Source organism: Periplaneta americana, chromosome 11 (assembly GCF_040183065.1).
Source record: "Periplaneta americana isolate PAMFEO1 chromosome 11, P.americana_PAMFEO1_priV1, whole genome shotgun sequence".
Classification (NCBI taxonomy): Eukaryota; Metazoa; Arthropoda; class Insecta; order Blattodea; family Blattidae; genus Periplaneta; species Periplaneta americana.
The window spans coordinates 42,534,373-42,822,730 of NC_091127.1; the positions used below are offsets into that span (position 1 = coordinate 42,534,373).

A 288,358-nucleotide genomic window follows, 5' to 3' on the forward strand; every position below is an offset into this window, starting at 1 on the left:
AATATTAAATTATAAAATATACTGAATATGTTGTAAACTTGCGTTTGCATGAAACAGCTCTCTAACAATAAAGAAGAATGACTTACTTCTTAATTTTCAATCATATATTTGAAATTATGTACTGTATGTTGAAATATGGTGTTAATAAAAATGTAAATAATGTCTAAAATACTTCAAAATGCAACATATTTTGAGTTTTGCATTGGATTGATGTAATATATATTGGTTATAAAAATTCTAACCTTTTATTTCGATACCACATAACTTTCTATATAATCACATTGTTTCTATGAAATTTCTCGGATGTAACATTAATGATAATGATAATGATAAAACATAGCTATTTACGTTTTAAAATAAGTTAAAGTTTCTAGTTTTTAACTTACAGTTACTGTAAGATGCACTTTTTTGACAATTAGACCAGCGATTCTCAACCTATCGTACGCGTACCATTGGTTTTCTGTATATTTTATGGAACACTATTAAATAAATTCAAATAGTAACTGTTTTTAATTAAACACGTCCAAATAAAGCAATCAATTATTGGTACTGGAGCATAGGAACTTTTATAATGACCCTGGGATCGACACTTGACGATTTGCCATTATAAATTTGGTTAGTGGTACAACTGTCCTAGATTAAAAATAGCGGCACTTCATTGAAAAGGGTTGAGAACCGCTGAATTAGATAAATTCGAATTCATTGTATTACATTATAAATCACACAGTACAAATTAAAAATCCAGTTACTTATAGGAATTGCTGGTGTTATTTCTTCAGTGGTAATTAAAACAATGATCATCGGGTTTATAACATCGTTATTTAATTATTAATGAAATTTTGAACATACATAATCGCAGTTAAAAAACCTTGCATCGCATATTTAATTTCTTGCAAAAAAATGTATGGAGCAGAGTTTGGTGAGTTTTATAGTACATGCTTAAGCACTTCCAAAATTTTTATACTACATTCGCATTCCAGCTGCTATTCCAGCGTCATCTATCACAGAGGATTTTTCTTGTGACAGAACTGGTCACCGAGCACGGGTTTAAATAGAATGGGGATGTTCAGTTTTATTCCAGCTTACTGTTTCCCACCCAATCCATCATAGAGGGACAGCGGATCAAATACACAGTGAACAGCTGAAGAATTTGAATGAATACATGGGCTTCTAATTCAGTTCATAGCATATTTAAGCGTCAGATATTAGGAAAATGTTTATTTAATACTATTGGACATTTTTAAATTCTGAAAGTATATACAGGAATAGTGAGAAACGAAACGATAAAATTATAATACATTTCATAATGCCTATTTGAGGAAAGATTAGAGAACGTCGGATTTGCAGTAACAGACAAGCTCCTGGGAAGAAAAATATGAATAAATGAAAGCCTATTTACCCTTTCCTGATATGTGGCAGTTTTGTTATTAATATATTTTTAATTTCTTTTTTTTGGGTAGGGGTAAAATTAATTTTAAAGTAAGAAATCTAATTTAACTTAAATCGCGAATAGGTGTGACCAATTAGAGCGACACGGCATAATGTTTCCATTAAAAGTACTTAAATTGTCAATTGTGTGAGTGACTGCTATTCAAAGATAAATTGGAACTTCATAAAATAACGCCTTTGTAGTACAGGACAACATATTAATTGTTAAATTTTTCACTAACAATTTTTAAGATGGTCATCCATGCAAAGTTATTCTTTAGCGTCTATTCAGTACTGCAAAATTCCATATCTTCGCTTAGAGTGTAAACCTGCTAACAGGAAGGTAATTTTCCTTCTTATTAATTAGCAGGTTTACGAAACGTGAGTCTTAAATACAAATTAGTAACATATTCTGCGTGCGTTCGTACTTTATACAAGCCAAGAAACTTGCTAGACCTAAACTATATGACGTCACTGACTGATCTGTGATTGGTTGTACAGCCAAAGCCAATATACGTTATAATATATAGTCCCGTAAATATTTCATTTTAACTAATGTTTTTACACATATTATGTCAATTCAAATCAGTACAATACATTGATTAACCTTTATGCTAGATTAAAAGAAACCTTAATGTACCTATACATTATTGTATACTTGATCTTTTCTGCTTACCGCGGCGTAGTGATACATTAGTATGATTCTTGGCTTGAATATAGTAACAAACTAAGCGAATATGTAGAAGTTAGCGTTTTTATGGGTAATGTGTAGCGGCGTTCTCTTGTATACATATTAGGTGAAAGTTTCATGAGGTATAATTCCTTGTATTATAGTCGTAAGATTTAATGTTTATGCCTTAATATTATTAATATTATGTTTGACATATTTTGCATTACGTTCTCGTGGTATTCTTTTACAGATCCTTATCTCCATTGTCTAATTATTTATTTAATCAGTGCCTGTTGGATTTTTTTTTTGTATTCGAAGAAGAACAAAATCAAACATTCCTAGCATAGACACATGCTTTCTAAATTATTCTTGTCTCTCTTTTGCATTCAATGTTCATAAATGTACTATTATGTTTATTTTAATATCTGTTTTTCTCATGGTTTACTTCTTTTAGTGTATTAACTGGAGATTGTACAGTCATAGAAGTACCTCATAACTAAGTAAGATGAGGTGGAGTAATTTAATATAACTATCTTTGATGTGAAATTTCATTACAAATTAAACTGCAAGATTTTTTTTTTTTTGTAATTAAGATTTTGGGATTATCTTGACAAAGCGAAAAATGTTTAAAATGAAGTGAGATACGATTCTATTATCGTTTCCGATAATGGTTTTAGTAATTCTCTTATTACTTTTAATTAATATTTTCTTTCGTTCTTGTTTTTTTATCTCTTCTTTCGAGGTTAGGTGAAACATCTGTTTTGATATAGCAATTGACCCATCTGCAAGTCTTACCATCTTCCACTATCTTATCTTCTACATGTTCATATCTGTTCAAATTTTTTTTAGTCTGGAATTTTTTTGCAGTTGTTTATGCTCTTCAATTGCATAACTAATTAGATGAACGTACATTTATGATCTTATAACCTCACTTTCGGAATTTTTTTCGTGTAAAATTTAAATTTCATTTTATGTAAAGCTTGAACTATAATTAAAATATTGATTTATTACTATTTGAGTATTCATATTAAAGTATAGGAATTACAATAGATTTAATAAAATTTAATTTGTTTTAGTGGCCATGGTCCCGTATGTTTCCTATATATTTCCAAACTTGTATTAGGTTAGTAAAAAGTACCAGTATTCTCACGCTATAAAGAGAAATAATGTTAATAATAATAATAATAATAATAATAATAATAATAATGATAATAATAATGTTTTTTTTTCGTTTGTTATTTATTAGAGAATTTTCTGTACCCGAAGAAAGTTACTACTTTAATTAGTAAAATGTATTTTCTCGTAAATACAGGATGAACTGTAAGCAATGTCTTTAATTTCAGCATATTATTCTTGGATATATTTCAAATAAAAAGGTTTAATACAATTTTACTCGTTTTTATTCCTTTTCGAGATAAAATTGTTTCATATGAAATATATCATAGCGTGTTTTGGGAAAGCCGTTGATTTAATTTTCAATATGCCGAGTCACTTTAAGAGAACAGTATATTACGATAATAAATGATTGAAATAATTTTAGTTTTGTCTTTAAAATGTGCAGAAATTTCATTGGAATAAATGTAACCGTTCGTTCTAAAAGACATTCTAAAATTTTAGATACTTTTGTTGGGATCAAATTCCTGCACATTTTATTTATTTATTTATTTTTGCTAATAATTTTAACATAAAATATAATATAAACAGAAAACGCTTTAGCTCACCTCTGAAAGAGTAGAACTCGTACTCAGGGGCGAAATCCTGAATTGAAATTATGAAGTATACAATACAATTTGTCTTATGTCTACTACACAATAAGAATGCATCAATTTAAATTTACATTTTTTCATTATTTATAAAATCCATACATAACTTTTTAAATTCTAATATTAGAAGTATTAGAATTGATAAGATTAGGATATTTAAATATAAATTTGTTATATATTTTTGGGCCTAAATTACTACTACGATTAAATACTGTAGCAGTGTTGCATTTTGGTTCAAATAATCTTAAAGAATTCGTGCCTTTTGTTTCATAACTATGAGAATATAATTCAACAGTATTTCGATTTTTATGTATGAATTTTGTTAATATAATAAATTTGTCTTATTTTAAGAACATTAAAGTCTAAAAAACAATTTTTGAGATGGAAAATCAATAGGTTTATGAAGACATATTTTAATTATTTTCTTCTGTAATAAATAAAGTGGATTAAAATTGGTTTTAAATAAGCTACCCCATCCTATAACTCCATCCTATAATTAAAGGACAAAACTAAAATTCTGTCAATAATTTATTGTCATAATATAATGCTTTCTTTAAATTACTGAGCATATTGGGAATTAAATCAATGGTTTTCCCAAAATACGCTTTGAAACAATTTTTATCTGGAAAAGGAAGCAAAAACGAGGAATATTTATATTACAGTTTTTTGTTTTAAATATCTCAAGGAATAACCGAATAAAATTAATGAATTACATCCTGTCCGTTCTCTGTGCATGCAAATACAATTTTCTTCATTACCATTTGAAATAAGAAGCGTAATGTTACTAGTTTTCAAGTCATTAACATTTTCAAAATATTGTATTACGAGACTGGTGACAATTTGAGTTAAAACTGAATTTTATGTTCTTCCATTTTAGACCTCGCTCGTCGCACAAAATGACAGATGTTCTCCATTACGATCGCAGTAATTAACCGTGATACTGAATAGAATATTTGTGATACAGAGTTCGTCGAAGAGATGAGTATGGGTCATGTTACATTGAGGGGGTTACATTACAGCCTGTATAATCTTGCTTAACGGTGTTGTAAAATGCACCGCTTGATACGTTCATCTGCTTGCTATGCATAGCATTAAATATACAACTCCTCTATGATGTGGGATTTACAAGGTAATTCCACTCAACATGAAAAATCGCTGATGACAACCACTCAGTTACTGTAACTGACGTTACTCTTGCTTTCCGATTCTCAAAATGACGCAATAATTAAAGCACTTGTTGGTATCGTATGGACATACGTTTTTTATTACCTTTTCCTTATTTTAATGACGTTGTAAATGTTAAGGCTGGTTCACAATAAACCGGGAACAGAAACGACAACGAGAACGAGAACGGAAATATTGTTAAAATAAATGTATTTAAATGTGAGCATTCACAATTAACTATTGTGAATGCTCACATTTAAATACACTTATTTTGACATTATTTCCGTTATCGTTCTCGTTGTCGTTTCCGTTCTCGGTTTACTGTGAACTAGCCTTTATACCTCCTTAAGGGAACCAAGTAATGATTAGAGATCAAAAAAACAATTTTTTTATTTTGTGTTTTAAAAAATACAAAACTTGCTTTTTAAAACAATATATGTTGTGGGATGTATCTCTGCAGATAAGCCCTTTAAAATTGGAGGCGCATGTAATTCATAGATCCTTTTTTTTTTTAAATGAAGTTTTGCGTAAGTTTATATTTCTGAAATTTAAGTGCATTTTTCTCTGAAACTACAGAATCAGTTTACATGAAATGTTTACAGTGTTTTCTGCAGCCTCTGTTCTTCGAAGTAGACCTACGGGTTTAAGAATATCACACACATAACACGTGGGGAAAACATATATATTCATTGAAGGAAATTGTAAAAATGTTAATCGAAGTTCAAATTTTTTTCTCTTTCGCTAAGGGTGAAATGTTTAACTAAATTTTGCTTTAGAATTTACAACATATATTACTTGACAACTTAAAAAAAATACAAAGAATATGAGTGAAGATTGTAGCAAGTAATGTGTACCAGAAGACTGAGGTGCATTTAGAAAATTAGGAAAAGAGGTTATCAGTTACTCTTGAATACGAAATTAATAACTTGTCCTTTATACCACTGAATTCAGAATTATTGATTGTATAACCATGCATATGTTTATTACATTCTGAATACTGAAAGCCTAGAAATATTGTACTGAAATTCTTTAATCGCTCAGGTATCACTACCCACGCCCGTTAAGAATTTGAAATATGCACATTGAATTTGAATTTAATAGCTTCCTCTACTTAATCTATAATTTTATTCTTCAAGTTTGTAATAATGTTGTTAATATGTTATTTATAATAATGGTGCTAATACTAGCTAGGATATCAATAAATGTAAATTATTGTTCCTTTCATCTTCAAACGGCAGGTACCGGTATCTCTCTTCTATTACCAGAAATAGATTAAGCGAGTTTCTAGTAACTCATTCACTCATTTAGCCAACTTTTTCTTTCATTTGTTTTAGTTTAGTAGAAGCCTATTACATAATTTGTTTGGACACTTTAGCGTCCATCATATGTCACTCTCCTACTGTCACTTTTTACAAATTTCACATCACATATTTGAGAACAATTTGATCACTGACACTTAATTTTGTTTCTCAGTTTTGAAATTACTGCATGTGTCAGCTATTTATACTAAAACTTTGAAGTTTCTCATGATATTAGTTACGAATATTTTTATGATTTAATAACTGACGAACAAGAGAAATGTTGTTACAAAAACTCGTATCACTTGCAGAAGAGTTCTTTTGTTAGCGTATTGCACTATTCTATCTATAGTGTCTGAAGAGAGCTTGCATTACTACACACGCATTTAGAAAGACTCAAGTTAAAATATTTTACGAGAAATCTGTAAATAAACTTAAATTAGGAGAATATAATGTATGAGGTTACTATATATATATATATATATATATAACTTCCAATTATTTCTTGAAACAACAAAGTGTTGAAAGTGTGATATACAGGGTGGAAGGGGACCGATGCACCAAAATTTAAGAGGGGATTCTACATGTTAAATGTAACAAAACTTTCATTGCACTTTTCCTTCGATGAAGCACCGGTAAGCAGGAAAAAATAGTCTTTTCCCATTGTTTGCAGCGCTCTATAGCGGTAATGGCCCGATAGAAATAAGTAAAAATAATCTAAATAGTTAATATCTCCATTGCTTTTTGCAAATTAAACCGTTTAGCCATGAATTTAAATTGAATAATTGCGAGAATCGTTAAAATAAATCTTGCAACGCAGCACACTGTAACGTGTCACCGATTGAGTACAACAGAAGGAGAGGGGAAAGTAAGGAGTGCAGGCCGTGCTCGATAGAGTTATTGCAGTAGCCGTGATGTTGCCAAATGCTTCTTAGAAATATAACGCTTTCCTCTAAAACGGTGAATGTTAGAGAAAAATCTAATTTAGATTTTCCAAATCTCTCATAATCTATTATCAGTTTCATTTTGGTGCAGAATTTACCAACCACTCTGTATAGCTCTGTGGAATGTGATAAAGGAAAAAAAAATTAACTTAATATTTTTAGTGAATTTTTTATTTTATGTGTAATGCAAGGCATAAAACACTGTATGTTATGATACTTAAATGAAATATGAGTAATATTAAGAATGTGTATGAACGAGTGAACGAAAAAGCCTTTTCTTATGCATAGAGAGAGACATTGAAGTTGGGTGCGAAATGTTATCTTTTGCATACAGACTGATTACCAGAATCCACGGTAAAATACCCAAGATTAACCTTCATTATGTACATAAATGTCAAAAGCATGCAGCTTACTGATGGACTGAAATGCATTTCACTTAGATATTTCATTACATAATGCAACACAACTGTTTTTGGACTTGATGCTGAGGTGACCAGATGTACTGAATTTGCCTAGGACGGTCCATGACTTTAGAATGTAATTATTTGTAAGTATAAAACTAGTCTATAAATACGAGACAATAAACTGCGTAACATTTTATTAAAATTGGAACAAAATATTTAGTTTTAACCTTATATTTGACATAAATTAATTGATAGAAATGTATAATTATCCTCGATTTCTCTTAATTAATTAGATTCGTACATTAAAAGTAGCGAAATAAGATAATACTTTTAGACATTGTATAATTTAAGAAGATACGAATGTTGCATCTTTTCAATACATATGTGTGTTGTGTTGTTATATTTCTATATATAGAATGTTTCCGAAGAGGTGTTACAAACTTTCAGGGATGATGAGGAAGGGCTCATGTATCAATTTGAGATAAGGTACCATGGTCCGGAAATGACTGAGTCGAAAGTTACAAGCAAAAATAGTTGTGTGGAAATAGAATTGTAATTTGGCACCACGTGCCCTCCTTCCCTTAACTTTTGGAACAGTCGTGGAAAAATGGTATGGGCAGGATGTCTCCTACGTGGGTACTAGGCCCGATACAATCTGTGAGCTTGCTACTGTTCCTATTGCCTCATCCGTCTGCTTATTCCGCTCTCGTGTACTCCTCCATTTCACTAGGACTGATCGACTGTACAAATTGCAGTGTCCAGTCGATCAGTCCTAGTGAAATGGAGGAGTACACGAGAGCGGAATAAGCAGACCTGATTTTAGAATACGGATGAGCCAATGGGAACAATAGACAAGCTCACAGATTGTATCGGGAAAAGTACCCACGTAGGAGACATCCGGCCCATACCATTTTTCCACGACTGTTCCAAATGTTAAGGGAAGGAGGGCAAGTGGTGCCAAATTCAATTCCATTTCCACACAACTATTTTTGCTTATAACTTTCGACTCAGTCATTTCCGGACCAGGGTTCCCTATCTCAAACTGATACATGTGCCCTTCGCCATCATCCCTGAAAGTTTGTAATATCACCTTGGAAACACCCTGTATAAAACGATTTTGATGTAAACTTAAACTGTGGAAAAAATATTGATTTCGAGTACCTATTAATGTGTAAAATATTAATAAATGAATTAATTTATTATTAGTAATTTCAAAGGAGGCAAACAAAATTAATTTATTTATGATAACCGGAATAATTTAGCGTTACGTGATCTTTGTTGTTTTTCGGAACTTTAAATGAAAAAAAAATTAAAGCTCTAAGGAATTCCACAGAAAAGATAAAAACAACATAACTTCGAAAAGTTTCTAAAGATTATTTTATGGTCCCATCTACTTAGTAAAGTACGACAACTGAGGTAAGTGCTGTAACTCAAAGGGTTAGTATCAGTCTCAATGTTGTTCATTTTTATACGTATTTACGAGTATGGTTTTATTCACTTCCATAACACATCTCAGCAAATATTTAACACTTACAAATAAATATAAAGCATTTATTTATTGTACAATGATAATAGAAGTTACACTCGCATATGTAACGGTAATTGAAATTTGCAGACCATACGTCTGGTCACCTTCAAATAGTACAAAATGATATCTATATCAACAATAGGTATAACTTAATGCACATAAAAGGTGATGGAATTCGATGAAGGCGGATGATTCTCTACACAGAAGAATGAAAGGCAGGGAAAAGGGGGGGAAGACACTTCATAGGCATATAATGATGAATGAGCGAAGGTTGACTAGAAAAATGTTTAGTATTGTTTCGTCAAATAAAAATTTACTAAAATAAAGTTTTCTATGTCTAAAAAGGTTTAATTAATCTATGTCTAAAGATGTTCATGTTATTTAGAATATGTTTCATTAAATGTTATCTTTGACGTACTTCTCTTTACACTTTTAAATTCCCGGTGCTTTGCAAAAAATTGTTTTATTCTCAATAAGATGTACAAATCTATAGATTTCAATATTTCAGCCCCTAAGCTTGTAATTAAGAAGTACATTTAAATCCACTAAGACATGTTTATTAAAAAGAAAGCTTTACGTGGAAGAAAGCACTAAGTTCTGTTCTTCAAAGAATGTATTAAATTAAATTGTGCACAAGACTTTATACTACAATTATTACTTATCGCGAAGAGCTGTGATTTTCTTCTGAATCCTACGTCTCTCTTTTTTGCCGAAGGCGCTACGAACCTACATTTAATATAAAGTTACTTTTCAGCAATAGGGGCTATTCTTTTCATGCTTTGCTTGATGTGTTCCATTTAAGGCTGTCGCAATTCGCTCGTCTGCTGTTGATTTCTTATCTCTCATGTCAATTTCAACACACCAATTTTTTAATCTTAGGAAGCAATTCGTAATATGTGTGACTGTCTTTATGTGAAAGAGCAATACATTTTTTCTGGAGAAAAATACATTTGGAGCTATTTTATTGTTCTCTCAGATACTACTTATAAATACATTTTATTTAAATTATCTCAACACAATAAATGATCCATTACTTATTATAAATATTCAGATAGTAAAGTTTGGTTCTGTATTCAAGTTAATGCGTTTGGTTTCACAGGGATAATGGTTTCAGTACAAAATTACAATTATTTTAACCAAATAAATTTAAAGTTGTGTTATTTTAAAATTCGACATATGAATTTATTAAACATTTAAGTAATAAAATTAGCAAATTATTAAATGTTGATCTCTTCATAATCACTTTCACGTTATAGTATATTAGAATTTAAATTACGAAGAAGTGACATAAAATGTTCCCCATTTATTTCTCTCTAATAATAAAAGACGTCTTCAGTTTTTCTCAGTAAAAGTATGGTGTACAATAAGTTGCATAAATTTAATTTACTACAATTTTGATTACTATTTATACTGGGATATTTTTAATTATACGAATGAAGAGGATTATAATTTGTCTATAAATATGCTACAGGCTTCGTTACATTTTTTGCTCCTTTAAAACCATTTTTAATGTACATTTGTTCATTAGTTTCTCTTTTCGTTGCCAGGAATACGTAATCACTAGATCTCGGATTTTAGGTTAATGCCTATTTTTGGGTAGGGATAAACTAAAACTAGTTAAATATCTTCACATTTTATATAAAATATGTATGTTTGAAAAAGGTTTTATGGTGCCTAAAATGCTTATTTTGTCCACTGAGATCTATTTTAATGTTTTAGAGCCTAAAATTGTCAATTTCTATTTATGTATGTATAATATTTATAAATTTTCGTGTAGCAGTGAAAGAGAAACTTTTGAATATCATGAAGTGGATATAGTTCAAATATCCTGTATTAGTTTTATTGTAGCAGTGAATACATTTCTGAAAGGTGTCTGATTTTGTTGAGCACTTGAGCAGATAGTGGGAATATAATGAATCGGGAGGATGTGGTTCTGCCTAAAGAAATCATCATGGCAAATATTGCTAGATTTAAATATGCATCCATTGCTTCGATATCACTGGGAAGAATTTTTTTCGCTTATTAAAATGGTTGTGTCTAAGGAAAGACAAATTTTCAGAATAGAAAATTAGAGAAAAACGTTGTTATGTATTGCAGTGCCAATTATGAATAATGTGTTAATTGTAAATTCGTTGGTAAATTATTAAGTTTAATTGAGGACTTAGATACAATAACAGCGTATTTTGAGAAATTGAAACACAAAGTTTTAAATTCGAGTAACTGAACAATAAACCCTAGTGTGACGTTAAATGTTACACAGATTGTTGCTAACAATCAGATAAGGCATTTCTAAAGTTTATTCTTGCATATCTTGCATGATTTCAAGGACATAAGTAATTAAATTTTCTTAACATACGCTGTTATTGCATGGAATGCCCAAATATTATTTAAATACAAGTTTTGACTAATTTATCACATAAACATGAATGCACTGTGATTGGAAAACAGGTTTGTCTGATTCTTTGAATTAATTAATATGATTATGATTCAGTTTAATGTTTTTATTTCTATCTTCACTTTTATGCACTGTTTTCGCACAAGTCTCACTAGTAGGCGGCATTTTGTCCTATTCACGCTGTAGCCGAGGTATCAGTTTTGTTCCGTGCAATAAGAGCGTAGCACATGACAAACATTTCTGTAAGCTCCTGATCTCCAGGAGCTGCGTACGGAATTAAGAAGAAGTTTATCAGAGAGCAGAAGGTTTAAGGATTTTGAAAATGATGCTTATGCAGTAAAAGCTTGAGCAGACTTACGCTGTTATTGTATCCAGGTCCTCAATTGTAATATGAGCACTTATGTGTAAGCAGCCTTAGAGCAATGAGGCCGATGAATTTATGAAAAATTACGAACCGGTACTCATAATTTAAGACTTAAAAATAAAATTTCTACCCGCAATATTTTTTATTGTTTTTGTCACTGTATACCGTAATGTTTAATACTCACTAATTAATTCCATTTTTATAGTTACCGTAGTTTGTATGGATAGAAGTTACATTTTAGCTCCATAAAATAGTATTTTAGCTGGTTGAAATTATATGGCCTATTTTAGGGGCGTAAAAGTTAGTTTTAAGTGCCTTAAAACCCGAGGTGTAGTACTCAGACCAATATATGTCTGAAATGTAGGCCTACATATGATTGAATTGTACACGATTCCATTAGGATTAAAATAAAAATATTTTAAGACTTAGGTGCAGATGTTAATGTTCAAGAAATTTATATACTATGAATATAACAAGAGACGGTAGTCCCTAAATTGTAAGAAAATAGATCTAGATAATGTTTTCTGTGGACTTTGCAATTAGTGGATTATAAAACTGTTACGTTCCCTTGGAATAAATTGCTCATTTCACATAAAGATTCAGATCCGAATACAATTTATTGTAGGTACTTTGCAAAATATGTCCTCACATTATGTAGGCAGTTACGTGCAAATCTGTGAAATTGATATTACATACTGTTTTGGTACTTTCTCCACTTCAAATCTCTCGAGCACATTTTCAGCAAAATACGAAGAGTGGCGACCACTTATCAAATACATCTCCTCATTCAGTAACCAGACTGCATGTAGGAAAAAGATCCATATCAAATAACTTAACGTAATATTTCAAAATCTAGCTACCATATTTAGTTTCTTTAATAATAAGCATATAAATACATTAACATTTACATATTCGTACACATAATTATTTTTATTCTCATAGACCCTAACATTACTTTGCGTTCTTTACTTATGCGTAGTAATATTATGTATTTATATATAGTGCGGAATACTTACAGTATGTTTAATAATAAAAAGCAGGATAAAGGTATACCCGCGGTTCCCTTAGATCGCTAGATATTAGAAAGTACCATCTTGATTTGAAATATTTTTTAAATATTAGAATATGAACAGTTCCTTCCACTCACTGCAAAAGTTAACAGAAAGAAATAAATTGAAATATAGATCAACATATTGTGTCCATAACTTTTGTAGATGTAACACAACGAAATTTCTTTATTATTCTTTGTCGCATTCGTATTTTCTTTTATACACTTCGGAGAGCCGTCCTTTATCACGTTTATTAACTTTTTGTTTGTCTGTGATTCTATAGTATAGATATAACTTCTTCAATTAAGACGAACATCAGTTAGAAACATTTGTCCTTAAAACAGAAAACTTAATTAAGCGAGAAATCGTTGGTCGGTAGTTCTGTACCGTAAATCTACTACATGGAACCCCGTATTTATTTTCATTGCAGAGCAAATTATTTTATTGCCACCACGCATTGAACACGTAATTCTATACTTCGTTCAATAATGTCTGACACGAGATGTAAATATTGCCAGCAGAGAAAGAGAGAAGTATAATTTCTATTCAACTAATGACAGAGGTTCTCATTCCACGCTTGACTTGAAGTTGGGTGGTCTGAAGCGTTCTACCTCCGCCTAACTTCAAATCAAGCGTGGAATGAGAACTCTGCTATTGATTAAATAGCAATATACTTCTCTCGTCCTCTGCCGACAATGTTTACTTCTCCTGTGAAACAATATGGAACGAAGTATAGAATCTAATTCGAAGCACATCAAATACGTCTTCTTGTTCCGTAAGAATTATTTTCTTGGAGACAATTAAAATATTTTTTTTTTTTTCATGTTCCAGATTATTTTATCTAAATGTTTTGTAACTCTCTACAGTATATTTACAAATACGTATTTTAATACTCATTCGGAGGTAAATTTAGGGACCAGTTGTCACGAAATATTATCATTGCTATATTTAGCAGTTTTATATTTCGTGTTTGTTTTAATATAATGTGAAGTTACGACAAAACATATAAAAGTGGTAAACAAGATATTTGTTGATATGTGTGCTACATAATAAAATTAGGAAATCTTTTAACACATCATACGTCAACTGAATTTATTTCTGTGCTGTCTGGTCTATCTCTAGTATGTATTGTGATTGTGATAATATTTCTAAAAATCATTATGGACACATTTTGTTGAAACGTAATCAAAACATCAAACATACATTGATATGCTAACATGATTATTAGTCACACAAAGGGTTACAGAAATATAATTCAGACCTCAATAATAAACATGGTACAAAATAACAAAGTTTGAATGTTATTATTTCAAACGAAATGTGCTGCAGTTCAAAGCCATTAATTAAAGTTAAGGCTGAAATCAACAATCCATAATGAATATGTATTCAGATCAACAATTAACTTCCAAATGGCGTCTGTGTAAAACTTACATTTGCTGTTATAATGATCACCATATGATGAAAAGTTGAATTCGACGTTTTTCTATTACCATTTTTACACTTCTTGTCAATTGTTGATTTTAATACATACATTGAAATAAAACTTATTTTATTGAACGTTTAAATAATTATAATTCCATTATTTTAGTCACCATCCTTATTAAATGAACTCCACGTCTTGCCTTACAAATAAAATACATGGATGCATTTATACATGCATACTTCCATGTATTTTATGAACTAAGTTGGTTATAATAAATTAAGAACTTTTATATGATTTTATTTCGTTTAAAAATGTCCATTTGGGATGGATGCCTGACATCCCAACCTCTCTCAAATTTAGTTGCATCTATCACGGTTTTATACCATTCGCAAGATGTCATTTAATGTTATGTGGTCCAGTGAATTTTGTGGATTTGTTACCTATTTGCAAACTTGTTTGATTTCAAAATACAACGTTCACATACACACAATGTCAAGTAAACGTAATAAATGTGCTTTTCTGTAACATATTTTACAGGAATAAGAGAAAACTTATGTACACGATTTTCAATGGCATTAACCGCTTAAACAGTTGATTATTCTGTTTGAAGACGTTTCAAGACTTTGTATGGAAATCAACTGCTCAAGGCAATACATAACGTAGCGTGAAATAAATAGGAAATTGTGGTAGCTATTTGAAAATTGTTTAACTTGTGAGTATTAAAACTGTAAAATTTAATTTTTCTTAACCATAGTTACCACAGTTTCAAGTAAAAAATTATACAAGGAATAGCCTAAATTAACTTTACAGCATTTGGCATTCATAAAGTAAAATTTGAGTGTATAACAAGCCAACCTGAAGATTAAACTGTTATTTCATTTCCCAATCTTTATAGTACCATAGACAAGTAATATTTATAGATGCAGAATGACATCAGTAAGTTTTTGAGTTTCACAAAAAAAATTGAACTACGTAAGTGAAAATAAATCTTCCTACCGAAAATTAGGAAGAATTGTCTTCAAGACCATCCATGACAAAAGGATTTTGTTGAACTGGGATGCTGTATAAACCTAAAAAGAACACACTGAGATCTCAGTTGCAGGTTCCATGAAAGTCTTTTTGTTTGGAAAATGTTCTTTTTATTATTTAGTGTCAGAATTAATTTTCACTGGCATGGCTTGCAGATTTTGAACTAGCGCTGCATTTGTAAAAGTTACTGTTTCAGGTTCTATTGCAATAACGCTTCAAGTGATAGTGAATAATACTACATTGAATTCGTGAACAGAATTTGGTTGTTTTTCCTCCATACTGATTTATTATATAGTGGGTTTATACAGAACGGATTGCTTCATGAACACTAGCAGTTGCAAATCTGATTTAGGCTTAACCTCTACATACAAAAAAAAGCTTTTGATAAGCACATTTATGTGGCAAATGACAGCTCGAATGGAGATTCAATTTGACATTTTTTCATGATATTTTTAAAAGTAATAGGCTATATGCAAAGAATGAGTATCTTTAGCAACAGGCTATTAAAAAACCGTAGTTTATTTTGCTTATAAAATAGGCACCATTATACCGATAAATTTCTTCTTCTACCGTGATGATCTCTCCTTATTTATTTCAAGATAAATGCTTCTTTCGGATAAATTTAGCAGTTTTCTTAATTTTTTCTTCAGCAGAAAAAACAGGAAGTAGATGTGTTTTCCTGAATCATCATTAGAATGATGTTATTTGTCGCAGTGTGGCCACAGCAATGCTGCAGAGCCATGCGGTAAGCGACAGTGTCATGTTGTCGCTGGAGTTGCAGCCATCTTCGTTACAGCAGTAAATCCTCGTACCCCACGTTTCTGCAAGTACACAAATCACTCTTGCACTAAGAGAAGACGGAAATGAAAGATCGAGTGACTGACAGGAACAATAAAAAAAGACAATGAAGCAATTGAGGAAAACGGAGAAAGAAAAATCTAAAACCTACGCTTGCTTTTCGCGTTCTTGCAAGGGATCTTCGGATTGACCGACTATACGTTTGTTGAGATCAGTTAGTTGACCACTTGTCTGACTGAAGGAATGGAGAGAATTTTGAAGAAGAAAAATGAGGTAAACTGTCCAACCTTAAATCTAAATATACAAAAAATTGTGCAGTAATTTTTCTAGAAGAATTATATACCGGGTGTTTAAAAAGATTGTGCTCAAACTGAAGGAGCTTATAGAGGGATCAAAACGTAACATTTTTCGGATAGGAATATGTGCTCTCCAAAGTAATCCTCAGTCAGTATAAGCTCGTAATTTCAGGATCTATATTACGGATATAATCATACTTTGCACCTTATATTCTGTTGCCACGTTTTAATGGAGGATTTATTTATTTATTTTTTTTTTTAATTGCTCCAGATCTATCTGAGAATGTGCGATTTATCGTGCGTCAGCTGTGTCAATATACTTTGCCGTGGTTGTACGAGACTTTGTAAGACTCGCATATCCCTGGCATTGGATCGGAAGTAGAGGTCCGATTGGATGGCCAGTCCGATCTCCAGGTTTGGTACATGTTGCTTACTTATTTCGGGAGCATATCAAAGGCCTTGTTTACGAGACAACGATGTAAGACTCCAGAGACACTTTTAGCCAGGATATTTGCAGCATCCGATGTGGTTCGGTAGAAGCCTAGGATATTTGGGAGAATGCGCCAAAGTGGTGGCCATTAGTTCGAACAACTTTTTGTGTAATACAAAATTAATTGAATAATTTCAAGGAAAAATTGTTCCGGGGCCGGGTATCGATCCCGGGACCCTTCGCTTAGCGCGCCGTGTCGTGTATAGTTCCTGGGGTAGCTCAGTCGGTAGAGCGTTCGCGCGCTAAGCGAAGGGTCCCGGGATCGATACCCGGCCCCGGAACAATTTTTCCTTGAAATTATTCAAACCTGCTTTACAGGGAGCTACTACCTGAAAGCCAGATTTGTACAAAATTAATTGTTATAGGTCTAAGTTCATGTAATCTTCGCCTACATAAATTTTTGCTAAAAATACTCTTAAGGCCTATTTCATTCGTATATTGTTCATGTTGTATTTCCTGACATTCACAGACTTGTATCTCAAGTCTACTTTCTTGACCATGAGATCCTATTGTAAAATTATTACATTCCAACCCCTCAATAAGCTGCTAGTTTAGCACAATCTTTAGAATCGTTTTATGTACGGCTGCGCATTAAACAGCGCAATGAAATGCTGGGATTTTAGTTTATTTTCAGAAAGTGAGCAACAAGGGTATGAAAACTTTATTGGCACGCAGTCCTTCAACTTATCAACTTCTAACGGAAAGAAATCAATAAACTTTCACAAGTGCTTTTTTGGTACAGGTAACAATCTAGACTGCATCGACTGAGGTCACAGCTTATTGGCCGCCTCTGTCAGTATGGTATTTGTTACTTTTATAGAAGACATGATTCTATCTATCTCTGTTTAGCATTAATGAACACTTTTAAAATGATTAATAATTATAAACCTAAGTATTTAGAGAAGAAAGAATTTGACCTCCATATTCAAATCATGAGTATTATACAAGATGTCTAAAAAATAAACCCACATTTTCTCGAATGTTCATCAATTAAAAAAAGAACAAAAGCAAATGTTCTCAACTTTGAAACTCAGATACTCTGTTCTTGGAATATCAAATAAACATGATTCGTGACTAGGCAGTGTGTTGGTGTATATATATATATATATATATATATATATATATATATATATATATATATATATTAGCTCGATGAGAGCTCTATAGTGTTCTTTTCACTCTGTTGACCCTCTATAGGGCTTTAACTTAATTTGTATTATTTTCATCATTGTTTGTATTTCTTTTTTGTATTTATATGTGCTATCTGGTGGGATGGAAGAGAAGGCCTTAATCCTGTCAGATTAAATAAATATATTATTATTATTATTATTATTATTATTATTATTATATTATATATTTCCATATGTAGATGAAATTATTGGGGATCATCAGTGTGGTTTTAGGCGTAATAGATCAACTATTGATCAGATTTTTTGTATTCGACAGATTTTGGAGAAAAAATGGGAGTATAAGGGTACAGTACGCCAGTTATTCATAGATTTCAAAAAGGCGTATGACTCGATTAAGAGAGAAGTTTTATATGATATTCTTATTGAATTTGGTATTCCCAAGAAACTAGTTCGATTAATTCAAATGTGTCTCAGTGAAACTTACAGCAGAGTCCGCATAGGGCAGTTTCTCTCTGACGCTTTTCCAATTCACTGCGGACTAAAGCAGGGAGATGCACTATCACCTTTAATTTTTAACTTTCCTCTAGAGTATGCCATTAGGAAAGTCTAGGATAACAGAGAGGGTTTGGAATTGAACGGGTTACATCAGCTTCTTGTCTATGCGGATGACGTGAATAAGTTAAGAGAAAATCTACAAACGATTAGGGAAAACGCGAAAATTCTAGTTGAAGCAAGTAAAACGATAGGGTTAAAAGTAAATCCCGAAAAGACTAAGTATATGATTATGTCTCGTGACCAGAATATTGTACGACATAGAACAATAAATATTGGAGATTTATCATTCGAAAAGGTGGAAAAATTCAAATATCTTGGAGCAACGGTAACAAATATATATGGCACGCGGGAGGAAATTAAACGCAGAATAAATATGGGAAATGCCTGTTACTATTCGGTTGAGAAGCTTTTGTCATCCAGTCTGCTGTCAAAAAATTTGAAAGTTAGAATTTATAAAACAGTTATATTACCGGTTGTTCAGTATGGTTGTGAAACTTGGACTCTCATTTTGAGAGAGGAACAGAGATTAAGGATGTTTGAGAATAAGGTCCTTAGAAAAATATTTGGGACTAAGAGGGATGAAGTTACAGGAGAATGGAGAAAGTTACACAACACAGAACTGCACGTATTGTATACTTCACCTGACATAATTAGGAACATAGAATCCAGACGTTTGAGATGGGCAGGACATGTAGCACGTATGGGCGAATCCAGAAATGCATATAGAGTGTTATTTGGGAGGCCGGAGGGAAAAATACCTTTGGGGAGGCCGAGACGTAGATGGGAAGATATTATTAAAATGGATATGAGGAAGGTGGGATATGATGGTAGAAACTGGATTAATCTTGCTCAGAATAGGGACCAATGGCGGGCTTATGTGAGGGCGGCAATGAACCTCGGGGTCCGTTAAAAGCCAGTAAGTAAGTATATTATATATTTATTTTTTATTTATACACACTTTAACATCTCTGGTAATACCGCGTGTTTATTATCTGTGAGTATACTAGTAGGTCGTTTTTACTATTGTTGAGTTCTTGTTTCCTATTGGGTGTTGTCTGTGGCTTGTGTTCGTGTAACTCATTATAGATTTTGATTACTGTTTATGGTATTGGTGATTGAGACGGTGATGATGAATCATGGTATGTAAATCTCCAATCCGGTGATAGTGAAATGATAACAATACAGAGTACAAGATTTTTCAAGAATTTGTTGAAGATGACTTTGTGTGTTATGCGAAAAACATTGTTCTCTAATAAAGCTGCGTTCTGCGTCAATGGTGCTGTAAATCGCCACAACTGTCAAGAATTTCCATAAAAATGGATTACAGAAAAGCGAGAGTTGAATGGCCTCCAAGATTCCCTGACGTCAACCCATTTGAATTTATTTATGGGGTTAGTTGAAGGGGAGGGTCTACCAAACCAATCCAGATGACCTACAAGATTTAAAACGGAAGATCAGTTACGAGATGCAACAGATAAGCGGAACAACGTTGCTGAAAATATACGACAATTTTCAAGATGGGCCAATACATTGTTTGGCAACGAATGTAGGTTTAAATCTTAGAGTATATAGCCTAAATACAGAGTGTCATAAAATAATTATTTTTGCTTTACATTTATGTGCGAAGTTTATCTACTCTAAACAACCCTCATGCACAGTATATTTAATGAAGCTAAAATAAGACTTACAACATTGTAGTGTAAGGAATGTTTCCGCACATTTACTCCCTCTATACAAGACTATTTAAATATTATATCAGTACTCTGAATAGTAAATCAGTGTATGTCGTGAACACGAATAATCACAAATCATTGGATTAAATAAAATGTGTTTAATTTTATAAGGGGCTATACTATGTATAATACAGTACTTATATCAGCGGTGACCAAAACTCGAGCTGCAGTGATTACATGCGACAGACAGCCTATGAAGTAAGGAGACGGAAGAAAGGTACTTGGCATGAAAACTGCAAGCAGTGGTGGTTCTTGTACTAACATCTTGATCAATCCCGCGGATAAAAATCTCAAACTTTGCTGTATCACTGCTGTCATCAAGAGCCAGTGAATAATATACGATTTTTCTTGCTTCTTTTTTAACCATCCTCTTGAATATAATCAGGAATTTTCTAAATTCTTCTCTCGATACTTGGTCGAGAATTTCGTAGTTTTTCAAAATTAAAAACTTCTTATGGACAAGTTATTTAAGCTACTTTAATCATTACGCTTTTGAGAAATTCTGTTCTATTAACTGGCTTTAGAGCACGAGATATTTCAAACCTCATTAGGTAGCTGACTTCCTTACATTTATTTATCTCATTTTACTCTTCCTGGCAATGATTTATGACATGTCACTTCCTAGCGTTTAATAGTTCGTTGGCACATAATATTGAATTAATTTTTCTACAATATTATTATTAAATGAATAACTAAAGATTAAGAAGATTAAAATTGAGATAAAACCTAATAATTTTATTCTTCTAGGGAGATGATCTAAAAATATCAGTATTCATGTACGTACAGAAGAATTATAGAAACACATACTCAGTGGTCAGTAATAATAATAATAATAATAATAATAATACATTATTCAGCGTGGTAATTAATGTTTCTATATACTCTTAATTGAACCGTTGAGCAAAGTAAACATATTACATTTTGTCCGACAGAACAACAAAAAAGTTCTCCTCATTCTTTACGAAACCACCTCTTACTGCTTGTAGAGACACAGTTTGTAGAGCGACATGATACCGCCACTGCTTGCCTTCAGTAGTGAATGAAACACACAGGAATGAACAGGAAACTCCTAGTACCCGTTTGAATGTCTGTGATTACACGATTACGTAAATAATTCCGAGAGTATAGGCGGAGTATAAGAAAGTAGGTCCAACGCCTCCCCACCTCCTCCTTTGTGGGGTGGCTATTAGGTTACGTCCATTTTCGGTTTTTTCCCCTTCAAAATTTTCTAGAATTCCTTCAGCGGAGCAGCGAAACCCTGTGTGAGTCAAGTGGTCAACAGACTTGGAGCTCACATATTCAATTTTTTCAACTTCGAACTCCCTTGCAAGGACTCGTTTTCGCGTGTCTTTAAAACTTCTCTTCCCATTTTCCTCTCAATTAAAATAAAAAAGTAAATAGACAACGAAAATCTTTGATAACAAAATTAAGAGACTTGTCGAAAATAGGCTATAATAACTGATATCACGCATTTTATTACAGTTCAAGAAATAATGATTAAAATTTTGTTGTAATTAAGGGATGGAGAAACTCTCTGTAATTATTTTAAGGAAATAAAGTTGTATCATATTTCTGCACTAATTTAACTTACCCTTCTCTGTGCACTTGTCTATGCATTCCCGAACAGTGCTTCCCTCGCTCACAAATTTCTGAAAAAAAGAGAAAAATGTTTTATAACAACACTTAAGACCTGAAAATATTATAGAGTGATATTCATATCAAAATTTATTTAGGGGTTTAGAAATATTGACTCTAGTAACACGACGAAAAGAAAAGAATAACATTTAACGAAATGATTCTTATACTGTAAAACCAATAGCATTTGTATTCTGGTGTGGTTATATGTCAAGAGTGTAGAATTTCAAATACCGGTATTACATAGTACAAGACTATATAAATAAATTGCGTAAATTTGTGATTATAATTGGAGTTCTGTACAAACACAATACACTGCTTCGTCGATTTAGTAGAATGCGGTTGAGTCTAAAGAAAGCAGCAAACCGGTAGAACGTGGATTGTTGTGAGAGAATCCAAGCCCCCGCAAACCGGAACGCATCATGTGACAAACACTTTACGTATGGGTATTTGTTTTCCCAAATAGTTTGTGGATTTTCTCCCAACATATTCACGTCATCCGTATAGACAAGCAGCTGATGTGACCCTTTCAATTCCAAACCCTTTCTGTTACCCTGGACTTTCCTAATGGCATACTGTAGAGCAAAGTTAAAAAGTAAAGGTGCTAGTGCATTTCTTGCTTTAGCCCGCAGTGAATTGGAAAAACATCCGACAAAAACTGACCTATACGAACTCTGCTGTTAGTTTTACTGAGATACATTTTAATCGAACTAGCTTCTTGGGAATACTAAATTCAATAAGAATATAACATATTAAACACAATTTAATTTGTATTCACTCTCAATTTTAAATTTATTTTTGTCTGTATTGGAATCCCCTCCTGAGCACGAGTCTTACTCATTCAGGAGTGGGCTAGTTTATCTTTTATTGTATTTATTATTTTGTATTCATTTCAAACTTACTAGCAATAAATTAATAAATAAATTAGATAGATAGATAGATAGATAGATAGATAGATAGATAGATAGATAGATAGATAGATAGATAGATAGATAGATAGATAGATAGATAGATAGATAGATAGATAGATAGATAGATAGATAGATAGATAGATAGATAGATAGATAGATAGATAGATAGATAGATAGATAGATAGATAGATAGATAGATAGATAGATAGATAGATAGATAGATAGATAGATAGATAGATAGATAGATAGATAGATAGATAGATAGATAGATAGATAGATAGATAGATAGATAGATAGATAGATAGATAGATAGATAGATAGATAGATAGATAGATAGATAGATAGATAGATAGATAGATAGATAGATAGATAGATAGATAGATAGATAGATAGATAGATAGATAGATAGATAGATAGATAGATAGATAGATAGATAGATAGATCTTATCTTTTAACCGAGCCATATGCCTTTTTGAAATCTATGAATAACTGATGTACTGTACCCTTATACTCCCATTTTTTCCTCCAACATCTGTCGAATACAAAAAATCGGATCTATAATAAATCTATTACGCCTATTATTATTATTATTATTATTATTATTATTATTATTATTATTATTATTATTATTATTATGTCGACCCTCCCAAGTACTAACATTGTAACTCAATTTTTTATGGTTTTGAGTTGTTCTAGTTAATATGGTCTTAAATTGTTTCTTTTCTCCCAGTACTATCATTGTATAGCTCTAAACCTTCCCAATTGTATGTTAAATCTTATTATTACTCTACATTTTTGTATACACTAATTTACACGATCATTTTAAAACTTCATTTTCATCTCCTGAAAAATGTAAAAAATGAGTTACAATGTTAGTACTTGGGAGGGTCGATGTGTTCATGTTATTCGGTTGTCTTAATTGACTTCAGAAATTTGTAGTCAGAAGGTTAGATGTAGGCCACACAATAACAAAGTATTAATGTTGGTTTGTTGCAGAGCAGCCAGACATTACGAGTGGGCGACCCCTGTAGTCGTACCTATCATACCTATGAACTTGACCTGTAGGTAGTTCCCGAAACATTGCAAAATATTAAATTCTAGGCCACGATAGAATAGGCTACTCAAAAGTCTATTTCTGGTTTCGTTTCTTATTATTACAGCTGTGTAGTAAATAGTTAAATATACACCGGCTATTTTAACAATAAGTGAAAAAAAATAATTTGTCATTAAACTAGAAGAATATTTTCATATTATAAAATCCCAGACTTTCGCAGCATCCTTGCATACAACATCGTAGCATGTTGTCAGAAAACACATTTTTATAACCGTGCTGTTCTTTCATAAACAGCCATCCTCCGGCTACCATAGAAGTGGAAGTTACGAGAACTAATCAGAGCCGCATTGTCGGCATGAGGCGATTCGTTATGATGGTAACGTTATTTGCGCATACCAGTGGCGTTCCTTATTATACCGAATAAATTCTCACTATTAGGATTGTTGGAATGCGAAGGAAAAAATTTCATCATGAGTTCCTTCCTATTATAGTCGTAGTCTGTGTTACTATATAAAACTGGAAAATAACCAGCTTTCACTGATAAAACAAGTCTAATTTACTTCTGAGAATTAATTGCCACTAGCTTCGTCTCTGCAGTAGGTTCTCGAATACAGACTACGACTACATCGTAAAAAAAAGTCCGTTCATGAGCAGAAAAGGGCAAAAATGCAACAAAAAGTAGGACGTTTCCTAAAAAATGACCAGTAGACAACAAAGACCTTAAAATAAAAAAATGCAAAATGAAAATAGGCTATATTAGTTCGTGCTGTAGTGAAACGAATTTGTATAGCATCTTGCATTGTCTGTGATGTCTCGGAAAACAGATTATATTTCATCAACTACTCATAAGTAGACAGTGGATGCGGGATGACTTAAGGAAAAGTGAAGTTGTTTCGTATCAGAGTATATGGCATGTGCCGCGCCGTCCGTCTTTTGTGTATCTGGCGAATACAGCAGCGTACAAAACGAAGGAACCCCGATCCGTGCAGTTGTGTTATCCTGCTCAAGTATTTAGTACGCGTTGAATATGTTGTGCTGATCCATTCATAATGCAAAACGTTAAATTCGCTCAGAGATACGAAATGCAATTAAGAAGTATGAGAGTGACATTTTATGTATTAACGAAGACATTATCGTGTGTAATGTATGTAAAATTGAAATAAAAACCAGAACAACTCAGGCAGTATAGAAAAATTGCAACAGTACATCGCACAGGAAATGCGTTGAAATGAAATATGAAGAATCATCATCATCATCATCATCATCATCATTATCATCATTTAGTTGTGCGGGTCTAACGACACGTGCAACATGATGCTCAGTACAAATATTCTTCTAAAGAAATTGGGTGATCCCCATTTTAGAGGTTTTCTTCAGAAATTCTCTCGATACAAAAACTGTTTAAGCGATAGGCGAAGACGATTCACCTTCGACAACTTACGAGAATATATCGTCGTTTATTGCAACGCTGGTAATTGCATCAATGATGACGAGGACTGAACCTTGCGAGGTATGTACTACAATACGTTATTTTTCTTTTCTTTCTGACTGTAGGAGATACAGTAGCATGTTGACGTCGTCTGTTTACGTTTAAAACCTGTTCAGCCAAATGTAACATACAGTAAATGTGCACTTATATTCAACGATAAGTCATCCCACATCCCCTGTCTAATAATCACACATTAATCACATACTGGTTACCTCACGTTCACCCCTAATGAACGTGAGGCCAAAAATCGGCTGGTAGGCCTTCGCAGTTCAAGAGCTATTGTGTCTTGCTGATGATGATTGTATTTTAAGCAAATCAAAACATGGTAACAATTATGAATATTATTATATATCTTCGTGTTTGTTCCAGTTTTAATTAAAAACGTATACAACTTAAATTCCCTTTCGTCTCTATCTTTCCAGTCTCTTACAATCATTCGTAAGCAAGAATTAATTTGTGTATTTAGAGCGGATAAGAAGAGAGGAATAAATATTGTACTTTCTGTGTATAGCTTAAAACGTCCTCAAACTTTATGCATGAAATCTCTAGGTTTCAGCACAGTTATATTATACAACTTTCTCTGTTACAAATATTAATTATGTGTCTGAACTTGGTTACAACTCTTTCTACGGGAAGAGGGAATGACTGTCAGGCTCATGGGTGGAAGATAAAGGGTGCTGTGACATAGACATAATTCTGTGTTTGTCTGTCTGCTGTTGGTTTAGTGTAAGCTTTGGTGTCTTATTCTGGGAAGAGATGTTGCAGGAATGAATGGAACGACTCTTGAACTGAACTCTGTACACTTTGTCAGACAGTGTCTTCAGTAAATTCGTAGATCTCTCCCTCTCCCTCTCTCTGTCCATGTTTTCGAACTCAAATTCTATTGTTTCTATGCATTTAGCCCCAGCGCGCATCTATTGAGGTCAATTCGGTCACCGAGTTGCTAAAAAATTAATTCAAATAATAAAAAAAAAAAGCAATTTGTGAATAAAATTGAGTCTAGCCGAAGAGAGAGACAATGATTTTCATTTTTTTTTTCGAAGATGAGCGTTTTGTTACTTATGTAGAATTGTACATAATTATGATAACAAATTTCATTTAGATGCAAAAAAAAAAAAAAGTAAGAGAATTTAGGTGTTCAAGTTAAATTAATTAATTAAATTAAAATTATCCATTATAATTCTTCACTTATGAAATATAGATTAAAGATTGCATAGTAAACAAGGACAAACGTAGGGGAGAGTTGGATAGTATCGGACATCGGGTAATATCGGACAGTGAGTTTCTTTCATCTACCACACGATGATAGTACCTGATTGACATGGTTACGTTTCTGTGATGTCGCATAGAGAAACTTAAACATGTCATTCAGGTACTACCATATGGTGGTAGATGAAAGAAACGCACTGTCAGATATTACCCGATGTCCGATACTACCCGACTCTCCCCTATGTGGCGAACTATTAGTAGATGCTGAAAGAATACAATTGAAGTTCCACATAGTATTTTTATGCGGTATTCTTTTGCTGTTCCAGTTCGCAGCGATGAATAGCTGCTGGTTACGAGTAATAGATTCAATGGATGGTAATAAAAATGAGTATATGGTATATAATGTACTTTTTTTAGTAAATATTCTTGTTGGTAAGAATAAAAACATTTGAGTATCTTTTCAAAATCCACAGTATCATGGATACTAAGTATGTTATTAGTAACGGACATACCAAGTTTCAACTTTCTAAGTACAATAGTTCTGTAAATATTAATAATTTTATAAAACTTTATATCGTTTGATATAAAATGCTCCATGCACAAAATTGTAAGAAATTGTCAATATTTCTTTTTATTTATATGTTCAGAGAAGGTATATAAATAATGATAAGTATTAATTTATTATGGGAATAATATAGTAATACAGTTATCTTGGATTTAATTTCATACTGTTAAGGGCACAAAATCAAAAACTAACATCGGAATATCAAAATAAAGATAATAAAAATGGAAAAAACCAAATTTTCATTTTTTCTTCAGTTTTGTTCGAAAATTTCACCTCTGCCTCCCCTTAAAATCTGAAAAAAGGTAGAATTTATGAACGATATAATGCCTCATGGAAAAATACATAAAAAGACGTGAATATGTGGATTCAAAAAAACTTAAAAAACATTTAACGCTTCACAAAAGTGAATGTAGGTTGGTTAAACATGTATTTGTTCTTCACAAATAAACATGAATTATAAAAATATGTAACTTATGAATATCAAATTATAAGATTATATTGCATTGTTAATTATAATTATGTACTGTGCGTGTATGTATAACTGGTCTATAATAAAAAATACTATTAACATCCCTGGAATTCTAGAAATGGATAGTAATCCCTATCCAACATCTCGTATTATTTCATTGTTTCCAGTTTTATTAACGTCACTTTTCTGATTCATTTTGTCTTTTTATATTATTAATTTATTTATTCATTCATTCATTCGTTCGTTCATTCATTTGTTTATCCATTATCAAAATTTACATAAACCATTACAGCATGCCAATAGCATGAGATAATCTATAAAAAATTGAACATCACGGTGCGATGTGGTCAAAGAGAATAGATGACACGAGTATATACTAACATTTAAACGATCAAGAAGGCTGTTGAAATGAGTAATTCGCCTTTAACACAAAAGGTGTTTCTTGCATCGCGTCTTTAGAACTTATTGGAGCGTTAGTGATAACGAAGAAGTAAATGCGTTTTTGCAATCCACCAATATTCTGAGTTTAGATTCAGTTGTCTTACAGTATAATTGGAAGATAGTGAAGATCACAGCTGTCTAGCAAACGTAAAAATTCGTATTGCTTTGGCGAAATATTAGTAGAATATTGTCAGCATCCTGCACTACTTATTAAGGGTTAAGAAACCATTATTTGATTTTATCCACCTTCTTATTTTTCCCCCTTTACTCTCCTTCTCATATTTTTTCTCTTCTATTTCTCTGTTTCGATAGCCTACTAGCTTCCTCAGGTATCCTCCGTTCATCCTCTTCGGTTTCTCATCTACACGCCGCTACCTCTACCTACCCCTTTCCATGATCCCCAGTTTAGTCATTCTAGTCGTCTGCCCCTCATCTCCTTTTCTTCTCCTTTACGGTCCCCTCAAATTCTATCCTGCCCTATTCACCTCACCTCCGTGCCATCTTGTATTTCTCCCTTTTTCAGCCTCCTGTTTATAAGCTTTCCTACTATTTATTGTAAATGATGAGGTATGTCTTAGATCACTTTTTTTCTGGACTCAAAATATTAAAATTAAATAAATTTTTAATATGGTAAGTGTGTTAGTATTCGATTAAGTTACACTGCAGTTCAGTGGTTTTTCCTGGCAGGAAGCATATAGAAATGCTAATATAGGTGCTAACGTTGTTAAAAATGGCTTAATTCCAACTTCTTTTCTCTAAATATATCTAAATCAACTTTAGTTACTTTTTCGTTAACAGCTGCCAGTGTTCAAAATTTAAAATTTAGCGATAAATATAGACTAATAATACACAGTGAAAATTGCTTAGATCCCAAAAGTTGTAAATGTCCACCATTGGAAGAAGCCACGTATGTCAAATATCTGGGTATCATTATTGATCAGAATTTAAAATGGCCTCATCACATTACTTATCTTTGTAAGAGGCTTCGTAAAACAATTTATAAATTTGTTAATCTTCGATGCTACTTACCCATTAGAGTTCTACGAAATGTTTATTTGGCCATTATTCAGTCTATCATTCAATCATATAATTGTTTGGGGTGGAAGTACAAAAATTAATCTTAGTCCGTTAAATTTACTACAAAAACGAATAATTAAAATTTGTTTGAAGAAACGTTTCGATTATCCAACTAAATTAATTTATTCTGAATTTAATGTATTTAATATTGAACAAATTTATAAGTATATGCTGTTAAAATTTTATCATAAAAATCGTAATAAGTTTGTATTACAGACACACAATTATGACACAAGGCGAAATATTAATTCAACATTAGTAGAACCTAAATGTCTCACATCTGCTGGTCTAAAGCATAGCATAAATTTTGGCCCTCGGTTGTACAATGCTTTAACTAAATTACACCCAGAACTTCTAACATGTAACCCACTAACATATAACAAGAAAATTAGAAACGTGTTAATATCTTCAATTTGATTAAATAAATTTATAGCCTATGTGTATGAATTAATCAACCTATATTATATTTGTATTCTATAATTTTGAAATATATATTAGTCCTACTTTTCACGTGCGATATTATTCTTCTCTAGTGTTAATATTATATTTTATAATTCCATTGCCGCTGTAATTATATTTTAGTTCCTATTTTATTTTACTTATTTATTATTATTTTATTTTAATATTATACCTGAACTGCGACCGAGCACGATCGCTGCTCATTCGGTCTCAAATTTTGTTAATACTACTGTATCTTCTTTTTATATTGCTTGTATTATTTTATTTCTATTTCTATTGTTTGTTTTGTAATTATACTCTTTATTCTGTATATTTATTCTTTATTCTGATATTTAAATTTAAATTTATTTAAATTTAGTTCCTAATTTTATTTCTCCAATATCTAGAGACTTGATTTAAAATTCAAATCAATACAGTATCATTACTTTCATGAGAACTGCGAATTCCTTTATAGCTCAAGGAATGAGGAAGAGTCTTGAGTGTACGTATATTGTTTGACTTCAATTTATAACACTCGACTTTGGACAACATTATTTCCTATTTTTTTGTTTTGAACAATTTAATGAACAGCCTTTTCCTATATCATTTATCGAAGATTATGATAAAAGGTTATCATGAAGAAAGATGCCAGGGCATAGTGTAAAATTCAACCAGTAAATAAAATTAATAGAGCACAAGAGAAATAGATAGAAGAATGTCACAATATAAGAATAATTAAAAAAATAACAAGACAAGTACATTACTGTGAGAGAATGGAAACATCAACAGACCAATAAAATTTGTAGGCCTAAAGACTATTAATTAAAAAAAATCGAAGTATAATTGAATCGACGAGATGCACTTTTTGGCCTTTTCAAATTGAGATAGCCTTTTGTTCCTTAACACAAGTCCAATATAATGGTATAATGAAAGAAAATATTCCTTCATTTTGACTCTGTTAAAATCATCTGTGAAAGTTACAATGACATGCAGAAGGAAAATATTCCACTAATGTTTTCCTTTCTGCACTATTACCCCTGTATGACATCATCATCCAAAATGCAAAGAAGAACGGACCTATCTTTGAAGTGAGATCTGTGCAAACTCTGCAGATAATAAACTGCAAGTAGTGCTGGTCTTCTATATTCAAAAAGCAAACAAAAAGACTTCAGTATCGAAATGATTCCCAGATTAGTCATCAGTTCATTACAGTCAACTCGTCTACAGGAAAAATCGCAAAGGATTTGGTGATGCGTTTAGATTCATAAATGGACTGCCAGTGATTTTTTAATCTTTACAAAGGTCGTGAGAACGTAATGCTACCAACAACACATGCGTATGTTAATAAAGTTACGATTAACCGGAAGAAACTTGAGGATGTGGCCAAGATAGTTCAGTATATTCCAGAGGAGCACAAGAAGTTCTACAACAAAAAATTGGTGTGGTCTGCAGTTGAAGATACAGAAGATCCTGGCTGACTGTGCTTTGTGAGTGAAAGGAAAGAGGAATGGACAGTTTAAATTTCTTTCTTCTGCAAATGGATATATACACTCAATAATGACAATTAATAATAAACACAGTTAATAAAAATACAATTAATAATAAATTAATAGTAATACTACTAATAATAAATAATAATTAATAATAATAATATTAATAATAATAATAATAATAATAATAATAATAATAATAATAATAATAATAATAACAGGGAGCATCCTAAATTAAATGAAGCACGATCACTTAAAATAACTTAGTTACTTACTGGCTTTTAAGGAACCCGGAGGTTCATAATAATAATAATAATAATAATAATAATAATAATAATAATAATAATAATAATAATAATAATAATAATAACAGGGAGCATCCTAAATTAAATGAAGCACGATCACTTAAAATAACTTACTTACTGGCTTTTAAGGAACCCGAAGGTTCATTGCCGCCCTCACATAAGCCCGCTATTGGTCCCTATCCTGAGCAAGATTAATCCATTCTCTATCATATCCCACCTCCCTCAAATCCACTTTAATATTATCTTCCCATCTACGTCTCGGCCTCCCTAAAGGTCTCTTTCCCTCCGGCCTCCCAACTAACACTCTATATGCATTTCTGGATTCGCCCATACGTGCTACATGCCCTGCCCATCTCAAACGTCTGGATTTAATGTTCCTAATTACGTCAGGTGAAGAATACAATGCGTGCAGTTATGTGTTGTGTAACTTTCTCCATTCTCCTGTAACGTCATCCCTCTGAGCCCCAAATATTTTCCTAAGCACCTTATTCTCAAACACCCTTAACCTATGTTCCTCTCTCAAAGTGAGAGTCCAAGTTTCAAAACCATAAAGAACAACCGGTAATATAACTGTTTTGTAAGTTCTAACTTTCAGATTTTTCGACAGCAGACTGGATGATAAAAGCTTTTCAACCGAATAATAACAGGCATTTCCCATATTTAGTGTGTTTAATTTCCTCCCGAGTATCATTTATATTTGTTACTGTTGCTCCAAGATATTTGAACTTCTCCACCTCTTCAAAAGATAAATTTCTAATTCTTATATTTCCATTTCGTACAATATTCTGGTCACGAGACATAATCATATACTTTGTCTTTTCGGGATTAACTTCCAAACCTATCTCTTTACTTACTTCGAGTAAAATTCCCGTATTTTCCGTAATCGTTTGTGGATTTTCTCCTAACATATTCACGTCATCCGCATAGATAAACAGCTGATGTAACCCATTCAATTCCAAACCCTCTATGTTAAAAATAACATTTAAAGTAAATCTAATTTGTATCTTAACCCTAAGTTCGAACTAAAACTCACGAGTATGATATATTCATACCTGAACAAGTACCTTTCAGCACTACACTCATTTCGCTGTCAACTCACCCACTGCACTGGAACTACGACATATTTCACTGATTCTATCCTGATTTCACTAACACTTCAAAAACATTTCACTGTTCAAATACTTTGCACTGCCACTATAAACTATAAAAATTCACTGACAGAAACATACTTCACACTTCACTGACATAACACACTTCTTCACTGATACAACAATTCAAGTACGGTAACAAAATATCAATTACACCCTTTAAATAGTATGTATAATATACTACCGTATATTAGTAAAGTCCTTAATCCTATATTGAAATACATTTTTGGTCATTGCTAAAGGCTTTAGTAAGTCTGCAGGTAAAGCATTCCAGTCCCTGATAGTACGATTGAGAAAAGAAAACTTCCTAGTGTCCGTCCTCTGCCTTCTTTCCCTCAATTTATATGATAATGAAGTATAAAAATTTGTTTCAAAACATCGTTAAAATGATTTTACTTGATATCGCACTTAAAAATAAAGTATTGACAAATCCATGTTATTTTTCTGTGTAATGTTGAAACACGGAAATTATTATTATTATTATTATTATTATTATTATTATTATTATTATTATTATTATTTTTATTATTATTATTTTTATTTTTATTTTTATTTTTTTCAGTGAGCGATCTTGTTTGTAGACCTGCAATATGACATTATAAATGCCTTAGTGATACTGTTGGTATTTTCATGGAATCCATCTCTCATAACACGGGATACAAATTCATCTCGCTCCCTTACAAGTGCATATTCTTGTTTTGTCGCGGGTGTTGTGTTCAATATTGCGAGGTGGTTAGATGGAACGTCAGTTTTCTGAAATTTTCGCATCAGCTGTTACGTTCGCAATATCGTGGCAGCCATTGCACTGAAATGACACCATATCAAATCATTCCAACCTCTTCAACCGAATCATTCCACAAGAATTGATAGCGCCACTATACAGCGTGTTCAAAAATTGAAGTTCTACGGAAAATTTTATTTTGCATACCAGTCTCTTATCTGTGTACCAGATTTTGATATGAGGGAGTCAGAAGCAAAGGGGTACAAGTGATATTTCTAAGAACATGAGTTGAGTGCTAAAACATTTACATTTTTAGTGGAAAAGGGATACATCTTTTAACCACACCACACACTAAAAATGAAATAAAACTTTCACGGAATTTATGAAATCTTGAGTACTTTCAACCACATTTTCTCACAAATAACTTAAGTGCACTTATACCCCTTTGCTTCTGACCCCCTCATATGTCATTAAATTCGATATTTCTGAATAAACAATTTATGTATATATACTCATGTCACTAGAATTTATTATTATTATTATTATTATTATTATTATTATTATTATTATTATTATTATTATTAGACTTCATATTTTAGGCAAAAACATATTTTAATCCTTAAAAGATAAGTTCATAAAACACGTTTCATATAAAATTATGCCTAAAATTTGTATTTTAATAGCACCTAAAGTGCCTATTTTGAAGACAAAGCCTATTTTGACCTATTAAGTATGTTTTATCTCTAACAGGTCAAAACATCCATTTTTATTTGGAATATTTGAATTTTAATTCCAAATTTGTTCCTGGTTCAGTTGGATATAAAGTACGGGATAAACTAGAGCAAGTTCTGCAGAGAAATGTAGGTCTGAAGGACTGCGTACTGCTTCAGATATCCTAGCAGGGAAGAACACGGATTTACAATGTAACATTCCTGTCCAACTAGTGTCAAAATGGAAATACGCTCCTGTTACTTCAATGGATGTGGAGCGTTCATTTTCAGCATACAAATTTGTGTTGAGTGACAGACGACATTGCTTTTCAGTTGAACATTTAGAAAAAGTATTAGTAATTTATTGTGAAGCTAATTATGGAGATTAACGGACAAGGCTTGGTAAAAATTGATTATATTCGACTTGTTTGTGTACTGAATTTATGTCTAAAACTTATTTTTCACATTTAATTGTTTAGGCTTATGTATAACTAACTTAGATAGATATTTGTTGTTCTTGTACTTTTAGTAGCAGTGGTGGTAACGGTGTATAAGCATTTAAAATTATTAAATTCTAGAAGTGAATTCCTGATGATTTGGAAAATGTTTTTAAAAAGAACATAATTTTTTGTTAGAGCCTATTTTCAGTTCTTTAGAGACTATTTTCTACACTTTTAAGCCTATTTTAGGCACCTAAAATTACATTTTAACGACTTAATAATCCGTACCCTACTTATTATTATTATTATTGGTTCTATTATTATTATTATTATTATTATTATTATTATTATAATTATTATCATCATTATTGTTGTTATTATTCATTTTCACATTTCTGAAAACTGAAGAAATGAAATTAGCCAAAATGAACCACGCTCTTAGGATTGAAGTTAGGAAAATTATGAGGCTGGCCAAGCATCTTGCGAAAGATGTGAACAGTGCGCAAACTGTGCCTCTCTGGTACTTCCAGTCTGGTTTACCAGGAATGAAAGAAATGTACTCAGTGAATTTTTTTGCAACGTTCCCTAAATTACCAATGATAATTCCTGTAATGGTAGCTTAAATATTCCTCATGTATTGTATTTCTATTTAGAGTTTCATATATCTATTTCAGTAGCTTTCAGCTTTCGGCTGTTTTATTGCTCTCAGCGAGAACAATCACATAATAGTACATTATGCAAAGAGCCTATAATGGTAGTGATTAAGACGCGAGTATGTTTGTTTATGAAACGACCGCAAGCGAGTTTCATAATTTTCATACGAGCATCTTAATTACCATTATAGGCAAGTTTCATACGACTTTTTATGCTCGACCATATTTCTGACTTGAAATTATTCATAAGTATTCATGTTATGGTAATGTAAGTGAGGAGCGGAACTGACCTGAATTGTGAGATGTGTGCAGACGCGAAAGTATTGAATTTTTTCCGAGGCACGAATGTCATTGACCTTGATATATTCTAGAGAATAATATGAACATTAGTCTTGATATAACCTGGAAATTGATTTAGAATTGAAAAACGAGATGACAAATTGAATTTATTTGAATATTATTTACAAAAAACGCTAATTATTATAGTAACAGAACATAACCTTCTGCGACAGTATTGGATTTCCAGCCTCCGTGACTTTTCGCTGATTGTCTTTCGATTGCATATCCGAGAATAATCGATACTTGCGGTTTTATAATGGTACAATGGTGATTTCTCATTGGCTGAACAACTGAATTATAATGAATAGGTGTACTTTAATGAGGTGCATTAAAGGGCTACTACCAGATGTATAATTACTACATTTCGGCATGGTCGAGCATAAATAATTTGGCTAAACCGTGTTACCAATCATTATAAAAAGTCTCTTGCGTAACAGTTTTAATCTGATTGAGCTGAAATTTGCACCGATTTATATCACATTACATAAACATTGATCTGGATTTTAATATCATAATTATATTTTATCGTCCATAAAATTTAAACTTTAATTTTCATTAATTAAAGAAACTTGCATTACTATTGTATTTCAACCGATCCAAGTTTCATTTATGTACTAAAACGCGGTGGACGTATAATCGCAGAAAAATTTGAATTATTTTACTTACTACAATTTTCTTTGAAATTTTCGTAAAAGAACTGTGTCGCAAGGAACACTTTATACACGGCAAAATTATGAGAAATAAATAACAGAGAAAGCAGTAAGGGAGGTTTGTATGGGATCTTTAAATACATTGTGCATGCCTATTAAAATGTCTGCTGGAAATTTAAAAAGGATTCAATAGGTAAATTGAAAAAGAATTCTCGAATAAAAATTCATAACACTTTGTCTCTTTTAATGGCAGTGAAATCTTGATCATTTGAAATGAAATATATGAGAAAAGCTATGCTATAGATAGACTGTAAACTTGGTGAAATTATAAAAGAAATGAGGAAATTCTAGATGAATTAAATGTTTTATATAAAATTCAGGAATACAAAAATAATTGATTTGCACATGTCCACATGCCCACCAGAACGTCTAATAAGAATAATGAAATATTATTGATGTAGAGCAATGAGACAAGGATGAATTCTTAGACGGTTATTAGACAATTGAGAATGGAATGGATCAACCAAGGTCCAAATGCATGTTGTGTGATCAGTGGTGTACGCAGAATTTTGTCTAGAGAGAGAAGTCATTATTAAAATTGTTTAAAATTTATATTGACGGTATTTTAAATTTAGTGTATTATTATGGTGATTATTATTATTATTATTATTATTATTATTATTATTATTATTATTATTATTATTATATGTATTTATTCACACTGCAAATGGGTAAATACCTGGTGCCAGTGATAACTAATCACACTCAATAATGACAATTAATAATAAACACAATTAATAAAAATACAATTAATAATAATTAATAATAATTAATACTGATAATGATAATGATAATAATAATAATAATAATAATAATAATAATAATAATAATAATAATAATAATAATAATAATAATAACAGGGAACATCCTAATTTAAATGAAGAACGATCACTTAAAATATCATTTAAAGTAAATCTAATTTATATCTTAACCCTAAGTTCGAACTAAAGCTCACGAGTATGATATGTTCATACATGCACAAGAACCTTTCAGCACTACACTCATTTCGCTGACAACTCACTCACTGCACCGAAACTACGACACATTTCACTAATACTATCCTGATTTCAATAACACTTCAAACAAATTTCACTGTTCAAATACTTTGCAATAGCACTATAAACTATAAAACTTCACTGACACAAACACACTTCACTGACAAAACACACTTCACACTTCACTGATACAACACACTTCTTCGCTGATACAACATTTCAAGTAACAAAATATCAATTACACCCTTCAAATAGTGTGTATAATATACTAGTGTCTATTAGTAAAGTCCTTAAGCCTATTTTTAAATACATTTTTGGTTATTGGTAAAGTCTGTAGTATGATATATTTGTGCCTTTCAGAGCAAAAGTGGTGTAAGTCAAAAATGGGTAATGAAGGTTAAAGTAAACATTCTGTAAAATACAGCGCAAAGTAGCAATTAATATTCACTTTATTTAAACTATTAGTAGTCAGTGGATAGCACGAAGGACATATTAATTGCTACTTTGCTCATTACCCAATTTTGACTTACACCACTTTTGCTCTGGACGGCTCATTTATTGATATTATTCTCTTTTCTAATAGAAGATATTAATGAATATCATTATAAAATCTTTGAAACGTATTTTTTTTCACGGCCATCCAGTGTTTAATAAATTTTGACTTCCGTATGATTTTGTATAATAAAAAATTCTTGTGTTATTTTTACACTTAGACAGTAATCATATGTATGTTTAGTGAACAATTATTTATATAAGTTATGATAGATAAACAATTATGGATAAAAATAGTCAAATCTAAATACGTCATTTTTTAATTTCAAGGGGGGGGGGTTGAAATCCCGTAAACCTCTCCCCCCAGTGTACCCCCCTGTGTGTGAGAATGATTAACGTAACTCTGTCCGTTACGGAAACAGATCAAAATGAAAGTTCATGTTTCTCTTTGAAAACTTTTCTTTAATGTAGACTAAAAAGGGGGGCAAGCGAGCGGAAACACGATATTTCAATGAAAGGTAGAAAGAGCAGATCTCAACACACCTGGGTTTTCTTCTTCAACGAACAATAATTATCAATTAAGTTGTTAGTTATTCATACATAGTGCACAGTTGCAGATGAATTATTCCTCTCTGAATCATTCGTAAAGATATACCCACACATTATATTGCTTCAAAGAAATCGGCTGGGCAGAATATTTTGCAATTATTTGTGTGTTAAAAAAGAAAGTATGGGATCAGCGTGTTTATACGTGAAATAGGAAAACTGTTTGAAAATCAAGTTAAAAGCAGGGATGTTTTGAAACACCTTTCAGACGTGTGAAATTGGAGGCATGCAATTCGAAAGCATGTGAATGCAGTGGAGTGCAAAACCTTTCTACAGATCTGCTAACAAGAAGAGCACAGATGTAAGGAGAAGGTGGGGGAGGGGGGGTAGCGGCGCAGATTGCGTTAGTGGAGTTGTAAAAGCTGCTACTAATCCTGTTTGACATAGACGGAGGTTAGTTGCAGGAACTCTTTGGGAAGTATCAAAACCGTACCGAGCTAATCACAGGACGAATGTACTGCATCTGGCTTTACGGCTCTAAACCCGCAAGCCTTGGATTCGCGCCGGTGCGATGCGGTGCGGCATAACGATTTCATTTACTAGAATATCCCCATTACACGCTCGTATTGTTTAAAGAGTTAGCCCTCGTGGGGTTGTTTACTCTGTTAATTTTAACAATTGACGATGCTCCTTATATTCTTAAACGTAATGCCCAGACTTTGCCCCACTTTTCTGAATTCTAATCCTTTAGATAATGTGCAGTTTTTATCTCTGAGGCTTCATAATAAGATTCTCTATTTTCGTAACACGCAATATCATCCGGGGTATGAAGTTTCTTACAAATGAAGAAATTTTAATTTTAATCTTCCATTGGGTAGTATTCTGAGACCTCAAGAGTATAAAAATTTGCAGTTTTGCGGAAATTGGGAAAAACAACTGCACTGCGTACTTCATTTGTTACAGTGTTCTGTAAAAAAAAGGACTAGTGCCTTTCGTTTTATTACGTGTATCTTCAGCAGCCTACGTAATGGAAATAAGCACGGATTTTATTTCTCATCAAAATTATGTTTTTTTTTTTTTTTTGAGTGGGAATGACGTTACAATCTCAATATATACTCGTATATGAAGAAAGTTAATAAATGCAAAAAAAAAAAAAAAACAAAAACAAAAAAACAAAGGGGGGTACGTGACTTGAAAACGACATTTTATTAAATATAGGTATAATATAAATTGAAGCTTTAGAACTTCAAGTTTCGGAGTTGTGTTCTCCGTCGTCAGCCGTACGGTGAAATGAAGGTATATTAGCTTCATTTTAAATATTTTCACACTGTCATGTTTTATAAATGAAATGTGTTGCAACGCGAATCACAAGATATTGTTGCTGTTATTCGAAAACCTTGAGAGGGGTTTATTTATTTTATTTGGTTATTTTACGACGCTGTATCAACATCTAGGTTATTTAGCATCTGAATGAAATGAAGGTGATAGTGCCGGTGAAATGAATTCGGGATCCAGCACTGAAAATTACCTAGCATTTGCTCGTATTGTGTTGAGGGAAAACCCCGGAAAAAACCTCAACCAGGTAACTTTCCCCGACTGGGATTCGAACCCGGGCCACCTGGTTTCGCGGCCAGACGCGCTGACCGTTACTACACAGGTGTGGACTTACAGGGGTTTATGTGTGTTCTGCCCAAGGGCAGGTCTGCAAACCCAGGATTCTCTAATCTTTTCTATTTTCCACCTTCCTCTTTGTCTTCGCATATGATCCATATATCTTAATGTCGTATATAATCTGATAGCTTCTTTTGCCACGAACTCTTCTCCCGTTCACCATTTTTTCCAGTGCACCCTTCAGTAGGCAGTTTCTTCTCAATTCCTTTTTCTCTTTCTGATTAGTTTCAGCATCATTCTTTCTTCACCCACTCTTTCCAACACAGCTTAATTTCTTATTCTGTCTGTCCATTTCACACGTTCCATTCTTCTCCATATCCACATTTCAAATGCTTCTAGCAGCTTTTCTCCACTTCGTCGTCCTTAACTAAAAATCACATTTTACAATAATAATAATAATAATAATAATAATAATAATAATAATAATTTATTTTAGCTGGCAGAGTTAAGACCGTAAGGCCTTCTCTTCCACTCAACCAGCAAAAAGTATATATACATATGCATGAACTTACAAAGAATTCAACAATTTGATTTAGATGAGAATTACATGTATACAAGAGTTATTTACGAATTAAACAACAAAATACTATGAACTATTAATTAAACACTGAAATAAACTGTGTAGCAGAATTAAGCTAAAATACATAGAATGTTAATATATTAAAAATAATATTAGATAATAGAAAGAGATTATTATGATACAATTTTGAAAATACAGCACTATCAGGATGATGTCTAAAGAAAGAAGTAACATTGTAGTCAGTGATAGTTTAAATCAGTATGATTGGAGTGAAATGCTAATAAGGTTATCTTTTAAGCTGTTTTAAAGGTGTTTATTGTCTTGCAGCCCCTAATACTTTGTGACAAGGAATCCCATTGACGCGAGGTGGATACTGTAAAATATGATGAATAACAAGATGTTCTATGAAGAGGTATACTTAGCGTGCCACAGATAAGTGATCTGGTATTTACGTCGTGGTATATTCTAAACAACATGCACTTAATTATTCACACAAGGACGCAAAGTTGACTTTTCTACGACTAATGGTTTCCAAGTAACATATCTCTAAATGTGGATACTGGCGATACGTGTGACGTTACACTGCTGAGCCACACCACAGCGAATCCATTCTCGCTTTAGTCAATCACATTATAATTATTCATGTCCAAATCGCGAAAAAAATATCGTTCTCTTCATAACAAAGCATTAAGCAGCTTCGAGCTTACACAACGGAAGCCATGAGTGCAGCAGTGTGACGTCAGCAACAGTAGTGGATAAAATTCCTTGGCTTATATATTGAGAACCATTTGATATTTTGAGTTGCGGTTTCCAATGCTGTCATCAGCTTCCTGTTGTCTACAACATATGAAAAAACTTTTTTTGTTCAATGTCCCTATAAATCCAATGACCGCTTAAATCGAGTTTTCGGGCTTAACGGTTGCAAAATATCGATTCTCAATGGTTTATGAACGTTTATAGAAGAATGAATAATACATTTTCTGCAATTACAACATGCAAAACACGCACATTGGAATAATAACATATCTATTAATACAAAACCTCGTGTAGTTAATGTTTGAATATATACGAGTTTTTAGTGCTTTATTCTGTTACCACAAAATCTGGTACATGATCAAAGCGAGTTTTTGGTGCTTTATTCTTTTAACACAAAATCTGGTACATGGTCAAAGCGAGGTTTCTCTAGTTATATTTTGTGAAAGCACCTGCTTACGCTCCATTAATATTTCGTTCTTACTGAAAAATGTTGTTTCCTGGAGTTACGGGGTTTTGGAATAACAGCGAAGATGTCATTTTATTGGTGTGATGTTACGATGGGCATTATTCCAATAGGACTACAGTGTATTCAGTTGAGGTGGCGTGAAGCTTGTTTCATTTTTTATTTACATTATTGCCAGTAGTTAGTACGTTAAAAGTTGTATAAACTTACGTTGATATCTACAGTAATACTACAGAACAGATACATATGTACAGTAGAGGCAAAAAACCCGGACCGACCCTTGTAGCTGATTTCAGAGCCTTGCTCACTCCAGAGCACAATAGACTGACAACTAAGACTTTCGTGGTTCGAATCCTGCCTGGGAAGGAAACATTTTTGTTCCTTATTCAAATTTTTTCCCAATATTTTTCGATTGCTGGTAAAATTCATGTTCTGGGAATAATAAGTTAATTAAGTAGTAAAATATCGCTGCAATCGAAAAGTATTAGGAATAAATTTGAATAAGGAACAAAAAAAAAGTTTCCTTTCCGGGAAGGATTCGAACCACGAAAGTCTTAGTTACCAGTCTATCGTGCTCTGAGTGAACAAGGCTCTGAAATCAGCTGCAAGGGTCGGTCCGATTTTTTTACCACTACTGTACACTCTTATGTCTGGTGCATTTCACCAAGAGCGCGTCGCTATAGTCACCTGTATTCACAAAAAAATTTGCACTTCATAAGGCTCTTAGCATTTTTGCAATTGATTTCAACGTATCCTACATGCCGTTGAAAAACTCCTGCTACCATCACTATTAAACAATTTCCAGTAAGATCGTTTTATAAAGCCTTACATTTAAACAAGGGAGAATGATTTGGAAGGAGTCTGGATCAATGATTACTTTGTGGCCCTCATGTGGCGAATTTTGGCGGTTTCCTTTTAAGGCGAAAGCTACCGTAACTTAAATATAATCATCCTCAATAGGTCATCGAATGGCGGCAGACTCTTTGATAAAATAATAATGAACATTCAAAATACAACCAACAATATGGAGCATAGAGCACAGACTAAAAAGCAGCCAATTCCAGAGACATTCCTTTTTTTGTTCCCAAATAATTAAATAAATAGAAAAAATATATATAAATGAATGGATGCATGAATAAATGAGTAAGTAAATAAATGAATAATTAAATAAGTAAATATGTAAATAATTGAATAAGTAAATAAATAAATAAATAAATAAATAAATAAATGTACGGGTGAATGAATGAATAAATAAATACATAGCTAAATAATTAAATAAATAAATGCATAAATAAGTAAATAAACAAAAAACAGACAAATGAAATAAAAATGTAGAATTAAATTAAATAGAAATAACTAAAACTAAATAAATAAATAAAATGAAAATATAAATAAATAAATATTTTAAAATAAAATATAACATAAAAGTAAATGAATACAATTAATGAACAAATAAATAATGGTAAACAAAGAAATAAATATATGAAATAAATGAGAAAAAAAGTAAATAACTTGGAGACATCAATAAACTCAACGGCTAAGCGCACAGAGTCTTAAGGCTCATTCACAATGAAAATTAAACATAACCTAAGCGTTAACTTAAGAATACAAACGTTACGGTAAAATCAAGAAGTCATACCATCATTCACGATGGGAACGTAAACACAACAGCAAAGATACTTGGTAACCATGGAAACATAACAACGACGCCATTTCCTCATATTCTGTCGTATATTTCAGCGCTCCACGATTGTGTTCTGTTTGCAAATCACGTAAGCATAAGCATGAAAGTTTGGAGCCTGCAAACTTTCATGTTAACATCTTACGGTAATGTTTATGTCAATGCTTATGTGAATCATTGTAGATGATCCCATTTGTTAGCCTGGGCGCAAACTTCTGTGTTTATGTTACGGTTATGTTTAATTTTCATTGTGAATGGGCCTTTAAGGCTGGTTCACAATAAACCGGGAACGGAAACGACAACGAGAACGAGAACGGAAATAATGTTAAAATAAATGTAGGCCTATCCGAATGTGGGCATTCACAGTAGTTAATTGTGAATGCTCACATTTAAATACATTTATTTTAACAATATTTACGTTCTCGTTCACGTTCTCGTTTCCGTTCCCGGTTTATTGTGAACCAACATTTACTATTGCGTAAAAGTTGCGGACGTTGGTTTCAATCCCACAGTGGGAATGGTTATTGTTCATTGTGAATGTAGTGCACTAATTTATGTTCTTAGTGGAGAGCCCACAGCGTGTTGCTCCTACGTCAAGGAAATGAAACTATGTTTCCGCCTAACTTGAAGTTGGTAAGTGGAAAAATCCGAAGGAAGAATAAATAAATAAATAAATAAATAAATAAATAAATAAATAAATAAATAAATAAATAAATAAATAAATAAATAAACAAGTAAGTAAGTACGTAAGTAAGTAAATAAGTTCAAGTTTGCAAGATAGCTACATTTATAACCCGTCTGAAGAATCATTGCAGACGGCAGGTAGAGTAAGCTTGAACATAAACATGCGATCGATACTGCATTACGTCACCCTGTTCTGACGTACTATGCACAGCGCTGCAGTAAAGAAATGCCTCAGTTCAGTTCGTTCAGTCTGCTAGTCGGTATGGGAAGTGTGTGTGTACACAAGAGCGAATGGAAACTCCGCCGAGACACTCGTCACGCGAAGTCTTACACTCGCAAAGCAGAAATATTATATACAATGTGCTAAAATTTTGTAAAGAAGAGAAAAAGAAAGGTCTTATCATTCCATTAACGAACGCTGTGAAAATAACAGCAACGGCGGTGGGGAAGAGTGAAAAAACAAAACATACTATAGCTAAGGAGGTGAAGAAGCAAAGCGCATTGGAGGACAATTTTCAACTCCTGGTGAAAGCCGCCCACATCCAAAGAAAATTGTACTTGATGATTTTGAAAAACTGTGTCATCCGCAGAACTTTTTTGGAGTTTTATGAGAAGAGTAAAGAAATTCCGACTCTACGCAAGCTTCTGAATGCTGTTAAGAAAAAGATACAGTTTAATGATGGAAAAGATACATTCTGGAGGCTGTCAGTTTTGAAACAAATGACCGCACAATCAATAAGCGAAATCAGCAAATAAGTCTGGACAAAATGCTGCCAACCTGTTAAACATATCAAAGACGAATATTGGCTTCGTGACGCGTTAATGGAAGAGGAAGTAGAAAGGGTGGTAATAAATATAGGCACTGTGATTAGTGATGAAGAGTGTAAAGAAGATGAGATGGATTATGATAGGCCAGGTAGGAGCACATACACAGCAGACGAAGGCAGTTCAACTGATAGTGCAGATGAAATTGAGACCTCTGCCACGGGCATACATGTACTTTTGGAATAAAGTATGTTTATATACCGTACATGACAGAAAAAGTAAATTCAACTATGGTATTGGTAATTGTATTTATGTTCATAACAGCTGTTGATGTTTTTATTGTCAGACTGTACCAACATTTCTCCAGCTGACTCGCCACGTATCGAGACTGAGCGGATCGCATTCGCGACACACGAGCGCCCTCATCTGAAAACTGCAATGTTTCATCAGACGGGTTAAACAGTAAAAATGAGGTACTGAACTGGAAACCTAATTCGTATTAAAGAAGAGTAGTAGTTTATGAATTCATATCCTTAAACGGAAGGAAAACAGTAAAATGTATGGGTTTGTATTGTTGTCTCTCATCGTCTAGACTTCGTGCAAATATAAAAAATTCGTAGATAGCATGTTTTGTTTGATAAGGATTGAGCTTTGGCCAAGAGTCAATACAGTGGTATAGCTAATTAGACATCCGATTGAGGGGGGGATCCAAATAGGTGATCTTGTTGCTTTGCCACTTGTTTGATGTGTGGGTGTACTGATTTGAGTGCTGAACCGTGTACAACAAAACCCAATGCAAATTTCAGGTTGCCATGCTAACACTGGTCTTCTCATAACACTGCATTCTACCATCATAAAATTCGTGAGAAGTCGTGCTTTTACGAGTCTCTCCGAAGTTTTACGACGAAATGAATGACCCGTTCACTATTCCAACTCATAAATATAAATTGTTATGCCTTCCTGAATTTTGAAAGACCACCTGTAAAGGCAATTCCGGAGTTTGAAACTGTAACATAGTCCTTGTATTTTTAATTGTGATAGAACTGATTTACTATCAAAATTTTGCAATACTAGGAATGTTTTAATTGGATTTTCCTTTATTACATTTAAACTTTAATTGGCATTGTAATGAACATAAATTTTAATGTAAATTAATTAAAATTCACTAAATTATGTCCCTAAATTACGACGCAGATGAATAACGCATTTCAATGCAGTGACATGTCAATAATAAGTACAAATAAATTTTGCTAGAAAGTGAGTAAATAATTAGAAAGAAAAATGTCGTAAGATTCGGATTATAGCTTAAGATGTATGTGAAAACATCAAACATTAAAACTCAGTATTTTTCCATAACTTACGGCATTGTAGATAATGAATGAATCAACAAATGAGAGGGAAAGGATGAAGATTAAGCTAAAAGGTACAAGACTACGCGACCTTGAAAGGGCTCTTTTATCTCTAAGTCTGCTCACAAAAAATCTGAAAGTTAGAATGTATAAAACAATTATAATACCGGTTCTTCTGTATGGTTGTGAAACTTGAACACTCACTTTGAGAGAGGAACACAGGTTAATGGTGCTTGAGAATAAGGTGCTTAGGAAAATATTTGAGGCTACGAGAGATAAAGTTACAGGAGAATGGAGAAAGTTACACAACTCAGAACTGCATGCATTTTATTCTTCACCTGACATAATTAGGAACATTAAATACAGACGTTTGAGATGGGCAGGGCATGTAGTACGTATGGGCGAATCCAGTAGTGCATGTAAAGTGTTAGTTGGGAGGCCGGAGGGACTAAGACCATTGGGGAGGGCGAGACATAAGTGGGAGGGTAATATAAAATGGATTTGAGGGATGTGGGATATGATAATAGGGAGTGGATTAATCTTGCTCAAGATAGGAACTGGTGGCGGGCTTATGTGAGGGCGACAATGAACCTCCTGGTTCCTTAAAAGCCGTAAGTAAGCAAGTAAGTGATTTCAAATATTGTCATCTGTAATAATGTTTCTAGGCTCTTCCTATACAGAGTGATTCACGAGGAGTTACCGCCACTTACTGAACATATTTTCAAAGATATTTTGAGCAAAAAATGTCTTATAAATATGGGTCCTATTCTCAATATTTTCAGGGTTACACTAATTTGAAGTTGTTTGTAAAATATTATTCTTTAGTTTTAATGGAAAAGAATATATCAGATAAAGAAAAAACTATTCAGGAGTATCATTTCTATAATTAACTAGTATTCTGGAGCTAAAACTGTGTTGTGTATTCCATCGTTGCTTCGTACAGATGTTTTTTTTCTTTGGATTTTTAACTACAAAATTAATATTTTTTTTCTTACGCGTTTATTACAACAATTGTTACAAATCACGCCACTCTTGTAAATTCTTTAAGACTGTATATTAGGATGCAAAATTAAACTGTAAAGAATCAATTTCCTATAGCCTTATGATTTGTAATAATTGCTGATAAGTACGTAAGATTGATGTAATTTTTAGTTGCAAATTGAAAAACATAATCTGTACAAAGCAATTAAGAACACATTTTTAGCTTCAGAACACTAGCCAATTAAAGAAATGATACTTTTGAATAGCTCATTCTCTCTTTGTAATAGTCTTTTACCCTTAATACTAAAGGAAAAAAGATATTTTACTACCAACTTGAAATTAATGTAACAATGAAAATATTAAGATTTAGACACATGTTTATATGACAGTTTTTGCTGACGGTGTCTTCGGAAATAAGCTAAGTGGCGGTAAATCCTCGTGAATCACCTTGTATATACATTTATTTCCTCTAATGACCGAAATGAATTGAGTGAGTGTATGAGCGAGAGAACGAATTAACTGATTATATTTCTATATGTCCGAAACATTCTAAAGAAAGACTTTCATAAAATAAATAAGATTGAAATAATTTAAAATATAATACTCGTATCTAGTAGATATTTTAAGGAAATTTATATTAAAATTCGTTAAATAGGCTATCAGATTTGAAACAGCTTTCCTCATTACTGCTTTCTGAAAATAACATTCTAGTTGCGTCCATTTCACCAATTGCTTCTGTTTAAAGCTTTTAGTCTGATACGTCGATTCTTCAGGAGTAACTTATGGTCCTGCAAGAAATAATGCTCGGAAGATCTCACTTTACACTATAGCATCAATCTTAGGCGTCTGAGACGCGGAAGATGGATGTGCACATCATCACACGTGGAAATGATGCATGCTGGTCGTGTGTTTCTACGTAATACTGCAACAAAACAGTGACGAAATGGAGCTGTACATTCATCAATACTATACCAAAAAAGAGTTATGAAGAATAATGAGAGAAGTAATAGGCGTAAGAAAATATGAAGACTCATGAAGAACAGGGAGATAAGACTTCCATGCAAATATAAAACTATTATGATTATTCTTGTGTGAATATAAAATTATAGGCTATGTCAATAATAATAATAATAATAATAATAATAATAATAATAATAATAATAATAATATATTTATTTATATTTATGTGCTGGACAACAGCCATTGACCAATAAAAATCCAGCACATTGATACAATTAATACAACAAAATGAAGACCATAGGTTACAATTATTAATTTACAAGAATTAATACTATTACATCTTATGGAAAGGAGTTGATTCTTAAAAAAGTATTACCAATTTGCGTAGAAAGATTATGCAGATAATATTAGCAAAGACATTGCTATTGAATGGGTCGAAATCGTCTACATGTATGTTAGCATTCTTAATACATCTGGAGACCGGAGAGAAAGATTTAGAATTTCTAATGTAGAAGAGTTTGTGATGTCTCATGTCCTTCATCGGAATACGAAGGCTGATATTGTTTAATGTCACCTTTAAGGGCCTTACATAAGAATAAGTAATCGAGATCATGACGTGTGGCATACAAGCTTCGAAATTTAAAGTGTTCGCATTTTTTATCATAGTTATACCCGGAGTTATTAGGCAGAAATCTGTAAGAACATAATGATATAAATTTCCTTTGAATATTTTCTAGTTTTGCCGTATCAGTACTTGTAGTTCCAAACTACAGAATAATAATAATAATAATAATAATAATAATAATAATAATAATAATAATAATAATAAAAATAATAATAATAAAGATTATTATAATAATAATAGAACGAAAATGGTAGGAAGAATTGAAGTATCCGAACATAAATAAATAATGAAATGCATAAACGTCACATGTCCATTTGAGTAAATTTTACAGGAGGCACAAAAAGCTGATTATCTGTAGTAATTGCACGAGTGCTGTTTCAGGGCGAGTGAAATTATACGATGAAACCACGATTGCAATTTAATAAGATTATTCAAGGAATGAAGTCGGCCTGGTTGGCAGAGTTGGTCTAGTGCTGGCCTTCTATACCCGAGGTTGCGGGTTCGATCCCGGTCCAGGTCGATGGCATTTAAATGTGCTTAATTGCGACAGGCTCATGTCAGTAGATTTACTGGCATGTAAAAGAACACCTGAGGGACAAAAATTCTGGCACACCGGCGACGCTGATATAACCTCTGCAGTTGCAAGCGTCGTTAAGTAAAACATAACATTTTTTTTAACATTCAAGGAATGAAACTATGTAACTTTCAATGCCGAATTACTTACGTAAATTATAATAATTATTATAAAACATAGCAATAAGACATCGTTTCCTTGTAATGAAGTTCAAAAACAAACTGCTATCTATCACGGCATAATAAATATTATTGTCAACTACTCGGCTGAAAAACGAAACAACAATACTTAACCTCAAAGTAAGATAAGCTGATTATTTCTATGACATTTGCTAGAATTTGTCGTGAATTATATGCAGAGAAAGTAAGGAAGTGATGAGCAGTACGAGATGTCGGCTTTAAATCGTTAAAGGAGTGCTCGGAAACTCATCATGAAAAGAGGGCGTTAAGTTGGTCGCACTGACGCAGTCGGCCTCCATTACTACTCAAGAACAAAAACAAAGCTGCACTCGTCCAGTAACAGCAGCCACCCACTCGTATCTCAGACGGATGACGGATTATCTCTTAAAGCCTTGCTTTTTCTGAACCCACGCATGCGAGATCCGAGGTGCGAGGCCCACAAATCCGGACTACACGAGAGATAGTGAGTGGTTTCTATAGTTTCGAGGTACGCAGATCTCGCATCTAGCAGCTATAGAAACCACTCACTATCTCTCGTGTAGTCCGGATTTATGCATGGCGGGCCTCGCATCTAGCATGTCGCATGCGTCGGTTCAGAAAAACCAAGGCTTAAGATAATCGAGGTTCGATTTCGGACCATGTACAAGAAATCCTGATAGTTTTGGCTGTTTCCTTACATTTTAGAGAATGTACAGCCTTAGACACCCAAAATAACCGACCTCCTGGAGCATGAATTTGTCTAAGTCCACTTCACATGACTAGACAAAGGATGTTTATTTTGCTCCTGAAATATATCTTCGTTATAGATTATTCATAACATTTTACCAAAGGGAGACACATTGAACATCTTTAAGGTAAGGAACTAAACTCTTTGAATTTCTCTTTCCATTGGTACTATTTTTCATGCATTTCAGATTCATAGAACGTAAATTACATATGTTCGAAACCGGAAAGAGAGCCACTGGCGTGGCTCAGTCGATTAAGGCGCTTGCCTGCCGGTCTGAAGTTGTGCTCGGGCGCGGGTTCGATCCCCGCTTGGGCTGATTGCCTGGTTGAGTTCTTTTCCCCAACCGTAAGGTGAATGCCAGGTAATCCATGGCGAATCCTCGGCCTCATCTCGCCAAATACCATCTCGCTATCACCAATCTTATCGACGCTAAATAACCTCGTAGTTGATATAGCGTCGTTAAATAACCAACTAAAGAAAAACCGGAAAGATCTTTTGTAGGAGCGCTGTGTATTACGAAGAGAAAACTGCAATAGTTTCAGTTCCTTTTTCTCTTTCTGATCAGTTTCAGCATCATTCTTTCTTCACCCACTCTTTCGAGCACAGCTTCATTTCTTATTCTGTCTGTCCATTTGACACGCTCCATCCTTCTCCATATCCACATTTCAAATGCTTCTAGTCGCTTCTCTTCACTTCATCGTAATGTCCATGTTCTGCCCCATAAGTGCCACACTCCACACAAAGCACTTCTCTAGTCTCTTCCTTTGTTCTTTTTCCAGAGAGTCCACACCTGTGGAGTAACAGTTAGCGCGTCCGGCCGCGAAACCAGGTGGCCCGGGTTCGATTCCCGGTCGGGAGAAGTTATCTGGTTGAGGTTTTTTCCAGTGTTTTCCCTCAACCCAATATGAGCAAATGCTGGGTAACTTTCGGTGCTGGACCCCGGACTCATTTCACCGGCATTATCACCTTCATCTCATTCAGACGCTAAATAACCTAAGATGTTGATAAAGAGTCGTAAAATAACCTACTAAAATAAAATAAATTTCCAGAGGTCAGCAGAAGATGTTCATTTTTTCTATTAAAAGCTCACTTTGCCATTGCTATCCTTCTTTTGACTTCTTGGCAGGAGCTCATGTTACTGCTTATAGTACACCCCAAATATTTGAAGCTATCACTATGCTCTACTGTCTCATTTAAAAATTTGTAAATTTTAATATCCTTTATTTTGATTTATTTTTTCTGCTTATATTTCTACAATAATTCTACACATCAGTTATAGATTACTTAATTTTCTATAATTTTATTAAAAAGTTTCCATTTTTTTTTCTTTTCTTTCCGTCTTATCTGTTTCATGTGTATAAATAATAATAATAATAATAATAATAATAATAATAATAATAATAAAATGATAATAATAATAATAAAATGATAATAATAATAATAATAATAATAATAATAAAATAATAATAATAATGATAATAATGATATTAATAATAATAGTAGTAATAATAGACTAATAATAATGACAATAATAATAATATAATAATAATAATAATAATAATAATAATAATAATAATAATAATAATAATAATAATAATAATAATAAGCGATACTTGTACTTAATTGTTCACTTAGTTTAATGTTCAAGTAATCTCATGTTTCATGTAACCTGCTATGTGTTTCATGTAGGCCTATAATTTTTTAATATGTTTCAGTAGGAGCGTGCTGTACAATTTAGACCTGTAACTAGCTATAACTGTATTTTTTCACGAATTGGAGACTTCCATTTGCCTTTAGCCTCTCTCTCTCTCTCTCTCTCTCTCTCTCTCTCTCTCTCTCTCCCCACATATACAGGATGTTTCCAAAATACGGGGCATAATTTCAGGTATGTATTTTCCACATGTAAACAATCAAAATAGTTCATTACAACATGTGTCCGGAAATGCTTTATTTCCGAGTTATGGCCTTCACAACATTGAAATTCACGGACCGTTTTTCTTTCCGCAGGTCGTTGCCGTCAAAGGAGACATTAAGAGGGCACTCTGATAGTTCATTCCGAGGCGAAGGTTACATTCAGTGTTATGTAGGCGTTAGACTGTGCGACATGTATTAAAATCAAGAGCTGGCAGATATACACTTCATGTACGGTAAGGCGGACGGCAATGCTGCGCTGGCTCGTCGTTTGTACCAGGAGAGGTACCCACAGCGACAATGTCCAGATCGGAAGACATTTGTACGTCTCCATTACCGTCTGTGCGAGTATGGAAAATTTAACTCTCCTGGTTTGGGAAGGGGACGACCAAGATCTACAACTCCAGAAGTACAGGAGGAGAGTCTGGAGGCTGTGAACATGACTCCTCCTATCAGCACACGAAGGGTAGCGTTGCAAGTCAATGTTCCTCATACGACTGTCTGGAAACTGTTGAAAGAGTATCAATTGTATCCTTATCATTTGCAACGTGCACAGGCCCTGTCACCAGCAGATTACCCTGCACGAGTTAGGTTCTGTCAGTGGTTCTTGCAGCAGTGTGGTGCAAATTCGAACTTTCCTGCCTTAGTATTATTTACAGATGAAGCACAGTTCACACGAGATGGCATAACAAATTTCCACAATCAGCATGTATGGGCGTATGAAAACCCACGTGCAACTGTTCCATCTCATCACCAGGTGCGGTTCTCCCTCAACATGTGGGCCGGTATCATTGGTGATGGATTAGTTGGACCCCATGTACTTGTAAACAGACTTACGGGTCAGGCGTACACAACCTTCCTGGAAAACACTATACCTCATGTTTTAGAAGACACTCCACTGATCAGTCGTCAACACATTCACTGGCGCTCCTGCACACTTGAGTCGTACGGCTCGCCGGTACTTTGATCGAAGGTTTCCTGATCGATGGATAGGTAGAGGTGGCCCAATTGCTTGGCTCACCTGATCTGAATCCTCTCGATTTCTACTTGTGGGGCCATTTAAAATCATTGGTTTATTCGTCTCCGGTGCCTGATTTGGAATCCCTTCGGAATCGAATTGTGGCATGTTCTGAGGACATACGCAATACTCCTGGAGTTTGGGATCGTGTTCACAGGTCAATGAGACATCGATGTCAGGTCTGTATTCAAGCAGGAGGTGGACATTTTGAACATCTTCTGTAATGACAATGACCTGCGGAAAGAAAAACGTTCCGGTGAATTTCAATGTTGTGAAGGCCATAACTCGGAAATGAAGCATTTCCGGACACATGTTGTAATGAACTAATTTGATTGTCTATATGTGGGAAATACATACCTGAAATTATGCTCCGTATTTTTTAAACACCCTGTATATATATATATTCGTTAAGCATTATGATTAACACAATGAGATGAGGCTTAGCATTGCCAATGATGCGTAGTAAAGCAGCAATTTGTTGCTTACCTACCTCTTTTGTAATTCTATTTAGATATTTTTTGAGAAGACTCATTAAGGTAATTGTCAGCATTGTTATCGGAAGGAAGTACTGTACCTTGTTCTTTGTTTCATGTGATATAAAGCTACTTACTTCGTTGTTCTAAGAAATATTTTGTCAACTAACTGTTTACGTACAATTTATTTAGCATTATTTCAATCTATATTTATGTACGACATTATAGAATGGGATGGAACTTAAAAATACAACCATTATCCGTTAATTTTACTACAAAAAATGTATTAAGAATATGTTTGAAAGCAGAAAGATTACTCAACTGAACTGTTATTTAAACATTTCAAAGATTTAAATATTAAACAAATTTATTGTTTTATTTTATTAAAATATTTTCAAAAAAATCTTAATAACTTTGAAATGTATGTACATAAATATAGAACTGAAAATGTGAATTTTCTGCGTTTATTTCAATTTAAATGTAAAACCAATGCAGATTTTTATCATAGCAATGCTCTCCAAATTTGTAATGAAATAAAAATTCCTATTGGATTTATAGTTGGGTTTAAAGATATTTTAACACTTTTTAATTTGTAATTTATTCACTCTCAATTCTATTTTGTGTGTATTGGAATCCACTCCTAACCACGAATCTTACTCATTCAGGAGTGGGCTAGTTTATATTATATTATATTAACTTGTATTTATTTGTAATTTACTAGCATTAAATAAATAAGTTAAATTAAATAAATAGATAAATAAATAAATAAATAAATAAATAAATAAATAAATATTTAATTAGCAGAATGAATAAATAAATAAATAAATAAATAAATAAATAAATAAATAAATAAATAAATAAATAAATAAATAAATAAATAAATAAATAAATAAATAAATAAATAAATAAATAAATAAATAAATAAATAAATATTTAATTAGAAGAATGACTCAATTCTCAGGCCAATCAAAGACAGGTTGTATAAACATAAAGTGCCTATATGAGTTTTTTTCTAAATTGTGTAGGCCTAAGGACTGTAGTTTTTGATAAGTTTTGAAATATTGTTTTACTTTTCCACGTTGAGAAAATTCCGCAAGATACAAAATAAGTAACTTTATAATGCCACCGGGACTAGAGAATTACTTCGCATAACCAAGCTTTCGCCTTCGCCTTCACCTTTACCTTGAACACGTTTTCAGTGTAGTCGCATAATGATAGAGGATTTATGGATGTGGATAAGGAGAGTACATCGAAAATAATACCTCAACTTTGTATTTATCTACCATACAGTTTACTTGGAATGGCTTGGATTAGATTTATGAAGTTGTACAGTTTAAAAAATTGTATAAAATCAGTTATCAATTAAGGAAATTATTATTACAGAGGATATGAAAACGCAGCAATCGTCCTGAGTATTTTTAAATGCACATAAATTTAAAACAAAGCGTCATTTGATTATTAAAAGTTATCCTGAAATTCCTCCCTGACAACGCCTCTGTTGTCGTTACATCTTATGATGTATTCATGTCCCTTGTTTCAGGTCACCCAGTAGTTCAGCGTTTGCAGTTTCACATAGCCAAGTCTGGGCGCAGAAGGAGTGGCGGCATTTCAGAAGTTCGTAAGGCAATTATTTTCATATAAAGAGAGAGAAGAAAATGCATGGATGTACGTTGGGAGAAATATTCTCTGCGAGAAGGGGAGAGCGTCTACTTCATTTGAAGTTAAAATGTCACATATGTCAGGAATTCAGTAGATATTCCACAGGGAACTTGTTTTATTCTCCCGACTATCCAACACATGGCATTCCTCTTGCCTGAGAAAGCTTCTCTTCCAGGAGTTTCCAAGCGAAATAATTTGTTTTGGTTGTGTTACATTAAGGCAAAGGTGTTTTAATTTACAAAGTGCTACGAAATCTTCAGGCTACTGAAGAAATGTTGTTTGCCTCTTAACTTGATAATACTTTATTATTATTATTATTATTATTATTATTATTATTATTATTATTATTATTATTATCATCACTGTTATTATTAGTAATATTATTGTCAGTGTATTATTACTCCAAACTGAAAACTTGTAGGCATATTATTGCGAGAATTTGATTTCTTTAAAAGGAAGTACTTTCGTATTTTTTTTTTAATTTCATAAGCGAAAGAAATATTTATTTTACAGAAATATTTACAGTATGGATTTTATTATTGTCCAAGTAGCTAAATGTTGAAATACGACGTTATATTTTAATTAACAATTTCATTAACTTCATAAATAGAGCACAAAATGAGCAATAAGGAGTCTCTAGATTATGTTTGCAATTTTCGAGCACCACATTAAATGTCAGCTTAATTTATTATAAATTTGGCGCTAAAATAGACTCCAAAAATATAAAAATAGGAAAGGAAGAAGGAATTCCGTTGGACATGATTTCAGCCTCCTTTACGCCACGGCTTTGGCATTTATCTTTACCCTTCATTCTTGTGTCTAATGAATGACGAATGCCTTTTCATTAGATCAGTTCCAGGTTTCCTTTCTACAGTACATTATATGTAACGTCTCTCTAATACAAGGCTTCTGCTCATTCGAATTTCTGATTTTCGAGAGACATAAAAAGGTTTCTTTCTAAGGACAAGAGTGGTTCTCTAGGGGCCACGGCAAGTAAAGTTACCAGATATCATTCCGGAATGACGGAAACAAATTATTCCTTGAATTATTAATGTCCATTGTATTTCAACGGATCCATATATTTCTGTCATATTTTTATTCTGTTTTTTTCTTTCACTCAAACTGCCACTTAAGCACTGCGGGTATATTTTTAAACTGACTTTTTTTTTTCTCAACTTATTCACGAAACTCCCTTGCCAAGTACAAGAGGTAATTACAGCTAAGAATGAAAAAGCAGTAAATTATACATTGCAAAGTAAAGTGTATGAAATGATGTAATGTAGGTTACTGTATGTATTTACTTGATGAATTTTATATAAATAGTAATTTATTGTATAGTGCAACGTCATCATCATCATCCTTCACAAATTAGGCCTCTGTAGACCTGTTTCGGCCCCATCTAGCAGTCTTCTAAAAGGTCTTCCTGGTCTACGATGTCCTCTAGGTTTATACTGCATCATAATTTTTGGGATTCTTGAATTTTCCATTCTTCTTACGTGATCTAGCCAATTGGATTTGTATCTGCTGATTTTTTCTTCTACTGACTCTACTTCTAATTGTTCTAAAATTTCTTCATTCTTTTTTCGGTCTAAAAGAGTATATCTTGCTGTCCTGAAAAATTTCATTTCCGTTGCTTTGATTCTGTTCATGTCTTTTTTCTTTAATGTCCAAACCTCGCTTCCGTATAAAAGGAAGGGTAACGCTAGTGAATTATATATTTTTATTCTTGTAGATTTTTGTACTAATTTAGCTTTTAATGTATTGTTTATTATTCCTAGAATTTGTGGAAATTTGGTAATTTTCTTGTTCACATCTTTTTCATTTTGATAAGATATTTCACAACCCGGATAATTGAAATTTTGCACTTGTTCGAGGCATTGGTTATTGTGTATTATCTTACTTCTGACTGGGTCTTGTCCTAAAAATGCCATTACTTTTGATTTTTGTGGTGAAATTTCCATCCCAAAATCTTTTAATATTTTATTTAATGTATATAATCCTCTTTTTAAATTATTCTCTGAATTGGAAATTATGACTTGATCATTGGCATAGAGTAAGGTATTTAATATTAGAGCACTGGTTATTTTGATTCCTGATGTGTACATTTGGTTCCATTTTAAAATAATTTTATTTATATAAATATTAATAAAGTTGGTGATAGTGGGACAACCTTGTCGAACTCCATTATTAACTAATTTTCTTTCGGGTATACAGTTATTTATTTTGACACTTATTTTGCTGTCTGTGTAGATTTCTATTATATTTTGTAATAGCAAATTTGGAATATTTTTATCTTGCAATATGTTGAATAAATGGTCTCTTCGGACTTTATCAAAAGCTTTCACAAAATCAATAAAAGCTATATGGGTTTCTAAATTAAATTCTCTTCTTTTTTCTAACGATTGTTTGATACTAAATAATGGATCTACACATGATCTTCCTTTTCTAAAGCCATTTTGACACTCCAGAACGAAAGTTTCAGCATGTTTTTTTTTTTTTTAATTTTTAATTTAAAATCCTACCTTAGGGAAAATTACATTACTTTAAAGCCTCAAACAAGCAGTATAAGGATATAGTGTAATGTAATGTGTTTAATATAGTGTTGTGTAAATTATATAATGTATTGTAATGTACTGTGATGTATATATAGGATTGTTCAAAAGTAAGTTACAGTAAATTTTGAAATAGATATAACATTAAAAAAAGTTAACGTATACTCAAAATGGTAACACATTTGTATGTATCGAACAATGGGATTTCTTCATTTATCACACTCATTTGTTTTGGTTAACATGGTAACGGTTGCGATTACCCGACGTTATTTTGACATGCTGCAGAATTTTGTTATATCAAATTTACGAAACCGTGACGTCGAGAACATAATCTTCATGCTGGATGGTACATCTCCCCATATTTATACACCAGTTAAGCGATTGTTACGTAACACGTTTGGTGATCGCATAATAAGCAGACATTTTCCTAACACCTGGCCAGCGCGTTCCCCTTATATCAGTCCAGCAGATTTTTGGCTGTGAGGTTATTTAAAAGACTTATGAAAACGTATGATATATCTTTCACGTGTTAAATTTTATGTTACCTTGTTAACGTGTTTCGTCCTGCTATTGGCCATCATCAGAACTGGTCGTCGCTGGTCCTGGCGCCTTTTGTTTTGTTTCCTGTGGGGGTGTGTTTGTGTAGTGTAATGTGGAGTCAAAGAGTATGTGTGTTCTGAAATTGAGTTGTGTGTCGAGAATTTCATTTTGATGTGTTTTTGTGTGTTTGTATAATTCGTATTGTTCTAGTGTATTTAGTTTCTGGCTTTTTGGTTGGATGTGTAGAATTTCCATGTCTGTGTTGATGTCTCTGTATGTCTGGTTAGTATTTGTGATGTGTTCTGCATATGTGGAAGTGTTTTGTAATTTTGTAATGGCTGTGATGTGTTCTTTGTAACGTGTTTGAAATGATCTGCCTGTCTGTCCTATGTAGTTGCAGTTGTTACATTTGCGTTTGTAATTTAATTTCTTGAATGAGGTTGCAATCTTGTGTGTGTTTTTATTTTCGTATATTAGTGTGATTTTTTTTGTGTTCTTGTGTTTGTGTTGTATTCTTATGTTTTTTGTGATATGTTTTGTCTTTCATATTATGTTGTCTATTATGTTGGGGTGTATCCGTTTTCTTGTGCTATGTATTTGATAATGTTCAGCTCAGCTTTGTAATCATGTTGGTTCATTGGTATGTTGAGTAGTCTGTGTACCATTGTTCGGAATGCAGCTTCTTTGTGTTGTGTTGGGTGATTGGATGTGTTGTGTGTGTTGTTGTTGTAGGTGTTGTTGTTGTTGGTTTTCTGTAGACTCTGAATGTGTGTTTGTTGTCGACTATTGTTATTGCGATGTCTAGAAAATTTATGGATTTGTTGTTTTCAATTTCTAACGTGTAGTGTAGCTTTGGGTGTGTATTGTTTATGTGTTGATGTAGGCTGTATAAAAGACTTAGTTTTTTTAATCAATCTTACTGCTACCGACGAACTAAAATATGTGATTTCGCAACAAATTGAAGATATTCCACCAGATCTATTAGTAAATGCTGTTCACAACATAGGTTAAAGATTGTTGTATGTTGAAAAACAAAGTGGCAGACATACTCAACATTTAAACTTAATCCAATATGAGTCTAAGTGTGTTCTTGTTTTGCGTATATCTTAATTCTTAAAAAGGCTATGGCGACATCAAAATTTAACTTACTTTTGAATAACCTTGTATTCTAATGTAATGCAATGTGTATGTAGTTATTGTTAGTATTGTATGTATAATTTTGTTTTGCGTTATATGTATACACTTACTGTTTGTTTCGCATGCATATTAATGTGCTGTATTTCATGTATCATACTGTATCGTATGCATGTGTGTTCATATGTATAGCCTATGCACTTCACACAACTCAGTCTCTGCACTTTACACAACTCAGTCTCTGCACTTTACACAACTCAGTCTCTGAAATTCACACAACTCAGTCTCTGCACTTTACATAACTCAGTCTCTGCACTTTACACAACTCAGTCTCTGCACTTTACACAACTCAGTCTCTGCACTTCACACAACTTAGTCTCTGCACTTTACACAACTCAGTCTCTGCACTTCACACAACTCAGTCTCTGCACTTTACACAACTCAGTCTCTGCACTTTACACAACTCAGTCTCTGAAATTCACACAACTCAGTCTCTGCACTTCACACAACTCAGTCTCTGCACTTTACACAACTCAGTCTCTGCACTTCACACAACTCAGTCTCTGCACAGTCTCTGCACTTACACAACTCAGTCTCTGCACTTCACACAACTCAGTCTCTGCACTTTACACAACTCAGTCTCTGCACTTTACACAACTCAGTCTCTGCACTTTACACAACTCAGTCTCTGCACTTCACACAACTCAGTCTCTGGAATTCACACAACTCAGTCTCTCCACTTCACATAACTCAGTCTCTGCATTCTACACAACTCAGTCTCTGCATTTTACACAACTCAGTCTCTGCACTTTACATAACTCAGTCTCTGCACTTTACACAACTCAGTCTCTGCACTTTACACAACTCAGTCTCTGCACTTTACACAACTCAGTCTCTGTACTTTGCACAACTCAGTCTCTGTACTTTACACAACTCAGTCTCTGCACTTTACACAACTCAGTCTGTGCACTTTACACAACTCAGTCTCTGCACTTTACACAACTCAGTCTGCTCTTCACACAACTCAGTCTGCTCTTTACAACACAACTCAGTCTCTGCACTTTATACAGCTGAGTGTGTATACTTCATACAATTCAGTGTCTGCACTTCACTCAACTCAGTAACTGCATCAAACTGACTCTCTGCATTTCACTTTCTTAATCTCTCGATATCACTCTTTTTAAGTCAGTCAATTTTTAACATCCATTCGACAGACATCTACCTCTCCATTCACTCTTATCTAGTTTCTATGCCTTTATTCATTCTTTTCAGTATAACATTCATCATTCCACATTAAATAATTACAGTTTATACAGCGTGATTGATTTCAATACTGCGAAATAGATTATAATGTCATCTCATTAGTTTTCTGAGAGTTTCCACATAGCTTTAATTTAAAAAATAATGACCCAAGTCTCTCTCGTGGACTTCAAAAGCGGCATCTCATAAGTCACAAGCCTCGGATTAGGCATCACGGAGGCGACAGAGCTACAATCGATTTCAAACAGTTGCCGCCGCGAACCGAAGTGGCGAACCCCTATCTGGACGGAATTGACAATTCATTCACTTTCTACACCGGGGATGACCAGCACTAAATTGCGTCCCTCTGCACTGCGACCAATACTCGACTACTTTCTCTAAAATATTTTAAAGAATTCGCGTTGAAATATACTGTATACTTGTTAAGGAGTGAGTCGTTCGAAAATTAAGGACCATGAAATAATAATAATAATAATAATAATAATAATAATAATAATAATAATAATAACAATAATAATAATAATAATCTCCTCTCATGGGTATTTAATTACTAAGGATATTAACCATCAATCCACCACTACATATTTTATCCGTATTCTGCAATTTTCGAATATTGTCTACTGTGCTACTAAGGAACGACCCGTGCTGGAAGCAGATATTTACTGTAGGTTTGTTGTCACGAGTTTGTGGTTTAAATATAGTACATGTAGGCCTATCTACTTTCATACATAATGTGCGATTAGCTCACGACTTTCGCTCTCCCGTCTTGGAACGATAATCTCCGAGATTTATAGGCGATCGCGTAATTTATACGTGTTTAATCGTAATTTCTTCATTCTATTACGATGATGACGATGATTATTATTATTATTATTATTATTATTATTATTATTATTATTATTATTATTATTATTATTATTATTTGTATCAGAGAGAAGCTTTATATGATATTCTTATTGAATTTGGTATTCCCAAGAAACTAGTTCGATTAATTAAAATGTGTCTCAGTGACACGTACAGCAGAGTTCGTATAGGTCAGTTTCTGTCAGATGCGTTTCCAATTCACTGTGGGCTAAAGAAAGGAGATGCACTATCACCTTTACTTTTTAACTTCGCTCTACAGTATGCCATTAGGAAAGTCCAGGATAACAGAGAGGGTTTGGAATTGAACGGATTACATCAGCTGCTTGTCTATGCGGATGACGTGAATATGTAGGAGAAAATCCACAAACGATTAGGGAAAACACGGGAATTTTACTGGAAACAAGTAAAGAGATAGGTTTGGAAGTAAACCCCGAAAAGACAAAGTATATGATTATGTCTCGTGACCAGAATATTGTACGAAATGGAAATATAAAAATTGGAGATTTATCTCTTGAAGAGGTGGAGAAGTTCAAATATCTTTGAGCAACAGTAACAAATATAAATGATACTCGGGAGGAAATTAAACACAGAATAAATATGGGAAATGCCTGTTATTATTCGGTTGAGAAACTTTTAATCATCCAGTCTGCTGTCGAAAAATCTGAGAGTTAGAATTTATAAAACAGATATATTACCGGTTGTTCTGTATGGTTGTGAAACTTGGACTCTCACTTTGAGAGAGAAACATAGGTTAAGGGTGTTTGAGAATAAGGTGCTTAGGAAAATATTTGGGGCTAAGAGGGATGAAGTTACAGGAGAATGGAGAAAGTTACACAACAGAGAACTGCACGCATTGTATTCTTCACCTGCCATAATTAGGAACATTAAATCCAGACGTTTGAGATGGGCAGGGCATGTAGCACGTATGGGCAAATCCAGAAATGCATATAGAGTGTTAGTTGGGAGGTGAGAGGGAAAAAGACCTTTAGGGAGGCCGAGACGTAGATGGGAAGATAATATTAAAATGGATTTGAGGGAGGTGGGATATGATGATAGAGAATGGATTAATTTTGCTCAGGATAGGGACCAATGGTGGGCTTATGTGAGGGCGGCAATGAATCTCCGGGTTCGTTAAAAGCCAGTAAGTATTATTTGTATCACTCTGATGGACTTTTATTGGCCAACCGCTGTTGACCAGCACATTAATATAAATGAATGAATGAATAAATGAATGATTGAATACATTAATAAATGAGTGAATGAATGAATAAATAAATAAATAATAAGTAAATAAATAAATAAATAAATAAATAAATAAATAAATAAATAAATAAATAAATAAGTGAATAAGGAAATAAGTAAATTATTATTATTATTATTATTATTATTATTATTATTATTATTATTATTATTATTACTGTTATTATTATTATTATTATTATTATTATTATTATTATTATTATTATTATTTGTATTACTCTGCTGACGTATATTGGAAATGAAAATCAAACCAATATTATGTATCTTTTTAAATAAATATCTTCTTAGTTACTTTATGATAGATGAAACAACTCAGAATCCCGATCAGATTTTCCAGTAACGGGATTTGAGCTCGGGTCTGGGAAATGCAATTTCAGTGTTTTACCATTGAGACGCTTTGCTCAGTCTTTTACTCGTATATCGTTGACATCTATTTTTCTTTTATTTCTATTTATCCTTTTCTATTTCATTAATGTTTCCATTATACTTTCTCTAATTGTAGTACCGGTATTTAGTATTTAAAGTTTCGTTTTATTGAAGTATATTTAATGAAAACATTCTCGTAAAGTCTATTCTCGACTGAAACTACTTTTTCTGTAATTATTTCGGTATTAGAGCATCGTAACATTCCAAAGTATGTCTCTATTATGGTGGATTTCATTGATGCATGCGAATTATTGTTAAAAGAAGCCAACAATACGATAATAAAAGTAGTTTCCTAAGGCAATAAAAAAAACTCGTTAACTAAGAAGAACGCAATGTCTGAGATCAAGGCATGGTTTTGCAGAGGAACAGAAATATTCATCCTGATATTACATATCGATGCACCTACTTGAGAAGCTCCTCTTATTGGAGGCTGGGAGATAATATATAGGTCCGATACTGGAATGATGGCAGCTCTCTCGAGATATCTAGCAAATGTTACAGAAATCCAATTTTCCGTCGCCACCCAAGGTCCCCTCTCCTACAAGCCATTACCTCAGATGCTATGACTGTACAATCTCACAAAATATATCATATTAAATATATTTTACTTAAAATGCAGTATCATATTTTTAATGGTGTCGGATTTCATTTCTTTCCATTGGAAAGGTGTGAGTTTTTATACTATTTTTTACTGAAATTCATGATCTACATATCATCTTACTATAGAATATTTAATGGAGGACTATAAAGTTTTGAGCGCTGTTCTTTTATAAAAATAACAGTAAATAACATTTTAAATAAAACGTAGATTTCGTTCAAAATTTATGAGAAACATTTAGTTCTACTCGTACAGTAACAGTAACACTTCAGGGAATATTTTATGAAAAATCTATAGATAGGATTCTCTCGAAATTAGCTGTCTTATATTACGTTATAGTCCACAAAATTTTCCATACACAAAGCAAGTATAACTTTCTACAAGTTACGATAGATTGTGTAAATTACTGCGGGAATTTATAATAGTTTATTAGCTGTCATCATACAGTGCTATGCCATATTGTTTGCTCTCAGTTTTAGAACAAAATTTATATGTCAGATTTGCGATGTTTTCAGATGGTGGTTTTCACAAGTCAGTGAGTGAGGTGTGAAAAGGAAAAGGCAAAATTAATAATAAGGAAGGGGGAAAAAGCATGGAGAATAGAAAAACCAGAACAAAATAAAGCTAGCAAAGAATTAGTAGCTGTAGGAAAAAAGAAAGGATATAGTATACAAAATATATATAGTAGAAAGCTAGGAAGAATGTAGTAGACGAAGGAAACAAAGATGAATAAAAAGCATAAAGACAACAGAAAATAAATTAGTGAAAGAAGAAGAAAGGAAAGAACACTTCTATGAGAGAGAAGAGAATAATGAATACATATTACGAAGAGAGGAGGAAAGAATGCAGTAGTTAGAGAAAGTACTTCAATAGCTCGAACGGTTTTCGTGTAAATTTAATTTTTAAAAGTCCAAAATTCAAGCCATTGCACGAAGCGAGTGAGTGGTAATGTCTCGACAGAATTCATCTTACGTACGAGCTATTCCATCTCAAATCGACCGAAATATAGAGAAAATTGACCTTACAATTTCTAAATGCAATAAAACTTTTTTTGTACGTAGAGAACTGTGATACAATGCTTTGTGCAAAGTTTGAGGCATCAGAACTTCATAGTGTTTAAATTAAAAATATTTAAATTTATCGTAGTTTCATAAAATTTGCAACTTTAAACTGTTGTAGGTCCGAAACCCTTTCACCCAATGATCAAAATCATGGTTTATTTTGATGCTGAGAAATTAAAGTTTATATTGACATATAAACAGATTTTCTTACTTTTTATGGAAATGGAGAAATTTAGATTTTCCCTCATTAAGACGCCTTTGCCAAGAAAAAAAAAATTTAAAATATATAGTTAGATTCCGCATTGAAAGTACAAATAAACACACATTTTTTACTGATGGCACGTTGATAAGAAAGTATTGAAAATATCAAATAAAGAAAATAAATAGTACGCGCGTGAACTAACCAGCTGACTGTGAGGTGGGAGCTAGCCGAGGTAAGCAATGCCAGAAGACATAAACACGTGATGTGTCGTCTAGCAGAGCGTATTCCGAATCTCACCGGTGAGCAATCCGATGGCATCACGGTGTTCCGAATTCCACCGATGACGTCATTGATGCTCCACCGGTGTCGCACCGGTGCCATCAGCTTGCAGAGGTGGTGGCAGTCTCCATCAGCCGCCATCAGTGAATCTGATTGGTTCTTGTATAGGGCGTGAATTAGCAGAAGAATGACATCGTGCACTGTTGTGTCATGGCGGTGTGTTCTGCTATATTGTTTGTAATGAGCATAACGTAAAAACAATATGTTAATGGCTTATGAGCGAACATGTCAACGGATCAGTTATTACTACTGGTTCAAGAAATAAGTTGTTTATGATCTCTTTTCTTTGAACGAGATGGCAGTACGGAAATTTCGCAAAATTTTGCTAGCGTAGCACAGATAACCACTTACACAGTCGCCATGACAGCCATCGATCCTTCCAGCAGTTTTGTTCCTATTCCTCTGCAGCGTGACGTCATTGTTGTCCACCGGTCCGGTGAGATTCGGAGTACGCTGGCAGTCCTGGATGTGCTAGCTTTATCACAGGTTTTCATAAACACAGGAGTAAAATGACGTCCAACGCTCGCTTATCTTCAGCTCTTGGCCAGTGCGTGCGGTATTGCGCCGTTCAAGTCCAGGCGTGTGAAAATAATTTATTTAATACCCTCGAAACTTATTGCCGTGCCACTAAGCAAACAATGCCGAATCCCTCTTAATACTGAAAGTTTTTTCCTCAATATTTTTTTTACAGTTTTAGAAATTGGCAAAAAGCCTAAAAGTAAGTAAAATCAGATTATCTGTCTCTCTCTGTGTACAATAAAAATAAGGATTACTGCTTAACATAACCTACCAAATATCAGCTTCAAAATAAGCTCTCGTTCAATGTTCCAGAGTTCTGAGCGCTGAAAGAGGCTTGTTTTTACAAAATACGCTAAATTTGTCGCTCAATAATTCGAAAACCGTATGACTTTCGATGGTATATTTTTGCAAATGCACTCTCCTCAGCACCTTGTATAAATAAATAGGGAAAGAATTAGGGTATAAAAATGGAAGTTTTTTGAATGATCGATTTCATATGGAATAGCCCGTACGGAGACTCACCGATTTCGTTGACCTCTTACATCCATATCACGAGTAGAGTGTATTAGCGACGATGTTGCCGGACTGCTCAAACTTCAACTTAATTTTCTAACGAACCGTGCATTTAATCACGAAACGTAATATAGGTTTTCTATTCATTTACGTGTACCCTATAGTCTCTTTCAAGCTGCAAGATTATTTCACGTCCACCTGTATAATTACGAAATAATAATTTTAATATTATAATGGAAACTAAACCGAGGATAGCATATTATCTACGTTACTGCAACGTTTCGGAATATATGGATGTAGATATGAAATATGGTGTGGGGTCTTTTCTGCCCAGAGTTAACAATACATACAGAATGTCCCATTTATCCTGTGCACCTATTATAACTTTTTTGTTTGGATAGGTATTGAAATTTTTGTTTTTGAGAGTTTGAATGTAGAGATTTGGTGCATGTAAGTACATTATGGTACAAGATACATGTGACATCAATTTTTCAAATAGCACTACATACTTTAATCATGTTACATTGATTACTCACATTAAGACGAGTTAAAAAATTTATCACAATGTCGTTCTACCATAACTCTCAAAAACAAAAATTCCAATACTTGTACAAACAAAAAAGTTATAATAGGTGCAGAAGATAAATGGGACACTCTGTATAATCAAATGTTTAGATTTTAGATTAAAGATTCTGCTGCTAAAAACATGATCAGCTTACGTAAATTAACAAATAATAAAAATATATAACGAAATAAAAAGCAGTGTAAGAATTAAGAATGAAATAGTGGAGTAAAAAATGTTGTAGCATATAATAGGAAAAGAGGATAGAATGAAAAACGGAAACTAGAGAAATGGATATTAGCTTGAAGAAACTAAGGGAAGGGAGCGAAAATAGAAGAGCACTTAAGTATGTCAGAGCGTGTGATAAGATGAAAGGATGCTTTACAAAGTTTAGCTGGAAATGGTCCACTTGTTAACAAGGTATTGTTGGTTATGGTAATCCATTTTTCACGGCACGTGAAAGGTCTTCTCCGCGCAGTATCGGAAGCGCAGCCCTCTGCAATATTGTGTGGGCAAGGCCCCTTCATCGTCAACACTACGTACATGATTGATGCGAGCTGTAATTTACAGCGATCGGCTGCTCAATTTTTTTTAATAATAAAAATTGATACGTTGTATTGCTCGACAGCTGCGGGGCCTTCAGTTTGTCCGTGATGAAATAGTATGCTGCAAGTCTTTAGCTATCTCGTGGAAAATATTATTACGTAATTACTCATTGTTGCAACTTCTGCACAACAGCTGACTGTCAGAATAATCTGTTTAGTCGTGACGTGCGAATCTGAAAGGTAGCATAAATCTATTTCTACCCGTTAGCATGTATAATTGCTTTTCGAATTGGATTTCAGCAGGGATTTTTTTTCTCTTGTACGGAGGATGAACCCGAAGGCTTACACTGCAACCTGAGGCTTATTGCAAATACCTTACTATAGTACGTCCGCTCAAATGAGAGCCACTTGGAACGTGCGATTGGACACACTTACCGTAGGGAGCAAGTAGGCACGCGACTCCGAGCAGGTTCCATGTAAACAACGCTGCGTTGCCATATCTCCCTTCTGAAAACTGAAGTGAACCTTCATGTGCGTCTTGTAAATACAGAAATAAAACGCGGACACCTTCTATTCAGAGTCTGTTGAGTCACTATTTAAATCAATTGCACAAGATTCCAAGCTAGCTTCTAAGGAGCGATAATCACTTTCTTTTGTCTTTACATGTTCGATATACTTTACTCAATGCTTTTATTGTTAATGTCATCCATCACAGTTACCATTAAATCGCGTACTTCTTGAACAGCTTTATTTCCAATGCATTTTCTGACCGGACATTTCTTTTCAGTTCCGACTAAACGAATTCTATAGCAATGGTAGGGGGATAGTCGTAGTACAACATGGCCGTATTTTGACGATAGTTCGTCAATTACATACATCTTTTTTCTGTAATGGCTACGTTTTATCTCTTGTAGCAGATGTAACTTTGTTGGGACTGGCGAGGGCAAAGGGATATTATTTTCACGTTTTAATGACATCTATTGTTGATCTAGTGGTAGGTACAGGATTCACAATACGGGAATGGTATGGGGCATTATCCATAATGATGACAGACGGTTCTTCCAGTCGTTTTAGCAAACATTCCTCAAACCATTCTTCAAAGATTTTAGAATTCACAGTCCCACGATAATCAGCCGGGGCATCACACATACTTTGGTGGGTAACGAATAATGCTCCTGGAATGAAACCATTTCTTCCCCTCGCATGTAAAATTACTATTCGTTGTCCTTTATCTGAAGAAAAATTGTCATCACAATAACTTGATCCATCTCACCAACGACACTTTACTCCGTCATGGGTATCGTCTAAGTATACTTCTTCATAACGCAGTTGTCGATAATACTCTATATTCCGTAAATACGAAGAACGCCACATCCATATTCGTAGATTCCTTTGCTGCTGGTTGAGATCCGTGAATTTTTTATTTAAACCCTGTTGAATGTAATAGTTCCATTAAAGTATTTCTTTGATACGGAAACTCATATTGGGTAGCTTGTGTTTTATTACGCATTGGATTGAGAAGTTTGAAACCGAATACTATATGAGCTTGTTCTCGGAGCACCGACTTAGATCTGTCAACAGCGCTGGCGTACCAACAACCAGCCGCGTGCTTCAAGGCTGAAACACCTGACGCCTCCCGCTCAAGGTAGGTGCAAGTGGCTCTCATTTGAGCGGACGTACTATATAATAATACCGGACAGCTATCAGTTCTGCGCGCGAACGACGCTGGTGCTGCTACCTAGGCTGCTACGTGGCGATAATCGCGAAACAAGCTGTAATCAACTGCAATGTATATTGTTGCTGGGCTAGTTAGTAGTTTTATTAATTAGTGCTGTGTTAAAATGTCAGGGTGTATATATGTGCTGTTTATAATTGCTACAATGACAGCATTACAAACTGCTCCAAATCGTACTTTCGATTTCTCAGAGATCACAAAACGTGAGACAACAAAATTCTTTATTAGGCCTAATGCCTTTGTCTCTGTGTTGATAGAACAATAAAAATTAGCTTTTTTATTTAGTCCTAATAAATAAATAGAAGTTAAAATATATTTGAAATTTTAAGGTTTTAGCAAATTAAATTTTATTGTTGTCCACATCCTTTTACTAATTATTACAAGCATCAGATTGCAACCATTTTTATGTTTGCTATTGTCAGCAATGGGTACATAAAGCGTTATTGTAAATTAATTCTTGTCAGAATTAAATTTGTCTCACTAAAGCAAAGAGAAAATATGTAACAATTAATTACGGAAAATATTTTTCATAATATGCAGCATTGATATAAAATAATGTTACATTAAATACTATTCAACATTTCTTAAGTGTCTCGTGTATTATTCCACATTGGTAACTCACGTTTTAAACAATAATCCGATTCCCGCTATGTTAATCTTTGCATTAGTGGACGTAATTCCACGCCGCTCCGCTAGATGTCAAGTCCGCGATATTTCGCACTCACGTCAATGCTGCTAGTATACAGCTGTCGGGTATTATTATAGTAAGGTATTTGCTTATTGTGCTGATATGCCTGATGATAGTATGTGATGTAAAATGAATACAGCAATTTGGCGATAAAGATTTTGAACACCACTCATCAGTGATATCTTACTTATCTGTTAATCTAATTAATATTTTTTTAACTTTCATTTCAGTCATTACAAATTAATTTTATCCGAAAATTAGCGCGAAATTAATGTGAATTTTAGTATCACTTTCAGCACAAAACACCGCCAATTAAAAAAAAATCAATGAGAATTTTTGAAATAATTGTCTGTAGTAATGTCACGAGAGGTCTGAGATTTATTAGGACTATTTCGTGAATAAAATAAAAATATAAATAATATATCCTTAAAATTCGCTCACAAATTGTTAATAATTGTACATTTAGGAATACCAAACCTATTCAGACATTGTGAAGTTGAAGTAGATTGAATATCGATTACTGCAATAAAGTAATTGGATGTCATTCAGTAATGCCAATTAAGAAAAGTGAAATACAGATTTAACAATGTTAATTACATGTACTGCACTTTTCTCTTATTATTATAGCAGAAATACGTTTTCATTATCTGCTGAAATCATAATATAATTTCAACATTTTATAATGTAATTACAAATAACGCGATTAATACATTAATTAAATGAAGAATAGTTGAAAACACAGTTATCAAATCTGAATGAAGGAGTGTAATTTTTTTCAGATAGCCTACAATGGACATGGAATTTGAAGATGAAGATGTGGAAGTAGAATTTCACACTTTATTTAGTACTTCGTCGTTACATTACACACTAAACCGAGAACAAAGAACTATGTAATATTGTGTGGAAATAGCTATATAGCAATGCTTATGTATTCACACTATAGCGAGATATATGGTGCTAAACAGTGAAGTTATCTCTGTATGGATAATTAAAACACGTATTTTATTACGCCATATGGAAGGCAGTTTGATCAGACATCTTGCATATAATATACAAGGTCTTTGAGTTTGATATGGGTTGATGTTACATAAATTTGAACATCTGACTTTCTATTAATTGTTTAATTTCATGCACGCAATATAGATTTTATAGGTTACAATTAGGTTAGTTACCTGTGGGCGCGGGACCAGGTGTCAGCTGTGCCTTATTTCGACAATTACTCTGTGCTACAGGAAAGCATTTTTCATGGATCGACAGACGCATTCTCGCTGTAGTGTGTAACGGGACTGAAGCTGCATCTACACAGTTCAATTTTCCATGCGCGTATGCGTGCAGTCTGGGAAGAATATTGAAATGATCAAGTTTAAAACGTATGTTCAATTAAGATGCATGAAGATTTTGTAACTACATGGTGCACCGTTTTGAACATCGTCTTCACTGCGTAATAGTAATATATGTTACAAGAGCGGTATGTTGACGTTTTCATGGTCGAGGAAAAGATTGAAAAAGCGAAACGTAGTTGAGCTTTTTTAATTTCCGAGAACATGAAAACAAACATACCGCTCGTGTATCGTACATTATTTTGTGCGAAGATCGTTTATTACATACCTGAAAGACGAATTTCTAATTAGTTGCATGTTGGTTTCTGTTTAATGACGGCAACTTCGGAACACCAAAATATCTTTCTTCAACATTGTTGCTATAAAATGTTTGCTGTGTTTACTATACTCCAGCAGGCCGTGATATACGTCTATCTTTTTTTTTCCCCCCAGTCTATAAATGCGAACTTAAAACAAGCGGTAAGGTTATGTAATGATTTATTTTGATTTTAATATTTTAACAATATTATTTATGTAACATATTGCAGTAATAACATCGGCAACTGGAATCTAGTTGATTTTTTCACGGCTTCCTTAATGTTACTTGTATCAGGAATGCAATAAGTTTCGTGGAGTAGTAGACTTTACTTAATTTTTGCAAATATTTAAAAACAATAATTAATATTGCAATTTAGGTGAAATTGCAGTGGTAAGTTTCCAATTTATAATTATTACTATGTTAAACGTCTCTAAAAATAATAGCCTAAAGCAGTAAAATGAATGTCGCGCTTAAGCGGTAAGAAGAGGCATATTGTTATGTGTGTTACGTTGGGAATACTGAATGTGGTATTTCACACTTACTGCGTATTGGTTCTGTGCGGAAAACAAGCAAATACGCACGATCTCGCACAAATATATTAATTAATATTAGCAATCAATCTTACATTCATTGCTTGAATAACGTAAAGTTGATAGAACAGTTTAACCGTGTATATGGATCTTAATGGATTCATGCTCATCAACTTACGGGGAAACAGTTGGCGACACCTACTAAACAAAAGAATGACCATGCGATAAATTGATAGCGATAAATCTAGCTGCAAAAATTATCGCTATGTTTGACTGTGATTGGTTGGAATTCAAAATTTCATTACACTTCATTGGTCGAAAATGAAATAACGTCATATACACGAAATAGTCACCATAAACTCTTTCCTCTTTATATAGGAGATAGGACGCAGGTACCGGGGAATCATTTCAATATACTTTCGCATATTAATAAATAATTTGTTAAAAAGTAGGGTCCTATCATCCTCCAATCAGTCACAGCGCACTGTTTTCCTGTGTTCACATCATGGACGGGCTCTTCGTGAAGGAAGTTGAATTTTTCCGAGCTCCAATACGTAATGTTTTGTGTATTTACAGTGACTGAAACCAAATCTCTCCCGGCAGAAAATTAGTGTCAATTTCGTCGTTATGCACTCCGTTTAATATTATAATCTCAAGTAAATCCGCGTCTCTTTATTACATGATGACCTGTCGTAGTAGTTCTTACTCCACTCTGTATTTGTATAGTTTTAAACTGGAGCGATTGTGTGTGTTATGTGTAGGTAAGCGTATAGAGAGAGAAAATGAAGTTATTCCGCAGAGGTAGGGGCGAAAATAGTGAGTGAATCTACATTTCGTTTTCATCACGCGCTCAATATTGGAACTGACGTCCGCTGCTGCATTGTTTTAAAACGTGCTGTCATATACAGTACAATGAATTGCTTACCGTACTGAAGTAACCGAGTGAGGAGTTGGAATCCTTAGCGACAATCCTGCGGGAGCCATAGCGGCATGCATTGCCACGTGCGTGTCACAAATACCCATGGCTTGCTTACAATATTATTAATCACAATAAAATTACCATCTAATATACAGGGTGAGTAAAAAGTATGGAGCAATGCTTGTAACTTTCTTATTTTTAATTTTATGAAGAAACTATTTATACAAAAGTAGTAGGAATTATTTAATTCTGCAGAAAGTTTAAATACAGTTGCCATGATTAATTATTACTTTCAAGAAAATATAGAAATGAAACAACCATTGTTATTAAATTGTTTTTATTAGCTTTATTCACTTGTTTCTATTTTTTGAACTCAATTCTTAGTCTTTACAGTAGTTCTTGAAATTTTATTTAATACTCGAAAATGATGTGGAACTGCAAGAATATGAAGCAAACGTGATTTATGTTCTTATTTTAAGTTTTGTGCTACTGGGGCTCTCCACGTAATAGGTCTGTTATGAAAATAGAACCATACTACATTTACGAATCAGAATTCTCTTTGAGGTTATGTACAATTATAATGACAACAATGAAAAGTCATAAGTCGTAACCATAAAATTTTGTCTTTCATATTACAAAATAAAGAGAAGAATTCTAAAACATTTTAAAGTTAAAACGCTGATATCTTATACATAAATTTTCTATATACAGAATCAAGGTATAATAAAATACAATTTGGTGTATTGATATAAATTGATTGTTTCTGTTAGCTTTTGTCTGTAATTCTTTAATCCAAAGCCTCCTCAAATTCATGTATTGAAGCATTAAAATTTCCTTTTCTTCAGTACACATACATTGTCATCAAAAGAGGTAATATTTACAAAACAATCTAATATAAAATTGAATGTGGTTATGTATGTGTGTATGTTCTCTATACAAATCTACACGCTTTGACCGATATGTGCCAAAGTTTGCACATTTAACCTTCATAACCAGGAGAAAATCATAGGCTACATTTAAATTGTACAAATGGACGTTAAATTAATTAAAAAATAAGAAATAAAAATAAATACGATTAAACATTCTTGTGTAATACCAAAATGCAATCTTCTATAGTCAATTGAAGACATTATTACAAAAACAGCCATAGTCATTTTTAATGAAATTAAGTTAAGTACATATTTGCTACTATTTCAAATGTTTATAGACTCCAAAAATGACACATGTCAGGTGCAATAGCCACAAGGATAAACACCAGTTGTACGGAAACAGTTGACATGTGTTGTTCTATTTATTTTTATTGTTTTCCTGAAAAATAGCAATTTTGACAAGGGTTGTTTTTGTAATAATGTCTTCAATTGTTTTTTACTATTGTCTTTTGTATTCAACATCGACTTTCACGAGGCCATGGAAATTATAACATGAAATTAAATAACATTGTTGATACACATCATGAAGGCTAAAAGTAGATAATTCGTGCAATAAGTATCTTTACGCAGTCCAGGAGCGTATTATGAATTTCTCGATGGAGTTGTAGATAGGGAGCAGACTGTGTTTTATCCAACTGAATTCTTGAATTCTTTCAAACTACAAGGATTGCTACCACATATTTTACTTAATACTGAATAACCAGAAGTATTATTGCGAAATATTGACCTACCAAAATTATGCACCAACAAGAATTGGTGTGAAGAACTCATGCGAAACGTAATAGAAGTAGCAATATTAACTCGAAAAACGAAAGGAGAAGATGTTTTTATCTCACGTATTGCTATTAAACCCATTCGATTTTAAGCACTGCAATTTCAGTGCGACTAGCATTTGTAATGGCTATATTAAAATGAAGCTCAAGGACAGTCGCTCAAAGTTGCAGACATTGACTTAAAAACTGCGTTTTTCACATCCTCGAAAAACACAATTTTTATACAAAGGAGTGGAAAAAAAAAGATTTTACACATATCAAAAAGCAATTCAATGATATTTCTGTCATGTTGCTAATGTAGTATGGGAATGTACGTAAGGCGGCTGAAAATAACAATGTATTAATTCTAAAATATACGTCTTTCAGAATATTTTTGTTCACGTCCGAAAATATGTTACTGCGAAATTCTGTCTGTATAATCACGTTGGAAATGTAGTATGTTATGCGTTGTGGAAATAACAATCTCTTAATTTATAAAATATCGTTCAGCCTATATGTCTCCCAGAATTTTACTCTTTATGTTAAAGAAATAAGTTATTGCAAGTTTATATTGTACCTGTATTCTGTGTATAAAATAATAATTAATATAATATGTTCGGAATTTATGAGATAATTATAGTTTTCCAAGTCATATTAAAAAAAACTGGGTATGATATAAATGGGTGTACAGCAGTCAAGGGGTAAAAAATCTTCCAATATAAATTAAATTATATATGTACATATTGATTCGATGCTGAAACTGATGAGAAAGAGGGAAAGGAATAATATTTTCGTTGGGTTTTATTTTGTCCATAGTTTGATTTTTCTATTATTTTATTTGTATTTCTGGCGGTGTGGAAGAGAAGGCCTAATGGCCTTAACTACATCAGAATAAATAAATAAATAAAAACAAATAAATATGTAAATTAAAAAAAAAACCGTTGAACGTCAGGCACATGATGACATATTTTCTTTTCGGTGCCTGATTTACAACTGTTTTAAATTGAGTTAGCGCTGGCAGGCATTTCGCTAAGGAGTTCATCAATTCATGTATGTGACGTTAAGTAAAGATTCATATAGCTTAGTAAAGACAATTCGTTTTGGTTGTCTATAGTTAGGTTTCCGAGATTTCGGAAAGTGTAGTAACCATAAATAGAAGCAGAAAGGAAAACCCGTGCAACGCCGGGTGCTTTTAGCTAGTAGTTTATAAATGACAAAAAATATATATAATTTTGTACGTACTGAGACCTGAATAACAAAAAAATGAAGAAATAGTACATGGCGACATTTAAAAATAACAGACTCATTGGCAAACTCTTTATAAATGAAAAGCATAATATTTTAAAACATGTTCAAAATATTCCTTTTTGATACTCTACAGCTTTTGTATCAATAGTTTCTTCATAAAATTAGAAATAAGAAAGTTACAAGCATTGTTCCATACTTTTTACTCTCTCTGTATATTAATCGTTTCATTAAAGCTTACTTTACCAGTTATATCAGATTTAGAAAAACAATAACCTTAAAGACGTAGATAAAATAAACGGAATACAATTTTAAAAAGTCTGAAATCTGTTCCATAAGAAACTCTCATCTGTCGAAGTAAGTTAACAAAAATGGGTGAAGCGTCTACATTGCGGTAACAGCTTTGCAAAATGGCTATTATTTCAACGAATTTATTAATAATAATTTAAGTACTGAAATATTCTTAAATCATAAACTTGACAATAACATTATGCAAAACTATTTGGAACTGAGAACTAATGTAAAGACTTTTACAAAATTTATATTTCTAAATTGTGCTAACTTTCGAATACATCAGCCTCAATTTATGAGACATACGTTATACAATGAGTAAAATCCTGAAATTCGTGGTAAAATGTTCAAGAAGTGTCATTTAGAATCATAAGAATGGTATTATTACGAGAAACAGCATCAAAGTTGAAGGAAGGAAAGGTTGTAGAAAATGAATTCGAAAGTGACTAAAGAGAATAGCTGGAGTTGATTGAAAACCAAGAGAACTTTAGCGATAGACCTGAGTTGGGCTAAAAGTGAGGGGGAGCTGAAATGACTGCAATTACCATAGCGAGTAGACGGTAACGCATTTTCAATCCCTTGTCTCTACGCCTACAGCATGAGTCGACTAACAGACAATTGCTGTACTGCCAGAGTAGAGCAACAAAGACTGGAATCCATCTAATTGAACATGGGAAGGAAACGATGAAAGAGTAATAGAACGGAGAAAAATTCCCTCCGGCGCTTGGATTTGAACCCGGGTTTTTAGCTCTACGTGCTGATGCTTTATCCACTAAGCCACACCGGATACAACCCCGACGTCGGACAGAATTGTCTCTGATTGAGTTCCAACTCTTGGGTTCCCTCTAGTGGCCGCCCTCTGCACTACGTCATAGATGCCTATGAACATAGGACCGAAGTCCACACATGTGCTGAGGTGCACTCGTTATGAGTGACTAGTTGGCCGGGATCCGACGGTGATTTACGCATATCATATATTATTTCGATGTACCGAAGTACATATGATATTTCCATGCAGATATTCTGCGTCATCATACGTCGGATCCCGGCCAACTAGTCACTCATAACGAGTGCACCTCAGCACATGTGTGGACTTCGGTCCTATGTTCATAGACATCTATGACGTAGTGCAGAGGGCGGCCACTAGAGGGAACCCAAGAGTTGGAACTCAATCAGAGACAGTTCTGTCCGACGTCGGGGTTGTATCCGGTGTGGCTTAGTGGATAAAGCATCAGCACGTAGAGCTGAAAACCCGGGTTCAAATCCCGGCGCCGGAGGGAATTTTTCTCCGTTCCATTACTCTTGCATCGTATGATGACGCAGAATATCTGCATGGAAATATCATATGTACTTCGGTACATTGAAATAATATATGGGAAGGAAAGTTTTATTGAATATCAATTTAAAGTCTATATGAAATAGAACAGAACTAGTATAATGTATAATGAAACATTATTATCTGTCCAAGCAAGAACCATACCATTGTATCACTACCCACGTTGTAAAAGGAAAATATCAAGTAGTTAGCCTACACATTAATGTATAGGTTTCTTTTAATCTAGCTTAATGGTTAATTACATTGTCTGATTTGAATTGATATAATATTTGTAAAAACGTTAGTTATAATTAAATATTTATGGGATTATATTTTATGGAATATCTTTGCTTTGGCTTTCAACCAATCGCAGATCAGTCGTATTGTTTTGGCTTGGATAGGCTTTACTATACGTTGGGATTAAAATTCACATTTTGTTACACGGAAAATTGAGTGGTGAACATCATACACAATGGAAAGTCAAATTGTGTGCAATAATGTACTGTAATAATAATAATAATAATAATAATAATAATAATAATAATAATAATGGACCACCTCTGTGGTGTAGGGGTCAGCATGCTGGTCTCTTACGCAGAGGGCCCGGGTTCGATTCCCGGTCGGGTTGAATTTCCTGGTTGAGGTTTTTCAGGGGTTTCCTCAACCGTAAGGTAAATGCCAAGAAATTCGGGCCACAACATCCCTGAAAATCACCGGCCTCATTCATCACCGAAATCATATTCATAACCAATCAGTAATACATATACAGTCGCCATCTAGTTCACAACAATAGAACCAGTCTCAACAATAGTACACAGCGAGTATAAATAACAGCAAGGAATAAAAAATAGTAATGGCTTTTAGTGAACCCGGAGGTTAATTGTCATCCTCACATAAGCCCGCCATCGGTCCCTATCCTGAGCAAGATTAATCCAGGCCCTAGCATAATATCCTACCGCTCTCAAATCCATTTTAATATTATCCTCCCATCTACGTCTCGCCCTCCTCGAAGGTCTTTTTCCCTCTGGCCTCCCAACTAACACACTATAATATAATATGCCCATACGTGCTACATGCTCTGCCCATCTGAAACGTTTGGATTTAATGTTCCTAATTATGTCAGGTGAAGAATACAATGCGTGCAGTTCTGCGTTGTGTAACTTTCCCATTCTCCTGTAACTTCATCCCTCTTGGCCCCTAATATTTGGTAAGCACTTTATTCTCATACACCCTTAAACTCTGTTCCTCTCGCAGTAATAATAATAATAATAATAATAATAATAATAATAATAATAATAGTAATAACAATGAGGATGATTGTTGTTGTTTAGTCAACTGTCCGAAAACAGGTCTGAACCTCACAAGTGATACCAAGAAGACACCACTTATGAGGCGACTAGGCCAGGAGGCCAGTTCGGTGGCCAGTTCCTTTCCCCTCCATTGTATACATCACCAACTAGCTATATATTACACTAGTCAAACTTCAGATGCATACAAACAATTGTTCTTCCTCTGACACATATTGTCAAGTGAGATGTACTGCCTGATAGTAGATATACATATCAGGCAGAACCTCGATCGGGGAATAATTCTGATGATGATGATGATGATGATTATGATGATGATGATGATGATAATAATAATAATAATAATAATAATAATAATAATAACGTAATGATAATAATAACGTAATGATGACAGTGAGGACGGTGCTGGTTTTGGTGGTTGTAATGATGATGATGGTGATTTAGACGAAGAAAATGGCGGTGACGAAGACGGTGTTGACGGTGACGAAGTTGGTGGTGACAGTGACGAAGACGGTGATGACGGTGACAAGTACGTAGTGGTAACGGTGAGGAAGATGATTCTGATAACGGTGACAAGTAGGTGGTGGTGACGGGGTAAATAGGTGATGGCAGCCACCGGCGTGGCTCAGTCGGTTAAGGCGCTTGCCTGCCGGTCTGAAGTTGCGTTCGGGCGCGTTTTCGATCCCACTTGGGCTGATTATCTGGTTGGAGTTTTCCGAGGTTTTCCTCAACCCTAATGTGAATGCAAGGTAATCTATGGCAAATCCTTGGCCTCATCTCGCTAAATATCATATCGCTATCACCAATCTCATCGACGCTAAATAATATAGTAGTTGATACAGCGTCGTTAAATAAGCAATAAAAAATAGGCGGTGGCGACGGGACAAGTAGGTGGTGCTGACGGTGACAAGTACAGTATGTGGTGCTGACGGTAACGAAGACAGGTTGATTGTGGCAGTAATGAAGTGGATGGTGGTGACGATGACGAAGACGGTGATGATATAGTGTTTACGGTGATGAATACGACTAAAACGACTATGAAGACGAATGGGATGATAGTTATGTGTTAGTAATGAACCGTCATGAAAGGCAGACTTATAAAACTCTGAAATAAAGTTTAAATTGTTTTCTTTAATAAATAATTTCAATTTTAAGCGGATTATTTTACTCGACACAGGCAGGGCTGTTTTCTATATTCCACTTCTTAAACCTGAGCGAGTACATAAGAAATTCTTTGAAAGAAACAGCCCTGGGCTTTTATTTCCGTTGCTTTTACCTGCTACTAAGTTAATTTTCTTGCCTGCGTTTCCTTGGTTGAATCCTATTTTCAGTTTTAATTATAAATGTCTTTATCTCAATGCTGCATCCCCAGCGTTTCTCTACGTTTATTCCATCCCTATCCAAGTCCTCCAACTCGCAGGCATTAGAATGAGAATAAACGGACTCGGCTTCTTCGTTCAGCCAACCTATTGTTCGACAATAGCGTCGTAGATTTCTCTTACAGTCCCTTGCTTTGTACCACGATGCTTACGGAGAATTATTTTTCTTGGAATCTTATACATTACTTATATCACTCGATATATTTCATCTGCACTTACATTCAATTCATTTCTATAATACACACCGTGTCCTGCTTAGAGTGATCGAGAAATAAATGATAATTTCAAGTATAAATAGTGGCTTATTAAAATACCTTTTCATATAACTTGATGTAAAAATTTATTTATTTATTTAAATTTAAATATACAGAACAAAGAATATAATAAGAATAATACAAACAAACAAGAGAAATAGAAATAAAATAATACAATCAATATAAAAAAGGAGATACAGTAGTATTAACAAAATCTGAGACCGAATGAGCAGCACTCGTGTTCGGTCGCAGTTCAGATATAATATTAATAGGCCTATAAGAGAATATAAAATAAAATAAAATGGGAAATAAAATTAAAATTACAGTTACAGAAATTATATAATACAATATTAATATAAGAGAAATATAGAAAAACATATAATAATAATAAAATTAAATAAGTAAAATAAAATAGGAACTAAAATATAATTACAGCGGCAATGGAATTATATAATATAATATTAACACTAGAGAAGAATAATATCGCACGTGAAAAGTAGGACTATATATATTTCAAAATTGTATAATAAGAATATAATATAGGTTGATTAATTCATACACATAGGCTATAAATTTATTTAATCAAATTGAAGATATTAACACGTTTCTAATTTTCTTGTTATATGTTAGAGTGTTACATGTTAGAAGTTCTGGGTGTAATTTAGTTAAAGCATTGTACAACCGAGGACCAAAATTAATGCTATGCTTTAGACCAGCAGATGTGAGACATTTAGGTTCTACTAATGTTGAATTAATATTTCGTCTTGTGTCATAATTGTGTGTCTGTAATACAAACTTATTACGATTTTTATGATAAAATTTTAACAGCGTATACTTATAAATTTGTTCAATATTAAATACATTAAATTCAGAATAAATTAATTTAGTTGGATAATCGAAACGTTTCTTCAAATAAATTTTAATTGTTCGTTTTTGTAGTAAATTTAATGGACTAAGATTAATTTTTGTACTTCCACGCCAAACAATTATACCATATTGAATGATAGACTGAATAATGGCCAAATAAACATTTCGTAGAACTCTAATGGGTAAGTAGCATCGAAGATAAACGAATTTATAAATTGTTTTACGAAGCCTCTTACAAAGATAAGTAATGTGATGAGGCCATTTTAAATTCTGGTTAATAATGATACCCAGATATTTGACATACGTGGCTTCTTTCAATGGTGGAAATTTACAACTTTTGGGATCTAAACAATTTTCACTGTGTATTATTAGTCTATATTCGTCGCTAAATTTTAAATCTTGAACACTGGCAGCTGTTAACGAAAAAGGAACTAAAGTTGATTTAGATACAGTATATTTAAAGAAAGGAAGTTGGAATTAAGCCATTTTTAACAATATTAGCGCCTATATTAGGATTTCTATATGCTCCTTGCCAAGACAAACCACTGAAAATAACTACTGTATCATCAGCATATGAAAATATAGATCCATTAACTCTCCGAATTTCGGAGAATGCTCAATGCAACTGGCTGTGTGCGCCTTGAGTTGCTCTGCAGACATCTAAACGGTATTCAACCTCCCGCCAAGTGTTCTGCAGCATTTGTGGAGTCACTAGCGCAGCAGCATTTGTGATGCGTTGCCTTAGTTCCTCCAAAGTGTTAGCTCTGCCTCTTTGGTACATAGCATCCTTCAGAAAGCCCCACAAAAGAAATTCCAAAGGGATCAGATCGGGTGACCTAGGTGGGCAGACAAGGGGTTCTCGTCTTCCAATCCATCTATCAGAGAATTTTTCATCCAAGAACTCACTTACCCGTTGATGGGGTGCGGACCCATCCTGCTGAAAACCCAATTCTGGGGGAAGTTGGCCAACGACAAAGTTCTGCAACATGTTCAGAGACACATTTCCTGTGATTTTAGCCTCTACGTAAAGGAAGGAAATGAAGAAGAATAGTTAAATGACTGGTTCTTCTGCTAGCCATGGCACGCATTGAACTTTCTGTTGTTGTGTCCACATGTTTACGTTAGTGTGTTCTCCTACATAATGGCGTCAGGCTTGCTTTAGTGCCCTAGCAAAAACAAATGAAAGTTACGCATAAACAAACGAAAGTTACGCATAAACAAACGAAAGTTACGCAAGCAGCTGTTTTCAAACTTTGTTGCATAAACTTGGACAGTTTCTCTATCTCGTCAGACGTAAATCACAACGATATCTTTATCCGATTGTAAGTGGTGAGCATTTATTTCTCGATCCCTCTAAGGGGGACACGGTGTAGTTCTCTTTTCATACTACTGTTCCCTGTCAATGATCTCTCGGATGTGCAAAGTATCATATTTTTATTGTTTCGGTTTATTTTTCAATTATGGGTACACAGAACAATGTGATACTCCAAGAAAATAATTTTGAAATTTTCGGATAAGTGCATATTTCAAGTGTAGATAATTCTTACAAAAATAAAGCGACATGTGGCATTCAGTCTGTGTAAAGTTTTTCGTCTTAAACTATGGATGTCCACCGCTGTGGAGTAATAGTTAGCATGACTGACCGTGAAACGAGCAGGTTCAAATCCTGGTTGGGACAAGTTACCTGGTTGAGTTTTTTTTCCGGGGTTTTCCCTCAACTCAATACGAGCAAATGTTGGGTAACTATCAGCGCTGAACCCTGGATTCATTTCACCGGCATTATCACCTTCAACACACTCAGACGCTAGATAACCATAACAGTTGATAAAGCATCGTAAAATAACTTGCTTACAAATGGCTTCTAAGGAACCCGAAGGTTTATTGCCGCCCTCATCTAAGCCCGCCATCGGTCCCTATCCTGTGCAAGATTAATCCAGTCTCTATCATCATATTCCACCTCCCTCATTTTAATATTACCTCCTATCTACTTCTCAGCCTCCCCAAAGGTCTTCCTCTCTCCGGCCTCCCAACTAACACTCTAAAAATATTTCTGGATTCGCCCATACGTGCCACATGCCCATATCAAAGTCTGGATTTAATGTTCCTAATTATGTCAGGTGCAGTTCTGCGTTGTGTAACTTTCTCCATTCTCCTGTAACTTCATTCTTCTTAGCCCCAAATATTTTCCTAAGAACCTTATTCTCAAACACCCTTAATCTCTGTTCCTCCCTCAAAGTGAGAGTCCAAGTTTCAGAATCATACAGAACAACTGGTATTATAACTGTTGTATAAATTCTAACTTTCAGATTTTTCGACAGGAAAGTAGATGACAAAAGCTTCTCAACCGAAATAACAGGCATTTCCCATATTTATTCTGCGTTTAATTCCCTCCCGAGTGTTTCCAAGGAGCTATTGTTGAAGATACATTTCGAGAGCCTGTACTGTTGATTCCAGAGCTCTAGGATCAGCGGTCGTCAGCATAGAGCACCCTGGGGCTAGGGTCTCTTACCCACGGAGAACACAGTGCACCATGGTGCACTCGTAGCTGCTAGCGGGTATGCTCTCTACCTCTTCCTGCTGCACGACGGGACATACGGGACGGCACGCTCACCCTTTGCACATTTGAGCGAGTGCTGACGACCACTACTCTATACCTTTATTTTTCTGCTGTTTATTTTAAGTAGATTGGATTAATAACTTTTTTTTTATTTTTGTAGGTTATTTTACGACGCTTTATCAACAGTTTAGGTTATTTAGCGTCTGAATGAGATGAAGGTGATAATGCCGGTGAAATGAGTCCGGGGTCCAACACCGAAAGTTACCCAGCATTTGCTCATATTGGGTTGAGGGAAAACCCCGGAAAAACCTCTACCAGGTAACTTTCCCCGACCGGTAATCGAACCCGGGTCACCTGGTTTCGCGGCTCCACAGGTGTGGAGGATTAATAACAATTAGTAATCTTACAGTTCAAGTGAATTTTTGACTTAGAAATGTCACAGTTGTTTTGAAACTGGAAAAATGAAGGCCTATAACATCCGTGACATGGAAGGAACAGCTACAAAATATTTACCTACCGCTTATGTTTTTGTGAACCAATTGGATGCCAGGAGATTTGCATAACTTTCCCATGGACACTATGAGAATGAATCTATTTTTGCTTGAGGCAGAGATCTGTGTTTTACACTTTTTGTTAATAAGGTGTAAAGTAAAGGTCCATTCACAATGAAAATTAAACATAACCCTAACATAAACAGAAGTTTGCGCCCAGGCTACCAAATGGGATCATTCAACAATGATTCACATAAGCAATGACATAAACATTACCGTAAGACGTAACATGAAAGTTTGCAAACTCCAAACTTTCATGCTTATGCTTACGTGATTTGCAAACAGAACACAATCGTGGAGCACTGAAGTATACGACAGAATATGAGGAAATGGCGTCGTTGTTATGTTTCCATGGTTACCAAGTATGTTTGCTGTTATATTTATGTTCCCATCGTGAATGATGGTATGACTTCTTGATTTTACCGTAACGTGTATATTCTTAAGTTAACGCTTACGTTATGTTTAATTTTCATTGCGAATGAGCCTTGAGTTCAAAAATCTTGTAACATCCGTAATGGAACAATTTTTTCTTTATTTTCTGTAGTAATAATACATTTTATTCAACAACTATTTTCTGTAAAATGGTACTAATCTTCGAAATTGATTCTAATAATAAAAATTGACGAAAGTGATTTCATTTTCAATATATAGAGTTTGAAAATAGTAAAACTGTAACATCCGTGCAACTGGACTGGCTGAAAGACACAAAATGCCAATTTTGCAGATTCCATATTAACAAATTGTAGCCGCATTGAAGCTATTCATAAACATACGTATAGAATCACCCTTACATTGTTCCAGTAGAAGCAGATTAATAATTGTTTCCATATGAAAGCTTCCGTGGTTTCCAAACTTAACCTATGGTAATTGTGCTGTTTATGCTACATTAATAAAGTTTTTCACACAAAAATATCTGAAACCGCTAACATTCAGACGGATGTATTGACCCCTGATGCGTATGGAGGAAGAATACAATAAAACAAAAGAGGAAAGTTCTCAGTTCATACTCAATTAATCTATAAATTATTAAACTATGACGATTGAAAATCGATCTTGGTGAACAAAGACCGCATTCACAGCGCTATTATTTCCCTCCCGGCTGTAAAGTGATTATAAATCAAAATAACAGTTGTGGACGTTTTCACCGCCTATGTGAGTTATATGGTGTTGCTGGAACTTTCAATCAGTAAGCACATCGCTATTGCTTGTTTTAATCGCACAGTTTAAACAATTTTATAGTCCGATGATCTCGTTTGGCACTGGCCTAGCAGACTGCCTGTTCGTGCATTCCGGTTGATTGGGCATGTTTTGTTCTGGTGTTATTCAGCGATTAGCCACAACGGTTTTAGAGGTGAGCGATTGATAGATTTTTTCATCGCCGTAATTGAAATCACCAGGTTAGAAGCAGGTGTTTAATTTTGAGATTTAATAGTTGGAATATTCGTAAAATTAGATCTACAGAGTGATTTATATAGAACTGACGCATTTCTTTCTTTAATTATTCCGTTGGAAATTCATTCAATGACCCAATTTTAGCACCAAATTAAGCAGAATGTTCTGGAGTTTCGATTCCTTGTCACTAGATGCGCAGATGTTTGTGTTTTATTCCTATTGTTGGCAGCTGTTTTCGACATTTTGTGTCAACGTGAAAATGCAGTACACATTAAATCAACGACTCTTCCTTGTGAAGCAATACTGGATTACGAATTCAATTACAGCTACTCAAAGGGCATACCAGAGAGAATTTGGTGTTCGCAATCCTCCCAAAAGAAACACAATACTGGGACTGGTAAACAAATTGGAAACAACTGGATCTCTGGTGACTGAAAAGGGCAAGCATCGTTCATCTAGGCTTCCCACGGTTGTTGTTGACGTAAGAGCACGACTGGAGCAGTCACCCAAAAAATCATTAAGACGTTTGTCGCAGGAGACAGGGTACACCTACTCAATGTGTCAGAGAGCCTAATGCCATATAGGGTTACGGTTGTTCATCAGCTACAGGAACCAGATAAGGATAAAAGATTGAATTATTGTCGTTGGTTTCAGACGTTCATTGTGCAAAATCCTGCCATATTGTCCATCACATGGTTCACAGATGAAGCATGGTTCCATTTATCCGGTTATGTGACGACCGAATAATTTCCAGGAACCTGTGGCCACCGAGATCTCCAGATTTGACAACGCCGGACTTCTTTCTATGGGGTTACTTAAAAGACAGGGTTTACGCCACACGTCCCCAGACATTGGACGATCTGAAGCACATCATCACACAGGAGATTCAAGCTAACAACAGAGTCCTCCAACGAGTGGCCAGTAACATGGAACGACGTGCTGAGTTGTGCCTTATGCAGGATGGAGGACATTTTCAACATTTGCTATAGAGGTAAATAATCTCCCAAAATTCCTCTATATTTTAGGTATAATAAGTTGTCGCTGGCACAATTCGTTTTGAAACAATTAATGAAACAAATGTGTCAGTTCTATATAAATCACTCTGTATTATTTGTTTATGTAATAAAGTGAATAAGCATTTTAGGGAAATGTACCAGTTAACAATCACTTCTAGGACTATATTACTTTCTAGGTCTATTATTTGTTTATGCAATACATTGAATAAGCATTTTAGGGAAATGTACCAATTAACAAATCACTTGTTTATTACGTTAAAATATTGAAGTTAATAATAATAATTAATTAATTTATTATTAATATTTGTGTGCTGAACAACAGCCAGAGGCCAATTATAGTTCAGCACAATACACAAACAGAAGATATAAAGGTGCAAAAATAAATAATATCTTAAATCAAGAAAAACACACATTGAGAACATGGACAGTAAATACTAATGAACGAAACTATACTTTAAAAGGATCTAAATTGTTCCCTTACAAATTGGCATATTTTATGCATCTACAGAATGGAGAAAGAGATTTTGAATTTCTGTTGTAAAATTTTTTTTGAAATTTTAACCCTTTGTAGGAATATGAAGGCTGGTAGACTCACAATCAATAACACCCTTGATAACTTTGCAAAAAAATTTATAATCATTATTTTGACGTGTAGAATAAAGGCTACAACAGTTGAAATTTTACAGGTATTCTCATAATTAAAGTCAGAGAAATTGGGTATAAATCGAAAAGCACATAAGGAAATAAATTTTCTTTGAATATTTTCCAGTTTCACCGAATCAGTTGAAGTAATGGCATTCCAGGTTACAGATGCATATTCAAGTTTAGATCGAACCAAAGTAAAGTATAGAATTAATAGAGACTCTGGAGTAGAAAACGAATAAGTTATAGACCTTATTAAACCAAGCTCTCTTATTGAATGATTATAAATATATTGAACATGATCGTGAAAATATAATTTAGAATCGAGTAATACACCAAGATCTTTAATAGAATTTTTCTTAATAATACAGACGTTATTAAGAGAATAATTACATTTTATGGAAGTAGTTTTTCGTGAGTACGAAATGACAGAAGTTTTTCTTTCATTAATTTTCATTACATTATCGCCAGACCAAAGTTCAATAGAGTTAATAATAATAATAATAATAATAATAATGACATTCGGGAGCAAATTAACGTAGAATAAATATGAGAAATGCTTGCTGTTATTCGGTTGAGAAGCTTTTTTCATCCATTCTGCTTTAAAGAAACTGATAGTTAGAATTTATAAAACAGTTATATTACCTGCTGTTGTGTATGTTTGTGAACCTTGGACTCCGACTTTGAGAGAGGAACAGAGGTTAAGGGTGTTCGAAAATAAGGTGTTTAGGAATATATTTGGTTCTGACAAGAGGGATGAAATTACAGAAGAATGGAGAAAGTTACATAACGCAGAACTGCACGCATTGTATTCTTCACCTAACATAATTAGGAACATTAAATCCAGACTTTTGTGATGTGTAGGGCATGTAACAAGTGTGGGTGAATTCAGAAATGATTATAGAGTGTTGGTTGGGGAAAAAGACCTTTGGGGAGGCCGAGATGTAGATGGCATTTGAGGGAGGTGGGATATGATGCTAGGGACTGGATTAATCTTGCTCAGGATAGGGACCGATGACGGGCTTATGTGAGGGCGGCATTGAATCTCCGGGTTCTCTAAAAAGTCATTTGTAAGTAAGTAATAGTAATAGGTTAATATAAATAATCAAACATGAATGAAAGAATAAAAGTAATGGAATATTAAGATGTGTTCCATGAAGCTGCATTTGAATGTAGGTTTGTTCCTCCTTATCATTAAATAACCCATCATTAATATCATCATAAAAATTTAGTTGGAAAGTATCGTATTACTATTATTGTTACTATGATGATGGTTATGATGAGGTAGGGATTATTGTAGACCCGTTTCTGCCTCGTCCTATGGTCGTTTAGTGGTCTTCTAATCGTCACCGTTCTCTTGGACTCTAAGTCAACATTAATTTTATAATTCTGTTATCACTGTCTCGAAACATGTAACAAATTGTTATATATATATATATATATATATATATATATTTATATTTATATTTATATTTATATTTATGTTCCTAGTGATTAAGCTACTAATTCTTGTAGTATTTCTTCACTCCTCTTATGATCAAAATGTGTATATGTTGCTGTTTTTCGGGGGGAAAAAAAAGAATTTGCTTTTAATTCTATTATCTTTTTGTCTCCATTCTCCTGTAACTTCATCCCACTTAACCCCAGATATTTTCCTAAGCATCTAGTTCTAGAATACCCTTAAGGATATTGACGACTCCCTTTAAAATTGTACTTCCATTGTTTTTGAGTAAAATTATAGTTGCTTACGATTTTACAGATTTTACAGGGATTTGTACTTTTGGAATAGAGTCGAGAACTAGTACGGTGGTGGGGGGAGGTTCGTAAAATGAAATCTCGCCCAAAAGTGAGTCGCGCCGTCAAGAAGTTTGGGAACCACTGTACTAGACTATAATTGGCGACTAGCACATTAATATAAATAAATAAGTAAATAAATAAATAAATAATATTAAATAAAACAAATATTATTATTATTGTTATTATTATTATTATTATTATTATTATTGTTATTATTATTATTATAAAAAGGTAAAAGGTAAAGGTATCCTCGTAACATGCCATGAAGGCACTTGGGGGGCATGGAGGTAGAGCCCCATGCTTTCCATGACCTCGGCACTAGAATGAGGTGGTGTGGTCGGTACCACGCTCTAACCACCTTTTATCACCGGGAAATACCCGGTACTCAATTTTATAGGAGGCTGACTGAACCTCGGGGCCGTTCTGAAAGTTTGGCAACGAGAAAAAATCCTGTCACCACCTAGGCTCGAACCCCGGACCTTCCAGTCCGTAGATTATTATTATTATTATTATTATTATTATTATTATTATTATTATTATTATTACAAAGTAAAAGGTAAAGGTATCCTCGTAACATGCCACGAAGGCACTTGGGGGGCATGGAGGTAGAGCCCCATGCTTTCCATGACCTCGGCACTAGAATGAGGTGGTATGGTCGGCACCACGCTCTAACCACCTTTTATCACCGGGAAATACCCGGTACTCAATTTTATAGGAGGCTGACTGAAACTCGGGGCCGTTCTGAAAGTTTGGCAACGAGAAAAAATCCTGTCACCACTTGGGATCAAACCCCGGACCTTCCAGTCTGTAGATTATTATTATTATTATTATTGTTATTATTATTATTATTATTATTATTATTATTATTATTATTATTATTATTATTATAACAAGGTAAAAGGTAAAGGTATTCTCGTAATATGCCATGAAGGCACTTGGGGGGCATGGAGGTAGAGCCCCATGCTTTCCATGACCTCGGCACTAGAATGAGGTGGTGTGGTCGGCACCACGCTCTGACCGCCTTTTATCCCTGGGAAATACCCGGTACTCAATTTTATAGGAGGCTGACTGAACCTCGGGGCCGTTCTGAAAGTTTGGCAACGAGAAAAAATCCTGTCACCACCTAGGGTCTAACCCCGGACCTTCCAGTCCGTAGATTATTATTATTATTATTATTATTATTATTATTATTATTATTATTATTATTATAACAAGGTAAAAGGTAAAGGTATCCTCGTGACATGCCATGAAGGCACTTGGGGGGCATGGAGGTAGAGCCCCATGCTTTCCATGACATCGGCACTAGAATGAGGTGGTATGGCCGGCACCACGCTCTAACCACCTTTTATCACCGGAAATACCCGGTACTCAATTTTATAGGAGGCTGACTGAAACTCGGGGCCGTTCTGAAAGTTTGGCAACGAGAAAAAATCCTGTCACCACTTGGGATCAAACCCCGGACCTTCCAGTCCGTAGATTATTATTATTATTATTATTATTATTATTATTATTATTATTATTATTATTATTATTATCGGTCTCACTATCTGTTTACATGTCTATGCAGCAAAGTGCCTCTCTTCAACAGTGGACCTGTCATCCCAGTCCATATCCAACTCCAAAGGGTCACTTTGACGTGTTTATGTAGCGCATACGTATACTCCACGCTCTCCGGGCTGTCGTTCGCTTCTTCTTCAGTTTGTCGGATGTCAATATCGCTTCAGTTGGGTGTGCGACAGACAAATTTTATTCTACAATCGATAGCGTTGGATCCGCCTCTGGGGGTTCTATGTTGTACATTAACTTGCAACGATGTAGTGTATGTTTTTTTAACCAACAGACCGCCCGTGGCTCCCTCTGGATACCATCGCCTGTTTTCAACTATTGGTTATGAAACGATTACTATGTATACGACCGGTGTGCCGCTTCCATTACAGGAAAGCGAAGCGACGTCAAACATGAAAACGCTTTTATTCTTGTGTGAAATCTCATTATTCCCGCAATGGAATTCATAAGCTTCCCTTTTCAAATGTCGATATTAGCATTAGAGCTACTATAAAGGTATTTTATGCTAACAATTCAGGTGATATTGAAAACAGTGTTGGAAGTGCACCACAACATTTAGAGTTTTATTCAAGGTTTACACCGGACATGTTCAGCTAGGGCATTTGTAGCCTTTAAACGAGTTGAAATAGTGACGTAGGATCTCAGATTGGCATGCAGGCTACGTCAATGTTGCAACTCGTTTAAAGGCTAGAAATGCCTGCGCTGAACATGCCTGGTTGATACAGTCGATGGGGGAAGGTTATTGTGATGATGAAGTAATTATGTAATAAGGATGGAAAGGTTAATCGAACTACTGATAGGAATAATGATCCGTAGATCTTTTAAAATGTCCCGAGTATCAAAAGTTGACTTCTTTGACCAGAACTGAGCTGCAAGCCAGCCGTTCTCTTTTAGAAAAATGTGCTCCTGGGTAAGGTACCTACTGGAGAACGAATAATTAAAAATGAAGGAATGTAATATGAAAAATCCGATTTTTTTATTTTGTTTTTATAAGAAAAGTACATTATGCAACGAGCCTATAATGGTAGTAATTAAGACGCGAGTATGTTTATGAAACGAGCGCAAGCGAGTTTCATAATTTTCATACGAGCGTCTTAATTACCATTATAGGCAAGTTTCATACGACTTTTTATGCTCGACCATATTTTTAACTTGAAATTATTCATAAGTATTCATGTTATTCTTATCTGACTGGGGAGCGGAACTGACCTTGTGCAATATCTCGTAAATTGTGAGATGTGCGCAGACGCAAAAGTATTGATTTCTTCCGAGAAACAAATATCATTGACCTTGATATAATCTATAGAGTAAAATAAACATTAATCTTGATATAACCTTGAAATTGATTTAGACATTGAAAAACGAGATGACAAATTGAATTTATTTGAATATTATTTACAATTAATGCTAATTATTATAGTACCAGAACATAACCTTCTGCGACAGTATTGGATTTCCAGCCTCCGTGACGTTTCGCTAGTTGTCTTTCGATTGCATATCCGCGAATAATCGATACTTGCGCTTTCATATTGCTACAATGGTGTTTTCTGATTGGTGGAACACCTGAAATTTAATGAATAGTTGTACTTTAATGAGGTCCATTAACGGGCTGCTACCAGGTGTATAATTACTACATTTCGGCATGGTAGAGCATAAAATATAATACAATACATTTTGGGAGGGTATCTGTAGCAGATATTGGAAGTTTTGAAAACAGTTGAGTAGGAACTAGCATACGTTTCCTACTAACACTACACAATTAACTTCTAGAAACCATTTTATGCCATTGAGCCTACCTCCCTATTCTTCAAAAATAGAAAAACCGCTTATTCTTTTCATAGAGGTAGTGTCAATGCTAGAAATGAAAAACGATCGAGAAAGCAAGACTAACAGCGCCTGCAAAGCCGAAAACCCGCACGACAATGTTGTGTACGTCGCGTCGTTGACGTAAAGACTGCTTGTGAGTGTTTCGTGACGTCGAGATTGATCACTCCCGAAGCCTTGAATCGTCACAGTTGTTTATAACTGACTGAACTTTTATCTACTTTGGCAACTGTTATATATGTATAAACAATCAAGTAGCCTATTTGAAACATCTCCACCTTTCAGTGTACAATAACCCGTTCCCCAGTCTTCATTTAATTACTAGATCCTTATTAAAAGGCTATGAATTTTCTTTTCATATGTTTGAGATCAAGTGTGCAATCTCAAGGAAAAAGATATTAACGTTATGTTTTATGTTTCTTAGAAATGCATATATATTTGACAATTGTTTTTTTATATTTATATAACCATAGGTAATATTATGTAATAGAACCAGAACTTTTTGATAACTAAGATACTGTTCTGTTTTGTCTTTTTATCTCATTTAAACATTTATAATGGTAATTATTTCAATGTTTTATGTTATTCAAAGTTACGAAATCTTTTCACGCCGACCAAATGCTATTTCGAGAATGATGAGCGAGACTCGAAACGCACGAGAATGACGAGACGAGACGAGACGAGACGAAACGAGACTCGAAAGACAAATGCAACGAACATAGCGAGCGAAAGCGGCAGTTAGTTTTGTTCATCTCTAGTCAATACTAAGTGCAGAATGATAAAATCCTTTATCAGAGAAACGTTGAAAGAAGAATTCTATTTTGCAAGCCAGTTGGCTTTGAGAAAAAAAATTATGCTATCTTTAACTCTTGTACGAAGTTTAATAAAAATTTATTACATAGACGAAAAGTTGTTAATTTTCTCTAAATACATCCCTCATAAAGGGGCAGTTCCTCTTATACAAACGTAATCAATTATTTGTACACGAAAATTATTATATACTACCTGTAACTACTGTAAAAAGTTTCATAAAAATCTGTTAGAAAGGAGAGAAGTTATTAATTTTATCCCACTATATTTACGTTTTGAGCTACTGTGAGACGGTCAGAGATGTAAGGCCTGAAAGAGAGAACGTACTTCTGGTGCTGCCTGTACTTCCTCTCCTTAACTTGCAAGAAGAGTAGGAATGTAATACAACCCTAATACTCAAAAGGTGTAACTTTGTTCCATTGTTGTACTGTCTACATCTCTCCCGTGATTCAGACTTGCCCGCAATACAGTCTCAACATTTGAATACTTTAGCTGTGCTTTGTCCGAGATTGTGTGGGGGGGCTGTTTGTTTCGAGTTCAGTATTCCAGTGTTGCGCAGGCGGCAACGATGCAGCTTCAGGACATCTAAAACGAGATTACTAGATTATAAACTTTACTATCTTGTTGTTTTTAATGGATTACTTTATCGTAATTATCATAATTCGGAAGTGTTTAGAAGAAATGTTTATTACTACAGAAATTGACACCGAAACTATCAGCATCAGAATGACACTATTTATTATTATTATTATTATTATTATTATTATTATTATTATTATTATTATTATTATCATCATCATCATCATCATCATGCGGTTTTCGGCGTAATAGATCGACTATTGATCAGATTTTTTGTATTCGACAGATAATGGAGAAAAAAAATGGGACTATGAGGGTACAGTACACCAGTTCTTCATAGATTTCAAAAAGGCATATGACTCGGTTAAGAGGGAAGTATTATATGATATTCTTATTGAATTTGGTATTCCCAAGAAACTAGTTCGATTAATTAAAATGTGTCTCAGTGAAACATACAGCAGAGTCCGTATAGATCAGTTTCTATCCGATCCTTTTCCAATTCACTGCGGGCTAAAGCAGGGAGATGCACTATCACCTTTACTTTTTAACTTCGATCTAGAATATGCCATTAGGAAACTTCAGGATAACAGGCAGGGTTTGGAATTGAACGGGTTACATCAGCTTCTTGTCAATGCAGATGACGTGAATATGTTAGGAGGAATACACAAACGGTTAGGGAAAACACGGAAATTTTACTTGAAGCAAGTAAAGCGATCGGTTTGGAAGTAAATCCCGAAAAGACAAAGTATATGATTATGTCTCGTGACCAGAATATTGTACGAAATGGAAATATAAAAATTGGAGATTTATCCTTCGAAGAGATGGAAAAATTAAAATATCTTGGAGCAACAGTAACAAATATAAATGATACTCGGGAGGAAATTAAATACAGAATAAATATGGGAAATGCGTGTTATTATTCGGTTGAGAAGCTCTTATCATCCAGTCTGCTGTCCAAAAATCTTAAAGTTAGAATTTATAAAACAGTTATATTACCGGTTGTTCTGTATGGTTGTGAAACTTGGGCTCTCACTCTGAGAGAGGAACATAGGTTAAGGGTGTTTGAGAATTAGGAGCTTAGGAAAATATTTGGGGCTAGGCGGGATGAAGTTACAGGAGAATGGAAAAAGTTACACAACACAGAACTGCACGCATTGTATTCTTCACCTGACATAATTAGGAACTTAAAATCCAGACGTTTGAGATGGGCAGGGCATGTAGCACGTATGGGCGAATCCAGAAATGCATATAGGGTGTTAGTTGGGAGACCGGAGGGAAAAAGACCTTTAGGGAGGCCGAGACGTAGATGGGAGGATAATATTAAAATGGATTTGAGGGAGGTGGGGTGTGATGATAGAGACTGGATTAATCTTGCACAGGATAGGGACCAATGACGGGCTTATGTGAGGGCGGCAATGAACCTTCGGGTTCCTTAAAAGCCATTTGTAAGTAAGTAAGTAAATTATTATTATACATTTTGAGACTCGTTAAATGAAACGTCAAACTCCGGAAATAACGGCAGGTATCGTACATTTGAAGTGCGTATAAATGTTACTTAAAAATCGAGTGGCTAGCGAGTTAACAACACTATCAGTAATGTTTCAATCTACGAATCGATCTTTACTCTGACTATTACACTTTTACTACGTCACACTACTTTTGACCAATAAAACTGTACGAAAGGACTTCTTTCAACCAATCATGGTTGCTTATCGCACGATTTTATCGTTTGTTTAATTTTATCGCGTCCCTAGCATTTGTTTAATTTTATCGCGTCCCTAGCATTTGTTTGTTTTTATCACTACCTAGCATTTGTTTCTTTGTTTGCCAACATTTCAAACTGCACTGGTCTGGACGTCAAAAAACAGAAAATTACAAACCACTCCAGTTGATGCACAGCACTTTCAAATATGACTCGCATTGACATTCAAGAACAATAATTAATAAAGATCACTGGTCATAGCTATGCATCTTCCCTGAAACCCTATTTACAAATAAATGAAGAACATCATTCGGAAATCCTGAATAAGTTGAAGGATACACCATGTACATCAACGAGTTCCACTTGTTTTTACGCACACGTCCAATATAATATTAACTGAACCATCAACCACTAAAACATTCAAATTTTAAAATTGTACTTTCAATAATTCTTTTAAAATTATTCATGTTTATTTTTTATTTCATCGTCCTTAATTAAAACGTTTCTTGTTTATTTCATCATTCCTAATTAAAACATTTCTAATACATGTTTATATTATTTAGGTTATTTTATACCTTCTGCTATATGATATTGTTGATAGTCACGTATCAGAGATTGTTTAATATTAAGATTTATTGAAAATCATCTGTCAAGTGACGTTGATTACTGGGATCCGGATGATTGAAGTGGAATGCAAATGTTTTAATAAAAATGAAACTGAATCAACAAAGTCTTCTTGACTAGTAACCGTCCACAGAGTTCAATGAAGTTGGCACAACTGATAAGAAAACAGCTAATCGTAACACACTACTGCTATCTAGCGTAATGTCGAGATGGTACAATAATACATTTGAAGACAGTTGTATTTTCGTAAGTCAATTAATATTTTATTGTATTGGAGTACTTTGTTACTTCTAATCTTTATATACTTTCTTCTAATCGTGTAAAAGTCAATTAAATCCCACTCGAGTTTTGATTTTCTCTAAAATAATCAAAACCTCTAGTGAGATTACTGTTGAAAATAAATAACTTTCATTTTCTGCCACGGGTAAATGTCGTAGGTATTTTGACACAGTCAGTTTAAGCTGCTACTAAAGAAATAAGTGCAAGCGATAATAAATAACTGTTAATTTTGTACTCGATAGCGTAATCATTCTTTCTGCGAACCTGTGGGATCTTGAAGTCTGTACTCTCGTTTCACTTGGCAACGATTTTAACACCTACTGCACATGAATGCGATGGACTGACTTGAATGTCCAGTAAATTAAGCACATCCATTTCGCAGAATCGTGTGGCCTCCCATTTAGGACAGCAAGAAAACATAACCCATGGCTGAACTTCCATAATTTCATCACTTCACTCCATCTACTACCTCGACTGCTCGCTCACTTTTTAATTCTCTGCCTGCCTCTCCATCTCTCTTTCTGATGCTGCTGGTGCTGCTGTATTTATAACTGATGCATTCGGCTTCCCCTTCCCCTCCCTCCCTTACGTCCCTGGGTACCAAACTCTGTTGCCAACCCGTTGGCTTCAAATTGTGAAGTGATGTCACTAATTGATCACCCTGTCACGTGATTAGCCCGCCCTTGTCCGTCCACTCACCCAAATTATTATCGTTTCATGACGTCACAGTAGTTTGGGTTTATTCGTTTGAATCATTATACCGGATGTCTCAAGGGTCCCAGTGGTATAAACAAAGACGTGTGTCCCGAACGGTGCTAGACAGATCAAGTTATAAACATTTTAGGTTTGACTTAGGACAAGTGGAAACAAGGAAAGTTTTGTCGGTATTTGTAAGTTATTTATGACTCTTTTAATAAGGTACACATACCAAATAACACCACCTTAACACTTCAGTCACTTTTGCTCTGGAAATAAATTATGTACCAACACGAAAATTATGAAATAGAAACTGTAATCTTATCTTTACAAAATAGCACAATGAAAATGGATATATTATATACCGAACAAGAATTAGAACTCAAATAGGAAAACTTTGTAAACTGGCGTTATTAGGAACAGGTTATCCAATTAACGCCACCTATTTTCTAGTAACCTATACACTTATAATTGTTAATGAATTATTTTTCCTAAGTAACACAAATTGAACTAAGCGACTAAATTTGAGTTTCTGTTAATAAAAGATACAAAATCACTTAATACTAATGAAAGATTCTTGATCTGAAACTGAAACACCAGATGGATTAGGAAAATATGTTTTCCAGTGACGCCTTACTTAAAAAAAGAGACAATGTGACTCAGTAGAAAGTTATTAAACACAAAAGCATTTACCTTAGTTTAATATGAATGTTTTCCAATAAGTAAAACAAAAAAATTAAGTTATGTAAAATAAAAAAAATAAGAGTTCGATAAGCAATTGAACCAATATCATCACTGCACATTCTGAACATTTGTAAGTTGAAAGCTTAGTGATTTTCCTGACGCTTTCACACTGATGCTGTACTGTCAGCCTTAGTATTAACATAACCTAAAATTTTGTCTGTAGACCTTTAACTCCACATGGCGTTAAAGCGCTACTGAGTACTTGATAACATGACATTCCTGTTTCTCTAACAATTTCAAATTTTATAGATAACAAATACTTTCTATGCATAGAAGAATGTTTAAGGATCACGAAAATATATAGTTTAACATAGTTATTATTTGCTCAACACACAAAATAAAATATTGCCTCTTACCTTGATATAAGAACAGCCATTCACTATCAACACACAACAGGAAAATGATGGAATATAATGTCACTCGTAAATGTCAGCGGACAGCTAGTAACTCATTTCATTACTAGATTGCAAGCGAATGCAGACTACAGTAGTGCACTACCGAAAACTTGTGCCGTTAACAAATTTTAATAGGGTGGCGTTAAAGGTATACATGACGTTATTTGGCTCAGGGACCTTATGCTTTAAATTCACATCAAGGTGTAATAATTTCAGGCTTTCAAGGGACAGTTTTGTATTGAAGAAAAAATACCATTTCCTCCGAAATTCGTTAACAATTGTCCAGTATATACAAACTTGGTAAAATAATCCAAAATAGGCCAATGTGGTGTACGATCCTTCAATGAAAATTACGATCATTTGGAACAAATTGTGCGATCTAATCATGCCGCAGGGTTGGCAACGCTGCGTTGGGTCACTAACTGAGAGAAAACTGTATACGGAAAGATGCACTGGAAGGAATGGTGAACTGGAGAAGAGTTCGTGGCAGAAGAAGATATTATTTGATTAGAGACAGTCAAAATTCTTGAATAAAAGGGGCTAAAATTCTTGGTTAAAAAGAACAAAAATTCTTGAGTGAAAATGAAAATTTCTTGAATAAACCTGAAATTTTCAGCCTGTTTTATTAAATTATTATGTTGCTTAAGATAATTTACAATTATAACTATATATTCAGAGTTTTTACGTTGACAACAATTCTAAGATACTTAACATTATTTAACATTCAAAGTTGTAGGCAGACAACAGTTCTAAGTTTGTCATTGTGAGGTTTCTTCTTCTATTTGTTAGCACACACGAGAACTGTGGAAGAAAAACGTTCACAGTCAACATTAGAAACTAGAACCCATATAGGTTGGAGTGCTCCGTCCACTGTGATCTTCACGTAACGATAGCAAACCTTCTCGCACTGAAAGTCCAGGACTATTTTTAACTATGTCCTTGAGTTCACTGTATGCATGTACTGCTACATCAGGTGATGGATTCTTTATAAGGTAGGCACCAGGTCAAAGAGAGGTTTCAAACTGTTTTCTGTTGCATCAAACCGTTTACGAACCATTTCAACTCACGCCATCTAGCGCCAGCATTCCAAACCTTGTGCATTTTTCAAATAGAACTTTTAAAATTTCCAAATTTAGATAATGTATTGTGAAAAATTGCGTCTTTTCGCGAATAACGACAGAAAATATACTAAATTCGCGAGTCATAGGATTTTCGCGAGTGTTTCGCGAGTTGAAACATGTAATTATATGATATTTTTTATGTGAACCATGTTTTAAGCTATGTTTATTTGGTTTTTAGGATTTTCGCGATTTTGCGAGTCACGAATTTTGACTGTCTCTACAGATGGTAGGCGACTTTAAAATATATGGGTCATATGCAGAGAAAAAGAGGAAGGTAGAAAATAGGAAAGATTGGAGAATGCTGGGTTTGCAGTGGGCAGAATACTATGAATGAATAAATGAATGAATGCTTGCATTCCTTCTATCGATAACGAAAACTTGATAAGTTTGTTCCAAAGTGATGAACTTCTTGAAAGTGAGAAACATCATCGTGACGATTCGTAATCAGAGACTTATTCATATGGGCATTTGATGAATATTATTTCCTTGTACAATCAATGTTTGTATATTTATGAAGTGCCAAGGAATAAATTAATATTGTGGAACTCAGTTTTTGCCCAAAGGGTTGGAGAATAAAGGAAAGACTAGTTTTGGAAGTTACAATTTTAAGTTATTTATTTCGACTTGTATGGGACATACTTATAGGCCTAGTTTTACTGAAACTATTTTTCATGCTCATCGAAAGGAAAACAATACAATTAGAAGTTTGACAACTTTGTAAACTTGGCGATGCTTACAGTGCAAACGAGCTTGTACTCTGAGAACTGTGTAACCTAATTTCGCATACTCAACCATCTGTGGCTTGTGTTAGCATAACTTATCATTGGATTGCAAGGGGCAGGCCGAAATCCCTTGTGATCTGTCGCCTTCATAATTAAATTTCAGACTGCCGCAAATTTTCTCTCGTGTTTTGTTGTGAATTTAAATGCACGTAATGCAAACAACCATTAGTTAAGCAAGTACAATACTGTTTGCACATGAAACCGATTTTGGTAATTACTGACATGATTTTGATAATAAATTTAAGTATCATTTATTTTTAAACATGATAATTTCTTCGAATGGCCACGCCTTTAAAAATCCCAGAATTGAAACCGAAACATTCCGGTCTGTAGCCAGTTCCTTTGCCAAATAAAGTATCGGGCTACCTCATAGCAGTGTACAAGACGAAAAATTTATTAAGAGTCTCTGGGAAGATGGTTGCAAATGTCCTTGTATAAAATCTTTCAATAATACTTCCGGGGCAAAAAATAATTCATAGCGTGAAATCAGTTAGTCCATAGAGAGTTTTCCCACACTACTGGCCCGCTAAACTAGACCTGCAGAACTGTAGCTCCTGAGAGCGACTGCCTTCGTATCCCTTCTACCCCATCCACCTTTTCTACCAGTGCGGTCATGACGTTCTAGTTACGCTCGGCTGCATAAATATTCATTCTTTCGGCGGCAGGCATACAATACGCTATCAAGAATTACAAATGAACAGATAATAAAATACTGAGGAACATACATTTAGAAAGTAAGAGAAAATGAATTAGGGAAATAAAAAAGTTAAAAGGCATGTGAAATAAATTTTAAAATGTATGTGTGCATATAATATAAGAGTCGACCTGGTTGGCGAGTTGGTATAGCGCTGGCCTTCTATGCCCAAGGTTGCGGGTTCGATCCCGGGCCAGGTCGATGGCATTTAAGTGTGCTTAAATGCGACAGGCTCATGTCAGTAAATTTACTGGCATGTAAAAGAACTCCTGCGGGACAAAATTCCGGCACATCCAGCGACGCTGATATAACCTCTGCAGTTGCGAGCGTCGTTAAATAAAACATAACAATTAACAATTATAAAATAAGAAGGTCTACCTATGTATATATCGTCATATTACTAATAAAGCCGATTAAGTCCACTTTTTGTGTAAAATAAGTTAAGTACAGTCCCCGACTTGTCTTTCCGTGCTCTGTATTCTATTAAAATGAAATAAGTCCGAAATATTGCATGCAGACAACAAACCAATTACTGTAATTGAAGAATTTATTATGATTTTTCGTGCATTAATTAAGTTTTAATTCCTGTTTTTAGAAAAACTGGCATTACTGGTCTTAACTGGTTTTACTAGTAATAGGGCGATAAATAAAGTGTACTTTGATAAGTGAGTGATAGCTATATGACCGGATGTCAATGCTGTCATTCAACATTGTAACGCACTCTAAATAAATAAATAACTAACTAAATAAATAAATAAATAAATAAATAAATAAATAAATAAATAAATAAAATAAATATTTAAATAAATATTTAAATAAATAAATAAATGCGCAATACGCGTACTATAGTTTAAAGAGAACTGGAACATGGCAAAATCTAATCCCGTGAAGAAATACTACTTCCAAAGGAAATGGGAATATGATTATTTTGTTGTTGAAAACAAAAGAATTGCTTGTTTACAGTGTCCCATCCAATTTATTTCTACTCGTCATTTCAATATTAAACTACATTTCAACAAAGTCCATATTAAGAATTGTGGAATGCTCGAACTTACGGATAAGTTCATTATTACGAACTGTATATTGATTATTTATTTATATACTGTCAAATTAAGGACATTACTTGTAGTGTTCATTTTGAATTGAAATTAATAGTGACTTTCAAGGTTCATTATTTTAATGCTATAAATTTATGTTTCTATAGGTGATGATAGGAGGAAAGTTTTCGAAAATCTAAAGCAGGTTAGGTGCAAAGAAATCTCAAAGAAACTACCGACAGGAAATCTAGCATAATTGTAAACCTTGAAACGAGATAACGCATTATAAATACAATCATCCCCAATAGAAGTGGAGTGAGTCTGACGTCATATCTCCCCTACTTACGGGTTCTGCAGGCCTGTGCTGTTGTGAAACCAACTAGTCATAAGATTCAGGGATGATTGTGGATATGTAAGTGTTAAGACTTAAAAATTAGTTAAGGGTATTGAATTCATGCGACACCCGGTGCCGAGTGTAAAATGTTAGGAAATTCTCTCATGCATACCTCCTACTACTATAGAAGACCAAAAGGGTGAGTAAGGGTTTTCGGGAGGTGGCGGAACAGGGGCTGAAGTCGGGTGGAAGGGTGTGAGGTTTTTGAGGGAGTGAAGTACGTTATTGGAAAACTAATGAGGTAGCTGTATTTGCTGTCAAAAGGCCAGGCGACTAGACCAACTCGCCCATAATGCTCTGGATTTGGGGGGGGGGGGGCAAGAATTCTGCGGGTTGTGTATAGAAAGTTCTTAGAAGGACCAGATTCACGTGACGTATAATCATAGATTGCTTCGGGTTGCGCAGCAGCCCTTCGTACTGTAGTCTCAGGAAAAGTACAAATATGAGAAAACGAAAAACTTCGTAATTTCCTCTGGGTGCTTAAATTCTTAATATCTCAAAGTACACCATGTATAAAGACTTACTCTTGTTAATATTGAATTTAATCTTGAATCATGGTTTTTTAAACATAGCTAATTAGAAACTCTTTGAAACTAGACTTGTTTCATGTTAAATGTGTTTCCTTGGTTACATAGTTGCGTGCATTGTAGAGTAGGTACACGTTAGCCCAGATTGAGTCGTCACAGCCAAGAAATCAAAATAGTTAGACCTTACTTATGTCATATGATCTTCTTCTTCTTCTTCTTCTTCTTCTTCTTCTTCTTCTTCAGGCTCTACGACTCTCAGATGAAAGTTTTGGCCTTCTCAACAACTTTCTTCCATTCCTTACGGCTTCCAACTATCTTTGTCCAATTTTCCACCTTCATCAACTTCAAATCATTCAGAACATCATCCTCCCATATATTTTTTGGTCTACCCTGCTTTCTGTTAACTATTGGTTTCCATTTGCATATTTGTTTGACCAGTCTGTTATTCTCCATTCTATTTATATGACCAAACCATCCTAATCTTAGCGATTTTATATGATATATTATGTTCCTATTCTTTATCAGCTCATTCAGTTCACTGTTATATTTAATTCTCCATGTACCATCATACATTTTAGTTGGATCAAAAATTTTCCTTAGTATTGCTCGTTCAAAAATCAGCAGTCTATGTTTTATGGAGTTTTTAAGGACCCATGTTTCGCTGGCATAAGTTACTACAGGTCTTATTGTAGTACAGTATAGAGATGGGACGAATATTCTGGAACTGCTACTTTTAAACTGTTACAAAAATGAAACTGTTCCAAACAGATTAAGTTGCTTTCTATACTCTTTGGTTCCACGAAACATCTTGTTCTTTGTAACAGGTTCATAAAACAGTTTCATGCAACATAATGTAAAACGTTACATGCTACGAGCTTTGCTGGCCCTACTTTCGACCTCTGCTTGAAGACGATACATCGATCTCGTAGGCCGCGAAATTGAATTTAACTAATCTCTTTCATTCCCTCCCCATTAACAATATTAATTAATATCGCGAAAATAAATTATAGGGTACAGATAAAGAAATACAGTATTACATAGGCCTAATCATATATTTAGACGTACACTAAAAATTGTTTATACTATTGGAAGTTAAATAATGCGGGAAAACTTCAGTATATGGTTCCCTCACTGACAATTACCTTAAAATAGGTACTAAAAATTGTATTTGTGTTTGTCGAATGTGCCTTGTCATGTCTATGAAAAAGGCACTTTTCTGTGTCAATTTTATTTTGTGTGCACAAGGTTGGAATTTTTTGTGGGTAGAAAAGAAAGAAGGCAATCGTATTCTGAAGCTTATCTAAGATTTGTTTAGAACACAATTACATGCCACTATATTCTGGACTTTTTTGTTTTTTAAAGTGCTATTTATATTGTAAGCATTATAATAATATGCACGCCTAATTTTGCAACACTGTGATAATATTTAATTATACAGTATTATTTGTTGTTTGGTTATTGGTCTTTGTGTTAAAATTCATACAACTTAAGTATGCCTTTCTTTCTTGACATTTAAATCAGGTGACGTTAGGTTTGTTTAGTAGACAGTTACATGCTACTATATAATATTACAAGAATTGTAATAATATGTAGGCCTAGACTTAATTATTGCACATGAACAGTTTAAATCTAAGATATTTCAACACTGTGATACAGGTATTATTTGTTTATTGATCTTTGTGTTAGAATTTATTTAAGTACCTATATCTTTCTTTCTTGATGTTGAATAATCATTGATGTTTAAATCAGATGAGGTTAGGTTTGTTTAGTAGACAACAAGAGGATTAAAAATATTAAATAGTCCTCTGGTAGACAATTACATGCACTATATTCTGGATTTATTTTTTATATACGTATTGAGAAATAAGTATTGTAATAGGCCTAATATGTAATTATTGTACATGGACAGTTTAAACCTAAGTATTTCAAGACTGTGATATGTAATTATACAGATATTATTTGGCGTTTACTGGTCTTTATGTTACAATTTATGTAAGCGTGTCTTTTTATGCTGAATATGTTCAAATCAGGTGAGATTAGATTTGTTTAGTCTAGGGGATTACATGCTACTAGGCTTATATTCTTATGTTAGCAATTTTAACCACAGTATTTGAACAATGTGATACGTAATTACACTGAAAAGTTCACACATTGCAAGTTTCGGAAGGAAGCCGGTAACAGATAAGTATTATTATAAAGAAAAATTATGAGGAATCGGTTACTGTAATTTCAACTTTCAAGCACGTATTTTTGTGCAACATAACCTAGAAGAATTGGAATGGGTGTCGTGAAAATGTAGGCTACAAGTATTGTACCGGTAAGACACATTGAAATTGTCTACGAATTTCAACCAATTATTGTTTATAATTTTCTGAAACGTAAATGTTATGTTAAATAAATCATGCTGTGAAAGTTACACACGAACTTATAAAATGTGATTTGAGATGTACGCCGATGAACAATGAAAACCTCAAAATTTGGGAATTCCTTGCTTCAACATGTTGCAGTTTTCATTAGAATTTCTCAGAAATTTGTTGGGATTTCTTGCCCAATCTGTCGAAACTATAACACGGAACATGGCCGTTTGAAACAGGTACGCTACCTCGATCAGTGAACTGAAATCGATCGCAACAAATCTACAGATGCCTCTTACGAAACTGTTTTTTTTTTGGAACTGTTATCTTAGAACAGTTTCTTTGTCGAAACAGTTTCACTTGGTGTTGCAAAACAAAATAGTTAGACCTTACTTACGGGATATGATCTGTTCATATAATTTCTGTAACTCAAAATCTCATGTCAATGAGATGTCGTAATTACTGTCAGACATAAATTTAAGTATTATTTATTAAATGACACTGTAAATTGGACGGAGTTACGCAGTAAGAGACCAAGCGCCAAAAACCTGTTTCAAGACATTGGCCATTGTAAACAAATCTGGTTTTTTTTATAAAGCATTTTATGCAAGAAGTATTATAACATTCATACTATTATAAAATATAGCACAAATAATACCAAAAAAGGCTAACCGATTTTTAATAAGAGACTAGCAGTTGAATTAACATTTCAAAGCAAAATAAATAAATGAATTTTATGAAATTAACAAATTTTTGCTTATAAATAACAGCAAAATTCAGATATCGCATTCTTGATTTTTTTCCATCAACAGATTTGTGCAAATATCTCTTTTTTAATTATTTAAATTGTCGGCTAGTCTATTATTGCGTAACTCCGTCCAATTAACACTGACTGAAGGAGGAGAAGGTGGAGAAAATAAGAGTGTAAAGAAGAAATTGATCATCGGATTGTCATAGCAAATTGATACAGATTAATAAGTCAATACAGACTGTTGCAAACAACCATTGATTTTTATTTCAGTAAACTCTTCACAAAATGGAAATGATACTCTTGAGTTGGCTAATGTAAGAAACGATCCAAAATTTTAATAGAAGGCAATAGAATGAAGAAGACAGTTCTAACTGCCTTAGAAGCAGTATTTCTTATTTAAGGAAAGTAATTAGGTACAAATTAAACAAGAGTCGATAGAGAGTAGGTACACTTTCAGAACTTTGAAACTTTGTTAGAAATTAAATTTACGTGAAAATGAAAAAAAAAAAATGTTTAATTATAACGTCTAGATGTGACGTATAAAAATGGAGATTTGTGGTACGGAAATTATACTTCGATTGCCATGCAAAAACTTCGGCATACGTCACATTCGATAAACTCAACATTGTAAATGAATTCATTTCTATAATAGGCCTACACAAGAGTAGTCCATACATGACTTACTTTAAAGGGTTTGTTAAAATCCATGGAGGGTTACTATATATAAAACAATAATGTTATTAAGTAACACTTCGAGACCACCGCTAAATAGACGAATGCACAATACATGAGTAACTATAAAAGTGCTACCAGCGTAGCTCAGACGGTAGTGCGTTTACCCTGATGATCCGGAGTTGCGCTCAGGCGTAGTCAATGTGTAAAGAAGAAAACTAGGTAATTTCTTAGAGTGGTTAGTGAGGTTTCTTGTACGTTAGGACACAGTGGTCTATACTAATATATTTTATACACTTTCTCTCTGCAGAGAAAGCAATATTTTTACAGAGGTTTAGCGACAGACCTGTACTGAAGTTGGAGATGAAGTTAAAGATGTGTCTGAGTACGAAATTTTGTTTTCATTAATTTTTATTCGTGAATAAAGGAATATTTTTACAAGTAGTAATTCTATTATATAATACCAGTTTTCTTTCTGTTTAAATTAAGGTGCATTTTTACCGGCGTAGCACTATTGGCTACATATGTTGTTAACAAAAAGGTGAAAAATCATTTGTAAATGTTAACATGTTGATAACAGGAAGTAGTTTTCCGTCAATGAGTGGTAAACATAAAGAAAATATGTTGGAGTTATAATTATGATGACAACATTATTACGCGCCTTTAAACCGATTCAACATTCTTGTGAATCAGTATGATATTTAGCTTCGTTTAAGGCACAAGGTTATGTGAGCTTTTACTCTTGTCTATCGAGAAAGAATAGTTACGAGTATGTAAATTTATACTAATAATAAATCTGTAGCCAAACTTTTTTCTGGTAATATTCGATTTTCCAAAAATAATTGGTGTTAACACGTATAATTAACCATCCTGAAACCGAAAATCGCTTTTTTGAAATTTTTGTTTGTATGTCTGTCTGTCTGTCTGTCTGTCTGTCTGGATGTTTATTACCTTTTCACGCGATAATGGCTGAACCGATTTATATGAAAATTGGAATATAAATTAAGTTCGTTGTAGATTTTAGGCTATATGACATTCAAAATACTTTATTTAAAAGGAGGGTTATAAGGGGGCTTGAATTAAATAAATCGAAATATCTCGCTTATTATTGATTTACATGAAAAATGTTACATAACAAAAGTTCCTTTAAAAATAATTTCCGTTAAGTTTTATTCTATACAAAATTTTGATACGACTTATATTTAATGAGATAAATGAGTTTTAAAATTGCAATAACAACGCCATCTGGGGCGCTGTACTGAAATAAAAACAAATTACTTCGTCTATAAGGGGACTTGGACAACAACAATCGAAAGCTATTAAACATAGCTTAAGAGAATGTTTCTGTGTTTGTATGAAGTAATATCGGAAGCTAATTAATTGTTTAATTATTATTTCACCATTGGAAAGTGTAGTTTCTCTAGATGGACATAATTCTACAAAGTTATTACAGTAACTTCTGAAACATATAGCAAGTAACATAAAGTATACACATTAAAACTAAATGATATGTCAATATTCATTAAACTATGGTTGCATGTAATAACAATTAAGAAGCATGTTAAAGGAATTGTCATTGCTCTCGGGACCAAAATGACAGAATTTTAATTATTTAAATACAATTTAAATTAAGTAACATATTAAACGATTTATCCTTCTATCAAACACGAATGTTCCCTGGATCAAACGTCCAATTTTGATTATGTAATTACTTTATATTTATTTCTAACAGGTGCAGCGGAGCGCACGGGTACGGCTAATAAATAAATAAATAAATAAATAAATAAATAAATAAATAAATAAATAAATAAATAAATAAATAAATAAATAAATAAATAAATAAGTAAATAAGTAAATAAGTAAATAAATAAATAAATGAGTAAATAAATAAATGAGTAAATAAATAAACAGTAGGCGATGTGTGTTAGTTGGGAGAAAAAAACTTTAGGAGCCTGAGATGTAGGGTTTAAAAAGGGCTCGTCAGCTACTATGGCTATTTGCGCCCTTATCTAAGCTTCTTAATATAACAAAGACATAAATAATAGCTATAATAACCAGAGTGCTAAAAGAACTAAAAAGCGTTGTCAGAGTCGAGATGTAGATGGGAGAGTAACATTAAAATGGATTTGAGGGAGATGGGATATGATGATAGAGACTGGATTAATCTTGCACAGGATAGGGACCGATGGCGGGATTGTGTGAGGACGGCAATGAATCTCCAGGTTCCTTAAAAGCCATAAGTGAGGCGATGTATACAATGAATAGGGAAAGGAACTGGCCACCCTACTCCATTATTTCCTGCCCTAGTTGCCTCATAAGTGATGCCATCTTGGTATCACTTAGGACGTTCAGGCCTACCTTCAGTCAGTTGACCAAGAACAACAGTAAGCTAAATGAAAGAAAAACAATGCATATACTCAGGAAAATGTAGTTGCAGAAAAGAGAAGAAAATATAATTATAAAAAAAAAACAAATCATAGAAGAGAAACAAACGAAAGAAAAATTATGAGAAGGGAAAGGAAATGTTAAGACTACAGGAAAATAAATAAAAAAAAGAGAAAGATAGACAAATATAGGAACATGAAATTAGAATTTTTTTACAATTAAAATAAGATTTTTATGTAGTTAAAATAGCGTAGAACGCGAGAGTGAATTTTCATGTCTGAGGCTGGATGTGGTAGCTGCAACAACGTTGCAGACATCGGCAGTTGATAAACAAACTAGGACTTAATATCCGGCTCTCTGAACCAATCACATAATGATTGCATGCTGCGAAGAATGGAATCCCGCATCTGGACCAGTTATTCCCATCTCGGTGTTCGAGTGGTTTGTTAGCTGATGGGCGCCCACTCAGGCCGAGAGAGATTCTCGATGGCGAGGCAAATGCCATTTAGAAGCGAACTTGTGTTTGTCTTACGCGATATCGAAATTATGGTGGACTCATCCATTGTGGTTTGAATTAACTTGGTTTCGGGATGGTTTTGGAAAGGGATCCAGCTTTACGAAATGATAATTGTGTGAGTATATGAGACCCTCTGAGTAGTTCTACGTGATACAACAAATTTGTACCAAACTTTGTAGACATGTAAACTGTAGTGACGGTGACGTAGAGACATTTTAGAAGATATGCTACAACATTTCGTTCATTTTCATTGGCGCCAATATTCAAAATTTCCAAACAATATGCAATTTAAAAAAATTGTCTGCTCATTCTTCCTGGGTTGCCAAAAACACAGATATACATATACATATAAGGTACAACAATAATAATTGATTACAGTAAGAAAATGAGACAAATTTACGTGACATAGAACACGAATTTTAGAAATCATATAAAATATTATGCATAGGCTATACTTTGACAATCACAGACTAAAAAAAAAAAAAAGGAGAAGTATAATATTAGATACAAAAATGGTTTTTCAGGATTGCCACAGACCCTTTAACACTTTCGCTCCCAGCTTAACTTTTAAGCTTCATGTTCTTTTAAAGCCAGGTGCTCTTATGGAATCGTATAAATGCCAATAAGAACTAATGTAGCCTGTAAACTACTGGTTTCTGGTTCATGTTCCCGTCAGTTTTTTAAAACAATCTAAAATCATTTAAAAGCATTCATTCAAAGCATAAATATAGAAAAAGTGATTTTTTCTATCAACAAAACCTTTTGGGTATGAAAGGATTAGTAGTTGAAATGACTATTTCAGGAATGATGTTATGTATTCCAAATTTTTAAAAGTAGTAACAGTAAATTGTGAGATAGTACATCTCGCTCCAGTCATAAATTCATGCCAGTGGCGTACACAGAATTTTGTTACGGAGGGAATCATTATTAAAAATTCTTTACTTTACATTATCGGTATTTTAAATACATGTATTATTATTATTATTATTATTATTATTATTATCATTATTATTATTATCTTAGCCGTGGATAAATGATCTGTTGTAGCAGTTAGTTACCATCCCAGCCGTTGTATAAAAGATCAGTTGTAGCAGTTACCATCCCAGCCGTTGTATAAAAGATCAGTTGTAGCAATTACCATCCCAGCCGTTGTATAAATGATCAGTTGTAGCAGTTACCATCCCAGCCGTTGTGTAAATGATCAGTTGTAGCAGTTACCATCCCAGCCGTTGTATAAATGATCAGTTGTAGCAGTTACCATCTCAGCCGTTGTATAATAGATCTGTTGTAGCAGTTACAATCCCAGCCGTTTTATAAAAGATCTATTGCAGCAGTTACCATCCCAGCCGTTTTATAAAAGATCTGTTGTAGCAGTTACCATCCCAGCCGTTGTATAAATGATCAGTTGTAGCAGTTACCATCTCAGCCGTTGTATAATAGATCTGTTGTAGCAGTTACAATCCCAGCCGTTTTATAAAAGATCTATTGCAGCAGTTACCATCCCAGCCGTTTTATAAAAGATCAGTTGTAGCAGTTACCATCCCAGCCGTTTTATAAAAGATCTGTTATAGCAGTTACCATCCCAGCCTTGTATACAAGATTTGTTGTAGCAGTTACCATCTCAGCCGTTGTATAATAGATCTGTTGTAGCAGTTACCATCCCAGCCGTTGTATAAATGATCTGTTGCAGCAGTTACCATTCCAGCCGTTGGATGAAAGACTTGTGGGTTGATAACCTGCCCGAGAGCTAAGGATTTTATGACTATCGCCAATAAAATAATTACCGGTACCCTCATCTTCAGTAATATCACCACTACCACTATGATTGCCATCGCCATCATAACCATTATCATTATCGCCACTGCCATCACCGCCATCAATATTATTACTACTGCTATTATCACCATCAGTAGTGCAACTGACGCATAATAACCATTATGCGTATACCAAGATCAACACCGCACTAGCATTATATCCATTATCATTATTATCACAAGGATGCCTTTTAACCCCTACACTGTTCAACATCTACTTGTAGGTTTTAGTGAAGAACTGTTTTCAGAACATGTGAGGGGTGATGGTAGGAGGATGATGAATAAAGTGCATAAGATTTGCTTATGATATGGCGTGATTAGCAGAAGAGGATATGATACTAACAAGGGAAGGGTTTCGACTCGAACAGGAATTTCGTATCCTAAATTTGTATACAGGCCCATATTTACATCTCTGTAAAGCTCCCAAAAGCATTCGTTTGTGTAATGTGTGGTTTGTCTGTTAGAGTACTGTACAAGTTGAGGGGAGGGGAGAGCACTGCACAAGTTAAGGTGATGGGTTATCTTACCCGTAAGCCTAGCCTAGCCTAGAAGCTAATGCGAGTGGTAAAATGTCTAAAGTCCATTTAAGAATATTTTTCTCCAACGTTCTGTCTGAAAATATTGCAGCTAATCAAAAATGTACACTGTTGTCTGAGTCATTGAATGCGCACAAGGACACAACCGTAATAAATGAATCATTCCGAGGCTAGGACATAGAATTATGATCATTCCATCTAAGAAAACTAAATATTTCCAGCCTCTGAATATCTATTTCCTTAGACAATACAAAATATATGCTCGGAGGATAACAGATTGCATAAGGACTCTTGCTGGGAATCCAGAACTTAACTTGGGAAATCGAGTGTTTATAATGAAAATGCATTCTGTTATTCATAACCAGTTGTCTGCTCCAGTATACCGCCCTATGCTTCAGTATTCCTGACAGTTAGCTGGTTACGTGAATCCTGAACAAGTCTCGGACTTCAAAAATGTAATTCAGGTAGCATTTGATTTTTCAGCACTGGAGTGTGGTTCAGAAGATTGTTCAGGTGTTGCTTCTGCGTGTTGTGCTTATTGCTCTGCTCCATGCTGTTTCATGCATTTTATAGAGAATCCTCATGTACATTTTTGAAGAAGTATATTGACCAATACCAACCAAACAGAGAGTTACAGAAATGAATGCTTTTACGGACTTCAATACTATTATGAGGTAAGCCTCTGTACAAATTTTTAATCAAAAATTCCTGTTCGAGCCGAAACCCTTTCTTGTAAGAGATATGCTACTGGAGCGAAATGAAAGCTGTGAGCAGTACGTGACGAAGATAAATGCAAACAAGGCAAAGACCATGGCTGTCGGAAAGAAACTAAAGAAGGTAAATTTGCGAATTTAAAATTAATCAGTGGAACCAGTGGACAGATTCAAATACTTGGGGTGTACCACAAGCAGTAACATGAGCTACTGCCAGGAAGTCAAAAGGTTGATAGAAATGGCAAGGAAGCTTTTAATAGAAAAAGGAGCATCTTATGCGGACCTCTGGAAAAAGAACTAAGGAAGAGACTATTGAAGTGCTTTGTGTGCAGTGTAGTATTGTATGGGGCAAAACATGGACATTACGACGAAGTGAAGAGAAGTAACTGGAATCATTTGAAATGTGGATATGGAGAAGAATGGAACGTATGAAATGGACAGACAGAGTAAGAAACGAAATTGTGATAGAATGAGTGGATGAAGAAAGAATAATACTGACATTGATCATGAAGAGAAAAAGAAATTGGCTGGGTCACTGGCTAAGAAGAAACTGTCTACTGAAGGATGCACTGGAAAGAATGGTGGACGGGAGAAAAGTTCGGGACAGAAGAACAATCAGATGATAGACGACATTAAGATATATATGAATCGTGTGCAGAGACTAAAAAGAAAGCGGAAAATAAGGAAGATTGGAGAGATGGGTTTGCGGTGAAATACCTGCCCTCGAACAGAACACAATGTATAAATCATCACCATCATACCATCATCTTAATCATTTTCATTGTCATACAAGGATTAGATGTTTGTGCCTGTTTCGGCTTCTTGTTGACATCATCTTGATTTTTGACGTCCCAGGTTTCTCTGTTCCTTCGCTATACTTGCATTATAACATTTTTCTATCGATATTTCTAATGAATTTACTATGACCGTTGTAGATAAAAATAAATAGTATTAAACACTCTGAACTCACATCCAGTTCTAGAGGAAAGAACTATAAAACTTTATTCCAGAATTAAAAACCGATATTACAGAACAAGTTACGACATCGCTGTTAACAATCAATGCAGTATTAGACCATTTGTAGCGGGCTGGCGGATTTTCTGTTTATTTTTAAGTGTACGCTTCCTGCTGAACACAAATCAGCTAATCCTGACCAGGAAATTACTTCACGTGGATTTCAAACCACAGTGAAAGAGGAAGTGTCGTGATTATCCTGCACTGAAAATGGCGGATAAAATCCCTCTGCTTTATTTTGACATTGCGTTAATTATTCCGTAATATTTCTTCACAATTGATTTGATACAATCCTTCTGTAGTAAGTTCCCGTTGTAAATTATTTTTACACTCCAACATTCCAAACATCAATGGTGGTGATGATAAGGATAGGATTTTTATGCACTGAAATATAGTATAAGTAGACAGTGGATGCGGGATGACTTATCGTTGAATGTAGGTGCACATTTACTATATGTTACATTTTTTTCATTCAGACCATTGGCTCAACAGGTTTTAAACGTAAACAGACGACGTCAACATGCTACTGTATCTCCGTACAGTCAGAAGGAAAAGAAAAATAACGTACTGTAGTACATACCTTGCAAGTTCAGTCCTCATCATCATTGATGCAATTACCAGCGTTGCAGTAAACGACGATATATTCTCGTAAGTTGTCGAAGCTGAATCGTCTTCGCCTATCGCTTAAACAGTTTTTGTATCGAAAGAATTTCTGAAGAAAAACTCTAAAATGGGAATCACTCAATTTCCTTAGAGGAATATTTGCACTGAGCATCATGTTGCACGTGTCGTTTAGACCCGCACAACTAAATGATGATGATGATGATGATAATGATGATGATGATGATGATGATGGTTCCTCAAGATTTAATTTCAACGCAATTTCTGTGCGATGTACTGTTGCAATATTCTCTATAACCTAAGTTGTTTTGGTTTTTATTTCAATTTTACATACATTACACACGATATTGTCTTCGTTAATACGCAAAATGTCACTCTCATACTTCTTAATTGCATTTCGTGTCTCTGAGCGAATTTAACGTTTTGACTTCGACATTATGGATGGATCAGCACTACACTATTCAAATAGTACTAAATACTTGAGCAGGATAACACAACTGCACACATTGCAACGCAATGTGGACCGGGGTTCCTTCGTTATGTACACTGCTGTACTCGCTAGGTACAGGCCAGTTACTTCATGGTGACAGCTCTGGCCTGGCGACGCAGTGGTTTGGGCGAGTTCACTGTTTGTTCGAAGGGGTGTTCATTTTAGTCTTCCCCTGGCTGCCTTATCGGTCACATCTCGGGAGCGTTAGTGTGGGCGTACAGTCGCGCTAAGGACGTACTACACCACCACTGTCTTGTATATTGCAATTTAGTGTGTTTGTTACGTACATTTCATTTAGTTACTTAAATAGTTGTAGTGCTTCTGTTTTGTATTGTTTAGTGAATGAATGAATGAATGTTAGCCATGATGTCCCATGTTGGGCACAGGCCTCCTGTGATGGGATTAGAGTATTTATTGTCTAGATTCACTGCTATGTTCTGTTTGTGAAAATGCTGCCTGTTAGAAGCAAACTGAAAGGTCAGGTATTGCATTCGCAATCGCGAGAATTCATGAGCAACGTGTAGCGCTTTATGAAGATAGCGTCGGAAGAAAAAACGTACCAGTAACAAATGTTGAAAAACTTGTAGCAGAGTTTACCGCTGTCTGAGAGCTGTGTTAGCCAAATAGTAAGGGAGAGTAAAGACATTGATAATGGGCGCCGAAATCAACTGAGGACAACTTTAATGAAGCTGGCATAAGACGAACCAAAGCACGAGTTCTATATTTCACAGAAATAGCGGCCCACACTTAAAATATATATATATATATATATATATATATATATATATATATATATATATATATAATTGAAATTGAAAGACTATCGACCTTCAGGGAGGTATCTCGACTTTAAGGAAAGTTATTTTCAAATTAGGATTTCATTGAAAAAAAAAAAACACAAAATAATCGCCAAATTGTGATGCAGCATCACAACATTAGGGCCAAAAGTTTGCAGTATTTGAGGGAAATAAAGCAGTACAGAGAAGAAGGCCGCCCCATCATTCACATGGATGATGATGATGATGATGATGATGATGATTATGATGATGGGAAAGGTAGCCTAACAGTGAACATTACCGTTATTTCCGCATAAGTATATTTCATTGTTAATTAGTGATTAACTGTTAAATATGATTCGATTGCTGCTCATTGTATTTCCACATTATTGTTTATTAGTGACCATTGTTCCGAACTGCTGTTCATTGTATTTCCACATTAGTTTACTTCTTTAGTGTTTATTATTGTTCCGAACTCCTGCTCATTGTATTTCCATGTTAGTTTACTTGTTTAGTGTTTATTAATGACTATTGTTCCGGAGTATGAAGTGAACACAGTGACAGGAGCTCAAAATTATGCAGACGCCGCATCGTGGCGCGAGAGCAACGTGAGACTTCATTTCTAATATGACTGTATTTCCCTCCCTCCATTCATAAGACGCTCCCTCCGTCTCGGATCGGTCTCCCTCCCACAGTCGAACCTTCTCCTCTCTCGCGTCGACGAGCTGTCACCATAAAGTAACTGGGCTGTACACAAAAGACGAACGACGCGGCACGTGCCATATACTCCGATACGAAACAACTTCACTTTTCCTTAAGTCATCCCGCATCCACTGTCTGGTAATAAGCAGTGCTGAGATTCCTTTAACCTGCTGTAAACGACGTAGAGGAAAGAAAGAGACAGAGAATACCTTTGCGATTCCATTCGGAAGTAGTGGTAGCGTGTATACAGATACAATCTGGTGAAAAATCTTCTAGCAGGACAATGAAACAAAGTTTGCATTTGTACTAAATTTTTCATTATTGCGCAACATTTGCAATTACAGTTTGACATACATAAATAAAATTTACTTACATGCAGTATATGGTTCACTAATGTCTATGAAAATAAATTACATATACGTTCTGATTGTATCAGAAGAGAAAGAGGTGGAGTCGGGTGAAAAATTATGTTGGGTACTTGTACTCCGTGAGGCGGACAGAAGTTCTTCCTGTTGTGTTTTAACATGAATTTTCATAATTGACTAAGTCTTCTTGAATTACAATATGACTGAACGAAATGTAGTTCTTTTTCCGCTCTTATTTCCACATTACACACTTTACAAAATATATTACACCCTATCACACAAAAGTACCCATAACCAAATTCGTTTACCAATATTTGTTGCATGTTGTGTTTTCTTATTTTCTGCATATTTCTGAACAATGTAAGACTACGTTCCGACTAGCACTTGTGCTCGTAACAAATGAAATGTTCATGTACCTGAGTACGGAAAACAAACCTTCACGCTACGACTTCCTTCGATATCATATTCTCGTTGCGAATGTACGCTCGTAACTATATACGTAATACTGCAGCTATAGTCTAGACACCACTAACCTATTTTCAATGTTTTGGTTAAAGGAATCGTAGCACTGGTAATAAGAAAACAGAATCTCAGTACTAGGTTGTGCATAGAAATCCTAGCCGTAAACCGGTATTAAATCCTTGTTTTATTTCCATTTCAGGACATGGAAATAAAGTTTTGATAGCCGTTTTGAGGTCAGACGGTTCTTCTTCAGAGTGGCAGTTGCTCCTGCCTTAGAGAACATTATACAGTACTAAAACAGTAGTAGACAAACCTTCCGTCTCAGTCTAACTTATGTTCGCACACATTTCATGTGGAATTTGGTACTGCATATTAAACAATTTGAATTCGAATTTCAATACAGCCAATCAGAGCAAGATACTGATTGCATATTTCATGGTTGCACAATTATTAGAGCCATCTCTTAGGGAATTATCGGAGTTGTCTAGTGAGGAATTTATTGTTGGTAATGATGATAATAATTCCACAAGAAAGCGATAAATTTATGAGAAAAACCGATATATTATACTATGTATTGAATCAAAATTTCGATACCGATATATCGATATATCGAAACTAAAATATCGGTATTTCGTAAAAACCTATATATCGTTATCATCTCTAATTAACAGTAATGGATTAAGTCCTATCAAAATCTCTTCTAGACAAATAGATTACATGTGTCTTAACTATTTTGTTTATGAATGAACTAAGCTGTCTTGCTATGTGTGGTTAATAAATGCCAGTGTACCAACGCATTTTCGAACACAATAAATCAATATATGCATATCTTTTGAACGACAGTTTAAAAAAGTTGTGAGGAGAAATAGCCTAGCTTTTTGATAAATATGCTATAGGGCAGTTGTCGTCAGCACTCGCTGAAATGTGCAAAGGGCACGCGGTGCTGTCCCGTGTGCACTGTCGTGCAACGGGGAGAGATAGAGAGCATACCCGCTAGCAGCTACGGAGTGCACCTTAGTGCACTGCGTTTTCCGCGGGTAAGAGAGACTAGCCCCAGCATGCTCTGTGCTGACGACCCCTGCTGTAGGGTAAATGTTGGTAACTTGTGATACTAATAATATTATGATAGTTCTTTTTGAGAATTTTTTACAATTTTACTGAGTGAGTGGAGGACCACCACGGCATGGCGCGTCCTCAGGTTGCGGATAGAGGAGACGGCCTCCAGATATGGAGGATAGCTGCGAATATATCGAATAAGCAGTCGTGGACAGCCGATAAGTGGTGGTCCTCCAGCTTGAGGATTGGGCGAAGTGCTAACAACCAATCACCGTAAAAACAGCTTGTTATGAAACCTTACAATAAACCAATCCAGACGTTTGAGATGGGCAGAGCATGTAGCACGTATGGGCGAATCCAGAAATGCATATAGAGTGTTAGTTGGGAGGCCGGAGGGAAAAAGACCTTTGGGGAGGCAGAGACGTAGATGGGAGGAAAATATTAAAATGGATTTGAGGGAGGTGAGATATGATGATAGAGACTGGATTAATCTTGCACAGGATAGGGACCGATGGCGGGCTTATGTGAGGGCGACAATGAACCTTCGGGTTCCTTAAAAGCCGTAAGTAAGTAAGTGAGAAGAGGACCGGTTTTGTACAGAAACTTGTGCACGAACATTCCCTTAATACGTTGACGCAAAAAACCGATCTTCCTCTCGCTCAGTAAGATTGTAAAAGTTTTAAAAAATAACTATAATAATATTATTAGTATCACAATATTACCAAACTTTACGAACGACAAATTATGTATAATCTGCAATAAATTGATTTATTTTTTTGAAGTGTATGAAATTTTTCTAAATGTTTGTATGACTGTTAGTTATTTAGAGAAAATCATTAGAACAGTTTTCACAACTTTTAATTTTTTATTATTTAAGAAATTAAGGAATTCCATAGGAATTTACCACGGGCAGTTTCATTCATAATGAGCACACTATCGTCGTTTGCCTTGTTTGTAACAGCACCTCTCTTTAAAAGAGCGACAGCCAACAGCAACGGTATAGCGATGTTTTCTTTTCCTATAGTTAGGAAATAATTCTCCTGAATTCAAGCTTGTTACGAGGAAGGAAAACCTTTTACTCATCATACTGAATTTCGCATTTTGTTTGCAGAGAGGAATAAGCCATGTCATGTTGACAACTCAGATGTGGTAGAAAACCCACATAACACCAGACCTAAAAACCATCATTGTCTTCCAGCAAACTACATTTCCGGAAGATTAAATGTCAGGTCCAATGAGCTTATAACTAGAAGAGAGAATTCCTCTTTATCCTATAGGGAGACGCAAGAGATCCAAACAAACAGAACAAAAAGAATAATCAAGAGACGACTGACATGAAGCCAGGAGGAGTGAGGAACGTCAAGAACACGGATGTTTCCCTACTAAACGTGTTAATACACTCCAGTCTATGAAATACAGACCGGAAAGAGGCGCTGTAACTCTGCAGATTCAGTCCTTATAAAGAATGTAATATTCTGTGTGTAAACACTGTATTCTCTACCGCGGCACTTACTGTATATTAGAGATGTCGAATCTTGGCCTGAATCAGAATCGATTTTTTTCGAGTCTTGATAAAACACTATAGAAACCGCGTCTGAGGATCAAACTCTAGCGAACTAGTCTTTATCCAGGCCGCTCGGGTTCGATTCCCGGGCTACTCATAATAGAATTTTTTATGAAGAAAGCATATTTACATAAGTTTTTCTCGAAGTACTCTCGTTTCACTCTTATCACTCTATCAACACTAACCAACTTCGTCCCATTTTATCTATGATCTGCAATACTCAAAAACTAGTTGGAGTGAAATCTTGAGTTATTAAATGCTAGCAATGGAATTAACGTAGTGAAAAATTGGCTTGACTCTAATCTCCTGTCCTTATATACTAATAAAACTACCTATATTCCATTTTCTTAACAACGAAATTTTTACCTCCACGTATGAATAATTATCACTTAGTAATACATAATATTATTCATGTAATGAATTAACAAATAATTATTGTAGTTCCCAAATCTAACTCCTTCCACACAAGTCAAATACAGGGACATCATTTTATTTTTACTTCAATTTTTATTGTACCTGAGTTTTTGAATGTACTTCACTCCCACCCCTTCTACTAATGAAGTTCAACCGTCCTTCACACAGATCCAAGACCGCATATACAGTCATAGTAGCCTTACGATCGTAGTAAACAGTACGTTCCAAAAATATGTTCGCGTTTTCCAGTGACGAAAGGGCTTTCAATATTGAATCATTTTCGCACAGGTATTGTCGTCCATTTGCCTAGGTTGTATCCCGGTTTCTCCCACCAGCTCTTATTCGCCAGCTAGTGGCTGGGCTGTCTTAGCTCTTTTCTGAGAACATTAATTTCTGTTAGGAATTTGACGTCTGTGTAATATTATACAACTGTTTAAAATAACTTACATAAAAGGGCCTCGTTAAGTAATTAACTGTCACGTGATTTCCTCCCTTTCTACGAGTCTACGACATAACCACTTGGATGGACAGTACATAGTATGTCTGAGTAATTTTATCTTTTCGGATCGGACAGAAGTGAAGATTGAATTTACAATACGTAAGGTACTCTTTTATAGAGTAGGTACAGAATTATTTCAACATGAGTTACTAGTACGAAGGACGAAACTGATAATTGGGATTAGGTACAATAGTCTATAGTGCGTTAATATGCACATTAGAACTAAAGTCTGTATCGAAATGAACGGCCACCATTTTAAAAAATGTGTTTAAATATCCATATTATGATTATTTTTCAATTCAACTTCATTCTCTATATTGTACGCTAATTTTCTGTAGACAGTATAATATACACTGCATAATGAATACGTCCACATGGACAGTTCCGTTCGTGAGTAAAAACACTCATTGTTAATACTGTATTGTATTTTGATTAAACAAAAACCTAATGAAAATGATCAAACTCAAAAGCGCGATATTTCCTAGTTTACGTAAATGGATGAACTGCTTTTCTTCCCTTCTATACCTAGTAAAGTGATTTGTTTGTATATTACGCCAGTATCATCGACCTCCAGTCGTGGAAGTGGGTAACAAACGGCGTTGATCCAGCGGTATAGCCAGGTTAATATTAAAAATGTTAGTAAAAATAAAGTGATGTCCCTGTAATTATGAATTATTATAGATCAGCATTTACGTTGGGATAAACAAATTGATTTTATGTGTACAAGTATAAGAAAGACAATTTATAAATTCGTAATACTTCGAAATTTTATCACTAAGGAGGCGTTAACACAATCATTAATACAACATAGTATAATAAATTGGGGTGGAGTAGCATCATCTATACTTAATTAATTAATTTCATTACACAGAAGATCAATAAAAATTTGTCTGCCCAGAAATATGGATTACCCAACAAATTTAATTTATAGAGATTTTAAAGTATTAACTATTGAAGAAATTTATAAATATAGTTTACTAACTTACTACCACAGAAATAAAATAAAACATAAATATAAGCGACATGAATATCATACTCGAAGACAAAAGTCTACTTTCCCATAATTGAGCCTAAATGTCATACGAGTGCAGCTCTTAAACATGGTGCTAGACTTTGTAATAAAATTGCAAACCATTTTCCAAATTTGAAACATTTTAAAATTGAAACTTTTAAAAAAGAAATATATAAAATTATTCATGATATATAATATTAACAAATGTGTGCATTTTTTATCTTTTATTTTTGTCGACTATATTCATATTTTTATTGAATATCACTGGTTTCCGTCTGATTGTTAATTTATGTTATACGTGTTTTTTCTCTCTTTTTCTCTTTCTTCTTTTTTTTTTTTTGCTCTTGTGTATTATTTATTGGTTTGAATTAAGTTACTTACTGCATTTAGTAAACTATCCTTGCAAATTTTGTTACCGTACACAAGCCTGGCTCTTACGGTAGTGGCTAGAAATATTTTGTTTTTTAATTTTAATTTTTACTCACTAGCTAGCTAATTAAATAAATAAATTACTGTTTTTCATTGCTGAGTACGAAGGCCTTGGAATTCTGGGCTCTGAGACTTATCAGCAGGCTTAGGATCCGAGAAACTTTAGCAACCAATGTACGCACAACTTGACTATAGAGTTCCTTGAACATAGTAGACAGACATACTGTGAGTATAAACAACGATATCAATGTGCTGCGTTATATTCTACTATTAATAGTGACGGTGGAAAATGAAGCAGGATACATACCTCACAAGTTTTCATGTCCTTCGGCAAGGTTGAAGGCGTTAGCGTTACAATGAGCAACAATATACATACTTGCAACTAGTTCGAAAAAAACTGTTCACTATGAATTGAAAATGCACTGTGATGGCCTGAGTTCGTTTCGTAGGGAGAGACGGAAGAATACTGTAACTCTGATCACGAATCAGAATCGTTCATATTTAAAAAAATGCGAGACACTTTCGGTTTTAATAAAACCAAGGAAATTGTATTGTTTTTCTTATTTACGAACTCGGCAAAGGGAAAAGAACATACTTGAATAATTACAGGATATAGCAGTCTTAAAATTGAACTTTAAACAATAGTAAACCATTGATCTTTCCTACTTCTCACAAGCAAACATTCTCATGGAGGGAGATAAAAAAGTTATTTTGTTTCTTCCACCATGTTAATAATGTCAAAACAAGTGCTTATACAAATTTTGGCTACTTCGAGCGCAATTACGAGGAGCCCCTCCAGGAAGTAACTTTTCCTGGTGCCGTTTATAGAAAGAAAACACATTTCAAGAAAAGATTTATTAGAACAGATACAGCAATTTATTTGAGCTACTTTTTCAATTCGGGTGGGGAATATGTTGAAAAAGTAACTCAACAAAATTGCTCTAGTTTTTCCACGCGACAATTCTCAATATTTTCAGGACAATGGAACAACATATATTACATTCGTTGTAATGCTGAAACAATAACTATTACATTTTGTAGTAACACTGAACAATGCCAATTCGCATTTTGAAGAGGCAAAGCCATTATTTATTTTGAATAATTATATTGTAGTATTTTATAATATTATTCTTTAAATAATTTCAAGGAAAAATTGTTCCGGGGCCGGGTATCGATCCCGGGACCTTTCGCTTAGCGCACGAATGCTCTACTGACTGAGCTCCACCGGAACTATACACGACACCGTCACAATTTTTCCTTTATATGCACACAACTCAAATGGGCTGACAAGACGCCAGAACCCAACTTTGAGTGCACACAAATTCTGTGTGACTTAAATTGTGGTTTCCTGTTAACGTACCTCCAGTAACGAATATATTATCTTAAATTGTGGCTTCCTGTTACCGTACCTCCAGTAACGAATATATTATCTTAAATTGTGGCTTCCTGTTAACGTACCTCCATTAACGAATATATTATCTTAAATTGTGGCTTCCTGTTAACGTACCCCCAGTAACGAATATATTATCTTAAATTGTGGCTTCCTGTTAACGTACTTCCAGCAACGAATATATTATCTTAAATTGTGGCTTCCTGTTAACGTACTTCCAGTAACGAATATATTATCTTAAATTGTGGCTTCCTTTTAACGTACCTCCAGTAACGAATATATTATCTTAAATTGTGGCTTCCTGTTAACGTACCTCCAGTAACGAAAATATTATCTTAAATTGTGGCTTCCTGTTAACGTACTTCCAGTAACGAATATATTATCTTAAATTGTGGCTTCCTTTTAACGTACCTCCAGTAACGAATATATTATCTTAAATTGTGGCTTCCTGTTAACGTACCTCCAGTAACGAAAATATTATCTTAAATTGTGGCTTCCTGTTAACGTACCTCCAATAACGAATATATTATCTTAAATTGTGGCTTCCTGTTAACGTACCTCCAGTAACGAATATATTATCTTAAATTGTGGCTTCCTTTTATCGTACCTCCAGTAACGAATATATTATCTTAAATTGTGGCTTCCTGTTAACGTACCTCCAGTAACGAATATATTATCTTAAATTGTGGCTTCCTGTTAACGTACCTCCAGTAACGAATATATTATCTTAAATTGTGGTTTCCTTTTAACGTACCTCCAGTAACGAATATATTATCTTAAATTGTGGCGTCCTGTTAACGTACCTCCAGTAACGAATATATTATCTTAAATTGTGGCTTCCTGTTAACGTACCTCCAGTAACGAATATATTATCTTAAATTGTGGCTTCCTGTTAACGTACCTCCATTAACGAATATATTATCTTAAATTGTGGCTTCCTGTAAACGTACGTCCAGTAACGAATATATTATCTTAAATTGTGGCTTCCTGTAAACGTACGTCCAGTAACGAATATATTATCTTAAATTGTGGCTTATCTTAAATTTTGGCTTCCTTTTAACGTACCTCCAGTAACGAATATATTAAGTAACATAGAATTTGTTTGCACTCAAATTTGGGTTCTGGCGTCTTGTCAGCCCATTTCAGTTGTGTGGATATAAAGGAAAAATTGTGACGGTGTCGTGTATGGTTCCTGGGGTAGCTCAGTCGGTAGAGCATTCGTGCGCTAATCGAAGGATCCCGGGATCGATACCCGGCTCCGGAACAATTTTTTCTTGAAATTATTCAAACCTGCTTTACCACCTGAAAGCCAGATTTGTATATTATTCTTTAAATTTACGAATACCAGCATTTACGTGTTTAATGGAGATATACGTAATCCGGCAGAATAATCTCCCCGATTTTAATTGACCGCCACACAGATTTCTTCATAGTTGCGCTTGAGTTGCATATATCTTTGAGCAGCACAAGCCATGTCATTTCAGTAACCATCATAGCGTGGACAGGTGAACATCGTGCAGTTTGTTGTTGAGCATTTAAAGAAATGGTGTCTGTGATTGCAACTCTGGGGCAATTTGTACCCATTTTAGAGTAGGTCGACAAGAAAGAATTCCTTGTAAGAAAACCTTACTGATATTGTTGAGAAATGTCAGATAAAAGGTTCAACCTTAAAACAGAAGTCGTGCGGTAGATGTCGGAACGTTCGGGCTCCGGGAAATATCGCAACAGTGAGGCATGCTGTTCCACGAAGTTCAGCCATTAAACATGCTCTAGTATTGGGAATATCTGATCGGAGTGTCAGACGAATCTTACACCTAGACCTCAAGTTCCATCCCTACAAAGTTACTGTGGTTCAGGAACTTCGGCAACGTGACTGGCTCAACCGCCAAGATGCTTGCGAGACCATATTGGAAAATGTTTCAGGCGATACTTTTGAGTTCAGTAATGACTATGCTCATTTTCATTTGTCGGACTGCGCCAACAAACAGAACATTCCATATTGGTCCCCACAAAACCCTCCAGAAATGCATCAGCAACCTCGCCACAGTGAACGTGTTACTGTTTGATGTCCTGTTGCACAATTTGGAATAACAGAGCCATACTTTTTGAGGAAGAAGAACGCACAGTCATTGTTTGAGGAGTGTATAGCTCGTGAGAGCAAGCATTTGGGCGATATTATCTTTAAAACAAAGTGATGTCAAAATGGCAAACATTCTTCTGCAACATGGTAAAATAAAATTTTGAATAGGATCTATGTTGCTATTGCTATTTATGTTTCTAATCGGGAAGATCATTGTGCCGGAGCCTGTATTTATGCTAGTTTTATTAAGATCAACAATGCATAAATTATGTATTCTGTTGGAATTTATAACGGTGTGTCGTCAGTGAGGGGAAGGTTGGTAAAAATGCCCGATGTTTTCAATATATATAATTACATCTCGCTATCACTTCACATTGCAATTTCAGAATAGTTATTCATTGATTATAATTCCTAATTTATTTATAACTACGAAATTAAAAGTAATAAAAAATTTCTCTTACAACTTAATATTGAGAATTTGCTCTCCGTAAGTGGTTTATTCTCTGATTCTAATAAAACTCTGTCATTCTAAATTTTTCAGTTCTTTCAGCGGTTCTCCCAAGCGTAATGAGTGCTTTACAATAAAGCGGAAATGTACGTTAAAATACAGGGACATCATTTTATTTTTACTTGCATTTTTATTGTTCCTGCATTTCTGAATGTATTTCACTCTCACCCCTTCACTAATGCCCTTGCTCCCGTCAAACACACAAACTTACGGCCGCTGTTGCATTCGAAGTCTTCAAGCAGTGAAGTAAACACTGCAGTGTATAGTGTGTTTCATAAATATGATTGCGTTTTCTATAGAAGAAAAAAACCTATATTAATAATATCGCACTAAAAAATTATATTCAAGAAACGATAAATTCAATTTCAGAGAATATGCTTCAAAATGTTTTTAATAATATACGTACTGAATTGAAGCCTGCATTGTAATGAACGGCAACCATTTTCAGCAACTTGTTTAAAAATTCAGATTAGCTTTTTTTGAATTGAGGTGGCTAGAAGCAAAGGAATGCTGGTAGCATTTGTAATAACATGAGTTAAGTGCATCCAGTGTAAGCAAAAGTATCTAAAATTTTAGTGGAAAAGGGATATTTTAATCGCATCACACATTAAAATGTAAATAAAAAAATTTCACCGATTTTACGAAAGCTTAAATATTTAAAACCCATTTTCTCAAAAGTAACTTAAGTGCACTTACAGCCCTTTACTTATGACCCTCTCAATTTAAATGCACTCTATATTGTATGATAACATCAATAATTAATATGCTAAATAAAGTAGACATTACATAACGAACATAGCCGCCTGAAAAGTTGAGTTTTTGAAAAAAAATGTTACTACTCTACTGTATTTTGATAAATTCCGTAAAAGTGATGATCAAACTGAAAATCGTAATATCGTATTTCCCTACAACACTAAATGGATACACTACTTTTCTCTCCTCCTATACCTAGTAAAATGATTTGTAACATCAAACTCCTGTAATGGAAGGGGGCAACAGTGTTTCCGAGTATAGCCAGGTTAATGTTAAAAATGTTGGTAAAAATAAAGTGATGTCCCTGTAGAATCGAGTCTTCCGTATGTGGTCACAGCTGCATTTAACAATAATTCCCAAAGAAAATTAGCGCGGCATGATATTACAAGTTTTCATAAACAAGGATATGGGAATTAATATTACTAGCCAGGATCCTACCAAAGAAAAAGTTTTTAATCGGACTATAAAGTAAACAAAACAACAGGATGCTTAAACGACATTTGGCATAGCAAATATCTCATTTATGAGACTAAAACCCGCATCTACGAAAGTGTTATACAATCAATATTAACTTATGGTTCTGAAACTCGTTGTAAAGCAGGAACTGAAAATTTTTTGGAATCTTCTGAAATGAAGACTCTTAGAAGAATTGTATGGGGAACTAGATTAGACCAAGTCCATAGTCAAGACATTAGAAAACACTTGTAAAATGAAACTAGTAAACGAATGGTTCCAAGAACGAAGGTGAGAATGCGTTAACATTAGAGATGGGAAAAGTTGTTATTTTCTCGTAACAGTTCCAACTGTTCCAGTTCCATGAAAATACTAGGTTCCAAATAACAGTTCCAAAATAACAGTACCACCATACATTATATAGCCTACGCCGAAGTTCGTTCCATAGCACCGGATCGAATCTCTCCTCCAGTGTTTTTCCCTTTGTGGCCTGACTCCATTTTGTTACCATAACAGATAAATGCTGTAGGATCAGAAATTAATTTTTACATTGGAATTTAATGTGAAAACTACCAAAATAAAACACACGAGGTATGAACGAAACTCCTCCAGAGTCAAGTCCCTAAATTCAGTTCTGTCATTCTGTGAAGCGTGTGACACAATTTATTTTTGTTAAAACCCTTTAGTCAAAGCAGTTTATGCAAACATTTGGGTAAAGAAAAAAGGCAAAGTTATAAGTCGAGGGCCATGAGAAAGACCAGAAGTCATACTGACAGTATTGACACCACGAAACCAGTTAAGTTATATTTATGCACGACGCCAGTTCAGGATTAAAAGTTGGTATTGATTTTGTCCCTGAAAATTGTTAAAAGTAGCCAGATCTAGTGACAAAGTCGCCAAATTGATAACACTGCAGAAAGGTTGTCATAATGTAGTTCCATACACGGCCGACTTGATGCTAGCTTCGCTTCATCTTTGAAATACGAAGGGAGCATCAAGTCGGCCGTGTTCCATAACATCGAGTATGTTGTAACATGTAACAGCAAGTATTTTGTATAACAGATACAGTACTACTAGTATGTAATGTAACAGTGTTGGTTCGGAACAGGCCGTTACGTTATTTTATAGTCATGACTCATAATGTAGTTCCATAACATCGAGTATTTTTTGTAACAGCAAGTTATTTTTTGTAACAGCAAGTATTTTTTGTAACAGGAGTATTTAATGTAACAGTGGAAGAGCCACGTACTACTAGTACGTAATGTAACAGTGGTATTTAGGAACATGTACGGACGCTAAATGATCACATACTTCCCTGTATGCCATGTGATGCAGTACGATGTCATAATGAGTCGAAATGTGAATTTATGGAAATGAAATCTTTTCTAATGCTAAATTGAATTCGTAGATCAGGTTTTTTCGAAGCAGTAAATGTATTGTAATTTTAAATTATTTGTAAATTGGTCAAGAAATTGAAATGGATCCCAGTGGTAAATAAAACCTAACCTATTCTTCCTCTTCTGCTTAGCTGAAGGTCACAATAGTGTTCAATTTCTCCAAAAATGCGTAAGTAAAAGCTATAATAATTTCGGCCGTGCTAAAATTCATATTAATAATGTACCGTCATGAAGAATAATAATCTCATTGTAATGAAATATGAAAATTTACCGTTGTACTTTTTTTTTAAACAAAAGAACTTCAATAATATAATCATGTTTCAACAGACTTTAGTTTAATTTCAAGAATTGGTAATGAAACTAAACTGTAAAATATTTGGAAATAAAACATAACCTATATATTTTCATCACCCTTGATAAAATTCACAATGTAGTTACTATAATACAGGCATTATGTTATTTGATAGAATCCTATACTTAATTAACATCAGTTCCAAGATAATGTGTACATTTTTTAAAGACTATCTTCGTATCTTTACTATTTATCTTTTACTTCAGTTTCCAACATTTTTTTCAGTACGACGAAATGATTCCTAATTCTGCTTTCAAACAGTGGCGCTAACTTATATGGGCTCGTGGAATCCGAGCCCACCAATAATTTATCGTGTTGTGAGGTTTATTTAACTTAAGGCTCGTCAAATGTTTGAGCCCACCCACTGTTTTTCAAAAGTTGGCGTCACTGCCTTTCAATAGTACCAAACATGTTCCGTTCTGTGGAACAGGCGTTATCATAATGTAGTTCCAAAGTGAAACGAGTATTTGTAACCGCAAGTATTTCGTACTAGCTCAGAGCAACACTGTTATTTTGGAACATAGTGTTCCAAGGTGCTGTTACTTTTTGGAACAGCTCCAAATAAGGAACGGTTCCAAAATAATTGTTACGTTATTTTTTCCCCACCTCTAGTTAACATTGACCACGGACTTGCACAGCACAGGTTATAAATCGGGGAGTATACCGGGAATCGAGCCCGGATCCACAGGGTTATAAGCAGGTAGCGCATTTTTGTCCCCAAACGTACAGCGGATCGAGTAGTTTCTTCTGGTACATCTATTACGTCACGTCGATGCATAACGTGGCTCGTTAGCCATGGATGCATAAGCAGGGTAGTATCACAATCTACTATATACAGTCACGAAGCTTGAGTTTTAAGGGTACTAGAAACAATAGACTGTGACGGTACTATTTTGCATTGCCTATAATGATGCGATATTAGCGATCCTAGTGGTGAGCAACTATCTAATGTTTCCATATTTATTACGCATTGAGCTTCGCGACTATATATACTAGACTGTGGTAGTGTTGTAAGCAGGTACGCATAGACTATGAATCATAGTACAATACAGGCGCTCCATCGTCAATATCGTATACTCGTATGTAAAACACCAAGTTACGACTACATTGTGGTCTGATTCTAATAGTGAGTAAGGTGCATTTTCATTCAGACTCTTGTGTTAATATTATTTTAATTTCTCAATCTGTGTTATATTATATTTCATTTTGATCTGTATTTTGTATATATTGTGTAAAATAAAAATATTGTTAATTTGTATATTTGGTTTTTGTTGTTATAATTGTGTCACTGTCTTCATGCGATGTAGGAAGAACATTTTCTTAGCTTAAACAAATTTTTACTGACGGTTATGGTAAAAGATATGAATTTCATTATCTCAATATATATTTTTGTTTACCGTAACGGAGTTGATTTTGTTAAATGAATTAATTGTATATATTGCATCTATAGTGTATATGCAGTTAATGTGTATCATGTTTACTATTATGTTCTATAATTATTTTATTATCATTATTATTATTATTATTATTATTATTATTATTATTATTATTATTATTATTATTATTATTATGTACCGAACTAAGTTTTACCTTTCGTAGCATCCTGACATAACCATTTAAGGTTAGAGTTTAAACCCTGAAACTTCAGGATATACTAACCGATAACTTTCCTAACTTGTTTGGGAACGAAAATGTGCTGCTTGATTATAAGTCTAGCGCTCTAGTTATTAGACCGCCGCGCGCCGTGCTGGTTAAATTTCAAACATATATGTACAGTTTCCCTGGAAAAGGATGAGACGATTGAATATTCCTAAGTCTCAGATGTAAGACACTGCGCATGATCGGAGACCAGAGCACCGATACACAAGATAACGAATATTGAGTTACTTAAATTCAGGCTATTTGCTTTGTTACTAGCATCGTTCCGAAATTCACTTCAAAAACGGCAAAAAATATGATATTACGTAAATAAAAGATAAATATATACATAAATCGTGTAGTTAAATCGACAATGGACCTTCATGACTAGATCGACACTCCGCACAGGAAGGAACGCTTGTATGTCGTTTCAATAGCTCAGACGGTAAGACTTCTGCATGTTGTGCAGAAGAGTGCGAGTTCGATTCTTAGTCTACACAAAGATTTTTTTTTTGTCTAAATAACGTTGAAATAGCTAAGTAACGTTGAAATAGAGATTAACAAAGTCCTGAGATTAAGTGTTAATGATCGCAAACAATACAAAATTACAAGTTATAATATTATAAACGTTAATCTAATGAATGCATTTATACACACATAGACAATGTAAATGCTTATATATTAAAAATTAACAATTAAAATGAAATTAAAAAATATATGTAATAATAGACAAACTTTTACAAAGATTTAGAGTCCTTAGGCTAAGTCATTTGTTGAGTAATTATTACAATATTTTATTAATAGCTTTCCCATATGTGTAAGAAATGCACTCGCACAAAACAATTTTTGTTAAAAGTATAGCTTTGGATTATTTCATTCTCACCCCTTCAGTTAATTTTAACTATTTTATCTACGTGTTTGCAATAGTGTTTAATTTAATGTGCATTCAATTTTATTCTTGTTATGATTGAATGAAAAAGCACTGTTGCATTATTGACTAATTACATATATTAATACTAATTATTAAATGCATCTGTTAAGTAAACTATTGCAGTATCTTTTGCAAAATCTTGAATGTTTAAGTTGTCAATAACATTTCTGTACTATATACTGTAATACGTTAAAATAATTTGCAATAGATTTGGGGTCCTCTACTTTATAATCATTGGTTTTAATGAAAAAATATTTTATTTTATAGGATATCTACAAGTTTAAATTTAATAATATTCCGAATAAGTTTAATTGTATTATCTGAATTTTGTACTTTTTTATTCAAATATATTCTATTTCCCTGTTTCATAATTTTTTATAAATTACACTGTACTTCTTGTAGTATTTAAGAACATGAGGATCATTACATTGCAACACATTACATATAGATTCTTCTTTTTAATACATGAGATTTTTAAGTCTCTGCGTTATCTACATGTTTTTACTTTTGAATTTTTTCACAACATAGAGTGGAGAACATCCACTGAAGTGATTATGAAATTAAGTGAAAAATTCAATACATTTACTCTTAATATCAGTACTACCAGTATCATATATGTTTTTCCAAGATTCATTTTGTAGACATATATGTGAATAATCACTAGATACAGCATTTACAATCCTTTCTTAGTTTTTAAATTAATATTTTGAAATTGTTCAGTAACATTGGAAACACTTAGGATTTGTTTCTTATGTTCAGACAAACCATTGATTATAGGTTCTGTCGAATAGGAATTCAGTCTAATTCTGTGTACAAAACATTTATCAATGGCTGTGCTACTTCAGCTTGTATGCTGTGGGAAAATGACTCTGCGACTAAGGTTTCCAGTTTCAAGGAGTGAATTTAATTTACTTTTACGGAAAAGTTCCGAGAGATAATCTATGTTTATGTCACTAAAGATCACAAATTCCATATGAGATTTCTAAAGTCTTTTCTTTACAAATTCAATGTTGGCTATAAATATTAATACATAATCTAAGAAATATGAATGATTGTAGTTATAAGTCTGATTTACATTATAAAAAGCAAGAAGTTACATTCCTCGGCAAGATTCGAACTTTCGATGATGGTTTTGTCGTCCAACGCACAACCACGGACCTATTCAATGCTTATGTTAATAACCTACAATTTAGCTGTAGCAATGTGGTGTCATAACTTGGGGTTTGTTTACCTAATGTAATTAGATTTAATTTGATTAGTTTCGCAACAATTGGACTTCCTGTTATATCCTGTTATTTAGATATTTAATTTAGGGTTGATTTATTAACTCTTACTATGCAAGATGCCTGTTATTTCAATAATTCTATATCACGTTAAATAGTCATTGTCTACACTAAAGTATTATCGCCATCCCTAATTTCTCATCGTAATGGCGAACCGACGTGACATGAGACAGCGAGTTATAGCTCTAGTTGAGGCTGGATATGGTGCTAGATCTGCTGGCCGTTTGGTCGGTGTTCCTGGAAGTACAGCCGCGAGGTGGGTTCATCGTGACTAAAATTTAGGGGAGGTCGAAAATCGCCCTATTCCTGGGCGTTCGCGGATTTCTTCATTGGAAGAGGATGCTCTCTCATTCGAGACAGTTCGACAGGACCCCTTTCTGACTGCTAACGAAATAAGAGCAGCATCTAACTTTCCCGGCTCTTCGCAGACTGTGATCAGCAGGTTGAGGAACCGCGGTATTAGGAGCCTGAGGGCTGCGCTAATGGAAATATTGGGGGAAGCACAAGCTGTCGACCATCTTGCCTTCGCTACCAATTGACTGGATTTCGATTGGAGAAATGTAATTTTCTCCGACGAAACCATCTCGAGTGATTACGAAGGTCCTGTCCGTGTCTATCGTGAGGATGGTCTCCGACATGACCGGCGCTATGTGCACCGACGTGAAAGATCGGGGCGCTTTAGCATATCGTGTTAGGAGTGGATGTCTTACGATGGACCTGGCGTTATAGAACGCATCAATGGCCGGTTTAATGCGTGAACTTTCGAGCACATTCTGGAAAATATATTCCTTCCCTCCGCCCGAGAACGTTTTCCCGAAGGAACATTGCTGTTCCAGCAGGATAACCATCCCGTGCACTATGCTGCAAGCATTCAAAGATGGTTTCAAAGGAGACCCGAGATCGAAATCATTAATTGGCCTCCGAAGTCACCTGATTTGAATGTCATCGAAAATGTATGGGTGGAATTGCCCACCGACGTCCTCGAAATCGAGACGAATTGTGGGATCAAGTTGTTGACACCTGGGAAGATCTCGCCGGGGATCAGAACTTATTCCACAATCTCGTGACATCTATGCCGGATCGACTTAGGGCTGTAATATAAGCTGATAGCATGTGGACAAGATATTAAGTTAACAGGTCTCTTTTTGTTTCTTATTATTTTTGTTTAAGGAAGAATACTTTTAACTACCAAGTAAGATTTATTTTTTTTTTTGACCAGGTTCAGCCCACTTGTAAGACCCAAAAATTGGGCATAAATTATTCCATATTTTTCGACAAATTAAACAGTCGAGGAACTCTGAACAAATTAATTACACCTCAATAAAAAAAAGTTTTACCCGGGAACGAACACGAGACGTTTCGGTTATACAGTGGAACCGACACGCTACTACATGAGCTAACGAGACAAGACAGTGACAGTACCAGTCCAGAATGTAGATCCCTTAGCAGGCATTTGCCATTCGGTACAGTGAAGCAATGATATTTTGTGACTCGAGCTATGTTGTGAAATCCTGGCCTTAAATGGCAGTCTTCTTCGTGATCCTTATTCTGGTCCTGGTCCTTGTTGTGGTCCTTGTAACAATTCTTGTACTATTTGTCATGTTATGTATCGTTACGTCGATATCGAGTGAACCGCGCTGTAGAACTTTAACTTCCGACGACCAAGAACCGTCTCATTCTTTTTCAGGGTAACTGTACATACAGGATGATTTACGACCAATGACCAGCGTTTGAAGAATCAGTTCTATAGATAATTTTGAGCATAAAATGTGATATGAATATGTGTCCGATTATCGACCTTCAAGAAGTTACAGTATAGCTGATTAAATCATTTGAAAGTGTGGCAATGTTTTTGAGCCGCAATAAGTATTATTCACTTAAAATACACAGAAATACTAATTAAAAATACTGTATTAATCACAAAATATACAAACCTCAATTTGGAAGCAGATTTTTCAACTATCCCTCCTTCCACTTTAATGCACTTGGCCACACGGATGTGAATAGCGCTTAGCGTTCCGTACTTCGGCACGGCTGACCCTGATGAACGCAGCTGATATTCACCAGACCTATCTTTCCCTTCTCCCCCGTACTTCACGTCACATCGCAACCCTCCGTTTAGTTTACATTCCAATGTTTGTATTACAATGCAGGCACATGGATAAATATATAATAGGATGCGAAACTTACTGAGTTTCCCGTAACACATGCTAGAGGCGCTAATGTAGAAATTAATCTTTCTGCCATCTGTTGGGAGTAGGCAAACTTATTACATTTAGCAGCGCACCAAGTCGCGAAAATAAAAACTAATTACTCCATGCATTTAGCAGCGCACCTAGTGACGAAAATGTTAAACTGTGCAGAAAGTATTCCCTCCCCCCCCCTCATCGATATTAAAAACTAACCCAATTTAAAATAAAACATTTACATTTTTATTCCTCACAGCATCTTCCACTGAAAATTCTTTCCGGAGCCAATAGGAAGATAAAAGAGACGATCTATTTTACACTACCCAATTAAAATATAACCAGACAGAGACAAAAAATAAAGCAAAAGGTTAGATAATTGAGATTTTATTCTTTGGGCATTTATTATACAGCTCAATTGAAAAGTCTGCAAAAACTACTTAGATAGTTCAATTTATTATATTACTATTACTTTACAATACATTCAACAACACTATCTTTATAATGTCCATAAACATCACTGTTTAACATACACTGCTTATACACACACGTAGTATCACTTTATGTTCACTCATTAGCAAGTTTCTGACTGCCGTCTTGTCTTCTCGAGCAACATCTCGAACGGATAGAGAACTCTAAGTAAGGTACCCAACACGTAGTTCTAATGTTCACCACCTACGACGTTGGGCGCTGATCATCTTATTTGAGCTCTCTGCCGCCAGATAGTGCTGACCGCAGTTTCGCATCCAATTATATATTTATCCATGGCAAGCATTTCCAAAGCCTGATTCACAGTATGACGTTTGGATTTTTACGAATAGCTCTCAAACTAATGGTAATCGGACACATGTTTACATGATATTCCATACTCAAAATGGTCTGTAGGACCTATTCCCAAAGCGCTGATAATTAGTCGTGAATCATCCTGTATAGAAATGCATTACATAACGTTATTCAACTGTAACTTGGGAATTGAGGTTCCTTCTTTACTTTTTTCTTTTAATCTTCATTCACAGTGGAAAAGTAACTAGTTATCAAGGAATATATACGAGTATTTTTTGTGTGAACACATGATTTTAGAAGTGGTGGCGTTAATATAATGCAATTGAGATTATGAAATGGAAAAAAAAGAACGAAAAAGAAAAGTTGCTAGAAGTATAAGTGGCTTCCTTCATCATAAATTCACTAAGACCAGCTAAAGTTGAGCTGCAGGCCTGTTGTCTCGGGTTTGTAAATTATCGCAGCCTAAAATTCATACATTCCTGAATTTAGTCAACCTGCATCCTGGTAGTGGGGATGATGCAGTACAGAGAGAGAGTCGGGACGCTGGAAGCAAACGGATGTTGGCAAATCTGTCCATGCATACAATTGAATGCTACGGAGCGAATACAGCGTTAGCATAATTGGAAGTGCAAAGGTTCCGGGTTGGGAGGGAATGCGAGGGAGTTGTATGGAGGGGTTTGTGAGTGAGTGAGAGAGAAATGAGATCGAAAATCCAATTGTCGTCCCTAGAAAGGTGCAGAGAGCCGTGGTCCGAAAAGGCCGATACACACACTCCAAACTGGTAGGTTTTAAAGTAGGCCATGTCGGGAACAGCTGGGTCTACTTGAGGTCATCTAGGTCTACTGTATGACAGCTTATCAGATTAAGGGCGCTCGTTAGTACCACAGAGAGCTTCGTAGATTTAATTTAGAAGGTCTGATTCGAACGAACAAGTGAATGTGAAACTGGAATCACATTGATGTATCTACAAACACACTTTTCTACGGTTTTATTGGTAAATTATCGTGATTATCTTAAAATATTTAATCTTTTCCTTGCTAATAATGCTTCTGCTTTCACAGAACGATACAGCACATGAATTGCATTGTTGATCTATGAACGAGAGTAATTTTTAATCTGGAATCCATAGTTTTGAATGTTGAAGTAATTCGTCAACATCATCACTACCATCATCGCCACCATTACTATCATAATTACTATCATAATAATCAGTCACCATCATCGATATGATCACAGGCTTTATCATTATAATTACTGGCATTTTCATTATAATTACTGTGATTACCATCATTATAATCACTATCATCATCATTATAATCACTGCCATTATCTTCATTATAATCACTGTCATTATCATCATTACAATCTCTGCCATTATCGTAATTATTATCAATGTTATTAACATTGTAATCAATGCCATTATCATTATTACCACTGCCATTTTCATAATTATAACCACTGCCATTAATCAATACAATCACTGCTAATATCATCATTATTACCACTGCCATTATCATTATAATCACTACCATTATCATATTAATTACTACCATTATCATTATAATGTCTGCCATTATTGTAATTATTATCAATGTTATTAACATTGTAATCAATGCCATTGTCATTATTACCACTGACATTTTCATAATTATAACCACTGCCATTAATCATTACAATCACTGCTAATATCATCATTATTACCACTGCCATTATCATTATAATCACTACCATTATCATATTAATTACTACCATTATCATCATTATAATGTCTGCCATTATCGTAATTATTATCAATGTTATTAACATTGTAATCAATGCCATTGCCATTATTACCACTGACATTTTCATAATTATAACCACTGCCATTAATCAATACAATCACTGCCAATATCATCATTATTACCACTGCCATTATCATTATAATCACTACTATTATCATAATAATTACTACAATTATCATCATTATAATGTCTGCCATTATAGTAATTATTATCAATGTTATTAACATTGTAATCAATGCCATTGTCATTATTACCACTGACATTTTCATAATTATAACCACTGCCATTAATCAATACAATCACTGCCAATATCATCATTATTACCACTGCCATTATCATTATAATCACTACTATTATCATAATAATTACTACCATTATCATCATTATAATGTCTGCCATTATCGTAATTATTATCAATGTTATTAACATTGTAATCAATGCCATTGCCATTATTACCACTGACATTTTCATAATTATAACCACTGCCATTAATCAATACAATCACTGCCAATATCATCATTATTACCACTGCCATTCTCATTATAATCACTACCATTATCATATTAATTACTACCATTATCATCATTATAATGTCTGCCATTATCGTAATTATTATCAATGTTATTAACATTGTAATCAATGCCATTGTCATTATTACCACTGACATTTTCATAATTATAACCACTGCCATTAATCAATACAATCACTGCCAATATCATCATTATTACCACTGCCATTATCATTATAATCACTACTATTATCATAATAATTACTACCACTATCATCATTATAATGTCTGCCATTATAGTAATTATTATCAATGTTATTAACATTGTAATCAATGCCATTGCCATTATTACCACTGACATTTTCATAATTATAACCACTGCCATTAATCAATACAATCACTGCCAATATCATCATTATTACCACTGCCATTATCATTATAATCACTACTATTATCATAATAATTACTACCATTATCATCATTATAATGTCTGCCATTATAGTAATTATTATCAATGTTATTAACATTGTAATCAATGCCATTGTCATTATTACCACTGACATTTTCATAATTATAACCACTGCCATTAATCAATACAATCACTGCCAATATCATCATTATTACCACTGCCATTATCATTATAATCACTACTATTATCATAATAATTACTACAATTATCATCATTATAATGTCTGCCATTATAGTAATTATTATCAATGTTATTAACATTGTAATCAATGCCATTATCATTATTACCACTGACATTTTCATAATTATAACCACTATCATTAATCATTACAATCACTGCCAATATCATCATTATAAACACTGCGATTATCATCATTATTACCACTGCCTTTGTTTTAATCACTGCCACTATCATCACAACAATCACTGCCGTTATCATCATTATAATCACTGCCATGATCATTATTACTATCATTGTCATTATCATTATAATAACTTCCATTATCATCATTCTTACACTGCCATTATCATCATCACATTATCATAAACACACACATCTCTAGTCTTATCATTGCAACTGTTATAATTATTATATTATATTGTATTATATTATGTTATATTATATTGCATTATATTATATTGCTATATAATATAATATAATATAATATAATATAATACTACGTCTATTATCACAAATACTATGAGCAACATCAGAAGCAACACCAAATCCACAACTATTATTACGCCTACCATCATGACGTTTAATATTACCAAGAGTACCAAGTGCAGTCAAAGATTAGGCCTTCCAGATCGAAGTGTATTTGTTACTTTATTAAGTAAAAACAGGAAATAAGAACAAGTTTAATCTTTTGTCGATCTTCATAATTCCTTCCTAAGACGAATTACAGCGCAACGTATTTGGTCGGAAAATTAATTATTTTGTTTCTTTCTGATTAGATTTTAGTACGATGTCATTATATTCATAATTTCAGTTGTTAACGTCATAGGTTTAAATGTTTGAGCTGTGAATTTATTTTCGTTATTTATTGAAACAATTAGTTTTAAATGAAGCGAACTATGGCCTTGTAGAGATTTTGGAGGAGTTCACCTGAGTATGCAGGTGATTAATTGGCAATTAAATTGCCGACACAGAAAATTTGTTATGTAAACTACAGAATTTCCCTTCAACTAATGAGTTATTATACATAAATGATGAAAGGATATATGACTACAAAAAATTAAAAGCCCTGCACAAGACATAACATCAGTTTAGTTCAGCATGTTTGTCTATTTTCTAATACTGCATTATTCCATAATTATATTAAGGATTCCTTCTCATAACAGTTACATAAGGATAATTGATGGCCTCACGTTCTCGCGGCAACAATGGATGTCGTCATCAATCACCGTTGCTTAGTAACAAACGCTTTGTTTTTAACTTCATAACGGCCAGGACTTCAGTTCAGAAATTCAATTACATGTGACAGGATCATTAATTTAAGTTTGTGTGGGGATGCAAATATGTGAAACACAAGTTAAAATATAAAGCATGCATGCAGCACAGAAACGCCCAACCCGAATGAAAGGCTCTGCGCTTAAGTTTTTGGGAGATGCTGTGAATTTTTAATCATATAGAGAATTTTTTCATGATACTACAGTCTAGTATATACAGTCACTAAGCTCAATACATAGGGAATATGCATGTGTAGATAGTTGCTAACCACTAGGATCGTTACTATCACAGACAATGCAAAATAGTACCGGCACAGTCTATTGTTCCTAGTACCCTCAACAACTCAAGCTTCGTGACCGTATACAGGCTAATAGACTCTGATGATACATTTGTCTATAGGCTACAGCGTGTTTCCGAGGTGATGTTACAAACTTTCAGGGATTATGGCGAAGGGCACAATCAATTTGAGATAAGGAACCCTGGTCCGGAAATGACCGAGTCGAAAGTTACAAGCAAAAATATCTTTGTGGAAATGAAATAATTTTATTCCTCTGTACACCTTATTTATGTGTAATTATTTGCGCAAACGTTTCTGCTGACAAGAAAATATTGCAAGAAATGAAGATTAACCTACGTATGGAATGTACCGATTCAGCTATTTCAGGCTCATAACTTACAGTATGTCGACATTTGCTCACCTATTTGAAATAATAAGTTATTATACAGAGTGTTTAAAAAATACGGGGCATAATTTCAGGTATATATTTCCCACATGTAGAAAATCAAAATAGTTCATTACAACATGTGTCCGGAAATGCTTCATTTCCGAGTTATGGCCTTCACAACATTGAAATTCACCGGAACGTTTTTCTTTCCACAGGTCGTTGTCATTACAGAAGATGTTCAAAATGTTCACCTCCTGCTTGAATACAGACCTCACATCGATGTCTCATTCACCTGCGAACACGATCCCAAACTTCAGGAGTATTGCGTATGTCCTCAGAACATGCCACAATTCGATTCCGAAGGGATTCCAAATCAGGCACCGGAGGCGAATAAACCAATGATTTTAAATGGCCCCACAAGTAGAAATCGAGAGGGTTCAGATCAGGTGAGCGTGGAGGCCAAGCAATTGGGCCACCTCTACCTATCCATCGATCAGGAAAGCTTCGATCCAAGAACCGGCGAGCCGTACAACTGAAATGTGCAGGAGCGCCATCATGCAAGAAGTGAATGTGTTGACGATTGATCAGTGGAGTGTCTTCTAAAACATGAGGAATAGTGTTTTCCAGGAAGTTTGTGTACGCCTGCTCCGTAAGTCTGTTTACAAGTACATGGGGTCCAACTAATCGATCACCAATGATACCGGCCCACATGTTGAGGGAGAACCGCACCTGGTGATGAGATGGAACAGTTGCACTTGGGTTTTCATACGCCCATACATGCTGATTGTGGAAATTTGTTATGCCATCTCGTGTGAACTGTGCTTCATCTGTAAATAATACTAAGGCAGGAAAGTTCGGATTTACACCACACTGCTGCAAGAACCACTAACAGAACCTAACTCGATGGCCACCGGCGTGGCTCAGTCGGTTAAGGCGCTTGCCTGCCGGTCTGAAGTTGCGTTCGGGCGCGGGTTCGATCCCCGCTTGGGCTGATTACCTGGTTGGGTTTTTTCCGAGGTTTTCCCCATCCGTAATGTGAATGCAAGGTAATCTATGGCGAATCCTCGGCCTCATCTCACCAAATATCATCTCAATATCACCAATCTCATCGACGCTAAATAACCTAGTAGTTGATACAGTGTTGTTAAATAACCAACTAAAAAACCTAACTCGTGCAGGGTAATCTGCTGGTGACAGGGCCTGTACACGTTGCAAATGATAAGGATACAATAGATACTCTTTCAACAGTCTCCAGACAGTCGTATGAGGAACATTGACTTGCAACGCTATCCTTCGTGTGCTGATAGAAGGAGTCATGTTCACACCTTCCAGAATCTCCTCCTGTACTTCTGGAGTTGTAGATCTTGGTCGTCCCCTTCCCAAACCAGGAGAGTTAAATTTTCCATACTCGCACAGACGGTAATGGAGACGTACAAATGTCTTCCGACCTGGACATTGTCGCTGTGATATAGTCTAACGCCTACACAACACTGAATGTAACCTTCGCCTCGGAATGAGCTGTCAGAGTGCCCTCTTAATATCTCCTGCGGAAAGAAAAACGTTCCGGTGAATTTCAATGTAGTGAAGGCCATAACTCGGAAATAAAGCATTTCCGGACACATGTTGTAATGAACTATTTTGATTGTGCACTAAAGCCAGACGTAAGTGCAAGTTTGAATCAATAAATTATTGAGATTTGCGATAAATTAATTAGTTTAGGAAATGGTATATTTATTATGTATAACTACATTTGTATATAGATCTTTTTGTTAAATTATTAACTTTTGTACTTTTGTGAACTAATATCAATAAATCTATCTATGTGTATTTATCTGTACATTTTACACATACTATATTCATCTGACGTTGTTTACGTTGTCTACTTACAGTATTCCATTCAGTGCGGGCGCTGTTAGTCTTGCTTTCTCGATCGTTGTTCGTCTCTAATGTCGTTTCTGTGCACTGCGTCATAATGCCCATATAAAAACCTTACGTAAGCATGCGTAAATTGGTACTTACTTGAGGTTATTATTATTATTATTATTATTATTATTATTATTATTATTATTATTATTATTATTATTATCATTGTTATTATTGTTTTCTCCCAACTTCCTTACCATTTCGTTTCATTTATTCTATTCCATAGATTTTACATTAGCAATGAAGCACTAAGATGTGGTATAAGTAAAATTTTTACAAGATTACAATTACAATTTTTTTGCCCTTCAGAGATGACGTGGTCTAGGCTGCTTTAATCCATTGTAGATCAATTGTTGTCGTACCATATGTGTCGTAGTGAATATATTGAGAATACTTAGCGATTTGGTATTCAAAGTCACGAGGGAAGGCTCGCTAATATGAGAGTTGCGGTGCGCTGTGGAGTAAGGCGCTCAGCTAATAGCAGCTATTAGTGTCGACATGTCCCACCACATGAACCAGCTCAGCTCCCGCTGATCGCATTTACATCAGATTATACACAAAGGATTGAGTATCAGAGCCAAAGCCCCGAAAACCGCGCTGCTGAAGATGCGAAGAATGACTTAAAATTTTCCGTGCTTTGTAGTTCAGTTCAAAACCGTCAGAAAAATTGTTTTCCGCTATGGTTATCTGGGAAAACTAGATTTGATTGTATGATGAACCTGAGGTTGTGGGTTTGAATCCTAGTATTATTGTTGTTTATCTCTCCATTCTTTTCAGTTCCATATTTCTCTACTATTTCCGTTTATTCTATTCCTTACTTTCTCTCTTTCTAATGTACCTGTCTTCACTTCTCTTTTATTATATTTTCTCCTTTCTGTTTTTTCAATAACTAATTTTACTTCCTTATTTTCTTGTCTTCCTTGCATTTCTCTCTCCGATTCTTCTAGTATTCCGTTATCTTTCTCAAAGCTTTATACTTCTTGCAAACTTTAGCCACTTCATATTGTTTCACTTCCTCTTCCTTTCTTGCTTGTCTTTCTTTCTTGCTTGTCTTTCTTTCTTGCTTGTCTTTCTTTCTTGCTTGTCTTCCTTTCTTGCTTGTCTTCCTTTCTTGCTTGTCTTCCTTTCTTGCTTGTCTTTCTTTCTTGCTTGTCTTTATTTCTTGCTTGTCTTTCTTTCTTGCTTGTCTTTCTTTCTTGCTTGTCTTCCTTTCTTGCTTGTCTTCCTTTCTTGCTTGTCTTCCTTTCTTACTTGCCTTTCTTTCTTGCGTGTCTTCCTTTCTTGCTTGTCTTCCTTTCTTGCTTGCCTTTCTTTCTTGCTTGTCTTCCTTTCTTGCTTGTCTTCCTTTCTTGCTTGTCTTCCTTTCTTGCTTGTCTTTCTTTCTTGCTTGTCTTTATTTCTTGCTTGTCTTTCTTTCTTGCTTGTCTTCCTTTCTTGCTTGTCTTCCTTTCTTGCTTGCCTTTCTTTCTTGCTTGCCTTTCTTTCTTGCTTGTCTTCCTTTCTTGCCTGTCTTCCTTTCTTGCTTGTCTTTCTTTCTTGCTAGTCTTCCTTTCTTGCTTGTTGTCCTATCTTGGTTCTTTCTCTCCTCTTGGTTCTCTCACTATCTTGGTTCTCTCCCTCTCTCGGTTCTCTCTCTCTCTTAGTTCCATCTCTCTCTTGGTTCGCTTTCTTTCTTGCCTCACTATTTTTCTTCTCTTATTCTTTTTCTGGTCTTCTCTCTTACGTCTTTACCTCTTACACTTCTCTTCTCTTATCTCTCCTTCTTACTTATGTTTCCCTCTTAAATCTCTCTTACTTTGATATCTCTAGTTTTCCTTGTCTTCTCTTGCTTTTTTCCCCCTCTCTTACACTCTTTTCCCCCTCTTACTTTCATCTCTTCTATTTATCTTTTAACCTCTCTTACCTTCTCCCTTTTCTCTTTCTCTCTTTTTGTCTCTTTTTCATCCTATTTCTCTGTATTTCTCAGTCTCCTCTTCCTCTCTGGTCTCATCTTTCTCTTTCATCTTCACCATTCTCTGTAACTATTATTTCTCTCATATTCTATTTTCCTTTCCTCCTCCTGTCACTTTCTTTTTCCGATGCTATGTCTCCTTTCTTTGTTTTTAGTTTTCTTTCTGTTACATCTCCATCTCCTACGTCCTCTATCTCTTTGTAACTTTCAATTTTTCCTTTCTAGTTCTATTTGTTCTTTCTCTTCCTATTTTTCCATTCTACTTACATTTTCCCTTTCTATGTCTGTTTTATCTTTCTACATATATTTTAAATTTCTATATTTATTTTGACTTTCTATGTCTATTTTCTCTCTGCTCATCCCTCTTCCTCTTTGTTCCTTTCTCTTTCTTCCCTTCTCTTCCTTTTTCTTCTTGAAGCTTTGTCTTCTCTTTGCTGACGTCTGTTTCTTTCTCTTTTTTGCTGTAATTTTAGTCTTTGTGTTTTCTTCTCTCCGGGATGTGCTCTCTCTGTAATTTATTTATTTATTTTGTTCAATATTGCTTCTTCTTTTCACACTTATCTTCCTCACTTATTTAATCTTCCTCTGTTTATTCCTGTTCCTCTCTTTGTTCTTCTGTCTGTTTCTCACCTCATTGTCTCCCAGTTAACTTCTACCATTTCTTATCTTTGAACGTCAGTTTTCAGATGCAAAATGACTGGAGCTTCTTGGACACGCTGTATAACGAAGTAACGACGATACTGGCGTCGCAGTTCTTATCTCTCAGTTAATTTAGGAATGAAAAGATAATTCCTCAAGTATTTTCTGCCTCGACTAAAGGTGAATGGCGCGTGACAGGTCAGAGGTGAAGCAGAAATGTGGACGTGGAAGGTGTTGGGGTAGTTTACTGCGTGAATGAGAGGGTGGGTGTGATGAGGCCTGTGTTAAAGGGTTAGTAGGTGGTTGTGAGGGAGAATTACGTTACAGCGATCACTAACGAGCTGAGATCCAGCCCCTATCCTGTCAGACATAGGAGCTCATCCCATTCTGTTACGACGGTCCCGCGCGTCTAAAGACTCAAACGAAAGTACTTGTAAAAGTACGAGTTGAACTCCTTACGGCTTGCACTCTAAAGTACACAATTAGGATGACACTAGGAAAGCCTCCAAGTCGCTTCCAACTTTAATGAAAACAATATACAATATAAACTTTTTCGCTTAAGAATTGAGTCGCCTTTGTACTTTGATGTTGCTTTAGTCTCATCTCTAGTGTGCGGGGGTAGACGGAAGGAAGTGAGTAGCTAGGCAGATGGGAGGGAGATGGATGAGGGTTTATGGGCCTGGATGAGCAGCTGGATTGATGGAGAGTTAAATGAGGAATGCATGTTTTTGTAATTGGACTGGATGATGGTCTAGGTCAGTCATGTCAATTGATGCCCATAGGAGCAAGCGCGCGCTTTAGAGCTCAGGAGAGCCTGAGCGCTTTACAGCGGAAAGGAAAGAGACATATGCCGCTTAGTCGAGCTATACTCAGGGATGGCCAGCACTGATTGAATAGATAAAGGGAAGAGAACTTATTAAAACTGTATACATGTTAATTTTTAGATTTGTCTGAGAAGTATAAGTGCATTATAAGAATGTAAGTTTTAATTTTAATGCTCATTTCACAAGGTTGATTTTCTTATTCAAAAAAAAATATTTTCTCAACTTTTTTTTTATAGAAAAGTGAAATTTTCAAATATACGCCTATTTATTTATTAGCCTTACAGAATGTTTTCGTAACTCTAATATACCGTAAATACGTATTACTGAAGATGGTTTATTGAACATTTTGAAAATATTCCCATGGAAATTGTTTGTAAGGAAATGAAGTAACAAAGCAACTGCTGTTACATCATAAGCAAAAGATACGTGCCCATGTGTTGTAAAAATGTCAACTCTATAACTTCAGCACATTTCGAGAAAATAATTTAATATTCTGATGATAGGAAGTTGCTCACAATATCACCTTCAAAGCATAATGAGATAAGAGTTTTGTTATGGAATATTAGTTACACTTAAAACATATACAGCACCTAGGTAAATTTGCTTTGTACTGTAATATTGTTTTGATTAGTTTATTGATTACTTTTATAACGCTAAAGATACCATCAATATCAATTCCAACTTATCATGTCATACTCAATCTCTTTTTTTGAGATATCACTTTCTTTATGAATGATGTGTTTCATCCACTTAATATAGTGTAATATTATACTACTATGGAATTTAAGTAAATATTCCTTCTTAACTCTCTATTATGTTATTAACATTTAAAACACAAGTGCAATTTTAAGAAATCAGTGTTAGTACTTTTGTTTTACAGACAATATAGATAATATTAAACAGAAAGAAGCCATATAAAAATAACGACGTAAAATTTCACGTTTCGTTTGAAGTTTGTGCACCACTGTTTTCTTAATCCAATAGATTGCTTATTCATTACACAACTCTTCCTCTTTCCATACTTAGCGCTTGCTGCCCGAACACGACGTCAAGGTCAGAAAAAATGCGCTTGCTTTGACATCACTGGTCTAGGTTGTGATTAGTTTGTTGGATTTATTTGTGTGTGTATCATGACAGTTTTTTGGATAGGTACTACTAGGTAAACAGATGTGAATGATCATATTGGAGTAGTTGTTATTTAGTCAACTGTCCGAAGACAGATTTGGACCCCACAAGTGACACCAACTAGGCATCACTCATGAGGCAACTAGACCAGGAGACAATGGGGTAGGCTGGCCAGTTCCTTTCCCTCTCCATTGCAAACATCGCTGACTAAATACATATGCGCTAATCAGATTGTTACGCCCGCATTCACAAGATAGCGAGTAATCTATTGAAATTGTTGTGGTTTCGACTGCTGACGTAGTCCATTTCGAAAGCCATTAGAAAATAAGCTGGTAAAATTCATGTTCTGGGAATAATAAGTTAATTAATTGAAATATCGCTGCAATCGAAAAGTACTGGGAATAAATTTGAAAAAAAAAAAAAAGTTTCCTTCTCAGCCAGGATACGAACCACGAAAGTCTTAATTATGAGTCTATCGTGGCTCTGAAGTGAACAAGGCTCTGAATTCAGTTTCAAGGGACGGTCCGGTTTTTTTTTTTGCCACTACTGTACAGTTTTGTGTTTAATATCAGTGTTTCTTTGTTTCATACTGCTCCGGTACAATTTTTTTCGTAAATGATCGATTATCCGAAAAATCAGTTATCCGAACACACCCGTCCCCATTTGTTTTGGATAATCGATGCTCTACTGTACTTCAAATCGAGTAGAAACGTTTCACGCAATCCTTGAAATTTCCTTTAATTTCCTGTTACTTTTTCATGTTTCGTGAAAGTAATACTTTACTTGATTCTTTTGTCCAAATTTTATTTACTTAACACTGAATCCTAATCAGCTTCTGCAGTTAAAAGGTGTGATATTTCTAACATTAAGTGCTTGATTTGATACATTTCTTTGAAATAACATGAACAATGGCAGATTTTTAATATGTTTTATTAGTAAACTTACAACTATACTTATATTGAGATTTTTCTCAAGCTAAAATATATTTCTTCAGTTCTTAAATTATGACCCAGGAAATCCTTCAAGACTATCCCCTCTATTATTAAATATATCATTATTAGATTTTTATTTCATGTCAGTTATTTAAAATTGTATTGTGATTACTGGTTTACCATGAGTATATATTAACAAAGAAAATTAATGTTTTTTTGTATATTCACAAACATCATGAATTAAAACAACCCGCATCCATGCATGCCTCATTATCGTGAACATAATTGAAAGCTGATGACCACCTTTATTTCTCGGTTTTATGTAACATTCATAGAGAGTGTATTGAGCCTAATAAATTCAATTACCTTTACAATTATTTGTAACTTTTGTCATGTGCTTTGAATAGACCGCTGAAACCAATATGTAGGGCTCTTCCACAAAGGCTCTTGTTATATGTAAAATAACCCACCGTTATTCTGTTTGTCAAAACTCATATTGACGACGGTTAATTCTGGCTGGACAATGAATGTTTATTGTGGCTCCTGAAAACTACCATCCTTGAAAATGGGAATTCTGCATATACAGGGTGATTCATTATTACGTGTAAATACTTTGTGTGTGTATTGTAGAGGTAAAACTAACACTAAAACGTTCTATATAACTTTTACTCAAAACCTTTAATTCCAGAGTTCCAGTAGATGGCACCTACGTCGTAGTAACTGCGTAGGCATTACTGTTCTCCCACACATTTGGTGTGGTATTGTGGGGAATCAGTTACTCGGACCTCGAGTTCTACCTCTGCAGTTGACTGAGGAAATCTACCGCGCATTCTTGGAAAGCGAATTGTATGGTCTGATACATGATATCCCTTTTCCAACGCGAGTGAACTTATGGTTTACGCACAATGGTGCTCCTGCGCATTACTGCCGCAACGTAAGGGCGTATCTCAATGCTGCGTATCCAGGTCAATGGATAGGTCGCGCAGGGCCAACTCCTTGGCCAGCCAGATCACCGGATATGAAACCTCTGGACTTCAAGTTGAGGGACAGCACTTTGAAAATGCATTACACTAAGAATTGCGTAAATGTGTAAAGTCTAGAAGAAATTGCTTTACATTCTTTACTGTGTTTGGTTTTATCACAAAGCGTGCATAAGTGGACTGCCGAAGATATGGATTTAGTGACTTTGGTTGTTTTTGTATTGAAGTCCAAATGCACTGTACGAAAGTGATATTTAGTTTACATTTGGCGTGTTATCCTTTCTTTGTTTGGGAGCGCAAGTTCCACGAAAAATGGCGTTAACTCTGGAATTAAAGGTTTTAAGAAAAAGTTGTATAGAACGTTTTAGTCTTAGTTTCACCTCTACATTACACACACAAAGTATTTACACATGATAATTAATCACTCTGTATATGGTTTATTGGAAACGTATCTTTATTTTTAACGCGAAACTTTTAAAAGGGGGTCGACTTGGTTGGCGAGTTGGTATAGCACTGGCCTTCTATGCCCAAGATTGCGGGTTCGATCCCGGGCCAGGTCGATGGCATTTAAGTGTGCTTGAATGCGACAGGCTCATGTCGGTAGATTTACTAGCATGTAAAAGAACTCCTGCGGGACAAAATTCCGGCACATCCGGCGACGCTGATATAACCTCTGCAGTTGCGAGCGTCGTTAAATAAACCACAACATTAAACGTTTAAATGGGTATACCTATTAGAGGAAGATGTTCGTTTGAACAATTTCCTTATCATACGGTATAATTCAAATCCACTAAAAATACAGCATGTTATACTGTAATAATCATGCTGTATGATAAGTTTCACTTCTGTTCTAATCTGATGTCTATTTAATAACAAATCTTCTGTTATTGTTACACATTTTGAAACATCTTTAAGAAAGAGAATTTTCACGTCATGTACTATGTATAAACCTGAAGATTGGATGGTAATTTTAGTGTTCGTAAAATTTTCGATCCATGAAAAATAATGGACGTGGTATATTTAACGCAAAGAAAGAAACTCTTAAGTCTGATTATTGTAATATGCAGCTGGTCGGCGATGAATGTAATAGAGGGGGAAAGGAACTGGCCATCCTACACCATTACCTCCTGGCTTAGTTTCCTCATGAGTGGTGTCTTATTGATATCATATGTGAGGTTCAGACTTATCTTCGAACAGTTGATAAACAACAACAAACAAATAAAGGACAATGCTTAGGTACAATAACGAGAATTTTCGTGTTCTTATAATTAAAAAAAAGAGAACCTTGATTCTTGGCGTTTAAGAAATGGATTAATAAATTCTGGAAATATCTTCACTATCCGTCGATAAATTACTAAGGGCCGTATTCATAGACATTTTTAGAGTGGGCTTCCGGTGAATGATCAGCGTTTTTCGTATTCATAAACCAGTGTTAGCGATAGGATATGGTTTGAATTCTGTACAAGTAACCAGTGGATAGCCGGGACTAGCTTAGTACGCTCGTAGCGCGTGCTGCGAAATGTCTATGAATAGCACCCTAAATGTTTACCAGCTCTAACCAAAGCTAACTTGGTTTAGAAAAATTAGTAGCCTACACTACAGAAGTAATTACAGACGTGAACATATTATTAGACTAAAACGTTTTCTTGGAAACATAATATAATTCGTCATATCAACTATCAGTATAATTGATAGAGTCTCTATTGTTGTAAATATGATTGTTTACATCTTCCGGTATATTTTTCCAATGGTTAAGTATATTTTGTCTGGCTGTGTTGGTACTACTGGTGTTTTAATTATATACTGCAGAAGATGTTCTCCCATGGCCTGCAAGAAGACCGGACATGAACGAAATTGAAAATCTGTGATCTATACTGAAGAAGTAAGTGAACAAAAAGAGGCTTACAACAAAACATGGACTCATTTAAGCACTGTCTGGTATCTGGCTAAATGATGCTGATATTCAGACAAAGTGTCAAACTTTGGTTTCCAGCATCCCTGACAAAATCAACGTGTTAATAAAGAATAAGGGAATGTTCACAAAATATTAGTAACCTCAAGACTCAATTTTCTGTTCATTATTTCTGTGCAAAATACATTTTTGTTCATTATTTCTGCCGATAAATACAGCTTTGTTACACATATAATTAATTTAGTCAAGTAATTTGTCCAGTCTTATGTTAATCGTATTTCACTTTTTTTTTATATTTCAGTGACAATGATAAGAATTATTGACATGGCATACTGAAGTTTTCTGTATCAGCAGACTAGCCTACAATTATTATGAATTAACTTTTTTATTGATTCAAATTTTTTTTCGTCAGAATACTCCTTTAAATTAAACTTTCGTAAAATTAACATTCACTTCAATTCATTTTCTATTTTTGACGTGACTATACTTTCTGCACCCATTCCTAACAACGAAAGGGATCAAAACCACGTCTCGAACAATATACACGAAGAAACCCGATCAATACGAAAAAGCATGGGAAGCTCTTGCTTTGAACGCAGCAAATATATCGATAAAAGCACAGTCAAAATGGACCCCAGAGGTATACTGAAACATCGGGCGAAGAGGAAATTCTCTCTCTTTATCCAGGATGTCGTCTTTGTAGTCACCATTAGATCCGAGGTGAGCACATTCAAATGCTATCGAGAGCAATGGATGTTCAAGGGAGATAGAAATCCTTAGCATGTCCTACATTCTGGAAAGAAGAAACGCTGTGAGTCCTATCTGGCAGATTTACTGATTGTCGAAAAACCCTGTCGCTGAGTTAAATAGTTCTAAGTAAAATTCAAGAGTTGCGCTTGGGCGCGGTTTCGATTCCCGCTTGATTACCTGGTTGGGGTTTTTCCGAGGTTTTACCCAACCGTAAGGCCAATCTCAGGTAATCTATGGCCTCATCTCGCCAAATACCATTTCGCTATCCCAAATCCTATTGACGTTAAATAACCGAGTATTTGATACGGCGTCGTTAAATAACGAATTAAAAATTCTAGCAAAATTTGCATAGTCTACGGTTTCTCGTTTAAGTTTTTTTCTTAATAAATTCCTCCATAGAGAGAACTGTACCAAAATGCAATTCTGTATTGTACTCGTATCAGCGCCCTAACGTTGTGCTTTGAACTAGTGTTAAGGAATGAGAGCTGGTTGCTGTCTTCGTGGGTGAAGATATTTTATCATGAATCATCGTTACAAATGAAAGATCATCTTCCTAAACACATGTTAACCTGTATGCGTTGGATGATCGTTCACCTCTGCTGAGGCATTTGGATGTGAGGCCAACAGTCGGTTGGTAGGCCTTAGCTCTTTATATGCTGTCACGCACAGGCTTCTTCTTCTTCTTCTTCTTCTTCTTATTATTATTATTATTATTATTATTATTATTATTATTATTATTATTATTATTACTAAACTACTTCCATAAAATTGAATTATTCTCTTAATAACGTCTGTATTATTAGGAAAAATTCTATTAAACATCTTGGTGTATTACTCGATTCTAAATTATACTTTCACGATCATGTTCAATATATTTGTAATCATTCAATAAGAATGCTTGGTTTAATAAGGTCTATAACTTATTCTTTTTCTACTCCAGAGTCTCTATTAATTCTGTACTTTAATTTGGTTCGATCTAAACTTGAATATGCATCTGTAGCCTGGAATTCCATTACTTCAACTGATTCGGTTAAATTGGAAAATATTCAAAGAAAATTTATTTCCTTATGTGCTTTTTTATTTATACCCATTTCCTCTGACTTTAACTATGAGATTACCTGTAAATATTTTAACTGTTGTAGCCTTTATTCTAGACGTCAAAATCTTAATTATCAATTTTTTTGCAAAGTTATCAAGGGTGATATTGATTGTGAGTCTATCATAAACAATATCAGCCTTCGTATTCCTACAAAAGGTTTAAGATTTAAAAAAAAAAAAAAAAAAATTATAATAGAAATTCAAAATCACTTTCTCCAGTCTGTAGATGCATAAAATATGCCAATTTGCATGGGCACAATCTAGATCTTTTAAGGTATAGTTTCGTTTTGGTTATTAGTATTTACTGTTCTTGTTCTCAATTTTATTTATGTATGTTTTTGTTTATTTAAGATATTATTTATTTGTTTTTGCAGCTTTCTATCTTCTGTTTGTGTATTGTGCTGAACTATAATTGGCCTCTGGCTGTTGTTAAGCACACAAATATTAATAATAAAAACATAAAAAATTATGATTATTATTATTATTATTATTATTATTATTATTATTAATTAGCACGTGGTAGCTTCCCGGTTAAGGCGTAACGCAGCAAACCGAAGGTCGCTTGTTCGATTCTCGATGGGATTATGAATTTTCTCTATTGATTTAATATTTCCGGTCGCAGTATGGCCTTGGGGTTTACTCAGCCTGACAGAAATGAGTACCAGTGACATTTCCTTGGAAGTAAAGGCGGCGGACTATAGAACTGGCATTCCTACTACTATTAATGCCGATTATTTATAAAGGTGGGGATCTTAAGCTCCCCGCCACCCTCTGGGCCGATTTTTTCAGCGCTGCAGTTGATTTTACTTCATTATTATTCGTATTATTATTATTATTATTGTTATTGTTATTATTATTATTATTATCATTATTATTATTATTATTATTATTATTATTATTATTATTGTTTATCTATATCCATTTTTCTTTTTTTCAGATTCGGCGAACATAGGCCTACTACTAGTCAACCATACCTGGAAGCGTTAACTAACAAACTGTGATAAAGGTACTGTACAAAACTTTAATAGTACATTATGCAACGAGACTATAATGATAGTAATTAAGACGCAAGTATGTTTGTTTATGAAACGAGCGCAAGCGAGTTTCATAATTTTCATACGAGCGTCTTAATTACCATTATAGGCAAGTTTCATACGACTTTTTATGCTCGACCATATTTCTAACTTGAAATTATTCAGACGTATTCATTTTATTTGTATCTGACTCAAGATCGGAAGTGACCTTGTGCATAGCTCGTGTGAGATGTGCGCAGACGCGAAAGTATTGATTTTTTCCGAGGAACAATAATGTCATTGACCTTGATGTAGAGAATAACATGAACTAATTTTGGTATAACCTGGAAATTGATTTAGAATTGAAAAACGAGATGACAAATTGAATTTATTTGAATATTATTTACAATTAACGCTAATTATTATAGTAACAGAATATAACCTTCTGCGACAGTATTGGATTTCCAGCCTCCGTGACGTTTTCCTCATTATCTTTCGATTGCATATCCGAGAATAATCGAAAACCTGAACTTTAATGAATAGGTGTACTTTAATGACATGCATTAAAGTACTGCTACCAGGTGTATAATTAATACATTTCGGCATGGTCGAGCATAAAATAAATTATCAGAAGAACCATAATTCCCAATTGTAACTACTATCTGTACTCTATCCATAACATGAACCAAGCAAATCATCAAAATTTTTTCTCCATCTGTAGAGGCTATTAATTCTGGAGTTTTGGTCATGATATGACGTCTGCAGTAGTTGAATGTAGCCTTCGGAACCTTGAGAAGTTTTAATTTTTCACTTATTTTTATATTTTGCAAGTATCTTCTTGAAAAAGGCTAGCCCCAAACGTTAGTGCGACCGTTAATGGAATACGGAACTACATATTGGGATCCCTATAGAATATATCAGATAAATTCCTTACAAAGAATCCAGAATAGGGCAGCTAAATTTGTTAAAGGTAAAAGAGAAGATGGAAACGATACGATAAAAGAACTTAAATGGGAAACTTTGGAAAACAGACGTAGGAAAACTAGAATAACATCATTGTATAGAGCACATCTATGTCAGAAAGCATGGGTAGACATAACGGCTCGGTTAGAAAAGCCAACGTACTGTGGTAGGAACGATCATGATTTTAAAATCAAATGAAGGAAACAGAAAACGGATCTAGGTAAATTCTCATTTTTAAATAGAACTATAAATGATAGGAATGACCTACCTTCAGGGGTCTTTGAGGGCTGTCCTTCCTTAAGCAGATTCAAGAATAACTTAAAAAGTTGTGTATAAAGTGAAAATTAAAGTTAAGGTGACATTTAACATTTAATTTTTTAAGGTGACATGTATTTATTTAGCCTGACGAGTTACTTCCTTGGTTTGAATTGCAAATTATTTAAAAATAGCGTATAAGAGAGCCTTAGACTAGAAATGTTTAGTTTAAATGTAGTATTGTTTATAAGTATGCATAAGAGTGTAATTATTTGACGTATTTGAACTGTTGTATCAGTGAAGCGAGGTGAATCAGTGAAGTTATGGTTTTACAGTGCAGTGAATAGTTCCGATCAGTGATAATTTATAGCGTCAGTGAAATATGTCCTATCGTGTCAGTGAAATGCGTCATAGTGCCACTACAGTGAGTGAGATGAGAGTAAAGTGAAAGACTATTGAAACTTATGTAGGGTCTATACATAAATTATGTAGGTTGTATTGTAAAATTAGGTATTTTGTTTGTTTTATTATTATTGTGTTAAATTGTATTGTGTATTCATATTGTATTGTGTATAAAATTGTATTGTGTAATTGTATCGTGTATTGTAAATTTTATTGTGTATTGTTTATATTGTGTATACCACTGCCACCGGGTGCTTGCCCACTTGCAGTGTAAATAAATACATACATACATCCAGCTTTAGATGAAGATGTAACCTATTAGGTTAAATAACTTATACCGAGCCAAGGAAACACGCTTCCGTTATGCCAGATATTAATTCTAATATACTGTACATACACTTTTTTCTGTTATTAACTCGTAAGTTAAGTAAAGTACTTTTCGATACTATTGAATAACAGTAGGTACTTATCTTTGCACATAACAAGTGTTAAAAAGTTTTATAAATCCGCAATAATTCATGAATTTGCCGTCTAAGCGTTATCCTGTTACAGTACAGGTTTTTCCATCCCTATGTTCTTCCCTGTGTCATAGAATTCATTAACCTGCTTTCCTTTGTTTCCTCCTGTTGTCCTACAGAGCGCTCTCAATGAGAACCATCCTCTCCTCTACAAACTTGAACAGTCTGTTAGTGACGTACAGTTAAGAAGCGCACTCTCTTCTGAGCGATGCTTTCGGGCTGTTATTTTCCACATCTCTGTAATGTAAATTTGGTGAGTGGTACATTAATACCGTATCGTTCTATAGTCGTAGTCACAACGAAACTGCGTCTTCCACCCTCACCGCTACCGTGTACTTGCGGCTTGACTCGTCCGTATTGTGTATTTTCGGTTTTCAGTGGTGTTCATTCTAGAGTAGCAGCTGCACCGTAGAACTCGTTTGCGATGAATTTCAACATTTGACGGTGATGTAGAAGCAATAGTGGTGTGTAATGGTGTACCCTAACTTATCATTTGCATCGGGATCCGGCGTATTTGTAACCGGTGCTTTCGCCAACGGTATGTTTCGTCCCGGCCATTCCGTCACGGACTTTTTCGTCATATGGGCATGTTTTGTCACAGATTGCATTTCGTCATAAGTGAATATGTTTCGTCACAGTATTGAATGTACTACACAATGTTACTTTTACCATTATTTATTCAATACTCATCAATTTTTGTACACATTTTTACCCGAAGTTAGTGCATATATTCAAAATAAGTAATTTAACCAAAATGTCCAGCGACACAATGTCCAATTGCTCGAATGTAACCTAGGACATTCTCATCGGCTTTAGATTCTTAATATCTTTCTACAACTCGTGATAATCTTGTATCGAGATCTGTATGTTTTTTTCTTTTTACGTGGTGGCGACTGTCCACCTTTCAATTTTTCAATATCATTGTGAATTTTTGCAGTTTCAGTTTCCAGCGACTCGAGAACATGGTAAAATGATGGACGAAACTTTCCGATTAGTGTGTTAAGGCGTCGGTGTCACACCTCACAAGTGTGAGTGGTCTTTGGAAGATTTTCTAGCGTTCGAACTTAACAATTCCAGGTGGATGGAGGAAATATAGGCACCTGCTTTCTTCTGCCACACCTTCGTCCTCTTACATAGTTGTGTTCGACATAGTCGAAGAGATTAACAAAGTTGTCTGGTATGGTATCTCTTAGTAATTCGAAAGCGGAGACGACGTCTTCCTCGGGAACAAATGCTGTTGTAAATAGCGAATGGAACGTGGATCGTAAATTTACATTTTCTTCCCGGTTGTACTCTTAAACGAGTCCATCAGACTGAAGTCTTCTCCAGAAACATTTCCGAGATGGAATAAAAACCGGCCAGCGTCGCTTGTGGAAACGTATTTACAATTACGGCCACTACGGTTGCCTCGTAATCAGTTGATATAAAGTGGAGCGACAATTGTTTTTGTGATCTGTTATTTACCTCCTATTTAAGCGTATTAAAAATAAGTTCACAAGATTGTACTCCGTGCAATGTATACAGAAATCCTCCACGAATTAATTTCTCCTTCCCACGTTTAGTTTTCCCGAAACGTATGTTATCAGACATACCGTCGCGAGGAGTGACTTTGTGCCATGAGGGTGACTTTGTGCCATTCGCGAAAAACGTATGGAAGTATTCTTTAAGACCGTGACAAGGTTTTAAAGTCTACTTCCTTACGTTTAGTAGTCTTTAAAACCTTTTGACGGTTTTAAAGTCTACTTCCTCACGTTTTTTATGAAATGCGCGAATGGTACAAAGTCACCCTCATGGCACAAAGTCACCCCGCTCGACGGTAACTGGAAAACTTTTTATTATCTAAAAAGTTTATTCCATAACCTTGGTAACGTATAACAATATATCGTAATTAATTATTGACTGTTGCAAATTATACTTCAAGTAAAGAAACTTAAAATGAAGTGTGTCAGAAACTAATGTGTGACATCGTAGACCCGTGACAAAAGTGTAATACGTGACAAAAGACGATGTGACGAAAGTGTAAAGTGTGATGAAACGTTCCTATGTCAGGAAAGTGTGACAAAAATACCTAAACCCATTTGCCTCAACTAGCCATCTCTCTAATATTAACGAGTCTCAGCTCAAGGCGTCTATCCTGTAACACTGATGAGTGATAACACTTTCAGATGTCAGCAGTTATTTGCTCATTAAATATTTTCGTTTGGCAACGATGCACGGTAAAACGTAGTTTATAACTCCAACTGGCATAGTCAAAACTTGTAGGGCTATAGTTTATTCTGAAATCACGCGTTTTTACGACATAAAATGATATAAAATAAAGAGAAAATTTGACGAGATAGTCTAAAGATGTCGATAGGATTACATTTGCGATGTTGGGGAACAGGAAATTCCTGGGAGAAGCTCCGGAACCAAGATTTTGTCCACCAAAAGTACCAGAGTCAAAGATCGAACCTCAGTCCGCATAGTTACACGACCCGTTCTAACACTGTGCATTGGAGGAGTATTATTATAAGGCAGATATAAACTTCTGGAATTCCTGGATGTTCTGATTTATCGAGAGACTTTGCGCAAGATGTGTGAAGAGTTTTTTGAGCCATACAGATGACGTTTGTCAAGCTGAGCACGTGCCAACGCATTTAGATTACAGCAGCAAGAAGGTGTCATAACACGGATGAAAAGTTAGCTCCTTTCCTTAAACATAAATCTCAGAACAGAACATGCACTCCAAAAAGCACAATCCGTATTTCAGTTACGTAGAAATACACTGCATAAAATTTATTTCACATGAATGACACTACATCGTCCATTCAACAAAGGCTACAGCTATACTCCAAGTAGCTACAAAAATTATACGGCGTGGAGAATTTACAATTTTCAATTTTGTCATTTAACAAAGCACATCATGTAAACGGCAAAGCATAATGTTTTATATAAAGGAGAGAAATTTTTACTTAGCTAAAAGTTTCCCATGTATTTCTTATACAGGGACATCATTTTATTTTTACTTCAATTTTTATTGTACCTGAGTTTTTTAATGTACTTCACTCCCACCCCTTCTACTAAGGAAGTTCCAAATCCACACAGAACCAAGACCGCAGATAGTAAGCAGTACTGAGTTACTGAGTATAGTACGTTCCAGAAATATGTTCGCGTTTTCCAGTGACGAAAGAGCTTTCAATATTGAATCATATTTTCGCACAGGTACTGTCCGTTTGCCTACGTCGCATCCCGATTTCCCCCACCTGCTTCTGCTCGCCCCTCTGTAAAAGCTGGGCTGTCTTAGCTCTTTTCTGAAAAAATTAATTTCTCTTAGGAATTGGACGTTTACGTAATATTATACAGCTGTTTAATTTAACTTAAATAAAAGGGCCTCGTTAAGTAATTAACTGTCACGTGATTTCCTCCCTTTCTACAATCCTGCGGCATAACCACTTGGACGTGCAGTAGATAGCATGTCTGAGTAATTTTATATTTTCGGGTCGGGCAGAAGTGAATATTGAATTTACAGTACGTAGAGTAGGTACAGAATTATTTCAACATGAGTTACTAGTACGAAGGACGAAACTGGCAATTGGAATTAGATGCAATAGTCTACAGTGCGATAATATGCACAAAAGAACTGAAACCTGCATCGAAATGAACGACCACCATTTTCAAAATTGTGTTTACATATTCATATTATGATTATTTTTCAATTTAACTTCTTTCTCTATATTGTACGCTAATGTTCTGTAGACAGTATACACTGCATAATGAATACTTTCTCATGGATAACTCACTTCGTGAGTAAAAACACTTATTCTTAATACAGTACTGTACTTTGATTAAAGAAAAACCTAATGAAAATTATCAAACTCAAAATCGCGATATTTCCTAGTTTACGTAAATGGATGAACTACTTTTCTTCCATCCTATACCTAGTAGAGTGATTTGTGTTTTACGCCAGTATCATCGAACTCCAGTCTTGGAGGAGGGAGCAAGCGGTGTTTCCGGTTCTCTAAAGGTATAAACAGGTTAATATTAAAAATGTTAGTAAAAATAAAATGATGTCCCTGTACATACAAATTTGTTTTCGATTGAAGGGCAATTTACGATTCCCATTTTAAAATTAACATTTTATTTTGTGAGTAGGAACGTTTGCGAAACGAGACTTCAGATATAGTATAGGAAACTTGTAAGAAAATAATTTTTAACATGTGTGTCGTGCACTACTTTTAGACAGAGTGCTGGTATAAACACAATTCCCCCGACATTTCCACTGCTGTATTTCCCTCATTGTAATAGTGAAGCTCAATCACATTAAAAACAGGCAGTGGTGGAACACTCGACTACCGGAAATCGGTCGATGTAACATGAATTTTGATACCTCCATTAAAAAATTGTTCATTTTGATTTCATCTATTATACCTTAACGTTTGCCTTTTGATCATGAAGGATGCGCGCTCCTAGACTCCTAACCGCTCCACCTTATAAGCGCCCCTAGCGGCGAAATGTTGGATGTACATGAATTTTCGTTCATAAAAAAGTTGTTCCTCTTGACCTCCCCTACCATCCCTCAAATGTTGTAAACAACCTTTTGTATCTCCCTGTAGAAACTTTCTCTTAAATGGCACTTTAACTGTCCACGGCTGTGTTACTCGCTTCTGTCATGCGACCAGCAAGATAACAGCAAAATAATCTTTACAGCTACAATACTGGCAGTATTGAATGAAAATAGACTAACATCAAATATAAAAATAAAACCAGAGTAGCAGGCAATATTACTAAAAAAATCCAACAAGTCCATCGACAAACTGTGATTGAGAAGAAATGATTTTGACTGTATAACGAGCGAGCATTTATTCACTGCTGCCAACTTCTTAATTGAAAGTATAACCGCCAGAAATAATACAAAATTTCGCGGATTGAAATTCACGTCATTCGATATTTACGAAATAATCTCGACAGAGCATGGGAGAAAAACTGTTACTCCAGTAATATTTGAAACATTGGACTGTCTTATACAGGGACATCATTTTATTTTTACTAACATTTTTAATATTAACCTGGCTATACCTTTAGAGAACCGGAAACACCGTTCGCTACCTCCTTCCACGACTGGAGTTCGATGATACCGGCGTAAAACACAAACAAATCACTTTACTAGGTATAGGAGGGAAGAAAAGTAGTTCATCCATTTATGTAAACTAGGAAATATCGCGATTTTGAGTTCGATAATTTTCATTAGGTTTTTGTTTAATCAAAATACAGTACTGTATTAAGAATAAGTGTTTTTACTCACGAACTGAGCTATTCATGCGAACGTATTCATTATGCAGTGTATATTATACTGTCTACAGCAAATTAGCGTACAATGTAGAGAATGAAGTTCAATTGAAAAATAATCATAATATGGATATTTAAACACATTTTTGAAAATGGTGGCCGTTCATTTCGATACAGGCTTCAGTTCTTTTGTGCATAATATCGCACTATAGACTATTGCATCTAATTCCAATTGCCAGTTTCGTCCTTCGTACTAGTAACTCATGTTTAAATAATTCTGTACTTACTCTATAAAAGAGTACCTTATGTACTGTAAATTCCATCTTCACTTCTGCCCGACCCGCACAGATAAAATTACTCATACATGCTATCTACTGTCCGTCCAAGTGGTTATGCCGCAGGATCGTAGAAAGGGGGAACTCACATGACCGTTAATTACTTAACGAGACCCTTTTATTTAAGTTATTTTAAACAGTTGTATAATATTACGTAAACGTCCAATTCCTAACAGAAATTAATGTTTTCAGAAAAGGGCTAACACAGCCCTGCTTTTACAGAGGGGCGTACAGAAGCAGGTGGGGGAAATCGGGATGCGACTTAGGCAAACGGACAGTACCTGTGCGAAAATATGATTCAATATTGAAAGTTCTTTCGTCACTGGAAAACGCGAACATATTTCTGGAACGTACTATACTCAATAACTCAGTGCTGTTTACTATATGCGGCCTTGATTCTGTCTGGAGAACAGTTGAAACTTCATTAGTAGGACGGGTGGGAGTGAAGTACATTCAAAAACTCAGGTACAATAAAAATTGAAGTAAAAACAAAATGATGTCCCTGTACATGAAATAACTACGTATATAATAATCCTTACTGATTTCATCTCCGAAATATAACACGAGGAACTAGAGTGGAATGAGTATTGGAAGAAATAAAACAAAAGAGACTCAATATATAGGGAATCGCCAGTGTTTACCAAACCCTTGACCTGAAGCAATATAGTCTATACTTCTTAGGTCTACAAATTTTATAGATCTCCAAAGATACCACAAATCATATCATTATAATGGCATTACATGTATTGGAAACGTCACTTGTTTCGTTTTCAATTTTTTATGTTGTTTACAATCATTAGGTACTCATACATAATTTCATAAATGTTGTTAATACGGTACACGACCACAGATTAATATATTACATAATGAATAAAACAACATGGAACACAAATTCAATCTCTATTATATAGACGTGAAAAAAATACTTATACGCCTAAGGAATTACATAAGGACCGACAAATTAAAAAAAGTGATGACTGAATACTAAGGTCGGAACAGGTAAACAGTGGTCTATATCCTGAGAAGCTCGATGATGGTGGTGATGATGACGATTATAATGATGATGATGATGATGGTAATTAAATTGTGAGGTAAATATCCATCCCCAGTTTTTTCGAATATGCGTTTACTTGATTAGTAACCTTCTATTGCTTGTGTTACAAAGAAAGGATGTCCTGGATGAATGAATCAATGATTGATTGAATGAATGAGTGAATAAACAAATAAATGAATAAAATAAATGAGGAAGTAAATTTATAAAATAATTAAATGAATAAATAAATAAATACATAAATAAGTAAATAATTGAATGAATGAGTGAATAAATAAATAATTGAATGAATGAGTGAATAAATAAATAATTGATTGAATGAATAAATAAATAAATAATAAATGAATGAATGAAAAAATGAATAATTGAATGAATGAATGAATAAAAAATAATTAAATGAATAATTGAATGAATGAATAAAAAATAATTAAATGAATAATTGAATGAATGAATAAAAAATTGAATGTATGAATAAATAAATATATAAATAATTGAATGAATAAATAAATAATTAAATTAATAATTGAATGAATAAATCAATCAATTATTTGAATGAATGAATAATTGAAAGAATGAATGAATAAATAGTTGAATGAACGAATGACTGAACAAATCTTTGAATGAATGAATGAATGAATGAATAATTAAATGAACGAATGAATGAACAAATAACTTAATGAATGAATGAATGAATGAATAAATAAATAAATAATTAAATGGAATAATTGAATGAATGAATAAATGAGTGAATAAATAATTAAATGAATAATTGAATGAATGAGTAGATAAATAAATATTATTGAAATGAATAATTGAATGAATGAATAAATAAATAGTTAAATGAATAATTGAATGAATAAATAAATAAATAATTAAATGAATAATTGGTTGAACGAATGAATAAATAAATGAATACTTGATTGAAAGGATAAATAAATAATGAAATCGATGAATAAATAAATAAATAAATAATTGAATGAATGAATGAATGAATGAATGAATGAATGAATGAATGAATGAATGAATGAATGAATGAATGAATAAATAAATAACCGAATGAATGAATGAATAAATAAATAACTGAATGATTAAATAAATAAATATTTAAATGAATAATTGAGTGAATAAATAAATAAATAACTTATAATTGCTTGAAAAGAAATGAATTAAATATACATAGTCATAAAGAAGGCGGATGAATGTACGGTATCCTTTGAAATTTACAGAATTTGTAGGCAAGTAGTTTGTAATGTTGAAGAAAGTAACGGTAATTAAATATTTTATTTCCCTTGAAAATTAGGAGAAAGTGACTTTGACTTTAATATTTGGCGATTCAATTGCAACATATTATGGGAAAAATCATTAAAAATCATAGTCACTAATAAAGGGACAACGAAATGAGAATGAAATGCGTAGAATTCAGTACCAGTAACTTCGTGTTAAAACACTGTTGCGGTTTTAACAGCACTGTGCTCTATCCAAATTACTATTATGCGACAGAATTCCCAGCCGTAAGAGAGAAATACTGAATTAAACATCTTAAAACATCTTAAGTCATTCTTGGCAGTCACAGACCGAAGGTAACATAAGACTTGTTATAACCTTATGAGAGATGGAATGCAGGAGATAGGAATTTGGCAGTGCATTTCGTAATAATAATAATAATAATAATAATAATAATAATCTTTCTTTTTTTTCCTCTCTTACTCTGCTTAACCTTCTTTTTTATCCAACATACACACCGTTGTGAATAGAGGAGAGATTCTTTAGATCGTGCCCTAGACATCCCACAAATGCGGGCCTCCCTGGAAATGGAATCGAAACGATGCAGGGCCAACGCAGAGACATCACAGGACAATCACAAGGCAACGAACAAACACCCAGTCCCGTAGACGGAAGATAAATTTCTTCCATTTCCAAGCCGGAAATCGAACCTCGGATCGCTTGGGTGGGAAGCGCATGCGTTAGCCTATCTACAGTACATAGTTGTAACGGCGGAATAATAATAATAATGATGATGATAATAATAATAATAATAATAATAATAATAATAATAATAATAGGATACAAACATATTATTAAAATTGATAGTTACACAGTCACCTGCAAATTCGAAGAATATAGTGACATTTGTGTCAGTATGGGAGATCGTAATTCGTGGGCTAATTATATTGTGGGCGAGTCACGTACCAATTCTGCAATGCTTGGGAAAAGTGGCATAAGTCAGTTTCCACAAAAATTTTTTTATTAAATTATTGACAATTTACGGAACATCTGCTCGCTCGGGAAAAGAGACTTAAGTATTTCTCTCATTAGAATAATTCATTTAGAAGAAAATCAAATCGACATAAACCAGTTCTCCTGTAAAATTAACATTTTTGACTTGTGCCACTTTTCCCGAGCACTACAGAATTATCCAGGAAGTTTGGCAATTGTGTAATATAACCACAAAGAGACTATAGGCTAACAAACTGACAGCAGCGACCTCCTTCGGTTAGCCAGTGACTCGTCCCTTGGACGTATACAGCTACTGATGTAAAAAATACACGTTACGGTAGTTGTGATTGGTTGCCGGTCGAAGCTGGACTGTTGCTTACCAGGTGTAGGAAAGTAAGTCTTCCACTAAAATTAAGTCAGTTCTTTAAGTTTTGGATTATTTTAACTAGATATAAATAGATAATACAGAATTATGGCTTTCATATTTGTCGTGACTTTGTGATTTTATTTCCTACGACAGATAAACTTCAATGTAAGGTTATCAAAGTAGGTTACCTTTTGTGTTCTTGAATGTGAGATAGGGGTGAGAGGGAGGTGGAAGGGGGAAATGGTGTTGGAAAGATATTATTACATACGCAGAGATGTTAAATTTTAGCAATTTAAAATTAAAAATTTAACATTTTAAAAATGAAATTGAGCATTTTGTAGCATTTTTAATGTTAAAATTTAGCATTTTGTAGTGTTTTGGGATGGAGCATTTTTATGGAAAGTTTTGTGGTAGAAATTCAATGCCATGAATGTGTTAACAAGTGCATTTACTACATTTTCGAGATAAAATTCTTAAAAAAGATAAACAAATAAAAAAACATATAAAGTTACAGTGAAATGGTGAACAATAAGAAACACAAGGTGGTATGCATTTAAAATCGTATCAGTATTCAAGACAAAAATCGTTTTATTTCATTTAAATACTTTCTTTGAAAGTTTAACACGGAATAAATTTAAATATTATTCTACTTTGAGCTGTTATGCCTGCCTTTGACAAATACATTGAATTTACTAGAAATCTACTGCATCCACACTATTAGTACATGAACAGGTGCACTGAATAGCTCCATGGACAAAGACTGAAAGTTTTATTTGCATTGCTAATAAAATTTGCAGGCAGTCAACCTCTGAATTGTCGTTAATATTGATTATTAAAATTTGTAGGCCTACTGTATATAAAACAACAACTTAAAAAGAGTCTTGAGTTTACAGGAATATGACACTAAATTCATGCCTAAGTAGCTAACACCTTTTTAGAGTTCATGGTACTGATCTCGTTTACAGATTACAAATTAATTCCATTTTTAAGGCAAATAATGTCTCATAAGATATAATTTCACTCGCATTTCGCTGAAACATAATGCATTTCGCATTTTGTACTCAATGTAGGATTTTATTGCGGATTTGAAAACTACAATAATACACGTAATTAATATGCTGGTATTTCTATACTATTGCGTTACCACGTTAAGTTACAAATGTTTTTACATTCTTAGCTTCTAGTCGAGTCATACATATCGTAAACAAAAAAAAAAAAGTAGTGCCGATGCCAGAAAATAAGGACCGAAAGTTTCCTTGAAATTGGTGGTCTGAGGAGAGATGCGGAAATATGTGACAAGTTAGGAAGGTTAGTTTAGGCTTTTTGTAAGCCTTATATGAATCTGTGAAAGGTTACGTTAGCTAGGTTAGTTTATGCTTTTGATATGCCTTGCATATACTTAAAATAGTCTGTTGCTCTTTCTTGCTGTAGGCCTATGCCTTCCTTTGGTAACGCTATTGTAAAGATTTACGAATATACCTTTTAAATATAAAATTACTTATTTTGACAGCATTTGAGCACATTTCGAACTTCTCGTGATTGTGAAAATCGACCATCTCTATCCATACGTGTTGTAGAATTGACAGCTTTTTCATATTATATCCTCATGTAACTAAAGTAGGCAAAACAATTCGGTTACATAGACTTGATTTTTTAACATTGAGGCAGAATAAATAAAAATATCGGTGAAATTAGCGCACAGTTCTGTGATTTCGAAAGTAAAAATCCGCCATTAACTACGAGAAAAGCCGTCGAAGATCCAGCAGATCATTTTGTTTGTTAATCACACCACCATGCAATTGAAAATGCGCCTCATCAGAAAACCAAACATTAAGAGTTTGTTCCCTATCTTCAGCCCCCCCCCCAAAAAAAAAAAAAAAAAAAAAAAGAGAGAGAGAGAGAGAGAGAGAGTCGTCTCTGCTACTTGTGGGCATCTGTGAGTTTATGCTCACCAGTAATCTTGTACGGAAACATATGCAGGTCACTTTTCAGAGACCAATACTGAGAACATCACAAAATAAAAAATCACCAGCCATTGCCCAGCACTTGAAAATCCTGCACAGATTCGTGTATAAAAGGCATAACAGAATCGTCAACTAACATAATCCTTGACGTACTCCTCTCCCAATTTCACTTCCTTCTGACATTTCTTCTCCTATCCTGACTTTGACTCGTTTCATATAAAGATTAACAGCCTTATCCACACCTGTAGGGTAACGTTAGCGCGTCTGGCCGCGAAACCAGGTGGCCCGGGTTTGATTCCCGGTCGGGGAAATTGACCTAATCGAGGTTTTTTCCGGGGTTTTCTCTCAACCCATTGTGAGCAAATGCTGGGTAACTTTCGGTGCTGGACCTCGGACTCATTTCACCGGCATTATCACCTTCATCTCATTCAGACGCTAAATAATCTAAGATGTTTATAAAGCGTCGTAAAATAACCTACTAAAATAAATTAACAGGCTTCTCTTTTTCCAATCCACACCAATTTTCTTTAGGATTTCCTTCAATTTATTCCAATCCACTCTGTCAAAAGTCTTTTCTAGAGCAGTATATTATGATAGACCTATAAAACAATTGAAAGAATTTTAGTTTTTTCCTTTATATATGCAGAAATTTAATCTGAACAAATCTAACTTTTCGTTCTGAAAAGGAACTTTAAAATGTTACATTTCTTCGGATAAAATTTTAATGTAGACTACTTATGAAAATCTGTAAAATATTCTATTTTTCATTATATTAGGTGCACTAATTAAATGAGCGGTTTCCAGGTGTAATAATTTAATAGAGATACAGTGTTGTAAACGTAATATGTATTAATATTGATAAATAGTTCCATGAAATATAAGACAATTCGGGGCTGCTGATAATGAAACAGAACTCTGTGTTTCGAAGATAGGCTCCATCTTCGTCTTGAGATGATAAAAATGAGGAGAGGAGTTCCTAGTCATTGATGTTACAAACAAATTAACCAGTCTAATTCAGCTGTTTGCAACGACCTATTTCTTTCACCTGAAAGCCAATTTTCAGAACGCTGTGATTCATTTTTCACTATCGAAATGGAGAAAGTTCATTTTACACTTCTTCTCACAATTCGATGCCTCATAAATGTAAAAATATGCCTCATGGTGACTGTTTTTTAAAAATGGCAAATTATGCACCTGGAATCGAACCTATATTCTCGTTTGTAAGGAACAGGACTGAGTAAAATAAGGCTATGCCACGCAAGGAAAGAGAACAGAAGGTAAAATGGGCATAGAAGAGAGAGAAGTAATTGTTTTCTACAAAGAAAATAACTGAAATGGGAAGAATGAGCACGAAAAGAAATGGTCCGTTGAATCGTAACTAAATCTCTGTCTACTGTTTCTGGTTTAGGGGTTTTGAATAGCCTTAATATCCGGCTCGCTACCAATATACCAGCTGCCAAGTTCCCACAGTCTTTTATTGCTCAAATGAAGCCATACTAAACATTAGATTTTGGTGAAGTTGTAAAAAGTCTAGATTCAGATCAGTTTCCGGATAGAACAGAATTCTTGTAGAAGCGTATATGCACATGTATGTGTTTCTATGAGTTCTTACCTAAATTAAACCGACTTTTACAAGGTTTTTTTAGGCCTACGTGTACAGTATTTCTCCTGAATATGCAGTACCTTAAGTTAGAGGTGTAGACGTGCCATGGCGCCGCCCCGGTACTTTTCGTTGCTGCCTTTATTTTTACTTTTGACATAAGACTGTCTTACTTGATTTTTACTTTGTATTTTATAAATATGGATTAGTGGTATTATAATATTAGCGACATTACTAATAAATATAATAATAATAATAATAATAATAATAATAATAATAATAATAATAATAATATTGATAGTAATAATGATACTCGTAAAATATAATAATAATAATGATAATAATAATAATAATAATAATAATAATTAATAATAATAATATTGATAGTAATAATGATACTCGTAAAATATAATAATAATGATAATAATAATAATAATTTTAATTTTATAATTATATATTATATCTATATTTTATATTATAATTGTATTTAATTATAATAATTATTATTTTATTCGACATATTACAAGATAAAAATATTCCAAATTTGCTATTACAAAATATAATAGAAATCTACACAGACAGCAAAATAAGTGTCAAAATAAATAACTGTATATCCGAAAGAAAATTAGTTAATAATGGAGTTCGACAAGGTTGTCCACTATCACCAACTTTATTTAATATCTATATAAATGAAATTATTTTAAAATGGAACCAAATCTACACATCAGGAATCAAAATAACCAGTGCTCTAACATTAAATACCTTACTCTATGCCGATGATCAAGTCATAATTTCCAATTCAGAGGATAATTTACAAAGAGGATTGTATACATTAAATAAAATATTAAAAGATTTTGGGATGGAAATTTCAGCACAAAAATCAATAGTAATGGCATTTTTAGGACAAGACCCAGTCAGAAGTAAGATAATACACAATAACCAATGCCTCGAACAAGCGCAAAATTTCAATTATCTGGGTTGTGAAATATCTTATCAAAATGAAAAAGATGTGAACAAGAAAATTACCAAATTTCCACAAATTCTAGGAATAATAAACAATACATTAAAAGCTAAATTAGTACAAAAACCTACAAGAATAAAAATATATAATACACTAGCATTACCCTCCCTTTTATACGGAAGCGAGATTTGGACATTAAAGAAAAAAGACATGAACAGAATCAAAGCAACGGAAATGAAATTTTTCAGGACAGCAGGATATACTCTTTTAGACCGAAAAAGGAATGAAGAAATTTTAGAACAATTAGAAGTATAGTCAGTAGAAGAAAAAATCAGCAGATACAAATTCAATTGGCTAGATCATGTAAGAAGAATGGAAAATTCAAGAATCCCAAAAATTATGATTCAGTATAAACCTAGAGGACATCGTCGACCAGGAAGACCTTTTAGAAGACTGCTAGATGGGGCCGAAACAGGTCGACAGAGGCCTAATTCGGGAAGGATGATGATGATGATGATGATAATAATAATAATAATAATAATAATAATAATAATAATAATAATACTTACGGCTTTTAAGGAACTGGGAGGTTCATTGCCGCCCACGAATAAGCTCGCCATCGGTCTCTATCCTGTGCAAGATTAATCCAGTCTCTATCATCATATCCCACCTCCCTTAAATCCATGTTAATATTATCTTCCCATTTACATTTCGGCCCCTCCAATGGTTTTTTTCCCTCCGGTCTCCCAAGTAGCACTCTCCCAACTAGTGGGTTACATGTTAGAAGTTCTAGGTGTAATTTAACTACAGATTTATACTACCGAGGGCCAAAATTAATGCTATGCCTTATGCCAGCAGATGTGAAACGTTGAGTTTCTACCTATGTAGAATTATTATTTCGTCTTGCATCATGATTATGTGCCTGTAATACTAATTTATTATGATTTTTGTAATCAAATTTTAGCATAGTATATTTATATATTTGTTCAATATTAAATACTGGTACATTAAATTCAAAATAAATTAATTTAGTTGGATAATTAAAACATTTCTTCAAACAAATTTTAATTTTTCGTTTTTTAGTGAATTTAATGGACTAAGATTTAATTTTTGTACTTCCACCCCAAACAATGATACCATATTGAATAATGGACTGAAAAATGGCCAAATAAACATTTAGTAGAAATCCAATGAGCAAGTAGCATCGAAGATTAACGAATTTATAAATTGTTTTACGAAGCCTCTTACAAAACTAAGTAATGCGATGAGACCATTTTAAATTTTATCAATAATGATACCCAGATATTTCACATTATGTGCTTCTTTTAATGATGGAGGTTTACAACTTTTGGGATCTAAACAATTTTCACTGTGTATTATTAGTCTATATTTATCGCTAATTTTTTAATTTTGAACACTGGCAGTTGTTAACGAAAAGGGAACTAAGGTTAATTTAGATATTTTTAAGGGAAGGAAATTACAATCAAGCATTTTAATAATATTAGCACCTATATTAGCATTTCTATATGCTTCTTGCCAAGAAAAACCACTGTAAATAAGTACCGTATTATCTTCATATAAATATATAGATCCATTAAATTTGTCTAAATTTATGTTTAGCAAATCATTAACACATAATAGAAATAAAATAGGTCCCAAAATTGTTCCTTGCGGTACATCTATATCAGTATAATATTTATATTCACCAAATTGATCTTCAGTTTTGATCATTTGTCTTCTGTTACTAAAATATGATTGGAATGATTTTAAAACTATACCTCTAACTCCAATAGTATATAGTTTGTCCAAAAGTAAATTATGGTTGATAGTGTCAAAAGCTTTCCGTAGATCCAAGAAAATACTGAAATATTTATTTCCGATATCTAGTTCATTATTATGTACTAAATACACTTGTTTTAGACTGAGGTCAGGAAACAAACTGCGTATTATATTCGGTAACAGGGTGCATTTTTCATGGTGTGTATAGTACATCAGGCTCAATTTGTATTCTTCAAGTAGAAGTCTTTATGAAAGTAACGACTTACATCCGCCATCTTATAGTGTTAGAAACATTAAAATAAGTTAGGATGCTACTTTTTTGTCGCTTTCCAGTTTCATTACTGTAGGACCGGAGCATTTTAAAAGAAGAATAAGTAAAAATAAGATCCTTTGGCTTGTGCTATATGCATGTAAAGGCGTTAATGAGATTTTTATGCGGTCCTGGAGTTCATAAATAAACAAAAAATCTTGTTTGAGTTTTCGACGTATATGCAGGAAACTTAATTCTTTGGGAAGTTTTCTCCTTATGTACGCTCTTTTTTATTTAGCTAAGGGATCAAAGAACACATCTGCTCTCTACCTTGAAACAAAACGAAAATGAGAAAGCATTACTTGGATATTTTCCTGTCTCTGTTCCTCAGCTTTGTTTTGTGAACAAAGGCAATGGGATAAGATACATTTTTATTTCACAGAGAATACACACATTTATCTCGAAAGGTATAATCTTAAAAAGTACCTGTCGAACTCATTATACCACCACCACCACCACATTAATCTAGCATTTAATTCTGAAGTTCGTTTCTTCCAAATGTTTCAGTCGTCTCATCTTTAGTCGGTTACGCTTTTTTTTCTACTTAGCCCAAAATTAAGAATTATTTGAATATAGCTGTGAATTCATTTTCTGAACACTAAGCAGAATACATAATCGTATGGTATTATCGATAATGATCGAATTTTTGTTCTTGCAAATATGAGCTTTATCGTGGTGTAATGAGGTGTAATTATAAGAAGTTAAGTGAACAAATAGTTAAAAATCTGTAAACCAAACAGATGGTGAAGACATGCACAAATTCCACAATTTGGGACATCTGGCCGATATCTAAGGCTGACCACTAGGATCCAGAATACAAAGCAGAGGTTAAATTAAAAATACAGTATGATTGCGGAGAGAATACGGAACAATTATAAATTTAAAAATAAAATACAATTTGATTTCAGAGAAACATGAGATGAAAATACATTGAAGAGTACTGAAATGAAGCAAAAAAAATACATAGTATTACACAAGTGATTGTGTAAAATAGATAATGAATCTCTCAATACCATTAGACAAATTTTGTTAATGTCCTCATTAGAAAATTTAAGAGAAAGGAGAATGGTTTTGGTTAACTTAAATGAAGTTCCCCTAGCGCCAAAAAGAAGTCCTTTCACTTCCCATGTTTTAATATTCATTTTGTATCTCTCACTGAAGTGAGGAATACATGGGTAGTAAATAGACTTCTTTTCATCGTTAACGTTATTGGCTTGTTGATCATCCTTCTCAAAACGGGCAGTGGGGTCAAGAATGAGGCTTCTTTGATTCCGGCGATCGATGGCTATAATGTCTGCTCTTATCGTTGACCCATTCTCAGCCAAGCAGTGCACTTCTTCGTAAACCTCCCACTTTGCCTTCCGAAGAGTGGTTGCGATGGAGCTTCTCACTTTATGGTGGCGGTTGTTCCTCAGTAGTTCTCCTTTAGGGCAATAACCCAAAACATGCCCAAGGGTTTCTACTTCGCTGATCCTGGATGACGACAGTAGAACTATTAAATATAGTTCTGTTAGAGTTTGACAGTCATTAAATGTTCTGAAAATCGTTGGTGAAACTGGCCATGGATCTTTTAAAATGACATTGAATGTATTTCCTTATTTTTTACATAAAATATTTTTTTCTGATCAAACTAATATATCTGCACAGAGCGATTTATATAGAACTAACACATTTCTTTCTTTCTTCATTTAAAAACGAATGATGCTAGCCTACTGTACCTCAAATGTAGAGTATCTTTGGGAGATTACTAACCTCTATAACAAATGTTGAAAATTCGTTGTTTATTCGGCTGGAAATTCATTAATTAATAACTACTTTTTAACATCAAATTGAGCAGAAGTTTTGATTTCCTGTCACGAGATGCGCAGATGTTTATTCTTATTCCTTATTGTTGGCAGCTGTTTTCGACATTTTAAATAGTCGCTGAAAATGCAGTACACATTAAATCAACGGCTCTTCCTTGTGAAGCAATACTGGATTACGAATTCAATTACAGCTACTCAAAGGGTATACCAGAGAGAATTTGGTGTTCGTAATCCCCCTCCCCAAAGAAACACAATACTGGGACTGGTAAACAAATTGGAAACAACTGGATCCCTAAAAGAGTGATTTTGTTGACAATAAATATACAGAATAAAGAATAAACATCTGCGCATCTCGTGACAGGGGATCAAAACTCCTGCTTCATTTGACGTTAAAAACTGGTCATTAAGTGAATTTCCAGCCGAATATATAAAGAATTTTCAACATTAATTTGCTATAGAGGTTAGTACTCTCCCAAAGATACTATACATTTGAGGTATAACAAATTGTGGCTAGCATCATTCGTTTTGAAAGAAAAAAAGAAAGAAAGAGAGAGAGAAAGAAAGAAAGAAAGAAAGAAATGTATTAGTTCTATATAAATCACTCTGTACAACAATTACTGTTAGTCCATTTCATTAATGTGCTGTTATCAACACATGTTTAAAATAATTTCATCTTCCTATAACTTATACTGATAGTTCCTGAGTAAATGGGGCATTTGCATAAAATAACAAAGTATCAACATTATTTAAAAAATTGAATTATTTTTAGAACTTTTATTTATTGACTATCTCGTTTATATGACATTATTCCATTTTCGGCCAATAAAGTGTAATGAAATTTTGAATTCCAAGCAATCGAAGTCATACATTGTGATCATTTCTGCAGCTCAATTTATTACTATCAATTTATCGCATGGTCGTTCTTTTGTTTAGTTTAGTATCTCCAACTGTTTCCACGTAAATCGATGAGCATGAATCCACTGCACTAAATAAAGTGCGAAATCCTACTTCCACATCTACATCTTCATCTTCTAATTCCATGTCCATTGTATCTAAAGAAAATGATACTCAATTATTCATTTAATTTATTATTAATAAGGTTATTTGTAATTATATTATAAAATGTTTAAATTGAATTACGATTTTAGCAGATAATGAAAACGTATTTCTGTTATAATAACAAGAGAAAAGCGCAGTACATATGATTAATATTTTAAAATTCTATATCGCATTTCTCATTTGGCATTACTGAATAACATTCAATTTTTTATTGCAGTAATCGTTATTCATCTATTTCGACTTTACAATGTCTGGATAGGATAAGTATTCGTAAATATACAATTATTAATATTTTGTGAGTGAATTTTAGGGATATTATTTACATTTTTATTTCATTCACGAAAAGTTCTAATAAATGTCACCCGAGGTCTGAGATTTCTCAAATAAATCCACTCGCTTCGCATTTGGATTTATCGGCAAATCTCAGACCCTTTGTGACATTACTATAGATAAATTCACGCTAATTTGCTTAGATATCCTGTATTTTCATCTAGTAAAAGTTCAGTATATCATCTTCAGTAATTCCTGAGATCATAGGCAATTAAATAAGGAAATTGAAAATTGGCGCATTACGGGATAGGGAACTTAATCTCACCTTAAATACAAGGTCTGTTCTTTTATATAAGCATTTGGAGAATACACAACAACAGCTGGTAATTATCATACTTGCTGCATATAAATTACTTTTATTAATATTTTTATTCCCATTCCTAAATCACTTTATTCTGAATTGTGCTGCTGATCCAATTTTTGAACCATCTCTTCGTTAGTACTTCCAACATATATTTTGCAATTTAGTGTGTAATTATTAAAATCGTATTTTAAATATTTGGACCAACCATTGCTTTTTATCATTACAGGCCATTTCTGTTCATGTAACATTGAAATGTTATTATGAACAATCAATTTTTTATAATTGTCTATCTGTAATTGATAACGGTGTGTGCAGTTCGAGGGGAGGTTTCGTCATGATCTCATTAAAAGATTTCTTATGAGGATAAATTAATGACATTAAATAGCCTATATATTTTCTTTTTAAACCAGATAATTTCCAGTTCCTTGAAATGTGTCAATTTAAGTGAGAAATATTTAGGCAGGCGTATTATTTATTTAAATAGATCGCGATATGAAGGGAATGTCTATTTATTAAATTTTCACCAAGAGCCTAATTAATGGGGAATTTCTGAACCGCTTCTCTGAAATAAGACTTGTAATTCTGTAGCGACAGACTGGCGTTCCACAGGCAGAATAATATATATTTACTACTTAATTTTAGAACAGTTAAATTAAAATGACATCACCTTAACTTGAGCAATGAAGACAGTAACGCATGCTGAACTTTCAACGTAAGTACATGTGTGACTGTATTTTAAGGAACATTTAATATTTCAGTTTTTAATTCCACGTACCTACTAGCAGCACTACTAGTTCGCAAAGTTTTAAACGACCTACGTAAAACATGGTGCACATTTTCCGCTGGGATTATGACTTTGGCTTATACGAAAAATCTTTGAGAAAGGAGTTCGGTAGCTGAAAAATGAAAGTGTCTTTATTAAGTACTAAAAACTAACTGAACTAAAGCAACCTACATTAAAATCACTTCAATTTATTTAAATTACTACAATATATGAAATGGTTGTTCCAGTATATCCAAATATATGAAAGTTTACCTAGTTGTTAAATACGAGTTGCGGTAGTGCTAATAGTAAAATATGTTTCAAAACAAGGTTCTGTGTAATTTAGTGTTTATCCCTTAGTATCGTCTTTCTTCTGCTAACAACACCATAATATCAGCAAATCTTATGCACTTTAGTAGGAGAAAGAAGAATAAGGTGCATAAGATCTGCTGATGATATGGCGCTGTTACCAGAAGAGGAGACGATACTAAGAGATATGCTACTGAAGCTAAATTATAACTGTGAGCAGTACGGGATGAAGTTAAATGCAAATAAGACGAAGACCATGGTTATCGGAAGAATTAAAGAAGAAGAACTTACGAATTCGAAACAAGGCAGTATCGCAAGTGGACAGCTGCAAATACTTGGAGTGTACTATAAGCAGTAACAAGAGCTTCTGTCAGGAAGTGAAAAGGTAGCTTTGGCAAAGGAAACTTTCTGCGGATCTCTGGACAAAGAACTAAGGAAGAGATTAGTGAAGTGCTTTGTGTGGAGTGTGGCATTGTAGGGGTAGAAACATGGACATTACGACGAAGAGAAGAGAAGAGAAGAGAAGAGAAGAGAAGAGAAGAGAAGAGAAGAGAAGAGAAGAGAAGAGAAGAGAAGAGAAGAGAAGAGAAGCAGTTGAAATGTGGATATGAAGAAGAATGGAGCGTGTGAAGTGGACAGACAGAATAAGAAATGAAGTTGTGTTGGAAAGAGTGGGTGAAGAAAGAATAATGCTGAAACTTATCAGGAAGAAAAAAAAGGAGTTGGCTGGGTCATTGGCTGAGAAGAAACTGTCTGCTGAAGGCTGCACTGGAGTGAATAGTAAACGAGAGAAAAGTTCTTTGGAGAAGAAGTTATCAGAAGATAGACAACATTAAGATATGAATTATATGCGGAGGCTAAGAGTAAGGCAGAAAATAGGAAAGATTGAATAATGCTGGGTTTGCATAAAGCATGTTATTTCTTAACCACAAGTTGTAACGTAGTAAAATAGTAGTAAAATATCTTTAGAAACAGAAAATAAGCGCATTTGTATTTAAGCTATTACCACAGTCTAGTATATACAGTCGCGAAGCTTGAGGAGATTTTTTGCATTTCTCGCGATACAGTGCTCCAACTGAGAATACTAGGAACACTAGACTGTGCCGGTACTATTTCGCATTGCCTGTGATGAGGCGATAGTAGCGATCCTAGTGGTTAGCAACTATCTATGGATGCATATTCCCAGCGTATAGAGTTTCGTGACTGTGTATGCTAGACTGTGCTATTACATAGGTAATTTTATAACAGCTACAACAAATTACAGAACTAGCAATAACATTCAAAAGAAAAATTGAACAAAGAAACCTTTTTAGGTATAATTTTACTTCACTCAATTGTTATAGAAATTATTAAATATTAAAATAAAACCGTATGAAAGTAGTTCTTGACAGAATATCAAGCCGCTATTTTACATAATTAAGGTGAAGGAAAAAAACTTAGAAATTACTGCAGGCATCAAGACTATAGCGTATTTCGCCTGACGTATATTTCTACATTAAATCTTGTAGGTGTTATTTGCGTGAATTGAAGTTAGAAGCAATTAATAATGATGTCTTACTAATACATCACGCTACACAATGCAGCGCTAATGGATCATATCAATCAACTTACGGTAAAGTCAACTAACTGGGTTTTGCTACGTCTCAGACACAATGCATGAATAGAAGATAAATTAATGCCGTAACACTTGTCGCAAAACCTACGTCAGAGGTGTTTTGCCAGCTCAGGTATCTCTGAGCAACAGTGGAAGAGTTTCCAGGAATATCCTACCCCAGGGGTTTGTGTGGGAGAATATTTCTTCTTTCGTGCTGTTGCAGATATATTTCACTGTTGTCTTAAAAACTTTTGGAGGGAGGAAGAGAGAGAGAGAGAGAGAGAGAGAAAGAGAGAGAGAGAGAGAGAGAGAGAGCGAGGTGTGAAGAAATCATTATAAAAGAACTTCCACTTCATATTCCTCTTTTATTTCTTTCCTTTTTCGCCTCTCCTTTCCTTTCTTCATTCCATTGATCATTACTATACTTTCTCTTTTATTCTTAAGTTGTTACATTATTTATTCCTTTACAGTTAATGCCTTATTGCTTATGCTTCTTTTCTGTTAGGTTGATGCCTAATCTCGTAGACCGCTATTCATAGACATTTCGCTAGCCCGCGCTACGAGCGTGCTAAACTAGCCCGGGCTATCGACTGGTTATTTGTACAGGATTCATATCATATCATATATCGCTAACACTGGTTCATGAATACGAAAAACGTTAGTTCACTGATCATCCACCGGAAGCCCGCGGTAAGAATGTCTATGAATACGGCCCGTAGAGTTTTTTTTCATTACAACACTGCGTTTTTAGGACTTTGTGTGTTTGCCGTTTGTCATTTGTTATTTGAAGTGTTGTACTTGTAAATACCTTTGGCCTTTTTTTCTTCACTGTTGTTCTAATAATTGTTCATATTATGATTCTTGACGTGTATATAATAATTGTTATTGGTAATAATATGGCAATTTCTACGTCAGTTTATATTTTGGTGGAGATGGATTACATTTATATTTGTTATTGGATTAATACTGCTACATACCGGTAATTGTTCTGTATAGAATGTATTTTGCTCCTCGTTCATTTGTGTTTTTTATGACGAAGCTTGTGATATTCAGAGGCAGGTATTTATGGAGATTAATTTTATCATTTGTGTTTTTAATATTGGTGTTGACGGAGATTGTTGGAGATTGATTTGTACTCTTGGCGGAGATTAATGGAAATTTTGGAAAATACAATTAATTTGGATTTGGAGTTTTAACTCAGTGTTTTTATTACATTCCAAATAATCGACAAAAAAAAAGATTCGTTGGATTCTGGTAAAGGTACGGTATGCCCAATATACTAATATTTGTTGGTTTGAGATTGTATTTAACACACATTCATAAAAAAAAACAAACTTGCAGCCCTCAAATTAACACTTTAAAATTATTAGAGAAATGTTGAATTTTCCGTCTTTTGAGTTCACCAATGTAATCAGAACAACTGGAATACCATATAATGTAGCCTAAAAAAAGTCCGAAAAAAACTCAGAATATGAAATGCGCTATAAAACGACACAATGGTAATAATTCGCGAATGTGTTCATATTTCGCTATTAGAACTCTATTTCGCGATTTGTCGCGATTGTTTTTTCCGCATATTATTAATCAGAATCACTTAATTCGTAAAGATTAGTAAAAATCTACTTACTCGTATATCTACAGTATTACCTGCGGCAATCTTTCAGGGTGGTCCTCTCAAAATCAATACATTTAAGGAAAGGTTGAGAAGATTAGACTGAAAATGTAATTGTCGGTGCAGTGTACTTATCTAAATTGTGTCATGTAATTAATTAAGGTATCAATATACATTGTCCCAGGAGAGATATTAACATTCAATTTTAAGTTTATACTAACTGAAAAAGGAAAATTATAACTCATTAAAGCGATAAGCTACTGAAATCTCTAAAATTGACAATTTTTGAGCTAGAGAGCTGAAAGTTTTACAGAATATGCATATCAAAATCACAATCGCACATTGTAAATATCATAAACACTTAAAAAATTAAACTTATTTTGTTTTGTTTTTAATTTCTTAGTGAAAATCATATTTCTAAAAAGATATTATTTATTTTAAAAATATATTTTTTTTCTTAAAAGGTAACACTGCATATTGTGTAATGGAACATGAGTAATGCTCTACTCTAATTTGTTCATTTATAAAAAAAGAAATATATATAATTTCGTCAGTATTCTAACATTAATAAAAAGTAACACTGCTTTACGTGTAATTCTATAGTAACAAAACTATGCTGAATACAACCAATCAAATGCCCATTTTACATAAGATATTTTAATGACCTAGCCGTACCCGTGCGCTCCGCTGCACTTGTTAGAGATAAATATAAAGTAATTACATAATTAAAATAGGACATCTGGTCCAGGGAACATTCGTGTTTGATAGAAGGATAAATCGTTTAATATGTTACTTAATTTAAATAATTAATGATTTTGATCAAGAGACCACTAATTTAGTGCAATGATAATTTCTTTAGCATGTTTCTTAATAATTGCTATTACATGCAAATAATTAAAATATGGTCATTTGATTCAGAGAACATCCGTTTTTGGTGCAAGGATAATTCGTTTAACATTTTTCTAAATTAGTCTTGAATGCATCCTTTAATAAATCACTCCAAATTAATAGAGTTGATTGTGTACGAAGATAATTTTTATGTTAACCTTACTGTGCATCTTTTTTTTTGTTTGTTAAGTTTATTTTAATCCTTAAAAGCCAGTAAGTAAGTAAATGTAAACTGTGGCACAAGGGACTTTTTATGTAAAGCAATACAGTATTTCATTGGAGTATTAATAACACGCAAACACTTACCACAGGCGGATGAAGTTTTGTACATTTGTCTTTATTAACCAGATATGCCAATGGTCAAAATTTGGCGAATCTAGTTTCATAAACATGGTAGTAATTGATTTCACTATTGCGAACCTTTACAAATATAGAACTTGGAAATTTTAGTAGATATATAGAGTCCCCTTGTAAGGAGGAACGAATTGGAATTTTGTGTGGAAATTTGATTTATTTGTTTATGTTTACTACATATATTATTTGGTGTTCCCTCTTTAAAATGGTATATTCGATACGATTATATTCACATTGTGTAGGCCTACCTTTTAATTTTTCAACACTCATTCTTAAAGAAATATTTTGGGCAGAAAATTAAGTAGTTTTTTATTCTTCCAATTTATTGTTTGATTTTTCCTCTTTGTGTATCTGAATAAACTTGTATCCTTCATTAGTGAAATGGTTCTTCTAGTAAATATAGGTCTAACGAAATAATCCCTTGAAATTATTTTACTTTCTCCTGAGACGTATATTATAGATTTATTGGTTATATCCTTATTTCGAAAGATCTTCAATTTAATATTGTCAAGATAGGCCATTCTGTCTTCCCTTAACATTAAGAAGTAAGAATGATTAGACAATTCCTCTGCTAGTTATCGTCTTCAACCATTGATACTTCTATTAAAGATAAGAAAAATAAACGAAATAACATTGATAGCAGAAAATCCGTAACTGAAGGCCGTTTTTCCCGCTCGGTGTTAAAGCTTCTAATATGATTAAAAGAATTACAGTATATTTGTGGATCCGAGATAGGGTATGAAAATATTCTTGCAGCCGTATGTTCCGTATGAAAGATATCAGCGTAAATAAGAACGAAAAGACAGAGAAATATGGGATGGAAAATCCGTTTCCAAAGAGATAAAACCGGTTGGGGGAGTGGAACAGTAACGGCCACCTATATAGGTATATAGGATCTCTAAAACGAAATGGAATATCTTTCCTCTGCGAAAGGAATATAGGAAGAAGTAAAAAAAAAAGTCGAGACGTGTGAGGAATGAAGAGTAAATCATAGCAGCGTAAGCGATTGCACTGCCATTTGTATGTCCGCCATGTTCAGTCTCTGCAGTGAACTTGGGAGGTAGAAGACCAGTCACTATCTAATAAAAACAATGAAGTTGACTCCATCAGTTCTTACTCTTAGAAAGGTTGCCGTAGATTGACTTGTATTTTGCGTGTTGTAGTGATTTATACAAAACAAGACGGAATGTGTCAGTACAGTGAGATGATCGGCTGAACAATAATGATTTTATAGTTTCCTTTAGCCGTATTTGTGGGTCCTCTGATCTTTAATCCACTCCGCTTTCCTAAGATGTCGAATTGGAAATCACTGGTTTAAATTTTGACTTAATAATAATATAATAATAATAATAATAATAATAATAATAATTTTATTTTATTTTTATTTTTATATTTTTGTTTACTAATATTTAATGTGCTACTATATGGAGCCCAAACCTGGGCTCTAACAAAGAGAAAGAAAAATGTTAGGAATATGCCAGAGAAAGATAGAGAGAAAGATTCTTGGCGTCAGCCTCCATGACAGAATCCGCAACGAAGACCTGAGGAAGATGACAGGCATCAAAGACGCAGCAACATCAGCTACCTACATCAAATGGAAGTGGATGGGCACGTCATGAGGATGGACCACAACAGATGGGCGCACAAAACAATAGCCTGGGACCTAAGAATCGGAAAAAGGAGCGTAGGCCGACAGAAAAAAAGATGGGCGGACGATTTGAAACTTCACTTTGGATCCAACTGGACGACAACAGCCAAGGACCACCGAAAATGGAATGCAGCATCAAAAGAATGAGGATCTTTCCCGAACTGGCTACGCGGGAATGCCAGAATACCCACCTTGCCAGCCAAAAGGCTCTTGCCCTACAGGGATTCCACTGGCTAATTCTAATTCTAATTTAATGTGCTGTGCAACAGCCAGGGGTCAATAACAGTTCAGCGCAACACAATTCATTACAAAAACATGAATAAAAGTACATTGGAATAATTATTAAAATAATGACAATTAAAAATAATGAAATTTAAAATGAAAGGATGGAATCATATAAATAATTAGAATACAAATGATATAGAAGATGACGAGAATAATATTATATTACAAATCTAAACAAAATACATAAATTAATAACTGACATAAAACTCCAAAAAGTATATACTAAACATTAAATGGACCAGAGTTCAATCCATGCAAATTTGCATATTTTATATATCTGCAGACCGCAAAGAGAGATTTAGAATTTCTATTATAAAAAAATTATGAAATCTTAAACTCTTAACAGGAATACGAAGACTGATATTGCTTAAGAAGGATTCACAATCATTATCATCCTTAATAACTTTACAAAAAAAATAAATAAATACTCTAGATCTTGACGTCTCGCAAATAAACTACAGCAATTAAAATATTTGTAGTTAATCTCATATTTGAAGAGTCCACTGCAAGAATGATGGATGTCACTTTTTTGTCGAAAATGAACCAAGACTGTCAATGCATAGCGTAAGACATAGAGAATGTACATAGAGAGTTACATGGCATTAACACTGATAGTCATTGTCCAGTAATAATCGGAAAATCTCAGTTAAACTTTGAGCGCTAAGCATTTCAAACTTTCAATCGCTTCTCCTGCAAAATGTATTCCAAATGACATCCATCATTCTTGCAGTGAACTCTTCATTTATAATCACGGAAATAGGTAAAAATCTATAAGAACATATATATATATATATATATATATATATATATTTTTTTTACCTTGGGGATTTAGTGAAGTGAATTTTTAATGGCAGGCAGAGTAACTATCTCATGCCCCCATGTTTTAGATTGCTACCAGTGCACTTCATTAGAATCAGGTACCCAGCTTCGAAGCCGTTAGCCCTGTGAACTTAAGAACATAAGGAAATAAATTTTCTTTAAATATTCTCCAATCTAGCTGAGACAGCGGAAGTAATGCAATTCCATACAATAATAATAATGATGATGATAATAATAATAATAATGCTGATGGCTCTAATTATTCCATTTCTCCATTGTTCTGTGAGGGAAAGTCATTCCGTTTTTAATTGTCGGGGAACTGAAATCAGTGGTTCAAATGTTGATGACGACGACGACGACGATGATGATGATGATGATGATGATGATGATGATGATGATGGGAGCTTAGAACGGTATATTCTTATGATACGATAGGAAACAGGAAATAATAGACATACAAGCAGATATTTTTTGGAATAAGACAAATGTCCACTTCTAGTGCCTGGAATATAACCGAAGCTCTCTAGATTTGTAGTCAGAAACGCTATAACATGCGCCACAGCGAAGACATGAATGATGGTCAGAAAACCAACTTGTTCAGTTCTGGACTGTTTGCTTCCCTTTGTGAATGAAAATACGATGTGGTTTGTACATTCCTTGGAATACAACTAGTTTCCCCCCTGTTACTACGGCTGGTAAAACAAGATTGAGGCGTGGTGAATGTATTCAACGTCCAGATTCACAAACTTGCAAAATCGGTAGCTCCAGACAAATAGTATTGTATTTGAAGACTGTGTTATTGTTACGAGGGCTGAAAAACCTATATCAGATGATGTGTTTGTTCTTCGAATCCTTGCTTTTATGTGAGACATATAGAGTCGATTCCTTTATTTGTGAACGATGACGTGCATCGAATACGCAAACAGGAACGTCGCTTGTCACACATCTGTTAATAAAGGCAAAATATGATTCTTTGTGTTTTACACCTTAAAATACACATATTTGCCACATAATCCGGGGAAATATAAAGCTTGTTATAGAGAAAAATGAATAGAGAAGCCATGATTTCCGATAGGATAGGTATACTAGTGGCTTGTGCAGCAATTGCTGCTGCAAACTAAGTTCGTTAGACGTTCAAATAAAAATTTTTCACATTTATTTTCAATGAAGAATACTTGTCTTTTCGATAGTTATTTACTTCCATGATAATGAAACATACTCCCTCTGAATGGATTTTTTTAGGCCAAATACTTTTTCTTGAATCTATCCAACTTCAGTTTTTGAGTTTCAACGCGAAAACGCAACTATCAATGTCAGGACGATAGCAGTAGCTATTTCAGGTCATTATGGATTGTAGGCAAAAGTTTAAAAAAAGTCAGGTTTGCTAAGCTTTCGAACAATAGCATTTTCGTATAGCTGCTGCATGTAGAACTTGAAATGTAGAGCGTAAAATCATTTTATCCTACTAAGAGATCTTGCTGAAATGATCTGGAGACTACAAAATTTTCTAGGCCTCTTATTTTATCAGTAAGTAATACCTTTTGATCTTTCCTTAGGAACTGTAATTTTTGCGCTCTCTCGAGCCAATACTGAAGACAATGACACATATCAATATCTACACTACACCGCCATTAAGTATATGAAAAAGACCCAACCCCACTGGGTTAATAAGTATAAAAATATTTGATTTTTAAAAACAATATTATTATCTTACGTAAGTTTTGTAGTTATATATAGCCGCCACTCAGTAAATTATAGAAATGAAGATCTAAATTAAGATATTCTCTACATTTACTTACATAACCTCAAAACGTTTCACTTTCATATCATCACTATAGCATCAATATTATGTACAATTAATGAAAAATAGACGCATCATGATATTAACTATAATGATATTTAATTTATAATGGTAATAATGTCATAAAACCACCTCAAGTTTCGTAGATTTGAATATCCAATACATAGCTGTACTCAGAAAATTATACACTGCAGAATCAGTTTTTAATAACAAATTGAATTGAGCTCTAAATATGTCGGCAATCGTGCCTATTGTTTATTGTAGTGTGTGTTTTGTTCTGAAATTCAATCAAGTCGGCCGTGATTCAAACAAATTAGTTCTCAAAACTGACAACAGATGGATTTTGGAAAATAGGAACATTATGTAGGAAAATTGACATTTCACTGAAAACTACTACTTTTCCGAAAAACTTTGGGTTCCAAGCTTCAAAATGAGGGGTCATTTATTAAAATCCGTTTAGCCGTTTTCCCGTAATTTCCATTACCAGTTCAAATTATATATATAGATGTATAAAGCCAATATGTCTATATATAACACAGGGATACACATTAGGAGGAATATATTTTTATTAGTAGCTTATTAATGTCAGCTACTAACGGGAGTAGATAATACAATGTTTTACTATAACATGAAAAACATTTACAATATAACTAGAACACAATAGTAATATACGTTACAAGAGCGGTATGTTGACGTTTTCATGGTCGAGTAAAAGATTGAAAAAGCGAAACGTAGTTGAGCTTTTTTAATTTCCGAGAACATGAAAACAAACATACCGCTCGTGTATCGTACATTATTTTGTGCGAAGATCGTTTATTACATACCTGAAAGACGAATTTCTAATTAGTTGCAATGAAATCTCCATGTTGGTTTCTGTTTAATGACGCCAACTTCGGAACACCAAAATATCTTTCAACATTGTTGCTGTAAAATGTTTTCTGTGTTTACTATACTCCAGCAGGCCGTGATATACGTCTGTATTTTTTCCCCCAGTCTATAATTGCGAACTTAAAACAAACGGTAAGGTTATGTAATGATTTATTTTTCATTTTAACAATATTATTTATATAACATATTGCAGTAATAACATCGGCATCTGCAATCTCGTTGATTTTTTTCACAAGTTCCTTAATGTTACTTGTATCAGGAATGTAAGAAGTTTCGTGGAGTAGTAGACTTTACTTAATTTTTGCAAATATTTAAAAACAATAATTAACATTGCAATTTAGGTGAAATTGCAGTGGTAAGTTTCCAATTTATAATTATTACTATGTTAAACGTCTCTAAAAATAATATATTAAAAGCCTAAAGCAGTAAAATGAATGTGGCGCTTAAGTGGTAAGAAGAGGGAAATTGTTATGTGTGTTACGTTGGGAATACTGAATGTGGTATTTCACACTTACCGCGTATTGGTTCTGTGCGGAAAACAAGCAAATACGCACGATCTCGCACAAAATATTTTTCCTGAAGTTGTACATATCAGCTTCCTACATACTACCACAGATACACATAGGGCCAACCGTACGTAATGCTATTAATTTAAAGGGGTTGTTCTTTGACATATTTCAAGCAAAAACGTGTAATACAGTTTTGTTCGTTTTTGCTTCCTTTTCGATAAAGTTTTATGTGAAATATTTTATAGTGTGTTTTCAGAAGGCCAGTGCTTTAATTCCCAATATGCTCAGTAAATTTAACACAGCAGTATATTATGATGATAAATGATTGAAAGAATTTAATTTTTGCCCTTTAAGTATGTAGAAATTTGATTCGAACAAGTGTAGACCTAATATTGTATAATTCCCTTGCAGAACGAAGACTTACATTCGATCGGATCATCAGCGGTAATCTCACTAGAGGTATTGATTTATCTAGAGAAATTCAAAACTCGAGTGGGATTTAATTGACTATTACACGATTAGAAGAAATATATAAAGATTAGAAGTAACGAAGTACACCACTAAAATAAAATATTAATTGACATACGAAAATACAACTGTCTTCAAATGTATTATTGTACCATCTCAACATTACAGATATTACACTAGATGGCAGTAGTGTGTTATGATTAGCTGTTTTCTTGTTATCAGTTGTGCCAACTATGGAATCTTCATTAAACTCTGTGGACGGTTACTAGTCAAGAAGGCTTTGTTGATTTAGTTTCATTTTTATTAAAACAGTTGCATTCCACTTCAATTATCAGGATCCCAGTAATCAACGTCACTTGACAGATAATTTTCCAATTAATTTTAATATTAAACAATCTCTGATACGTGACTATCCTAATATCATATAGCAGAAGCTATTACATAACCTAAATAATATAAACAAGTGTTAGAAAAGTTTTAATTAGGGATGATGAAATAAACAAGAAAAGTTTTAATTAAGGACGATGAAATGAAAAATGAACATGAATAATTTTAAAGGAACAATTATTGAAAGTACAATTTTTAAATTTGAAATATGAGGATTTATGAATGGTGTTCTTAATTTATTTGTAAATAGGGTTTCAGGGAAGATGCATAGCTATGACCACTGATCTTTATTAATTCTTGTTCTTGAATGCCAATGCGAGTCATATTTGAAGGTGCTGTGCATCGACTGGAGTGGTTTGTAATTTTCTGTTTTTTGACGTTCAGACCAGCGCAGTTTGAAATGTTCGCAAGCAAAGAAACAAAAGCTAGGGTAGTGATAAAAACAAACATATGCTAGGGAAGCGATAAAATTAAACAAATGCTAGGGACACGCTAAAATTGGTTGAAAGACGTCCTTTCGTACCGTTTTATTAGTCAAAAGTAGTATATACCGGTAGTAAAAGTGTATTAGTCATAATAAACTGCTGTCTTAAATTTATTGACTGTGCCATTGGGAATTAAATCAATTGTTTTCCCAAAATAAGCTATAAAATATTTCACGTAAAAAAACTTTGTTTGAAATATCTCAAAGAATAACCCTCTGAAATTAAAGACATTACTTACGGTTCATGGCAGCCAACACATTGAAGAGAATAAAATTAATAAATTCATTCATTTATAACTTCTTCACGAAGAACATATTGCAAAGGAAATTCGTATAATTTAAAATTGAATTTAGATACCAGTAATGGATAAAACAATGTATAATACACGAGAGTAAAAAGATTTTATGCTCTCGTGGAAATTATCACCTTGGGTGCTAAACTTTACCCTCACATGCTCTAAATGACTATCAAGTTATAGTCATAATGTAGTATACACAGTCACGAAGCTCAATAAGTAGCAAATATGCATCCACAGATAGTTGCTAACCACTAGGAACGCTAATATCGCCTCATTACAGACAATGCGAAATAGTACTGACACAGTCCATTGTTCCTAGCACCCTCACAACTCGAGCTTCGTGACTGTATTATACTAGACTGTGATATAGTAAGCATTTTCATAATTAGGTTAAGGACTTACAAATACCGCCGGGTATTTCTTTGCTATAAGAAGTGCTAAGACTTTTATTTAAATCAGAATATCAAACTCGAGTCTTTAAAAGGTTGCAATACTTTGTCCGAGTATCAGGTAATGAGAGAGTACTAATAAAATAAATTGTTATACATTTCCTGAAGAGCTAGAAGTAACAACGTATGCAAAAAATAAATCGACACTTATAAGCTATGCGAAAATGTTTTGAATCAACGAGAGACATCTGGTGAACGTTTCCTCTATTCCGTAGATAGCAACTATTGTTACGTCTTGCGATGGCACATAAGAATAAAACAAAATAGGATCTGGATAAACAGCGGAGGATCGCGTTCGCTAAAACTAGATTGGAAATGGGATTTCGGGCATACTAAACCCAACAGGTTTTTCCTCTCTCTTTCTTTCTCTCTTGACAGTTTTCTTGAAACGTTTATCAGATCTTCTTTATAGAAGGCGGAGAAGAAAATAGTACATTTATAGGCAACACACATTGGGACCACTTTCTCGTTCTGATTTTTCGAACCAAAGCTATACAAAACTCAAGACGCTTTGCTTTGATTGTCTTTGTGAACATTCAGGTTGCATAGAGTACGCTTTGGAAATTCAAATCAGGGCTATTGGTTCACATACTCACGCACAATATTCTTACATAAGTTTGTAAATACTGTATATAAAAAATAACAGTTGGACCTTACTTCATCATATAAACATATCACAGTTCAGGTTGAGTAAGACTGCAAATAGCCATAAATATTTGCAAGTTACATTCTTTAATAATCTTCCACAAACTGTAGGCTTACACGTTTTGTGAAATAATTTTTGTTAAAGCAAAAGCTTGTTATACTGTAAATACATTTATGCTCGACCATGCCGAAATGTAGTAATTATACACCTGGTAGCAGACCTTTAATGGATGTCATTAAAGTACACCTACTCATTAAAGGTCAGGTCTTTCAGCCAATGACGACTCAGGTTACAACTGTTCAGCCAATGACAGGTCAGCTTTCTACCGTTATAAAACCGCAAGTATCGATTATTCTCGGATATGCAATCGAAAGTCAATTAGCGAAAAGTCACGGAGGCTGGAAATCCAATACTGTCGCAGAAGGTTATGTTCTGTTACTATAATAATTAGCGTTAATTGTAAATAATATTCAAATAAATTCAATTTGTCATCTCGTTTTTCAATGTCTAATTTAATTTCAATGTTATCTCTGTAGGTTCTTATGGCCTAGCAAGGTCAATGTGAACATCTGTTCCTCGGAAAAAATCAATACTTTCGCGTCTGCGGACATCTCACAACATACGGGACATTGCTCCAGGTCAGATACAATAAAATTAATAATATCAAGTTAGAAATATGGTCGAGCATAAAAAGTCGTATGAAACTCGCCTAAAATGGTAATTAAGAAGCTCGTATGAAAATTATGAAACTCGCTTGCGCTCGTTTCATAAATATCCATACTCACTTCTTAATTACCTTCATTATAGGCTCGTTGCATAGTGTACTATTCTGTTATATAGGCTACAAGATTTCAACCACTAAATTTTTTAAAAATGAAATTGTAATATTTTTATGTATTGCATATTTTTGTATAAATGTTTAGACATGAATTAAATTAATCGGCTTACTATATAGTGTATATTTTTGTATAGCTCAATTGATGAAACTGCTTGCTGTGTATTTTATATTCTAGTAGACCCACCAGTGCTGCTTAGTTGGTAGATTCGCTTGTCTTCTGATCTGAGGCTGCGGTCTGGCTTGGCTTAGATTCCCGCTTGGGCTGATTACCTGGTAGTTTTTTTCCCCAGTTTTCCCCAAGCGTAAAGCAAATGTTAGATAATCTAAGTCGAATCCTCGGTCTCACCTTATCTCGCCAAAAAATCTATAATCTTTTCGCTCTAAGAAAAATCCTAATATAAACAATAGCACGAGACTAAAGTGAGGCTTCATTGGCCGCTGTTTGGCGCCATAGATTCTCAGTACGTGTTCCCGCCTACTGTTGTACATTCTGTTTCATGGTAAACATTTCCCGTTATTCGTCAAGTAGGCCTAACCTCACTATTATGCATGCGTTTGCTTAGGAAACATTTACTTTATAATTACCATAATTAAAACTAACTTAACTTATTACATACAGTTAAGACTATTTTGTTTTTGTCCGCTTTTGAGAGAGTTTCCACTCTTATGCTTAATAACCACACACACCGAGGATGCAAAAGCCATACTTGAGTACCACGTGCTAACGTGAACAACTACGAGCTGAAGTGACGCCAGCTTGTTACAAGAAGAGACTATCTCGGTACTATTGTTGGTATTCATCCGCGTTCATAGTATATAACAAAATATAAAAGTAGCTTTTCTTTTAGTCTACATAGCGTTTTACATCAGTGGCGTAGCGTCAATGTAAGCTAAAAAGCTTAGCTTCCCCAGTTAATAATAATTTCATAATAAACCGGCAGTTTATGGAGAAAATTATTTATTAATTTTAATAGAATTTTTATTTACGCGTTAAATATTGTGATGCGGCAGCTCAGGATGATTTGTGATGCAGCAGTAAACAAGAAGCCTGCACACACCAGCTTCCAAGCAAACTGGTTTCTTCTGTGTAATCCACCCCGCAGATTTTCCATCCCTTTCTAACTAAACTATCCTAGTCGCAAGGCAACAAGAAGCTAGCTTTAACATTTAAAATAAGTAGTTTCCGAGTTATCCCTTTCCGTCAGTTGTGTTCAGTTGAAGTGTTAGTATGCATTGTGGCTGATATAATAAATAATGAGCGAAATAACAGTTCCTGGCACTAATTTACTTGAATTTTTTTAGGACAATTGTATTATCAAGACTGACTTACGAACAAAAGTGTGATTTAAAAAACAAATGACCGACTCCTTTGCTGTCAATGAAGGACACAACCAAAAGAGAGACGCATACTTACGTAATGATACTAATATTGTGATTTCTCTATGACAGGGAGTGAGCTAATGTTATACGTATATGTGTCTATTTGTTAAGAGATATGTGTAAACCGTGAAATCATATTTTACTACGTATCATTTGAGGTCATGCCTTATTGGTGTTACTTACGATGTTCCAACCAATCTTCGACTGCTGACTTGAAATTGACTACTATTTATTTTAAGACTGTATTTTTGTAATACGTTTTCTCATATTGCATGAAAGACAACTTGAGTTAGCTTCCCCTGCTCAAAATTTCATGCTACGCCACTGTTTTACATGGTGAAGTTATGTGTTTCATCGTATTTAACAACTAGAATTCAATTTTTTATTTTCAAATAATACAAGATTAAGGTTTCCAAATACGAACTATATTTTCCTGCGTCAAGTGAGTGTTTCGACTGGGAGCCAATCACGGGTATGACAGCAACGTGCTTATGTTTACATTAGGATTTTTCTTACAGCAAAAACAGTATATATAACTCTTGAATTCTTCCATATCTTAAAGCTTCAATGTCAATATAAGATCTATGGAACACAATAAATTAAATAAAAACTGGCCACGGAATAGAAGGTCCTGGTTTTGATCCAGGGTGATGACGGGATTTTCTCGTTGCCACACTTGCAGAACGATTCCGGGGTTCACGCAGTCTCCTATCAAATTTGAGCACCGGGCGGTTGTAGCGTGCTGCCGACCACATCACCGTATCTTAGTGCCGAGGTCAATAAAGCGTGGTGCCCTACCTCCATGCCCCAAAGTACCATCAGGGGATACCTTTGTCTTACTAACAGAGTCTAGTTTATACAGTCACGAAGCTCAATACGTAGTAAATATGCATCCGTAGATAGTTGCTAACCACTAGGGTCGCTGATTTCGCCTCATTACAGAAAATGCGAAATAGTACCGGCACAGTCTATTGTTCCTAGCACCCTCACAACTCAAGCTTCGTGACTGTATATACTAGACTGTGTTATAGCTCGCGCAAGAAACGATTACCGAAAACCATTGGTGGCGTTGCTGCCTGTTTTGACGTATGTAGGCACGCCGAGGGGGGAGAGGAGCGAGCCGATGGAAGTACAGTCTCTTCCAAGAAGATGAACAAATGAGGACATCGCTGTGGAAATAAAGAACGTAGCAAGAGAAAAATTCGAAGCTAATTTAACACACAACATATGTTTACGAATAAAATAATAATACCTTGCGATACAAGACACGTATTCACATGCAATAGAACAAACTGAAGTCGTAATGTAAATACCACAACGCAAGACTGATTCTATCGATGTCATTTCTCTTCCTACTATAATCTTGAATATCATTCAAGTAATCTCGTGACCTTTCCTCTCGCCCGCTCTTCCTTATCGCAGTGTTTGATTCGCATTCCTTCCGTCGGTAATCCGTACTTGCGAGACCTATACTAAACTTTAACTTATTCGAGAGTTAACAAAATCTTAATGCTAGTTTGCATTTGAAAGAGAGTTAGAAATTATAATAAAATCTTGTGATAATTCGCTTCATCATCTGAGTCATTATGTTGCTGAGTTTGTTTGTCTCTCTGTCTGTGTTGGTGAATGAAATTCACAGGAGAGTCAAATGTCATGACTCATGAGATAAAATTTTCAACAGAGCTGTTATACTCCTACCCCCCCTCTATCTCTGTCTCTCTCTCTCTCTCTCTCTCTCTCTCGGTTGGTTAAAGTCGTAAGAGCCCTAGATTAACGTTTTCTAATCTCCCATGACGTTTTGTTTCCGAACTAAGCTAATAATCTATTTATTTCTCTCTCTTTCTCTTTATTTCTACCTGGAATGCAAAAGTGAGCCAGACTAGGATTTAATTGTATTTTTTAATATTGTAGAAAGATTTTAGTTTCAGAATACGTCACCAGTTGCTTCTATTTTAAGTATCTTGGTATCTTAACAACGTTTAATTTTACGAAAAGCGTCTTCATATATGTTGCTGCTTTTATCTTATTATAATGGTTAGTGAAATTTATGAATGGACTCGATTAAAGAATTCTGATATAGGCCATAGAGTGGTGCAGTGTTCAATTATGCCTACAGTTGTCAGTATCCATTTATTGCTACAAATTTTTAATTTATTACTGACTACAATGATTTATAGCTACTTTCTATGTTTAAATTCTTTTCCATTCACACTGACACATATCTGAAGATTTGTAGGATCTTAGAGACAAACGGTTCAGCGCTGTTTTCAATCTGAATCAATTTAGTAAGATGCTTGTTTGATGTATAATTTGAAGTTGTTCAGTGATTTTTGGTTTTGTAGCGTACATATTGTATTAACAAAACCCTAAAAAAAGAAAAAAAGAAATCCATAAGAATAATACCTGGAGACTTTGTTGTCATTTCAATTGATCATTTCCTTCTGATGACTTTCTCGTCAAAAAACTTCCTTGATGTAGTTCCGCAGAGCGGTGGCATAATGAGTTGGAATGTCGTCATGTTGGCAGCTCAATGAATCAAAATTATTGCAGTGTAACTGTGGTCCTAGAAGTTCGTACGTTCATAGAATTTCTAAATATTCTAACCACTCACAGTGTCGTTACCATCATCCGAGTATTACGTGGCATGAGATTCCGCCACAAACTATACATTTTTGGCTTCACGTGACCTATCTCCAAACACATTTTCATTCATGTCCATTTTTATCTATGTCCAATTTTTATGTATGACCACTCACAGAATGTGAAAAAATAGGGTATATGTATTTATTTATGTATTAATTTATTTACTTACTTAGCTACGGTACTTATTTACTTATTAATTCATTCATTGTTGATTAATTTATATATTTTTATTAATTTTTATGTTGAGTTAAAGCTATGAGTTAACCAGGCATAATTGTACAAAAATACAGTGTATACATCATTATTACAATAGAATTATTTTTAGCGTTCTGTGTCATTGTTTATTGAGACTATTGACCTGCAAGATCTACGTCTAAGAAATGACATTCGACTACTAAAATAAATTCTTTTTGTGCTGTTGGCAGATATTTAGGTAACTTTTAATTGACTTATAGATAATAGTGAGCCTGAAGTGACGCAATATAAAAAGTGGACATAAAATTTTCGATTTTGGGCGAAAATAAAGTGGAACACAAATAATTGGAGATTTATTTATGGTCGTAATGTAGTGGACTATTATGTAATTGACATAAGAACGTGGACTAGAGAGTTGCAGAATAGGGCTTTCAACCGGTTTAGATTCGACCGGTCAGAGAACATCTGTCAAGGTCGGGCATCCGACCAAATGTTGGAATTTCATCCGGTTACCCCTTATGCTTTGCAGGCTAGACAGAACACCAGACACACTTAATCATATATGAAACTTACATTTTCTGAGTACACAGTCGGAGTAACAATTGAAGGAAATTTATTTTGTCTTATTAAAAAATATGTTGGCTTGATATAGGCCTACAATTGATTGGACACTTCAATACACTACCACACTAAATGAAGAAATGGACATCAGTAAAAACAAAGGAAATAAGATTAGTGTAATGCATAATATGAAATCTGTGTGTAAAGAAATGCAAGAATAGAATAAATTGTAATTACTTACTTACTTACAAATGGCTTTTAAGGAACCCGAAGGTTCATTGCCGCCCTCACACAAGCCCGCCATCGGTCCCTATCCTGTGCAAGATTAATCCAGTCTCTATCATCATATCCCACCTCCCTCAAATCAATTTTAATATTATCCTCCCATCTACGTCTCGGCCTCCCTAAAGGTCTTTTTCTCTCCGGTCTCCCAACTAACACTCTATATGCATTTCTGGATTTGTAATTAATTGTAATTGTAATTACTGACTAAATAGAAAAGCAAATAGGTAGCCTACATACATTCTAGTGTAACATTTGAAGAGTTCAGAGCCATATTGGGCCAAGCGCCATTTATTAAAACAGAGAAAACAAGAGATAAAATTAAGTGATTACCATAGTTTAACGATACATATAGCAAGTAAGACAACGTATGCACATTAAAACTAAATCATATGTCAATCTTCATTAAATTATGGTATTCACTTAACTTTAACCCTTGCTTTCTCCGTTTTTAATAAATGGCGCTTGGCCCACTATGGCTCTGAACCCTTCATTTACTCTTTTAACTCAAAATGCATACTTATAAAACAGTAGTTGTTAATATATAATGCCTTTTAATTATTCTAAACAGATGAATTATTATTTCATTAATAAATCATATTTAAGGAGATAATGTTGTGGATGAATGGTTCAATGAGCGATAATAATTGATTGAATGTAGTCAGAGAGCAAAGATATGAATTAATTGGTGGGCCTACACGATGATAACCGCTTCTTTGCAAGAGCTCTTGCAACTCCTGCATGGCTCAATATGGTTTACCTTTGCCGTCCATCCACAAAGAGTGAGAAAGAACTCAAATATTCGTTAAACCGAACATTGAGACACTCCGCGAGACGGAAGAGTTGGCATACTAACTACAACGCCAGGCGTTCAATAGTAATAATTATATAATTTATATTTTTCGTAACCGGTTGTGCACGTCTCTAACATGGACACTATATTTTTGGACATTGAAAACTGGGCATCGTGTCTGTGTCCACAAGAGAGCTAGATTAAAGTATGTTGACCTAAGTTTCAGTTCATGAGCTGAGAACGTATGTCTATCTCTGTAGAATACATATTGAAATTTACTCGAGAGCTGAATTGGAATATCCTCATGTTCTGTGACGTTTCCCTTTGCCAACTGAGCTTTCATAACTCTCTCTCTCCTTTTCTCTCTATGATGGTTACTGAAATAGCTTGAAGTATCTTTATCCACCGTCCGTTTCTGAGCTGTTACACCTTCCTCACTCCCACTGCCTGTGACGGTTAACTAAAATTTATTCAACACTTGAGCCATGCAGTCAGTCCCGTCTCCATGATGACGTGTTTACAGTAGACATTTGTGGGAATGCTACATTAATACATAGTCATGTTTCGTGAATAAAAAAATTGTTATATTTCCTTTCCGTATATATAATATATATCTGTGCTCCTAATTTGCACATGAGCCTCTGTGGAAACAAACAGAAACACGGTAATAAAACACGAGAGCCATGTCTCGTCATTAAAGCCCAGGGTGCTTAAACAGGGGTTGGGACTGTGGAGATTATATCAGAAAGGGATAAACCTGGCGCACAGGCGGGATTAACGGATTTGCTGCTGGGTGAAGCACCGAAGAAAATGATAAAGGGACTTCAATTAATTATGACTATTTGTTAACAGCGAAGTTGGGGTTATAATTCAGGTAAACAATAAACTCTAGCATTTAGTATTTGTGTTACAAAATAGGAATAGATTAAGTTTTGAATGACAGAGTAATTTTTTGTTGTAAAATTTATTGAATATTTAATGACGTTTTGTCTGAAAATGAAAGAAATGTGCAATTCATTTCCCCAAATACTACTTCATGTGTCTGGAAATTATTACTGTTGCATGCTTTTATAATTGAGGACCTGTCATACCAAAGGGGCTAAATGCCAATTTTTCGAATTTGATTTTGTTAAATATAAGGGAGATAGGTACACTAATTTATTGTACAGTATATCCAGTATGGGGAACTCTATTTCACCCGAAGGTACATTAGGGTTTAAGTTTAAAACATTGTACCAATTTATATGTAAGGCCTACAGTTATACATGCTAGTGAACTAAACTAAACCTATGTGAGTATACTATTACAGAGACTTTCTTGTGCAGACACTCGTATTTCCCTATTTTGACTATGCTGACATTTTACTGACTGACCTCTCCAGCGACAACAAAACGAAACGTGCTCATAATTTGTGTGTAGGTTTTATAAGCAATGTTCGTAAATATGATCATATTACCCCATCCCTGGAAGCAATAGGTTGGCTTAAACTAGATAAGAAAAGAAATTTACATTCACTTGTCTTTCCCTTCGAAATATTTAACTCTTCTATTCCTTCGTACCTGTCGTCTCGCTTCACTTACCTTTCTTCCCACCATAATCTGAACACACGCTCTCGTCATGAAACAATACTAACAATACCATCCCATCGCACCTCCTCATACTCATCCTCTTTCACAATAGCTCTGCCAAAACTCTGGAATTCGCTACCTGCTAACATCAGGGACTGTCGAAATAAAATTGAATTCAAACGCAAACTTACTAGGCACTTGGTCAGTAATTGATTTCTTGTAAATAGTTTCCTTAATCTATCACAAAATATTTCAATATCCGGTAATTTCATCACTATAGAAATTTGTTATTCTAGATTTAATTTGTAATTCAGTAAATATAAAATATTCTTTGTTTTTCTATGATAAATTGTCTAGTTTTAATTAGTCAGGTAATCTTTTCGTCCTTTGATTTTTTTGTAATTGTAAAATTAATATTAATTGTAATTTTATTTGTAATTGTAAATTTAATACTAATTGTAATTTTATTCTTCATATTATAGTTGGAATCTCCTGATAGAGGGGCAGAGAAGGCCTGACGGCATTATCTCTACCAGGTTAAATAAATAAATACCACTACTACTAATACTACTAAAATATCTAGAAATGCGTAAGAGCTATATACAAAGAAAGGTGACACGAAAGTTCTATATGCACGGAATTAATATGCTGATTTTATATGTGCACTGAATTCTTACGTTGAATTAGGCCTACTAAATACACTAAAGTTACACTTTACGACCAAAAGAAAAATAGGTCGACTCTTGGTCGTTATAAGTGAGAAGTTCTAGCGCGCTGTTCACACGTGTAAACGAACTGCACTTGAAGACATCGCTGTGACGTTTGTTCATTGAAAGTACGTCTACAGCAGCCATTTTCAAACAGTAGTGTGCCGCTAATGATATGCTGATGTGCGGCGAGAAAATAAAAATAGTAAAGGTTATTGTAGCAAAAAACTAAAAATAAATGTGAAAAGAGTAGTAAAAAAGTGTTTCCACAAGAGTCAACTTTCAGCAAAAGCTGTACAATTCAACATTCAGTAAACATAGTGTAGGTGTGAGAGCAGCAGAGAAGAGAATGACTGGCGCGCATCTAGGGTTCGTACCAACCTTAAAAATATCGTATTTTCCTTGTCTTTATGAAAAAAAAATCGTACATTAAATACCTTGTAATAATAAATAACAAATTAACACAATACTGTATGTATAATATCATAATTATCACATTTACTGTATATTGCTTTCTAATAATTTTCTATAATTAAATTTTACATTTCTATCAAAAACTTCAAGTGAAAATACTGTACAAAAACGTGTGTTAGTTTTTTTTGCGAGTAATGTGTTTTTTGTTTCACTTCTCAACAATTTTTTCTCCGTACGCTCTTTCATTATTCATCATATTAGCATTCCCCCTCACGTTCACTAAAAATAATGCATACAAAATCGAAATTATTTTATTTTATGGTGATATTGTTGTGGGGAGTAAATCAATTCTGTTCGTGAATAGGCCTACAACCTGAATTTACCTCATGACTAATATTCGTGTTTTACGACATGGAGGTTGTTTAATATGCGAGAGATATATCCCTTGTTTAATAAATACTGACTTAACCCAACATATCAATGGCATATTCAAAACTATATGCTCAAGAACGTAATGCAAAGAAAAAGTTAGAACTTCTTGCGGTTCCAAGCACTGTATGTCCAATTAGCGCCCATTTCATAACCAGAGACATGTATCTTTTTTTATTCACGATAAAACGCTAAAATTTATTTACGGTTGAGACAGGAAGTATATGCTTGTCTCATGTGAATTATAATGTGACTGTAGTCATATATCTGATACGAATTGCCGCGAATTTGTGTTGTTTCTGCGGGCTGTTGACGTTTAAACAAGATAAATGCGTAAAATGGGGTATTTTATAATTTAATTTTAAATAAAAATGAAATGCGTAATTTTCGTCGTCATTGCTACTAAGAGTAGTTGATCCTAAAGGTTTTCCCTTATTTGGATATTGATATAGACTTTCACCCTATCATGACACACACGTATGAAACCTGATTATAAGGTGCTTATAAACTACTTTTAGTGTGGTTTTTGGAAATAGTTTTAATGTTAACTACAATTAATGGCGATAATACAGCATGAAAAGATGTGTCTTTTCGTCGTCATCATCATCGTCATCGTCATGAACATAATACATTCATTGATAGTGTTCTACCCAAGGGCAGGCATTTCACTGTAGCTGTAATTTTAATTTTAGTTCGTATTTTATTTTATTTCCTATATCCCTCTTATATTAATATATTATATTATATAATGTCACTGTAGCTGTAATTTCAATTTTAGTTCCTATTTTATTTTATTTTATTTTCTATAATCCCCTTATATTAATATATTATATTATATAATTTCACTGTAGCTGTAATTTTAATTTTAGTTCCTATTTTATTTTATTTTCTATATCCCTCTTTTCAAATTCAAATTCAAATTCAAATTTATTTACAATTTACATTTGAATTGAATACATATGAATAGATACCCGAAATGAGCATATGCTCGTGCTCGGGTACAATCCAGTAGTCTGCATACATTTTACAGGGTTCAAATAATAATGCTGATGATATAAATAATAGTAACAATAATAATAATAATAATAATAATAATAATAATAATAATAATAATAATAATAGAATAATCGTGACAGAAATGATACAAAGACTGTAATAAAAAATAATTCATTAATAATAATAATAATAATAATAATAATAGTAATAATAATAATAGTGATAAAACAAAAATATTTACAATAATAAAATAGATACTAAGACGGATAAAATAAAATGTAAAACCTAGCGAGAGTTAACACAACTTAAATAAGCATATAACAACCGGAAAAAATGACGAACTCGAAAATCAACAGAAAAGTTCGTTGTATCGCAGTCGACAGCAACCGCCGTATTGACATTGTGTTGTGCATTAATGGTAGTAGGGGGGAGCTGAAAGTCTACGTAACTGCCGTTCTCTTCGAATCTTCTCGTACAATCATGGGAAGTTAATGCTGCAAAAACAAAATGTCTACAAGTCAAACTGTTCATTATTACCAGGATAAATACAAATAATACTGAAATATATTAATCTAGTTTCAGTTATACATCTCCCCTTTTGTGAAAGAGGTATCATATCGAAATATTTTATGAATGGCGGGGAAAATATAAATTTCAAGAACTCTCTAGTGACAAGCTATAGAGACAAGTGTATCTGTGGCGATTCTAAGGAATCATTTATTGGAGATATACACTGTTATTAATTAAAAACGATCTAATTTATATTTATTACAATGTTTTATCTTGCAGGTTACATGCATCAGATAAATACAATAAAATTAGTACCATATAATGCTAGTAACACTTAAAAAATAATAAAATTTACCAAATATCATACAAATATTTTCACTTTATTTTTAAACTTAAGAATGTGTAGATTGCTTAGGTCTGGATTATTTTTCAATACTGAATTGTATAGTCTTGGTCCATAATTTCTACTGTGTCTTAATCCAGCTGTAGTGTGGCATTTAGGTTCTGCCAAAAGAGTTGGGACATTTCTTCTGGTGTTATGTATATGTTTTTCAGTTATGAAATTCATTCGATTTTTGTGAAAATATGTTAGTAATGTATGTTTATATATATTTGCTCAATTTTTAGTACTTGGAATTCAGAATAAATAAATTGTGTCGGATAATCAATTGGTTTATGCAGACAAATTTTGATGATACGTTTTTGTAGTAATATTAATGGAGTTAAGATAGTTTTTGTCATTCCACCCCATCCTATTATTCCGTATTGAATGACTGATTGAAACAAGGCTAGATAAACAACACGGAGAACATAGATAGGCATATATGCACGAAGGGTTACAAAGTTGTGAATTGTTTTCCGTAACCTATTACATAAATATGTTACATGTTTATTCCATCTTAAATGTTGATCAATGACAACACCTAAGTATTCTACTTGCGTGGATTCTGCCAAGGTAGAGCAATTACAATCAATCAAGTTTATGTTACTGCAATTGTGTATTTTTAAATTTGTATCCTTATCGAGTTTGATTTTTCTCAGACTAGAAGCCGTTAATGTAAAAGGAACTGCAGTTGTTTTTGAAATGTTCAATGAGAGCAAATTTTCATCTAACCATTTCTTAATTATATTTATACCTCTGTAAGCATTTAGGTAGGCATCATTCCAATTCGATCCACTAAAAATTACGGCTTTATCATCAGCATATGCAAATATATCTCCAGATGTGTTTCCTATATCAATATTTAGCAAGTCATTGATGTATATTAAAAATTGTAGTGGGCCTAAAACTGTACCTTGTGGCACACCTATATTTATATTACGAATTTCACTGTGTTGGTCGTTAAATTTCGTTAATTGGGATCTGTTGCTTAAGTATGACTTAAATAAATTTAAAGCGATTCCTTTAATACCGTAGGCATGAAGTTTAGAAGTGAGTATATTATGGTCTACAGTATCGAAGACTTTTTGAATATCTAGAAAAACTCCTAAACATTTTATACCCGAGTCTAATTCTTTGATAATCCTTGATGCTACGTTCATAATAGCGTCGTCCGTGCTCATGTTAGTACGGAAGCCAAACTGCTTTTGACGTAATAGACTTTTTTTTCTAAGAAATTAATTAGTCTGCTTTTAATACATTTTCTAATAGTTTAGAGAGACTTGGTAAGAGTGAGATGGGTCTGTAGTTACTGAGGTTGTTTGTCACCAGATTTGTATATAGGTATTACTACAGCACATTTAAGATCAGTTGGAAATACACCTTGTGATAAACACAAATTAAAGACATGGGTTAGTGGTTTCGATATAGGTTCAATAATCATTTTGAGTGTTCTAGTAGTGATACCATCAACACCCAGAGCCACGTTATTTTTTAAAGTTTTAGCAATAGTTATAATTTCTTTATCACTTACGGGAAACATGAACATTGATGATGGTGATGATGATGATGGTGATGATGATAATGATGGTGATGATGATGATGATGATTATGATGATGATGATGATGATGATGATGATGATGATGGATAAGAAAAGGAAGAAGAGAGTCTTGTGTTTTTGTTTATTTTTGATGCTCTATTGTGTCCTATGTTTGTAAAATGAGCATTAAATTCGTTTGCAATATCATAATGATTCTTAATAATTAAGCCATCTTTATTTACTATTTCCATAATACCGCAGATTTTATTTGTTGAAACGTTGGTAGCTTCGTTAATAGTCTGCCAAAATCTTTTGGGGTCATTCTTATTTTTGACAAATTTCTCTGAGTAGTAACTAACTTTCATATTTCTTATAACGCAAGTTAAGATATTTCTGTACCTTTAAAATTTTTTTTTTTATAAATCCTCATTCAAAGGTTCACGTTTTACTTTTTTGGCTAGTCTGTCTCTTATGCGTATTGATTTAACAATACCCGAAGTGATCCAGGGTTTTATTTTTTTATATTTACTGGGTACATTATTACAAGTATAAAAGGTATATTTAGTTATTAGATCACGAAGTATTTTGTAAAAATTTTGAAAACTAACTTCAGCGTTTTGGCAATCAAAAATCGTTTCCTAGGTCTCTGAGCTAATATTTGAGACTAAGTCTTTGTAATTAATATCTTGCTTGCAATTATTATGTGAATTTATGATGGATCCTTAATAATATCTTTAGTAGTGATAGTGACTAGTCCAAATACCATATAATGGTCTGTAATTGCACTATTATATTATCCAGATTTGAAATCTAAGTTAATAGATGTTTTGAAGAATATATGATCAAGGCATGCATTATATCGAGCAGGAGCATTTAAGTATTTAAAAAAAACCATATTTATGCATAATATTCAAATATCTGTTGCCAGGGTTATCTAAATTGTGTTCTGAAATTTGAATATTAATGTCACCTGAAATAATATGATTTTTAACGTCTTTTAGTTTATACAGAGATTGTTCAAAGCTATCCAGGAAATCAACTTTGCAGTTATTTGGATATCTGTAAATTGCTGTTAGAGAAAATGGAATATCGCCTATAGAAAAGTCAAAATGAATAGAGTTACAGTGATTATATTCTACATCCTTTGAGCAGACGTTAATATAATCTTTAACATATACCACTATTCCATCACATTTATTATATTTATTTATTTTAACGTATTTTTATAGCCATGTAAGTCAAAACCGTTATCATGATCGATCCAGGCTTCAGTAAGAACTATTATATCGAAAAAGAAAGTAAAATTTTCTAGTAATACACAAAATTCATCATCATTTTTATTTATACTACGAATATTTAGATGAAGAATTTTTAAATGTGATAGACTAGTGCTAATGTAACTGTTGTAGAGAGAGAGAGAGAGAGGTCTTCGAAATTTTCTGTGGCGTTGTTGTTTTCGTGGTAATACTGGTTAAGTGTATTTATAATATTATTATGTTCCATTGTTAGTTAACATTAAGAAAATACTAGAAAGTAAACGTTTGGAATAATGTGCAAGACTTTACAGGTTATTTATTTCATATGTACTACTTATCTTAATTATCTTATATTAATATATTATATTACATATTTTCACTGTAGCTGTAATTTTAGTTTTAGTTCCCGTTTTATTTTATTTTCTATAATCCTCTTATATTAATATATTATACAATTTCACTGTAGCTGTAATTTTAATTTTAGTTCCTATTTTATTTTACTTTGTATATTCTCTTATAGGCCTATTAATAATATATATGAACTGCGACCGAACACGAGCGCTGCTCATTCGGTCCTCAAATTTTGTTAATATTACTGCATCTTTTTTTATATACATTGTATTATTTTATTTCTATTTCTATTGTTGTAAGTATATTCTGTATTCTGTATATTTAAATTTAAATTTAATAAATAAATAAATTCGTTAATTAATCATGAAACGTAATGTAGGTTTTCTAATCATTTAGTGTATCTTATCATCCCTTTCAATTTGCAGGATTATTTCACTTACACTCTGTGTATGGGTTGAAATTATTTCATTTTGGAAAGCTGATAAACTTTAGAGCATTTACTTTAAACACAAAGACGAAATATTATTATTTTAACATCTAGTTAACATAATAAAATCGTCTAAATAAGAACTTTGGATGGAGCTGTGTTGCGTTAAATGAACATAGGAATGTAATGAACCAAGAGACTTCTATTTACTAAATATTGAATCCGTAACATTCTGTATATCAAAGTTCTACATTTTTGTACTGAATGGTATTGACGTTATTGTTCTATACAAGTCATGTTATGGAACATGTGTTCCCAGGGCTCAGGAATATGACAGCCACATGCTGATAACAATAAAACATGCTTGTATCTAGTTTTTGTGACATGTTTGTTTATCGTATAGCAGTTCATAAACACTATAACTGATGTCCTCTAACAGCCAGCAAAAACCAAATAAATGACTTCAAATTGAGATTATATCTATGAATCGTAACGCTTTTACCCGCGTACTCTTTTTCGCTCTAGTGTTTTCTGCATTTATCTACCCTGTTCTGTTCATAAGAGGTGTCTGTTATCTCACGTGAATATTAGCCCGAAGAGAAATGTGTTCGCAATATTAGGGAATGTTGAGGCCGAGAAACAGCTGACCGATACAACCTGCGTAGAGCACTCTCATTTCCCGTTGGTCCGATGGTTACCATGCCACTCGTTGGATCCGATATTTGCAGTTTCAAACCCTGCCGAGGGCCGTCAGCATCAAAGGGCGTTAAATCCTTACCGTGGTTTTTCCGGAAACGAAATGAAGCTGTGATAGGCCTATACGACACATAAATAATCCTGTTGTAAAACCTTTGTTTCATCTTCATCACTAGACAGCGGAAAAAAAGTCAAATGAAAATCATGTTTACGGTTTACAAGTACCGTACGCATAGACTACGGCAGTGATGTCAAAGCAAGCGCATTTTTCTGACCTTGACGGGCAGCAAGCGCTAAGTATGGAAAGAGGAAGGGTATGGAAGGGTTGTGTATATCAGCGTATTCCGAATCTCACCGGACCGGTGGACAACAATGACGTCACGCTGCAGAGAATTAGGAACAAAACTGATGGAAGGATTGATGGCTGTCATGGCGATTGTATAAGTTGTCGTCTGTGCTACGCAAGCAAAATTTTGCGAAATTTCAGTACTGCCATCTCGTTCAAAAAAAAGAGAGCATAAACAATTTATTTCTTGAACAGGTAGTAATAACTGGTCCGTTGACATGTTCGCTCATAAGCCATTAACATATTGTTTTTACGTTGTGCTCATTACTAACAATACAGCAGAACACACCGCCATGACACAACAGTGCACGATGTCATTCGTCTGCTAATTCCTGCCCTATACAAGAACCAGAAAGTGATATTCCAAAGAAAGAGATTGAGTATGACGTGATAAGTTGGAATTTATATTGATGGTATCTTTAGCCTTACAAAAGTAATCAATAAACTAATCAAAACAATATTACAGTACAAAGCAAAGTTACCTAGGTGCTGTATATGTTTTAAGTGTAACTAATATTCCATAACAAAACTCTTATCGCATTATGCTTTTAAGATGATGTTTGTGAGCAACTTCCTATTATCAGAATATTAAATTATTTTCTCGAAATCTGCTGAAGCTATAGAGCTGACATTTTTACAACACATGGGCACGTATCTTTTGCTTCTGATGTAACAGTAGTTGCTATGTTAATTCATTTCCTTACAAACAATTTCCATGTGAATATTTTCAAAAATTTCAATACACTATCTTCAGTAATACGTATATATGGTATATTAGATTTACGAAAACATTCTGTAAGGCTACTAAATAAATAGGCCTATATTTGAAAATTTTCACTTTTATATACGAAAAGTTGAGAAAATATTTCTTTTGAATAAAAAAAATCAAATTTGTGAAAAATGAGCATTAAAATTAAAACTTACATTCTTATAATGCACGTATACTTCTCAGACAAATCTAAAAATTAACATGGATACAGTTTTAATAAGTTCTCTTCCCTTTATCTATTGAATCAGTGCTGGCCATCCCTGAATGTAACTCGACCAAGCGGTATATACCACCTTTTTCGTCTGTCTCTTTCCTTTCCGCTGTAAAGCGCTCAGGCTCTCCTGGGCTCTAAAGCGCGCGCTTGCTCCTGTGGGCATCAATTGACATGCCTGGACTACGGCATGAGGGGTGCGTGCTTCCCAAGTAGGTAGCTACAACACGGTACCGTCCGCAGAGAGCACCACGCGAACACCGAAAACAACTGCCACTCTGCGTTCTCAGTCAGTCCTCGTCCGTACGTGAACAGAGAGCATTGAGATACGTAAACATATTCTTCATTTGTGTCAGTGAAGTGGTCATAATGCCGAAGATAGATGTTAAAAGCATGGGATGTATTCTTTAATACAAGAATATGGTGTCCACATTTTTACTCGTAGTAGTGATACTGGTGAAACAATTAAGTGTCGGTTAAGTATGTGTGCATTAAAAAAGATAAGAAAACAACCGATATAACATCAATGCAATACACAGAAACATATGAAAAATGTAGCCTCAAATATGAAATATGCCTTTTGCCAGGATTTGTGTCGAATGGTGATAAGTTGCAATATTCCATTCAAAACATCGGACAATCCTCACTTCAAAGGGTTTATAGAAAAGTACACAAAATATCAGCACCTTCTGAAGCATCGATTCGAAAACAGTTCTTACCTGCACGTACTGTGCTTACGTAAACAACAACCCTAAGACGTGACAAACTACTCGCGTTGTAGTTACTTTCACATCCGAATGACTTTTTTCCGCTGTCTAGTAGTAGTAGTAATAATAATAATAATAATAATAATAATAATAATTATTATTATTATTATTATTATTTATTTAACCTGGCAGAGTTAAGGCCATACGGCCTTCTCGAACACTCAACCAGGAGTAATATGGAATAGACATTGTAACTTTTCCGTTTTTTCTCAGTTTAGAACTCTAAAGGCTGGTTCAGAATAAACCGGGAACGGAAACGAGAACGAGAACGGAAATATTGTTAAAATGAATGTATTTAAATGCGAGCATTCACAATAGTTAATTGTGAATGCTCACACTTAAATACATTTATTTTAACAATTATTCCGTTCTCGTTCTCGTTTTCATTTCCGGTTTATAATAATAATAATAATAATAATAATAATAATAATAATGATAATAATAATGATTTATTTTAGCTGGCAGAGTTAAGGCCGTAAGGCCTTCTCTTCCACTCAACCAGCAAAAAGTGTATATACATATGCATGAACTTACAAAGAATCCAACAATTTGATTTAGATGAGAGTTACATGCATACAAAAGTTATTTACAAATTAAACAACAAAATACTATGAACTATTAATTAAACACTGAAATAAACTGTGTAGCAGAATTAAACTAAAATACATAGAATGTTAATATATTTCAAATAATATTAGATAATAGAGATTATTACGAGACAATTAAAATACAGCACAATCAGGATGATGTCTAAAGAAAAAAGTAACAATGTAGTCAGTGATAGTTTAAATCAGTATGATTGGAGTGAAATGCTAATAAGGTTATCTTTTAAGGTTTATTGTTAACCAGCCTTAAAATAGGGACAGAAAGCTGTCCCGAAGACTTTTTTTCGGGACAACGGGACGCATTAGCGAAAAACGGGACGATCCCATGTTTTCGGGACGTCTGGGAATCCTATGATATGCATAATATTTTGGAAATCATGAATATTATTTCACAATTTTATACTTTATATGATAAAGTTTACCTCAGATGAGATAATTTGTGTCAGGGCGTTTTAATTTTTTGGAGGTTACTTTTAATGTACGATTATAAATAATATTACTCCATAATGTTACATGTACAGAGTGACGCATGAAATTAAATTGCAAATATATTTTACACCACTGTACAGTAATTTATAATAATGCGTGTTTGAGAAGTAGTTAAATTGACCACATTTTACGATATCGACGCATATTTGGGTATCACAACATCTCCGGGATAACAATAGCATTATCATACCATTGCGGTTTTACACCGACTCTCGCAGTCTTCTTTGTGATGCGCAGAATGTTCATTATTCCAGAATTTCTCTCTTGGTTAAATAAATTTTAAAGCAGACTTTATTCTTCATGTCCCTTTATTAGGCACCTGCCATCCCAGTTGTCACGTTTGTGTCTTATGAGAATGTTTTAGTCCGCAGAGAAACCCATTTTTTATTCATCTTCTCCCTTACCCAAGAACAAATGACCTGGCCTTCTAATTCCAGAGCAGCTCTATGCGCTATTTTCTTAACCGTGAACTATGTGCAGCTGTCTCATTTTCTCGTCACATTATCATCTCATTCTTTTCCGACTTCTGGTGAAGTATAGTTTCAAAATTATTATATAATTTGTATATTTTTATTTAACTTTGCATTCGGATGCAATTTGTTTTCTTATAAATAGAGTCCGGATTTTTATATAATTATAGTAATTACACATTTTTTCCTTAGTATGTATCTGTATGAAAACTCAAAATGTTGGCTCATTAGGCTACTAATGACTGGCTCACAATAAACCGGGAACGGAAATGACAACGAGAACGATAACGGAAATGTTAAAATAAATATATTTATGCTCGACCATGCCGAAATGTAGTAATTATACACCTGGTAGCAGTTCTTTAATGCATGTCATTAAAGTACACCTATTCATTAAAGTTCAGATTTTCCATTATTCTCGGATATGCAATCGAAAGACGAGGGAAACGTCACGGAGGCTGGAAATCCAATACTGTCGCAGAAGGTTATGTTCTGTTACTATAATAATTAGCGTTAATTGTAAATAAAATTGAAATAAATTCAATTTGTCATCTCGTTTTTCAATTATTCTAAATCAATTTCCAGGTAATACATTCTCTGCATTACATCAAGGTCAATGACATTATTTTCCTCGGAAAAAATCAATACTTTCGCGTCTGCGCACATCTCACAATTTCGAGCTTTGAACAAGGTCACTTCCGATCTTCTGTCAGATACAAATAAAATGAATATTTCTGAATAATTTCAAGTTAGAAATATGGTCGAGCATAAATAGTCGTATGAAACTTGCCTATAATGGTAATTAAGACCTCGTATGAAAATTATGAAACTCGCTTGCGCTCGTTTCATAAACAAACATACTTGCGTCTTAATTACTATAATTATAGGCTCATTGCATAATGTACTATTAAATGTGAGCATTCACAATTAACTATTGTGAATGCTTACATTTCATTACATTCTTTTTAACATTATTTCCGTTCTTGTTCTGTTGTCGTTTCCGTTCCCCGGTTTATTGTGAACCACCATATTACTAATCCACAATTAACTAATTGTAATTCAACTTAAATACAGAAGTTAAATGATATTTAAGTCGTTTTCATTTCACCAAACTAAGACGCATTTAAAATAAACCAATTAACATATTTCTCAACTAGCCGTACCCGTGAGCTCCGCTGCACTTTTTAGTAATAAAAATATAAAGTAATTACATAATTAAAATAGGAGATTTGGTCCAGGGGAACATTCGTGTTTGATAGAAGGATGAATGTTTAATATGTTACTTAATTTAAATTGTATTTAAATAATTAATATTATGTTATATTATATTATATTATATTATATTATATTATATTATATTATATTATATTATATTATATTATATTATATTATATTAAAAGTTTGTTGATAACGAATGTACTCTGATAAGTTTTTAATTTGTTGTGGGGGCTCTTGAATCTCAGGAGGAACAACTTTTTCAACAGCGCAACATAATCTTCTTGGCTCATTACCCAATTTTTTTTTTGCATTGCATTTATTGCATAGTTTATTCATTTTATGTATTTTAACACGATTCAATTGAGCATAGTTAAAATTTGGGTTATAAAATAATGGAATGCCAAGCTAACGTACTATTACTGCATACTGAATCAATATACTCTCGTTGTTCGTTAATTCTCTGAGATGAAAATGAATGTGTACATAAACATTATTTTAATAAATACAGGAAACGAATATACAGAATAGCCTATCAAGTTTTCTGTGCATAAGAAGCAATTTTAATCTTACCTGCCCTCGATTCATTCAGAAGTTACTGTAATAACATTAGGGAAAGTACACTTTCCAATGGTTTTTTAATTGGGTTATTTCACGACGCTGTATCAACATCTAGGTTATTTAGCGTCTGAATGAAATGAAGGTGATAATGCCGGTGAAATGAGTCCGGGGCCCAGCACCGAAAGTTACCCAGCATTTCCTCGTATTGGGTTGAGGGAAAACCCCGGAAAAAATCTCAACCAGGTAACTTGCCCCGACCGGGATTCGAACCCGGGCCACCTGGTTTCGCGGCCAGACGCGCTGACCGTTACTCCACAGGTGTGGACTTTCCAATGATGAAATTATAATTATACAAATCGGTTAATTAGCTTCCGAGATTACTTCATACAAACACAGAAACATTCTCTGTAGGCTATGTTTAAAAGCTTCCGTTTGTTGTTGTCTAAGGCCCCTTATAGACGAAGTCATTTGTTTCTATTTCATTAAAGCCCGTTAGGTGGCATTGTTATTTTAAAACACATTTATCTCATTAAATATCAGTCCTATCAAAATTTTGCGTAGCATAAAACTTATCGGAAATCAGTTTTAAAGAAACTTTTGTTATGTAACATTTGTCATGAAAATCAATAATAAGCGAGATATTTCGATTTATTTAATTCAGACTCCCTTATAACCCTCCTTTTAAATAAAGTATTTTGAATGGTATATAGCCTATAATCTAAGTTACAACGAACTTAATTTCCATATAAATTGGTTCAGCCATTATCGCGTGAAAAGGTTACAAACATCCAGACAGACAGACGTACAAACAAAAATTTCAAAAAAGCGATATTCGGTCTCAGGATGGTTAATTATACATATCAACACCAATTATTTTTGGAAAATCGAAAATTCCCAGAAACATTTTGGCTACAGATTTATTATTAGTATAGATGAGGTCATCACGGCCTTCATTCCTCTTAGCTCCAAATATTTTGCTAAGCACTTTATTATCGAACACCTCTAACCTCTGCTCTAAAGCCATTATAAATATTTTATTTGCTTTATATACATGATTAATGTATATGATGCTGCAACTATTTCGAAAATTATACTTTACAATAAGAATAGTTATAAAATTATAAACCATCTCGTAACGATTATGGATTTTTGGAATGGATATGTCGTTGCTATGGTAACAAATTTCGGCGAGAGGAACCACTGCTTTAGTAGCAATTTCGCCGTTTAACGTGGTTTTATAGTCTCCATTGTTATCGATTTACGTAATTAAATTCTGTGAAGTGGGACTACCTTTTTGTGACAAACTTTTAACTTGTTTCTTACACGATTAAGCAAAGCAATTGGTGTGGTAATCGAACTACCCCCCCATGGGAGTGCTTTCTCTAATATCAGCAATTACATTGCGTAAGATTCTGGCGAAACTTTTGTCCCTATAGTCTGGCGAGTATTAAGAACAAGTGGCTTTATGGAAAGTTGATGAATCACGAAACAGGGATAAACTACAAAATAAAAATGCATATTTTCTAGATGTTCTGTTTCTTTTTCCAGTAAGTGTAAAAAGTATTCCCACGGTGGGTAATAAAAATACATAGCAATAATAAATGTGCTTCAAATCCTATACTCTCAAATTTTTAGACATGAACACAAGTTACGTACAAGTATGCACATTCTCTGTTATTTGTTTACATATAAACACAAAATTAATTGAACAATTCTCAAAATAAACAATTATGTTTGATTAAAACACAATGATACCAAACAAAAATACGAACAAAAATTATTCGCACACTGGTCATACTTTAGAGAGTTCCTTTTCAATTCCATTACTTTGTAAGGTAGCCCTTGCATTTTACAATAGCCTCTAACCTCCTGGGGATAGAATTAACTAAATGTGAAGTAATACTTGCTGGAATGTTCCACTCTTCTATGACTGCATTCCTTAGAGACTCGTTCCTGGTAATATATCTAGTTCTAAGTCTTATTTCTAAATAATCCCAAAGGTCTCGATTGGGTTGATTTCTGACGACTGAAGGTATGAAGGGATGCTATAGAGTATTGTGGGCCGTATGTGTGAGGTCGTTATCTTGTATGAATATGAAATTGTTCCTGATGCCCAATTTTTGGGCACTAGGCACTACATGATCCTTCAGAATATCAATGTAACGTTGGTGATCCATATTGCCCTCTATAAAAGCCAATGAGCTCACTCCTGCTGAACTCATGCACCCCCATACTAGTACTCAAACTCCACTTTGTTTCACTGTGGGACGAAGTTTTTCCTTTTCCAGTTCAGCATTTTTTTTTCTCCACACAAAACGTCTCCCATCAGACTGAACTTATTTCATCAGTGAACAGCATTCTGTTCCAAAATTCTTGGGGCCAGTTAAGATTTGTTTCAGCAAAGTCTAATCTTTTACTCTTATTAACTTTACTGATGTAGTATTTCCTATGGGCGATTCTACCATGGTATTCGCTGCTCCTTAGCTAATTTCGGATTGTACTGTCACATACACTTATACCGAGATCATACTGAAGCTCTGCCGCACTAATATGCGGATTCTTTTTAATTTTTCGTATAATTGCTCTTAAACTGTATTCGTTTATTTTTCTCTGCAAGCCACTTCTCCTCAAATTTTCGTTCGAATTTCTTTCCCCGTATCTGTCTGTGATTCGCTTGATGGTTGACTTACCTCTATTCACAATCGTTGATATTTCACTCAGTGTTTTACATTGATTATGCAGACGAATGATAGTAGCCCTTTCTTTCTTAGAAGTTTCTTTCCCCTCTTAGTCACATTTGACATGATAGCTATGTAACTACTTGTGATTCTAGAATCAAACTGTCTTGGAACACGCATTACGAGCGTTTTCTTAGTACCACGTGCCTACTGCGTTCCGCATGAATGCTTTTATTCATCAACAGAGTTGAGTGTGCGAATACTTTTTACGCTGTAATTTTGTTAGGAATGCAATTTATTGAACCATGACAGAAGCTACACGCAAAATTATGAAAATGTATTGTGTGTATTTGCTATGTAATTCACTATTATTATACGTTAATAGTTTATTTCATACCAAGAGTTAATAGTACTTCATTTAGGTCTCAATTTGTAGTAAAAACATAGTCGTGCGAATACTTTTTACATTCACTGTATATGTTTTGTTTTTTATTTTTTACGGAAAAGTATACAATCACGCAGTGGCGAAGCTAAGGTGTACTGTAAATATTTAGTATTTAGTATTTATTTAGTACTAGCCGTACCCGTGCGCTCCGCTGCACCTGTTAGAAATATAAAGTAATTACATAATTAAAATAGGACGTTTGATCCAGGGAACAACTTTTACAACAGCGCAAGATAATCTGCTTCGCTCATTATCCAATTTTTTTTGCATTACATTTATTGTATATATATTTTATGTATTTTAACACGATTCAATTGAGCATAGTTAAAATTTGAATTATAAAATAATGGATTGCTAAGCTAACGTACTATTACTGCATACTAACACTCTCGTTGTTCGTTAATTCTCTGAGATTAAAATGAGTGTACATAAATATAATTTTAAGAAAAGCAGAAAAGGAATACACAGAATAGCCTACCAAATTTTCTGTGCATAAGAAGCTATTTTAATCTTAGCTGTCCTCGATTTACTCAGACGTTACTATAATAACATTATAGTATTATGTCCATCTAGAGAAACTGCACTTTCCAATGGTGAAATAATAATAATTAATTATACAAATCAGTTAATTTAGCTTCCGATATTACTTCATACAAATGCAGAAACATTCTCTGTAGGCTATGTTTAATAGCTTTCGATTTTTGATGTCCAAGGCCCCTGTTTCGATTGTTGTTGTTCAAGGCCTCTTATAGACGAAGTCATTTGTTCTTAATTTATTGCACCATCTTAGATGGCGTTATTTTAATTTTAAAACTCATTTATCTCATTAAATATCAGTCCTATCAAAATTTTGTAAAGAATAAAACTTATCGGAAATCATTTTTAAAGAACTTTTGTTATGTAACATTTTTCACAAACAAACCAATAATAAGCGAGATATTTCGATTTATTTAATTCAGGCCCCCTTATAACTCCCCTTTTAAATAACGTATTTTGAATGCCATATAGCCTAAAATCTAAGTTACAACCAACTTAATTTATATTCCAATTTTCATATAAATCGGTTCAACCATTATCGCGTGAAAAGGTAACAAACATACAGACAGACATACAAACAAAAATGTCAAAAATGCGATTTTCGGTTTCAGGGTGGTTGATTATATATGTTAGGACCAATTATTTTTGGAAAATCGAAAATTACCGGAAAAATTTCGGCTACAGATTTATTATTAGTATAGATTATAGTATTTATTTATTTAACCTGGTAGAGATAAGGCCGTCAGGCCTTCTCTGTCCCTCTACCAGGGGATTACAACTATAACATGAACAATAAGATTACAATTAATATTAAATTTATAATTACAATAAAACTTAAATTACGACAAGAATACCTGATTAATGAAAGCTAGACATTTTATCATAGAAGTTAAGAACAAAGAATATTTTTGTATTTACTGAATTACAAATTAAACCTACAATAACAAAATTCTACAGTGATAAAATTACCGGATATTGAAATATTTTGTGACAGATTAAGAGAACTATTTACAAGAAACCATGTCTGAACGAGTCTCAATTACTGACCAAGTGCCTAGTCAATTTGCGTTTGAATTCAATTTTATTTCGACAGTCCCTGATGCTAGCAGGTAACGAATTCCAGAGTCTTGGCAGGGCTATTGTGAAAGAGGATGAGTATGAGGAGGTGCGATGGGATGGTATTGCTAGTATTGTTTCATGGCGAGAGCGTGTGTAAATACTGGGTAGGCTAAAAAAAATCTGCTCCCCATGTATTTCTTTTATAGAGCAGATGTTTATCGGCTTTTCTATCAACATTTGTTTGTGACACAGACCCACAAGAAGGTGATGACCATTCATTTTTACCCCCAAACAAAAAGCAGGTAAAACAATATAACTTATTTGCTTCAGAGCACCCTGTTAGCCAAGGATATTTCTTATACCATGAAAACTGAAAATTTCCATTTTGTCTTTCTCCACCCGCTACTTTAATATGTACAATAGTGGCAAAAAAACCGGACCGACCCTTGTAGCTGATTTCAGAGCCTTGTTCACTCCAGAGCACGATATACTGATAAGTAAGACTTTCGTGGTTCGAATCCTGCAGGGGAAGGACATTTGTTTTAATCCTTATTCAAATTTATTCCCAATACTTTTAGATTGCAGCGATATTTTACTACTTAATTAACTTATTATTCCCAGAACATGAATTTTACCAGCAATCGAAAAGAATTGGGAATAAATTTGAATAAGGAACAAAAAAAAGTTTCCTTCCCAGGTAGGATTCGAACCACAAAAGTCTTAGCTACTAGTCTATCGTGCTCTGGAGTGAACAAGGCTCTGAACTCAGCTACAAGGGTCTGTACGGTTTTTTTGCCACTACTGCACATGTGGTGTTTTGCCACTACTGCACATGTGGTGTCGATCACCTCCTTTGTAAGCACATATTGTTTCATACGTCCAACTTTAAAATTATTTTTCCTTAAAGTCTACAAATGAGGCGTTTAGAGCTAAAGTGGATCAAGTCACAAATTTTCATAAATTGAGTTTAAATCATTTTCTGATTATCTGAAGTTGATCTTTTCCGAACAGGAATGGATCAAGTCTTAATTCCAAGCATTCGCCGGTAGGTGACCCAGTCACTTTTCGCTCAGATTATTTGTTCACGATGTTCTGAGCTATAGTGGATCAAGTCACCAAAGAGTTACATCAATTAACATCACAGTTGTTTATATTTTATAAATCTAGAATTTGAGAATGGAGCAATAAAATTATTACTAGTGAAATTAGATAATCCACTAGAGCAAGTTAACTTTAAGTCCTATTATCTCAAAACTACGTGTCATGGACTTGATCCACTTTAGCTCTGAACGTCTCAAATAATGAAATCAATGTTCTCTCAGTATGAAACATTTTACACAAAATGAATATGTAACACAGACACACACAAACTAAAGTCAGCAACGCAGCGCATTTAGAGAACACTAATATAGCACGATGTAATATTGTGACTGAAGGCTAGCTTCGTTCCGTAGCGAATCGATACCCCCTCCCCGGTCCCCCCCTCAAGCTTGCAAGTCAAGGTTGTAGCCATGCCTTTAGAGGCTTTTGCCTTAAGCCTCGCTGCTCGCACTGCTCTCTCCATACTGGAATGACTACTAATATATGAAATGATCGGAGTGCAACGAGGTGTTACGTTATCGTTATTACAAACCTATAGGCCTACTGTAGAATTTGAATTGAATTTAAGATGGGGAGGGCTCTAACAGCCCTAGCACTGCGACCTTAAAAGATCTTAGGCCTACTGCTACTAGGAATAATAACATTTTTGGGTAAGATAAGCCTCAAAAGCCTCTCAAGAGCTTCGCCATTGCTATTACGTTATTTTTATGTTTGGTGTAATTTGAAACTTCAATGGTTTTCAACGTGGTGCAAGATTTTTTTTCAGACATTTCCACCACTGGAATGGAGATTGAAGAGAAAGAACTTTTCCAGCCTCTGAGAACAGCTCTTAATAACAATTATAAAATACAGGTTTTACCTTTCCTTGCATTCTGTGATGATGGTGCCTCGAAGTGCATTTTCCCTATTGGATTCGTTGATTCTAAATATAAACAAAACTAATTCATTTTATTTAAGAGAGATATCTGTACATCTGGGGACAATGACCTGTCGAAAACAAGTCTCTTCTTATGAAGGATATTGAAATATGATCCTTCGTGAATATATTGAAATCTTATTCTTGGAGCATCAGGATACTTCTTTATAATTTGTCTCTCTTCCTAGAAACGTTGCTTCGGTTTTTAAGCTGTCAGTGAACGTCATCGGGGCTATTATTATGATGTACCGAAGTACATATGATATTTCCGTGCACGTATATTGCGTTACCATGTGATGGAGGATGGATATAACAGAGAAAAATTATCTCCGGCACCGGGAATCGAACCCGGGTTTTCAGCTCTACGTGCTGACGCTTTATCCACTAAGCCTCACCGGATTCCGATTCCGGATTGAATCCTTCTCAGTTTAAGTTACACCGATAACGAGAGTGTTGATGCAGTCATGCAGGCTTTTGCACAATCCCCAAAGAAGTTAATGAGGCAATGTTCTCGTGAGATTGGTATCAGCAAATCCAGTGTTCATCGAATTTTGCGAGCTCAAAAATGGAAGCCTTACATTCCGAGACTTTTTCACGCATTAAATGACGACGACTCAGAGATGGATAGGACGAAGAGGAAGTGCTGCGGAGTTCCCGCCTCGATCTCCGGATTTAACCCCTCCAGACTTTCACCTATGGGGAGTATACGCCACAAAACCACAAACACTGGAAGAACTGAGAGTTCTGATTGAACATGCCTGTAATGATATTACATTAGCAACAATCCAGTTGGTATGTCGCTCTGTTCTAAGTCGTTGTTGGGAGTGTACTGTGGCGGAAGAGTTCAATTTTGAAAATCTACGGACTTGAAGAATACGAAACCGCAAAAAACGTATTTCAGTCTAATCTCGTTTGTGAGAAGTAGTGTTTCAAAATGTGTATACGTCAATTTGGGACACTCTGTATTTATAAATGTAGGTATTTGGACATTTCTATAGTTGGACTATGAAAATATTCGATTGCTAGAAAGATTCTGAATAAGAGGAAAGAGAAAGCGTTATAATAATAACTTAGTTGATTTGTACTGATATTGCATCATATGTTGGTGCGCATTACACGGTTAGTGATTTCGTCTGAAGCTGTATTTGTACAGGAGTCGTTTTTGCTTTCTGACCCATCATTAATCACTAATTCCTTACTGACTGGATGTAATTTTTCTAAATCCTTTTCTCCTTCGGGATGCTGTGTGTGTCCGACTGTTTATTAAAACGTCAATATCTTGTTAGCAGCGATAAGATACAAAAGGAAGTAGAGAAGTGAGGCGAAAGGAGAGAGAAGAAAAATGATTTTCAGTAAAAGCTCGTAGTTTGTGGAAACCTCTCTGTTTTCCTTTAACTGTCTTATTATATGAGGTGCAAAGAAAATATTGCGATGCTTCAAAAACACATTTTGAATTTTCTGTACATAATTCTATACAAAACAAATAAAGTATTACATAAAACATACGCTGTTTGAGATATTGAGAACTGTAGTGTGTCATTTAGGAATGTTCTCGATGAAGTCATAACCCGCACAATAATCGCAAAAATGTTTTATTTCCATAAAAATATTCCCTTCTAAGTATAAGGTTTGTCGTGTGTTAATTGGACTTTTCACTGCAACATGCTGTTTAGTTAACTGTCCGAAGACAGATCTGAACCTCTCAAGTGATACCAAGAAGGCATCACTTATGAGGCAACTAGACCAGGAGATAATGGGGTAGGGTGGCCAGTTCCTTTCCTCCTCCATTGCATACATCGCGGACTAGCTACATATTACATTAGCCAGACCTCAGATTCATACAAACAATTTTATTGATCTTCCACTGACGTATCGTCAAGTGAGATGTACTTCCTGATAATAGATACAGCAACATGAAGTTTCAAAATTCAGTTTTCTCAAAACTTCAAATTTTGAGTTATTTCCCTTTTGAACTGGCCCGTCGATATCCTATACACATACTGTCCTTTCGAAATTTCCCAGAATATACCCGGAAACTGAATTATGTTCGTCTTGGTATGAAAACGTCAATTACTTGATTATGGTATAATGATGAAAATCGAATAGCAAGAGAATCCCAAAATTTTGTCCAAAATAACCTCATTGAATTTCAATTGCAGAAAAGGTGGAAAAGTTCAAATATCTTGGAGCAACATTCACAAACACTCGGGAGGAAATTTAACGCAGAATAAATATGGGAAATGTGTGTTATTATTCGGTTGAGAAGTTTTATCATCCAGTCTGCTCTCAAAAAAGCTGAAAGTTAGAATATTTATGAAACAGTTATATTACCGGTTGTTTTGTATGGTTGTGGAACTTGAACTCTCACTTTGAGAGAGAAACAGAGGCTAAGATGTTCGAGAATAGGACGCGTAGGAAAATATTTGGCGCTAAGAGGGATGAAGTTACAGAACAATGGAGGAAGTTACACATCGCAATACTGCACGCATTGTATTCTTCACCTAACATAATTAGAAATATTAAATTCAGACGTTTAAGATTGGCAGGTCATGTAGCACGTATGGGCGAATCCAGAAATGCATATAGAGTGTTAGTTGGGAGACCGGAGGGAAAGAGACCTTTGGGGAGACCGAGACGTAAATGGGAGGATAATATAAAAATGGATTTGAGTGAAGTGGGTTGTGACGGTAGAGACTGGATGAATCTTGCTCAGGATAGGGACCGATGGCAGGCTTATGTGAGGACGGCAATGAACCTTCGGGTTTCTTAAGAGCCATTTGTAAGTAAGTATAATGCGTTACTTTTGAAACATCGTCTATAACATTTACCAAACAGGGCCATCTGTATTTATTTTCTCCAAACTTAGGGCTCGAATATATGTGGTGTTAACCTGTGTAACTTAGAAAGTAGGGCCATAATAAGACAAATATCTAGCTTTTGCATGGCGCTGTTTATTTTTGTGACGCAACTCGTTGCTGTGGTTTCGCTTAGACTTACTTGGGGCTTTCCACAGCATTTAAGGTAGTGACACACAGGTCATTAGTACTTGTGTCATTTTGCGGCGCTCAAACAAGCATTAATGCAAACTTAGACCTAATGAGATAGGAACAGAGGCAGAGGCCGCTGCCCAGGGCACGCACGCTAATGGGTCTGCAGTCATGTTCTACGAAGAAAAATATATGGCCTGTGGAAGTCTTTTTTAAAGTTTCTGCGTCATTTTGTTTTATATTGTTGTTCTATATTCTATTTATAAAAATTTCACTTCTGAAATAAAGGCGGATTTTCAGCAAAAGGACCAGATTTTTAAGCCTAACAGGTTAAGAGGAACTTACAGAACAAAATCGCTCTTCAAAGGATTTTCTTCAAATACTTCTATTGTAATACAGGCTTCTAAGGCCCAATTGTATAAAACTCCCTGGCTAAAGATCAAATTTGATCGAAGATCGAAAAGTAAACCGAGTTCAGACACTTCTTCTATTGTATAAAACTTTTCTGCGATCAAATTACCTTGGTTCAAATGCAATCTAAATTCACGTGAAAAGGATTTGGCAACATCGCATAAACAGGTGAAATACGTGATGCGTGGCCCATGTTATACAGGTTTGTTCAGTGTCGCCAGTCTAGCGATTTTAACTCTTTTTCAACATCAATTTCTTTTAACTTTTATATTGCTTAAATAGGGATTTAGTGACCTTTTTAGCACCCCATAGTGACAAAATTTAATCTTCCTTTGTTGATAATGAGAAAATTAGCGACTTTAAAACTACTTTTTCGCGACTTTCCGTATTACACTCTGTTGGAGACACTGCTTTTTTTTGCAATGTAAATAATGGCGGACAATAAGAAGAAGGTTGACTGTTCTCCAAGTTGTTATCATGTTATGGTGTTTGATACTGCTAAACATAATAATGCTTTATAAAACGACAATTTTCGTTTAGTAATACAGTTAATTGAACATTTATGAATGTACCTATCATATCCATTAATAATTAATGATTGTTATAAACATAATATAATTATAGGTTATGTTATTTGATACTGCTGAACACGATAGAGCCTTATAAAATATAAGAATGTTTCTGTATTAAGGCAAGAAATTGAAAGAAATATATATAAATGTACCTAACATATCTATTAATATCAATAATAATGGATATTTTATTTGCACAATCTGTCACTCGTATATTTCAAACAGAAAAGAAATAACTGAACTTGGATCATCTAACTTAATCGGAGAAATTTCTTCAGTCAAAGTTGACTTTAGTTTGAGACAAATTAATCTCAGATTAGACTTTATACAACACAAAATTCCAAGTTCAGCTGAAACAAGGATCAATTTAACCTCTGATCTAAGATTAAATGGTTTATACAATCGGGCCTAAGTGTCCCATCTACGACTGCTTATTCTCTCCAATATTCCAGGTATCTGCATGTCTGCTGACATCCTTGTTCTGTACGCTCATGAAGACATTCCAAGTTCGCAGTAGGTGTAGTATAGCCTACACAATGGCCTTTAAATGACCCCATAAGAAAAAATCCAATGGATTGAGGTCAGAAGAACGAGCGTGTAGCTTAAAACAAAACAGCAACACCTTGAATAGAAAAAGCAACTACGTGTGGTTTCTTTATCTGTACACCACAAACAATGACTGTAGATTGCAAAATAAGCGAAATTGACCAGATGTTTATATGAACATTTTTTTCTTTTTTATGTCCTCCATAAATTCTCGAGAAGTTTCCCACATGTTTATTAGAGTCACATTTTTATTTCAGCGAGTTTCTTTCAGTTTCGTAGAAATGAGTCTGCCTGGTTGGTGGAATTGGTATAGCGCTGGCCTTGTATGCCCGAGGTTTAGTTTCGATCCCGAGCCAGGTCGATGGTATTTACAGCTCATGCATTTTGTCAAGATATTCCCCTACTCTTCCTACTGAGCTGCGCACGAGATCGGATGAGTCTACTTACGAATTATAGGGGAATGAGTTAGTTTTTGCCTTGAACTCGGTAGACACACGCCCGACCTTTCCTTCTATTCCTACCCCCTCCACAGAAACATTGTTCCCGTACTGCACATCGTAAGTGTCTTGACAAAATGCTTAAATGCGACAGGCTCATGTCAGAAGAAATCCTGTGGGACAAAAATTTCGGCACACCGGAGACGCTGATATAACCTCGGCAGTTGCGAGCGTCGTTAAATAAAACATAACATTTAACATTTCGTAGAAATGCTACTTCAGTCTTTACATTCGTGAATCATTTTAGTGCTTACGATGGTTCCGTAGTTCGATTTCTGTATAAGCTTTCCTTATTCAATCTCCTAGGATTATGTACTTGTGCAGGTACTTACAATACAGAAGTTATTCAGTTCTGCCGGGCAGTCTCTGAGGTGATCCGAAGTGTAGTTGATGCATGGCGTAATGGATCCGACGCCGTCTGTGTATTGTCCGCACTGGTAACACCGCAACCCCATAGTTGGCACCACTGAAACATATCAGAAATATTTTACGTCAGTGCCAGCTTTTCCATAAAAAGAAAATGAACAAAATGACGCGCGTAATAGAAGACAAATGCAACACGAATGTTATAAGTAGAGTTCTGCGTTTGGTTACCCAGAGACTCCAACCAACCCGCAATAGTGTAAGTAGGCCTATGTACCACAGTCTAATACAGGCCTGCACAAGGTTTGCGCTCTCCGAGCCGGCTCATAGCTCATGAGCGGAATGCAGAGCTGCGCTCTGTATAGCTAAGGGTGGACTGGAAGAAGGGGTGAGCTCGTACAAAATATACACAAAAGGAAGTACTAGTACGAGTGCTTATGAAATGAATTCCCGTTCAGTGTTTCAAAACTGTCTTGGACTATTATTAATTAATAAAGAAATATTTATTTTACAGAAATAATAGACATTCTGTAGCTACTTAAATGTACAATATCATTTTGTTCTATTTTTATTTCTGCAGTGCTTGGGAAAAGTGACATAAGTCAGTTTCCACAAACCTTTTTTGATAATTTATTGACAACTTACGTCGACCTGGTTGGCAAGTTGATATAGCGCTGGCCTTCTATGCCCATGGTTGCGGGTTCGATCCCGGGCCAGATCGATAGCATTTAAGTGTGCTTAAATGCGACAGGCTCATGTCAGTAGATTTACTGGCATGTAAAAGAACTCCTGCGGGACAAAATTCCGGCACATCCGGCAACGCTGATATAACCTCTGCAGTTGCGAGCGTCGTTAAATAAACCATAACATTTTTTTTGACAACTTACGGAACATCTGCTCGCTTGGAAAAAAATACATAAGTATTTCTCCCATTACAATAATTCATACAGAAAAAAATCAAATCGACATAAACTAGTGTAAGTTGTCAATAAATTATCAAAAAAGGTTTGTGGAAACTGACTTATGTCACTTTATTTAAGCATTGCACATTTATCAGTACGTGAAAACGAGGTTTTATGCTGTTGGCAGCTGAAAGGGACAGTAGCCTGCTGATCGTAATGAAACATCAGTTACAGATGTTCGATGTCTGCCTTTATTAAAGTTGATTGTAGAAAACAGTTGCTCACACATATAAATGTTGAGCCAAACATAGCAATAATTTTCACAGCCAGCCTGTGTAGTCGTGGATATTATTACTAATGTTTAGTCTTGTAAAACTCAACCAGGCTATTAGTATTAGTGAAACGATCTTTAGCCCTTCGGTCACATTGAATATCAATAAGTTCGAGCTGTAAATCGTTAAATGTTAAATGTTATGTTCCGTCTTTTAGATTCCATCATACTGTACTGTAGCAGTAGGTAAGCAACGTGAAACCGTTACTGAGAATAGGTCTACACATTGCACTCCACTAGATAACTGAGTGGTCCTTTCCCTCTCCTCTACCTAAAGCAAGTCTATGTCATTCTCACGTATCTTCCTCTCCGTTTCAGCGAGCGGCAAACTCGGCTTTCCCGCTCCGAAGGAGCGCGCGCGCTCGTTGAGCGCTGTTTGTGCAGGCCTGTCTAGTATGTACAGTCACGAAGTCAATACGTAGTAAATATTCATCCATAGATAGTTGCTTACCACTAGGATCACTACTGTCGCCTCATTACAGACAATGCGAAATAGTACCAGCACAGTCTATTGTTACTAGTAGCCTCATAAACTCAAGCTTCGTGACTGTGTATACTAGACTGCGTAAGTACGGATTATAGCACGGCGTACACACTTCAGGTCTGCTGTTCAGCGAAGATTTCAAAACAAAACATAGCTAGGCGGTTGGAAATGAGTGCTCCAATAGAAGAATTTTGTAGTGAGCATATCATTAGGAAAGAATAAAACGTATTTTATCAGAAAGAAGCAGACATTTTTCTTTTGAAGCACTTGAAATGTTTACAGTCACTCGTTGTAATGTTTAGAAACTCGTAAAGCAAGTAGTCAGTGTAAATAATGTTGTTTTTACTGTGATTTATTCTGTTGTAATTTCCAATATTTACTTATATGATTCTTAATTCATTAATTAATTAGTTTATTTAGTTATTTATTAATTCATTTATTTGTTTATTTATTTAGTTTTTATAGATGTGTCCATACAGAAGCTGTATTCGTTATAACGTTCACGTGTAAAACAAGTAGGCCTAACCATAATTAACCTCTATTATCTGGAACTTTTTGGCGGTTGTATGCGAAACTGAAAAAAGGAGCATCTTCTGCGGACCTCCGGAGAAAAACTAAGGAAGAGACTAGTGAATGCTTTGTGTGGAGAGTGACATTGTATGGGGACAGAAACACAAACATTTATTTAAACTAATATTAACTCTTTGCTAGACATACCTACTGATGTAATTGTTTTCGTAAGTAATTTTACTAACGATATGAGCAGTATGACGCAAAGGAAATAAGGAAAAAATATTTTTGTCTGAAAAAACTATCCAAGTTTTGACCCTATGTTGTATGGACATCTTTTGATTCTGTAGACCGTCCCCGACGACTGTGAAAAGAACGGCACTTATACCCCTTACATCCTGTATAATCATTATCATTAATACAGTAAACGTTACCTACTTAAAGATCTCGATGCTGGGTATTCTAATGTAGATGGAATCATTGGTAAATTTGTGGACAAGAAGTAAAGCTGCAGGTAGACATGCAAAATAGGCACAAACCATATTAAAATAATTTAGGTCCAGCGGAATAGATTTAAACCGAGCGGGCTAGCGGCGTGGTAGAGGGGCCTTGCATTCGGGAGGTCCTGGGATCGATACCAGGGGCCGGCAATCCTGAGGTTTTTCATGGTTTCCACAGTTATTTCCAGGCAAATGCCGGGATTGTACCTCTTGAAAGTCCGGCCATGGACGGCGATCCTTCCCTTAATCCTTTCATGTGTGTGAGTGAATGCTGTGTAATGTCTTACAGTAAATGTTGTGTTGTATCGGAGGTGGCTCCTGTCATCCGGAGAGGCCCTCCATATCCTTGTGTGGTCAAAAAAGTATGTATGTGATCCATAGATTAATTCCTCTCCCGACAGGTCGCGGCCCTGTAAGGCCCGGGTGGTGTGGGTCGTGTACAGTGGGTGATCAGATTATTAGGGACACTTGGTAAAAGTAGGAATTTCATCTTAATATTCACATAAAACACATGTAATTTGGATTTTCTCAACTGGAAAAGCTTTATTACTCTAAATAGTGTTTTATAATAGTACATTATGCAACGAGCCTATAATGAAGGTAATTAAGAAGCGAGTATGGATATTTATGAAACGAGCGCAAGCGAGTTTCATAATTTTCATACGAGCTTCTTAATTACCATTATAGGCAAGTTTCATACGACTTTTTATGCTCGACCATATTTCTAACTTGATATTATTAATTTTCTTTGTATCGGACCTTGACCAATGTCCCGTATGTTGTGAGATGTTGGCAGTCGCGAAAGTATTGATTTTTTCCGAGGAACAGATGTTCACATTGACCTTTCTAGACCATAAGAATCTACAGAGATAACATTGAAATTAAATTAGACATCGAAAAACGAGATGACAAATTGAATTTATTTGAATATTATTTACAATTAACGCTAATTATTATAGTAACAGAACATAACCTTCTGCGACAGTATTGGATTTCCAGCCTCCGTGACTTTTCGCTAATTGTCTTTCGATTGCGTATCCGAGAATAATCGATACTTGCGGTTTTATAACGGTAGAAAGCTGACCTGTCATTGGCTGAACAGTTGTAACCTGAGTCGTCATTGGCTGAAAGACCTGACCTTTAATGAGTAGGTGTACTTTAATGACATGCATTAAAGGTCTGCTACCTGGTGTATAATTACTACATTTCGGCATGGTCGAGCATAAACAATTTTAATTCATATTTCTTATTATGTAGTAATGAATATGGAATGAAATAAACAAGAAAACTAATATTTTGTCACACACCCTTTTGCAGCAATTACAGCTTTAACTCTATTTGACATACTAGAAATGCATTGGATACAATTGTTTTTAATTTCTTGGCCGTGATGCCACACATTGATCAGTTTTTCTGTTAAAGATTGTTTATTTGTAGTAATTTCTGAATGAACTTGCCTCTTCATTAGCTCCCAATTTTTTTCAATCGGATTAAGGTCCACTGAGTTACCAGGCCAATCTAGAACCCTAATTTTGTTGTCAGACAGGAATTTGGCCACCGCCTTGTGACAGGGCGCAGATTCGTGTATGAGTACAGAATAACCATCTGGAAATCATTCACGGATTTGTGAAAGAAGCCGTTCCTTCAGAATCTTTATGTACTGATATTGTCTCATCATTCCTTGAACAAAATACAGGCGACCAGTTCCATGACCACTAATCACAGACCTCACCATGAGGCTTAGAGGATGTTTAACAGTCTTCATAATACAGTCATTTTATTGTACTTTTCACCTTTACGCCTTCTGATTTTGTGTTCATGAACGACTTTGCGCTCTGTCACAAGGCAAATAAGGTGACCAAATTCCTGTCTGACAACAAAATTAGGGTTCTAGATTGGCCTGGTAACTCTCCGGACCTTAATCCGATTGAAAATATTTGGGAGCTAATGAAGAGGCAAGTTCATTCAGAAATTGTTGCAAATAAACAATCTTTAATAGAAAAACTTATCAATGTGTGGCATCACGGCCAAGAAATTAAAAACAATTGTATCCAATGCATTTCTAGTATTCCAAAGAGACTTAAAACTGTAATTGCTGCAAAGGGATGTGTGACAAAATATTAGTTTTCTTGTTTATATCATTCCACATTCATTATTACATAATTAAATATGTATTAAAATTGTTTATAAAACACTATTGAGAGTAATAAAGCTTTTCCAGTTGAGAAAATCCGAATTACTTGTGTTTTATGTGAATATTAAGATGAAATTCCTACTTTTACCAAGTGTCCCTAATAATTTGATCACCCACTGTAAATGAACCTAAAAGGGAGAGGTTAAACAAAGGGAAAGAAGCAGAAGATTTTAAAATCATAATTTATCATTCTTGAATCAAACACCGATGCGTAGGATTTTTATTCAGACGTATTACTGTCATAAACGAGTCATATGATTTCGCCTGCTTAGAACCATGTTGTTCTAACTCCACTTAAAAAAAACTGGTTTTTTGCATCCGTTATGTTCTAACTCCTCTTCTGTATTAGTTTCACACATAAAATTGTACATTTTGTGATCAGAAAGTGTTCAAAATAACTGTTCTATATTGTTCCAACTCCATTTTCCAAGCTCTGTTTAGTTCCATATTATTATAACTCCACCATTCAATGACCAACCAATGATGGAATGGTGTGAGCTATGACTGGCAATGAGAAGCAAGCTAGGGTAGAAGGCTTTTCCTGAACTTGCATGAGAAAGTTAATGTGATACTGTTACTGCGTGCGTTTACTAATAAACAGCTTAATGCCACTTGCACTGATACATTTTTTGGAAGAGGATGACCACGAAGTACAAAAAATAGAACACAAGTATCAAGAACCAGGGCATAGCGCAGTGCAGGAAGTAGACACAATGCACAGTGTAATTGATCGTCATATCAAACGATTTGAACTTCATTCTTCTTTAGCAATAATAAGGGCCCTGGTTTCGTGTAGAACTAACAAGCAATACAAAGTACATCAAATGAGATTTAATAGTTTATGACTTCAAGACTGTAGCTAAACTAAGTAACTTGAACAGCATTCCATACAGTAAAGTGAAGCCTATTGTATACACAAAAGGCTGTGAAGATATTGTGTACAAATTTTGATTCTCTGATAATATGTTTAAGGGGACACCCAACTTAAAAATGGAGAAAAAGTGTCATAGAAATGAAAAATTAAATTTCTACACTAATTTACGTGACAGAACTAAATCAATACGCAGAATTCTTCCCCTATTCATTGAGAAGTCACGCCAAATGCACAAAGCCAAAAAAAATAAAACATGATAATTAAAAGTGATATTTCAATTAATGATTGATTAAAAATTGAAATATTTTTTAGTTTGAAAAGTATTGGATTTAATGAGCTGAGATTTTGCATGTTACTTTCCATGTGTATATTAAACCTTTTCTCCAAATTTGAAAAAGATTGGTCAAATAGGAAAAAAGTTCCAAAATATAGTTGAGTGTCCCCTTAAGATTACAAAGTTTCTGAAACCTATTACAACAAGAGCAAGGCAAAAACAGCCTCGAGTTGATAACATATTGCCATCACCAAAACAAATAACAGTCAAACCAGTTATAGAAGCAAGTAAAGTTCAAGATATAAAGTCCCTATACAAATATTTTTCAGGCGTGGACAAAATTTTTTGGGATTCAGTGTTAAAAACGTAACAAAGTATGCACTTATCTCTTCAAAATGTAACCTGAAAGGAGTTAGAACATTGAATTGTCAAAATCTGTTAACATGTTTGTTCTAACTCCAAGCGTTTTTTTCTATTTTTTGTAAAATCAATTTATAAATAAGGCAACTGAAGAATAAAATAAGCTTTCCCATGCTCTGTTTATTGCTTTGCAAACCCCTTTCCTCAAAATAGTCGTATTACTATGATTTGGGTAGTCTCCAAAACGTCATTGTGCTCCCCTGAAAAATTGATAAAAATGGAGTTAGAACAACTTGGTTCTAAGCAGGCGATTTAAAATGTGACGTAAATAATTTACTTTTGAGTTATTTGGTGTTAAGCACTATTTGCACTCTATAAGGAATGGGAGTTTATTTTTACATTAAACATGAAAGTAATTACAGAGAGTTGGAAGGCGGGTGCTTAGCAACTTGATTATAGATTAGTGACGCAGACATACTGTTAGTTGGAAACTTAGGAAATGAGGGGTTTGTGACAAAGATGACACTGGCGCAGAAAGTTGAAACCGTCCAAATTGGATGTAGTTACTAATTGGATTCATGGAGAAATGTGATGTCCAACGTTCATAACTAACTCAATAATGTCGCAGATACGGTATGCAGTTCAGTGACGGCTAGACAGTTCTTGGTCTCGGAGTACAGTCCGCAACGAATAAACTTCCATTAACTTGGGTTCTTTCCTGGATTTCTTTTGATTTGTATGTTTGTTTCCTTATTATTTTCGTTGGTGTTTCTGATTTAAGCGTCGCTTTCCTTTCTCTAACCCTATGTTCTCTTATCTTTGTTCTCATTATTTTATCTCATGCTCCAATCTCAATCTATCTTCTGTTTTCTCTCCGTAACCTAGTTCTTGTTTTGCAACTTCATTCTCACTCAACTTGCTCCATTGAAATTGTTCTTATGTTTCTATTTCAGTTCTAAAATTTTTTCGTTTCTAGCTCCATCCTTGTTATTCTTGTGTTCCTGCTATATTATCGTCCCATCCTTGTTTATTATTCCACCGTATTTAAATTTAAATTATGTTTTATTTATTTAACGAACTGCAGGGGTTATATCAGCGTCACCGGTGTGCCGGAATTTTGTCCCGCAGGACTTCTTTTACATGCCAATAAACCTAGTGGCATGAGCCAGTCGCATTTAAACACAATTAAATTCCATCGACCTGAACCGTGATCGAACCCGCAACCTCGAGCGCAGAAGGCCAGGACTATACCGAATACACTAGCCAGGGCGACCTCCACTTTATTCTTACTTAATTCCTGTTCTATTTTTTTTCTAACTCCAGCCTTATTCATCTTGTGTTCCTCTTACTTTTTTCGTTATATCGTTGTTTCCTTATTCACTGAGTTCCATTTTTCTTTTCTTATTAGTTCTTATTCTATTTATTTCTAGCTTCATCCTTATTCTCCTTGTGATCCCACTTTCTCCTCGTTCTATTTTTGTATTCTTTCTTTGTTATATTCTTGCTCACTCTAATTTTGTATATTTGTTTCATGATTTTTCTTTATTTCATGAATTACACAGGGTTGCCATGTTTTGGCGCTCACAGTTTTGATGTAATTCCTCAAGTGGGCTATATTTAAATTTTGCGTTTAATCTAATGCTACAAACGATGTAATCTATCGTAAAGTGATTGAACACGATCGAGTTAGAAGAGAATGGCCTGCTAGGACAACAATGAATCCTAGGGAGTAAAATATCATTAGAGAATGTCTGGTGAAACGACAAAAGATCATCTTGCCGCCTCTTCGCATTAAACTGGGAATAATGAAACGATTTTTGAAAGCATTGCATAAAGATGGTGAATATTTTAAACACGTAAGTTCTACATTTCTCTTTCACTCTGAGGCTAAACTTAAAGAAGGAATATTTGTGGGGCCCAACATAAGAAGTTTGATAAAGATAAATACTTCGAAAATTTAATGACCCATGAAGAACGACTGGCTTGGACAGGATTTAAGAATGCGGTTGAAATTTTCTTGGGAATTAGGAAACACCAAGATTTTAAAAACATTATGGCTATGAAAAATTTAGAATACAATATGAGTATCAAATACATTTCCTTCATAGCCATCTTAACGTTTTTCCTTGTTGTCTTGGAGATTACAGCGAAGAACACGAAGAAAGGGTTTGTTAAGACATGAAATAAATAGAAAAGCATTATCAAGACAGGTGGGATGAAGTGATGATGGCTAAAATATAACAGATTGACATCCCCATGTTAAAATCTGTAACATGTGGAAAAGAACAAGCACCAGGATCGTCACCGTCAATTGAGAACGACCTCTAGATTGAAGTACAGTTGCTCCATGCAATTGAAATGAGAGTTATAACGTGACTTCTTATGCAGTAGCTAGATGGCAGTATAGTGAAATTGATTAAAGTTGTTGCCGTCAAAGCCTATAGGGCTGAGCAATCTGTTTAATAATGTGATCTGGGCTGTCACCCAGCTCTGCATCCCTATGCTAAACTGTAGACAAGAAGAAAATTGTACTGACTTGCTGATGTAATTGCAAAATCAGCGAAACCTAACATTCTATAGTTTCTATTGCAGCGGTCATCAGCACAGTGCACCCTCGGGCTAGCGTCTCTTGCCCGTGGATGATAATAATAATAATAATGATAATAATAATGACAATAATAGTAATAATAATACAAATAGATGGAGACTTAACATAAATGACACTCGGGAGGAAATTAAACGCAGAATAAATATGGGAAATGCCTCTTATTATTCGGTTGAGAAGCTTTTGTCATCTAGTCTTCTGTCAAAAAATCTGAAAGTTAGAATTTATAAAACAGTTATATTACCGGTTGTCCTTCATGGTTGTGAAACTTGGACTCTCACTGCGAGAGAGGGACAGAGATTAAGGGTGTTTGAGAATAAGGTTCTTAGGAAAATATTTGGGGCTAAGAGGGATGAAGTTACAGGAGAATGGAGAAAGTTACACAATGCAGAGCTGCACGCATTGTATACTTCACCTGACATGTTTAGGACCATAAAATCCAGACGTTTGAGATGGGTAGGACATGTAGCACGTATGGGCGAATTCAGAAATGTATATAGAGTGTTAGTTAGGAGGCCGGAGGACAAAAGACCTTTGGGGAGTCCGAGACGTAGATGGGAAGATAATATTAAAATGGATTTCAAGGAGGTCGGATATGATGGTAGAGACTGGATTAATCTTGCTCAGGATAGGGACCAATGGCGGGCTTATGTGAGGGCGGCAATGAACCTCCGGGTTCCTTAAAAGCCAGTAAGTAAGTAAGTAAGATGGAGACTTTCTCGATGAGAACATCTGATTTCATATAGGTATTTCTGGAAATCGAAATCTCATAGAAAAACTAATATAAATGATGAAGGTAATGACGAAGATGGTGGTGATGTTATAATATTAATAATACATATGCATGTATACTCATTGAATTTGTTTGAGAATGTTGGCTTTGTGTCCATGCTCTAAATTCGACTCACAGACTCCAGGCACGTTCCCAGCACCGACGGACCCCCATGACGGCTGTCAGAGTGCCAGGGGATGTGACCGGAACTCATTACATTGAAATTTAATTAATACTGGACGTTCAAAACTCCCCCACACATAGAATCCCTTGATTATAACGTTGATATTCGAACATAACTCAGTATTGTAGTATCTATATATAACAAGGACATACAAGTAGTGTGTGTTCTCAATCAAGCAGTTCACTTAACTTTACAGAATATGTAGTCACCAAGTTACGTAATACTTTTGTTTTATTAACGGATTTCACGTTTCATGAACCCGACCTAACTATCGATTAGTTTAGATCTTCGTAACGAATGGACAGGAGTTCGAATCGCAACAAATGATGGAGATATTTTTGTGAGAATACAGATCTCCTAGCAGACACAGATTCTATTTCCTAATTGAGATGAAATTGAGTGTGTGGACGTATGACAGTTCGACCAGGAAACCGAAACTGTTAATTTTTTTTATTTTATTTTTAAAGTATGTTATTTTACGACGCTTTATCAACATCTTAGGTTATTTAGCGTCTGAATGAGATGAAGGTGGTAATGCCGGTGAAATGAGTCCGGAGTTCAACACTGATAGTTACTCAGCATTTGCTTATATTGGGGCGAGGGAAAACCCTGAAAAAACCTCAACTAGGTAACTTGCCCCGACCGGGAATTGAACCTGGGCCACCTGGTTTCGCGGCCGGAAGCGCTATCCGTTACTCCACAGGTGTGGACACATCGGATTAAGATAGTTCGATTTGACAGGAATGACTTATACTGAAGACTCCTTTCCAATTCGATCAAAACATATCGATTGCACTAGATCAGTGGTCGTCAGCACTTGCTGAAATGGGTAAAGGGTATTCGGTGCAATATCATATGCTCCGTCGTGCAGCAGGCAGAGAGGGAGAGAACATACTCGCCAGCAGCCACGGGTGCAGCACCATAGTCAGTCTCTTTTCCACGAGTGCTGGAGAACAGCGCTTACAACCGGTTTATATTCGACCGGTTGTAGATTAACCCGCGAGCTTGGACACCCGAATACCCGCCCTTGAAGCGGTTGCGCCTGGCTAGACAGAACCACAGATATAGAGGACAGAATACCAAGTGCATTTCACCATACAGGAACTCTGATGACATTTTGTAACTACACAAATGGAGTAATTGAAGGAAATTTACTTTTCCTAATTAAAAAAGGGGTTAGCTTGAAATTCTAAAGAAAATATTTTGGGCTAAGAGGGATGAAGTTACAGGAGAATGGAGAAAGTTACACAACGCAGATGCACGCATTGTAATCTTCACTCGACATAACTAGGAACATTAAATCCAGACATTTGCGATGGGCAGGACATGAAGTACATATGGGCGAATTCAGAAATGCATATATAGAGGGTTAGTTGGGGAGCCGGAAAGAATTTTTTTTTGGCGTTGGTTATTTAACGACGCTGTATCAACTACTAGGTTATTTAGCGTCGATGAGATTGGTGGTAGCGAAATGGTATTTGACGAGATGAGGCCGAGGATTCGCCATAGATTACCTTGCGTTCACATTACGGTTGGGAAAAACCTCGGAAAAAACCCAACCAGGTAATCAACCCAAGCGGGAATGGAACCCGCTCCCGAACGCAACTTCAGATCGGCAGGCAAGCGCCTTAACCGACTGAGCCACGCCGGTGGCCTCCGGAAGGAAAAAGACCTTTGAGGAAGCCGAGACGTATATGGAAGGATAATATTAAAATGGATTTGAGGGAAGTGGTGAGGGAAGGGGTACATGATAGAAACTGGATTAATATTGCACAGAATAGGGACCGATGGCGGGCTTATGTGAGCGCGGCAATTAACCCGCATGTTCCTTAAAAGCCATAAGTAAGTAAGAAAATAAGTAAGTTAGCTTGAAATAGGGTTATAATTGATTGGACACTTTGGTGCATTTATCTTCATAAATAATATATCAATCAACTAATGGACACCGGTATCAACAAAGGAAATAAACGTAATGCATAGATGAAATCTGACGTGTAAACAAATACAAGAATAAAATAAATTGCAATTATTTACAAAAGAGGAGAGAAAATAAGTACACACTTACTATTTTGACGTTCATACGTTCGTACTTATTATTGTGACTCAAAATACATAGGCTACCTATGAAAGAGTAGTTGTTAATATAGCCTATGTCTTTTAATTATTCTAAGTGGATGTGCTATTATTTCTCTAATAAATCGTTTTTAGGGAGATAAGTTATTAACAAAAATAAAAGCACTCTCAAATCTAATTATTGTAGTTTCATGATGCGTGCTTCAATCAATGAGGAGAGAGGAGGAAATATCATTTGAAAGGTACACGATGATAATCGCGTCCTTGCAACGATTCTTGGAACTCCTGGATGGCTCAATATTATCTGTCGTTCATGATCCAGAGCCGTCCAACCGAGTGAGACTCGGACATTCGTTAAACCAAACATTGAACTACTCCGCTAGACGGAAGAGCTTCGCATACCGTCTATAGCACCAGGCGTTCAATCTGTCTTTTCTATCTTTTGTAAACTGTTATGCAGGACTCTAATGGCGTCATAAAACTGATCCCATACGACGGAACTTCTCGACGACAGCTAACGTTGTGTTATTTGGTGCCGCATTGTTAAATCGCTCCTGGTACTGCTCTTTAACGTGGCGCAAGCTCGGTCCATTCTGATGCCCCACTCCGTATGATTGGAAATAATGCTCGACAAGAAACACCTTGTCCTCTGTTGTGAGAACTATTTTAGCAAATATCAACTATACAAACTTCACCATGGATACGATACGTACATGCGCAGTATCAGTGCGAGAATTTCAGTACTATTTGTTTTGGCGCATACCGTATATATTGAATTATTACCGCTTTGTGTAACTTAATATTGACATAAGGACTTGAAAAATTCCCAATTAATATGTTATTGTTACGTATAATTCTATGAGTCCGGCACAAGTAGCAATATTCTTGCAGAAATTGAGAATTTCATCTGATTGACATTTGGACAGATAGAAAGCCACTTGTTAGTGATGTACAATACGTGTATTTCTGTAAAAAGCTTTGGTAATTATGCAGAACAACTACAGAAGCGATTTTGTTATTTTTGATGGGTTGGTAGTATTTAGTATTGAATTTCGTTCATTAGTACGTGTACATTATGCTTAGGTCAGTTACGGTTGAGGTAGAGTAGATTTTGTTCGAATATGAAGAAGAATTGGACTTGGTTTTTTTCCTCGTGTTTAGAAGAATATGTTGTTGAGTGCATAACTTTTAATGTATTGTGATTTGATTGGCTGAAGTGTTGTGTGTTCTTGTTGGGTGATGTGTCTTCCGGTATGATTGGATGGTTGTGGTTAAGTTATAAAGCGTTATGTGTTGTTATTGGCTGATGTTTTTTCCGGTATGATTGGATGGTTGTGGTTAAGTGATAACTGTATGTTACAAGCTATAGTTTCTCTAAGTCGTTGGCTGTATGATTGTAGTTTTTCGTAGTTGTTGCGTGTATTATTCTCATCCTGCAGGTGGTCTATCGCTGTGAGTTGTAATGGATGTAGAATTTCGTTCTTTATCTGTAAGAGTTGAGAGAGGAGGATATTGTAGACTATTTCGTGAATCACGGTATTATTAAGGATTGCATGATTTGCGAAGTGTGTTGCCATGAGTTGAGAGCAAATAAGACGGATTTGAACTTCCGTTGTGAGAGCTTATACCGGAAGTATGCGAAACGGAAGAAAGTTGGTCATTGTGGTACCTTTTTGGCACGTAGTAAACTTAGTGTTGTAGACGTTTTTCGTTTGGTTGCGTCGTTGGATATTTGGGAGAATATATGTTTAAGTGTAAATATCTAATGGAAGAGAGAATGTGTGCATTCTTTAGAGCAGCTGCAGCCCTGTATCTTCCGAATTATTAAGGGGGGGATTTTCATCATGTTTGACGTTGTTTGACGAATTTGTGAAATTGATTCAGTCTTTGTGTGGCTATTTTGGTTAGTTTAGGTTATTGCTACTTATATTTGTCCTCTTGAAAAAGGAGTGGAAATTAAGGTTTTTGATAAAAAAAATATTACATTAAGTTTTTGCGGTTTACGTTGTTTTCCTACTTTTGTTTTTAAGTTTTTTTTGAAAAAGGGGGTAAAAATGTAGGGTTTTGGGAAAGAATAAAATTTAAAATCGCTTCTGTTGCTGTTACGTATAATTACCAAAGCTCTGAATCTACTATTGTTACATCACAACATATCTCTATAGCTACTTTGTATAACAAATGAGCAAAATGAAATTCCTTTTGCATAACAGTTCCGACGTAAATGAATTCTACACGTTCACTTTGTATGCAAAAGATGTCAGAGCATGTATCATGACATTCATTACCTTAAGATCAAGCCAACGGGTGACGTGCGATTTGGAAAACCAAAGCATGCTCAGGAAAATAAATTTCCAAGTTAACGAGTCAAGACAATCCTTAAACAAAGAACTACCGTCACACTCACATAGCTTGAAATTTGATGAATTGTAACAAATAATTCTTCTCTGACTTGACTGTGCACCCAAGATTACTGCTATGATGAAAGCCCATTTTCATTTAAATTCTGAGACTCACGTCAGAGTAAAATTTTATCTAGCCCCATAATTAGCATAGTACACAGAAATTAATTTCATAGGACGAGACGTATTATTCGAGCCTGCAATCTGGCTCACGTTTATTTGAAGCTTTTGAGATGGAGAAAATATAACATTCTCTCTCTCCTCCATCCTCCCTCTCTCAGCAACCACATCACAAGTAAAGTAACCGCAGGATAGGGGGTAAAACCACCCTCAAGCGTGACATCATTTCTGAACAACCCCCGAGGGGGATTTCCATTTAAATGCCAGACATGGGTAGATGATACGGACACCGTCGCTCTCTGACGCTTTAATCTTTCCTCGTCACACCAAGTGCGACGCCCAGCGTCGGTACAGCGCAAAGAAGAGAGATAGGAAGTGGCAATCCGTTTTCTTCTGTTCTTCGTGGTATCTCTGCAAGACTATTAAGTAAAGACCAGAATGTACGATTTGAGTGCAACCTGGGACTAGCCAAAAGAGAATTATTGCTGAAGTAACTCTGTTGGTTTAGTCGCTGTAGCGACCGATTTTAAAGATTTTTAATTACGTCATAGCAAATGTATAGTAGTTATTTATGTAACTAGTACGTGAAACGTATCTTTAGTGGACGAGTACTGATGTTTATGGACGAGGCATAAGCCGAGTCCATAATATTACACGAGGCCGCTGAAGGTTTCACATACACTGGGCTGCAAAAGAAATCTACGTAAAGATTTTTTTATGGTCTACAGAATATATACATATATATATGTGTGTGTGTGTGTGTGTTATGGTAACAATTGTTATTAGCGGAGAAAAATTCGCTCCGGCGCCGGGAACCGGACCCGGGTCCTTGGATCTACGTACCAAGCGCTCTAACAACTGAGATACGCCGAAGTTCAATCCACAGTACCGGATCGAATCCCTCTTCTCTAGTGTTTTTTCCCTATGTGGCCTGACACCAAGTTCGACATACATGTTGATATAATATATTAACGGGCTTAATAACAAACCGTGTATAATTTTTATACGAGACTTATGCACAGTTGAGACAGAACTTTACTAATAAACCATGCATAAGCGATGGATGAATAAACAGGCTGTAACTATACAATGGGAATTACTCTGTAGTAGTTATATACACGAAACTCCTTGTTTAAGCGTTGTATATAGAGAAAAAATGACCACCCCTCTAACAGCTGTTCGTATCGACTGTCATTTTATGATGATGGTTGCCTTGTAACCACAAAAGAACAAATCAAAGACGATAGAATAATTAGAATAATATTGCTGTTGCTTGTACTCTTTGACCAAAATATAGTGTGGTAATCGATCAGAGCCAGTTGTACTATCGATACTTAACACGGCACACCAGAGTGCTCTACCGGATGCAATAGAGAACCTCAGATATTCTATTACCTTTCGTAATGAAGTAATGACAAAACTATGACGTAGCTGTGTAACAGTTATACTGTTATACATGACGTATGTAGTGATTATTAGTAAGGAATTTACACATGACTTATAAACGAACTACTCATTGTATAAGTATAAGACAGTTAAACGTCTGTATATAGAGTTTTTAATAGTAAGACCGTAAGTCAACTGCCACTATACAAGGAGCGCACTCAATTGAGTGACTTGGTTAATCTTTACGTAGATTCTTCGCAAAAAATTGCATACAGTATTACTGTGGAATCACGGCCACCAAGTCACTCAATTGAGTGCGCTCCTTGTATAATGGTAGTTGAATTAATATATGTCAAAATATGTTGAACTTGGAGTCAGGCTACGTAGCGAAAAACACTAGGGGAGAGGGATTGGATCCGATGATGTGGATTGAACTTCGGCGTAGCTCAGTGGTTAGAGCGCTTGGTACGTAGAACCAAGGACCCGGGTTCGATCCCCGGCACGGGAGTGAATTTTTCTCCTCTAATAACAATTGGAAAAGAAATGCCCAGTCCAAATCGCTATCGATTTCAAATATTATTGTGTTACGAGACTTCGCTGTATGTATGAAATAATTATACAAACATATCTGAACTTGCCTGAATTTTCTAAAAACCTTTTATTCCATGTAAAGAAGAATGTGTAGTTAAATGTTTCAATTAGCTCTAATTTTCAATTCTCTGTCTGTATTTACAATAAAATGTTATATTTATATTTTATAATAAAATTTATACTCTTCTATTAATACAATATGAAAAGTAACTGGCCGTATACGAGTATGTCGATTGTAACAATGACAGCACCCATGGATAATAAGGAAGGCTGTGGAATACCATATACAGTAAACTGCAGTTTCACTATTTTCGTGTAGTATTCTTATTATTTTATTAATGTTATAAAATAAATTATATGAATTATTTAAAATCAATTCATATTAAATAATAACGTAAACATGTTACAAAAGTCGTATTCACATGTTTTTAAAAACTATTGGGAAAGGAAGGTTTTAATAGAAAAAGGAACATCTTCTGCGGACCTCTGGAGAAAGAACTAAGGAAGAGAGTATTGATGTGATTTGTGTGAAGTGTAGCATTATATGGGGTAGAAACATGGACATTACGACGAAGTGAAGAGAAGTGAATAGAAGCATTTGAAATGTGGATATGGAGAAGGATGGAACGTGTGAAATGGATAGACAGAGTAAGAAACGAAGCTGTGTTGGAAAGAGTGGGTGAAGAAAGAATGATGCGAAAACTGATCAGAAAGAGAAAAAGGAATTGGCTGGGTCACTGGTTGAGAAGAAACTGTCAGTGAAGGATGCACTAGAAGGAATGGTGAACGGGAGAAGAGTTCTGGGCAGAAGAAGAAATCAGATGATAGACGACATTAAGATGTATGGATCATATGAGGCGACAGAGAGGAAAGCAGAAAATAGGAAAGACTGGAGAATGCTGGGTTTCCAGTGAAAGGCCTGCCTTTTCACAGAACAGTATGAATGAATGAATATATACTTACTTACAAATGGCATTTAAGGAACCCGCAGGTTCATTGCCGCCCTCACATAAACCATCGGTCCCTATCCTGAGCAAGATTAATCCATTCTCTATCATAATATCCCACCTCCCTGAAATCCATTTTAATATTATCTTCCCATCTACGTTTCGGCCTCCCCAAAGGTATTTTTCCGTCCGGTGAATGAATAAATGTTATATATACTTATTTAACGACGCTGCATAAAAATTGTTTTTAGACTTTAATGTACTTAACATAAGACATTTATTATATTGTATTAATAAAATTCATACATAAAGATAGAAATAATTTTGAATTGTATTCTCATAGTTATTAAACAAAAGGTATGAATTCTTTAAGATTGTTTGAACGAAAATGCAACACTGTTACAGTATTTAATCATAATAGTAATTTAGGCGCAAGAATATATGACAAATTTATATTTAAATATCCTAATATTGTCAATTCTAATAGTTCTGGTATTAAATTTAAAAAGTTATGTATGGATTTTATAAAAATTGAAAAATTGTAAATTTAAATCTATATGAGTAGTTTAATATCAAAGACGGACATCTGTCGTCTCCATATTTTTGATCTAGAGGCACTTTTTTGTTTCACAGTGTTCTTTGTAGTATTTTATAACAATTTATTTTTATAAATGTGGCGTTAGAGTTTGTATATAGTTTCACCGTAACTGAAAAACGCATGAAAAATGTTTAAGAATCCACATTATCTAAATTTCATCTGAAGGTCAGATATCTGCCTTTGATATTAAGCTAGTCATATATTCTAATTGCATAGTAGACATAAGACAAATTGTATTGTATACTTATTAATTACAATTCAGGAATCCGCCCCTGAGCACGAGTTCTACTCTTTCAGGGGCGAGCTAAAGTTTTTCTGTATATAGGCTATTATATTTTATGCTCGACCATGCCGAAATGTAGTAATTATACACCTGGTAGCAGAACTTTAATGCATGTCATTAAAGTACACCTACTCATTAAAGGTCGGGTCTTTCAGCCAATGACGACTCAGGTTACAACTGTTCAGCCAATGACAGGTCAGCTTTCTACCGTTATAAAACCGCAAGTATCGATTATTCTCGGATATGCAATCGAAAGAGAATTAGCGAAAAGTCACGGAGGCTGGAAATCCAATACTGTCGCAGAAGGTTATGTTCTGTTACTATAATAATTAGCGTTAATTGTAAATAATATTCAAATAAATTGAATTTGTCATCTCGTTTTTCAATGTCTAATTTAATTTAAATGTTATCTCTGTAGGTTCTTATGGCCTAGCAAGGTCAATGTGGACATCTGTTCCTCGGAAAAAATCAATAATTTCGCGTCTGCGCACATCTCACAATATACGGGACATTGGTCAAGGTCAGATACAATAAAATTAATAATATCAAGTTAGAAATATGGTCGAGCATAAAAAGTCGTATGAAACTCGCCTATAATGGCAATTAAGAAGCTCGTATGAAAATTATGAAACGAGCGCAAGCGAGTTTCATAAATATCCATACTCACTTCTTAATTACCTTCATTATGGGGTCGACCTGGTTGGCAAGTTGGTATAGCGCTGGCCTTCTATGCCCAAGGTTGCGGGTTCGATCCCGGGCAAGGCCGATGGCATTTAAGTGTGCTTAAATGTGACAGGCTCATGTCAGTAGATTTACTGGCATGTAAAAGAACTCCTGCGGGACAAAATTCCGGCACATCCGGCGACGCTGATATAACCTCTGCAGTTGCGAGCGTCGTTAAATAAAACATAACATTTTCATTATGGGCTCGTTGCATAATGTACTATAATGTTACAATTATTAGCAAAATAAATAAATAAAAATAAATAAATAAATAGATTTAGCGTCGATAGGATTGATGATAACGAAATGTTATTTGGCGAGAAGAGGCCGAGAATTCGCATAGATTACCTGACATTGGCCTTACGGTTAGGTAAAACATCGAAAAAACCTAAGCAGGTAATTAGCCCAAGCGGAAATCAAACCCACGCCTGAGCGCAACTCCGGATCGGCAGACAAGCACCTTAGCCGACTGAGCTATGCCGATGGCTCTCATGATATTTTCTAGGGCTATAGAAGTTCGAGAAAATAAACTGTGCGCAAGAATATGATTGGAAATGTTAGTTACACAACGTGTAAAACGTTTAGTGAGGATGTGTAGGCCTATGTCACGTTCGTAAAACTAGTATTTTTAATCTGCCGTCTTTCAGACATATTGTCAGAGCCCTTTAGCTCTTAAGGGTTTCAATAGGCTAACCCTGCTTAGTGAAAGTTAAATGAAACGATTACAGTCGCGCGAATAAAGGAATGCCAGAGGACTGTCAATGTCCAGCCAGAATGTCCGGCGGAGCAAGTGTTTGGTGGTGGCTAGGGTGATAACCGGAGGCATCATCTGGCATGACATATGCGACGATCTTGTAGGACGTGGAAATTTTAGGACAAGATGAATTAAATACATGTGTAGCCGTCCCTCGTACTGGCAGTGGCAGTGTGTGCAGTTGCGTGACACAAAATGTTAATTTGACAAGGACATAAAAGCCCAGCCGCGCGTAATAGAGCTGACGGTTCCACATCAGAAATAATCGGTGTTAGATCTTACGAGATCAGTGGCGAAAATGTTGTAATCGGTCGTTTATCTTCGTTTCATTATCGCCGTCTTATATCAAAGGAAATGGTAAGGATTTGGGATGACCACTTTTGATGACAGTTCCGAAAGGAAGTTTAATGACGTAACATACATGATTATTTTATATGATAAAAGTAAAAAAAAAAAGGTCATAAATTAAATATCTGCTGTAATACATTAGAGTCCACACCTGTGGAGTAACGGTCAGCGCGTCTGGCCGCGAAACCAGGTGGCCCGGGTTCGGTTCCCGGTCGGGGCAAGTTACCTGGTTGAGGTTTTTTCCGGGGTTTTCCCTCAACCCAATATGAGCAAATGCTGGGTAACTTTCGATGTTGGACCCCGGACTCATTTCACCGGCATTATCACCTTCTTCTCATTTTTTATTGGGTTATTTTACGACGCTGTATCAACATCTAGGTTATTAGCGTCTGAATGATATGAAGGTGATAATGCCGGTGAAATGAGTCCGGGGTCCAGCACCGAAAGTTACCCAGCATTTGCTCGTATTGGGTTGAGGGAAAACCCCGGAAAAACCTCAACCAGGTAACTTGCCCCGACCGGGATTCGAACCCGGGCCACCTGATTTCGCAGCCAGACGCGCTGACCTTTACTCCACAGGTGTGGACGACCTTCTTCTCATTCAGACGCTAAATAACCAAAGATGTTGATAAAGCGTCGTAAAATAACCTACTAAAAAATACATTAGCCTCAAGAAAGTTTTAAATTGAGGGGTGTTTAGTAAAAACGCCAGTTGAATCCTATAGACTCAAAATTCCCTAAATCCACTTTGACAAATTAAAGTATTTTGACACTAACTGGTGGAAAATAGAGGGAATTTTCAACCTAAAAGTAACTTTGAACAAACCTCTTGCTTTAAATTTAGTGGCTTTTTGAATTCAAACTATATAAATCATTATAATCCATTCTTAGCTTTAAATGTTATGTTTTATTTAACGACGCTCGCAACTGCAGAGGTTATATCAGCGTCGCCGGATGTGCCGGCATTTTGTCCCGCAGGAGTTCTTTTACATGCCAGTAAATCTACTGACATGAACCTGTCGCATTTAAGCACACTTAAATGCCATCGACCTGGCCCGGGGTCGAACCCGCAACCTTGGGCATAGAAGGCCAGCGCTTTACCAACTCGCCAACCAGGTCGACTCCATTCTTAGCAAGCAGTGGACATAACTCAGTTCTGAACAAAATGGTCTTTAGGGGGTTCTGAGTCTACAGGATCCAGTTGTCCGAAATCATATTTTGTGCGAATCTTGAAAAACCTTCACAGCATCAACAATGATTATTGGCATTTCACGATGGTAATTTGTATGAACACAATTCTTAGTTATTGGATTATCTGCAATATATTGTCTAGACATAATGCATAATATTTGGATAAATCGAGCAAAAATTCCTTTGGACAAATGGTGTTTTTACTTGAAAAGTTCCATATTCACAATGCAGAATGCAAAATGCAACAAAGCACACTAGCGCCTACAGCTGATACTCTAGTGCGATGTTGCTGCCAACAGTGTGTAGATCAATGAAACCTGGACAACTGACATTCTTACAATAAATATTGTGGACTACTGACGTTTTAACAGAAACACAATTTTTTAGAATCCATTCGACGCTGTACTAGTGATGTTTTCAAAGAACTGAATAAAATGAGGACCGTTTGTGCAAAACTTGCTAACTGAAAAAAACTAAATTTTACAGGAGAGACAAAACACTATAGCAAGCAAGTTTTGCTGTATCTCTCACTTATAGCAGAAAGCAAGTTTTGAAAAAAAAGATCACACTTTGACACACTACAATGAAGAGAAATAACCCAGTTTTACTAAGACGCCTTGAACATCATGTAGAGGCCTGCCTTATGTTAACGAATCTGTCAAAATATCAATTTTGAAAATTTTGCAGTTAGCAAGTTTTGCTAATACGGTCCTCATTATTGTTTATGCATGTCCCAGGGGGAGCATCGAATGGCAGCTCTAACTAAAATTACCAGATTTTTGGACAACTGACGTTTTTGCTAAACACCCCTCAATTATTATTGGAGTTCCCAGACTACCAGTGTGCATTATTTGAGATAATTCATTCGAGCTCTTCATGTCGTCTTCTTTTCTTATAACTAGACTTCGTGGAATTGCCACGAGAATCGTAAGCTTTACTACGCTCGCGGTATAGAACTGTATGAGAAAGGGACGTGCAACGGATGGAGTATGCCTCTGATCTAAACACTGAGCAGTATACTGCGGTTACAATAAAACCTGTATCCTGCATTCAAGAAATATAATGAATGATCTTTGAAGTAGCAACTGTCTAAACATGTAAATACACAATTATTTTGTAGTGAGATATATCAACTCTTAAAATTTAATGTAATATACTCACATCATCCTTGAATATGTGCATTGCAGTGAAGAGTTACGTACATTTTAAGCGACTGCAAAGTAACTTCCTCCGATGCTCACTTTAACAGTTTTTATTTTGGAAAAATGTACGTTCAACATGACACGATGTAATAGGTGCATATTTGAAGAATGGGAAGTCACTAGTTTTTAGCACACCAACTTCACACGTCTTGTCGTGACGTGATAGTACATCATTTATAGTACGAAGTTGTAAATAGGCAGAATTTTTAGCAATAATGTTTCTCAACTTACATTTCACTTTTTCTGAAATTAGTGATATTTTGGATAACGATTTGTGATGCTTTATCCGCTTTATTAAGGGCTTTTGAGATTTGTAGTTTAGACGATTCTAACAGGGTGATCCTTTTGAATACGATTTTAAAATTATAATCAATGAACAGAATATCTTCCAATAGCTGTTCAGAAGGCAATGATTTTACAGCTGCAACAGCGGAACTGTCTGTGCTATCTAATGCATCAATTACCTCCATTATTTTGTGTTTCCGAGGTTGCTTAGCTACCCGCCGCTCCAATACAGAATTTACTAATGACTAAAGGCTACCGACGATTTTCATCATGTACAGGTTCTCATTGTGTTTTCCACGGGTTGCTCAGGCATTTTTTTCTTATATTTTCTGCCGAACTCCTTTTGTCACTGTGATAATTGATAGTGTCTTCATGCGTAATGCCGTTTCCTTTCCTTTATCCGCTGACCGAAGAAGCCATCCTGTTCAGAGAGGCCAATATTAAAAGAGATAACACAAAATGTATTGTTCTTTTGAGAAGTATCTGTGAATATTTTCCCTGAGGCGGCACCTTTGATTTTTACTGCACACTTCTAGATTGTTCGTGATCATATTATGATCTAACAGTCTAGAAATAATTAAAGGAATGAAGTGACATAATAGACTTCAGTTTACAGCACAGTTTTGTTAACAATAATTTTAATCATACAGTATTTCTTCCGTTTTTATTCATTACTTCTCCGTATCATTTCTCATTTCTCCATTTGTTTCTCATCGTTTCGTCTATTGTTTCTCTCTTTCGTTCATTCTTTCTGTCTCTCTTTCGTACATTCTTTGTGTCTCTCTTTAGTTCATTCTTTTTGTCTCTCTTTGGTTCATTCTTTCTGTCTCGTTCATTCTTTCTGTCTCTCTTTCGTTCATTCTGTCTGGCTCTCTTATGTTCATTCTTTCTGTCTCTCTTTCATTCTTTCTGTCTCTCTTTCGTTCATTCTTTCTGTCTATCTTTCGTTCATTCTTCCTGTCTCTTTTTCTTTCATTCTTTCTGTCTCTCTTCCTGTCATTGTTTCTGTCTTTTTCGTTCACCCTTTCTGTCTCCTTTCTTTTTACCCTTTCTGTCTCTTTTTTATCATTTCTTTATTTATTTGCTCTTCCTTTTATTTTTCCTTTTTCACTTTCTTTATCCTTTGTTTCTTTTTTATTCTATCTTTTTTCCAGTCATCCTTTCTGTTTCTCGTTTATCTTTCTACACCTCTCTCCTTCATTCTTTCTCTCTCTTTCATTCATTCTTTCTTTTTTTCATCCTTTGGCTCGTTTTCTTTCATCCTTTCCGTCTCTCTTTTTCATCCTTTGTCTCACTCTCTTTCGTCCTTTCTGTCTCACTGCCATCCTGTCTTCCTTTCGTCGTTTCTCTTCTCATCCTTTCTGCCTCTCTTTTTCAACCTTTCTTTATCTCATTCCTCCATAATTTCCTTCTCTTTTTATTTAATTCGTTCTTTCTCTCTTCCTTTCTTGTTTTATTTTAAATTTATTTTCCTCCTCTTTCATCTCTTCCTCTCTACCTTTCATCCTTTCATTTACTTTTTATTTCTCTCTTTCTATTTCTTTCAACCTTCCTGTTATCTTTAATTTCACTCCTTTTATATCGCACTTTCGGCATTAGAAGAGTCTTAATCTAATGTTAGGCCTGGATTTGTTTTCCATTTCTTTACATAATACAACACAAACGATCAATTTATTAACGGACAGCCATTCACAACACAAACTATTCAAGCCCAAGATCCTTTTGCCATGTAATTTTGAACTTGCGAACTAGAAACGTTCTATAAAGTGAGAGGACAGACTTATTGTATATAAGTACACTCGAAATAGCCTAGTCATTTTTATTCCACAATCAGAGGGTTGCGCAAAAATCCCCTGAGATTTTAAACGTGAAGTAACTGAATGAAGACATAGGTCTAATTGGAGATCATTGCAGTCAAGTAGAAAATTCGATCTACTTAAAACTGTCTCTAGAAAGATATCCGAGTTAGGCAACATTTGTTTGATATTATGAGGTCATAGTGTTTATTAAAATGTGGGAAAATAAAGGTTTATGAGATAGCGAAATTCAGGGTGAAATAATTACGTAACGTTGGAAATGAAGTTCATTCACATACGAGGGCAGTTAGGACGGCATGCAGTCAAGTAAATTACTGCTACAAACCACCTCGATATCGTCTTCATCCACAGAGATACTTCTCCTTTAGAAATGAAGACATTTTCATTTCCATAGCAGTCATCTGAAATGTAAGAACTGAACCACTTAAAAACTCAACTAACATCAACTGAGATAGTATCAATGAAAATAAACGAAAGAAGCTAAGTAAATGGAAAAGCTGAAGTTATTTACGAAATCACCAGTAACATTTTATGTCTGTGTGAAGTAATTGGTTGTTATGAAAGAAAGATTGCAACAGTTCCGCTAGGACAATGTTAGAGAAGTCTTGGACAGTTTTTGGAGTAAAGCAAAGAAATAAAAAAAAAAAGGTCTCTTCCATTGTTTTCTTGTGTAAGAACCTTGAAGTGGTCCCTTTTTCCTTTTATATGTCGTCGAAATGAGAACATCTCTGACCTCAAAACCATCTCAGAGAAATACAATATTGGGTTGTATTGGTTGAATGTTCAAGCTCTAGCTACGTAAGATATAAAAAACAGTGTAAGAAGATTAAGTTCTCGTATTCAGGGAATTATATTTGAAGAGTCTACTGCAAGAATGATGGATGTCATTTTCTTGTCGAAAATGAACCAAGACTGTCAATGCATAGCTTAAGACATATACAGGGACATAATTTTATTTTTACTTCAATTTTTATTGTACCTGAGTTTTTGAATGTACTTCACTCCCACCCCTTCTACTAAGGAAGTTCCAACTCCACACAGAACCAAGACCGCAGATAGTAAGCAGTACTGAGTTACTGAGTATAGTACGTTCCAGAAATATGTTCGCGTTTTCCAGTGACGAAAGAGCTTTCAATATTGAATCATATTTTCGCACAGGTACTGTCCGTTTGCCTACGTCGCATCCCGATTTCCCTCACCTGCTTCTGCTCGCCCCTCTGTAATAGCTGGGCTGTCTTAGCTCTTTTCTGAAAACATTAATATCTCTTAGGAATTGGAAGTTTACGTAATATTATACAGCTGTTTAATTTAACTTAAATAAAAGGGCCTCGTTAAGTAATTAACTGTCACGTGATTTCCTCCCTTTCTACAATCCTGCGGCATAACCACTTGGACGGACAGTAGATAGCATGTCTGAGTAATTTTATATTTTCGGATCGGACAGAAGTGAAGATTGAATTTACAGTACGTAGAGTAGGTACAGAATTATTTCAACATGAGTTACTAGTACGAAGGACGAAACTGGCAATTGGAATTAGATGCAATGGTCTATAGTGCGATAATATGCATAAAAGAACTGAAGCCTGTATCGAATGAACGGCCACCATTTTCAAAATTGTGTCTAAATATTCATATTATGATTATTTTTCAATTTAACTTCTTTCTCTATATTGTGCGCTAATGTGCTGTAGACAGTATAATATACACTGCATAATGAATACGTTCGCATGGATAACTCACTTCGTGAGTAAAAACACTTATTCTTAATACAGTACTGTACTTTGATTAAAGAAAAACCTAATGAAAATTATCAAACTCAAAATCGCGATATTTCCTAGTTTACGTAAATGGATGAACTACTTTTCTTCCTTCCTATATCTAGTAGAGTGATTTGTGTTTTACGCCAGTATCATCGAACTCCAGTCTTGGAGGGGGGAGCAAGCGGTGTATCCGGTTCTGTAAAGGTAAGACAGGTTAATATTAAAAATGTTAGTTAAAATAAAATGATGTCCCTGTAGAATGTACATAGAGAGTTATATGGCATTAACACTGATAGTTATTGTCCAGTAATGATCGGAATATCACAGTTAATCCACAGTCTACTATATACAGTCACGAAGCTTGAGTTTTGAGGGTGCTAGAAACAATAGACTGTGACGGTACTATTTTTCATTGCCTGTAATGAGGCGATGTTAGCGATCCTAGTGGTGAGCAACTACGTAATGTTTGCATATTTACTACGTATTGAGCTTCGCGACTGTATATACTAGACTGTAGTTAAGCTTTGAGCGCTAAGCATTTCAAACTTTCAATTGTTTTTCCTGCAAAATGTATTCCAAATGACATCCATCATTCTTACAGTGGACTCTTCATTTAGTATTATTTGTTTGTTTGTTCGTTTATTTATTTATTTATTTATTTATTTATTTATTTATTTATTTATTTATTTATTTATTTATTTATTTATTTATTTATCCTGGTACAGATAAGACCATTAGGCCTTCTCTTCCCCTCTACCAGGGGATTACAACTACGTACAGTCTTACAAAACTAATTTTATTAACTCAACTAGTCCTTTTCTTGTGAACCAGGTCGCTCGACCTCTGATCATGCGCACTGCTTCCTTTCTGGGAAATAAACAATCTGCGGGACAAAACTTTTTTCTAAGACTGTACACTATAAAGAATACAATTACAATTAATATTAAATTTACAATTACAATAAAAATCAATGTACGAAAAATTACCTTATTATAAAAAGGTTGATAATCTATTGTAGAAGTTAAGAACAAAGAAAGAATCTGTTCTTGAACTCTCCAAGAAACTTCGCTTCAGGAAGACAAGTACAGTTTTATTCTGAGTACATTACATTTATTTTGTAACTACCATTAATAATAATCGTTCAAATGTATTTTAGATTCTGCATATTTTAAGCTAGAATACGTGAGAACGATTAATTAATTTGTATTCGTGATTCAGAACACTTCAGTTCCCGAAGTCGATATTTTCCTTCGAGTAACAATTGTTAAAATTTGATGAGCTATTTTACAAACTCGTTATACAGCTTTCACAGAGTATTCTCCCCTGCTTCCTTGATTATTTTTTATTTCAATATTTTTTGTTGAAGATCGGTTCTGCAATGGGGTTGTGACTTAACTTTGATATTGGTGCCGTCCCTCATTATAACAGTTATTCGAAATTCCGTTGAATAGTAAAAATTGGATTATAATAGCTGCTGCTGGTCGTGAATACAGACTCATTTGAACTTCGAGCCTTTATAAAACCCGATAAGCTTAAGCAAAATGGGCATAGGTAGCAATTGTAAAAATCAAATAAGAAAGACATAATAATGCCAGACGCAGGATTGCTCGACAGTTTAATGGGTGCAGGAGTGGGCTATACACAGACTGAGGAATGGATGGAAATGTGAATAAATATGAATAAACAAGAGAAATGAATGGCTGAAAGAGTTAATTGATAGGAGTAATAAACTTGACGCATGTATAGTTCGATAGACACGAGAATGAATAAATTAATGGGCAGAGAAATGGATGAATAGTCTAATAAATGGAAGATGGACACATGAATGGCTGCCTGGATGGATAAACAAATTAGTGTATGGGTTGGTGGGTGGGTGAGTGGGTTGGTGGATGAATTCACAGATTAGATGGACAGAAGGATGATCAGAAGAATTGATGGATGAATTGACAGAAGTTTGAAATGATAAACTATTAGGTAGATGGTTGAATGCATGAAGGAATGGGCAAATAATACGTAATGGTACAATGATGTTATAAATACAGACTATTTCCTTTATATGACGTCATTCCATTTTCGGCCAAGGAAGTGTAATGAAATTTTGAATTCCAATCACAGTCATACATCGCGATAATTTCCGCAGCTCGATTTATCAATATCAATTTATCGCATGGTTGTTCTTTTGTTTAGTCAGTGTCACCAACTGTTTCCACGTAAATCGATTATCATGAACCCATAGTACTAAATAAAGTGCAAAATTCTACTTCCACATCTACATTTTTATCTTCTAATTCCATGTTCATTGTATCTAAAGAAAATGACACTCCTTCTAACAATATTGTTCATTTAATTAATGTATTAATCAGGTTATTTTAAATTTTACTATAAAATGTTTAAATTAAATTATGATTTCAGCAGATAATGAAAACGTATTTCTGTTATAACAACAAGAGAAAAGCTCAATACATGTAATAAACATTTTTAAGCCCATATTTCGCTTTTCTCAATTGGCATTGTTAGCAACATCAAAACTTCACCCAACTCCTAAGAGAAGTGGTTAATATTCCGATCTCTATTAATTAATCTAACTGTATATAAATAAGAGACATAACGGGATATTGGAAAAATTAGACTTATTTAGAATGATGGAAATTGAATTATGTTTACAATAATAATAATAATAATAATAATAATAATAATAAGGGGGTGGCATTCAATAAAAGTAAATATATGAATGCACTTCGTGCTTAGGAAACTAATGTTGATAGATTATTTTTTCGTTTATTGAAAATTAGGTTATAGTGCTTCTAATTGACCTGTAAAAAAAACTTTGAACAGTTAATGGCCAGACAAGAGTGACAGTATGAAACCAACAAAACTGCAGGAAATGGTGGCAACGATTGGTTAAAAGTCGAAGTTTTCTTACAGTCAATTGGTGAAAAAGTAAATTAAGGAAATGGTCACATGAATTTCAGAATTTCGAGAAGCTGCACATCTTACTTCTTGCAGTCCCATTTGCATTATCTATAAATTGTAATCAAAGCTGGGTATAGTAAATTTTCATTATAATCTTCCCCTTGTTTCAATTGGAACCTCCCACTCCTTGATGTGTGATTCACTTTATTTATTTATTTATTTATTTATTTATTTATTTATTTATTTAACCTGGTAGAGATAAGGCCATCAGGCCTTCTCTTCCCCTCTACCAGGGGATTACAACTACAATATTAACAATACACTTTAATAGTCACTTGACAATATTAAAAGCGAAATGAAAATAGTTTAACTCATATACTGCATTTCTCTTTATTTTCAGATCAAGGAAGGTCGGAATGTTATACATCAACTTGTAAATGTAAGTATTTTTAAACTGAAGTTAGAAGATTCGTTAGTTGTGTGATGGACCTATGTTTCAATTTTCCATTGAGCAGATGTATTCATGAAAATGATTTTTGTGTAGTTCCTTGAAATGTAAAGTGTCTTAAGGGACAGTTATCCATATTTTCGTGTAAGAACTAATCTTGAATCAATATCCCGAGGGAGTTCATTCGGATTTCTTGTTTATTAATGAATCCTCCGTTCCGGTTCGCAGTAACGGGGAGTTTTCATTAAGGAATTTCTATGGCCGTGGTGTATAAAATAATGCTTCTTTGTTAGCATGATATTCTTTTATGTAGATACCAATATTAACAAAGACGACGCTGAATAGAAATATCTATGCGTTAGCTATTACTGGCTGGACCACGGTAATATCTGAACTGCAGTCTTGGAATTCTTTTCTTCTCCCACGGCTCTAAATCAAGGATAATTTTTAAAAGCTACATTTTGTTGGTTTAAGTGAAGGGTATATAGAGGCAGGCTTATTGATAGCGGGCATTCAGAGTGGCAAAGGGCACAATAGCGAAAAACTAAGGCGTAATAGTTCATACTTACCAACAGTGATCAGTGGCGTACGATCAGTTAATATGAACGCACTTAACTAAAATGAGATTACGTATATTGGGGTTTTACGCCTTCGACAAGAATAGTTCACTCAGAAGGTTTCTATGTTTATCACACATCTGATTATGAAATGATTTCAAACGAAACTTAGATCCCGTGTTAAACATGCGTTTCTTGCAGATCTACGAGTAAATGTAGTTTCTACTTGTGAAAAAGTATTACGGACACTAGTAATAACAAATGTTATTCTATTTTAGTGATCAATTTCAATACCTCCGCACTCTTTACCCCGCACTTGCGTTTCGTTATGTCAACATGCTTAGTCCATCTCCCGTTCATTGATAAAGTAACCCCTAAATATATGAAATGTTTCACATTTTCCAATATGTGCCCGTCGTATGTCCACGTCTCATCCCTGCTATATACAGATCTATTTTTAAAAGTAATTGTCTTGGTCTTGCCTGTATTAACAGTCGTGCCCCACTGACTACAATAATTCTCCAAGCAGTAAAGTTCCTGTTGAAGTCCATTTATCGAGATATCAAAATCAGATCATCTGCATATAAGAGTGCAGGTATGAAGATCCCGTCTAAATTTGGAGCTTCAGATTCGATTTTATCGACCATCTCTGGTATGTCATCTACGAATATATTAAAAAGAAGGGGTGAGAGTATGCACCCTTGTCTAACCCCTCTACGGGTAGCGACATTTTCCGAAACTTTGTCACAATCGTACTTTACACAAAACTTCACCTTCTCCTATATTGCTGATATAGCTTTAATCATTCTCGACGACATTCCTTTTTTCCACAGCTTGTACAACAATGCTTCACGTTCTACCGAATCAAATGCTTTTTTAAAGTCTACAAATGGTCAGTGCAGTTTTCGCCTCTTCTTCTGTATATCTTTTAGCCTTAATGTGTCCAAAACAAATATGTTATCTGTTGTACTGTAACCCTCCCTGAAACCAGCCTGAAATTTAGAGAGCCTATCATATTGAAGTATCATATCAGGTACTGACATGTTTCCCTTTTTGTAGATTGGACATACAATTGCCGATGTCCATTCACTAGGATAACTTTCTCCCATAAAGATTTTGTTAAACATGTCCGTGATTTTACTTGTAGTTGCCTGTATATTAATACACGCTTTGAGAAATTCAGAAGGTATCCCGTCTATACCCGGTGCTTTGTTATTTTTTAAACTACTTATAGCTTTCGTCACATCTAACATATCAATTTCTGGTACTTGCAGCAGTGGATGCAAATTGAAGTCTAGACGTACGATCAGAAGACCTATGCATTGGATTTTAGAGAAAACTATGATAATATAAAAATCTGTATGTATAATATTACTCAGTAAATCCATCTATCTACTTATTATTCTACCTCTTATAGCTGATTCGAAATTCAAACTTTCGACGACAGATAATAATTACAAATTATATGAGTATGTTTCGTGACCAGAACACGGTACGAAATGGAAATATAAAAATTGGAAATTTATCATTTGAAGAGGTAGAAAAATTCAAATACCTTGGAGCAAAAGTAACAAATATAGGCCTAAATGATACTAGAGAGGAAATTAAACGCAGAATAGATATGGGAAATGCCTGCTATTATTCGGTTGAGAAGATTTTGTCACCTAGTCTGTTTAAAAAAATTAAATTTAGAATTTATAGAACAGTTATATTACCGGTTGTTCTGTATGGTTGTGAAATTTGGACTCTCACTTTGAGAGAGGAACAGAAGTTAAGGCTGTTCGAGAATAAGGTGCTCAGGAAAATATTTTGGGCTAATAGTGATGAAGGTACAGGAGAATGGAGAAAGTTGCACAACGCAGAACTGCACGTATTGTAGCCTATCCTTCACATAACATAATTAGGAACATTAAATCCATGTAGAACACACATATGGATGAATACAGAAATACATATAGAGTGTTAGTTGGAAGACCTGATGGAAAAAGACTTTTGGAGAGATAGAGACATAGGTGGGAGAATAATATTAAAATGGATTGGAGGGAAGTGGGATATTATGGTAGGGACTGTTTAATCTTGCTCACGATAGGGACCGATGGCGGGCTTATATGAGGACGGCAATGAACCTCCGAATTCCTTAAAAGCCAGTAAGTAAGTATGATTATGTCTCGTGACCAGAACATAGTAGGAAATGGAAATATTGTATACAAATTTGGAAATTTATCCTTTGAAGAGGTTTTTAAATTATATTACCGGTTGTTCTGTATGGTTGTGAAACTTGGACTCTCACTTTGAAAGGGGAACATAAGTTAAGGCTGTTCGAGAATAAAGTGCTTAGTAAAATATTTGGAGCTAGGAGTGATGAAGGTACAGGAGAATGGAGAAAGTTGCACAACGTAGAACTACACGTTTTGTAGTCTATTCTTCATATAACATAATTAGGAACATTAAAGCCAGACGTTTGAGATGGGCGGGGCATGTAGCACATATGGACGAATCCAGAAATAGAAATAGAGTGTTAGTTGGGAGGCCGGAGGGAAAAAACTTTTGGAGAGATCGAGACGTAGGAGGGAGAATAATATTAAAATGGATTCGAGGGAAGTGGGATATGATGGTAAGGACTGGATTAATCTTGCTCAGGATAAAGACCGATGACAGGCTTATATGATGGCGACAATGAGCCTCCGGGTTCTCTAAAAGCCAATTGTAAGTAAGTGAGTAAGTAAGTAAGATGACAGATAACTATGTAAAGATTAGCGTTAGGAAGGTGAAAATGTTTATGGTCAATTACAGTGCAGAGTATTTCATGTCATATGTTTACACTTATAAAAAGGGTTGCAAGGGGTAGTGAAGTGTATTCCATAACCTCTCCTACTCAAATCCCATCCTCACCTTCCCGTGGTGCAGCCTGCTTTTAACAAATGAGGCTCTGAGGACCGAAACAGAGCGGCATAACTGTTCCATCAAAAATGAAGGAAATGCATTTCATCATGTTAACCTGCCATGGCATGCTTAAACGTCCTCTAATTGGCGAAGAGAGGATTTAATAATTCGAATCAATTACTAACCCGAAACTACCCCGGTCGCAATTAGTTCGAATTATCCTCTTGTTAAGTGACCTTGTAATAATACAATTTATGAATATACCATGAAAAGCTTTCTACAATATATCAAAAGCCTGAAAGAACAAAACTTAATTATCCACTTCGGATGGGTCAAGGCTCATGTAGGAATAGAGGGCAATGAACAACCTAAGTCCACAATTGTAACGGAAATAGAAGAAGAAGGGTTCAACGAATGGGAGAACGACTGGAAAAACACTCTTAAAGAAGCTATATGTAAGAAGTTCTTTCCATTTATACGTCAGAGGATGAAACAAAATATCACGCTGACAGCAGAAGTAACCGCCATGGAAAAACCAAGGCATACCTACACCGTTTCGGGATCAAAGACGACTCAACGTGTTCATGCCTTCAAGGTGCACAAACGGTAGATCACCTAAGATAGGCTACTCGTGTGTCAAATTGAATAAACAAAGAGATTTACTGAAGAAGGGAATAAATAGAAATCAAGATGGATGGCCAGTGTCACATGAAAAAACTATTGTTAAAACAATATAAGGAATTCAGAAATTTTGTTTAGTCAATAGATCTTACAGCACTGTAAATATTGTAAATAGTGAAAATGCTACTCTACTTAAAATTAGTATTAGTATTCAAGTTAGAGCTGTTAAAATAATTATAAGCAATTTATGAACTTTATTACGACAATAGACTTCACAGCAGTGTAGTTATTGTAAATAGTGAAAATACTACTCTAGTTAAAATTAGTATTAATATTAGTAAGTGAAAATATTACTCTAGTTAAAATTAGTATTAATATTAGTAAGTGAAAATACTACTCTATTTAAAATTAGTATTAATATTAGTAAGTGAAAATACTACTCAAGTTAAAATTAGTATTAATATTAGTAAGTGAAAATATTACTCTATTTAAAATTAGTATTAATATTAATAAGTGAAAATACAACTCTAGTTAAAATTAGTATTAATATTAGTAAGTGAAAATACTACTCTATTTAAAATTAGTATTAATATTAGTAAGTGAAAATACTACTCTATTTAAAATTAGTATTAATATTAGTAAGTGAAAATACAACTCTAGTTAAAATTAGTATTAATATTAGTAAGTGAAAATACTACTCTAGTTAAAATTAGTATTAATATTAGTAAGTGAAAATACTACTCTAGTTAAAATTAGTATTAATATTAGTAAGTGAAAATACTACTCTAGTTAAAATTAGTATTAATATTAGTAAGTGAAAATACTACTCTAGTTAAAATTAGTATTAATATTAGTAAGTGAAAATACTACTCTAGTTAAAATTAGTATTAATATTAGTAAGTGAAAATATTACTCTAGTTAAAATTAGTATTAATACTAGTAAGTGAAAACACTACTCTAGTTAAAATTAGTATTAATATTAGTAAGTGAAAATACTACTCTAGTTAAAATTAGTATTAATACTAGTAAGTGAAAATACTACTCTATTTAAAATTAGTATTAATATTAGTAAGTGAAAATACTACACAAGTTGAAATTAGTATTAATACTAGTAGGTGAAAATACTACTCTAGTTAAAATTAGTATTAAGATTAGTAAGTGAAAATACTACTCTAGTTAAAATTAGTATTAATACTAGTAAGTGAAAATACTGCTCTAGTTAAAATTAGTATTAATATTAGTAAGTGAAAATACTACTCTAGTTAAAATTAATATTAATACTAGTAAGTGAAAATACTACTCTAGTTAAAATTAGTATTAATATTAGTAAGTGAAAATACTACTCTAGTTAAAATTAGTATTAATACTAGTAAGTGAAAATACTACTCTAGTTAAAATTAGTATTAACATTAGTAAGTGAAAATACTACTCTAGTTAAAATTAGTATTAATATTAGTATTCAAGTTAGATATGTTAAAATAATTATAAGAAATTCACGAACTTTATTAAGTCAATAGACTTCACGGCAGTGTATTATATTGTAATTAGTGAAAACACTACTCCAGTTAAAATGAGTATAAGTATTAATAATTGTAAGTAATTCATAAACTCTATTCAGTCAGCTGACTTTACATCCTTGTAAATATTGTAAATAGTCAAAGCACTACTATTGTTACAAATAGTTTACTATTAGTTTTTTTTTTAAGTTCAGACAGAATGTAAAAACAGTGCAGCAACAAATGTGTGTAGTATTGCATTACTGCAATGAAGCATACTGAATAACAAAAGGATCAACTATAAAAAAAAAAGTTGAATATAATCTGAAAACTTTACAACTATAAATTTGAGTAAAAATGACAAAGGTGATGGGAAAATTAATAGCCTCGATCTTCGGAAATTATTTCATGATTGAACGACTGGGATAGTATCTCTAGGCTGCGATATTAACTATATTTATGACAAATACTGTAATAGAGTTAAAAACTCAACAGTTCCAAGTTATTTCTTGAACATACACATAAAATTGAGGAGGAAATCTCGTAAAGAAATTAAATTAAAATTTTATGAAGTAATGATTATACTCCCACGCCTGTCCTTTCACGTAGAAGAGAGTTTTGGATAATCACAAAAAGAAATGGGTAAAATAAAGCCAGATAAAGTAAGATTTCTAAGGAAAATAAAATGATGCAGTAGAAGATCTCATAAAATACAAAAAGATCAAAGAAGAACTAAATATATATTCACTGAATGATAAAGTAGGTGAATGTAAAGAAAAGTGGGAAGCACATTTGCAGAGAATGTACGACGTAAGTCTTCAAAAGAAAGTATTAAATTTTCATCCGAAAGGAAGAGGAGATCCAGGACGTCTCGTAAAAGATTTTCATAAATTATAAACATTTGTGAGGATGAAACAGGCAAAAATACCTAAGCCTAGAAGTGGAAAAGAATAAGGCAAAATTATCTATAATTCGGATAGAAAGCGGAAACTGATACATGTGTTTGGTATTTATATTTTAAGTCTTGAACTCATTATTCAATCATTTAAACCTACAGATGTTTTTTTAGCCTTCAGAGTAAGAAGAAAGCGACATAGAAAAGGCTTGCACTTTGAGAGAAATACATTTCGGAGAAAGAAAACGAAAGTAGAAGATAAACGGGAGGAAAAAGAAGAAAAATGGCAGTGACAAACTAAGAAAAATAGGATTAATGGTACTTGTTTTCTCGTGATCTTATGAAGAAATGGTGAGCTCCAAGACTGTAGGTCACTTGTCTCATTCCGTCGTTCATCGTTGCATTGTCGGAACTTACAGAAATGAAATGAAAAGACTTAAACGAAAACGTAACCTACTAGAACACATAAGAAGAGACAGTCTATCGTTAAACTCTGATCTACAAAGAAAACGAAAGGAAATTAAGAAGGAAGCGAAAAAGAAGAAATAGGTAAAGGAAAAGATCTTACCATAGCTCAGTTAACAGATGGCTTATATTTAAAGACCGTTTTCTTAGTCCCAAAACATTGGAATTAGTATAAGTGTGCACGGGGTATACATTACGACACGTGTCCTTCAGTAGACACCCTGTTCACAAACACAAGTGACGTGCACTATAGGGTTACCCTGCAACTGGTTGCTTACTCCTAAACAAGTACAGCATGCTTCAGTTTAGCAATGTTTATAATATTGTGGCGCCATGTTGGAAGACATAATCGCGTCGGGGAAGTTGCGCGCGCATCTAGTGCGAGGGAAGGTGCGGCGTGACTTGGAGCAGGGGGGGACATCGGGAAGTTTCGCAAAGCCACGCGAACCGATTGTTGTAGAAGCTACGCGAAGCAGTACATTCGAGAACGTGTAATCTAATAAATAAAAAAGGGATAAGTGAGCAAGAAGAGCCAGTTTAGTTTGGTCAGCTAGTCACTGAATCAGTTGCGAGCAAGGAAGCCAGCCTTCGAGACCGGAGTTCGACGTGAGGAGGACCGCAACTGTGGCAGCGACAGGCGAGGATCTGGGTTCGACGTGCAGTGAACTTGAGTAACTGTGGCAACGTCAAGGCGGAAGCAACGCGTCCGGAAGTCTTGGGTTCGACGTACAGTGAACTTGAGTGACTGTGGCAGCGTTAAGACGGAAGCAACGTGTCCGGAAATCTTGAGTTCGATTTGCAGTGAACTTGAGTAACTGTGGCAGCGTCAAGGCGGAAGCAACGCGTCCGGAAGTCTTGGGTTCAACGTGCAGTGAACGTTATCTGAAAGTCTTGGGTTCGTACCGTGAACTTGAGTGAGTTAGCTAGAAGAACTAGCAAAGGCGAACGAACTGTGAACTGAGAACTGACAGTTTTGTTTTGTAAATAGTGCTTTGTGAACATTAATTGAAATTAGAAATACATTGTTGTTCTTCTCAATAATAAATGTGCACTGTCATTGTCATTCGGTGGAGTGCATTAACGACTACTGTATTGCTGTGTTCAGTGGAATAGCCATTGTTGACGGATGTGTGGTTGAAAGCTACAGTCCCGTCGCTCTAATTTCCGGCAGCCAATCACGTTACAGGTCGGCTACATTTAAACGTGTGCGTCTTGTGATTCGCTGATTCATTTCTTAAGGTTCGATAAATACTTAATATAATCGCCCGCCATTTTAGCTCTTTCGTTGGCGTTCGCAGAAAGCACACGAAGACGTTATTTGCCGCTCAATTATTTGCTGAATTACATTGCGTTTGATTTATTATCATAGGAGCTACGACATGATAATGTTTAACGGTGTGGCAAATAGATTCCTCGTATGGTAGCGCGGAAACGTAAGAACAAAAATGGCTAACGATACTACCCACCTAGACTTTATAGAGCCTTTACTTTCTAAGACGTAAGCAAAGAGGCGGAGTCACGCCGGAAATAACAGCGTCGGGACTATAGGAATAAAACTCACATTGTTGTTAAATAAAAGCTACAATATTATGCACTCCTAGTTGAAATAAAGGTGTCTAAAACAAATGTGCGAAAACACAAAAGTGGGTAAAAGAATTCGGAAGACAGTGTGTCTGTGTAAGTGGCAACATAATTAATATGGGTTTAAACATTGCATTTAGAGCGGTACCTGTGAAACAGTAACATTTTAAGTTAATGTTTTACATAAAAGATTATTGTAATAGTCGACCTAGTTGGCGAGTTGGTATAGCGCTGGCCTTCTATGCCCAAGGTTGCGGGTTCGATCCCGGGCCAGGTCGATGGCATTTAAGTGTGCTTAAATGTGACAGGCTCATGTCAGTAGATTTACTGGCATGTAAAAGAACTCCTGCGGGACAAATTTCCGGTACATCCGACGACGCTGATATAACCTCTGCAGTTGCGAGCGTCGTTAAGTAAAACATAACATTTAACATTTATTGTAATATAGGCTTAAACATGTTGTTAAGAATAGTGCCTCTGATACAGGAACATTTTAAGTTGAAATTTTATATCAAATATTATTGTAATATAGGCTTAAAATTTTCATTGAGAGTAGTGCCTATGAAACAGTAACATTTTAAGTTAAAAGTTTACAGCAGAAACTATGTTTATTCTTTTGTAATACAATACACAGCCCTACTCTTGAATTCATTCTTTTATGTGTATGTTTGTTGTCCTTGATGCGGGTATAGCCTGTTTTCATCGCACAACACCACTCGCCACTACTCTTCGCCAACTCATTTGCCTCATAGCAAAACGTTTGTACTCGCTTAACTTCAAAGAACAGTGGCTAAGGTTCTGTTTTAGTCTACACTTATCATCAAAGCTCGGAACTTGGGGACTTGTGTGTCGTGTGCATGAGTGGGGACTTGTGTGTCGTGTGCATGAGTAAGGTTACAGGTACAACGTACACAAAGCTCATGCTGCAAGTGCTCAGGGACAGTCGTGTGTACTAAGAAAGTGGTCACATCGAATGACAGGAAGACGGACGAGGAAACTGTGTCGTGTCGAAGCCTATGACATTCAGATAATTAATTAGAGGTAAACGGTCTGTTTGAAAATAAGAAAATACGTATTATTCGAATGGGTATTGTACTCGTATACGTTTGAAAATATATTTCTTAAAATTTAGGTACAGAATTTCGTGGAGAAATTCTGAGGAGATATATTATTTTCTTCGAATGGAGAGTTTATATTTTGTAACTTGTGTCAAACACAAACTAGAGATTGGAAACAGGCATTCATTGAAATACATTGCAGTCCCTTAAATCGGTGGAAAATTTGTCCATAGCCATGGATCAAGTCATAGTGGAACCTTCCCTAGTAGTGACATAGAAATTGAAAACTATTTTCGAGACAAATTTAGGATACTTATCTTTCTCAGATACGAGATCAGCTAGCAACTACTGAAAATCGAACAGGAAACAGTGACAGTGAAAACATTCAATACTTTATTTCTGCCTAAGACTTTATAATACAATTACAAACCATTTTCCAAATTTGAATTTTTTTTAAATTGAAGCTTTTAAAAAATAAATTTGTAAAATTATCCACGATATAATATAATATTAACAAATGTATTTTTTTACCTTTTATTTCTGTCTACTATATTCTTGTTTTTATTGAATATCACTGGTTTCTGTCGAATTGTCAATTTATATTAAAATTGTATTGTTCTCACGTTTTCTCTTTCTTCTTTATTCTTGCTCTTGTGTTGTATTTATTGGTTTGAATTAAGTTACTTACTGTATTTAGTAAAGTGTCCTTGTAAATTTTATGTTATATTATTGACTAAGACCACACCGTACACGAGCATGGCTCTTACGGTAGTGGCTAGAAACATTTTTGTTTTATAAATGTAATTTGTATTCAGTAGGTAGCTAGTTAAAATAAACAAAATAAAAAAATTAATTTTGCTCCCGTCACTTCATGTGACTCTGGAAATAAGTTTCTTTCGTTTCAAATCATGTTTAACTAACAGACGAAGAAGGTATGGGTTCGAAAAATATTCGAATGTATGTAGTCATACACTGTAATAAAATGTACAGAGCAGAACTGTAAATTTGATGTTTTTTGCATGTTTATTTATATATATGCTATAAAATTACGTGTTTCAGCCTATCATAATATTATCATTATGTTGTTCCAGCCAGGAACCACTTTTATAGCAGACCTTACAGTACCTCTGTGCTGGAAGCGGGAGTTTGTCGACATTGAAGTCCGGTCGCTTAGCCACGTTCAAAGACACAAGTCCCCAAGTTCCGAGCTTTGCTTATCATATCTGAGATTCGATCCCGTTTAGAACGTCTGATTAGTTTTTGACACATTGGTTGTGGCGAAAGATTAGCTTGTTACTTTCATTTCCGAATTGCTACATTTTTGCGATATTATATTCTTGTTTCTAGATAATAGGCCTACATGTAGAATAAGAAGTAAAATCGTTTTTTCCCGGATGAACTGTAGCTCACATCTAGACCCATTCCTGTTGTAGGCATCGTACGCTGCAGCATCTGTTCGGTCATCCGTAGCAGATCCCCCTTGATAGCTGACTTGTTTTCCAACTTGGTGCGTGTATCTCGAATCCTGCGAGAAATCTGGATATTGACATGTACACCGGGATTTATATCTGCGAGAAAATTCCGATCAGAAATGGGTAGACTGATTTTGCAGTCGAATGGAATTCTGTTCATTTCATTCACTTATTGAACATTCTTTATCTCCATAGCTCATTTTCTTTCTCGTGGAGTTACTCATTGGTTTGTTACGTCAGTCACCAACTCACCAACCCATTTTCTAACTCATTCAATAAATTTATTAATGATTTACTGTTTTAATAACGTATTGAAATCAACTGTTATAGTCCCGTCGTTCTAATTTCCGGCAGCCAATCGCTTTGCAGGTCGACTACATTTAAACGTGTGTGTCTTATGATTCGCTGATGAAGACGTTATTCATTTCTTAAGACTCGATAAATTCTTCATATAATCGCCCACCATTTTGGCTCTTTCGTCGTCGTTCCCAGAAAGCACACGAATACGTCATTTGCCGCTCAATTATTTGCTGAATTACAGTGTGTTTGATTTATTATCATAGGAGCTACGACATGATAATGTTTAAAGGTGTGGCAAATAGATTCCTCGTATGATAGCTTGGCAACGAAAGAACAAAAATGGCGAACGATACTACCTACCTAGACTTTATATAGCCTTCACTTCCTAAGACGTAAGCAAAGAGGAGGAGTCATGCCGGGAATAACAGCGTCGCGACTATAGGGTACTATTCATAGACATTTCGCTATCCCGCGCTACGAGCGTGCTAAACTAGCCCCGGCTGTCGACTGGTTATTTGTACAGGATTCATATCATATCGCTAACACTGGTTTATGAATACGAAAAACGTTAGTTCGCTGATCATCCACCGGAATCCCGCGCTAAGAATGTCTATGAATACGGCCCAGTCTTTATTTCACTAATAAAGCATTCACTCATCAATTTAATTAAAACATACTTGTTGGCTCATTTATTTAAATTTGGTTCTCGTAGAATCACTTGAACTTTGTTTTTCCATGAACAATTCAAATTATAGCCTATTATTATCATACATTCTGCAACTGAAACAATATGTTCTTTTATTGACATCCATTTTTTTATGTAGCGGGGAAAAATTCATAATAAAATTCGTTCAAGAAGGGTTCTAATCGAAGCACTCTGCTACTACATTTAACGAGTTTGCAACTGCAGTGTTACAAGTGAAATTTCTTTTACGACTTTTTCTCCCCTTCATTTAATGCTTGTATTTATAGATAAGCGAGACACGATTTTACTGCCAGCGTTGCTATCTGCGTTTCACATAATGCAAGTTATGTATGCCAGTTCTATGCAGAATTGTGGACCTACTAAGATACGTAATCTGTCGCCCCATCCCATCCCCTCTTCATTTCTACAACCATCCACTACCTTTCTTGCTATCTCGTCGACTTCTCTTGTTACCTCTGCTCGTGGGTGTACCACTCTTGAGGCATATTGTTAATGTGTAGCTGTCATAAAAACCGAAGCATGCCTTATCAGTAGAAAAAAATCTTCTTTCTCAAATTTTCTTTCCACTTTGCAGCTTTTGAGATATCAGAATTATTGTTCTGACAAAAAATTTGTAAATATAATACCGACCCTCCGCTGTGATTCACGCAATGTCCTATTTTCATTATTATTCTTATTTCCTTGTATACTATTGGGTCTAAAGACATGTTTGGGCATCTTGAGCGATAGATAGTCATTGAAAGTTTGTGAATAGGTTACTAAAAGCCTGAATGAAACACGTTAAAATGTAAGCTATTAAAAAAAACTAATTTTAAAATATTCGAAATTAATGAAGAGCAATGAAGTCTGCGTGATATAATAAAAAAAACGAAACTAGCTTTTTTATAACTGTAAAAAAAGACGGATGAGAAGAAATATAGTCTAAGTAATAGTGTAAATGAAAGTTAATACCTAATAAGACGAAAGAAGGTGAACTATTTGCAATAAATGTGAAGTAATTTATGAAAATAAATTTGATTTCAAAAATAATACTATATCTACAGAAAATTCATTCACTACCATTACTGGCAAGATAATGAAGGAATTACACATAGGAAAACAATGCTCAGGAATTTTCTTGGAATAGCAGAAAGATTCTGATACTGTTAATCACAGATACCACGAGAAAAATATATGTAATAGGAATTAGAGGTGTGATTTATAAGTTGTTTTAGTCATATTCAAGTAATAGTACTATGATGACGAATATTGATGATTGTATTAATGAAAAAAGAAATATTGATATTGGAGTTCCACAAGGAATGATATTAGGATCTATTTTATTTTTAATATACGTTAACCATTTATTAAATATATGTTTGAAAAATAGTAATGGCTTCATACAAGTATATTCATTTTTAGATGACTATGGTTATTCCAGGGATGAAGTTTACGAAAATGCTAACATTGGTATAAATGTAGTCAAAGACTGGCTTTCTTAATTTTCTTTTGTTAAAACATAATAATATTAATCCCTTTCTCTTCAACATCTATTATTGGTCAACAATCTTCTAATTATCGTAGTAATTTCAGTTTAGTAATACGTAATTATAGCTTTTCTATTTTTAATTCTAAATGTCTTTCTTTGAAACAAGCTGTAGTTGTGAAATATCTGGTCATAATTATTAACATGGTATTCTCATATTTCTTACCTTGAAGCAGATCATATAAAACAATTTTTAAATTTGTCATTCTTCATCGTATTTTACCTCTCAATATTATACGTTCAGTTTATTTAGTGTTTTTTTCTGTTCAGTATCGAATATGGCATTATTGCGTTGGGTGGAACTTAATTTTTTTATATTCTCTCAATTTTTACCAAAAAGTTTATAATCAAAATTTACTTTAAAAAATTATTGATTACTCTTCTAAACTAATTTTTTCTGAATTAAAAATTTGTAAGATTGAACAATTATTGAAGTAAAGGAAAGAAGTATTGTAAAGAGACGAAATTGGCATGACAGAAGATAATTTCTCGGTATAAAGAATATTGTACTAAAATCGTGTATGTGCGTGGAGTTTTTGATCATTTAAATATATTCTCTGTATATTTGCTGTTAATATCATGAGAAAGTAAAATCAATACAAAATTTGTTATGTTTTATTTTGAATATATACTATATTATATTTGGCATAAGATGAACAGAATTTCCCTACTTTGGTAATAAAATAAAACCATCTGTCCTTCAATAAGGGTGATCACAAGAATCCAGAAAACAAATACATATATATTATAAAAATTTACAATGAGAATACATACAATAAATTTCAAAAGAAAATTAAAGTGAATCATATTGCTTGAAATAGAGATGAAATTGCAAAATTTGAATTGAGTCCTATGGAATTTGTCTAAAGATTTTCTCAATATTGTAAAATGTGAATCCCTTCGACTTTAAAAGATTGTAGATGTATTTGGAGCTGGTACCATTGACTCCAAAAACAAGTCCAGGTACTGACCAACGATTAACCATGATGTTATACTGCTTGCTAATGCAAGGTTCATAGATGATTATCTTTTCGTCATCAGTAAGTTTTGGCTGTTGTGCGTCTCTTTCAAACCTGATAGTCGGGTCTAGTATTGTTCCTGTGTTCTTTTTTCTATCAATGACAACAATATCTGCTCGTTTTGTTGAATCATCTTCCGAGATTAATGCACTTTTTAATCCTTGTTGTCTTAGGATGTCAGCAAACATTATCCTTAGCCTGTGATGGCGGTTGTTCCGCAGTAACTCAGTCTTTCGGCAGAAATCCAACACATGTCCTAGTGTTTCAGTCTCGTCACAGCCTGGGTGGCCGCAACGGGTTGTGTTGAATGCTGTACCTGGGACTGACCGAACTGCAGAAAGGTTTCATGACATCTTCATCGCATTAATATATTCAGATGATGTCAGGCATATTAATTGAATATCCAGGAATTTGTCTTAGGACATTCCGCATAAAAACTGATTCCTTTACCCTTATGCGGCAGTTGACACTATTAAGAAAAAGCTCTTTTTCTTAGGATTTCTCTCAGTTGCTGTCCTTTCTTTAAGTTCGGAAATTCTTTTTCAGAGATATTAAGATTTGTTAAAGCGTGTTGTCTTTCTTTGTTAAGATCCCTGACAAAATTTAAATAAATGTCATTTATATGTAAAATCACGGCTTTAGAGGTGTCAACAGGAAGCATCATTATTTGCTTCACAGCACTTCTTATAAATTTATCAGCCATCGTCATCATCATCATCATCATCCTTCACGAATTAGGCCTCTGTAGACCTGTTTCGGCCCCATCTAGCAGTCTTCTTAAAGGTCTTCCTGGTCGACGATGTCCTTTAGGTTTATACTACGTCTGTCCTTATACTGCTTGTTTGAGGCTTGAAAGTAATGTAATTTTCCCTAAGATAGGTTACTAGCCTTATCGTTAGGTAGTCCAGTAGTGAGGCTGCCACTTTTAGCCTCTGGACAGGCTTGTAATGCAGCATTTCCTTTGCATTTGATGAAACAGTTATACCGCTGTGACTCGGTCGTCATTTCCTCGTTGGTAGGAACAGGGTGGACCACGGGAAGGTGAGGATGGCATTTGGATAGGAGAGGCTGTATGTTTCGCGTCACTATCCCTTCTTCACCCCAAGTTTATCAGTATCTCTTTAAAATGTTTTAGAGATCTGTGTTAGAGGAATGTACATAAATTTATAAATATCGTGGGGCAAATAAATAAGTGAAATAATTAAATATATAAATGTGAGGTTTCAGTGATATTGGAAACATGTATCTACGTGAAAGTAATTCTTTTGTAGCTGGGCAATAATTCCTTGCACCTTTTTTACTCTTTAAGTAAAACTGAAGGATGGCGAGATAAGCAGTAGCAAATAGATACATCTCCTTTTCCTCCTACAGCCTTCGGAATGCCTGGTTGGTCACTGTAGGCACCACAAATACCTTCGGCTACACGTTATAGCATTTTCGTTACATTCCTTTTATACCGTACCATCTTTAAGTACAAACAAGCTTTTAGGAATCCCTCCTTCCTGCAGATTCTTGGGGACTCGAAACCTCTCGCTACTTCTCCTAGCTTCCATCTTTTCGCTTTTGTGTTCCCTTCTAAACCGTCCCCTCTGTGTCCGAACTTTCTTCATCTCTGTCCGTACATGAATAACACATGAGCTCCCTTCTCTCGCTGTGTCATACCAGAACACCTATGCTACGGCCGTCCTGTCTGACATGAAATCTAGCGCCGGTCACTACTGCCCGCCTGCTTTGTGTGTGTAGAGGGTTGCGTCACTGCATCTCATTCCGAATCATCCTCTTCTCCGCCCCCGTTCACTGTCCTAACCATATTCTGTCTGAAGTGGACACTAGAACTTCTACATTTTTTCTCCCTTCATGCATAGTACGTGGAAACTGAACTAGCTAATCTTGGCAGGTGGAGTTTTATATAGCTACTACGTGATGTTAAAGATAAAGCTCGAACTGAATATCCATCTTGTTAAGATGTTACTTCGGATCTTAAGATGCTTTTGAAATACATATCCTCTTCTTATTCTTCTTCAGTTTCCTCCTTAGGATCTTCCGCTTCTGCAGTTCGTTTTCCGTTGCGGAGCACTTGACAGAGAATTAATTGGTTCCCCTCAACTGAACTCTGCTATCAATCAATCAGTCAATCAATCCATCAATCGGTCAGTCATCCAATCAATCAATCAATCAATCAATCAATGAATCATTTCGCCAATCTACGGAACTCAAAAAATTATTATTATTATTATTATTATTATTATTATAATCATAATCATCACTTTGTTTATCTTCACTTTTTTCTTTTTATCTGATATTATTTACATATTGTTTTATCATAAAATAATGTTATACATTTCAATCAAAGACACAACTATCTGCTATGACATTACTACACACATCTGAAGTATAAAATGAATTGCAAAAAAAAAAATTATATTGTTTTATATCTCTGACATAACGTTTCTTTCTTTTGTGCGAGATCGTGCGTATTTGCTTGCTTTCCGTACAAAACCAATCCGCGGAAAGTCTAAAATTCCACATTCAGTATTCCCAACCTAACACACATAACAATTTCCCTCTTCTTACCGCTTAAGTGACATATTGATTTTACTGCTTTAGGCTTTTAACATATTATAATTTAGAGACGTTCAACATAGGCCTACTAATAATTAAAAATTGGAAACTTACCACTGCAAGTTCACCTAAATTGCACTGTTAATTATTGTTTTTAAATATTTGCAAACATTAAGTAAACTCTACAACTCCACTAAAGTTACTGCATTCGTGATGCAAGTAACATTAAGGAAGCCGTGAAGAAATCAACGAGATTCCAGACTCATCATAGACTGGGGGAAAAAAAGACAGACGTATATCACGGCCTGCTGGAGTATAGTAAACACAGAAAACATTTTAAAGCAACAATGTTGAAGATAGATATTTTTGTTTTGCAAATTTGCCGTCATTGAACAGAAACCAAGATGGAGATTTCATTGCAACTAATTAGAAATTCCTCTTTCAGGTATGTAACAAACGATCTTCGCACAATAGTAATATGCGTTACAAGAGCGGTATGTTGACGTTTTCATGTTCGAGGAAAAGATTGAAAAAGCGAAACGTAGTTGAGCTTTTTTAATTTCCGAGAACCTGAAAACAAACATACCGCTCGTGTATCGTACATTATTTTGTGCGAAGAATATCGTCACATACCTGAAAGAGGAATTTCTAATTAGTTGCAATGAAATCTCCATCTTGGTTTGTGTTCAATGACGGCAACTTTGGAAAACAAATATATCTATCTTCAACATTGTTCCTATAAAATGTTTTCTGTGTTTACTATACTCCAGCAGGCCGTGATATATGTCTGTCTTTTTTTCCCCCAGTCTATGATGAGTCTGGAATCTTATTGATTTTTTCACGGCTTCCTTAATGTTACTTGCATTACAAATGCAGTAACTTTTGTGGTGTTATAGAGTTTACTTAATTTTTTCAAATATTTAAAAACAATAATTAACAGTGCAATTTAGGTGAAATTGCAGTGGTAAGTTTCCAATTTATAATTATTACTATATTGAACGTCTTTAAAAATAATATGTTAAAAGCCTAAAGCAGTAAAATGAATATGACGCTTAAGCGGTAAGAATAGGGAAATTGTTATGTGTGTTAGGTTGGGAATACTGAATGTGGTATTTCACACTTACCGCGTATTGGTTGTGCGCGGAAAGCAAGCAAATACGCACGATATCGCACTAAATAATGTACGATACACAAGCGGTATGTTTTCTTTCAATTCTCGAAAATTAAAAAAGATCGACTACGTTTCGCTTTTCCAAACTTTTCCTCGAACATGAAAACTTCAAAATACCGCTCTTGTAACGCATATTACTATTCCTCTTCTGCAAGGATTACATGTAATAATTTTTATGAAAATTGCCTCCTCCTAGACTCAAGTTATCATATTACTCGTTTTAATTTTAGTGGCGTAATATGAAATTGTCCATGATATGTTTTATTTTTTTTTTACTGCAGTGTTTTTAACCATATTCTGTATAATATTCTTGTTTATTGCCCCATGTATTAAGTTTCTTTACGTTTTTCTACACAACGTCACTTATTCAATATTACATAGAGCAAATAATATCTTTCCTCCGTTATTACTGCTCTCCCCGGTACTTCATTCTTAATTTTGTTGTCATTTTCTGTGTAGAGACACTACAACTCCTGCGCTTGTTTCCTCCTTTGTACATAGTAGCGGAAACTGAACAAGGTAATCTTGGTAGGTGTGTTCTATGACGTACGTGATGTTAATGTTGATATTAGAACTACATTCTCCCTTGTGCAGGATGTTGCTGCTGGTAAGCTTGTTAATCTATTTCCTTCAGAGGGAAATCACATCCCTTTTCTTGTCTCTAAAATCAAGACCGTATACACTGCGTTGTTCGTTGTTTTTGTCTTCTTAGTTTGATCGGTAAAAATTTAGAATTATGTACTGTTACACCGATGTAGAAAAACACAATAGTAATATACGTTACAAGAGCGGTATGTTGACGTTTTCATGGTAGAGGAAAAGATTGAAAAAGCGAAACGTAATTGAGCTTTTTTAATTTCCGAGAACATGAAAACAAACATACCGCTCGTGTATCGTACATTATTTTGTGCGAAGAATATCGTCACATACCTGAAAGACGAATTTCTAATTAGTTGCAATGAAATCTCCATGTTAGTTTCTGTTTAATGACGGCAACTTCGGAAAACCAAAATATCTTTCTTCAACATTGTTGCTATAAAATGTTTTCTGTGTTTACTATACTCCGCAGCTGTGATATACGTCTGTCTTTTTTCCCCCAGTCTATAAGTGCGAACTTAAAACAAACGGTAAGGTTATGTAATGATTTATTTTTCATTTCAATATTTTAACAATATTATTTATATAACATATTGCAGTAATAACATCGGCATCTGGAATCTTGTTGATTTTTTCACGGCTTCCTTAATGTTACTTGTATCAGGAATGCAATAAGTTTCGTGGAGTAGTAGATTTTACTTAATTTTTGCAAATATTTAAAAACAATAATTAACATTGCAATTTAGGTGAAATTACAGTGGTAAGTTTCCAATTTATAATTATTACTATGTTAAACGTCTCTAAAAATAATATGTTAAAAGCCTAAAGCAGTAAAATGAATGTCGCGCTTAAGCGGTAAGAAGAGGGAAATTGTTGTGTGTGTTAGGTTGGGAATACTGAATGTGGTATTTCACAGTTACCGCGTATTGGTTCTGTGCGGAAAACAAGCAAATACGCACGATCTCGCACAAATTTATTTACTTATTCGAAGAAATTAACACCCCAAATCTTTTGGTTCATATATAATATTATAAGGTGACTATTGACATAATTTTTAATTTTTCATAATTCACTTTTCTGATCTCAGAATTTGTATGTGCACGTTAATGTACTCTTCACTAATAGCATACAGGACGTTGAAAAGTATTCAATATTTTGAGAGATGGGTCCGCCGAGTTAGCTCTGAGGTAGCGTGTCTGCTTCTAGTCACTAAATCAATGGCGGGCATTCCTGCGGCATTGCCGCAGTAATGTCAGACCTCAGCGAAGCATCAAACTTACCCCCTACCTTCCCCTTCCCCTTCCCCCTCTCCACAAAAATACTGCGCGTGTACGTGGCGGATTATACTGGATTGCTGTACTTCGGAGCTTCATTAGTGATACAATGTCTTCCGCAGAATCATATGAATCGAGTGAATATCACACTTACAAGAAAGGCGGTTCTTTCTTTTCTCATGTTTAGGATCAGTTACAAATATTCAGGACGCGAACTTAAACATGTATATTCTTAAAATAGATCACATGTTATGCGAGTTCAAAGAATTCAGATTCAGTGATTTTCAAAGCATGGAGAAAGATTTCAATATTTTTGCCACTCCTTTTCATGTTTAAATTGAAAAGTTATCCCATAATTGCAGTTAGAGGTACTGGATTTCCAGAATGATAGCCTCTTGAAAGCAGAATGTGAAGGTCTGCTGGGGGTTAACATTTTTTAAAAGATGTCCAGTACTACATATCCGCTGCTTAGACAGTTTGCTTAAAAAATAATGAGTACCGTCATTTCCAATAACTATGGTCCTGGTACATAACTATTGTCCATGATACTACTAATCAAATTTTGTACTCCATAACGTAGTACCTCGTTTATCTATATTCTTGCTGTACTGTAGTTTGAATTCAAGTCACTGCAGCTACCTACAAACGGTCTATGTTACTTCTACAATGATCTTTGAATGGTTGTATCGTGAACCATAGTTGTGTTCTAGGACCATAGTTATGGGAAATGACGATATGTATTCATCAACCTACCAGTGCGAACAGCTGTTTTCTAAAATAACATTTATAAAGTCCAGCCATAGATCCCGCTTAAGCGATGTTCATCTTCTTGCGCAACTGAAAATAGCATGCACAGATATAAATCCCAATTTTGAAGAAATTGCTTTGAAAAATGATTAATTAAATATCACGTGAATGCACTCTTCTAATTACATATGGTAGGTAGGAGTGTAATGGCGCAACTGTCTGTAAATCCGTCACTGCACTGTATAGTACAACCCCTCCCACAGTATGTAGTTGCCATTTAAATCTTGTCTTGTGGGTTGCGTTCATTTTGCCCACCACTGCACTAGATAATCGAGTTGAATTGATATATGATCATGGGTGGGCAACTCGTGCTCTCATAGTGTCAACACAATCTCAGTGCAGGTAGAACGGACTCTCTACTAGCTGTACTGTCTGTCTGCGGTTCTTTTAAGATACAAGTTCGATCGCGTCTGCCGTAAGTGGCGGCTCGTTTTAAGTGAAAAACAATATAATTCCCAGATCATTTCCCTTTAGTTACGAGTAAAAAGATCTTATTTTATTAAGAAGAGAGGTAAAACTTGTATTCTATTACACTTTCTTACGCATGACATTTTATGTTACAAATAAACAGTGAAGGTTTTAGTAAAAAAACACTGTCTGCATCTGCTTTAGAACAGCTAAAGGTAAAAATGAGATATCAACAAGGTGAGACTAATATCAAATATCATTAGCACGTTGTGCGTGCGAGTTACAGAATTGCACGACATATAATCGACTAGCTAAGAACATTTATGGATAAATTTGAAATGTGGTAGTATCATGTAAAACATAGACAACTTCACTTTCTTTGACTATAAACAGTCTTGAAGAGTGATAAGAAAATCTTCTTATCAAATAGGCCTATAAGACCCTACTTCAAGACCTACAGCAGAATTGGAGAAACAGTGACAATTGACAAGGAATCGAAATTTTTCTGATATCTTTTTAGCTTACGTCGATAGAAAATCCTGAAAATTTATAGTTTGAATTAATAAATCTACAGAAGAACACGCCACTCAGATTCCAGCAAAATCAGGAATCGAACTGTTCATAATGTTGCCTAAGTCAGAATTTCCAAATATACTCTTTGCTTCCATATATACTGTATGTGCTTGAGGCAGAGTTTAATACAAGAGAGAAATGTAAAAGCTCTCAAAGTAAAGAAAGATCTCAGAAATAAGCTTATTTTATCTGCCGTGACATGTAAAAAATACTTCCTTGAATTTGTAATTGTTTACGAATACAGACTATTATCTTTCTGAGAACAGAGGAATACTCTTTAATGTATAAATACTTGTAAATTCTGGGGTTCTATGTTTCAAATGAGACATGTAATAAGAAATATTAACAAATAGTGTAATAATAAATAAGTGTTGGAGCTATATTTGTTGTGTCTTGAAAAGATTGTATTCAGTTTGTGTTTCCAGTACTAAACTAATTTACAAAGCTATGAAATAATATAATTTTGTTATGTGTTTAGGTACAGTCTGTCTAAAATTACTATAATTATTGTACCATGCGTCATTCTGAAATTCAAATCATGGAATAGATATCACGATCACCAGCATGAGCCGCCAGAGCGCACCGCGGCTTTTGCAACGAAACTACAAACAACTTGTAGCTGCTGCGGCTGGCTCCGTCTGCCTTTCTCTCTTTTAAGGTTTTTTAGCACTTTGGGAGCACGAGTTGCCCATCCCTGTATATGATATTCCTGGATAGATAATCTGAATTTGCAGTGAAATAATTTAAAATTATCGATCACATATTCATACAATTTGACAAACTTGGGTAAAATGAAAGCAGGAATATGAGAAAATGTTATTTATTGTGTTTTTATTTTCCTTATTCTAAGGAGTGTATTAAATAAATGCTCGTTCAACTATCAAAAGTGACACGGTCGCAAACTTGGCATAATGACGCCGACGTACAAATGAGTTAGAAATGCTAATAACTAAATGTATCCAGAAGTCAAATGTTTATTGATTAAGGTCAGAGAAAGAGGTTTTGGAATTTCCTTAGTGAAAAGGCCTGCTGCGCTCCATTATGAACGCATCGCGATTCGTAACCCCCGTCACGTTACAACCCCGTTTTATTTGTATTTCAGCGCCTTTGTTGAATGCCTCCCTACGCACCTGATTGAATTCCTGCCTAGTCTTCTCTCATCCTGCTCGAGAACGAACCAGGGAAACAATCTGCCTCTACTTGTGAATATCGTCACATCTAACATCTCAGTTCTGCATTGTTTATTGCTCTACAGTTCAATACATCAGAACGAAACGAAGCGCATGCGTACATCAGAGAGAAAACGTGCAGTATTTCTGCCGAAGGATTCTCTGTTCGTATTCCCTAGAGCGTGGACATGAATTTTGTATCACCTAGGAGGTTTAGACGGACCTGGCAGCAAACTATCGGTTTGGTAAATTTTGTGTAAATAATTTCAAGTTGTTTACATTTAATTTCTCATTAAACGAAGTATATATACGTAGAACTAATTTTTAATTTTTAGAAATGTAGGTTGAACTTTTTAACGTCTCTGATAACGATGAAAATGTTTCCGGTATCTTATCTATCAGTTCGATCTTATTCTTCTTCTTCTTCTTCTTCTTCTTCTTCTTCTTCTTTTTCCCTCTATAAGTATTTGCCTGTTTTACTTTAATATTCTCTCCCTATGTCACCTTTTCGCCTTCTTTATTTGACTGGTCTTCTACTTTTCTCAATTAGAAACTGTAGGCCTTCTCTTGGTATTTTCTTATTCTTTCATTTTCGCATGACTTACATAACAATGCCATTCATTTTTTCTTTATTTAATAAAATATGGGAATTGGTCTCTGAAATTCTGCCTTATTTTTTCACTTACGACTTTATCTGTTAATGTTTTATTTGCTGTTGCTTTTAAAACTTTCATCTTGCACTATCTGAAACACATCTTGTTTCACTTCCAGTATATTTGATTCGTTATCTCCTGTATATGAGATCATAATCTAACGACACAATTGATACTCTTGTATCAACTCTTTAATAATATTTACTTTTAAAATTTGTTTCTCCTTCAAATAATCTTCATTGCTATTGGCTTTTTATCCATGGTCAAATTATTTTTCTTCTGCACTTACATAACCAGTAATAAGTCTATTAAATTTATGTCAATATATTACAATTTTTTCAGGTTTTTTTATTATCCAAAAATAACTTATTGCTCAGATTTTATGGGGAATCGAGAAATAGTCATACCTTTAGACTTTTGTTGAGATACAGTCATGTTACGTTCTTTTGCGGTTATGTTAAAGTGGTGAAATTCAGCTGTATGGAAACAGAATTTTCTACTACTTGTTGGTTTGAAATTTTTATTTGGACTATCTATGTAAAAATATTTATTCTCTAAATAATTTTGGGCCTCAAGAAATGAAACAAAATGTTCACTGGCCACCATGTCAGAAATTCCTTCAGTTTGATTTTATCATTTTGCGACATCTTGTTAAGCAAATAAACGTTGATGATAATATAGTGTGATTCACGAGAATTTAACGTCCTTTACGGAGCTTATTTCTGAAGACATTTTGAGCAAAAAATGTCATATAAACATAGTTCCTATTCTCAATATTTTCAAAGTTACACTAATTTAAAGTTGTTTGTAAAATACGTTTTTTCTTTAGTTTGAAGGTAAAAGAATAATACAAATAGAGAATGAACCTTTCAGAAGTATCGTTCCTTTACTTGGCAAGTATTATGAAGCCAAAAATGTGCTGTGAACTCCTTAGTTGCATCGTACAGATATCTTTTTCTATTTTTAACTATAAAATTACATTATTCTTAGGTACTTATCACAACAATTATTACAAGTCACACCACTTCCACCGACTTAATTATTTGCAGTTCAATTATTTATTTATTTATTTATTTAACTAGCTAGCTAGTGAGTATAAATTAAATTTATAAAACAAAAATGTTTCTAGCCACTACCGTAAGAGCCAGGCTCATGTACGGTGTGGTCTTAGTCAATAATATTTATTATATAATGCATCCTGATTTACAGTCTTGGAGATTTTACAACACATTTTGAAAAATGTCGCGAGTACACTTGGCCGCACGCTTGTGAACGGCACTCGTCGCTCTACGTAACTGCATACGGCTGTCTTTGATTTCCGTAGCGTTCGCGCTGGCTGCTGACTGCACGCTGACCAAGATCACGCGTTCACAGCAATGCGTTCCAATAATGAAACATAACTCTGTAAATATTGAGAATAGGATCCATATTTATATGACATTTTTTTGCTCAGAATGTCTTCGGAAATAAGCTCCGTAAAGGACGGTAAATCCTCGTGAATCACCTTGTATATAGTAGTAATAGTAGGCTATTAGTGGTAATGGTAATAATGGTATTAGTAATAATAGGGTAAATAATAATAATAATAATAATAATAATAATAATAATAGCTAATGGAAACATACTTCTGCGTGTATTGCCTTGGAAAAGCTAATTTCTTCAAATACGTCATTTTCGAAGTAGTTGTTGGGCTTCTATACATGATTATCTTGTTCTCTGGGTTCATATTAGAATTTTTTAATATATTCTAACTAGTCAGCGATGAATACAATAGAGGGAGAAAGGAAATGGCCACCCTACCCCATTATTTCTTGACTTCGTTGTCTCATGATTGATTCCTTATTGATGTCACTTATGAGCAGGGAACGGATTTATATGGACTAAAAATATATGAAATATGTAAATATATATGTAGTTATTTTTACCAAAATATGGAATTAAATATGGATTTTTACCAAAATATGGAATTAAATATGGACTTAAAATTATAAAAAAATGACTATGTACGTTAAATATTGGTACATTTTAATCAAACTAAACAAAAAATATAATGGACGTACCTTATCTTCCAATGTAGTTTCAACAAAACACAATTTTTATTGTCTGTTACCATAACAATAGGTTACAAACATTTCTTTCAAGTGCTGAAAAGTGAATCTTCTTCTATTGTCTCTGAGGATAGATTTATACTGACTAAAAGAGCGTTCGACGTCACAAGAAGTAACTGGTACATAATTCAATTTCACAATGTCTGCTGGGGATAAGTCCAAGTTAATCTTCACTGTTGATTCACCACTCATCACAGCAACAACCTTTTGTAGTTCTTCATATCCAGGGTTTTTTGAAAGTACAGTGTCCACCTTAGCTCTTACTGCATCTGCAACTTTACCTCTACCACGATTCAGTTGTTCCACAGTACTATTTATAATTTCAAAACTTTCAGATAGTGAAAGGTGCCTATTTTGGAGACTTTTGAGCGTTTTTATGATGCATGAAAATGTATGCTGAATGTGAGCTAAGTCATTCTTCACACTTATGTCACAGGTAACTGTTTTCGCAGTATCAATTGAGACTGCATCTTCAGAGTCCAATGCAAGGAGAACATTGTTAATAGAGTCTATATGTTCGGCATAATATTCAACTGCTTCTAGCCATGTACCCCATCTAGTTAAAATTGGCTTTGGTGGCAATGGAATTTCAGGGTACATTTCTTTCAACACGTTAACTCTACTGGGAGCTTTGAGAAATACTTTTTTCACTGATGAAATCAACAAATCTACTTTAGGGAAATTGTCTCTGACCACTTCTGCCACACGATGAAATGCATGCGCCACACAAGTAAAATGAGTCAATTTAGGATATACAACAGATAATGCTTGTCCAGCTTTGACCATATAAGGGGCAGCATCGCTAATAAAGAATAACACATTATCGTACATAATACCCTTTGGCCACAGGATACCCATAGCTTCGTTGAACAGTTTAACTATAGTTTTGTTATTGCACTTTTCTAGAACATCACAATGTAAAAGAATTCGTTCAGAATATTGTTCACTTAACAAACCGATAACTACATTACCAACAAGTCTACCTTCTTTGTCGGGAGTCTCATCAATGGAAACCCAAATTGAACTATCTTTAATTTCATCTCTTATCTTCTGTATTGTCTCATCGTAGATGGATGGAGCATACGTCTTCCTAAGTGTTGACTCATCCGGGATTGTATGTTGAGTATATTTTTCAAGGAATTCCCTGAAGACCTTATTCTTTAGTTTGTAGAGAGGAATATCAGCAGAGATGAGAGAACGGCACAGGTCGATGTTAAACTCAGATCTTACATTCGATGTTGTTGGTTGTGTTAAAAACAATTGTCTCTGCTTGGAATTTAGTTGTTTGTTGGCCTGATGTTTACTAGTTGTAATGTGTTGTTGCACCAGGAACTTTTGTGTAGATGATACTGCACACTGACACAAATTACAAAATAATATTTTATTGTCAGTTGATAAACCATCTTCTTTAAATTCTGAAATGTAACTTGTTAGTTTTGATTTTAAATTGACTGAATGACGTACTTTTGGCATATTTACCGTCTTTATAGTATGATTTACAAAACTGAACCTATGTGTACTCTGACTGGCATTTAACTGTTGAGCTGCACAACTGAAGTCTGTTAAAAATTTTAAATTAAATTAATACAGTTTTGTAACTTACTTTCCCATTGTTGATAGGACTGCTAATTTTCAAATAACTCTGATGTTAAAGGGATTACTGAACATGTGTTTAAATCTCTATTGTTGAAATGTATTTTTAAAAGTTAATGGAATTTTGTTTTGTTTTATTGTTAAACCTAATATAATATGGACTGTTTTATATGAAATATGGAAAATATATGGAAATTAACGAAAATATGTACTAAACTCTAAAATATGGAAAAATATGGAAAATAAAAGTAGGATTTTTCAACCCTACACATTGTGAAACATAAAGATAATGCAAAATATAAATTATATTAGCTTTATAAGTAAATATGTATTTACATATAAATCCTTTCCCTGCTTATGAGGTTCAAACTTGTCTTCAAACAGTTGACTAAACATCAACAGTTGTGACTTAGCGCTACCTTGCGTTATTTGACCTCTTCTTAACAACTAGTTGTCAATGGCAACAGCTTTCTTTGCTTCAATCCGTTATTTTCTCATGAAAATCAAGCGTTTGTAATGTAATGTAGGTCTGTGTATGTATATAGAGTGTGTATAGTACAGTATGTATGTGTAGCTACGGAGTAGCTGAAACGGTAGATGCGTTTTGCTGCTGATGCGGAGGTTGACTCGAGCATGAATTCAATGTCCTCTTGGGCTGATTACTTGGTTGAGTTTTGCCGAGATTTGGAGGTTTTGCAGAGTTTGGAAATGACATATGGCAATCGAATTTAACTTTTTCTCCAAGTACTGATATTTTTATGAAATTTATTACCCTACCCGTCTACCGACTTCCCACTGTACTCTCAGTAACAAAAGAGGAATTTAAAGCACTATGAACGTGGTGTTTCTCGTCAACTTTTCCCTGCACATCTGGCGTCGCGCCTGCAACCCAGCCAGGGTCTACCCTAATTCATAACAGAGGACCAAAGTACCGAATCATAATTCTGTTTCAAAATACAAGTATAGGCCTACTGGTATTAAAATATGCTACAAAAATGATACATTTGCTTTCGAAGGGAACAAGAGTAAGGTGGTCCGCGGAACTGTTCTAACTTTAAAAAGTAGTCCCCACTTCAAAAAAGTTCGAGAAATGCTGATATAGTGTGTAACCTGAGGTTGTATTGATATCACACTAATTCAGTGGCGTACACAGAATATTGTCAAGTGTTTATCGTTAGTGTCGTTCGAAGCGATGTTTGTTTACAATTTACATTATCAGTATTTTGAAATTTTGTTTATTATTATTATTATTATTATTACTACTACTATTATTTAAAATTTGAACTGTCAAATGCACAAAACGTTAAAGGAACGTTTCACAGTAATGTCAGAACTAACGGACGGGTGAATACCACTCTTGAAAAGAGTTTAAAATCGACAATGCACAATATTGAGCATGTGAAGAAACGTTAAAACAACCTTTTCAATATGTTTCACAACAAGTTAAGTTTCATATTGTGTCGGCTTCATTTTATTACAAAGTCGATATTACGCCGTAGATCTCTATATATTAAAGATAGCATTGTTATAATTCGAACGTACCGCAGCTCCAAGCATAGGGATTATATTGAAGGAGGGGTAGGAGTATGCCTTATGTCGATGTAGATTTTGTTAGTCTGACAGCGAAAAATTAGAGGAAGGAAAACTATTATGGATAAAAAAAAGTATTCAAAAGTAAGTGTGTAACCAAAAAAAAAAAAATAAAGAGGTTTCAAAAGCGGTAACCCTCGCCTTGAGTACGACCCTCCACTGACTGAATTAATGTGATATCTCCTAGACTTAAAATCGGCCTACTTTTAAAACGTCAAATTAATAGCTAACAAACACGCATGACCTAGGCTAGGCGAAATCGGAATTCACGACTGTGGCTTTCACACAGTGTTAAACCTGCCTCATATTTGCAGAGCACACCAAAGCCGTGTATTTTTCGATATATTTCAGTTGTAGAATCGATTCGGATGGAATTTTTGTTGTTTATTTAATAATTCAAACCTCTATACACAACATCGCTTTAAACGACAATAACGATAAACGGTTTCAGAGCTACAAGCAATAAAATAGTCCATTTACAGTTATCTATACCATTAAATTTCTAGCTGGAAAGTATTTTCATACATGAATATAGCAATGCGTGTGTCGGTGGAAATTGAATAGGACGACGACCGGAAAAGTCAACAAGCAGCTAACAAAGTCGTCATCGTCATCACCATCATTATGTGCGGTGTATGAACTTCCATGTCTCTCTGTGTGAATATGGAAATTTGTTGTGTTTTTAAGACCGACTTCGCGGAACTGACTTTCTACTGAAGTTTTAATGAACAGAACGGAGATTTATTTCAGGTTCGTATAAATCTGTACAATTAATTCCTCTGCGTGGAATACACGACAATGAATTCGAATCTCGTCTGGGTAATGAGAGTATTTCCGTTCATAGTTCAGTGTTCTGTAGTGTCCTTGGTAAAGGACTAGATTTCCACTGACACTATGTCCTAATAAGCGTGCTATATATTTGTCTGTCTGAAAGAGTTTAGTTGCTAGTGTATCGAATTTTCGCTGCTAGATCTTAGATTTAATTTTTTTAGTAAAATATAATACATCTTGATTACACAACTTTTAACACGGTATCACTTCGGAATATGTATGGTAAGACCTTCCTGTGTTAAATTTCAACGTACCTCGTTTACATGTTTCGACCTATTTATGGCTCATCTTCAGAACTCGTCGTTGTTGGTCTTGGCGCCACTTGTTCTGCTTCCTATGAGGGTGTGTTCCTGTGGTATAGTGTAGAGTCAAAGAGTGTGTGTGTTTTGAAGTTGAGTTGTGTGTTGAGAATTTCGTTGGGGTGTGTTTTTGTGTGTCTGTATATTTCATATTCTTCTAGTGTGTTTAGTTTCTGGCTTTTACAAAACACCTCCACATATGCAGAACACATCACAAATGCTAACCGCACCCACAGAGACATCAATACAGACATGAAAATACTACACATCCAACCAAAAAGCCAGAAACTATTGTTGAAAATGGTGACCAGCAACTCAACGCCAAGGCACCGTAGATATGATTTCGAAGTAAGTACACAGTAAACGTTATATGTTAGGCGTAGAAAAAATTATGATATTAGAGGTATGTGCAGAGACTCGAACTATAGTGTAATATAACTTTATTTGTGCTCTAACTGTAACGTGTAGAACTTTTTTCAGCATTTTTCCTCATGCCAGTGACTTTTTTTCAAGAGTAGAATTATATTTAACTTTAAAAATAAAACAAAAAGTATCTCAGGACTCAAGAGGTTAAACCCAACATTGTTTCCCACCGTCTGAATATGGTGTCCATATGTATCAGTTGATTAAAAAACGACATGGGATTTAACGTCAAGTCCACACCTGTGAAGTAACGGTTAGCGAGTCTGGCCGCGAAACCAGGTGGCGCGGGTTCGATTCCCGGTAGGGGCAAGTTACCAGGTTGAGGTTTTTCCGGGGTTATCCCTCAACCCAATATGAGCAAATGCTGGGTAACTTTCGGTGCTGGACCCCGGACTCATTTCACTGGCATTATCACCTTCATCTCATTCAGACGCTAAATAACCTAAATTGTTGATAGAGCGTCGTAAAATAACCTACTAAAATAAATAAAAAATTTAACGCCAAGTTCCATAGCAATCTTTGACGAAGAAGTTGATAATGCTTGGGAAATCTATTTCAGTGGATTATTGAATGCAAGAGTAAGAGAGAGAGCGAGAGAGAGAGAGAGAGGGACAGAGAGAGAGAGAGATTTGTTCCTTCACAAGTTTCTCAGTCGTACAGACAGAGTTAGGTTATAAATGAAAAGGCAGATCGAAGTACGGTCGGAGTCAGTATTGTCGGGAAAGTTTGCTGAGAGTTTGGAGATAACCACCAGCTTCTCGGCCCCCCGAAAGCTTGAAGGCGGGACGTCAATTAATAATGGCAAACACTTAGTACGTGTAAAATATGGGCGGTGCTTGTCTCCAGAATAAATAACTTAAAGACGATGTTGCACGGAGCTTACGTCAACCGATTATACACGAGATGTTAATAAGTGCAGCTCTAAAAATGAGTGAGAAGCAACAATATCTCCTAATATAACCGCTTTTCTTTGTTATTCGGTGGTGTTAGGTTAAAATCTTACAAAATGAAAAATAAGGAACGAAATATATTATTAGGGACCGGATTTTTATGTAATATCATGGTGTGAAATATGTACATATTTATGTAAGAAAAATAAGCTGACTGTGTACCAAAATATGTAAAATCATGACAATATTTAATATCAATATCTGGCAGGTATAGCATAGGTAAGACTCTCCAGTTATGATTTCATAGAACACCCGACTTTGTTACCGCATACTTGACACATTACTATTTTTCCATCTGTAGTGAAAACTTCGTCCTTTACAATCCATGAGTTTATTTTTGTCGTTAGGGTTGAAGATATAATGGCCATTTTAGTTAGTTAAAAGCAGTAGATAAACTCACTTGCACTTTATAGGTACCCATAAGTACTAAAACTAGAGAACTGAGTGAAACGAATGACACAACAGTACTGCAAGCACTGTTTCGCTTTAATGAATTAGGAGAAAATAAGAGATGTGTGACACATGCATTTTAGCTGCTCTCTGTAAGAAACAAATATCTGCTAAAACTTCGAACTATAGGCATTTACAAACTGTTGTTAGAAAAGTGACAGTCTTGTCTCATTCAAAAGGGTAGGATTATTCCAGCCGAGAACCATACTTTCTAATTGGTCGGAAAATCCCATTTCCGTATAGGTCTACTAAATTTAAAATAAAGAGGTCAAGCAATAACCTGAAAGTCTCATGTCAGACTTGACACGGGTTTTCTCTGCAAGAATTATGAAGAGGGTGGGTAAGGTTGCAAATTGCATGCGAACGGCTTGTTAAGACGTGTGCAGAACAATTATAGTTCGAGACAAATCATGTCCTGGTCCCATCCACCGCATAAAGGCAACGCTACTTTCTGAGTGATTTTTACAATACAAGGTAGTTGTATGAGAAAGGTTACATTTTGTTCACTCATATATACAGTGGGTGGTATGGGGTGAGTGTCTCTATTACTTTCTGGAACTAAGGACGTTATGTTTCGTCCCGAAATAAATCCCTTTTTGGTAGGTAAAAAATCTTTTTAAATCTGTGTATTTCAAATTGTAAACTTCCACGCAGAAGTTTTTTTTTTTCTTTCAGAGAAGTAAAAATGAATAAAACCCCTAAATATGTAGATTTATGTAATACCAAAACATAAAATGTAATGTGGAGTAATTATGTAAAAATATTTAGTATCAGATTTTAATATATTAATGGTAATTACAAGATTCGCAAAGATTTGTTATTTATATATTGTTAGGTTAAAAGGAATATATATATATATATATATATATATATATATATATAATTTGAACTCGTAATGGAAATTACGGGAAAACGGCTGAACGGATTTTAATGAGTGACCCCTCATTTTCATGCCTGGCATCCAAAGTTTTTCGGTAAAGTAGTAGTTTTCAGTGAAATGTCAATTTTCCTATATAATTTTCCTGTTTTCCAAAATCCATCTGTTGTCAGTTTTGAGAACTAATTTTGTTGAATCACGGCCGACTTGATTGAATTTCAGAACAAAACACACACTACAATAAACAATAGGCTATTACACGAAGGCCATGACCTGCAGGATTGCCGACATATTTAGAGCTCAGTTCAATTTGTTATTAAAAACTGATTCTGCAATGTATAATTTTCTGAGTACAGCTGTGTATTGGATATTCAAATCTACGAAACTTGAGGTGGTTTGATGACATTATTACCATTACAAATTAAATATTATTATAGTTAATATCATGATGCGTCTATTTTTCATTAATTGTACATAATATTGATGCTATATTGATGACATGATATTGAAACGTTTTGAGGTTATGTAAGTAAATGTAGAGAATATCTTAATTTAGATCTTCATTTCTATAATTTAATGAGTGGCTGCTATATATAACTACAAAACTTAAGTAAGATAATATTATTGTTATTAGAAATCATATATTTTTATACTTTTTAACCCAGTTGGGTTGGGTCTTTTTCATATACTTAATGGTGGTGTAGTGTAGATATTGTTATGTGTTATTGTCTTCAGTATTGGCTCGAGAGAGCGCAAAAATTACAGTTCCTAAGGAAAGATCAAAAGGTATTACTTATTGATAAAATAAGAGGCCTAGAAAATTTTATAGTCTCCAGATCATTTCAGCAAAATCTCTTAGTAGGATAAAATGATTTTACGCTCTACATTTCAAGTTCTACATGCAGCAGCTATACGAAAATGCTGTTGTTCGAAAGCTTAGCAAACCTGACTTTTTTTAACTTTTCCCTACAATCCACAATGACCTGAAATAGCTACTGCTATCGTCCTGACATTGATAAGTACTTGCGTTTTCGCGTTGAAACTCAAAAACTGAAGTTGGATAGATTCAAGAAAAAAGTATTTGGCCTAAAAAAATCCATTGGGAGGGAGTATGTTTCATTATTATGGAAGCAAATAACTATCAAAAAGACAAGTATTCTTCGTTGAAAATAAATCTGAAAAATTTTTATTTGAACGACTAACGAACTTAGTTTGCAGCAGTATTTGCTGCACAAGCCACTAGTATATATATAATTTGAACTGGTAATGGAAATTACGGGAAAACTGGTGAACGGATTCTAATGAGTGATCCCTCATTTTCATGCCTGGCATCCAAAGTTTTTCGGAAAAATAGTGGTTTTCAGTGAAATGTCAATTTTCCTACATAATTTTCCTATTTTCCGAAATCCATCTGTTGTCAGTTTTGAGTACTAATTTTATTGAATCACGGCCGACTTGATTGAATTTCAGAACAAAACACACATACAATAAACAATAGGTTATTACACGAAGGCCATGACCTGCAGGATTGCCGATATATTTAGAGCTCAATTCAATTTGTTATTAAAAACTGATTCTGCAATGTATAATTTTCTGAGTACAGCTGTGTATTGGATATTCAAATCTACGAAACTTGAAGTGGTTTGATGACATTATTACCATTACAAATTAAATATTATTATAGTTAATATCATGATGCGTCTATTTTTCATTAATTGTACATAATATTGATGCTATATTGATGACATGATATTGAAACGTTTTGAGGTTATGTAAGTAAATGTAGAGAATATCTTAATTTAGATCTTCATTTCTATAATTTAGTGAGTGGCTGCTATATATAACTACAAAACTTAAGTAAGATAATATTATTGTTATTGAAATCATATATTTTTATACTTTTTAACCCAGTTGGGTTGGGTCTTTTTCATATACTTAATGGTGGTGTAGTGTAGATATTGTTATGTGTTATTGTCTTCAGTATTGGCTCGAGAGAGCGCAAAAATTACAGTTCCTAAGGAAAGATCAAAAGGTATTACTTACTGATAAAATAAGAGGCCTAGAAAATTTTATAGTCTCCAGATCATTTCAGCAAAATCTCTTAGTAGGATAAAATGATTTTACGCTCTACATTTCAAGTTCTACATGTAGCAGCTATACGAAAATGCTGTTGTTCGAAAGCTTAGCAATCCTGACATTTTTTTAACTTTTGCCTACAATCCACAATGACCTGAAATAGCTACTGCTAT

At 34.4% G+C, this 288,358-nt stretch overlaps 1 protein-coding gene and 1 non-coding gene across 2 annotated transcripts; one reads left to right on the forward strand and one right to left on the reverse strand.

Moving 5' to 3' along the window:
* Nucleotides 1-10,506: 10,506 nt before the first annotated feature.
* LOC138708968 (toxin S6C6) lies at nucleotides 10,507-223,469 on the reverse strand. Its single transcript, XM_069839374.1, has 3 exons — nucleotides 223,338-223,469; nucleotides 22,053-22,110; nucleotides 10,507-16,280 (listed from the first exon to the last, which is right to left on the reverse strand). The coding sequence occupies exons 1-3, from the start codon at nucleotides 223,458-223,460 to the stop codon at nucleotides 16,150-16,152; spliced, it is 312 nt and encodes a 103-aa protein (XP_069695475.1). The 5' UTR covers nucleotides 223,461-223,469; the 3' UTR covers nucleotides 10,507-16,149.
* TRNAS-GCU (transfer RNA serine (anticodon GCU)) lies at nucleotides 17,251-17,324 on the forward strand. Its single transcript has one exon. It is a non-coding gene; the product is annotated as a tRNA-Ser (tRNA).
* Nucleotides 223,470-288,358: the final 64,889 nt, after the last annotated feature.

What these genes read in the sequence shown, in the direction of transcription:
- LOC138708968 (XM_069839374.1), bottom strand. Translation starts at nt 223,460, where the DNA reads ATGGGGTTGCGGTGTTACCAGTGCGGACAATACACAGACGGCGTCGGA. An exon ending in AACTGAATAACTTCTGTATT is followed by an intron (nt 22,111 to 223,337) that starts GTAAGTACCTGC and finishes TCTTTTTTTCAG; the next exon opens with AAATTTGTGAGCGAGGGAAG. An exon ending in AGACAAGTGCACAGAGAAGG is followed by an intron (nt 16,281 to 22,052) that starts GTAAGTTAAATT and finishes GTGTACTTGCAG; the next exon opens with AAACGTGGGGTACGAGGATT.